Raw genomic sequence first — 288,358 nt, 5'->3', positions numbered from 1 at the left:
TTGCGTCAACACTGAGACTGCGGTAGGATCTCCATTACAGTCAACACTTGGACTGCGGTGATAAAGGGATCTCCATTACGGTCAACACTGGGACTGCGGTGGGATCTCCATTACGGTCAACACTGGAACTGCGGTGGGATCTCCATTACGGTCAACACTGGCACTGCGGTGATAAAGGGTTCTCCATTGCGGTCAACACTGGGACTGCGGTTGGATCTCCGTTATGGTCAACAGTGGGACAGCGGTGGGATCTCCATTAAAGTCAACACTGGGACTGCGGTGATAAAGGGATCTCCATTACGGTCAACACTGGGACTGCGGTGCGATCATCATTACGGTCAACGCTGGGTCTGCATGATAAAGGCATCTCCATTACGGTCAACACTGGGACTGCGGTGGGATCTCCATTATGGTCAACACTGGGACTGCGTGATAAAGGGATCTCCATTACGGTCAACACTGGGACTGCGGTGATAAAGGGATCTCCATTACGGTCAACACTGGGACTGCGGTGATAAAGGGATCTCCATTACAGTCAACACTGGGACTGCAGTAGGATCTCCATTATGGTCAACAATGGGACTGTGTGATATAGGGATCTCCATTACGGTCAACACTGGGACTGCGGTGATAAAGGGATCTCCACTACGGTCAACACTGGGACTGCGTTGGGATCTCCATTATGGTCAACACTGGGACTGCGTGATAAAGGGATCTCCATTACAGTCAACACTGCGACTGCTGTGGGATCTCCATTACAGTCAACACTGGGACTGCGGTGATAAAGGGATCTCCATTACGGTCAATACTGGGACTGCGGTGATAAAGGGATCTCCATTATGGTCAACACTTGGACTGCAGTGGGATCTCCATTATGGTCAACACTGGGACTGCGGTGATAAAGGGAACTCCATTACGGTCAACACTGGGACTGCGGTGGGATCTCCATGACGGTCAACACTGGGACTGCGGTGGGATCTCCATTGCGTCAACACTGGGACTGCGGTGGGATTTCCATTACAGTCATCACTGGGACTGCGGTGATAAAGAGATCTCCATTGCGGTCAACACTGTGACTGCGGTGGGATCTCCAGAACGGTCAACACTGGGACTGCGTGATAAAGGAATCTCCATTACGGTGAACACTGGGACTGCGGTGATAAAGGCAACTCCATTACAGTCAACACTGGGACTGCGGTGGGATCTCCATTAGGGTCAACACTGGGATAGCGGTGATAATGGGATCTCGATTATGGTCAACATTGGGACTGTGGTGGGATCTCCATTACGGTCAACACTGGGACTGCAGTGTGATCTCCATTACAGTCAACACTGGGACTACGGTTATAAAGGGTTCTCCATTACGGTCAACACTGGGACTTCGGTCATAAAGCAATCTCCATTACGGTCAACACTGGGACTGCGGTGATAAAGGGATCTCCATTATGGTCAACATTGGGACTGTGGTGGGATCTCCATTACTGTCAACACTGGGACTGCAGTGTGATCTCCATTACAGTCAACACTGGGACTACGGTTATAAAGGGATCTCCATTACGGTCAACACTGGGACTGCGGTGGGATCACCATTACGGTCAACACTGGGACTGCATGATAAAGGGATCTCCATTACGGTCAACACTGGGACTGCGGTCGGATCTCCATTACAGTCAACACTGGGACTGCGGTGATAACGGGATCTCCATTAAGGTCAACACTTGGACTGCGGTGGGATCTCCATTACAGTCAAGACTGGGACTGTGGTGATAAAGCATCTCCATTACGGTTAACACTGGACTGCGGTGGGATCTCCATTACGGTCAACACCGGGACTGCGGTGACTAAGGGATCTCCATTACGGTCAACACTGGGACTGCGTTGGGATCTCCATTGCGTCAACACTGAGACTGCGGTAGGATCTCCATTACAGTCAAGACTGGGACTGCGGTGATAAAGCATCTCCATTACGGTTAACAGTGGACTGCGGTGGGATCTCCATTACGGTCAACACCGGGACTGCGGTGATAAAGGGATCTCCATTACGGTCAACACTGGGACTGCGGTGGGATCTCCATTATGGTTAACACTGGGACTGCGGTGGGATCTCCATTACGGTCAACATTGGGACTGCGTTGGGATCTCCATTACAGTCAACACTTGGACTGCGGTGATAAAGGGATCTCCATTACGGTCAACACTGGGACTGCGGTGGGATCTCCATTACGGTCAACACTGGAACTGCGGTGGGATCTCCATTACGGTCAACACTGGCACTGCGGTGATAAAGGGTTCTCCATTGCGGTCAACACTGGGACTGCGGTTGGATCTCCGTTATGGTCAACAGTGGGACAGCGGTGGGATCTCCATTAAAGTCAACACTGGGACTGCGGTGATAAAGGGATCTCCATTACGGTCAACACTGGGACTGCGGTGCGATCATCATTACGGTCAACGCTGGGTCTGCATGATAAAGGCATCTCCATTACGGTCAACACTGGGACTGCGGTGGGATCTCCATTATGGTCAACACTGGGACTGCGTGATAAAGGGATCTCCATTACGGTCAACACTGGGACTGCGGTGATAAAGGGATCTCCATTACGGTCAACACTGGGACTGCGGTGATAAAGGGATCTCCATTACAGTCAACACTGGGACTGCAGTAGGATCTCCATTATGGTCAACAATGGGACTGTGTGATATAGGGATCTCCATTACGGTCAACACTGGGACTGCGGTGATAAAGGGATCTCCACTACGGTCAACACTGGGACTGCGTTGGGATCTCCATTATGGTCAACACTGGGACTGCGTGATAAAGGGATCTCCATTACAGTCAACACTGCGACTGCTGTGGGATCTCCATTACAGTCAACACTGGGACTGCGGTGATAAAGGGATCTCCATTACGGTCAATACTGGGACTGCGGTGATAAAGGGATCTCCATTATGGTCAACACTTGGACTGCAGTGGGATCTCCATTATGGTCAACACTGGGACTGCGGTGATAAAGGGAACTCCATTACGGTCAACACTGGGACTGCGGTGGGATCTCCATGACGGTCAACACTGGGACTGCGGTGGGATCTCCATTGCGTCAACACTGGGACTGCGGTGGGATTTCCATTACAGTCATCACTGGGACTGCGGTGATAAAGAGATCTCCATTGCGGTCAACACTGTGACTGCGGTGGGATCTCCAGAACGGTCAACACTGGGACTGCGTGATAAAGGAATCTCCATTACGGTGAACACTGGGACTGCGGTGATAAAGGCAACTCCATTACAGTCAACACTGGGACTGCGGTGGGATCTCCATTAGGGTCAACACTGGGATAGCGGTGATAATGGGATCTCGATTATGGTCAACATTGGGACTGTGGTGGGATCTCCATTACGGTCAACACTGGGACTGCAGTGTGATCTCCATTACAGTCAACACTGGGACTACGGTTATAAAGGGTTCTCCATTACGGTCAACACTGGGACTTCGGTCATAAAGCAATCTCCATTACGGTCAACACTGGGACTGCGGTGATAAAGGGATCTCCATTATGGTCAACATTGGGACTGTGGTGGGATCTCCATTACTGTCAACACTGGGACTGCAGTGTGATCTCCATTACAGTCAACACTGGGACTACGGTTATAAAGGGATCTCCATTACGGTCAACACTGGGACTGCGGTGGGATCACCATTACGGTCAACACTGGGACTGCATGATAAAGGGATCTCCATTACGGTCAACACTGGGACTGCGGTCGGATCTCCATTACAGTCAACACTGGGACTGCGGTGATAACGGGATCTCCATTAAGGTCAACACTTGGACTGCGGTGGGATCTCCATTACAGTCAAGACTGGGACTGTGGTGATAAAGCATCTCCATTACGGTTAACACTGGACTGCGGTGGGATCTCCATTACGGTCAACACCGGGACTGCGGTGACTAAGGGATCTCCATTACGGTCAACACTGGGACTGCGTTGGGATCTCCATTGCGTCAACACTGAGACTGCGGTAGGATCTCCATTACAGTCAAGACTGGGACTGCGGTGATAAAGCATCTCCATTACGGTTAACAGTGGACTGCGGTGGGATCTCCATTACGGTCAACACCGGGACTGCGGTGATAAAGGGATCTCCATTACGGTCAACACTGGGACTGCGGTGGGATCTCCATTATGGTTAACACTGGGACTGCGGTGGGATCTCCATTACGGTCAACATTGGGACTGCGTTGGGATCTCCATTGCGTCAACACTGAGACTGCGGTAGGATCTCCATTACAGTCAACACTTGGACTGCGGTGATAAAGGGATCTCCATTACGGTCAACACTGGGACTGCGGTGGGATCTCCATTACGGTCAACACTGGAACTGCGGTGGGATCTCCATTACGGTCAACACTGGCACTGCGGTGATAAAGGGTTCTCCATTGCGGTCAACACTGGGACTGCGGTTGGATCTCCATTATGGTCAACAGTGGGACAGCGGTGGGATCTCCATTAAAGTCAACACTGGGACTGCGGTGATAAAGGGATCTCCATTACGGTCAGCACTGGGACTGCGGTGCGATCATCATTACGGTCAACGCTGGGTCTGCATGATAAAGGCATCTCCATTACGGTCAACACTGGGACTGCGGTGGGATCTCCATTACGGTCAACACTGGGACTGCGGTGGGATCTCCATTATGGTCAACACTGGGACTGCGTGATAAAGGGATCTCCATTACGGTCAACACTGGGACTGCGGTGATAAAGGGATCTCCATTACGGTCAACACTGGGACTGCGGTGATAAAGGGATCTCCATTACAGTCAACACTGGGACTGCAGTAGGATTTCCATTATGGTCAACAATGGGACTGTGTGATATAGGGATCTCCATTACGGTCAACACTGGGACTGCGGTGATAAAGGGATCTCCATTACGGTCAACACTGGGACTGCGTTGGGATCTCCATTATGGTCAACACTGGGACTGCGTGATAAAGGGATCTCCATTACAGTCAACACTGCGACTGCTGTGGGATCTCCATTACAGTCAACACTGGGACTGCGGTGATAAAGGGATCTCCATTACGGTCAATACTGGGACTGCGGTGATAAAGGGATCTCCATTATGGTCAACACTTGGACTGCAGTGGGATCTCCATTATGGTCAACACTGGGACTGCGGTGATAAAGGGAACTCCATTACGGTCAACACTGGGACTGCGGTGGGATCTCCATGACGGTCAACACTGGGACTGCGGTGGGATCTCCATTGCGTCAACACTGGGACTGCGGTGGGATTTCCATTACAGTCATCACTGGGACTGCGGTGATAAAGAGATCTCCATTGCGGTCAACACTGTGACTGCGGTGGGATCTCCAGAACGGTCAACACTGGGACTGCGTGATAAAGGAATCGCCATTACGGTGAACACTGGGACTGCGGTGATAAAGGCAACTCCATTACAGTCAACACTGGGACTGCGGTGGGATCTCCATTAGGGTCAACACTGGGATAGCGGTGATAATGGGATCTCGATTATGGTCAACATTGGGACTGTGGTGGGATCTCCATTACGGTCAACACTGGGACTGCAGTGTGATCTCCATTACAGTCAACACTGGGACTACGGTTATAAAGGGTTCTCCATTACGGTCAACACTGGGACTGCGTTCATAAAGCAATCTCCATTACGGTCAACACTGGGACTGCGGTGATAAAGGGATATCCATTATGGTCAACATTGGGACTGTGGTGGGATCTCCATTACTGTCAACACTGGGACTGCAGTGTGATCTCCATTACAGTCAACACTGGGACTACGGTTATAAAGGGATCTCCATTACGGTCAACACTGGGACTGCGGTGGGATCACCATTACGGTCAACACTGGGACTGCATGATAAAGGGATCTCCATTACGGTCAACACTGGGACTGCGGTCGGATCTCCATTACAGTCAACACTGGGACTGCGGTGATAACGGGATCTCCATTAAGGTCAACACTTGGACTGCGGTGGGATCTCCATTACAGTCAAGACTGGGACTGTGGTGATAAAGCATCTCCATTACGGTTAACACTGGACTGCGGTGGGATCTCCATTACGGTCAACACCGGGACTGCGGTGACTAAGGGATCTCCATTACCGTCAACACTGGGACTGCATTGGGATCTCCATTGCGTCAACACTGAGACTGCGGTAGGATCTCCATTACAGTCAAGACTGGGACTGCGGTGATAAAGCATCTCCATTACGGTTAACAGTGGACTGCGGTGGGATCTCCATTACGGTCAACACCGGGACTGCGGTGATAAAGGGATCTCCATTACGGTCAACACTGGGACTGCGGTGGGATCTCCATTATGGTTAACACTGGGACTGCGGTGGGATCTCCATTACGGTCAACATTGGGACTGCGTTGGGATCTCCATTGCGTCAACACTGAGACTGCGGTAGGATCTCCATTACAGTCAACACTTGGACTGCGGTGATAAAGGGATCTCCATTACGGTCAACACTGGGACTGCGGTGGGATCTCCATTACGGTCAACACTGGAACTGCGGTGGGATCTCCATTACGGTCAACACTGGCACTGCGGTGATAAAGGGTTCTCCATTGCGGTCAACACTGGGACTGCGGTTGGATCTCCATTATGGTCAACAGTGGGACAGCGGTGGGATCTCCATTAAAGTCAACACTGGGACTGCGGTGATAAAGGGATCTCCATTACGGTCAACACTGGGACTGCGGTGTGATCATCATTACGGTCAACGCTGGGTCTGCATGATAAAGGCATCTCCATTACGGTCAACACTGGGACTGCGGTGGGATCTCCATTACGGTCAACACTGGGACTGCGGTGGGATCTCCATTATGGTCAACACTGGGACTGCGTGATAAAGGGATCTCCATTACGGTCAACACTGGGACTGCGGTGATAAAGGAATCTCCATTACGGTCAACACTGGGACTGCGGTGATAAAGGGATCTCCATTACAGTCAACACTGGGACTGCAGTAGGATCTCCATTATGGTCAACAATGGGACTGTGTGATATAGGGATCTCCATTACGGTCAACACTGGGACTGCGGTGATAAAGGGATCTCCATTACGGTCAACACTGGGACTGCGTTGGGATCTCCATTATGGTCAACACTGGGACTGCGTGATAAAGGGATCTCCATTACAGTCAACACTGCGACTGCTGTGGGATCTCCATTACAGTCAACACTGGGACTGCGGTGATAAAGGGATCTCCATTACGGTCAATACTGGGACTGCGGTGATAAAGGGATCTCCATTATGGTCAACACTTGGACTGCAGTGGGATCTCCATTATGGTCAACACTGGGACTGCGGTGATAAAGGGAACTCCATTACGGTCAACACTGGGACTGCGGTGGGATCTCCATGACGGTCAACACTGGGACTGCGGTGGGATCTCCATTGCGTCAACACTGGGACTGCGGTGGGATTTCCATTACAGTCATCACTGGGACTGCGGTGATAAAGAGATCTCCATTGCGGTCAACACTGTGACTGCGGTGGGATCTCCAGAACGGTCAACACTGGGACTGCGTGATAAAGGAATCTCCATTACGGTGAACACTGGGACTGCGGTGATAAAGGCAACTCCATTACAGTCAACACTGGGACTGCGGTGGGATCTCCATTAGGGTCAACACTGGGATAGCGGTGATAATGGGATCTCGATTATGGTCAACATTGGGACTGTGGTGGGATCTCCATTACGGTCAACACTGGGACTGCAGTGTGATCTCCATTACAGTCAACACTGGGACTACGGTCATAAAGGGTTCTCCATTACGGTCAACACTGGGACTGCGGTCATAAAGCAATCTCCATTACGGTCAACACTGGGACTGCGGTGATAAAGGGATCTCCATTATGGTCAACATTGGGACTGTGGTGGGATCTCCATTACTGTCAACACTGGGACTGCAGTGTGATCTCCATTACAGTCAACACTGGGACTACGGTTATAAAGGGATCTCCATTACGGTCAACACTGGGACTGCGGTGGGATCACCATTACGGTCAACACTGGGACTGCATGATAAAGGGATCTCCATTACGGTCAACACTGGGACTGCGGTCGGATCTCCATTACAGTCAACACTGGGACTGCGGTGATAACGGGATCTCCATTAAGGTCAACACTTGGACTGCGGTGGGATCTCCATTACAGTCAAGACTGGGACTGTGGTGATAAAGCATCTCCATTACGGTTAACACTGGACTGCGGTGGGATCTCCATTACGGTCAACACCGGGACTGCGGTGACTAAGGGATCTCCATTACGGTCAACACTGGGACTGCGTTGGGATCTCCATTGCGTCAACACTGAGACTGCGGTAGGATCTCCATTACAGTCAAGACTGGGACTGCGGTGATAAAGCATCTCCATTACGGTTAACAGTGGACTGCGGTGGGATCTCCATTACGGTCAACACCGGGACTGCGGTGATAAAGGGATCTCCATTACGGTCAACACTGGGACTGCGGTGGGATCTCCATTATGGTTAACACTGGGACTGCGGTGGGATCTCCATTACGGTCAACATTGGGACTGCGTTGGGATCTCCATTGCGTCAACACTGAGACTGCGGTAGGATCTCCATTACAGTCAACACTTGGACTGCGGTGATAAAGGGATCTCCATTACGGTCAACACTGGGACTGCGGTGGGATCTCCATTACGGTCAACACTGGAACTGCGGTGGGATCTCCATTACGGTCAACACTGGCACTGCGGTGATAAAGGGTTCTCCATTGCGGTCAACACTGGGACTGCGGTTGGATCTCCATTATGGTCAACAGTGGGACAGCGGTGGGATCTCCATTAAAGTCAACACTGGGACTGCGGTGATAAAGGGATCTCCATTACGGTCAACACTGGGACTGCGGTGCGATCATCATTACGGTCAACGCTGGGTCTGCATGATAAAGGCATCTCCATTACGGTCAACACTGGGACTGCGGTGGGATCTCCATTACGGTCAACACTGGGACTGCGGTGGGATCTCCATTATGGTCAACACTGGGACTGCGTGATAAAGGGATCTCCATTACGGTCAACACTGGGACTGCGGTGATAAAGGGATCTCCATTACGGTCAACACTGGGACTGCGGTGATAAAGGGATCTCCATTACAGTCAACACTGGGACTGCAGTAGGATTTCCATTATGGTCAACAATGGGACTGTGTGATATAGGGATCTCCATTACGGTCAACACTGGGACTGCGGTGATAAAGGGATCTCCATTACGGTCAACACTGGGACTGCGTTGGGATCTCCATTATGGTCAACACTGGGACTGCGTGATAAAGGGATCTCCATTACAGTCAACACTGCGACTGCTGTGGGATCTCCATTACAGTCAACACTGGGACTGCGGTGATAAAGGGATCTCCATTACGGTCAATACTGGGACTGCGGTGATAAAGGGATCTCCATTATGGTCAACACTTGGACTGCAGTGGGATCTCCATTATGGTCAACACTGGGACTGCGGTGATAAAGGGAACTCCATTACGGTCAACACTGGGACTGCGGTGGGATCTCCATGACGGTCAACACTGGGACTGCGGTGGGATCTCCATTGCGTCAACACTGGGACTGCGGTGGGATTTCCATTACAGTCATCACTGGGACTGCGGTGATAAAGAGATCTCCATTGCGGTCAACACTGTGACTGCGGTGGGATCTCCAGAACGGTCAACACTGGGACTGCGTGATAAAGGAATCGCCATTACGGTGAACACTGGGACTGCGGTGATAAAGGCAACTCCATTACAGTCAACACTGGGACTGCGGTGGGATCTCCATTAGGGTCAACACTGGGATAGCGGTGATAATGGGATCTCGATTATGGTCAACATTGGGACTGTGGTGGGATCTCCATTACGGTCAACACTGGGACTGCAGTGTGATCTCCATTACAGTCAACACTGGGACTACGGTTATAAAGGGTTCTCCATTACGGTCAACACTGGGACTGCGGTCATAAAGCAATCTCCATTACGGTCAACACTGGGACTGCGGTGATAAAGGGATATCCATTATGGTCAACATTGGGACTGTGGTGGGATCTCCATTACTGTCAACACTGGGACTGCAGTGTGATCTCCATTACAGTCAACACTGGGACTACGGTTATAAAGGGATCTCCATTACGGTCAACACTGGGACTGCGGTGGGATCACCATTACGGTCAACACTGGGACTGCATGATAAAGGGATCTCCATTACGGTCAACACTGGGACTGCGGTCGGATCTCCATTACAGTCAACACTGGGACTGCGGTGATAACGGGATCTCCATTAAGGTCAACACTTGGACTGCGGTGGGATCTCCATTACAGTCAAGACTGGGACTGTGGTGATAAAGCATCTCCATTACGGTTAACACTGGACTGCGGTGGGATCTCCATTACGGTCAACACCGGGACTGCGGTGACTAAGGGATCTCCATTACCGTCAACACTGGGACTGCATTGGGATCTCCATTGCGTCAACACTGAGACTGCGGTAGGATCTCCATTACAGTCAAGACTGGGACTGCGGTGATAAAGCATCTCCATTACGGTTAACAGTGGACTGCGGTGGGATCTCCATTACGGTCAACACCGGGACTGCGGTGATAAAGGGATCTCCATTACGGTCAACACTGGGACTGCGGTGGGATCTCCATTATGGTTAACACTGGGACTGCGGTGGGATCTCCATTACGGTCAACATTGGGACTGCGTTGGGATCTCCATTGCGTCAACACTGAGACTGCGGTAGGATCTCCATTACAGTCAACACTTGGACTGCGGTGATAAAGGGATCTCCATTACGGTCAACACTGGGACTGCGGTGGGATCTCCATTACGGTCAACACTGGAACTGCGGTGGGATCTCCATTACGGTCAACACTGGCACTGCGGTGATAAAGGGTTCTCCATTGCGGTCAACACTGGGACTGCGGTTGGATCTCCATTATGGTCAACAGTGGGACAGCGGTGGGATCTCCATTAAAGTCAACACTGGGACTGCGGTGATAAAGGGATCTCCATTACGGTCAACACTGGGACTGCGGTGTGATCATCATTACGGTCAACACTGGGACTGCATGATAAAGGGATCTCCATTACGGTCAACACTGGGACTGCGGTCGGATCTCCATTACAGTCAACACTGGGACTGCGGTGATAACGGGATCTCCATTAAGGTCAACACTTGGACTGCGGTGGGATCTCCATTACAGTCAAGACTGGGACTGTGGTGATAAAGCATCTCCATTACGGTTAACACTGGACTGCGGTGGGATCTCCATTACGGTCAACACCGGGACTGCGGTGACTAAGGGATCTCCATTACCGTCAACACTGGGACTGCATTGGGATCTCCATTGCGTCAACACTGAGACTGCGGTAGGATCTCCATTACAGTCAAGACTGGGACTGCGGTGATAAAGCATCTCCATTACGGTTAACAGTGGACTGCGGTGGGATCTCCATTACGGTCAACACCGGGACTGCGGTGATAAAGGGATCTCCATTACGGTCAACACTGGGACTGCGGTGGGATCTCCATTATGGTTAACACTGGGACTGCGGTGGGATCTCCATTACGGTCAACATTGGGACTGCGTTGGGATCTCCATTGCGTCAACACTGAGACTGCGGTAGGATCTCCATTACAGTCAACACTTGGACTGCGGTGATAAAGGGATCTCCATTACGGTCAACACTGGGACTGCGGTGGGATCTCCATTACGGTCAACACTGGAACTGCGGTGGGATCTCCATTACGGTCAACACTGGCACTGCGGTGATAAAGGGTTCTCCATTGCGGTCAACACTGGGACTGCGGTTGGATCTCCATTATGGTCAACAGTGGGACAGCGGTGGGATCTCCATTAAAGTCAACACTGGGACTGCGGTGATAAAGGGATCTCCATTACGGTCAACACTGGGACTGCGGTGTGATCATCATTACGGTCAACGCTGGGTCTGCATGATAAAGGCATCTCCATTACGGTCAACACTGGGACTGCGGTGGGATCTCCATTACGGTCAACACTGGGACTGCGGTGGGATCTCCATTATGGTCAACACTGGGACTGCGTGATAAAGGGATCTCCATTACGGTCAACACTGGGACTGCGGTGATAAAGGAATCTCCATTACGGTCAACACTGGGACTGCGGTGATAAAGGGATCTCCATTACAGTCAACACTGGGACTGCAGTAGGATCTCCATTATGGTCAACAATGGGACTGTGTGATATAGGGATCTCCATTACGGTCAACACTGGGACTGCGGTGATAAAGGGATCTCCATTACGGTCAACACTGGGACTGCGTTGGGATCTCCATTATGGTCAACACTGGGACTGCGTGATAAAGGGATCTCCATTACAGTCAACACTGCGACTGCTGTGGGATCTCCATTACAGTCAACACTGGGACTGCGGTGATAAAGGGATCTCCATTACGGTCAATACTGGGACTGCGGTGATAAAGGGATCTCCATTATGGTCAACACTTGGACTGCAGTGGGATCTCCATTATGGTCAACACTGGGACTGCGGTGATAAAGGGAACTCCATTACGGTCAACACTGGGACTGTGGTGGGATCTCCATGACGGTCAACACTGGGACTGCGGTGGGATCTCCATTGCGTCAACACTGGGACTGCGGTGGGATTTCCATTACAGTCATCACTGGGACTGCGGTGATAAAGAGATCTCCATTGCGGTCAACACTGTGACTGCGGTGGGATCTCCAGAACGGTCAACACTGGGACTGCGTGATAAAGGAATCTCCATTACGGTGAACACTGGGACTGCGGTGATAAAGGCAACTCCATTACAGTCAACACTGGGACTGCGGTGGGATCTCCATTAGGGTCAACACTGGGATAGCGGTGATAATGGGATCTCGATTATGGTCAACATTGGGACTGTGGTGGGATCTCCATTACGGTCAACACTGGGACTGCAGTGTGATCTCCATTACAGTCAACACTGGGACTACGGTCATAAAGGGTTCTCCATTACGGTCAACACTGGGACTGCGGTCATAAAGCAATCTCCATTACGGTCAACACTGGGACTGCGGTGATAAAGGGATCTCCATTATGGTCAACATTGGGACTGTGGTGGGATCTCCATTACTGTCAACACTGGGACTGCAGTGTGATCTCCATTACAGTCAACACTGGGACTACGGTTATAAAGGGATCTCCATTACGGTCAACACTGGGACTGCGGTGGGATCACCATTACGGTCAACACTGGGACTGCATGATAAAGGGATCTCCATTACGGTCAACACTGGGACTGCGGTCGGATCTCCATTACAGTCAACACTGGGACTGCGGTGATAACGGGATCTCCATTAAGGTCAACACTTGGACTGCGGTGGGATCTCCATTACAGTCAAGACTCGGACTGTGGTGATAAAGCATCTCCATTACGGTTAACACTGGACTGCGGTGGGATCTCCATTACGGTCAACACCGGGACTGCGGTGACTAAGGGATCTCCATTACGGTCAACACTGGGACTGCGTTGGGATCTCCATTGCGTCAACACTGAGACTGCGGTAGGATCTCCATTACAGTCAAGACTGGGACTGCGGTGATAAAGCATCTCCATTACGGTTAACAGTGGACTGCGGTGGGATCTCCATTACGGTCAACACCGGGACTGCGGTGATAAAGGGATCTCCATTACGGTCAACACTGGGACTGCGGTGGGATCTCCATTATGGTTAACACTGGGACTGCGGTGGGATCTCCATTACGGTCAACATTGGGACTGCGTTGGGATCTCCATTGCGTCAACACTGAGACTGCGGTAGGATCTCCATTACAGTCAACACTTGGACTGCGGTGATAAAGGGATCTCCATTACGGTCAACACTGGGACTGCGGTGGGATCTCCATTACGGTCAACACTGGAACTGCGGTGGGATCTCCATTACGGTCAACACTGGCACTGCGGTGATAAAGGGTTCTCCATTGCGGTCAACACTGGGACTGCGGTTGGATCTCCGTTATGGTCAACAGTGGGACAGCGGTGGGATCTCCATTAAAGTCAACACTGGGACTGCGGTGATAAAGGGATCTCCATTACGGTCAACACTGGGACTGCGGTGCGATCATCATTACGGTCAACGCTGGGTCTGCATGATAAAGGGATCTCCATTACGGTCAACACTGGGACTGCGGTGATAAAGGGATCTCCATTACGGTCAACACTGGGACTGCGGTGATAAAGGGATCTCCATTACGGTCAACACTGGGACTGCGGGGGGATCTCCATTACGGTCAACACTGGGACTGCGGTGGGATCTCCATTATGGTCAACACTGGGACTGCGTGATAAAGGGATCTCCATTACGGTCAACACTGGGACTGCGGTGATAAAGGGATCTCCATTACGGTCAACACTGGGACTGCGATGATAAAGGGATCTCCATTACAGTCAACACTGGGACTGCAGTAGGATCTCCATTATGGTCAACAATGGGACTGTGTGATATAGGGATCTCCATTACGGTCAACACTGGGACTGCGGTGATAAAGGGATCTCCATTACGGTCAACACTGGGACTGCGTTGGGATCTCCATTATGGTCAACACTGGGACTGCGTGATAAAGGGATCTCCATTACAGTCAACACTGCGACTGCGGTGGGATCTCCATTACAGTCAACACTGGGACTGCGGTGATAAAGGGATCTCCATTACGGTCAACACTGGGACTGCGGTGATGAAGGGATCTCCATTACAGTCAACACTGGGACTGCGGTGATAAAGGGATCTCCATTACGGTCAACACTGGGACTGCGGTGATAAACGAATCTCCATTACGGTCAACACTGGGATTGCAGTGGGATCCCCATTACGGTCAACACTGGGACTGCTGTGGGATCATCATTACGGTCAACGCTGGGTCTGCATGATAAAGGCATCTCCATTACGGTCAACACTGGGACTGCGGTGGGATCTCCATTACGGTCAACACTGGGACTGCGGTGGGATCTCCATTATGGTCAACACTGGGACTGCGTGATAAAGGGATCTCCATTACAGTCAACACTGCGACTGCTGTGGGATCTCCATTACAGTCAACACTGGGACTGCGGTGATAAAGGGATCTCCATTACGGTCAATACTGGGACTGCGGTGATAAAGGGATCTCCATTATGGTCAACACTTGGACTGCAGTGGGATCTCCATTATGGTCAACACTGGGACTGCGGTGATAAAGGGAACTCCATTACGGTCAACACTGGGACTGCGGTGGGATCTCCATGACGGTCAACACTGGGACTGCGGTGGGATCTCCATTGCGTCAACACTGGGACTGCGGTGGGATTTCCATTACAGTCATCACTGGGACTGCGGTGATAAAGAGATCTCCATTGCGGTCAACACTGTGACTGCGGTGGGATCTCCAGAACGGTCAACACTGGGACTGCGTGATAAAGGAATCTCCATTACGGTGAACACTGGGACTGCGGTGATAAAGGCAACTCCATTACAGTCAACACTGGGACTGCGGTGGGATCTCCATTAGGGTCAACACTGGGATAGCGGTGATAATGGGATCTCGATTATGGTCAACATTGGGACTGTGGTGGGATCTCCATTACGGTCAACACTGGGACTGCAGTGTGATCTCCATTACAGTCAACACTGGGACTACGGTTATAAAGGGTTCTCCATTACGGTCAACACTGGGACTGCGGTCATAAAGCAATCTCCATTACGGTCAACACTGGGACTGCGGTGATAAAGGGATCTCCATTATGGTCAACATTGGGACTGTGGTGGGATCTCCATTACTGTCAACACTGGGACTGCAGTGTGATCTCCATTACAGTCAACACTGGGACTACGGTTATAAAGGGATCTCCATTACGGTCAACACTGGGACTGCGGTGGGATCACCATTACGGTCAACACTGGGACTGCATGATAAAGGGATCTCCATTACGGTCAACACTGGGACTGCGGTCGGATCTCCATTACAGTCAACACTGGGACTGCGGTGATAACGGGATCTCCATTAAGGTCAACACTTGGACTGCGGTGGGATCTCCATTACAGTCAAGACTCGGACTGTGGTGATAAAGCATCTCCATTACGGTTAACACTGGACTGCGGTGGGATCTCCATTACGGTCAACACCGGGACTGCGGTGACTAAGGGATCTCCATTACGGTCAACACTGGGACTGCGTTGGGATCTCCATTGCGTCAACACTGAGACTGCGGTAGGATCTCCATTACAGTCAAGACTGGGACTGCGGTGATAAAGCATCTCCATTACGGTTAACAGTGGACTGCGGTGGGATCTCCATTACGGTCAACACCGGGACTGCGGTGATAAAGGGATCTCCATTACGGTCAACACTGGGACTGCGGTGGGATCTCCATTATGGTTAACACTGGGACTGCGGTGGGATCTCCATTACGGTCAACATTGGGACTGCGTTGGGATCTCCATTGCGTCAACACTGAGACTGCGGTAGGATCTCCATTACAGTCAACACTTGGACTGCGGTGATAAAGGGATCTCCATTACGGTCAACACTGGGACTGCGGTGGGATCTCCATTACGGTCAACACTGGAACTGCGGTGGGATCTCCATTACGGTCAACACTGGCACTGCGGTGATAAAGGGTTCTCCATTGCGGTCAACACTGGGACTGCGGTTGGATCTCCGTTATGGTCAACAGTGGGACAGCGGTGGGATCTCCATTAAAGTCAACACTGGGACTGCGGTGATAAAGGGATCTCCATTACGGTCAACACTGGGACTGCGGTGCGATCATCATTACGGTCAACGCTGGGTCTGCATGATAAAGGGATCTCCATTACGGTCAACACTGGGACTGCGGTGATAAAGGGATCTCCATTACGGTCAACACTGGGACTGCGGTGATAAAGGGATCTCCATTACGGTCAACACTGGGACTGCGGGGGGATCTCCATTACGGTCAACACTGGGACTGCGGTGGGATCTCCATTATGGTCAACACTGGGACTGCGTGATAAAGGGATCTCCATTACGGTCAACACTGGGACTGCGGTGATAAAGGGATCTCCATTACGGTCAACACTGGGACTGCGGTGATAAAGGGATCTCCATTACAGTCAACACTGGGACTGCAGTAGGATCTCCATTATGGTCAACAATGGGACTGTGTGATATAGGGATCTCCATTACGGTCAACACTGGGACTGCGGTGATAAAGGGATCTCCATTACGGTCAACACTGGGACTGCGTTGGGATCTCCATTATGGTCAACACTGGGACTGCGTGATAAAGGGATCTCCATTACAGTCAACACTGCGACTGCGGTGGGATCTCCATTACAGTCAACACTGGGACTGCGGTGATAAAGGGATCTCCATTACGGTCAACACTGGGACTGCGGTGATGAAGGGATCTCCATTACAGTCAACACTGGGACTGCGGTGATAAAGGGATCTCCATTACGGTCAACACTGGGACTGCGGTGATAAACGAATCTCCATTACGGTCAACACTGGGATTGCAGTGGGATCCCCATTACGGTCAACACTGGGACTGCTGTGGGATCTCCATTACGGTCAACACTGGGACTACGGTGATAAAGAGATCTCCATTGCGGTCAACACTGTGACTGCGGTGGGATCTCCAGAACGGTCAACACTGGGACTGCGTGATGAAGGAATCTCCATTACGGTGAACACTGGGACTGCGGTGATAAAGGGATCTCCATTACGGTCAACACTGGGACTGCGGTGATAAAGGGATCTCCATTACAGTCAACACTGGGACTGCAGTAGGATCTCCATTATGGTCAACATTGGGACTGTGTGATATAGGGATCTCCATTACGGTCAACACTGGGACTGCGGTGATAAAGGGATCTCCATTACGGTCAACACTGGGACTGCGTTGGGATCTCCATTATGGTCAACACTGGGACTGCGTGATAAAGGGATCTCCATTACAGTCAACACTGCGACTGCTGTGGGATCTCCATTACAGTCAACACTGGGACTGCGGTGATAAAGGGATCTCCATTACGGTCAATACTGGGACTGCGGTGATAAAGGGATCTCCATTATGGTCAACACTTGGACTGCAGTGGGATCTCCATTATGGTCAACACTGGGACTGTGGTGATAAAGGGAACTCCATTACGGTCAACACTGGGACTGCGGTGGGATCTCCATGACGGTCAACACTGGGACTGCGGTGGGATCTCCATTGCGTCAACACTGGGACTGCGGTGGGATTTCCATTACAGTCATCACTGGGACTGCGGTGATAAAGAGATCTCCATTGCGGTCAACACTGTGACTGCGGTGGGATCTCCAGAACGGTCAACACTGGGACTGCGTGATAAAGGAATCTCCATTACGGTGAACACTGGGACTGCGGTGATAAAGGCAACTCCATTACAGTCAACACTGGGACTGCGGTGGGATCTCCATTAGGGTCAACACTGGGATAGCGGTGATAATGGGATCTCGATTATGGTCAACATTGGGACTGTGGTGGGATCTCCATTACGGTCAACACTGGGACTGCAGTGTGATCTCCATTACAGTCAACACTGGGACTACGGTTATAAAGGGTTCTCCATTACGGTCAACACTGGGACTGCGGTCATAAAGCAATCTCCATTACGGTCAACACTGGGACTGCGGTGATAAAGGGATCTCCATTATGGTCAACATTGGGACTGTGGTGGGATCTCCATTACTGTCAACACTGGGACTGCAGTGTGATCTCCATTACAGTCAACACTGGGACTACGGTTATAAAGGGATCTCCATTACGGTCAACACTGGGACTGCGGTGGGATCACCATTACGGTCAACACTGGGACTGCATGATAAAGGGATCTCCATTACGGTCAACACTGGGACTGCGGTCGGATCTCCATTACAGTCAACACTGGGACTGCGGTGATAACGGGATCTCCATTAAGGTCAACACTTGGACTGCGGTGGGATCTCCATTACAGTCAAGACTCGGACTGTGGTGATAAAGCATCTCCATTACGGTTAACACTGGACTGCGGTGGGATCTCCATTACGGTCAACACCGGGACTGCGGTGACTAAGGGATCTCCATTACGGTCAACACTGGGACTGCGTTGGGATCTCCATTGCGTCAACACTGAGACTGCGGTAGGATCTCCATTACAGTCAAGACTGGGACTGCGGTGATAAAGCATCTCCATTACGGTTAACAGTGGACTGCGGTGGGATCTCCATTACGGTCAACACCGGGACTGCGGTGATAAAGGGATCTCCATTACGGTCAACACTGGGACTGCGGTGGGATCTCCATTATGGTTAACACTGGGACTGCGGTGGGATCTCCATTACGGTCAACATTGGGACTGCGTTGGGATCTCCATTGCGTCAACACTGAGACTGCGGTAGGATCTCCATTACAGTCAACACTTGGACTGCGGTGATAAAGGGATCTCCATTACGGTCAACACTGGGACTGCGGTGGGATCTCCATTACGGTCAACACTGGAACTGCGGTGGGATCTCCATTACGGTCAACACTGGCACTGCGGTGATAAAGGGTTCTCCATTGCGGTCAACACTGGGACTGCGGTTGGATCTCCGTTATGGTCAACAGTGGGACAGCGGTGGGATCTCCATTAAAGTCAACACTGGGACTGCGGTGATAAAGGGATCTCCATTACGGTCAACACTGGGACTGCGGTGCGATCATCATTACGGTCAACGCTGGGTCTGCATGATAAAGGGATCTCCATTACGGTCAACACTGGGACTGCGGTGATAAAGGGATCTCCATTACGGTCAACACTGGGACTGCGGTGATAAAGGGATCTCCATTACGGTCAACACTGGGACTGCGGGGGGATCTCCATTACGGTCAACACTGGGACTGCGGTGGGATCTCCATTATGGTCAACACTGGGACTGCGTGATAAAGGGATCTCCATTACGGTCAACACTGGGACTGCGGTGATAAAGGGATCTCCATTACGGTCAACACTGGGACTGCGGTGATAAAGGGATCTCCATTACAGTCAACACTGGGACTGCAGTAGGATCTCCATTATGGTCAACAATGGGACTGTGTGATATAGGGATCTCCATTACGGTCAACACTGGGACTGCGGTGATAAAGGGATCTCCATTACGGTCAACACTGGGACTGCGTTGGGATCTCCATTATGGTCAACACTGGGACTGCGTGATAAAGGGATCTCCATTACAGTCAACACTGCGACTGCGGTGGGATCTCCATTACAGTCAACACTGGGACTGCGGTGATAAAGGGATCTCCATTACGGTCAACACTGGGACTGCGGTGATGAAGGGATCTCCATTACAGTCAACACTGGGACTGCGGTGATAAAGGGATCTCCATTACGGTCAACACTGGGACTGCGGTGATAAACGAATCTCCATTACGGTCAACACTGGGATTGCAGTGGGATCCCCATTACGGTCAACACTGGGACTGCTGTGGGATCTCCATTACGGTCAACACTGGGACTACGGTGATAAAGAGATCTCCATTGCGGTCAACACTGTGACTGCGGTGGGATCTCCAGAACGGTCAACACTGGGACTGCGTGATGAAGGAATCTCCATTACGGTGAACACTGGGACTGCGGTGATAAAGGCATCTCCATTACAGTCAACACTGGGACTGCGGTGGGATCTCCATTAGGGTCAACACTGGGATAGCGGTGATAATGGGATCTCCATTACGGTCAACACTGGGACTGCGGTGGGATCTCCATTACGGACAATACTAGGACTGCGGTGGGATCTCCATTACGGTCAACACTGGGACTGCATGATAAAGGGTTTTCCATTACCATCAACACTGGGTCTGCCGTGGGATCTCCATTACGGTCAACACTGGGACTGCGGTGATAAACGGATCTCCATTATGGTCAATACAGGGACTGCGGAGGGATCTCCATTAAGGTCAGCACTGGGACTGTGGTGATAACGGGATCTCCATTATGGTCAATACTACGACTGCGGTGGGATCTCCATTACAGTCAACACTGGGACTGCGGTGATAAAGGGATCTCCATTACGGTCAACACTGGGACTGCGGTGCGATCATCATTACGGTCAACGCTGGGACTGGATGATAAAGGCATCTCCATTACGGTCAACACTGGGACTGCGGTGGGATCTCCATTACGGTCAACACTGGGACTGCGGTGGGATCTCCATTATGGTCAACACTGGGACTGCGTGGTAAAGGGATCTCCATTACGGTCAACACTGGGACTGCGGTGATAAAGGGATCTCCATTACGGTCAACACTGGGACTGCGGTGATAAAGGGATCTCCATTACAGTCAACACTGGGAATGCAGTAGGATCTCCATTATGGTCAACACTGGGACTGTGTGATATAGGGATCTCCATTACGGTCAACACTGGGACTGCGGTGATAAAAGGATCTCCATTACGGTCAACACTGGGACTGCGGTGGGATCTCCATTACGGTCAACACTGGGACTGCAGTGAGATCTCCATTACGGTCAACACTGGGACTGGGAGATAAAGGGATCTCCATTACGCTCAACACTGGGACTGCTTTGGGATCTCCATTACGGTCGACACTGGGACTGCGGTGGGATCTCTATTACAGTTAGCACTGGGACTGCGGTGATAAAGGGATCTCCATTACGGTCAACACTGGGACTGCGGTGATAAAGGGATCTCCATTACAGTTAACCCTGGGACTGCAGTAGGATCTCCATTACGGTCAACATTGGGACTGTGGTGGGATCTCCATTACGGTCATCACTGGGACTGCGGTGTGATCTCCATTACGGTCAACACTGGGACTGCGGTGGGATCTCCATTGCGTCAACACTGGGACTGCGGTGGGACTTCCATTACAGTCAACACTGGGACTGCAGTGATAAAGGGAACTCCATTACGGTCAACACTGGGACTGCGTGACAATGGGATCTCCATTACGGTCAATACTGGGACTGCGGTGATAAAGGGATCTCCATTATGGTCAACACTTGGACTGCAGTGGGATCTCCATTATGGTCAACACTGGGACTGCGGTGATAAAGGGAACTCCATTACGGTCAACACTGGGACTGCGGTGGGATCTCCATGACGGTCAACACTGGGACTGCGGTGGGATCTCCATTGCGTCAACACTGGGACTGCGGTGGGATTTCCATTACAGTCATCACTGGGACTGCGGTGATAAAGAGATCTCCATTGCGGTCAACACTGTGACTGCGGTGGGATCTCCAGAACGGTCAACACTGGGACTGCGTGATAAAGGAATCTCCATTACGGTGAACACTGGGACTGCGGTGATAAAGGCAACTCCATTACAGTCAACACCGGGACTGCGGTGGGATCTCCATTAGGGTCAACACTGGGATAGCGGTGATAATGGGATCTCGATCATGGTCAACATTGGGACTGTGGTGGGATCTCCATTACGGTCAACACTGGGACTGCAGTGTGATCTCCATTACAGTCAACACTGGGACTACGGTTATAAAGGGTTCTCCATTACGGTCAACACTGGGACTGCGGTCATAAAGCAATCTCCATTACGGTCAACACTGGGACTGCGGTGATAAAGGGATCTCCATTATGGTCAACATTGGGACTGTGGTGGGATCTCCATTACTGTCAACACTGGGACTGCAGTGTGATCTCCATTACAGTCAACACTGGGACTACGGTTATAAAGGGATCTCCATTACGGTCAACACTGGGACTGCGGTGGGATCACCATTACGGTCAACACTGGGACTGCATGATAAAGGGATCTCCATTACGGTCAACACTGGGACTGCGGTCGGATCTCCATTACAGTCAACACTGGGACTGCGGTGATAACGGGATCTCCATTAAGGTCAACACTTGGACTGCGGTGGGATCTCCATTACAGTCAAGACTGGGACTGTGGTGATAAAGCATCTCCATTACGGTTAACACTGGACTGCGGTGGGATCTCCATTACGGTCAACACCGGGACTGCGGTGACTAAGGGATCTCCATTACGGTCAACACTGGGACTGCGTTGGGATCTCCATTGCGTCAACACTGAGACTGCGGTAGGATCTCCATTACAGTCAAGACTGGGACTGCGGTGATAAAGCATCTCCATTACGGTTAACAGCGGACTGCGGTGGGATCTCCATTACGGTCAACACCGGGACTGCGGTGATAAAGGGATCTCCATTACGGTCAACACTGGGACTGCGGTGGGATCGCCATTATGGTTAACACTGGGACTGCGGTGGGATCTCCATTACGGTCAACATTGGGACTGCGTTGGGATCTCCATTGCGTCAACACTGAGACTGCGGTAGGATCTCCATTACAGTCAACACTTGGACTGCGGTGATAAAGGGATCTCCATTACGGTCAACACTGGGACTGCGGTGGGATCTCCATTATGGTCAACACTGGGATAGCGGTGATAATGGGATCTCCATTACGGTCAACACTGGGACTGCGGTGGGATCTCCATTACGGACAATACTAGGACTGCGGTGGGATCTCCATTACGGTCAACACTGGGACTGCATGATAAAGGGTTTTCCATTACCATCAACACTGGGTCTGCCGTGGGATCTCCATTACGGTCAACACTGGGACTGCGGTGATAAACGGATCTCCATTATGGTCAATACTGGGACTGCGGAGGGATCTCCATTTCGGTCAGCACTGGGACTGTGGTGACAACGGGATCTCCATTATGGTCAATACTACGACTGCGGTGGGATCTCCATTACAGTCAACACTGGGACTGCGGTGATAAAGGGATCTCCATTACGGTCAACACTGGGACTGCAGTGGGATCTCCATTATGGTCAACACTGGGACTGCATGATAAAGGGATCTCCATTACAGTCAACACTGGGACTGCGGTGATAAAGGGATCTCCATTACGGTCAACACGGGGACTGCGGTGGGATCTCCGTTACGGTGAACACTGGGACTGCAGTGGGATCTCCATTACGGTCAACACTGGGACTGGCAGATAAAGGGATCTCCATTACAGTCAACACTGTGACTGCGGTGGAATCTCCATTACGGTCAACACTGGGACTGCGATGATAAAGGGATCTCCATTACGGTGAACACTTGGACTGCGGTGGGATCTCCATTGCGTCAACACTGGGACTGCGGTGATCAAGGGATCTCCATTACAGTCAACACTGGTTTGCGGTGATAAAGGGATCTCCATTACGGTCAACACTGGGACTGTGGTGATAAAGGGATCTCCATTACGGTCAACGCTGGGACTGCGGTGGGATCTCCATTGCGTCAACACTGGGACTGCGGTGGGACTTCCATTACAGTCAACACTGGGACTGCAGTGATAAAGGGATCTCCATTACGGTCAACACTGGGACTGCGGTGGGATCTCTATTACAGTTAGCACTGGGACTGCGGTGATAAAGGGATCTCCATTACGGTCAACACTGGGACTGCGGTGATAAAGGGATCTCCATTACAGTCAATACTTGGACTGCAGTAGGATCTCCATTACGGTCAACATTGGGACTGTGGTGGGATCTGCATTACGGTCAACACTGGGACTGCGGTCGGATCTCCATTACGGTCAACACTGGGACTGCGGTGTGATCTCCATTACGGTCAACACTGGGACTGGGAGATAAAGGGATCTCCATTACGGTCAACACTGGGACTGCGGTGATAAAGGGATCCCCATTACGGTCAACACTGGGACTGCGGTGGAATCTCCATTACGGTCAACACTGAGACTGCGGTAGGATCTCCATTACAGTCAACACTTGGACTGCGGTGATAAAGGGATCTCCATTACGGTCAACACTGGGACTGCGGTTGGATGTCCGTTATGGTCAACAGTGGGACAGCGGTGGGATCTCCATTACAGTCAACACTGGGACTGCGGTGATAAAGGGATCTCCATTACGGTCAACACTGAGACTGCGGTGGGATCTCCATTACGGTCAACACTGGGACTGCAGTGAGATCTCCATTACGGTCAACACTGGGACTGGGAGATAAAGGGATCTCCATTACGGTCAACACTGGGACTGCTTTGGGATCTCCATTACAGTCAACACTGGGACTGCGGTGGGATCTCTATTACAGTTAGCACTGGGACTGCGGTGATAAAGGGATCTCCATTACGGTCAACACTGGGACTGCGGTGATAAAGGGATCTCTATTACAGTCAACACTGGGACTGCAGTAGGATCTCCATTACGGTCAACATTGGGACTGTGGTGGGATCTGCATTACGGTCAACACTGGGACTGCGGTGGGATCTCCATTACGGTCAACACTGGGACTGCGGTGTGATCTCCATTACGGTCAACACTGGGACTGCGGTGGGACTTCCATTACAGTCAACACTGGGACTGCAGTGATAAAGGGAACTCCATTACGGTCAACACTGGGACTGCGTGATAATGGGATCTCCATTACGGTCAATACTGGGACTGCGGTGATAAAGGGATCTCCATTATGGTCAACACTTGGACTGCAGTGGGATCTCCATTATGGTCAACACTGGGACTGCGGTGATAAAGGGATCTCCATTATGGTCAACACTGGGACTGCGGTGGGATCTCCATTATGGTTAACACTGGGACTGCGGTGGGATCTCCATTACGGTCAACACTGGAACTGCGGTGGGATCTCCATTACGGTCAACACTGGCACTGCGGTGATAAAGGGATCTCCATTACGGTCAACACTGGGACTGCGGTTGGATGTCCGTTATGGTCAACAGTGGGACAGCGGTGGGATCTCCATTACAGTCAACACTGGGACTGCGGTGATAAAGGGATCTCCATTACGGTCAACACTGGGACTGCGGTGGGATCTCCATTAAAGTCAACACTGGGACTGCGGTGATAAAGGGATCTCCATTACGGTCAACACTGGGACTGCGGTGCGATCATCATTACGGTCAACGCTGGGACTGGATGATAAAGGCATCTCCATTACGGTCAACACTGGGACTGCGGTGGGATCTCCATTACGGTCAACACTGGGACTGCGGTGGGATCTCCATTATGGTCAACACTGGGACTGCGTGGTAAAGGGATCTCCATTACGGTCAACACTGGGACTGCGGTGATAAAGGGATCTCCATTACGGTCAACACTGGGACTGCGGTGATAAAGGGATCTCCATTACAGTCAACACTGGGAATGCAGTAGGATCTCCATTATGGTCAACACTGGGACTGTGTGATATAGGGATCTCCATTACGGTCAACACTGGGACTGCGGTGATAAAAGGATCTCCATTACGGTCAACACTGGGACTGCGGTGGGATCTCCATTACGGTCAACACTGGGACTGCAGTGAGATCTCCATTACGGTCAACACTGGGACTGGGAGATAAAGGGATCTCCATTACGGTCAACACTGGGACTGCTTTGGGATCTCCATTACGGTCGACACTGGGACTGCGGTGGGATCTCTATTACAGTTAGCACTGGGACTGCGGTGATAAAGGGATCTCCATTACGGTCAACACTGGGACTGCGGTGATAAAGGGATCTCCATTACAGTTAACCCTGGGACTGCAGTAGGATCTCCATTACGGTCAACATTGGGACTGTGGTGGGATCTCCATTACGGTCATCACTGGGACTGCGGTGTGATCTCCATTACGGTCAACGCTGGGACTGCGGTGGGATCTCCATTGCGTCAACACTGGGACTGCGGTGGGACTTCCATTACAGTCAACACTGGGACTGCAGTGATAAAGGGAACTCCATTACGGTCAACACTGGGACTGCGTGACAATGGGATCTCCATTACTGTCAATACTGGGACTGCGGTGATAAAGGGATCTCCATTATGGTCAACACTTGGACTGCAGTGGGATCTCCATTATGGTCAACACTGGGACTGCGGTGATAAAGGGAACTCCATTACGGTCAACACTGGGACTGCTTTGGGATCTCCATTACGGTCGACACTGGGACTGCGGTGGGATCTCTATTACAGTTAGCACTGGGACTGCAGTGATAAAGGGATCTCCATTACGGTCAACACAGGGACTGCGGTGATAAAGGGATCTCCATTACAGTTAACCCTGGGACTGCAGTAGGATCTCCATTACGGTCAACATTGGGACTGTGGTGGGATCTCCATTACGGTCATCACTGGGACTGCGGTGTGATCTCCATTACGGTCAACACTGGGACTGCGGTGGGATCTCCATTGCGTCAACACTGGGACTGCGGTGGGACTTCCATTACAGTCAACACTGGGACTGCAGTGATAAAGGGAACTCCATTACGGTCAACACTGGGACTGCGTGACAATGGGATCTCCATTACGGTCAATACTGGGACTGCGGTGATAAAGGGATCTCCATTATGGTCAACACTTGGACTGCAGTGGGATCTCCATTATGGTCAACACTGGGACTGCGGTGATAAAGGGAACTCCATTACGGTCAACACTGGGACTGCGGTGGGATCTCCATGACGGTCAACACTGGGACTGCGGTGGGATCTCCATTGCGTCAACACTGGGACTGCGGTGGGATTTCCATTACAGTCATCACTGGGACTGCGGTGATAAAGAGATCTCCATTGCGGTCAACACTGTGACTGCGGTGGGATCTCCAGAACGGTCAACACTGGGACTGCGTGATAAAGGAATCTCCATTACGGTGAACACTGGGACTGCGGTGATAAAGGCAACTCCATTACAGTCAACACTGGGACTGCGGTGGGATCTCCATTAGGGTCAACACTGGGATAGCGGTGATAATGGGATCTCGATTATGGTCAACATTGGGACTGTGGTGGGATCTCCATTACGGTCAACACTGGGACTGCAGTGTGATCTCCATTACAGTCAACACTGGGACTACGGTTATAAAGGGTTCTCCATTACGGTCAACACTGGGACTGCGGTCATAAAGCAATCTCCATTACGGTCAACACTGGGACTGCGGTGATAAAGGGATCTCCATTATGGTCAACATTGGGACTGTGGTGGGATCTCCATTACTGTCAACACTGGGACTGCAGTGTGATCTCCATTACAGTCAACACTGGGACTACGGTTATAAAGGGATCTCCATTACGGTCAACACTGGGACTGCGGTGGGATCACCATTACGGTCAACACTGGGACTGCATGATAAAGGGATCTCCATTACGGTCAACACTGGGACTGCGGTCGGATCTCCATTACAGTCAACACTGGGACTGCGGTGATAACGGGATCTCCATTAAGGTCAACACTTGGACTGCGGTGGGATCTCCATTACAGTCAAGACTGGGACTGTGGTGATAAAGCATCTCCATTACGGTTAACACTGGACTGCGGTGGGATCTCCATTACGGTCAACACCGGGACTGCGGTGACTAAGGGATCTCCATTACGGTCAACACTGGGACTGCGTTGGGATCTCCATTGCGTCAACACTGAGACTGCGGTAGGATCTCCATTACAGTCAAGACTGGGACTGCGGTGATAAAGCATCTCCATTACGGTTAACAGTGGACTGCGGTGGGATCTCCATTACGGTCAACACCGGGACTGCGGTGATAAAGGGATCTCCATTACGGTCAACACTGGGACTGCGGTGGGATCGCCATTATGGTTAACACTGGGACTGCGGTGGGATCTCCATTACGGTCAACATTGGGACTGCGTTGGGATCTCCATTGTGTCAACACTGAGACTGCGGTAGGATCTCCATTACAGTCAACACTTGGACTGCGGTGATAAAGGGATCTCCATTACGGTCAACACTGGGACTGCGGTGGGATCTCCATTACGGTCAACACTGGAACTGCGGTGGGATCTCCATTACGGTCAACACTGGCACTGCGGTGATAAAGGGTTCTCCATTGCGGTCAACACTGGGACTGCGGTTGGATCTCCGTTATGGTCAACAGTGGGACAGCGGTGGGATCTCCATTAAAGTCAACACTGGGACTGCGGTGATAAAGGGATCTCCATTACGGTCAACACTGGGACTGCGGTGCGATCATCATTACGGTCAACGCTGGGTCTGCATGATAAAGGCATCTCCATTACGGTCAACACTGGGACTGCGGTGGGATCTCCATTATGGTCAACACTGGGACTGCGTGATAAAGGGATCTCCATTACGGTCAACACTGGGACTGCGGTGATAAAGGGATCTCCATTACGGTCAACACTGGGACTGCGGTGATAAAGGGATCTCCATTACAGTCAACACTGGGACTGCAGTAGGATCTCCATTATGGTCAACAATGGGACTGTGTGATATAGGGATCTCCATTACGGTCAACACTGGGACTGCGGTGATAAAGGGATCTCCACTACGGTCAACACTGGGACTGCGTTGGGATCTCCATTATGGTCAACACTGGGACTGCGTGATAAAGGGATCTCCATTACAGTCAACACTGCGACTGCTGTGGGATCTCCATTACAGTCAACACTGGGACTGCGGTGATAAAGGGATCTCCATTACGGTCAATACTGGGACTGCGGTGATAAAGGGATCTCCATTATGGTCAACACTTGGACTGCAGTGGGATCTCCATTATGGTCAACACTGGGACTGCGGTGATAAAGGGAACTCCATTACGGTCAACACTGGGACTGCGGTGGGATCTCCATGACGGTCAACACTGGGACTGCGGTGGGATCTCCATTGCGTCAACACTGGGACTGCGGTGGGATTTCCATTACAGTCATCACTGGGACTGCGGTGATAAAGAGATCTCCATTGCGGTCAACACTGTGACTGCGGTGGGATCTCCAGAACGGTCAACACTGGGACTGCGTGATAAAGGAATCTCCATTACGGTGAACACTGGGACTGCGGTGATAAAGGCAACTCCATTACAGTCAACACTGGGACTGCGGTGGGATCTCCATTAGGGTCAACACTGGGATAGCGGTGATAATGGGATCTCGATTATGGTCAACATTGGGACTGTGGTGGGATCTCCATTACGGTCAACACTGGGACTGCAGTGTGATCTCCATTACAGTCAACACTGGGACTACGGTTATAAAGGGTTCTCCATTACGGTCAACACTGGGACTTCGGTCATAAAGCAATCTCCATTACGGTCAACACTGGGACTGCGGTGATAAAGGGATCTCCATTATGGTCAACATTGGGACTGTGGTGGGATCTCCATTACTGTCAACACTGGGACTGCAGTGTGATCTCCATTACAGTCAACACTGGGACTACGGTTATAAAGGGATCTCCATTACGGTCAACACTGGGACTGCGGTGGGATCACCATTACGGTCAACACTGGGACTGCATGATAAAGGGATCTCCATTACGGTCAACACTGGGACTGCGGTCGGATCTCCATTACAGTCAACACTGGGACTGCGGTGATAACGGGATCTCCATTAAGGTCAACACTTGGACTGCGGTGGGATCTCCATTACAGTCAAGACTGGGACTGTGGTGATAAAGCATCTCCATTACGGTTAACACTGGACTGCGGTGGGATCTCCATTACGGTCAACACCGGGACTGCGGTGACTAAGGGATCTCCATTACGGTCAACACTGGGACTGCGTTGGGATCTCCATTGCGTCAACACTGAGACTGCGGTAGGATCTCCATTACAGTCAAGACTGGGACTGCGGTGATAAAGCATCTCCATTACGGTTAACAGTGGACTGCGGTGGGATCTCCATTACGGTCAACACCGGGACTGCGGTGATAAAGGGATCTCCATTACGGTCAACACTGGGACTGCGGTGGGATCTCCATTATGGTTAACACTGGGACTGCGGTGGGATCTCCATTACGGTCAACATTGGGACTGCGTTGGGATCTCCATTGCGTCAACACTGAGACTGCGGTAGGATCTCCATTACAGTCAACACTTGGACTGCGGTGATAAAGGGATCTCCATTACGGTCAACACTGGGACTGCGGTGGGATCTCCATTACGGTCAACACTGGAACTGCGGTGGGATCTCCATTACGGTCAACACTGGCACTGCGGTGATAAAGGGTTCTCCATTGCGGTCAACACTGGGACTGCGGTTGGATCTCCATTATGGTCAACAGTGGGACAGCGGTGGGATCTCCATTAAAGTCAACACTGGGACTGCGGTGATAAAGGGATCTCCATTACGGTCAACACTGGGACTGCGGTGCGATCATCATTACGGTCAACGCTGGGTCTGCATGATAAAGGCATCTCCATTACGGTCAACACTGGGACTGCGGTGGGATCTCCATTACGGTCAACACTGGGACTGCGGTGGGATCTCCATTATGGTCAACACTGGGACTGCGTGATAAAGGGATCTCCATTACGGTCAACACTGGGACTGCGGTGATAAAGGGATCTCCATTACGGTCAACACTGGGACTGCGGTGATAAAGGGATCTCCATTACAGTCAACACTGGGACTGCAGTAGGATCTCCATTATGGTCAACATTGGGACTGTGTGATATAGGGATCTCCATTACGGTCAACACTGGGACTGCGGTGATAAAGGGATCTCCATTACGGTCAACACTGGGACTGCGTTGGGATCTCCATTATGGTCAACACTGGGACTGCGTGATAAAGGGATCTCCATTACAGTCAACACTGCGACTGCTGTGGGATCTCCATTACAGTCAACACTGGGACTGCGGTGATAAAGGGATCTCCATTACGGTCAATACTGGGACTGCGGTGATAAAGGGATCTCCATTATGGTCAACACTTGGACTGCAGTGGGATCTCCATTATGGTCAACACTGGGACTGCGGTGATAAAGGGAACTCCATTACGGTCAACACTGGGACTGCGGTGGGATCTCCATGACGGTCAACACTGGGACTGCGGTGGGATCTCCATTGCGTCAACACTGGGACTGCGGTGGGATTTCCATTACAGTCATCACTGGGACTGCGGTGATAAAGAGATCTCCATTGCGGTCAACACTGTGACTGCGGTGGGATCTCCAGAACGGTCAACACTGGGACTGCGTGATAAAGGAATCTCCATTACGGTGAACACTGGGACTGCGGTGATAAAGGCAACTCCATTACAGTCAACACTGGGACTGCGGTGGGATCTCCATTAGGGTCAACACTGGGATAGCGGTGATAATGGGATCTCGATTATGGTCAACATTGGGACTGTGGTGGGATCTCCATTACGGTCAACACTGGGACTGCAGTGTGATCTCCATTACAGTCAACACTGGGACTACGGTTATAAAGGGTTCTCCATTACGGTCAACACTGGGACTGCGGTCATAAAGCAATCTCCATTACGGTCAACACTGGGATTGCGGTGATAAAGGGATATCCATTATGGTCAACATTGGGACTGTGGTGGGATCTCCATTACTGTCAACACTGGGACTGCAGTGTGATCTCCATTACAGTCAACACTGGGACTACGGTTATAAAGGGATCTCCATTACGGTCAACACTGGGACTGCGGTGGGATCACCATTACGGTCAACACTGGGACTGCATGATAAAGGGATCTCCATTACGGTCAACACTGGGACTGCGGTCGGATCTCCATTACAGTCAACACTGGGACTGCGGTGATAACGGGATCTCCATTAAGGTCAACACTTGGACTGCGGTGGGATCTCCATTACAGTCAACACTGGGACTGTGGTGATAAAGCATCTCCATTACGGTTAACACTGGACTGCGGTGGGATCTCCATTACGGTCAACACCGGGACTGCGGTGACTAAGGGATCTCCATTACCGTCAACACTGGGACTGCATTGGGATCTCCATTGCGTCAACACTGAGACTGCGGTAGGATCTCCATTACAGTCAAGACTGGGACTGCGGTGATAAAGCATCTCCATTACGGTTAACAGTGGACTGCGGTGGGATCTCCATTACGGTCAACACCGGGACTGCGGTGATAAAGGGATCTCCATTACGGTCAACACTGGGACTGCGGTGGGATCTCCATTATGGTTAACACTGGGACTGCGGTGGGATCTCCATTACGGTCAACATTGGGACTGCGTTGGGATCTCCATTGCGTCAACACTGAGACTGCGGTAGGATCTCCATTACAGTCAACACTTGGACTGCGGTGATAAAGGGATCTCCATTACGGTCAACACTGGGACTGCGGTGGGATCTCCATTACGGTCAACACTGGAACTGCGGTGGGATCTCCATTACGGTCAACACTGGCACTGCGGTGATAAAGGGTTCTCCATTGCGGTCAACACTGGGACTGCGGTTGGATCTCCATTATGGTCAACAGTGGGACAGCGGTGGGATCTCCATTAAAGTCAACACTGGGACTGCGGTGATAAAGGGATCTCCATTACGGTCAACACTGGGACTGCGGTGTGATCATCATTACGGTCAACGCTGGGTCTGCATGATAAAGGCATCTCCATTACGGTCAACACTGGGACTGCGGTGGGATCTCCATTACGGTCAACACTGGGACTGCGGTGGGATCTCCATTATGGTCAACACTGGGACTGCGTGATAAAGGGATCTCCATTACGGTCAACACTGGGACTGCGGTGATAAAGGAATCTCCATTACGGTCAACACTGGGACTGCGGTGATAAAGGGATCTCCATTACAGTCAACACTGGGACTGCAGTAGGATCTCCATTATGGTCAACATTGGGACTGTGTGATATAGGGATCTCCATTACGGTCAACACTGGGACTGCGGTGATAAAGGGATCTCCATTACGGTCAACACTGGGACTGCGTTGGGATCTCCATTATGGTCAACACTGGGACTGCGTGATAAAGGGATCTCCATTACAGTCAACACTGCGACTGCTGTGGGATCTCCATTACAGTCAACACTGGGACTGCGGTGATAAAGGGATCTCCATTACGGTCAATACTGGGACTGCGGTGATAAAGGGATCTCCATTATGGTCAACACTTGGACTGCAGTGGGATCTCCATTATGGTCAACACTGGGACTGCGGTGATAAAGGGAACTCCATTACGGTCAACACTGGGACTGCGGTGGGATCTCCATGACGGTCAACACTGGGACTGCGGTGGGATCTCCATTGCGTCAACACTGGGACTGCGGTGGGATTTCCATTACAGTCATCACTGGGACTGCGGTGATAAAGAGATCTCCATTGCGGTCAACACTGTGACTGCGGTGGGATCTCCAGAACGGTCAACACTGGGACTGCGTGATAAAGGAATCTCCATTACGGTGAACACTGGGACTGCGGTGATAAAGGCAACTCCATTACAGTCAACACTGGGACTGCGGTGGGATCTCCATTAGGGTCAACACTGGGATAGCGGTGATAATGGGATCTCGATTATGGTCAACATTGGGACTGTGGTGGGATCTCCATTACGGTCAACACTGGGACTGCAGTGTGATCTCCATTACAGTCAACACTGGGACTACGGTTATAAAGGGTTCTCCATTACGGTCAACACTGGGACTGCGGTCATAAAGCAATCTCCATTACGGTCAACACTGGGACTGCGGTGATAAAGGGATATCCATTATGGTCAACATTGGGACTGTGGTGGGATCTCCATTACTGTCAACACTGGGACTGCAGTGTGATCTCCATTACAGTCAACACTGGGACTACGGTTATAAAGGGATCTCCATTACGGTCAACACTGGGACTGCGGTGGGATCACCATTACGGTCAACACTGGGACTGCATGATAAAGGGATCTCCATTACGGTCAACACTGGGACTGCGGTCGGATCTCCATTACAGTCAACACTGGGACTGCGGTGATAACGGGATCTCCATTAAGGTCAACACTTGGACTGCGGTGGGATCTCCATTACAGTCAAGACTGGGACTGTGGTGATAAAGCATCTCCATTACGGTTAACACTGGACTGCGGTGGGATCTCCATTACGGTCAACACCGGGACTGCGGTGACTAAGGGATCTCCATTACCGTCAACACTGGGACTGCATTGGGATCTCCATTGCGTCAACACTGAGACTGCGGTAGGATCTCCATTACAGTCAAGACTGGGACTGCGGTGATAAAGCATCTCCATTACGGTTAACAGTGGACTGCGGTGGGATCTCCATTACGGTCAACACCGGGACTGCGGTGATAAAGGGATCTCCATTACGGTCAACACTGGGACTGCGGTGGGATCTCCATTATGGTTAACACTGGGACTGCGGTGGGATCTCCATTACGGTCAACATTGGGACTGCGTTGGGATCTCCATTGCGTCAACACTGAGACTGCGGTAGGATCTCCATTACAGTCAACACTTGGACTGCGGTGATAAAGGGATCTCCATTACGGTCAACACTGGGACTGCGGTGGGATCTCCATTACGGTCAACACTGGAACTGCGGTGGGATCTCCATTACGGTCAACACTGGCACTGCGGTGATAAAGGGTTCTCCATTGCGGTCAACACTGGGACTGCGGTTGGATCTCCATTATGGTCAACAGTGGGACAGCGGTGGGATCTCCATTAAAGTCAACACTGGGACTGCGGTGATAAAGGGATCTCCATTACGGTCAACACTGGGACTGCGGTGTGATCATCATTACGGTCAACGCTGGGTCTGCATGATAAAGGCATCTCCATTACGGTCAACACTGGGACTGCGGTGATAAAGGGATCTCCATTACGGTCAACACTGGGACTGCGGTGATAAAGGGATCTCCATTACGGTCAACACTGGGACTGCGGGGGGATCTCCATTACGGTCAACACTGGGACTGCGGTGGGATCTCCATTATGGTCAACACTGGGACTGCGTGATAAAGGGATCTCCATTACGGTCAACACTGGGACTGCGGTGATAAAGGGATCTCCATTACGGTCAACACTGGGACTGCGGTGATAAAGGGATCTCCATTACAGTCAACACTGGGACTGCAGTAGGATCTCCATTATGGTCAACAATGGGACTGTGTGATATAGGGATCTCCATTACGGTCAACACTGGGACTGCGGTGATAAAGGGATCTCCATTACGGTCAACACTGGGACTGCGTTGGGATCTCCATTATGGTCAACACTGGGACTGCGTGATAAAGGGATCTCCATTACAGTCAACACTGCGACTGCAGTGGGATCTCCATTACAGTCAACACTGGGACTGCGGTGATAAAGGGATCTCCATTACGGTCAACACTGGGACTGCGGTGATGAAGGGATCTCCATTACAGTCAACACTGGGACTGCGGTGATAAAGGGATCTCCATTACGGTCAACACTGGGACTGCGGTGATAAACGAATCTCCATTACGGTCAACACTGGGATTGCAGTGGGATCCCCATTACGGTCAACACTGGGACTGCTGTGGGATCATCATTACGGTCAACGCTGGGTCTGCATGATAAAGGCATCTCCATTACGGTCAACACTGGGACTGCGGTGGGATCTCCATTACGGTCAACACTGGGACTGCGGTGGGATCTCCATTATGGTCAACACTGGGACTGCGTGATAAAGGGATCTCCATTACAGTCAACACTGCGACTGCTGTGGGATCTCCATTACAGTCAACACTGGGACTGCGGTGATAAAGGGATCTCCATTACGGTCAATACTGGGACTGCGGTGATAAAGGGATCTCCATTATGGTCAACACTTGGACTGCAGTGGGATCTCCATTATGGTCAACACTGGGACTGCGGTGATAAAGGGAACTCCATTACGGTCAACACTGGGACTGCGGTGGGATCTCCATGACGGTTAACACTGGGACTGCGGTGGGATCTCCATTGCGTCAACACTGGGACTGCGGTGGGATTTCCATTACAGTCATCACTGGGACTGCGGTGATAAAGAGATCTCCATTGCGGTCAACACTGTGACTGCGGTGGGATCTCCAGAACGGTCAACACTGGGACTGCGTGATAAAGGAATCTCCATTACGGTGAACACTGGGACTGCGGTGATAAAGGCAACTCCATTACAGTCAACACTGGGACTGCGGTGGGATCTCCATTAGGGTCAACACTGGGATAGCGGTGATAATGGGATCTCGATTATGGTCAACATTGGGACTGTGGCGGGATCTCCATTACGGTCAACACTGGGACTGCAGTGTGATCTCCATTACAGTCAACACTGGGACTACGGTTATAAAGGGTTCTCCATTACGGTCAACACTGGGACTTCGGTCATAAAGCAATCTCCATTACGGTCAACACTGGGACTGCGGTGATAAAGGGATCTCCATTATGGTCAACATTGGGACTGTGGTGGGATCTCCATTACTGTCAACACTGGGACTGCAGTGTGATCTCCATTACAGTCAACACTGGGACTACGGTTATAAAGGGATCTCCATTACGGTCAACACTGGGACTGCGGTGGGATCACCATTACGGTCAACACTGGGACTGCATGATAAAGGGATCTCCATTACGGTCAACACTGGGACTGCGGTCGGATCTCCATTACAGTCAACACTGGGACTGCGGTGATAACGGGATCTCCATTAAGGTCAACACTTGGACTGCGGTGGGATCTCCATTACAGTCAAGACTGGGACTGTGGTGATAAAGCATCTCCATTACGGTTAACACTGGACTGCGGTGGGATCTCCATTACGGTCAACACCGGGACTGCGGTGACTAAGGGATCTCCATTACGGTCAACACTGGGACTGCGTTGGGATCTCCATTGCGTCAACACTGAGACTGCGGTAGGATCTCCATTACAGTCAAGACTGGGACTGCGGTGATAAAGCATCTCCATTACGGTTAACAGTGGACTGCGGTGGGATCTCCATTACGGTCAACACCGGGACTGCGGTGATAAAGGGATCTCCATTACGGTCAACACTGGGACTGCGGTGGGATCTCCATTATGGTTAACACTGGGACTGCGGTGGGATCTCCATTACGGTCAACATTGGCACTGCGTTGGGATCTCCATTGCGTCAACACTGAGACTGCGGTAGGATCTCCATTACAGTCAACACTTGGACTGCGGTGATAAAGGGATCTCCATTACGGTCAACACTGGGACTGCGGTGGGATCTCCATTACGGTCAACACTGGAACTGCGGTGGGATCTCCATTACGGTCAACACTGGCACTGCGGTGATAAAGGGTTCTCCATTGCGGTCAACACTGGGACTGCGGTTGGATCTCCATTATGGTCAACAGTGGGACAGCGGTGGGATCTCCATTAAAGTCAACACTGGGACTGCGGTGATAAAGGGATCTCCATTACGGTCAACACTGGGACTGCGGTGCGATCATCATTACGGTCAACGCTGGGTCTGCATGATAAAGGGATCTCCATTACGGTCAACACTGGGACTGCGGTGATAAAGGGATCTCCATTATGGTCAACACTGGGACTGCGGTGATAAAGGGATCTCCATTACAGTCAACACTGGGACTGCAGTAGGATCTCCATTATGGTCAACAATGGGACTGTGTGATAAAGGGATCTCCATTACGGTCAACACTGGGACTGCGGTGATAAAGGGATCTCCATTACGGTCAACACTGGGAATGCGTTGGGATCTCCATTATGGTCAACACTGGGACTGCGTGATAAAGGGATCTCCATTACAGTCAACACTGCGACTGCTGTGGGATCTCCATTACAGTCAACACTGGGACTGCGGTGATAAAGGGATCTCCATTACGGTCAATACTGGGACTGCGGTGATAAAGGGATCTCCATTATGGTCAACACTTGGACTGCAGTGGGATCTCCATTATGGTCAACACTGGGACTGCGGTGATAAAGGGAACTCCATTACGGTCAACACTGGGACTGCGGTGATAAAGGGATCTCCATTACAGTCAACACTGGGACTGCAGTAGGATCTCCATTATGGTCAACAATGGGACTGTGTGATATAGGGATCTCCATTACGGTCAACACTGGGACTGCGGTGGGATCTCCATGACGGTCAACACTGGGACTGCGGTGGGATCTCCATTGCGTCAACACTGGGACTGCGGTGGGATTTCCATTACAGTCATCACTGGGACTGCGGTGATAAAGAGATCTCCATTGCGGTCAACTCTGTGACTGCGGTGGGATCTCCAGAACGGTCAACACTGGGACTGCGTGATAAAGGAATCTCCATTACGGTGAACACTGGGACTGCGGTGATAAAGGCAACTCCATTACAGTCAACACTGGGACTGCGGTGGGATCTCCATTAGGGTCAACACTGGGATAGCGGTGATAATGGGATCTCGATTATGGTCAACATTGGGACTGTGGCGGGATCTCCATTACGGTCAACACTGGGACTGCAGTGTGATCTCCATTACAGTCAACACTGGGACTACGGTTATAAAGGGTTCTCCATTACGGTCAACACTGGGACTGCGGTCATAAAGCAATCTCCATTACGGTCAACACTGGGACTGCGGTGATAAAGGGATCTCCATTATGGTCAACATTGGGACTGTGGTGGGATCTCCATTACTGTCAACACTGGGACTGCAGTGTGATCTCCATTACAGTCAACACTGGGACTACGGTTATAAAGGGATCTCCATTACGGTCAACACTGGGACTGCGGTGGGATCACCATTACGGTCAACACTGGGACTGCATGATAAAGGGATCTCCATTACGGTCAACACTGGGACTGCGGTCGGATCTCCATTACAGTCAACACTGGGACTGCGGTGATAACGGGATCTCCATTAAGGTCAACACTTGGACTGCGGTGGGATCTCCATTACAGTCAAGACTGGGACTGTGGTGATAAAGCATCTCCATTACGGTTAACACTGGACTGCGGTGGGATCTCCATTACGGTCAACACCGGGACTGCGGTGACTAAGGGATCTCCATTACGGTCAACACTGGGACTGCGTTGGGATCTCCATTGCGTCAACACTGAGACTGCGGTAGGATCTCCATTACAGTCAAGACTGGGACTGCGGTGATAAAGCATCTCCATTACGGTTAACAGTGGACTGCGGTGGGATCTCCATTACGGTCAACACCGGGACTGCGGTGATAAAGGGATCTCCATTACGGTCAACACTGGGACTGCGGTGGGATCTCCATTATGGTTAACACTGGGACTGCGGTGGGATCTCCATTACGGTCAACATTGGGACTGCGTTGGGATCTCCATTGCGTCAACACTGAGACTGCGGTAGGATCTCCATTACAGTCAACACTTGGACTGCGGTGATAAAGGGATCTCCATTACGGTCAACACTGGGACTGCGGTGGGATCTCCATTACGGTCAACACTGGAACTGCGGTGGGATCTCCATTACGGTCAACACTGGCACTGCGGTGATAAAGGGTTCTCCATTGCGGTCAACACTGGGACTGCGGTTGGATCTCCATTATGGTCAACAGTGGGACAGCGGTGGGATCTCCATTAAAGTCAACACTGGGACTGCGGTGATAAAGGGATCTCCATTACGGTCAACACTGGGACTGCGGTGCGATCATCATTACGGTCAACGCTGGGTCTGCATGATAAAGGCATCTCCATTACGGTCAACACTGGGACTGCGGTGGGATCTCCATTACGGTCAACACTGGGACTGCGGTGGGATCTCCATTATGGTCAACACTGGGACTGCGTGATAAAGGGATCTCCATTACGGTCAACACTGGGACTGCGGTGATAAAGGGATCTCCATTACGGTCAACACTGGGACTGCGGTGATAAAGGGATCTCCATTACAGTCAACACTGGGACTGCAGTAGGATCTCCATTATGGTCAACAATGGGACTGTGTGATATAGGGATCTCCATTACGGTCAACACTGGGACTGCGGTGATAAAGGGATCTCCATTACGGTCAACACTGGGACTGCGTTGGGATCTCCATTATGGTCAACACTGGGACTGCGTGATAAAGGGATCTCCATTACAGTCAACACTGCGACTGCTGTGGGATCTCCATTACAGTCAACACTGGGACTGCGGTGATAAAGGGATCTCCATTACGGTCAATACTGGGACTGCGGTGATAAAGGGATCTCCATTATGGTCAACACTTGGACTGCAGTGGGATCTCCATTATGGTCAACACTGGGACTGCGGTGATAAAGGGAACTCCATTACGGTCAACACTGGGACTGCGGTGGGATCTCCATGACGGTCAACACTGGGACTGCGGTGGGATCTCCATTGCGTCAACACTGGGACTGCGGTGGGATTTCCATTACAGTCATCACTGGGACTGCGGTGATAAAGAGATCTCCATTGCGGTCAACACTGTGACTGCGGTGGGATCTCCAGAACGGTCAACACTGGGACTGCGTGATAAAGGAATCTCCATTACGGTGAACACTGGGACTGCGGTGATAAAGGCAACTCCATTACAGTCAACACTGGGACTGCGGTGGGATCTCCATTAGGGTCAACACTGGGATAGCGGTGATAATGGGATCTCGATTATGGTCAACATTGGGACTGTGGTGGGATCTCCATTACGGTCAACACTGGGACTGCAGTGTGATCTCCATTACAGTCAACACTGGGACTACGGTTATAAAGGGTTCTCCATTACGGTCAACACTGGGACTGCGGTCATAAAGCAATCTCCATTACGGTCAACACTGGGACTGCGGTGATAAAGGGATCTCCATTATGGTCAACATTGGGACTGTGGTGGGATCTCCATTACTGTCAACACTGGGACTGCAGTGTGATCTCCATTACAGTCAACACTGGGACTACGGTTATAAAGGGATCTCCATTACGGTCAACACTGGGACTGCGGTGGGATCACCATTACGGTCAACACTGGGACTGCAAGATAAAGGGATCTCCATTACGGTCAACACTGGGACTGCGGTCGGATCTCCATTACAGTCAACACTGGGACTGCGGTGATAACGGGATCTCCATTAAGGTCAACACTTGGACTGCGGTGGGATCTCCATTACAGTCAAGACTGGGACTGTGGTGATAAAGCATCTCCATTACGGTTAACACTGGACTGCGGTGGGATCTCCATTACGGTCAACACCGGGACTGCGGTGACTAAGGGATCTCCATTACGGTCAACACTGGGACTGCGTTGGGATCTCCATTGCGTCAACACTGAGACTGCGGTAGGATCTCCATTACAGTCAACACTTGGACTGCGGTGATAAAGGGATCTCCATTACGGTCAACACTGGGACTGCGGTGGGATCTCCATTACGGTCAACACTGGAACTGCGGTGGGATCTCCATTACGGTCAACACTGGCACTGCGGTGATAAAGGGTTCTCCATTGCGGTCAACACTGGGACTGCGGTTGGATCTCCATTATGGTCAACAGTGGGACAGCGGTGGGATCTCCATTAAAGTCAACACTGGGACTGCGGTGATAAAGGGATCTCCATTACGGTCAACACTGGGACTGCGGTGCGTTCATCATTACGGTCAACGCTGGGTCTGCATGATAAAGGCATCTCCATTACGGTCAACACTGGGACTGCGGTGGGATCTCCATTACGGTCAACACTGGGACTGCGGTGGGATCTCCATTATGGTCAACACTGGGACTGCGTGATAAAGGGATCTCCATTACGGTCAACACTGGGACTGCGGTGATAAAGGGATCTCCATTACGGTCAACACTGGGACTGCGGTGATAAAGGGATCTCCATTACAGTCAACACTGGGACTGCAGTAGGATCTCCATTATGGTCAACAATGGGACTGTGTGATATAGGGATCTCCATTACGGTCAACACTGGGACTGCGGTGATAAAGGGATCTCCATTACGGTCAACACTGGGACTGCGTTGGGATCTCCATTATGGTCAACACTGGGACTGCGTGATAAAGGGATCTCCATTACAGTCAACACTGCGACTGCTGTGGGATCTCCATTACAGTCAACACTGGGACTGCAGTGATAAAGGGATCTCCATTACGGTCAATACTGGGACTGCGGTGATAAAGGGATCTCCATTATGGTCAACACTTGGACTGCAGTGGGATCTCCATTATGGTCATCACTGGGACTGCGGTGATAAAGAGATCTCCATTGCGGTCAACACTGTGACTGCGGTGGGATCTCCAGAACGGTCAACACTGGGACTGCGTGATAAAGGAATCTCCATTACGGTGAACACTGGGACTGCGGTGATAAAGGCAACTCCATTACAGTCAACACTGGGACTGCGGTGGGATCTCCATTAGGGTCAACACTGGGATAGCGGTGATAATGGGATCTCGATTATGGTCAACATTGGGACTGTGGTGGGATCTCCATTACGGTCAACACTGGGACTGCAGTGTGATCTCCATTACAGTCAACACTGGGACTACGGTTATAAAGGGTTCTCCATTACGGTCAACACTGGGACTGCGGTCATAAAGCAATCTCCATTACGGTCAACACTGGGACTGCGGTGATAAAGGGATCTCCATTATGGTCAACATTGGGACTGTGGTGGGATCTCCATTACTGTCAACACTGGGACTGCGGTGATAAAGGGATCTCCATTACAGACAACACTGGGACTGCGGTGATAACGGGATCTCCATTAAGGTCAACACTTGGACTGCGGTGGGATCTCCATTACAGTCAAGACTGGGACTGTGGTGATAAAGCATCTCCATTACGGTTAACACTGGACTGCGGTGGGATCTCCATTACGGTCAACACCGGGACTGCGGTGACTAAGGGATCTCCATTACGGTCAACACTGGGACTGCGTTGGGATCTCCATTGCGTCAACACTGAGACTGCGGTAGGATCTCCATTACAGTCAAGACTGGGACTGCGGTGATAAAGCATCTCCATTACGGTTAACAGTGGACTGCGGTGGGATCTCCATTACGGTCAACACCGGGACTGCGGTGATAAAGGGATCTCCATTACGGTCAACACTGGGACTGCGGTGGGATCTCCATTATGGTTAACACTGGGACTGCGGTGGGATCTCCATTACGGTCAACATTGGGACTGCGTTGGGATCTCCATTGCGTCAACACTGAGACTGCGGTAGGATCTCCATTACAGTCAACACTTGGACTGCGGTGATAAAGGGATCTCCATTACGGTCAACACTGGGACTGCGGTGGGATCTCCATTACGGTCAACACTGGAACTGCGGTGGGATCTCCATTACGGTCAACACTGGCACTGCGGTGATAAAGGGTTCTCCATTGCGGTCAACACTGGGACTGCGGTTGGATCTCCGTTATGGTCAACAGTGGGACAGCGGTGGGATCTCCATTAAAGTCAACACTGGGACTGCGGTGATAAAGGGATCTCCATTACGGTCAACACTGGGACTGCGGTGCGATCATCATTACGGTCAACGCTGGGTCTGCATGATAAAGGCATCTCCATTACGGTCAACACTGGGACTGCGGTGGGATCTCCATTACGGTCAACACTGGGACTGCGGTGGGATCTCCATTATGGTCAACACTGGGACTGCGTGATAAAGGGATCTCCATTACGGTCAACACTGGGACTGCGGTGATAAAGGGATCTCCATTACGGTCAACACTGGGACTGCGGTGATAAAGGGATCTCCATTACAGTCAACACTGGGACTGCAGTAGGATCTCCATTATGGTCAACAATGGGACTGTGTGATATAGGGATCTCCATTACGGTCAACACTGGGACTGCGGTGATAAAGGGATCTCCATTACGGTCAACACTGGGACTGCGTTGGGATCTCCATTATGGTCAACACTGGGACTGCGTGATAAAGGGATCTCCATTACAGTCAACACTGCGACTGCGGTGGGATCTCCATTACAGTCAACACTGGGACTGCGGTGATAAAGGGATCTCCATTACGGTCAACACTGGGACTGCGGTGATGAAGGGATCTCCATTACAGTCAACACTGGGACTGCGGTGATAAAGGGATCTCCATTACGGTCAACACTGGGACTGCGGTGATAAACGAATCTCCATTACGGTCAACACTGGGATTGCAGTGGGATCCCCATTACGGTCAACACTGGGACTGCTGTGGGATCTCCATTACGGTCAACACTGGGACTGCGGTGATAAAGAGATCTCCATTGCGGTCAACACTGTGACTGCGGTGGGATCTCCAGAACGGTCAACACTGGGACTGCGTGATGAAGGAATCTCCATTACGGTGAACACTGGGACTGCGGTGATAAAGGCATCTCCATTACAGTCAACACTGGGACTGCGGTGGGATCTCCATTAGGGTCAACACTGGGATAGCGGTGATAATGGGATCTCCATTACGGTCAACACTGGGACTGCGGTGGGATCTCCATTACGGACAATACTAGGACTGCGGTGGGATCTCCATTACGGTCAACACTGGGACTGCATGATAAAGGGTTTTCCATTACCATCAACACCGGGTCTGCCGTGGGATCTCCATTACGGTCAACACTGGGACTGCGGTGATAAACGGATCTCCATTATGGTCAATACAGGGACTGCGGAGGGATCTCCATTAAGGTCAGCACTGGGACTGTGGTGATAACGGGATCTCCATTATGGTCAATACTACGACTGCGGTGGGATCTCCATTACAGTCAACACTGGGACTGCGGTGATAAAGGGATCTCCATTACGGTCAACACTAGGACTGCAGTGGGATCTCCATTATGGTCAACACTGGGACTGCATGATAAAGGGATCTCCATTACAGTCAACACTGGGACTGCGGTGATAAAGGGATCTCCATTACGGTCAACACGGGGACTGCGGTGGGATCTCCGTTACGGTGAACACTGGGACTGCAGTGGGATCTCCATTACGGTCAACATTGGGACTGGCAGATAAAGGGATCTCCATTACGGTCAACACTGGGACTGCGGTGCGATCTCCATTACAGTCAACACTGGGACTGCCTGATAAAGGGATCTCCATTACAGTCAACACTGTGACTGCGGTGGAATCTCCATTACGGTCAACACTGGGACTGCGATGATAAAGGGATCTCCATTACGGTGAACACTTGGACTGCGGTGGGATCTCCATTGCGTCAACACTGGGACTGCGGTGATCAAGGGATCTCCATTACAGTCAACACTGGTTTGCGGTGATAAAGGGATCTCCATTACGGTCAACACTGGGACTGTGGTGATAAAGGGATCTCCATTACGGTCAACGCTGGGACTGCGGTGGGATCTCCATTACGGTCAACACTGGAACTGCGGTGGGATCTCCAATACGGTCAACACAGGCATTGCGGTGACAAAGGTATCTCCATTACGGTCAACACTGGGACTGCGGTGGGATCTCCATTACGGTCAACACTGGGACTGCGTGATATAGGGATCTCCATTACGGTCAACACTGGGACTGCGGTGGGATCTCCATTACGGTCAACACTGGGACTGGGGTGGGATCTCCATTACAGTCAACACTGGGACTGCGGTGATAAAGGGATCTCCATTATGGTCAACACTGGGTCTGCGGTGATAAAGGGATCTCCATTACGGTCAACACTGGGACTGCGGTGGGTTCTCCATTACGGTCAACACTGGCACTGCAGTGATAAAGGGATCTCCATTACAGTCAACACTGGGACTGCGGTGGGATCTCCATTACGGCCAACACCGGATCCGCGGTGATAAAGGGATCTCCAGTACAGTCAACACTGGGACTGCGTGGGATCTGCATTAATGTCAACACTGGGACTGCGGTGATAAAGCGATCTCCCTTACGGTCAACACTGGGACTGCGGTGATAAAGGGATCTCCATTACGGTCAACACTGGGACTGCGGTGATAAAGGGATTTCCATTACAGTCAACACTGGGACTGCGGTGGGATCTCCATTACGATCCACACCGGGACTGCGGTGATAAAGGGAGCTCCATTACAGGCAACACTGGGACTGCGGTGGGACCTCCATTACGGTCAACACTGGGACTGCGGTGGGATCTCCATTACAGTCAACACTGGGACTGCGGTGATCAAGGGATCTCCATTACGGTCAACACTGGGACTGCGGTGGGTTCTCCATTACGGTCAACACTGGGACTGTGTGATAAAGGGATCTCCATTATGGTCAACACTGGGACTGCGGTGATAAAGGGATCTCCATTACAGTCAACACTGGGACTGCGGTGGGATCTCCATTACGGTCAACACCGGGTCTGCGGTGATAAAGGGATCTCCATTATGGTCAACACTTGGACTGCAGTGGGATCTCCATTATGGTCAACACTGGGACTGCGGTGATAAAGGGAACTCCATTACGGTCAACACTGGGACTGCGGTGGGATCTCCATGACGGTCAACACTGGGACTGCGGTGGGATCTCCATTGCGTCAACACTGGGACTGCGGTGGGATTTCCATTACAGTCATCACTGGGACTGCGGTGATAAAGAGATCTCCATTGCGGTCAACACTGTGACTGCGGTGGGATCTCCAGAACGGTCAACACTGGGACTGCGTGATAAAGGAATCTCCATTACGGTGAACACTGGGACTGCGGTGATAAAGGCAACTCCATTACAGTCAACACTGGGACTGCGGTGGGATCTCCATTAGGGTCAACACTGGGATAGCGGTGATAATGGGATCTCGATTATGGTCAACATTGGGACTGTGGTGGGATCTCCATTACGGTCAACACTGGGACTGCAGTGTGATCTCCATTACAGTCAACACTGGGACTACGGTTATAAAGGGTTCTCCATTACGGTCAACACTGGGACTGCGGTCATAAAGCAATCTCCATTACGGTCAACACTGGGACTGCGGTGATAAAGGGATCTCCATTATGGTCAACATTGGGACTGTGGTGGGATCTCCATTACTGTCAACACTGGGACTGCAGTGTGATCTCCATTACAGTCAACACTGGGACTACGGTTATAAAGGGATCTCCATTACGGTCAACACTGGGACTGCGGTGGGATCACCATTACGGTCAACACTGGGACTGCATGATAAAGGGATCTCCATTACGGTCAACACTGGGACTGCGGTCGGATCTCCATTACAGTCAACACTGGGACTGCGGTGATAACGGGATCTCCATTAAGGTCAACACTTGGACTGCGGTGGGATCTCCATTACAGTCAAGACTGGGACTGTGGTGATAAAGCATCTCCATTACGGTTAACACTGGACTGCGGTGGGATCTCCATTACGGTCAACACCGGGACTGCGGTGACTAAGGGATCTCCATTACGGTCAACACTGGGACTGCGTTGGGATCTCCATTGCGTCAACACTGAGACTGCGGTAGGATGTCCATTACAGTCAAGACTGGGACTGCGGTGATAAAGCATCTCCATTACGGTTAACAGTGGACTGCGGTGGGATCTCCATTACGGTCAACACCGGGACTGCGGTGATAAAGGGATCTCCATTACGGTCAACACTGGGACTGCGGTGGGATCGCCATTATGGTTAACACTGGGACTGCGGTGGGATCTCCATTACGGTCAACATTGGCACTGCGTTGGGATCTCCATTGCGTCAACACTGAGACTGCGGTAGGATCTCCATTACAGTCAACACTTGGACTGCGGTGATAAAGGGATCTCCATTACGGTCAACACTGGGACTGCGGTGGGATCTCCATTACGGTCAACACTGGAACTGCGGTGGGATCTCCATTACGGTCAACACTGGCACTGCGGTGATAAAGGGTTCTCCATTGCGGTCAACACTGGGACTGCGGTTGGATCTCCGTTATGGTCAACAGTGGGACAGCGGTGGGATCTCCATTAAAGTCAACACTGGGACTGCGGTGATAAAGGGATCTCCATTACGGTCAACACTGGGACTGCGGTGCGATCATCATTACGGTCAACGCTGGGTCTGCATGATAAAGGCATCTCCATTACGGTCAACACTGGGACTGCGGTGGGATCTCCATTACGGTCAACACTGGGACTGCGGTGGGATCTCCATTATGGTCAACACTGGGACTGCGTGATAAAGGGATCTCCATTACGGTCAACACTGGGACTGCGGTGATAAAGGGATCTCCATTACGGTCAACACTGGGACTGCGGTGATAAAGGGATCTCCATTACAGTCAACACTGGGACTGCAGTAGGAGCTCCATTATGGTCAACAATGGGACTGTGTGATATAGGGATCTCCATTACGGTCAACACTGGGACTGCGGTGATAAAGGGATCTCCACTACGGTCAACACTGGGACTGCGTTGGGATCTCCATTATGGTCAACACTGGGACTGCGTGATAAAGGGATCTCCATTACAGTCAACACTGCGACTGCTGTGGGATCTCCATTACAGTCAACACTGGGACTGCGGTGATAAAGGGATCTCCATTACGGTCAATACTGGGACTGCGGTGATAAAGGGATCTCCATTATGGTCAACACTTGGACTGCAGTGGGATCTCCATTATGGTCAACACTGGGACTGCGGTGATAAAGGGAACTCCATTACGGTCAACACTGGGACAGCGGTGGGATCTCCATGACGGTCAACACTGGGACTGCGGTGGGATCTCCATTGCGTCAACACTGGGACTGCGGTGGGATTTCCATTACAGTCATCACTGGGACTGCGGTGATAAAGAGATCTCCATTGCGGTCAACACTGTGACTGCGGTGGGATCTCCAGAACGGTCAACACTGGGACTGCGTGATAAAGGAATCTCCATTACGGTGAACACTGGGACTGCGGTGATAAAGGCAACTCCATTACAGTCAACACTGGGACTGCGGTGGGATCTCCATTAGGGTCAACACTGGGATAGCGGTGATAATGGGATCTCGATTATGGTCAACATTGGGACTGTGGCGGGATCTCCATTACGGTCAACACTGGGACTGCAGTGTGATCTCCATTACAGTCAACACTGGGACTACGGTTATAAAGGGTTCTCCATTACGGTCAACACTGGGACTGCGGTCATAAAGCAATCTCCATTACGGTCAACACTGGGACTGCGGTGATAAAGGGATCTCCATTATGGTCAACATTGGGACTGTGGTGGGATCTCCATTACTGTCAACACTGGGACTGCAGTGTGATCTCCATTACAGTCAACACTGGGACTACGGTTATAAAGGGATCTCCATTACGGTCAACACTGGGACTGCGGTGGGATCACCATTACGGTCAACACTGGGACTGCATGATAAAGGGATCTCCATTACGGTCAACACTGGGACTGCGGTCGGATCTCCATTACAGTCAACACTGGGACTGCGGTGATAACGGGATCTCCATTAAGGTCAACACTTGGACTGCGGTGGGATCTCCATTACAGTCAAGACTGGGACTGTGGTGATAAAGCATCTCCATTACGGTTAACACTGGACTGCGGTGGGATCTCCATTACGGTCAACACCGGGACTGCGGTGACTAAGGGATCTCCATTACGGTCAACACTGGGACTGCGTTGGGATCTCCATTGCGTCAACACTGAGACTGCGGTAGGATCTCCATTACAGTCAAGACTGGGACTGCGGTGATAAAGCATCTCCATTACGGTTAACAGTGGACTGCGGTGGGATCTCCATTACGGTCAACACCGGGACTGCGGTGATAAAGGGATCTCCATTACGGTCAACACTGGGACTGCGGTGGGATCTCCATTATGGTTAACACTGGGACTGCGGTGGGATCTCCATTACGGTCAACATTGGGACTGCGTTGGGATCTCCATTGCGTCAACACTGAGACTGCGGTAGGATCTCCATTACAGTCAACACTTGGACTGCGGTGATAAAGGGATCTCCATTACGGTCAACACTGGGACTGCGGTGGGATCTCCATTACGGTCAACACTGGAACTGCGGTGGGATCTCCATTACGGTCAACACTGGCACTGCGGTGATAAAGGGTTCTCCATTGCGGTCAACACTGGGACTGCGGTTGGATCTCCATTATGGTCAACAGTGGGACAGCGGTGGGATCTCCATTAAAGTCAACACTGGGACTGCGGTGATAAAGGGATCTCCATTACGGTCAACACTGGGACTGCGGTGCGATCATCATTACGGTCAACGCTGGGTCTGCATGATAAAGGCATCTCCATTACGGTCAACACTGGGACTGCGGTGGGATCTCCATTACGGTCAACACTGGGACTGCGGTGGGATCTCCATTATGGTCAACACTGGGACTGCGTGATAAAGGGATCTCCATTACGGTCAACACTGGGACTGCGGTGATAAAGGGATCTCCATTACGGTCAACACTGGGACTGCGGTGATAAAGGGATCTCCATTACAGTCAACACTGGGACTGCAGTAGGATCTCCATTATGGTCAACAATGGGACTGTGTGATATAGGGATCTCCATTACGGTCAACACTGGGACTGCGGTGATAAAGGGATCTCCATTACGGTCAACACTGGGACTGCGTTGGGATCTCCATTATGGTCAACACTGGGACTGCGTGATAAAGGGATCTCCATTACAGTCAACACTGCGACTGCTGTGGGATCTCCATTACAGTCAACACTGGGACTGCGGTGATAAAGGGATCTCCATTACGGTCAATACTGGGACTGCGGTGATAAAGGGATCTCCATTATGGTCAACACTGGGACTGCGGTGGGATCTCCATGACGGTCAACACTGGGACTGCGGTGGGATCTCCATTGCGTCAACACTGGGACTGCGGTGGGATTTCCATTACAGTCATCACTGGGACTGCGGTGATAAAGAGATCTCCATTGCGGTCAACACTGTGACTGCGGTGGGATCTCCATAACGGTCAACACTGGGACTGCGTGATAAAGGAATCTCCATTACGGTGAACACTGGGACTGCGGTGATAAAGGCAACTCCATTACAGTCAACACTGGGACTGCGGTGGGATCTCCATTAGGGTCAACACTGGGATAGCGGTGATAATGGGATCTCGATTATGGTCAACATTGGGACTGTGGTGGGATCTCCATTACGGTCAACACTGGGACTGCAGTGTGATCTCCATTACAGTCAACACTGGGACTACGGTTATAAAGGGTTCTCCATTACGGTCAACACTGGGATTGCAGTGGGATCCCCATTACGGTCAACACTGGGACTGCGGTCGGATCTCCATTACAGTCAACACTGGGACTGCGGTGATAACGGGATCTCCATTAAGGTCAACACTTGGACTGCGGTGGGATCTCCATTACAGTCAAGACTGGGACTGTGGTGATAAAGCATCTCCATTACGGTTAACACTGGACTGCGGTGGGATCTCCATTACGGTCAACACCGGGACTGCGGTGACTAAGGGATCTCCATTACGGTCAACACTGGGACTGCGTTGGGATCTCCATTGCGTCAACACTGAGACTGCGGTAGGATCTCCATTACAGTCAAGACTGGGACTGCGGTGATAAAGCATCTCCATTACGGTTAACAGTGGACTGCGGTGGGATCTCCATTACGGTCAACACCGGGACTGCGGTGATAAAGGGATCTCCATTACGGTTAACACTGGGACTGCGGTGGGATCTCCATTACGGTCAACATTGGGACTGCGTTGGGATCTCCATTGCGTCAACACTGAGACTGCGGTAGGATCTCCATTACAGTCAACACTTGGACTGCGGTGATAAAGGGATCTCCATTACGGTCAACACTGGGACTGCGGTGGGATCTCCATTACGGTCAACACTGGAACTGCGGTGGGATCTCCATTACGGTCAACACTGGCACTGCGGTGATAAAGGGTTCTCCATTGCGGTCAACACTGGGACTGCGGTTGGATCTCCGTTATGGTCAACAGTGGGACAGCGGTGGGATCTCCATTAAAGTCAACACTGGGACTGCGGTGATAAAGGGATCTCCATTACGGTCAACACTGGGACTGCGGTGCGATCATCATTACGGTCAACGCTGGGTCTGCATGATAAAGTCATCTCCATTACGGTCAACACTGGGACTGCGGTGGGATCTCCATTACGGTCAACACTGGGACTGCGGTGGGATCTCCATTATGGTCAACACTGGGACTGCGTGATAAAGGGATCTCCATTACGGTCAACACTGGGACTGCGGTGATAAAGGGATCTCCATTACGGTCAACACTGGGACTGCGGTGATAAAGGGATCTCCATTACAGTCAACACTGGGACTGCAGTAGGATCTCCATTATGGTCAACAATGGGACTGTGTGATATAGGGATCTCCATTACGGTCAACACTGGGACTGCGGTGATAAAGGGATCTCCATTACGGTCAACACTGGGACTGCGTTGGGATCTCCATTATGGTCAACACTGGGACTGCGTGATAAAGGGATCTCCATTACAGTCAACACTGCGACTGCGGTGGGATCTCCATTACAGTCAACACTGGGACTGCGGTGATAAAGGGATCTCCATTACGGTCAACACTGAGACTGCGGTGATGAAGGGATCTCCATTACAGTCAACACTGGGACTGCGGTGATAAAGGGATCTCCATTACGGTCAACACTGGGACTGCGGTGATAAACGAATCTCCATTACGGTCAACACTGGGATTGCAGTGGGATCCCCATTACGGTCAACACTGGGACTGCTGTGGGATCTCCATTACGGTCAACACTGGGACTGCGGTGATAAAGAGATCTCCATTGCGGTCAACACTGTGACTGCGGTGGGATCTCCAGAACGGTCAACACTGGGACTGCGGTGATAAAGGGATCTCCATTACGGTCAACACGGGGACTGCGGTGGGATCTCCGTTACGGTGAACACTGGGACTGCAGTGGGATCTCCATTACGTTCAACATTGGGACTGGCAGATAAAGGGATCTCCATTACGGTCAACACTGGGACTGCGGTGCGATCTCCATTACAGTCAACACTGGGACTGCCTGATAAAGGGATCTCCATTACAGTCAACACTGTGACTGCGGTGGAATCTCCATTACGGTCAACACTGGGACTGCGATGATAAAGGGATCTCCATTACGGTGAACACTTGGACTGCGGTGGGATCTCCATTGCGTCAACACTGGGACTGCGGTGATCAAGGGATCTCCATTACAGTCAACACTGGTTTGCGGTGATAAAGGGATCTCCATTACGGTCAACACTGGGACTGTGGTGATAAAGGGATCTCCATTACGGTCAACGCTGGGACTGCGGTGGGATCTCCATTACGGTCAACACTGGAACTGCGGTGGGATCTCCAATACGGTCAACACAGGCATTGCGGTGACAAACGTATCTCCATTACGGTCAACACTGGGACTGCGGTGGGATCTCCATTACGGTCAACACTGGGACTGCGTGATATAGGGATCTCCATTACGGTCAACACTGGGACTGCGGTGGGATCTCCATTACGGTCAACACTGGGACTGGGGTGGGATCTCCATTACAGTCAACACTGGGACTGCGGTGATAAAGGGATCTCCATTATGGTCAACACTGGGTCTGCGGTGATAAAGGGATCTCCATTACGGTCAACACTGGGACTGCGGTGGGTTCTCCATTACGGTCAACACTGGCACTGCAGTGATAAAGGGATCTCCATTACAGTCAACACTGGGACTGCGGTGGGATCTCCATTACGGCCAACACCGGATCCGCGGTGATAAAGGGATCTCCAGTACAGTCAACACTGGGACTGCGTGGGATCTGCATTAATGTCAACACTGGGACTGCGGTGATAAAGGGATCTCCATTACGGTCAACACTGGGACTGCGGTGATAAAGGGATTTCCATTACAGTCAACACTGGGACTGCGGTGGGATCTCCATTACGATCCACACCGGGACTGCGGTGATAAAGGGAGCTCCATTACAGGCAACACTGGGACTGCGGTGGGACCTCCATTACGGTCAACACTGGGACTGCGGTGGGATCTCCATTACAGTCAACACTGGGACTGCGGTGATCAAGGGATCTCCATTACGGTCAACACTGGGACTGCGGTGGGTTCTCCATTACGGTCAACACTGGGACTGTGTGATAAAGGGATCTCCATTATGGTCAACACTGGGACTGCGGTGATAAAGGGATCTCCATTACAGTCAACACTGGGACTGCGGTGGGATCTCCATTACGGTCAACACCGGGTCTGCGGTGATAAAGGGATCTCCATTATGGTCAACACTTGGACTGCAGTGGGATCTCCATTATGGTCAACACTGGGACTGCGGTGATAAAGGGAACTCCATTACGGTCAACACTGGGACTGCGGTGGGATCTCCATGACGGTCAACACTGGGACTGCGGTGGGATCTCCATTGCGTCAACACTGGGACTGCGGTGGGATTTCCATTACAGTCATCACTGGGACTGCGGTGATAAAGAGATCTCCATTGCGGTCAACACTGTGACTGCGGTGGGATCTCCAGAACGGTCAACACTGGGACTGCGTGATAAAGGAATCTCCATTACGGTGAACACTGGGACTGCGGTGATAAAGGCAACTCCATTACAGTCAACACTGGGACTGCGGTGGGATCTCCATTAGGGTCAACACTGGGATAGCGGTGATAATGGGATCTCGATTATGGTCAACATTGGGACTGTGGTGGGATCTCCATTACGGTCAACACTGGGACTGCAGTGTGATCTCCATTACAGTCAACACTGGGACTACGGTTATAAAGGGTTCTCCATTACGGTCAACACTGGGACTGCGGTCATAAAGCAATCTCCATTACGGTCAACACTGGGACTGCGGTGATAAAGGGATCTCCATTATGGTCAACATTGGGACTGTGGTGGGATCTCCATTACTGTCAACACTGGGACTGCAGTGTGATCTCCATTACAGTCAACACTGGGACTACGGTTATAAAGGGATCTCCATTACGGTCAACACTGGGACTGCGGTGGGATCACCATTACGGTCAACACTGGGACTGCATGATAAAGGGATCTCCATTACGGTCAACACTGGGACTGCGGTCGGATCTCCATTACAGTCAACACTGGGACTGCGGTGATAACGGGATCTCCATTAAGGTCAACACTTGGACTGCGGTGGGATCTCCATTACAGTCAAGACTGGGACTGTGGTGATAAAGCATCTCCATTACGGTTAACACTGGACTGCGGTGGGATCTCCATTACGGTCAACACCGGGACTGCGGTGACTAAGGGATCTCCATTACGGTCAACACTGGGACTGCGTTGGGATCTCCATTGCGTCAACACTGAGACTGCGGTAGGATGTCCATTACAGTCAAGACTGGGACTGCGGTGATAAAGCATCTCCATTACGGTTAACAGTGGACTGCGGTGGGATCTCCATTACGGTCAACACCGGGACTGCGGTGATAAAGGGATCTCCATTACGGTCAACACTGGGACTGCGGTGGGATCGCCATTATGGTTAACACTGGGACTGCGGTGGGATCTCCATTACGGTCAACATTGGGACTGCGTTGGGATCTCCATTGCGTCAACACTGAGACTGCGGTAGGATCTCCATTACAGTCAACACTTGGACTGCGGTGATAAAGGGATCTCCATTACGGTCAACACTGGGACTGCGGTGGGATCTCCATTACGGTCAACACTGGAACTGCGGTGGGATCTCCATTACGGTCAACACTGGCACTGCGGTGATAAAGGGTTCTCCATTGCGGTCAACACTGGGACTGCGGTTGGATCTCCGTTATGGTCAACAGTGGGACAGCGGTGGGATCTCCATTAAAGTCAACACTGGGACTGCGGTGATAAAGGGATCTCCATTACGGTCAACACTGGGACTGCGGTGCGATCATCATTACGGTCAACGCTGGGTCTGCATGATAAAGGCATCTCCATTACGGTCAACACTGGGACTGCGGTGGGATCTCCATTACGGTCAACACTGGGACTGCGGTGGGATCTCCATTATGGTCAACACTGGGACTGCGTGATAAAGGGATCTCCATTACGGTCAACACTGGGACTGCGGTGATAAAGGGATCTCCACTACGGTCAACACTGGGACTGCGTTGGGATCTCCATTATGGTCAACACTGGGACTGCGTGATAAAGGGATCTCCATTACAGTCAACACTGCGACTGCTGTGGGATCTCCATTACAGTCAACACTGGGACTGCGGTGATAAAGGGATCTCCATTACGGTCAATACTGGGACTGCGGTGATAAAGGGATCTCCATTATGGTCAACACTTGGACTGCAGTGTGATCTCCATTATGGTCAACACTGGGACTGCGGTGATAAAGGGAACTCCATTACGGTCAACACTGGGACAGCGGTGGGATCTCCATGACGGTCAACACTGGGACTGCGGTGGGATCTCCATTGCGTCAACACTGGGACTGCGGTGGGATTTCCATTACAGTCATCACTGGGACTGCGGTGATAAAGAGATCTCCATTGCGGTCAACACTGTGACTGCGGTGGGATCTCCAGAACGGTCAACACTGGGACTGCGTGATAAAGGAATCTCCATTACGGTGAACACTGGGACTGCGGTGATAAAGGCAACTCCATTACAGTCAACACTGGGACTGCGGTGGGATCTCCATTAGGGTCAACACTGGGATAGCGGTGATAATGGGATCTCGATTATGGTCAACATTGGGACTGTGGCGGGATCTCCATTACGGTCAACACTGGGACTGCAGTGTGATCTCCATTACAGTCAACACTGGGACTACGGTTATAAAGGGTTCTCCATTACGGTCAACACTGGGACTGCGGTCATAAAGCAATCTCCATTACGGTCAACACTGGGACTGCGGTGATAAAGGGATCTCCATTATGGTCAACATTGGGACTGTGGTGGGATCTCCATTACTGTCAACACTGGGACTGCAGTGTGATCTCCATTACAGTCAACACTGGGACTACGGTTATAAAGGGATCTCCATTACGGTCAACACTGGGACTGCGGTGGGATCACCATTACGGTCAACACTGGGACTGCATGATAAAGGGATCTCCATTACGGTCAACACTGGGACTGCGGTCGGATCTCCATTACAGTCAACACTGGGACTGCGGTGATAACGGGATCTCCATTAAGGTCAACACTTGGACTGCGGTGGGATCTCCATTACAGTCAAGACTGGGACTGTGGTGATAAAGCATCTCCATTACGGTTAACACTGGACTGCGGTGGGATCTCCATTACGGTCAACACCGGGACTGCGGTGACTAAGGGATCTCCATTACGGTCAACACTGGGACTGCGTTGGGATCTCCATTGCGTCAACACTGAGACTGCGGTAGGATCTCCATTACAGTCAAGACTGGGACTGCGGTGATAAAGCATCTCCATTACGGTTAACAGTGGACTGCGGTGGGATCTCCATTACGGTCAACACCGGGACTGCGGTGATAAAGGGATCTCCATTACGGTCAACACTGGGACTGCGGTGGGATCTCCATTATGGTTAACACTGGGACTGCGGTGGGATCTCCATTACGGTCAACATTGGGACTGCGTTGGGATCTCCATTGCGTCAACACTGAGACTGCGGTAGGATCTCCATTACAGTCAACACTTGGACTGCGGTGATAAAGGGATCTCCATTACGGTCAACACTGGGACTGCGGTGGGATCTCCATTACGGTCAACACTGGAACTGCGGTGGGATCTCCATTACGGTCAACACTGGCACTGCGGTGATAAAGGGTTCTCCATTGCGGTCAACACTGGGACTGCGGTTGGATCTCCATTATGGTCAACAGTGGGACAGCGGTGGGATCTCCATTAAAGTCAACACTGGGACTGCGGTGATAAAGGGATCTCCATTACGGTCAACACTGGGACTGCGGTGCGATCATCATTACGGTCAACGCTGGGTCTGCATGATAAAGGCATCTCCATTACGGTCAACACTGGGACTGCGGTGGGATCTCCATTACGGTCAACACTGGGACTGCGGTGGGATCTCCATTATGGTCAACACTGGGACTGCGTGATAAAGGGATCTCCATTACGGTCAACACTGGGACTGCGGTGATAAAGGGATCTCCATTACGGTCAACACTGGGACTGCGGTGATAAAGGGATCTCCATTACAGTCAACACTGGGACTGCAGTAGGATCTCCATTATGGTCAACAATGGGACTGTGTGATATAGGGATCTCCATTACGGTCAACACTGGGACTGCGGTGATAAAGGGATCTCCATTACGGTCAACACTGGGACTGCGTTGGGATCTCCATTATGGTCAACACTGGGACTGCGTGATAAAGGGATCTCCATTACAGTCAACACTGCGACTGCTGTGGGATCTCCATTACAGTCAACACTGGGACTGCGGTGATAAAGGGATCTCCATTACGGTCAATACTGGGACTGCGGTGATAAAGGGATCTCCATTATGGTCAACACTTGGACTGCAGTGGGATCTCCATTATGGTCAACACTGGGACTGCGGTGATAAAGGGAACTCCATTACGGTCAACACTGGGACTGCGGTGGGATCTCCATGACGGTCAACACTGGGACTGCGGTGGGATCTCCATTGCGTCAACACTGGGACTGCGGTGGGATTTCCATTACAGTCATCACTGGGACTGCGGTGATAAAGAGATCTCCATTGCGGTCAACACTGTGACTGCGGTGGGATCTCCAGAACGGTCAACACTGGGACTGCGTGATAAAGGAATCTCCATTACGGTGAACACTGGGACTGCGGTGATAAAGGCAACTCCATTACAGTCAACACTGGGACTGCGGTGGGATCTCCATTAGGGTCAACACTGGGATAGCGGTGATAATGGGATCTCGATTATGGTCAACATTGGGACTGTGGTGGGATCTCCATTACGGTCAACACTGGGACTGCAGTGTGATCTCCATTACAGTCAACACTGGGACTACGGTTATAAAGGGTTCTCCATTACGGTCAACACTGGGACTGCGGTCATAAAGCAATCTCCATTACGGTCAACACTGGGACTGCGGTGATAAAGGGATCTCCATTATGGTCAACATTGGGACTGTGGTGGGATCTCCATTACTGTCAACACTGGGACTGCAGTGTGATCTCCATTACAGTCAACACTGGGACTACGGTTATAAAGGGATCTCCATTACGGTCAACACTGGGACTGCGGTGGGATCACCATTACGGTCAACACTGGGACTGCAAGATAAAGGGATCTCCATTACGGTCAACACTGGGACTGCGGTCGGATCTCCATTACAGTCAACACTGGGACTGCGGTGATAACGGGATCTCCATTAAGGTCAACACTTGGACTGCGGTGGGATCTCCATTACAGTCAAGACTGGGACTGTGGTGATAAAGCATCTCCATTACGGTTAACACTGGACTGCGGTGGGATCTCCATTACGGTCAACACCGGGACTGCGGTGACTAAGGGATCTCCATTACGGTCAACACTGGGACTGCGTTGGGATCTCCATTGCGTCAACACTGAGACTGCGGTAGGATCTCCATTACAGTCAAGACTGGGACTGCGGTGATAAAGCATCTCCATTACGGTTAACAGTGGACTGCGGTGGGATCTCCATTACGGTCAACACCGGGACTGCGGTGATAAAGGGATCTCCATTACGGTTAACACTGGGACTGCGGTGGGATCTCCATTACGGTCAACATTGGGACTGCGTTGGGATCTCCATTGCGTCAACACTGAGACTGCGGTAGGATCTCCATTACAGTCAACACTTGGACTGCGGTGATAAAGGGATCTCCATTACGGTCAACACTGGGACTGCGGTGGGATCTCCATTACGGTCAACACTGGAACTGCGGTGGGATCTCCATTACGGTCAACACTGGCACTGCGGTGATAAAGGGTTCTCCATTGCGGTCAACACTGGGACTGCGGTTGGATCTCCGTTATGGTCAACAGTGGGACAGCGGTGGGATCTCCATTAAAGTCAACACTGGGACTGCGGTGATAAAGGGATCTCCATTACGGTCAACACTGGGACTGCGGTGCGATCATCATTACGGTCAACGCTGGGTCTGCATGATAAAGTCATCTCCATTACGGTCAACACTGGGACTGCGGTGGGATCTCCATTACGGTCAACACTGGGACTGCGGTGGGATCTCCATTATGGTCAACACTGGGACTGCGTGATAAAGGGATCTCCATTACGGTCAACACTGGGACTGCGGTGATAAAGGGATCTCCATTACGGTCAACACTGGGACTGCGGTGATAAAGGGATCTCCATTACAGTCAACACTGGGACTGCAGTAGGATCTCCATTATGGTCAACAATGGGACTGTGTGATATAGGGATCTCCATTACGGTCAACACTGGGACTGCGGTGATAAAGGGATCTCCATTACGGTCAACACTGGGACTGCGTTGGGATCTCCATTATGGTCAACACTGGGACTGCGTGATAAAGGGATCTCCATTACAGTCAACACTGCGACTGCGGTGGGATCTCCATTACAGTCAACACTGGGACTGCGGTGATAAAGGGATCTCCATTACGGTCAACACTGAGACTGCGGTGATGAAGGGATCTCCATTACAGTCAACACTGGGACTGCGGTGATAAAGGGATCTCCATTACGGTCAACACTGGGACTGCGGTGATAAACGAATCTCCATTACGGTCAACACTGGGATTGCAGTGGGATCCCCATTACGGTCAACACTGGGACTGCTGTGGGATCTCCATTACGGTCAACACTGGGACTGCGGTGATAAAGAGATCTCCATTGCGGTCAACACTGTGACTGCGGTGGGATCTCCAGAACGGTCAACACTGGGACTGCGTGATGAAGGAATCTCCATTACGGTGAACACTGGGACTGCGGTGATAAAGGCATCTCCATTACAGTCAACACTGGGACTGCGGTGGGATCTCCATTAGGGTCAACACTGGGATAGCGGTGATAATGGGATCTCCATTACGGTCAACACTGGGACTGCGGTGGGATCTCCATTACGGACAATACTAGGACTGCGGTGGGATCTCCATTACGGTCAACACTGGGACTGCATGATAAAGGGTTTTCCATTACCATCAACACTGGGTCTGCCGTGGGATCTCCATTACGGTCAACACTGGGACTGCGGTGATAAACGGATCTCCATTATGGTCAATACAGGGACTGCGGAGGGATCTCCATTAAGGTCAGCACTGGGACTGTGGTGATAACGGGATCTCCATTATGGTCAATACTACGACTGCGGTGGGATCTCCATTACAGTCAACACTGGGACTGCGGTGATAAAGGGATCTCCATTACGGTCAACACTAGGACTGCAGTGGGATCTCCATTATGGTCAACACTGGGACTGCATGATAAAGGGATCTCCATTACAGTCAACACTGGGACTGCGGTGATAAAGGGATCTCCATTACGGTCAACACGGGGACTGCGGTGGGATCTCCGTTACGGTGAACACTGGGACTGCAGTGGGATCTCCATTACGGTCAACATTGGGACTGGCAGATAAAGGGATCTCCATTACGGTCAACATTGGGACTGCGGTGCGATCTCCATTACAGTCAACACTGGGACTGCCTGATAAAGGGATCTCCATTACAGTCAACACTGTGACTGCGGTGGAATCTCCATTACGGTCAACACTGGGACTGCGATGATAAAGGGATCTCCATTACGGTGAACACTTGGACTGCGGTGGGATCTCCATTGCGTCAACACTGGGACTGCGGTGATCAAGGGATCTCCATTACAGTCAACACTGGTTTGCGGTGATAAAGGGATCTCCATTACGGTCAACACTGGGACTGTGGTGATAAAGGGATCTCCATTACGGTCAACGCTGGGACTGCGGTGGGATGTCCATTACGGTCAACACTGGAACTGCGGTGGGATCTCCAATACGGTCAACACAGGCATTGCGGTGACAAAGGTATCTCCATTACGGTCAACACTGGGACTGCGGTGGGATCTCCATTACGGTCAACACTGGGACTGGGGTGGGATCTCCATTACAGTCAACACTGGGACTGCGGTGATAAAGGGATCTCCATTATGGTCAACACTGGGTCTGCGGTGATAAAGGGATCTCCATTACGGTCAACACTGGGACTGCGGTGGGTTCTCCATTACGGTCAACACTGGGACTGCGTGATAAAGGGATCTCCATTAAGGTCAACACTGGCACTGCAGTGATAAAGGGATCTCCATTACAGTCAACACTGGGACTGCGGTGGGATCTCCATTACGGCCAACACCGGGTCCGCGGTGATAAAGGGATCTCCAGTACAGTCAACACTGGGACTGCGTGGGATCTGCATTAATGTCAACACTGGGACTGCGGTGATAAAGCGATCTCCCTTACGGTCAACACTGGGACTGCGGTGATAAAGGGATTTCCATTACAGTCAACACTGGGACTGCGGTGGGATCTCCATTACGATCCACACCGGGACTGCGGTGATAAAGGGAGCTCCATTACAGGCAACACTGGGACTGCGGTGGGACCTCCATTACGGTCAACACTGGGACTGCGGTGGGATCTCCATTACAGTCAACACTGGGACTGCGGTGATCAAGGGATCTCCATTACGGTCAACACTGGGACTGCGGTGGGTTCTCCATTACGGTCAACACTGGGACTGTGTGATAAAGGGATCTCCATTATGGTCAACACTGGGACTGCGGTGATAAAGGGATCTCCATTACAGTCAACACTGGGACTGCGGTGGGATCTCCATTACGGTCAACACCGGGTCTGCGGTGATAAAGGGATCTCCATTACAGTCAACACTGGGACTGCGGTGGGATCTCCAGTACGGTCAACACTGGGACTGTGGTGATAAAGGGATCTCCATTACGGTCAACACTGGGACTGCGGTGATAAAGGGATCTGTATTACAGTCAACACTGGGACTGCGGTGGGATCTCCATTACAGTCAACACTGGGACTGTGGTGATCAAGGGATCTCCATTACGGTCAACACTGGGACTGTGGTGATAAAGGGATCTCCATTATGGTCAACACTGGGACTGCGGTGGGATCTCCATTACAGTCAACACTGGGACTGCGGTGAACAAGGGATCTCCATTACGGTCAACACTGGGACTGCGGTGGGTTCTTCATTATGGTCAACACTGGGACTGTGTGATAAAGGGATCTCCATTACGGTCAACACTGGGACTGCGGTGATAAAGGGATCTCCATTACAGTCAACACTGGGACTGCGGTGGGATCTGCATTACGGTCAACACCGGGTCTGCGGTGATAAAGGGATCTCCATTACAGTCAACACTGGGACTGCGGTAGGATCTCCAGTACGGTCAACACTGGGACTGTGGTGATAAAGGGATCTCCATTACGGTCAACACTGGGACTGCGGTGGGATCTCCATTACGGACAATACTAGGACTGCGGTGGGATCTCCATTACGGTCAACACTGGGACTGCATGATAAAGGGTTTTCCATTACCATCAACACTGGGTCTGCCGTGAGATCTCCATTACGGTCAACACTGGGACTGCGGTGATAAACGGATCTCCATTATGGTCAATACAGGGACTGCGGAGGGATCTCCATTAAGGTCAGCACTGGGACTGTGGTGATAACGGGATCTCCATTATGGTCAATACTACGACTGCGGTGGGATCTCCATTACAGTCAACACTGGGACTGCGGTGATAAAGGGATCTCCATTACGGTCAACACTAGGACTGCAGTGGGATCTCCATTATGGTCAACACTGGGACTGCATGATAAAGGGATCTCCATTACAGTCAACACTGGGACTGCGGTGATAAAGGGATCTCCATTACGGTCAACACGGGGACTGCGGTGGGATCTCCGTTACGGTGAACACTGGGACTGCAGTGGGATCTCCATTACGGTCAACATTGGGACTGGCAGATAAAGGGATCTCCATTACGGTCAACACTGGGACTGCGGTGCGATCTCCATTACAGTCAACACTGGGACTGCCTGATAAAGGGATCTCCATTACAGTCAACACTGTGACTGCGGTGGAATCTCCATTACGGTCAACACTGGGACTGCGATGATAAAGGGATCTCCATTACGGTGAACACTTGGACTGCGGTGGGATCTCCATTGCGTCAACACTGGGACTGCGGTGATCAAGGGATCTCCATTACAGTCAACACTGGTTTGCGGTGATAAAGGGATCTCCATTACGGTCAACACTGGGACTGTGGTGATAAAGGGATCTCCATTACGGTCAACGCTGGGACTGCGGTGGGATCTCCATTACGGTCAACACTGGAACTGCGGTGGGATCTCCAATACGGTCAACACAGGCATTGCGGTGACAAAGGTATCTCCATTACGGTCAACACTGGGACTGCGGTGGGATCTCCATTACGGTCAACACTGGGACTGCGTGATATAGGGATCTCCATTACGGTCAACACTGGGACTGCGGTGGGATCTCCATTACGGTCAACACTGGGACTGGGGTGGGATCTCCATTACAGTCAACACTGGGACTGCGGTGATAAAGGGATCTCCATTATGGTCAACACTGGGTCTGCGGTGATAAAGGGATCTCCATTACGGTCAACACTGGGACTGCGGTGGGTTCTCCATTACGGTCAACACTGGGACTGCGTGATAAAGGGATCTCCATTACGGTCAACACTGGCACTGCAGTGATAAAGGGATCTCCATTACAGTCAACACTGGGACTGCGGTGGGATCTCCATTACGGCCAACACCGGGTCCGCGGTGATAAAGGGATCTCCAGTACAGTCAACACTGGGACTGCGTGGGATCTGCATTAATGTCAACACTGGGACTGCGGTGATAAAGCGATCTCCCTTACGGTCAACACTGGGACTGCGGTGATAAAGGGATTTCCATTACAGTCAACACTGGGACTGCGGTGGGATCTCCATTACGATCCACACCGGGACTGCGGTGATAAAGGGAGCTCCATTACAGGCAACACTGGGACTGCGGTGGGACCTCCATTACGGTCAACACTGGGACTGCGGTGGGATCTCCATTACAGTCAACACTGGGACTGCGGTGATCAAGGGATCTCCATTACGGTCAACACTGGGACTGCGGTGGGTTCTCCATTACGGTCAACACTGGGACTGTGTGATAAAGGGATCTCCATTATGGTCAACACTGGGACTGCGGTGATAAAGGGATCTCCATTACAGTCAACACTGGGACTGCGGTGGGATCTCCATTACGGTCAGCACCGGGTCTGCGGTGATAAAGGGATCTCCATTACAGTCAACACTGGGACTGCGGTGGGATCTCCAGTACGGTCAACACTGGGACTGTGGTGATAAAGGGATCTCCATTACGGTCAACACTGGGACTGCGGTGATAAAGGGATCTCTATTACAGTCAACACTGGGACTGCGGTGGGATCTCCATTACAGTCAACACTGGGACTGTGGTGATCAAGGGATCTCCATTACGGTCAACACTGGGACTGTGGTGATAAAGGGATCTCCATTATGGTCAACACTGGGACTGCGGTGGGATCTCCATTACAGTCAACACTGGGACTGCGGTGAACAAGGGATCTCCATTACGGTCAACACTGGGACTGCGGTGGGTTCTTCATTACGGTCAACACTGGGACTGCGGTGATAAAGGGATCTCCATTACGGTCAACACTGGGACTGCGGTGGGATCTCCATTACGGTCAACACCGGGTCTGCGGTGATAAAGGGATCTCCATTACAGTCAACACTGGGACTGCGGTAGGATCTCCAGTACGGTCAACACTGGGACTGTGGTGATAAAGGGATCTCCATTACGGTCAACACTGGGACTGCGGTGATAAAGGGATCTCCATTACAGTCAACACTGGGACTGCGGTGGGATCTCCATTACAGTCAACACTGGGACTGCGGTGATCAAGGGATCTCCATTACGGTCAACACTGGGACTGTGGTGATAAAGGGATCTCCATTACGGTCAACACTGGGACTGTGGTGGGTTCTCCATTACGGTCAACACTGGGACTGTGGTGATATAGGGATCTCCATTACGGTCAACACTGGGACTGCGGTGATAAAGGGATCTCCATTACGGTCAACACTGGGACTGCGGTGATAAAGGGATCTCCATTACAGTCAACACTGGGACTGTGGTGGGATCTCCATTACGATCCACACCGGGACTGCGGTGATAAAGGGAGCTCCATTACAGTCAACACTGGGACTGCGGTGGGATATCCATTACGGTCAACACTGGGACTGCAGTGGGATTTCCATTACAGTCAACATTGGGACTTCGGTGATAAAGGGATCTCCATTACGGTCAACACTGGGACTGCGGTGCGTTCTCCATTACGGTCAACACTGGGACTGCGGTGGGTTCTTCATTACGGTCAACACTGGGACTGTGTGATAAAGGGATCTCCATTACGGTCAACACTGGGACTGCGGTGATAAAGGGATCTCCATTGCAGTCAACACTGGGACTGTGGTGGGATCTCCATTACGGTCAACACCGGGTCTGCGGTGATAAAGGGATCTCCATTACAGTCAACACTGGGACTGCGGTGGGATCTCCAGTACGGTCAACACTGGGACTGTGGTGATAAAGGGATCTCCATTACGGTCAACACTGGGACTGCGGTGATAAAGGGATCTCCATTACAGTCAACACTGGGACTGCGGTGGGATCTCCATTACAGTCAACACTGGGACTGCGGTGATCAAGGGATCTCCATTACGGTCAACACTGGGACTGTGGTGATAAAGGGATCTCTATTACGGTCAACACTGGGACTGTGGTGGGTTCTCCATTACGGTCAACACTGGGACTGTGGTGATATAGGGATCTCCATTACGGTCAACACTGGGACTGCGGTGATAAAGGGATCTCCATTACGGTCAACACTGGGACTGCGGTGATAAAGGGATCTCCATTACAGTCAACACTGGGACTGTGGTGGGATCTCCATTACGATCCACACCGGGACTGCGGTGATAAAGGGAGCTCCATTACAGTCAACACTGGGACTGCGGTGGGATATCCATTACGGTCAACACTGGGACTGCGGTGGGATCTCCATTACAGTCAACACTGGGACTTCGGTGATAAAGGGATCTCCATTACGGTCAACACTGGGACTGCGGTGCGTTCTCCATTACGGTCAACACTGGGACTGCGGTGGGATCTCCATTACGGTCAAGACTGGGACTGCGGTGATAAAGGGATCTCCATTACGGTCAACACTGGGACTGTGGTGATAAAGGGATCTCCATTATGGTCAACACTGGGACTGCGGTGGGATCTCCATTACGGTCAACACTGGGACTGCGGTGGGATCTCCATTATGCTCAACACTGGGACGGCGGAGGGATCTCCATTACAGTCAACGCTAGGACTGTGGTGGAATCTCCATTACGGTCAACACTGGGACTGTGGTGGGATCTCCATTATGGTCAACACTGGGACTGCGGTGGGATCTCCAATACGGTCAAACTGAGACTGCGGTGGGATCTCCATTATAGTCAACACTGGGACGCGGTGGGATCGGGATCTGAGGAAAGTGATGGTTCAGCTGGGGAGTGCAGCCAGCGCCAAGTCCTTGGTACCACCGCTGGCTCAGCTGCACAGGGGGGCTCAAAGAAGACTGGAAGAGCAATAGTGATAGATTCGATAGGGGAATAGCTAGGTGTTTCTACAGCACAGGATGGTTTGTTGCCCCCCTGGTGCCAGGGTCAATGATGTCACCCTGAGGGGGGGAGGGTGAACAGCCAGCGGTCATGGTCCACATTGGCACCAAAAACATAGGTATAAAGAAGGTTGTGGTCCTGTGGTCAGAATTTAGGGAGTTATGTAAGAAATTAGCAAGCAGGACCTCAAAGGTAATAGTCTCTGGATAACTAAAGATATCATGTGGAAGTGAGTATAGAAATAGGAGGATAGAGCAGATGAATGCGTGACTGGAAAGATGGTGCAAGAGGGAGAGCTTTAGATTCCTGGGACATTGGGACCAGTTCTGGGGAAGATGGGATCTGTACAGGCCAGACAGGTTGCACCTGAACAGAGCTGGGACAAATTTCCTTGCGGGGCTATTTGCTAGTGCTGTTGGAGAGGTTTTACATTAATTTGGCAAGGGTGTGGGAACCAAGAGATAATGCAAGAGAGGAACAGCAAGGTGCACAGAGAATTGGCAGCGATTGCACTAGATTAGGAAATAGTAAAGTATTAGGTTGTGTCAGAGTAAGAGGGAAATTAGAGTCTAAATTAGGGTCAGCATGCATGTACGTGAATGTGCGGAGAGTGGTAAATAAGGTTAGTGAATTGTAGGCACTTGGAAGTATGATGTTGTGGCGATAATAGAGACCTGACACAAAAAAGGGCAAGACTGGGTACTAAATATTCCTGGATATAAGGTGTATAGGAAAGATAGGGAAGGAAGGAAAGGGGGAGGGGTGTGTTATGAAAACCTTACTTGCCAAATGGGAAAATGTATTTAATCGATTGGAGCTTTGGCTGAGACTTTTACTGGAAATTGTTACGAATAACTTTTTTTTAAAAAGCTAGCAGCCAAGATGGCCACGGCAATTTGCACATGAATCATCAACAGAGCAGACTGGAGACAGACATGATCGACTCAACCTAGCCAGAACAATGGGGTGCTCTCTGATTCAATTACCTTAGATGGCCTTATCAACATTGTGGTCATCAAGAGCAATCCACACCTATTGACTTTGAAAGAGCCAACATCCCATCAAGTGTGACTTGTCATGTGACTGCTGGTGCAGCTCTGGGGAGATTGTGAGTTTTTGTGAGTCAGAAGGTAACTGTAAGCCATCAAGGGAGCAGCACTCTCTCTCTCTCTTTCTCTCCAGTACAGATCCAGAGATGGCCCAGCTGCAGCTGGTGAAACCAAGTCTACAAACCACCCCAACCAACAACTAGGATACAAGGGTCAAAACCCCCTCTTCTGCCTTTCAGAGCCTGAGAAGCAAGCCCGAACCATGCAAGTGGCCTAACAAGGACTTCAGGACTCTGGGACTGCTGAACTGTATTTAAATTCCATTTATTTCAGACTGTACTCCAACCACCCAACTCTGTTTACCCTCTGTAATCTATTTGAGTGTCTGTGTGTGTGTGTGTGAGACTCTCGTGTGATTGTGAGCGTGGATGCGTAACGTATTTTAGTAATATTAAGCGGTTTAGAGTGTTAAAGATAATAAACTTACATCTCTCTTGTTTAAACTCAAGAAAACCTGTCTGATTGGTTCATTGGCAATTATATTAGAGGAACAGGAACAAACGCTCACAGAGGTGGTAAATTCAATCATTGTTAAAAAAAGGATAAATCCTGTTGCAGTCAAACCAGAGAAGGGGCGAAAGGGTGACCTGAGACCCCCTCCTCACCTGGTCGTAACTGGTGGAAGTTTTGATTAAGGAGAACATTGCAGTGCTGAAGAGAGAGGATGTCCCAGAGAGGTCAAATTCAGAATCTATTTGGCTGGAGCTGAGGAATAAATAAGGTGCTTGGTGTAGTCTATAGACCACCAACTAGAAGGAAAGATATCAAGGACCAAAGTTGCAAGGAAATCACAGAAAGGTACAAGAATTATACAGTGGTCATAATGGGGGACATTAATTATCCAAATATAGCCTGGAGTAGTAGGAATGTAAAGGGTACAGTGGGGCAAGAGTTCCTAGATTGTGTACAGGAAAATTTTTGATATCAGTATGTTGCCAGTCCAATGAGAAATGAGGCACTGCTAGACCTGGTTCCTGAGAATGAGGTGGGTCAAGGGAATCAAGTGTCAGTAGGGGAACATTTAGGAGATGGTGATCATTGTATCATAAGGTTTAGGTTGGCTATGGAAAAGGACAAGGAACAATCCAGAGTAAGAATAATTAACTGGGGGAAAGCCCACTTCAATGGGGTAAGAATGGATCTGCGCCAGATAAATTGTAATCAAAGGTTGGCAGCCAAAACGGTAACTGAACAATGGGTTGCCTTTAAAGAAGAGACAGTTCAGGCACAGTCAAGGTACATTCCATGAAGGGGAAAGGTAGGGCAAACAAATCCAGAGCTCCCTGGATGACAAAAGAGATAGAGATTAAGAGGAAGAAGAAGTGTACTTATGACAGATGTCAGGTGGATAATAAAACTGAGAACCAGGCTGAATATAGATTTAGAGGGGAAGTGAAAAAGAGTATGAAAAGAGACTGGCAGCTAATAGAAAGGGGAATCCAAACGTCTTCTATGTAAGTAGTAAAAGAGCGGCAAAAGGAGGACTGGGGCCGATTAGGGACCAAAAAGGGAATTATGCATGGAGGCAGGGGGCATGGCTGAGATATTAAATGAATACTTTGCATCTGTCTTTATTAAGGAAGAAGATGCTGCACAGGTCATGGCCAAAGAGGATCTGACATTTGAAGGGTTTAAAATTGATAAGGAGGTATTGGATAGGCTGGGAGTGCAGTGAGAAAGGAATCTCAATTACAATCAACACGGGAAGTGCAGTTTTCCATTTCCTATTATTCTGAGGACCTTGAGTTTTAGGCTTTGAAACTTTCCACTCCTCATGTTCAGGAAATGTCATTAATACATGTTTCCAAAGTGACGAATGACTGAATGTTTCTGGCTAATTTAATATAAAAACAACAGAGAATGGCAGAATATTTAGTCACAATATAAGCAACCCTGACATTTAACCAGCACTATACCTTTCAGTAAGAACAGCCTGAGAGATAGCAGTTAAAGTTCCCCAAAGACCCAAATGATCAATGGAACAAGTATTAAAACAACCTTCATAAAATTTACTAAAAACTGTTTATTTCAAAAATGTTAAAGAATACTTTCGCATATTTCATATTTTGAAATTTGTCTCTATTGTCCGACACAAAGCCATGAAATCGATTGCATTTCTTTTCAGAATTTTTAACTTTCCGCAGACAATGATGACTGTAATGGCATGGCATGTCTGGGCAGGCAGGGGACAAGCAGCCAGTTTGTGGGAGAGGTAGATACCTGGGATTAATCTGAGTGAGTGGTCTGACTGGTACCATGGGAGATGTGTCCGAATAGCCTTGACTGTCATGTGGGTCTCCACCAATTCCAGGGGTTTCTTCTTTTTATTTTAAGGAGCGCACACCATGTCCACCCATATGGACATCGAGACCCTACACCAGGAGGTCCTGTTTCTGAGGGTCAGTCAGGCTCATGTGTATCCCTGGATGACGGAATGCCCAGTGAGGTGATGTGGGTCCCACAGTGGCGACCAGGCCAGGCAATCAGCCTGGACTCCTGGTGGACAGGATTTCATTTTAATTTTTTTGTACATCAGCCTGCCTTTACCAAGTGGGCCAAGCAGAATGTTGCCTGGCAACTCTCCGCACCTGTCCCCAGTCCAATGATCCCTCTACATTGTGCGGCCATGCAGCAACCCGAAAGTTCCCATGCAGGTGCCGCACAAGTTGGGCCCTTTAAGTTACCGTGCGTAGGTGGCTGTGCAAAAAAATTTAAAGGGGTTCCTTTAAATGAGGTTCCTCTCATTGATAGCTTCCTGATTGACCTTCTGAAACACTTTGTGCAATTGTAAAAGGGAGTGGCTCTAACTGATGAGGTGAGAAGGAAGGGTTGGGGTGGGGGGGGGGTCTGTCAGCTTTGGGTGGGTGGGGGTGTGTTGGAGAGATCTGGGCCTCTCTCAGATATTGGTCCCACACCTTCCTTATTCTGCTGTAGTGCTTCTTTGGGGGTCTGGGGTTGGGGGGAATTAAAGGTCTGCAAAGGAAACCCGACCCAAGCCTGAATGCCGGACCCGGAAGTCCGACCCAATCCGAACCCAACACATGTTATTGGGACTAGTCAGGGTCGGGTCGGCTAGCAGGCCTTTACGTCAGTACATGGGTAAGGGCCTGCTACCCGACCCGATGGGACCCGAATTCGTGTCGGGTTCGGGTCAGACTTCCGGGTCCGGCATTCGGCTCAGGTTGAGTTTCCTTTGTAGACCTTTAGGGAGAATGGTCAGGGGGGCAGGTGTCTCGATGTGCCCCAGGACGCCCTGTGGATATACTGCTCAGTCTGACGGTTCACTAATGGAAGATCCATCGCCTGGCTCGTCATGTTGCAAGCTGCATGCGCTGGTGGCTTTCACCACCCAAACAGAAGCCAACCTGGCTCAAGAACATCCTTCCCTACAATACCCACAGCTTAGCCTCCTGCTGGCAGCAAAGTTGAAAATCACATGTTGGCACCAGACTGTGCACTCCTCCACTCCCCGCATCCAGATGTACTACGTCTTGCTGGCATGCAGCTGCTGACCAGTTCCCTCCCCCAGTGCCAATTCTTCACGTCTGAATGCCGGTGAGCTATTTTAACACTGGAGGCACCAAAGTTCAGCACAATTGTGTTCTCGCCCAATCTCTGTACACCATGAACTTTCCAGGGGGATTCACAAGATAGTGAACAAGAGCAGGAACACTGGCTGATGCTCTCCTCCCTGCCTCGCCCAGGAATAGATATCAGTTAACTCAGCACAAATGGGTATGTGAGCCTGAAACTTTCTGGCCTTACACCAGGTCCACTGGGTGAGTGATCCAAGAATAGAGAGAGAATATCAGCTGTGCTACCGCATGTCACACCATCTAATGGTCTCAATCTATTACTCTAGTATTGAATACTGCACTGTTGTGTCCGACACTATAGAATAAAATTCAGCAGACAATTTATAACAGGAGCTTCCTCCATCCAACAATCAGATAATCGAGTGGTTCTATGACCTTCCGCAGGGATTACACTTGCCGCAGCTGCCAGTTAACCATTGCTCTATTTATTCTCTACCTTCACGCTCTGCCTCATATTCCTGCACTTCACTTTCTGAAGCTCTAAGTACAACCGGATTTTATTAATGACAAGCTGGGGGTTTGTGAGTTCCAGGTTGCCACTAGCTCTGACCAGTTCTCTCAGGCCAGACTGAGGGTCGTTATAGTGGACCAGCTGAAGGATATTCAGGCTGATCTCCTGAAAAGCAAGTTTATCCGCAACCAGACGGGATATCACTTCCTGATCAAAGAGAGGCTGCAGGGTTACTCGGCATTCGAGCTGGGAGAGGGAAAACTGACTCCTCCATGTCTGCGCCCGAATAGGGTTTAGAACAGAGTATAACTCCTGCAAGGCCTTCACATTGTTCAGAGTCCCATCCGTAGCAAATAATTCCCCAACACAGGCCGCTACTAAATTCTTCAGCTTATAGTTCTTGACTTTTGACCTAGGAACAATATCCCTGGCCAGCCATATTGTATCCAGGAATCCAGTTACACATCTGGCAAACTGATCTTTCATGAAGAGGTCTCCCCACACCTTGTAAATAATTTGACAGTCACGGACCCAGATGTTGTGGCCTGCTAACAGAGGCCTGTCCAGAGACTGCAGAAACTGAAGGAAAGCTGTCATGGCTTCCTGGAGACTGCAGGTGAGTTGAGGTTCTCCTCTCAGGTACAAGATTCCACCCATGATCTGTATTCCAGTAATGGTCACAGCACCTGGCGACATGGGATTGCTGGGCAGGATGTACTTATTGAAGATCTTCTCACCACTCACTGCCGACAGCTGCACAATGTCAGTGCTTCCTTCTAAAAATAAAAAATAATATACTTAGCGTTAGCGACACTGTTAACACAACGACAAGAATTTGGCTGTACAGAAGGCTTTACTGTATATCTTGTGCTGTACCGGCCCTGGGAGTGTTGATGGGACATTGTAGATGGAGCTTTACTCTGTACCTAACCCAGGCTGTACCTGTCCTGGGAGTGTTTGATGGGATCCTGTAGAAAAGGGATGTCCAACCTTTTTGGGAGGAGGGTCTCATTACAATATTTGCTCAGCCTGGGGGGGGCCGGTGAGAAAATTTCGAAAGACAAAGGCATGAAAAATTTAATTTACTTACAAAAACAACTGCAAATGTACATTTTTGTGAAGAGGCTTTCAGTGAGAAGACTAATTTATTGACTTACTTTCTCGTCACTATATTGAAAACTAATTTAGTGACACACTGGCATTATTTTTGCTTTAATAAGTAGTCAATCTCTGTCCGCTCACTTGATGTAGCGATGCAGAGTATTCTGGATAGATGTCCATCCGTCAGGAGTGATCTTGATCTCTCTCTCTGCCTCTCTCCCTGTGTTCCCCCCTCTCTGTGTTGCTCCCCGCCGCTCTGTGTCATCCTCGCTCTGTGTTCCCCCACTATCTGTTCCCACCTCTCTCTATATCTCTCTCTCTCTCTCCCTGACAACTGCACTGAGCAGGAGTGCTCAGCACAGCAGCTTTGTGATTGGTCAGTTTGTTTAAAAACATCGTGCTGAGTTTCACAGCTGACAGCTGCTGAAGCAGACAGATTTGGGATTTCCTTGGGCTTTTAAAAAATGTCGGAAAGCCCCGAATCTGTCAAAGTTGGGAAGCGGGTTCCTGCTTCAGCAGCTGTCAGCTGTGAAACTGACAGCGCGATGTTTTTTAAAAAGGCCGCTCTGCAAGAAGAAGACAATGGGAAATTTCCCATTTCGAGTCTTAGAGCCCTGCGAGGATGAGGAACGGCCCCGGGTACAGTTTACACCCATGAGCCAGATGGAAACCTCTGTCGGGCCGGATCCTGGCCTGCATGCCGTATGTTGGGTAACCCTACCGTAGAAGTTGTTTTACTCTGTATCTAATCTCTGCTGTACCTGCCCTGGGAGTGTTTTCAAGGAATAGTGTAGACAGCTGAAGGCATGGTCACTGAGGGTGGAGGAGAAAGGAGTGCAGGATGCATAAGAGACCAGAATTAGAGTAGCACAGATATGTCAGATATGTTAAAGCTTTAGCCTTCCCAATGAGGAATTTTTTTTAGCTCATCCAGGTTTGGATGATGAATGAGCTGCCTGAAAATACAGACAGTGAAGGGGTCAAGAGCAGTGGTGGTGAGGTAGTTGTCAGTGTACATGTGGAAACTAACCTTGTGGCTTTCAATGATGGCGCCAAGAAGCAGCATGTAGACGACAAATATGAGTGGGCCATGGATAGATCCTTGGGGGACACCAGAGGTAACGGTGCAAGAGTGGGAAGAGAAGCCATTGCAGGAGATGGTCTCTATGATTGGAAAGGTTGGAATGGAACCGGGCAAGGGCAGTCCCACCCAGCTGGACAACAGAAGAGAGGCACTGGAGGAAGATGGTATGGTGAAGAACAGGGAGGGATGGCTTATCAGTGTCACAGTAATAGAGGATGTCATTTGTGGTTTTGATTCCAGCTGTTCTATATGAGTTATTTCTACAGGAATCAATAACACATTCTTAAATATACACATTTATCATTTGAATTGGGATTTACAATCTACCTTCAATCCGATCCCTTCTAAATCACAACTGCACTGGACAAACCACCAAAGGATCATGTGTGTCCCCCAACCAAGACTCCCACAAACCGAAAACACTGATCCAGCCAAATGCTCCCAGGCACGATTCACTGGGGCATAGAGACAATGGGCAGAATTTGAACCTCCCCAAAACAGGTGGGTTTGGGTCGGGTGGGAAGTTGAACTGTTAATAACTCTAAGGCCGCATTTGCTGACAATGCAAACACTAGGTGGCACCACATTGGCACAGGCACAAATGCAGCCTCATAGAACCATAGAAAAGTAACGCACAGAAAGAGGCCATTCAGCCCATCGTATCTGCGCTGGCTGAAAAAACTAGCCACCCAATCTAATCCCATCTTCCAGCACCTGGTCTGTAGCCTTGCAGGTTACGGCACCGCAGGTACCTTTTAAATGAGTTGACGGTTTCTGCCTCCACCAGTGATCTGGGCAGTGAATTCCAGACACCCACCACCCTCTAGGTAAAAAAGCTTTTCCTCATGTCCCCTGGAGAAGCAGCAGGTTGGCGGGATGTGGGGGGGAGGGGTGGGAGGGGAACAAGTGGAGTGCCAGTGGCAAGGTGGGAAGCGAGCAGCGGGATGCAGTGGCAAAACGTCGGGAGTGGTGGGACGGAGTAGCGAGCAGGCAGGCACAGGAGAGAATGGCGGGAGGGAGTGGGGAAGAGAAGCGGCGATTGAGGCCGCTTTCCAAAAGCCGCACTGGAGGCTGACGTTCCTTGGCATGATGACATATTCGCGCGTATTAGTACTGGCAAGCTGGCAAAGCTCGGGTGCATTTCGCACATGAGCAAAGATGAATGCATTCTGTACATGGGTGCAGTTTGGACCGCAGTGATGACATCGGCACTTGGTTGCGTTGTCAGGAGACACTCTGTAACTTTAAATCTGAACCTAACCTGCCTCGAGCCCACCCACTTCTGCTTTTAACAGAGGCGGTACAAAGGGCAGGTAACCAATCTGCTCTCAGAAGGCGGGTCAATCATTGAAAGTTAGGGCCCAGACTAATTAATCATTCCACTAACTACAATCCTGACTAATTACCTTGCACTAATCAGTGCCCAGATTAACTGCACCTCCCAGTAACTAGAGCACAGACTAATTCCTAATTCATTATCCACATCCCAGCCTAACTGTACCTCCCACTAATCAGTAGCCAGACTAACCTAATCACCTATTAACCAGAGCACAGATTAATTAATTATTCCACTAAACAGAGCCAAGACTAATAATTCCACTAATGAGAATCCCGACTAACAGTCTTCCCACCAATCACACCCTAAAGTAGCCACACCTCCCAGTTATCAAGAGCACCAACTAATCGATAATTCCCTTAACCAGAGCCCAGAGTAATTAGTATTTTGACTGATTAGAGCCCAGAATAGCCAAACCACCCAGAATATCTGCACCTTCCACAAACCAGATCACAGACTAACTACACCTTTCGCTAACCAGAACCCAGATTGACTAGAGCACAGACTAAATGCACCACTCAGTAACCAGAGCATCCCAGTAACCAAAACCCAAGCTAACTGCACCTCCTGTTAACCTAAGGTCAGATTAACTGCACCATAGGATAGTGGAGGGACTGCAGAGTAGATTTACCAGAATGATTCTTGGACTCCAAGTGTTAAATTTTGAGGAGCGATTATACAAACTAGGGTTATGTTCCCTGAATTCAGATTAAAGTTTTCAAGATATTTAGGGGAACAGATAGCGTAGATAGAAAATAATTATTTCTGCTGTTTGGAGAGTCTAGGACTAGGGGGCATAGTCTAAAAATTAGAACTAGGCCTTTCAAGAGTGAAATTAGGAAACACCTCTACACACAAAGATACCGCAAACAGCAATTAATGCTCAATTAATTTTAAAACTGATATTGATAGAATTTTGTTAACCAAAGATATTAAGGGATATGGGGTTAGGTTGCAGATCAGCGATGACCATAATGAATGGCAGAATAGGATCAAGGCTTAAATGGCCCCCTCCTCTTCCTAGGCTCAACAACGAACTAGAGCCCAAACTATTTAATAATTCCACTAAGTAGAGTCCAGACTAATGGCATCTCCCAGTCACTGGAAACCAGAATACCAACCAGTGAAAGTGCACATGGTGAGGTATGGAAGGCAAAAACTGGAATTATAAACTTATCTCACCATTTCCTATGGTCTGGAGTTGGAAGAACACCAGTGGATTTCCACCCATCTCCGGACTGAGGTGAATTCCTGCTGCTGGAGCTCGACCCCGATCTCCACTGTTCCAATTAGACATATTAGGTCCCAAGCGACCAAGCGGTGGCAAAATGCTCTCATTACTCATCGTCGCAGAGGATGCCACGTTCTGCAGTCTACTCTTGGATGATAATACGGACTGAAGAAGATGCACAGTTTATTCATCAAACCCATGAAGCATGGAATATCAAACAAACCCCGTAATTCCAGGACATCATCAAACAGCGTAATACCAGGATATCACCAAAGCCCATAACCCCAGGATATCATCAAACCCCATAATCCCAGGAGATCATCAAACCCCATAATCCCAGGAGATCATCAAACCCCATAATCCCAGGATATCATCAAACCCCATAATCCCAGGAGATCATCAATCCCCATAACCCCAGAATATCATCAATCCCTGTAATCCCAGAATATCATCAATCCCTGTAATCCCAGGATATCATCAAACCCCATAATCCCAGAATATCATCAATCCCGTAATCCCAGGATATCATCAAACCCCGTAATCCCAGAATATCATAAATCCCTGTTCATTTTTTCTTTTGGGCCTCCTTATCTCGAGAGACAATGGATACGCGCCTGGAGGTGGTCAGTGGTTTGTGAAGCAGCGCCTGGAGTGGCTATAAAGGCCAATTCTGGAGTGACAGGCTCTTCCACAGGTGCTGCAGAGAAATTTGTTTGTTGGGGCTGTTGCACAGTTGGCTCTCCCCTTGCGCCTCTGTCTGTTTTCCTGCCAACTACTAAGTCTCTTCGACTCGCCACAATTTAGCCCTGTCTTTATGGCTGCCCGCCAGCTCTGGCGAATGCTGGCAACTGACTCCCACGACTTGTGATCAATGTCACACGATTTCATGTCGCGTTTGCAGACGTCTTTATAACGGAGACATGGACGGCCGGTGGGTCTGATACCAGTGGCGAGCTCGCTGTACAATGTGTCTTTGGGGATCCTGCCATCTTCCATGCGGCTCACATGGCCAAGCCATCTCAAGCGCCGCTGACTCAGTAGTGTGTATAAGCTGGGGATGTTGGCCGCTTCAAGGACTTCTGTGTTGGAGATATAGTCCTGCCACCTGATGCCAAGTATTCTCCGAAGGCAGCGAAGATGGAATGAATTGAGACGTCGCTCCTGGCTGGCATACGTTGTCCAGGCCTCGCTGCCGTAGAGCAAGGTACTGAGGACACAGGCCTGATACACTCGGACTTTTGTGTTCCGTGTCAGTGCGCCATTTTCCCACACTCTCTTGGCCAGTCTGAACATAGCAGTGGAAGCCTTACCCATGCGCTTGTTGATTTCTGCATCTAGAGACAGGTTACTGGTGATAGTTGAGCCTAGGTAGGTGAACTCTTGAACCACTTCCAGAGCGTGGTCGCCAATATTGATGGATGGAGCATTTCTGACATCCTGCCCCATGATGTTCGTTTTCTTGAGGCTGATGGTTAGGCCAAATTCATTGCAGGCAGACGCAAACCTGTCGATGAGACTCTGCAGGCATTCTTCAGTGTGAGATGTTAAAGCAGCATCGTCAGCAAAGAGGAGTTCTCTGATGAGGACTTTCCGTACTTTGGACTTCGCTCTTAGACGGGCAAGGTTGAACAACCTGCCCCCTGATCTTGTGTGGAGGAAAATTCCTTCTTCAGAGGATTTGAACGCATGTGAAAGCAGCAGGGAGAAGAAAATCCCAAAAAGTGTGGGTGCGAGAACACAGCCCTGTTTCACACCACTCAGGATAGGAAAGGGCTCTGATGAGGAGCCACCATGTTGAATTGTGCCTTTCATATTGTCATGGAATGAGGTGATGATACTTAGTAGCTTTGGTGGACATCCGATCTTTTCTAGTAGTCTGAAGAGACCACGTCTGCTGACGAGGTCAAAGGCTTTGGTGAGATCAATGAAAGCAATGTAGAGGGGCATCTGTTGTTCACGGCATTTCTCCTGTATCTGACGAAGGGAGAACAGCATGTCAATAGTCGATCTCTCTGCACGAAAGCCACACTGTGCCTCAGGGTAGACGCGCTCGGCCACCTTCTGGAGCCTGTTCAGAGCGACTCGAGCAAAGACTTTCCCCACTATGCTGAGCAGGGAGATTCCACGGTAGTTGTTGCAGTCACCGCGGTCACCTTTGTTTTTATAGAGGGTGATGATGTTGGCATCGCGCATGTCCTGGGGTACTGCTCCCTCGTCCCAGCACAGGCATAGCAGTTCATGTAGTGCTGAGAGTATAGCAGGCTTGGCACTCTTGATTATTTCAGGGGTAATGCTGTCCTTCCCAGGGGCTTTTCCGCTGGCTAGGGAATCAATGGCATCACTGAGTTCCGATTTGGTTGGCTGTATGTCCAGCTCATCCATGACTGGTAGAGGCTGGGCTGCATTGAGGGCAGTCTCAGTGACAGCATTCTCCCTGGAGTACAGTTCTAGGTAGTGCTCAACCCAGCGGTCCATCTGTTTGCGTTGGTCAGTGATTATGTCCCCCGATTTAGATTTGAGGGGGGTGATCTTCTTGATGGTTGGCCCAAGAGCTCTCTTCATGCCATCATACATTCCTCTGATGTTTCCGGTGTCTGAGGCCAGCTGAATATGACTGCATAGGTGTTGCCAGTAGTCGTTTGCGCAACGCCTAGCTGTTCTTTGTGCAGTACTTCTGGCTGCTTTAAGTGCTGCGGATGTTAAATCGCTGGGGGCTTTCTTGTAGTTCAAAAGTGCAATGCGCTTAGCGGCTATGACAGGTTCCAGCTCTTCATTATGAGATTGAAACCAGTCTGCATTTCTCTTCGCACTTTTGCCGTAGGTGGTCAAAGCTGACTCATAGATGGCGTCTCTGATGTGGGCCCACTTGGTCTCAGCATCCCCGTAATCCCAGAATATCATCAATCCCCGTAATCCCAGGATATCATCAATCCCCATAACCCCAGGATATCATCAATCCCCGTAATACCAGGATATCATCAATCCCCATAATCCCAGAATATCATCAAACTCCATAATCCCAGGATATCATCAATCCCCATAATCCCAAAATATCATCGAACTCCATAATCCCAGGATATCATCAATCCCCATAATCCTAAAATATCATCAAACTCCATAACCCCAGAATATCATCAAACTCCATAATCCCAGAATATCATCAATCCCCATAATCCCAAAATATCATCAAACTCCATAACCCCAGAATATCATCAAACTCCATAATCCCAGGATATCATCAATCCCCATAACCCCAGAATATCATCAATCCCCATAATCCCAAAATATCATCAAACTCCATAACCCCAGAATATCATCAAACTCCATAATCCCAGGATATCATCAATCCCCATAACCCCAGAATATCATCAATCCCCGCAATCCCAGGATATCATCAATCCCCGTAATCCCAGAATATCACCAATCCCCATAACCCCAGAATATCATCAATCCCCGTAATCCCAGAATATCATCAAACTCCATAATCCCAGGATATCATCAATCCCCATAACCCCAGAATATCATCAATCCCCGTAATCCCAGAATATCATCAATCCCCGGAATCCCAGAATATCATCATTCCCCATAACCCCAGAATATCATCAATCCCCGGAATCCCAGAATATCATCATTCCCCATAACCCCAGAATATCATCAATCCCCGTAACCCCAGAATATCATCAATCCCCGGAATCCCAGAATATCATCATTCCCCATAACCCCAGAATATCATCAATCCCCGGAATCCCAGAATATCATCATTCCCCATAACCCCAGAATATCATCAATCCCCGTAATCCCAGAATATCATCAATCCCCGTAATCCCAGGATATCATCAATCCCCGTAATCCCAGAATATCATCAATCCCCGTAACCCCAGAATATCATCAATCCCCGTAATCCCAGAATATCATCATTCCCCATAACCCCAGAATATCATCAATCCCCGGAATCCCAGGATATCATCAATCCCCGTAATCCCAGGATATCATCAATCCCCGGAATCCCAGAATATCATCATTCCCCATAACCCCAGAATATCATCAATCCCCGTAATCCCAGAATATCATCAATCCCCGTAATCCCAGGATATCATCAATCCCCGTAATCCCAGAATATCATCAATCCCCGTAACCCCAGAATATCATCAATCCCCGGAATCCCAGAATATCATCATTCCCCATAATCCCAGAATATCATCAATCCCCATAACCCCAGAATATCATCAATCCCCATAATCCCAGAATATCATCAATCCCCGTAATCCCAGAATATCATCAATCCCCGTAATCCCAGAATATCATCATTCCCCATAACCCCAGAATATCATCAATCCCCGTAATCCCAGAATATCATCATTCCCCATAACCCCAGAATATCATCAATCCCCGTAATCCCAGAATATCATCAATCCCCGTAATCCCAGAATATCATCAAGCTCCATAATCCCAGAATATCATCAAACCCCATAATCCCAGAATATCATCAAACCCCATAATCCCAGAATATCATCAAACTCCATAACCCCAGAATATCATCAATCCGCGTAATCCCAGAATATCATCAATCCCCGTAATCCCAGAATATCATCAAACTCCATAATCCCAGAATATCATCAAACCCCATAATCCCAGAATATCATCAAACCCCATAATCCCAGAATATCATCAAACTCCATAACCCCAGAATATCATCAATCCGCGTAATCCCAGAATATCATCAATCCCCGTAATCCCAGAATATCATCAAACTCCATAATCCCAGAATATCATCAAACCCCATAATCCCAGAATATCATCAAACCCCATAATCCCAGAATATCATCAAACTCCATAACCCCAGAATATCATCAAACTCCATAACCCCAGAATATCATCAAACCCCATAATCCCAGAATATCATCAAACTCCATAACCCCAGAATATCATCAATCCGCGTAATCCCAGAATATCATCAATCCCCGTAATCCCAGAATATCATCAAACTCCATAATCCCAGAATATCATCAAACCCCATAATCCCAGAATATCATCAAACCCCATAATCCCAGAATATCATCAAACTCCATAACCCCAGAATATCATCAAACCCCATAATCCCAGAATATCATCAAACTCCATAACCCCAGAATATCATCAAACTCCATAACCCCAGAATATCATCAAACTCCATAATCCCAGAATATCATCAAACTCCATAACCCCAGAATATCATCAAACCCCATAATCCCAGAATATCATCAAACTCCATAACCCCAGAATATCATCAATCCCCGTATTCCCAGAATATCATCAAACCCCATAACCCCAGAATATCATCAAACTCCATAACCCCAGAATATCATCAAACCCCATAATCCCAGAATATCATCAAACTCCATAATCCCAGAATATCATCAAACCCCATAATCCCAGAATATCATCAAACTCCATAATCCCAGAATATCATCAAACCCCATAATCCCAGAATATCATCAAACTCCATAATCCCAGAATATCATCAAACCCCATAATCCCAGAATATCATCAAACTCCATAATCCCAGAATATCATCAAACCCCATAACCCCAGAATATCATCAATCCCCGTAATCCCAGAATATCATCAATCCCCGTAATCCCAGGATATCATCAATCCCCGTAATCCCAGAATATCATCAATCCCCGTAACCCCAGAATATCATCAATCCCCGTAATCCCAGAATATCATCATTCCCCATAACCCCAGAATATCATCAATCCCCGGAATCCCAGGATATCATCAATCCCCGTAATCCCAGGATATCATCAATCCCCGGAATCCCAGAATATCATCATTCCCCATAACCCCAGAATATCATCAATCCCCGTAATCCCAGAATATCATCAATCCCCGTAATCCCAGAATATCATCAATCCCCGTAATCCCAGGATATCATCAATCCCCGTAATCCCAGAATATCATCAATCCCCGTAACCCCAGAATATCATCAATCCCCGGAATCCCAGAATATCATCATTCCCCATAATCCCAGAATATCATCAATCCCCATAACCCCAGAATATCATCAATCCCCATAATCCCAGAATATCATCAATCCCCGTAATCCCAGAATATCATCAATCCCCGTAATCCCAGAATATCATCATTCCCCATAACCCCAGAATATCATCAATCCCCGTAATCCCAGAATATCATCATTCCCCATAACCCCAGAATATCATCAATCCCCGTAATCCCAGAATATCATCAATCCCCGTAATCCCAGAATATCATCAAGCTCCATAATCCCAGAATATCATCAAACCCCATAATCCCAGAATATCATCAAACCCCATAATCCCAGAATATCATCAAACTCCATAACCCCAGAATATCATCAATCCGCGTAATCCCAGAATATCATCAATCCCCGTAATCCCAGAATATCATCAAACTCCATAATCCCAGAATATCATCAAACCCCATAATCCCAGAATATCATCAAACCCCATAATCCCAGAATATCATCAAACTCCATAACCCCAGAATATCATCAATCCGCGTAATCCCAGAATATCATCAATCCCCGTAATCCCAGAATATCATCAAACTCCATAATCCCAGAATATCATCAAACCCCATAATCCCAGAATATCATCAAACCCCATAATCCCAGAATATCATCAAACTCCATAACCCCAGAATATCATCAAACTCCATAACCCCAGAATATCATCAAACCCCATAATCCCAGAATATCATCAAACTCCATAACCCCAGAATATCATCAATCCGCGTAATCCCAGAATATCATCAATCCCCGTAATCCCAGAATATCATCAAACTCCATAATCCCAGAATATCATCAAACCCCATAATCCCAGAATATCATCAAACCCCATAATCCCAGAATATCATCAAACTCCATAACCCCAGAATATCATCAAACCCCATAATCCCAGAATATCATCAAACTCCATAACCCCAGAATATCATCAAACTCCATAACCCCAGAATATCATCAAACTCCATAATCCCAGAATATCATCAAACTCCATAACCCCAGAATATCATCAAACCCCATAATCCCAGAATATCATCAAACTCCATAACCCCAGAATATCATCAATCCCCGTATTCCCAGAATATCATCAAACCCCATAACCCCAGAATATCATCAAACTCCATAACCCCAGAATATCATCAAACCCCATAATCCCAGAATATCATCAAACTCCATAATCCCAGAATATCATCAAACCCCATAATCCCAGAATATCATCAAACTCCATAATCCCAGAATATCATCAAACCCCATAATCCCAGAATATCATCAAACTCCATAATCCCAGAATATCATCAAACCCCATAATCCCAGAATATCATCAAACTCCATAATCCCAGAATATCATCAAACCCCATAATCCCAGAATATCATCAATCCCTGTAATCCCAGAATATCATCAATCCCCGTAATCCCAGAATATCATCAATCCCCATAATCCCAGGATATCATCAAACCCCGTAACCCCAGGGTATCATCAATCCCCATAATCCCAGAATATCATCAATCCCCGTAATCCCAGAATATCATCAAACTCCATAACCCCAGAATATCATCAATCCCCGTAATCCCAGAATATCATCAAACTCCATAATCCCAGGATATCATCAAACTCCATAATCCCAGAATATCATCAAACCCCATAATCCCAGAATATCATCAAACTCCATAACCCCAGGGTATCATCAATCCCCATAATCCCAGGATATCATCAATCCCCATAATCCCAGAATATCATCAAACCCCGTAACCCCAGGGTATCATCAATCCCCATAATCCCAGAATATCATCAATCCCCGTAATCCCAGAATATCATCAAACTCCATAACCCCAGAATATCATCAATCCCCGTAATCCCAGAATATCATCAAACTCCATAATCCCAGAATATCATCAAACCCCATAATCCCAGAATATCATCAAACTCCATAACCCCAGGGTATCATCAATCCCCATAATCCCAGGATATCATCAATCCCCATAATCCCAGGATATCATCAAACCCCGTAACCCCAGGGTATCATCAATCCCCATAATCCCAGGATATCATCAAACCCCGTAACCCCAGGGTATCATCAATCCCCATAATCCCAGGATATCATCAAACCCCGTAACCCCAGGGTATCATCAATCCCCATAATCCCAGGATATCATCAAACTCCGTAATCCCAGGATATCATCAAACCCCGTAACCCCAGGGTATCATCAATCCCCATAATCCCAGGATATCATCAAACCCCGTAACCCCAGGGTATCATCAATCCCCATAATCCCAGGATATCATCAAACCCCGTAACCCCAGGGTATCATCAATCCCCATAATCCCAGGATATCATCAAACCCCGTAACCCCAGGGTATCATCAATCCCCATAATCCCAGGATATCATCAAACTCCGTAATCCCAGGATATCATCAAACCCCGTAATCCCAGGATATCATCAATCCCCATAACCCCAGGGTATCATCAATCCCCATAATCCCAGGATATCATCAAACCCCATAATCCCGGGATATCATCCAACCCCATAATCCCATGATATCATCAATCCCCATAACCCCAGAATATCATCATTCCCCATAACCCCAGTATATCAATCCCCATAATACCAAATATCATCAATCCCCATAACCCCATAATCCCAAATATCATCAATCCCCATATTCCCAGGTTATCAAACCCCATAATTCCAAATATCAAACATCTAACCCCAGGATATCTTCCAGGCTTAGTCTGATATCCCGTGGTTCTAGGGTTTGGGTATACTGCCCCTGTGTACTTATTATACAGCACGTGTCTTCAGTACAGTGTAAATAGCTTCACCTTTTGGTGAGGGGATCCCTTACCATGTAGGGGATCGCCTTGTCCTTACTGTCTTCAGATGATGTTTTTATTGTCACCTCTGTGTAAAGATGATAAAGCGTCAGCTTCTAGGAAAGGATCAGTTTCCAACACTAGTTTTGCTTGTTCCATGTTTTACTCTGTGAGTATAACTCTGATCTATAACTTGTGGTTTACGAGCAGGGTTATCAAAGGTTGCCTGAATGCAGGGCTCCCAATATGACTCAGAAAAACACTTGCTTTTAAACACTCCCTTTATTTCTTTTTAAAAATAAAGTAACTGCATGCCGAATCTTCAGGACTAGTGTTTTACGGCAGCATATACTGGGATTAATGCAAGGTTACATGTTAAATCTTTGAGAGGTCTTTAATCAATCGCAGCAGATTATTATTATTTACTTCCTCCATTCTTACCATCCAAGGCCCCAAACACTCCTTTCCAGGTGAAACAGTGATTTACTTTGTCACGTGCATACAGGAAGAAATTATGAACTATAAAATGAACTGATGAATTGAACTCAAAACGCACACCTTTAGCTGCAAAACAAGATGGAGTAAGAGGTGACCTCTCCTGTACTGCAAATACACATGGTAGCTACTGGAACCCTAAACAAATCGTCATGTCTGGTTAATTGTTGAAGAAAGTCACTTGGAGAGCAGCGGGAAACAGCGCAAGCGGAGCGGGGCTTAATAACAGCACGGAGAGAGCAAGAGGTCCCTCAGAGAGCGGCAGGAAGGCGTGGAGCAGAGCTAGCTGCCGCTGCCTGTCTGTAGGTTCAGAGCCCATGTTCAGAAAGAAAACTCGAGGTGTGACATCACAGGAAAGAAGATAGGTGATTGTCCGGTGAGTATTTCCTATTTATCTTATCTAAACTCGGGAATAAACAGGTGAGTCCTTTTTTTTTTTAAAGTAAGGTTTATTACTACTAGTAAGGTGTATTAAGTATTAGTAGGGTTTATTAGCATTAGTAGGGTTTATTAGTATTGGTAAAGGTTTATTAGCAATAGCAAGGTTATAACTAATAGATAGAGGAATGGCAGGGCTGCTACAACTTCTGGAGTGCACATCTTGTGTTATGTGGGAACTCCAAGACTCTTCTCGTGTCCTGGATAATGATATGTACAGAAGCGTCGTTAGTTGCAGCAGCTTGAGCTCCGGGTTTTGGAACTTGAGCAACAGCTGGTGTCACTGCGGCGCATCTGTGAGGTTCACAGTTCCAAGGATATCATGTTTTTAGATGTGGTCACCCCGCAGCTTAAGAGTATGCAGGGAGAATGGGAATGGGTGGACAATAGACAGCCAAGTAGAAACAGGCAAGTAGTGCAGGAGACCCCTTAGTGAATCGCTATTTCCAACTGGTATTTAGTTCTGAATACTGAGGAAAGTGATGGTTCATCTGGGGAGTGTGGCCAGAGCCAAGGCCATGTCACCACGGCTGGCTCAGCACAGGGGGGCAATAGGAGATTCGATAGTCAGGGGAACAGACAGATATTTCTTTGGCTGCAGATGTGAATTCAGAATGGTATATTTCCTCCCTGGTGCCAGGGTCAAGGATGTCACTGAACAGCTGCAGAGCACCCTGAGGGGGGAGGGTGAATAGCCGGCAGTCATGGTCCACATTGGCACCAATGAAAAAGGGAGGATGAGGGATGTGGTCCTGCAGAAAGAATTTAGTGAGCTAAGTAAAAAAAATTAGCAAGCAGGAGCTCAAAAGTAGTAATCTCTGGATTACTCCCGGTACCATACGCAAATGAGTATAGAAATAGGAGGATAAAGCAGATGAATGTATGTCTGAAAAGATGGTGCAGAAGGGAGGGCTTTAGATTCCTGGGGCACTGGGACTAGTTCTGGAGAAGGTGGGACCTGTACAGACCAGACGGGTTGCACCTGAACACAGCTGGGACAAATTTCCTTGTGGGACGATTTGTTAGTGCTATTGAGGAGGGTTTAAACTAACTTAGCTGAACAATGAGCTCCCTTCAAAGAAGTGATAGTTCAGGTACAGTCAAGGTGTTGTTCCTTGAAGGGGAAAGGTAGGGCAAACAAATCCAGAGCTCCATGGATGACAAAAGAGATAGAGATGAAGAAGAAGAAAAAGTGTGCTTATGACAGATGTCAGGTAGCTAATACAATGGAGAACCAGGCGGAATATGGAAGGTTTAGAGGGGAAGTGAAAAAGCGAATAAGAAAAGCAAAGACAGAGTACGAAAGGAGACTGGCAGCTAACTTAAAAGGGAATCCTAAAGTCTTCTACAGGCACGTAAGTCGTTAAAAGGTAGTAAAAGGTGGAGTAGGGACGATTAGGGACCAAAAGGGGGATTTATGCATGGAGGCAGGGCGAACAGCTGAGGTATGAATGAATACTTTGCATCTGACTTTACCAAGAAAGAACATGATTCCCAGGCCACAGTGAAAGAGGAGGTAAATAATACACTACAAGGATTTAAAATTGATAAGGAGGAGATATTAGATAGGTTGTCTATACGTAAAGTTGACAAAGCATCAGGACCGGATGAGATGCATCCAAGGATACTGAGGGAAGTGAGACTGGAAATTGCAGAGGCACTGCCCATAATTTTCCAGTCTTTCTTAGACTCAGGGGTGGTGTCTGGGGACTGGAGAATTGCAAATGTTACACCCTTGTTCAAAAGAGGATGTAAAGATAAGCTCAGCAACTATAGGCCAGTCAGTTTAACTTCAGTGGTGGGCAAACTTCTAGAAATAATAATTCTGGACCAAATTAATAGTCACAAGGACAAATGTGGTTAATTGAGGAAAGCCAGCATGGGTTATGGGAAAATCGTGTTTAACTAAATTACTGGAGTTTTTTGAAGAGGTAACAGAAAGGGCAATGCTGCTGATGTGGTGTACATGGACTTCCAAAAGGCATTTGACACAGTGCCGCACAATAGGCTTGTGAGCAAAGTTATTGCTCATGGAATAAAAGGGACATGGATAAAAAATTGGCTGAGTGACAGGTGTAGACCCAGTAAAAACACATATAGTAAAAACACATAAGAACTTAGTTGAAACAAAGGGGATAGTCACACAACAATAAACGGTGTGTTAAAGCATAGCGGGGGGTGGGGGGGGCTGGGCAGAAAGGGGCCACAGCACACGGATGGCCGAGGAATTGTAGACAGTATAGAAAAGACATATTGATGATCCCAGACACTGTCCTTGCACGTAGCAGATAAAGGAGTCGTCATGGACACCAGATATGATTAGACTCATATTAGACAATGGGAAACTGAAATGTTGAACAGGTTCTCACTGAGCCAAATAAGGAATTATCATTATGTCATTATACCAGATCCCTATGAGTAAGTAAGAGAGGGTCTTGGAAACAAGATTTAAACCCTGACTGAAACTGGGACTGGCACGAGAACCCCGGGGAAGAACACTCGAGAACATACCCCTGAGCCAAGGGCTCAGAGAACAGAAGAGCAGCCGCAAGTCCGAGACTGATCACCTCGTGCCTTGGCGGGTAGTATACTGTACAAGTAGTGAGAGCTTGTACTTGATGATTTAGCGTGTGAATAAAATATTGATATACCTTTCACCAATTGGATTCCGTGGATTCTTTAAGAGTAAGTGCGTATTAGGCACAACAGAGAGTAGTGGTTAATGGATGTTTTTTGGATTGGAGAAATGTTTGTAGTGGAGTTCCCCAGGGATCAATGTTGGGACCCTTGCTTTTTCTGATATATATTAATGTCCTAGACCTTGGTGTACGGGGCACAATTTCAAAATTTGCAGATGATACGAAACTTGGAAGCATTATGAACTGTGAGGAGGATAGTGTAGAACTTCAAAAGGACATAGACAAGTTGGTGGAATGGGCAGACAAGTGGCAGATGAAGTTCAATGCGGAGAAATATGAAGTGATTCATTTTGGTAGGACGAACCTGGAGAGACAATATAGAATAAAGGGCACAACTTTAAAGGGGGTGCAGGAGCAGAGGTATCTGGGTGTATATGTGCATAAATCATTGAAGGTGTCAGGACAGGTTGAGAGAGCGGTTAATAAAGCATACAGTATCCTAGGCTTTATTAATGGGACATAGAGTACAGGAGCAAGGAAGTTATGTTGAACTTGTATAAGACACTAGTTCGGCCTCAGCTGGAGTATTGCGTCCAGTTCAAGGCGCCAAACTTTAGGAAGGATGTGAGGGCATTGGAGAGAGTACAGAAAAGATTCATGAGAATGGTTCCATGGATGAGGGATTTCAGTTATGAAGATAGACTGGAGAAATTAGGACTGTTTTCCTTGGAGAAGAGAAATCTGAGAGGTGATTTGATAAAGTGTTCAAAATCATGAGGTCTGGACAGAGCAGATAGGGAGAAACTGTTCTCACTCGTGAAATGATTGAGAACAAGAGGGCACAGATTTAAAGTATTTGCTAAGAGAAGCAAAAGCAACATGAGGAAAAACATTTTCACGCAGCAAGTGGTTAAGGTCTGGAATGCACTGCCTGACAGCGTGGTGGAGGCAGGTTCAATTGAAGCATTCAAAAGGGAATTAGACTGTTATCTGGAAAGGAAGAATGTAAAAGGTTATGGGGAGAAGGCAGAGGAATGGCATCAGGTGAATTGCTTACTCAGAGAGCCAGTGCGGACATGATGGGTCGAATAGCCTCCTTCTGCACTGTAACAATTCTGTGATTCTGTGAAAGCATTAGAAATGTAAATGGCCCACTGAATGTTAATGGCTACCCCTCTTCAACAATTTGGACTAACAATGACTTTGCAGACATAGAGACTCCAGACTCAAATTCAGAATAATGGGTGTGAAAAAAACACCACGTTAACAAGATGGTATAAAGATGGGCAACATCCAAACTCATTGTCTATTAATGGCCACACCATCAAACAGCATTTATGAAAACACAATGGGAGAGAAACGTGACAGAAGCCAAGTCTCTGATAAGGAGTTTTTAATAAGAGGTACTTTCTGTGGAGAGCAGAAAGCCAGAAGCCAGAATGACGAGAGACCCATCCCAGCAAGAAGACCCTGCCAGAATATCATCTTTAAATTACCTAGAGGCAGAGACGAAGGGCTGGATTCTATGGGCTGCCCTGGAGACAGGCTCAGAGGTGGGGGGGGGGGGGGGTAGAGGGGAGACTACAGAATCGAGACAGGAGGCCGGAGTCGGAATGCCTATCATCACCCCACCGTCAAGCAATTTTGCCAGGAGTGGGATTGCCCAACAATGGCCTTCCCACCCAGAGGTCAATTGAGGCCTTTAAGTGGCCTATTGACGGCCACATAAGGGTCTCTTCCCACCACCACACCACTGGGATTTAGCTGGCGGTGGGTGGTGCCTGGTGGGGAGTAATACGAGGCACCCTCCCTACAGTCTTGGTTGGTTGGGGGGTGGGGGGGGGGGGTGGTCCCTGCTCCTCCGTGTGCAATCTGTGGCCCATGGAGGACCTCCACCTCCATGGACCCCATCACCCTGGACTTCACGCCCACTTCCCTTTGTCGGGGCCAGGCAACCCCACCTCACTTACCTTCAGTCCAGAGTTCCAGTGCTCAGCCTGGGTCCAAAGCCTCTGCAATACCGGCAGTAGCCACCGCTCCTGGTGGCACTGTCGATACTGCTGAGCTCCCGGTCCTGTGATTGGCTGGCAGCTCTTGGAGGCGGGATCTCCATCTTTAAAGGGATGGCGATCCCGGCGCCAGAAATTTTGTTTCCAGAATAACAGAGGATTGCGCCAGCAGTGGGTGGGGGGGGAGGGAAGAGCTCGAAAAAGCCGAGGCAGTGCTCCCCCTGCCTTTTCGGCCCGGTGCCGGAAGTCCCACTGGCTGCACAAAATCCATCCCAAAAGGTGACCTTGAAGCTCCCTGCCTGAGAGACCGTAACAGTCTTTTTTGCTAATGAACTGTTTTTGAGATTTCACCAAAGAAATCTGCTACAAAGCACCTGTCCACCTGAAACTTTCCAAAGTTTGACGTCAGTGAACCAGGAAAAAGGAAAACAGGCCTGCACCGTTTTTAAATCTTCTTCCCAGGGAAACAAGCAAGGTTTCACAACAAACTCTTTTTTAAACCATTTGACCTAAATGTATCTTTTAATTTCTATCATTTCTGGTGCGTGTGCATCTGTGTGTGTGTGTGTGTGCGTGTGTGTATGTGTGAGAGTGGGTGATATTGCAAATATTTTGGGGTATTTATCTTTCTTTAAATCTACGAGAAAACCTGTTGTTTGTTTATTGACCATTAAACCACTCAAGGGTTAAAACACAATTCTAATAAAAATGCTGTCTTCTGTCAATTGAGAAGTGTAAAAGGGAAACCACCCCTATCATTTCCCACCTGTCCGTAACAACTTGTACTTCTTTCAATTTAGTATATTGTATTCACTGCTCATAATGCCATCTCCTCTACACTGCTGAGACCAAACACAGACTGGGTGATCATTTTGCGGAACACCACAGTTCAGTCCACCAGTGTGACCCCAAGCTTCCAGTCACCTGTCATTTTAATTCTACGCTCCTCTCCCACTCAACTTTTCTGTCCTTGGCCTCCTACACTGTTCCAATTAAGCTCGATGTAAGCTCAAGGAACAGCACCTCATCTTTTGACTAGGCACTTTACAGCCTTCCAGACTCAATGTGAGTTCAACAATTTCAGATCATAAGCTCTGCTTTATTTTGACAGCCACTATTGGTGATGATTCTGTTTTTCCCATTTACAGCTCCTCTAGACCCACCTTTTGTTCCTTTACTTGTCCCAGTATCAATTCCTTTTGCTTCCACTATCATCCCTTTTGTCATTTAATCTCCTGCCTTCCACCCTGTCAGAGGCCTTCCTATTTGTTCTTCCTTCCACTCCCCATCCTTTCTTCCTGTCTCTGTACCTGCTTAAAAACTGTTAAATCTCTAAGTTTCCCCAGTTCTGAAGGGTCCTTAACCTGAAACATTAACTCTTCCTCTCTCCACAGATGCTGCCTGACCTGCTGAGTATTTCTAGCCTTTTTTGTTCCTATGGCAGCAGAATGGGTGATGGCTCTCACAGAAAGGTTGAAAGAATTATTTGGCTAGATTTTCCAATCAGTATAATTTCAAAATAAATGGCTGCTGCTGGTGCTAAAATAACATAAGGGGGAAATCTGAAGGAAGAACTTGCATTTATATAGCACCTTTCACATCCACCAATGGCCCAGACTGCTTCACATACAAGCAAGTACATTTTTGTAGTCATAGTTATTCAGTAGCCAAACATGCCAGTTAGTTTCCTGGCCATTAACTCACACACTGGAACACTTTGAGATATTGTGGCAACTACTGGATCACACATCATAAAAATATAGGCCACAATGTAGACTGAATGAAACTGAATTAGCACGGCAAGACTTAGAAGGGGCCCTGCGAGTGGACTGGTCACATTTAATGTGTGTTGAAGCAGGTAAAAAAATCTAATTGGATGGGGACCAGGACAGTGTGTATCTATGGAGATTATGCTGAGGCTTTACAACACACTGGTCAGGCCTACTTAGTGCACTGTGCTCAGTTCTGATTATTACTGAACCAAAAGATTGGTCAAAGAGTTAAGTTTTAAGGAGCATTGTAAAGCAGAAGAGAAAGGTAGACAGGCAGAGAGGTTTGGGAAGCCATTTCAGAGTCTAGGGTCCAGGAAACTGTAAGCATGGCTGCCATGGTAGAACGATTAAAATTGGGAATGCGGAAAAAGCCTGAGTTGGCAGGGCACAGAGATCTCGGAGGGTTGTGGGACTGCAGGAGATTACGGCGATAGGCAGGGGTGAGGCCATTGGGGGATTTGAAACATAGGATGAGGATTTTAAAATTGAAACTTTGCTGGAGGGGGAACCAATGTAGGTCAAAGAGCACAGGGGTGATGGGTAATGGTGTGAGTTAGGACATGGACAGCAGAGTTTTGGATGAGTTCAAGTTTTCAGGGGCAGAAGATGAAAGGCTGGGCAGGAGAGCACTGGAATAGGCAAGTCTAGAGGTAACAAAGGCATGAATGAGGGTTTCAGCACCAGATGATCTGAGGCAGGGGTGGAGTTGGCTGACCTTAGAGAGGTGGAAATAGGCGGTCTTGGTGATGGAACGGATATGTGGTTGGAAGCTCATCTCAGGGTGAAAGAGGACACCAAGGTTGTGATGGTGTAGTTTCACCTCAGACAGTGACCAGGGAGAAGGATGGAGTTACTGGTGAGGGGACAGACTTTCTGGCAGGGACTGAAGACAATGGCATCGGTCTTCCTAATATTTTGGGGTGACGGTGGCATAGTGGTAATATCACTGAATTAGTAATTCAGAGGTTCAGGCTAATGTCCTGGGGACATGGGTTCAAATCCCACCATGGCAGCTGGTGGAATTTAAATTCAATTCATTAATAAGTTCAATTAATTTATGAAAAAAAAGTCTGGAATTGAAAGCTAGTCTCAGTAATGGTGCCATGAAACTATCATTGATTGTCGTAAAGACCCAACTGGTTTACGAATGTCCTTTAGGGGAGGAAATCCACTGTCGTTAACCTGGCTTGGCCTACATGTGACTCCAGACCCACAGAAATGTGGCTGACTCTTAACTGCCCTCTGAAATGGCCTAGCAAGTCAGGGGCAATTAGGGATGGGCAATAAATGTTGGCCTTGCCAGCGATACCCACATCCCATGAAAGAATAAAAACAAATCATTGGTGGAGATTACTGCTCATCCAATACTGGATGTCGGAAAATCAGTCAGACAATTTAGAGACAGTGGAGAGGTGGTGGTGAGGTAGAGCTGGGTGTCATCAGTGTATATATGGAACCCAACTTTGTGTTTTCAAATGATGCTACTGAGGGGCAGCATGTAGATGAGAAACAGGAAGGAGCCCAGGTTGAGGGACTCCAGAGGTAATGATACGTGAGCGGGAAAAGAAGCCACTGCAGGAGATTCTCTGGATAAAAATGGAACCAGGCGAGAGCTGTCCAACCCAGCTGGACAATGACATTGGAGGAGGATGTGGTCAACCAAATCAAAGGCCGAAGACAGGTCGAGATGGATGAGGAGGGATAGTTTGCCAGTCATGTACCCGTGACTTTGACAAGGGCCATTTAAGTGCTGTGGCAGGGTCGGAAACTTGATTGGAGGGATGCAAACCTGTAGTTACAAACACAGAAAATAGGAGCAGGAGTAGGCTATTTGGCCCTTTGGGCCTGCTCCGCCATTCAAAAAAAGATCATGGCTGATCGACTAATTCAGTACCCTGTTCCAGCTTTCTCCCCACATCCCTTTGGCATTAAGAAATATATCTATCTCCTTCTTGAATATATTTAATGACTTGGCCTCCACTGCCTTCTGCAGTAGAGAATTTCACAGGTTCATCATCCTCTGAGTGAAGAAATTTCTCCTCATCTCTGTTCTAAATGGCATACCCCGTATCCTGAGACTGTGACTCCTGGTTCTGGACTCCCCAGCCATCGGGAACATCCTCTCTGCATCTAGCCTGTCTCGTCCTGTTAGAATTTTATAGGTTTCTAAGAGATCCCCTTTCATTCTTCTAAATTCTAGTGAATATAGGCCTAGTCAACCCAATCTCTCCTCATGCGTCAATCCTGCCATCCCAGGAATCAGCCTAGTAAATCTTTTTTGCACTCCCTCCAAGGCAAGAACATCCTTTCTCAGATAAGGAGACCAAAACGGCACACAATACTCCAGATGTGGTCTCACCAAGGCCTTGTATAACTGCAGTAAGACATCCTTGCTCCTGTACTCAAAAAGTTAGGCTTTGATGAGAGAACTAGAGTATTAGGATTATGGGCTTCAATGGTAGAGTTGGGGTAGTGAGAGATGGGCTTTGATGGGAAATGTAGGGCACTGGAGAGATGGGCTTTGATGGAAGATAAAGCTGAGGAACAGACAGACCAAGAAATAGTGTGTTAATGGCTTGGTGTAAGGAACTGACAACAGTATGTTGCTGTGAAACAAAACTGATCCTAATTACTTCAACCCACAGATATTAATACAACAAGAAACAAGCTATCAGATAAAAATGTTTAATCCTACTACTTCCACAAATAGCGGTCAATTTTGACTTTATTCTGTACCTGTTTTTTTTTTGCAGAGGGAGTTTTACTCTGTATCTAACCTCTGCTGTACCTGCCCTGAGAGTGTTTGATGCGACAGTGTAGAGAGAGTAGAGAGAGAGGGCGGCACAGTGGCACAGTGGTTAGCACCGCAGCCTCACAGCTCCAGCGACCCGGGTTCAATTCTGGGTACTGCCTGCGTGGAGTTTGCAAGTTCTCCCTGTGTCTGCGTGGGTTTTCTCCGGGTGCTCCGGTTTCCTCCCACAAGCCAAAAGACTTGCAGTTTGGTAGGTAAATTGGCCATTATAAATTGACCCTAGTATAGGTAGGTGGTAGGGAAATATAGGGACAGGTGGGGATGTGGTAGGAATATGGGATTAGTATAGGATTAGTATAAATGGGTGGTTGATGGTCGGCACAGACTCAGTGGGCCGAAGGGCCTGTTTCAGTGCTGTATCTCTAAAACTAAAAAAAACTAAAACTCTATATCTAACCTTTTTTTGTAGAGGGAGCTTTACCCTGTATCTAACCTGTGCTGTACCTGTCCTGGGAGTGTTTGATGGGAAAGTGTAGAGGCAGCTTTACTCTATATCCAACCCGTGCTGTACCTGCCCTGGATACTCGTGTATAACATTTAATGCATGTGACTTCCTTTTTAACCCTTTACTATACTCTACACTACGAGATATGCCTATGATTCACTGGTAGCTGAATGTTCTTTACTCTCCTTGCCTCACAATGAAACACGGACATCTTGCAGCCCAATCTGCTGGATGTTGTCAAGGGGCCTCATCACTGATTTCAGTAGATATGTTCAGCATGGTCTCACCTGAGTTGCTCTGTGACAGCAGTTCGGCTTTGCTGTCAGAAGTTAGTGTGGGTGAACCCTTTGCACTATAATTGTGCTCAGAGTGCAGGTACTGCTTTTTGGTGCTCGCATTTTCGTCCTCCACTGACCAAGATCTTTTGCCTTGCAGTTTCTCTTGAAATTTCTGCGTAAAACGAAAAGTAGCTCAGTATTTGGCAGAACCTCCACTCTCAGCAGAGCTATGTTATCCAGAGTGTTTCTAGATCACTGCTGACATCTTTGTGGGTTTCCTTTCTCCCTCAGCCATGTGGTAAACCCCAGCTGAGAGGTCAGGACTCTACTCTGCTGCATATATCAGTCCTGTTTCAGTAACAAATACTAGGTATCAGCCTTGGTTCAGTGAGCATTCTCGTAACATTGTGGGTTCAAGCCCCACTCCAGACACTTGAGCACATAATCCAAGCTGAACATTCAGTGCAGTACTGCAGCAATGCTGCACTGTCAGAGGTGCTGTCTTTCAGATGAGACGTTAAACCAAGGCTCCATCTACCCTCTCAAGTGGGCATAAAATGGCACTATTTCAAAGAAGAGCTGGGGAGTTATCCATGATGTCCTGACCAATATATATCCCTTAACCAACCTCACAAAAAACAGATTATCATCACATTGCTGTTTGTGGGAGCTTGCTGTGCACAAACTGGCTGCTGCATTTCCTACATTACAACAGTGACTACACTTCAAAAAGTACTTCATTGGCTTTTCAAAGCGCTTTGTGTTGTCCTGAGGTCATGAAAGGCACTAGATAAATGCAAATCTTTTCTACAGATTTCCACTCTGCATCTGTGGGAAGGAGCTGGTGTCCAATTGGCACCAGCTACAGCACAGGCAGAGGATGAGGTGGACAGCACAACAGGAGGTAGAGTCACGGAGGGGCCACCGCAGCCTTGGTCATCCACTTCCAGCTGTCACCCTCAGAGCCTGCTGTTGTTTGAAGGCAGCAGCCTGTGTTTTCTGGCTGGGGAAGGAACATGGCTCCAGAAAACTGCAGGAGGGAAGCAAAAGAAATTCAAAATAAAATGATTGAAAGTGAAATGTTCTTTAGTGATGCCTGGACCCAATTCATCTCTTAGAAGCCCAAAATAAGACAGTGGAACAGAAACACTGACCTGGATTGGCCAATCATGTTCAAGCCCGATCAGAAATGGCCACATCATCATTCTTACCTGCCCAGCACCATGCTCACTGACCCTGCTGGAGATTCTGGGGTCTATCTCATTAGAATTCTTCAGGCAAACATCAGCCAAAACCCCTCTGACTTGGGGTTTGTCCATTGCGGGTGGGAATTTGCAACTGTTGCAGGACTTAAAGGCCCGCAGCAGCTTAAAGGGGCAGTCACCATCACAGTTTTTTTTTGCTGTAACCAAAAGTTGTTGAAAGAATAAAGAGCGTCCAACAGGTCTGAGGAGGATAGAGTTTGTGATGAACTTTGACCTCCATGTTGCTCCTTCTGCTGTGAACTCTGATGTGACAGTGGAAGAATACATAAGCCCTTCATGACACATGCCACCACTCACTTCATCCCTCCCAAGCACCAGCTCAGAGACCTCCACCCTAGGCCAGTTAGAGAGTGAGCCAGGTGACAAACTGAGCAGCAGCAGCAGCGGGAGCGGTCACTGGCTTCAAGGCCTGCATCTCATGGGTCCTGCTTCTAAAGAACATTGCTGGCAGAGTGTTGGGGTCAGACATCAGAGGTTGTCATTGTGTGCTGCAGGTGGTAGTTTAATTAGGAGGAGTCCACCAGAGGCAACAACAACAACATGTATTTATGTATCATCTTTAACTTAGTAAAATGTCCCAACGTGCTTCACAGAAGCACATTCAGACAGAATGGTGGCCAAAAGCTTTGTCAGAGAGGCAGGTTTTAAGAAACATCTTAAAGGAGGAAAGAGAGGTGGAGGGATTTAGGGAGGGAATTCCAGAGCTTCGGGCCCAGGCAGCTGACTGATGGAGTGATCGAAGTCACTGGAGGTCCATTTAACAGTGCCACAGCCTACCATGGAGCATAGGGCAGCTTTAGATACTTCCATTGCACTGGGTCTAGGATAGTGACCTTAGGACAGTCTACGCTTCATCTATGGACATTCAGACTGTTGTTGGAGGTCTCAGATACCAGATCGGAGAAGGCTACCTCTTCTAGCCTGAGGTCAGGTTGCACACAAACTCCACACTGGGTTTCCATGATCTCAATGGGACTATTAGGTTTACTTTAATCCAGAGATTTGGCTATGTCGAGCTAATGCCCAGTACTGGTGACAAGTCAATAATGGGTGTGGATGTTAGTGCTGTCTCCCAGGATGAGAGCACAAGTGTGCCCTCCTACCAATGCCCATTATCCCCCATGTTTGCACATGTGGCATAAAGGACACAGGACCAGGCTGTCCATATAGGACAAGAAGTGCAGCCAACAGCAGGTCCATTCTGGGAGCCAAACTGCCATGAGATGAGGGGCACTTCAGTCCCAAGAAGATCAGATTGTAACACAGTAGCCAGCCACCTCACGCACATCTGTCACTGAGGTAGCACCTAGGAGAAGCATAAGATTAGGGTTAACAGCACACACTTCATACACTGGCACCAAAGGGTGAGCAGTACCAGACAATAAGGTTGCTCATCAAAATTATGGTTGCACTAAAGTTTCTGAGCATGCAGACATTGGTCTCTTGTTGTAATCTTGGTGGGAAACCAGCAGAACAGCCAACATGGCGAGAGAGACCCAGTTACATCGTTCTTTGTCAATCCTACCAGTTTCCACATTAAATTGTAAAGAGCAACGCACTGATATGACTCTTAGAAGGAAAAAAATTATTTCGGGGCAGGGGGAGTGAGGGGCAGGGATTCTATAAACTGTGTTTCCATTCCTAAGGCTTACTGGAGACAGAGTACAGGTGGGCACCACTAGTTAAGTCCAAGCAGCCCTGGCCCCCAAGGAAGAAAGAATATTATCCTGCATTAGTCCTCTTGCTTGGGGCTAATCAGAGGTAGGGTCAGGGAGAAGCCTGGGCAACACCCCTACCCCCTTGGGCAGTTAAGACGAATTTTTGTTGGGCAGACAGTTGCCAAAGAAGTACCCCAATTAGTGCTTCCACCCACCTTCCCTAGGCAAGTTCAGCCGGGGGTCAGAGTTGACAGGTGTGTTCTTGTGCATGGATTGTTGACCGTGGATTTTTGGTAGCATTCATTGTTCTGTAAGGTTTCCAGCATATTGGATGAGGTGCTATGAATGGGAAGTCAGAACTGATGTGCCCAGAGAAGGGTTCGAATAAGCGGCTTGTTCTTAAAGCAGCTGCACGCCTTCCCAGTTCAGCCAGGCAGCATCTGAGAGTGAGCAGACAGTGGTAGCCACAGTATTGTCACGAGTGGCTACAACTGTTCGAGGGATACACGGACCTCCTGCACCCAGGAGGAGATGATAGTAGGAAGGCGGAAGATGCACACTGGGCACTAATGTCAGCTGTGGCTCAGTTGGTAGCACTCTCGTTCCCTAAGTCAGAAGGCTTTGGGTTCACGTCCCACTCCAGAGGTTTGAGCACAACAATCCAGGCTGACACTCCAATGTAGCATGGAGGAGGTGCTGCACTGTCAGAAGTGATCTCCTTCAGATGAGACGTTAAACCAAGGCCCCATCTACTCTCTCAGGTGAATGTAAAAGATCCCATGGCACTATTTTGAAGAAAGGCAGGGGAGTTATCCTCAGTATCCTGGCCAAGTTTATCCCAATATCAACATGGCAAAAATAGTTCATCTGATGATTATTTTATCGGCCAGCACGAATATGACAGGCTGAATGGCCTCCTTCTGTGATGTAATTTTTCTATAGTTCTGTCACTTTTGCTGTTTGTGGGAGCTTGCTGTGTGCAAATTGGCTGCCGCGTTTCCTACAACAGTGACTACACTTCAGAAGCATTTCATTGGCTGTAAAGTACTTTGGGACATCCGGTGGTCATGAAAGGTTCTATGGAAATGCAAGTCTTGCTTTTTTTTTCACTTCCTGCAGTGGTTGTCAAAAAAAGGTCTCCCTATCAGATTGGTCCCCATCATTTGTGGCCAGCAACCTTGTCTTCGGGTTCCTGCTGTCACAGAGAACTACTCCAAAAAGCAACGTCTACTCCCACATACCATCTCTCATCTCATCAAAATATCAGCTCCATACAGTGGAGGCTCCACTAATAGCATTGCCTCCTGTTTTCACGCTGATGTGGCAGATTGTGCACCATTCACCAAACTCAGAAATCCCTCCCTCCTGAAGAAAACAGCATTGTAACAACAAAGGGAAAAACAGAGTTTCAGCATTTATTCAGGTGCTCACACAAACCTGGCCTTATCTACATTCTACCTCTTGTTGACTGTATCCTTTGCTGACTAATCTACTTTTGAACCTCAAGCTTAGCTGAAATGGTCCCTGAGGAACAACTGTTGCAATGGGTGGATGTGCAGCATTGCAAGCTTCCTGGGAGGGTCATGGCCGTGATTCACTGGGTGCAGTAGGTCCACGTATTCCTCTGGCAGTTTGAGCCACTTGTGACAATACGGCAGCTGGCACTGCCCACTCTCTCTCGGCTGCTGGCTGGCTGGATTGGGCAGGTGTGTGGCCACTTTGAGAAGAAGCCACCTTGTGGGAGCTTCTTGCGGTCACGCCACTGATGTTGGACCCTGCACCTGGAGGTCCAGTGAGCTGCGTGAGAACAGTCCGCAGGGTGTCGCTTAGGCCACTGAAGCCCATCGTCACTGCCCGTTCCAGACGATCACCCATTCTTTCCAAGCTGGCAGCGAGGGACTCCTGGAGGGCCAAGGTCTCCACAGCATCGACTGCAATACTCCTGAGAGAATGCTGTTGTGTGCTCGGTCCCTTCCTCCCTTGGAGCTCCCCTGCAGATACTGGTGAAGGTGACACTGGCTCCATGGTGCTCTGCGGTGGTGTAAGTCCCTCCCACTGCCTTGCAGTGCTATCAGCCGTGCTCTGCTGCTTATTCTCAGACACCTGCTGCATCACGTTTGAGGTGGACTCTAAGGTTGAAGTTAATACCTGGAGCTTCTGCGTTAACTTGTGTATGAAAGAAGGTCCACTTGGACACATATCTCTTGACCGTGCACTGGAGTCAGGACCCGGACTCAAAGGCTGCTCCAATCCCTCCTCCTCCTCTCCTGCCCACTCCAGCTGCCCTTCCACACGTGTGAATGGCGCTATGCGAGAGTCCGCTATGCCACTTGGTCCTGGGTCTACACCTTGGGAACAGCCTACAGGAAGAGACAAGAACAGTCCATTACATCACAACCTCAGGCAATGCCGTCCTGAAGATAGAGGTCTTGTGTACCACCTGCAGCTACTCTGCCAACCATCACATGTCAAAACTGCGCAATACAAACACATTAAATTGGTCATCAGGATGTGAGTGGTGTGCTGCACTCCAGGAGGCAGTGGATCAGAGGACTGAACTCGACCAGGCTGACAGTGAGTCGGGAGGAGCGTGAGCGGGGTGGGTGATCGGTGTCTGATAGCTGCCCACTGTTTCAACATGGAGACAGGAGAAGTATTCCTACTCCTTCTGGCCCCATATTCAATTAGGTAAATTAATATTGTTATTCATCTTTTCCTGGCTGCCTCCTTTAAAGTTACTGGTTTGGCTGCTTTAGTCCCAAGGAAACTGCAACGTGGTCAGTCCCGGTCGAATATGGGAAAGGGGCCTGGAACCAGTGTTAGGCCCTGGATTTATATAGGAAATGGGTCTAGTGCTGGTTTCAGGCATATGATCTGACCAGTTTGGCAAGTGGCACTCGCCCAGCAAGGAATAGGTGCACATACGGCGACACATATTGGACCCTTCAGCAACCAGGCACTACACGATTGAATCTCTGGGCCAGAGTTCTTTGAGGACATGACAGACACAGGACATGACAGACACAGTGCATGGCAGGAAAAATGCAGTGGATGTGGTGTACAAGGACATTCAGAAAATCTTTGACAAGACAACACATAGGAGACCACTGGAGAAGATTAAGAAGTATGGAATTTGGGGAAGGGAAGCAAACTGGATAAAATAAAAACTATACAGAAGGGTGAAACTGGGAGAAAAAGGTGAAGGCACTTCCTCAGAATGCACGGAAGTGATGTCCCACAGGCTTCTGACTTGGACCACTTCTGTTCACTGTCCACATCAATGGTTTGGTTTAGAAGGAGTGATGTCCAGATTTGCAGATGAAATGAAAATATGAGGCACAGTAAATAATTCTGAGGATCAATGGACATTGGTGGAATGGCAAAAAGTGGAATTCAGCGTCAGTAAATGTGAGCTGATATATTTTGGTAAGAAAAAGAAAATTATATTTTGAAAAGGAGAGAGCTAATTCCTGTAGAAAAACAGAAAGTAGAGAGGAGATATAAAAAAGGGAATAAGAAAGGCAAAAAAAGAGTATCAGAATAGATTAGCGACCAACATAAAAGGGAATCCAAATTTATTTTATATAGTCAAAAGAAGGGTAGGGCTGATTAGGGACGAAAATAAGATCTTTTTGTGGAAGCAGAGGGCATGGCTGAAGTACTAAATAAGTACTTTGCATCTGTCTTCATTTGACGATTGTGCCAATCTAGCAATAAGAGAGGAGGCAGTAGAGATATTAGATAGGATAAAAATAAATAGGAGGAACAGTTATCAGTTCTCAAAGTAAAAAGGTCACCCAGTCTTCCATTGCTCCATAGATCAGGGGTGATGCCAAAGGACTGGAGGATTGCAAATGTGACACCTCTGGGAGGTAATATAATAAGAAGGGAGAGGGATAAAACTGGCAATTACAGACCAGTCAACTTAGCATCGGCAGTGGATAAACTTTGAGAAACAATAATCCGGGGCAAGTTAATTATCACTTGGAAGAGTATGGGCTAATAAATGAAAATCAGGATGGATTTTTTAAAGAAAAACCATGTTTCACTAAATTAATCGAGTTCTTTGATGAAGTAATGAGAGGGTCGATGAACGTAGTGTGGGTGATATTATGTACACAAACTTTCAAAAAGGCATTGAGAAAGTACCACATAACTAACTCGTTAGCAAAATTAAAGCCCATGGGATTAAAGAGGCAGTAGCATCATGGATTCTTTACTCAGAGGGTTGTGAATCTTTGGCATTCTCTACCTGAGAGGGCTGTGGAAGCTCAGTCATTGAGTATGTTTAAAGTAGAGATTGCCAGATTTCGAAATATCAATGACAAAGGGATATGGGGATAGTGTGGGGAAAAAGGCACTGAAGTGGATGATCAGCCATGATCGTATTGAATGGCGGAGCAGGCTCAATGGGCTGAATGGCCTACTCCTGCTCCGATGTTCTTATGGATACAGAATTGGCTAAGGGACAAAAAGCAGAGAGCAGTGAACGGTTGTTCTTCAAACTGGAGGGAAGTATACAGTGGAGGTCCCAAGGACTGTTCTTCAGGCCATAAGGAGAAACTGTTTCCGGTAGCAGATGGGTCAGTAACCAGAGGATACAGATTTATGGTCATTGATAAAAAAAAGCAGAGGTGACATGAAGAAACATTGTTTTTACACAGTGAGTTATTTTGATCTGAAATGTACTGCCTGAAAGGGCAGAGGAAGCAGATTGAAACTTTCAAAAAGGGAATTGGATAAATACTTGAAGGGAAAGAAAATTACAGGGCTATAGGGAAAGAGCAGGGGAGTGGGACTTATTGGATAGATCTAACAAAGCACAGACACAATGGGCTGAATGGCCTCCTTTTGTGTTGCACCATTCTATGACTCTATGAAGGATCTGGGGGGGGGTGGCTGGTTTCGGTTCACAGGACATGAAAAGCAACACCTAAAGAAAATAAGGCCATAAAAATGCTGGGAGAATCTGGGCTTTATGGCAAGGGGTATAGAATATAAAAGTGGAGATATGATGATGAATCTATATGAAATCTCAGTAAGATTACAGTTGGCATACTGTGTTCAGGTTTGGGCTCTGCAGGATGTTGAGGTAACAGAGAGGGTACAGCTCAGATTCACAAGGATGCTGCCTGGGTTGAGAAAATAGAAACACAAAGAAAGACACAAAAGCTGGGGCTGCTTACATTAGAAGAAAGATTACAGTGTGATTTGATGGAGGTGTTTCAAATTATGAAGGGATGGGACAGGGTGGATAGAAACAGCTTGATATTTCTACTGATCATACAATTGAGAACAAGGGCTTATATATTTAAGATTAAAAGTAAGAGATTTAGGACAGAGAGATGGAGAAAATATTTCACACAGAAGGTTGAGAGACGATGGAATGCATCACTAGAGTTAGTGACTGAAGTAGAGACCATGTCAACATTTAAGAACAGGTTAGAAAGGTGGATGAAGGAGAGTAAAGGGGCAGGCACATGGGATTAGAAACACTGTTGTTATGGAGGATAAACACCAAAATGGTTGGGCCTGGTCTTCTGTGCTGTAATTTCCAAATGATTCTCTATTAAGAACAGAAGACATTTTGCAATGGATTTCACAGAAGGTTGGAGGTGTTAGTCCTGGGGCCCATTCCACCCACATTGAATGCTTCCTGGACTTGGGTGGGGTATTTTTTTTTTATTTGTTTGTTTGTGGGATGTGGGCATTGCTGGCTAGGCCAGCATTTATTGCCCATCCCTAATTGCCCTTGAGTAGGTGGTGGTAAGCCGCTTTCTTGAACCGCTGCAGTCCACATGGAGTGGTACACCCACAGTGCTGTTAGAAAGGCAGTTCCAGGATTTTGACCCAGCGACAGTGAAGGGACAGCAATATAGTTCCAAGTCAGGATGGTGTGTGGCTTGGAGGGGAACTTGCAGGTGGTGATGTTCCCATGCATCTGCTGCCCTTGTCCTTCTAGGTGGTAGAGGTCGCAGGCTTGGAAGGTGCTGTCGAAGGAGCCTTGGTGAGTTGCTGCACTGCATCTTGTAGATGGTACACACTGCTGCCACTGTGTGTCGGTGGTGAAGGGAGTGAATGTTGAAGGTGGTGGATGGGGTGCCAATCAAGCGGGCTGCTTTGTCCTGGATAGTGTTGAGCTTCTTGAGTGTTGTTGGAGCTGCACCCATCCAGGCAAGTGGAGAGTATTCCATCACACTCCTGACTTGTGCCTTGTAGATGATGGACAGGCACTGGGGAGACAGGAGGTGAGTTACCCATTGCAGAATTCCCAGCCTCTGACCCACTCTTGTAACCACAGTATTTATGTGGCTGGTCCAGTTCAGTTTCTGGTCAATGGTAACCCCCCAGGATGTTGATAGTGGGGGATTCAGTGATCATAATGCCATTGAACATCAAGGGGTGATGGTTAGATTCTCTCTTGTTTGAAATGGTCATTGCCTGGCATTTATGTGGCACAAATGTTGCTTGCCACTTATTAGACCAAGCCTGAATGTTATATAGTCATAGAGAGATACAGCACTGAAACAGGCCCTTCGGCCCAATGAGTCTGTGCCGACCATCAACCACCCATTTATACTAATCCTACATTAATCCGCGTCCAATGTACGGAAAGTCCTCTTCAGGGAACTCCTCTTTGCTGACAATGCTGCTTTAACATCTCACACTGAAGAGTGCCTGCAGAGTCTCATCGACAGGTTTGCGGCTGCCTGCAATGAATTTGGCCTAACCATCAGCCTCAAGAAAACGAACATCATGGGGCAGGACGTCAGAAATGCTCCATCCATCAATATTGGCGACCACGCTCTGGAAGTGGTTCAAGAGTTCACCTACCTAGGCTCAACTATCACCAGTAACCTGTCTCTAGATACAGAAATCAACAAGCGCATGGGAAAGGCTTCCACTGCTATGTCCAGACTGGCCAAGAGAGTGTGGGAAAATGGCGCACTGACACGGAACACAAAGGTCCGAGTGTATCAAGCCTGTGTCCTCTGTACCTTGCTCTATGGCAGCAAGGCTTGGACAACGTATGTCAGCCAAGAGCGACGTCTCAATTCATTCCATCTTCGCTGCCTCCGGAGAATACTTGGCATCAGGTGGCAGGACCGTATCTCCAACACAGAAGTCCTCAAGGCGGCCAACATCCCCAGCTTATACACACTACTGAGCCAGCGGCGCTTGAGATGGCTTGGCCATGTGAGCCACATGGAAGATAGCAGGATCCCCAAAGATACATTGTACAGCGAGCTCGCCACTGGTATCAGACCCACCGGCCGTCCATGTCTCCGCTTCAAAGACTTCTGAAAACGCGACATGAAGTCCTGTGACATTGATCACAAGTCGTGGGAGTCAGTTGCCAGCGTTCGCCAGAGCTGGCGGGCAGTCATTAAGGCAGGGCTAAAGTGTGGCGAGTCAAAGAGACTTAGCAGTTGGCAGGAAAAAAGACAAAAGCGCAAGGGGAGAGCCAACTGTGTAACAGCCCCGACAATCAAATTTTTCTGCAGCACCTGTGGAAGAGCCTGTCACTCTAGAATTGGCCTTTATAGCCACTCCAGGCGCTGCTCCACAAACCACTGACCACCTCCAGGTGCTTACCCATTGTCTCCCGAGATAAGGAGGCTAAAGAAGAACATTAATCCCATTTCCCTCTCACATCCCCACCTTCCCTCAATTCTCCTACCGCCTACCTACACTAGGGGCAATTTATAATGGCCAATTTACCTATCAACCTGCATGTCTTTGGCATGTGGAAGGAAACAGGAGCACCCGGCGGAAACCCACGCGGTCACAGGGAGAACTTGCAAACTCTGCACAGGCAGTACCCAGAACCAAACCCGGGTCGCTGGAGCTGTGTGGCTGTGGTGCTATAAAACTGCGCCCTGTGCTGCCATGTTGTCCATAGAAAAGCATAGAAACATAGAAAATAGGAGCAGGAGTAGGCCATTCGGCCCTTCGAGCCTGCTCCGCCACTCATGGCTGATCATCCAACTCAGTAGCCTATTCCGGCTTTCGCCCCATACCCTTTGATCCCTTTAGACCCAAGAGCTATATCTAACTCCTTTTTGAAAACATACAATGTTTTGGCCTCAACTGCTTTCTGTGGTAGCGAATTCCACAGGCTCACCACTCTCTGGGTGAAGAAATTTCTCCTCATCTCAGTCCTGAAGGTTTACCCCGTATCCTTAGACTATGATCCCTGGTTCTGGATTACCCCACCATCGGGAACATCCTTCCTGCATCTACCCTGTCAAGTCCTGTTAGAATTTATAGGTTTCTATGAGAAACCCCCCCTCACTCTTCTGAACTCCAGCGAATATAATCCTAACCAACTCAATCTCTCCTCATACGTCAGTCCTGCCATCCCAGGAAACAGTCTGGTAAACCTTCGCTGCACTCCCTCTATAGCAACAACATCCTTCCTCAGATAAGGAGACCAAAACTGCACACAATATTCCAGGTGTGGCCTCACCAAGGCCCTGTATAATTGCAGCAAGACATCCCTGCTTCTGTACTCGAATCCTCTCGCTATGAAGGCCAACATACCATTTGCCTTTTTCACCGCCTGTTGCACTTGCATGCTTACCTTCAGCAACTGGTGTACTAGAACACCCAGGTCTTGTTGCATATTCCCCTCTCTCAGTTTATAGCCGTTCAGATAATAATCTGCCTTCCTGTTTTTGCTACCAAAGTGGATAACCTCACATTTATCCACATTATACTGCATCTGCCATGCATTAGCCCACTCACTCAACTTGTCCAAATCACCCTCAAGCCTCTCTGCATCGTCCTCACAACTCACTCTCCCACCCAGTTTTGTGTCATCTGCAAATTTGGAGATATTACATTTAGTTCCCTCATCTAAATGTGGGCAGCACAGTGGTGCAGTGGTTAACACTGCAGCCTCACAGCTCCAGCGCCCTGGGTTCAATTCTGGGTACCTGTGCAGAGTTTGCAAGTTCTCCCTGTGACTGTGTGGGTTTTTGCTGGGTGCTCCAGTTTCCTCCCACAACCAAAGACTTGCAGGTTGATAGGTAAATTGGCCATGATAAATTGCCCCTAGTATAGGTAGGGGAATTGTGGGAATGTGGTAGGAATATGGGATTAATGTAGGATTAGTATAAATGGGTGGTTGATGGTTGGCACAGACGCGGTGGGCCGAAGGGCCTGTTTCAGTACTGTATCTCTAAATAAATAAAATAAATCATCAATGTATATTGTGAATAGCTGGGGTCCTAGCACCGATCCCTCCAGTACCCCACAAGTCACTGCCTGCCATTCAGAAAAAGACCCATTTATCCCTTCTCTTCGTTTCCTGCCTGCCAACCAATGTTCTCTCCATCGCAATACACTACCCACAATCCCATGCGCTTTAATTTTACACGCTGATCTCTTTTGCAGGACTTTGTCGAAAGCCTTCTGAAAGCCTAAATAGACCACATCCACTGGCTCCCCCTCATCAACTCTACTAGTTACATCCTCGAAGAATTCTAGTAATTTGTCAAGCATGATTTCCCTTTTGTAAATCCATGCTGACTCTGCCCGATTCTATCACTGTTCTCCAAGTGCCCTGCCATAAAATCTTTGATAATGGACTCTAGAACTTTCCCCACTACCGACGTCAGGCTGACTGGTCTATAATTCCCTGCTATCTCTCTACCTCCCTTTTTAAATAGTGGGGTTACATTAGCTATCCTCCAATCTGTAGGAACTGTTCCAGAGTCCATAGAATCTTGGAAGATGACCTCCAATGCATCGACTATTTCTAGGGCCACTTCCTTAAGTACTCTGGGATGTATACCATCAGGCCCTGGGGATTTATCGGCCTTCAATCCCATCAATTTCCCCAACACCATTTCTCTACTAATACTGATTTCTGTCAGTTCCTCTCTCTCACTAAGCCCTTTGTTCCCCAACATTTCTGGTATGATATTTGTGTCCTCCTTTGTGAAGACAGAACCAATGTATGCATTTAGTTGGTCAGCCATTTCTTTATTCCCCATAATAAATTCCCCTGTTTCTGACTGTAAGGGACTTACATTTGTCTTCACCAATCTTTTTCTCTTCACATACCTATAGAAACTTTTAGTCAGTTTTTATGTTCCCCGCAAGCTTGCTCTCGTACTCTATTTTCCCCTTCTTAATCAATCCCTTGGTCCTCCTTGGCTGAATTCTAAACTGCTCCCAATCCTCAGGTCTGCTGTTTTTCCTGGTAAATTTATACGCCTCTTCCTTGGATCTAATGCTATCTCTAATTTCCCTTGTAAGCCATGGTTTGGCCAACTTTCCCGTTTTACTTTTGTGCCAGACAGGGATAAACAATTGTTGCAGTTCATCCATGCGCTCTTTAAATGTTTGCCGTTGCCTATCCACTGTCATCCCTTTAAGTAACGTCTGCCAGTTCTCATGACCAACTTGCGCCTCATACCTTCATAGTTTCCTTTACTAAGATTCAGGACTCTTGTCTCAGAATCAACTACGTCACTCTCCATCTTGATGAAGAATTCTGTCATATTATGGTCGCTCATCCCCAAGGGGTCTCGCACCACTAGATTGTCAATTATTCCTCTCTCATTACACAATACCCAGTCTAGGATGGCCTGTTCTCCAGTTGGTTCCTCAACATATTGGTCCAGAAAACCATCCTGTATACACTCCAAGAATTCCTCCTCTGTGGTATTGTGACTAATTTGATTTGCCCAATCTATATGCAGATTAAAGTCACCCATAATTACAGATGTTCCTTTATCGCATGCATCTCTAATTTCCTGTTTAATGCCATTCCCAACATCACCACTACAGTTTGGGGGTCTATATACTACCCCCACGAACGTTTTTTGCCCCTTAGTGTTTCTCAGCTCTACCCATACAGATTCCACATCGCCCAGGTCTTGCTGCATATGGACATAGTCTGCTTCAGTATCTGAGGAGTTGCGAATGGTGCCAAACTTTATGCAATCAGCGACTGTCTCTACTTCAGACCTTATGATAGAGGGAAGGTCATTGATGAAGCAGCTGAAGATGTCCCAGTGTCAATCTGGCAGGACTCCCTTTTTAATATGATACAGCTGATTAGCAAGTGCGGCCCCAGGGGAGGAGCAGATCAGGGCATATGAAAAAAATCAGAAAATTAAATAGCACAGAATGTCATTTGGCCCATGGTGCCTGTGTCAGCTCTTTGAAAGACCATTCCAATTAGTCCCACACCCCTCCTCTTCCCCATAGTCCTGCAAATGCTTCCCCTTTAAATAAATATCCACTTCCCTTTTGAAAGAAAGTACTGAATCTGCTGCCACCACCCTTTCTTGCAGTGCATTCCCGATCATAATTTGCTGCATAAGATAAATTCTCTTCATCTCCTCCCTGGCTTTTTTGCCAATTTTCTAAAATCTGTGTCCTCTGGTTACCAATCCTCCTGCTCTGCAAACAGTTTATCCCTATCTGCCCTATCAAAACCCTTCATAATTCTCTTACTAAATCATCCCTTAACCTTCTCTGCTCCAAGGAGAACAATTCCAGCTTCTTGACTCTCTCAATATAACTGAAGTCCCTCATCTCTGGTGCCATTCTAGTAAATCTCCTCTGCACCCTCTCTAAGATCATGACGCCCTTCCTAAAGTGTGGCGCCCAGAATGGGCCACAACACTTCAGCTGAGGCCAAACCAGTGATTTACAAAGCTGCCAAAAAGAAAAGAGATACTTGCTGGTTGGTGACACCATATCTTCAAACTCGGCCTCATCAGTGCTAGCCACGGTTGCTCTGAGCAACGGAGGGAGGACCATGTCTTTGCCCACTGGGAGAGTCCTGAGGTTGGCTGGACCCTCTCCTGTTGATGTCCTCTCCTGGTAATGATGTGAAAACATGTCCTGCAAACAGAATAACAGTAAGAGTACTAGCGGAACTGATAGAGCACTATAATTAGAGTCCCTCCCACCTGGGGCCAACACTTTACAAGTGCACTAGCCTGTTCTTTGCAGTGGTGGAACTAAGTTGGAGCAAAACTACTAACTGAAAGGGTGGCACAGTGGCGCAGTGGCTAGCACTGCAGCCTCACAGCTCCAGTGACCTGGGTTCGATTCTGGGTACTGCCTGTGCGGAGTTTGTAAGTTCTCCCTGTGACCGTGTGGGTTTCCACCGGTTTCCTCCCACAGCCAAAGACTTACAGGTTGATAGGTAAATTGGCCATTGTAAATTGTCCCTAGTGTAGGTAGGTGGTAGGGGAATTGAGGGGATGTGGTAGGAATATGGGATTAATGTAGGATTAGTATAAATGGGTGGTTGATGGTCAGCACAGATTCGGTGGGCCGAAGGGCCTGTTTCAGTGCTGTATCTCTAAATAAATAGAAGGCATTATGGTGCCCTCGTGGCATGTGTCCTATCTTGTACTGTGATGTTATGGAAAGTGAATTATGTCATCATCCTGCATCCTTGAGGGGGCAAGGGAGCATCAAATCCTGGGGGCCACACCTTCCAAATGTCAGTTTGGCTCAGTTGCTGGCACTTGACCTCTGAGTTCAAAGGTAGTGGGTTCAAGTCTCACTTGAGTATAAAAATCAAAACTGACACTCTGATGCAATACTGAGGGGGTGCTGTCTTTCAGATGAGACATTGAACTGAGGCCCCATCTGCCCTCTCAGGTTTACATAGCACAATCTTGAAGTATAGCAGTGGAGTTCTCACCAGTGTCCTGGCCATCTTTGTATCCCTCAACTAACATCACTAAAATATTTATCCAATTTGTTCACAAATGTTGCCTGCACAACAACAGTGCGAATGCTTTCAAAGAAAAGTAATCCATTGATCAGAAAGTACTTTGGGACATCCTGAAGATGTGAAAATGCCTTTCACTTGCTCTATCTTCCACAGAGAAAGAGGCAAGTGTACAAAGCGTTTTCAGTTACCTAGCAGCTTCTTTCAAACTGGTTCCAGCTCCAAAGCTCCACATTAACCTGCTCCAGCCCGTCTGAAATGTCTGATGTTTCTATTAACACCACAGAATTGGGCATTGCATGTGTGGTATGAATGGTCAACCAATCAGATCACAGTTCCTCACCAGCCTCTCTTTCCCCACAGCACCCATTACTTACCACCAGAGTCTCCTCAGCTTCAGAATCTCCAGCTTCATCGCCCTGTTCTGAAAGCAACAAAGTACAATCAGACAGAGGTGGCTTGTTACTAAGGTCAGGTTTCAGTACTGCCAGAGGAACAGGACAAATCAAGCACTGCTGCTCATTGCTCAGTAGAGCAAGCTTCTCATTTCAAAAGTGCAATTGGATGATTATCAGTGAGGCTCCTGTCTCCACAAAGCCTGTCCACCATCTACAAGGCACAAGTCAGGAGTGTGATGGAATACTCTCCACTTGCCTGGATGGGTGCAGCTCCAACAACATGGGCGGCACAGTGGCGCAGTGGTTAGCACCACAGCGTCACAGCTCCAGCGACCCGGGTTCGATTCTGGGTACTGCCTGTGCGGAGTTTGCAAGTTCTCCCCGTGTCTGCGTGGGTTTCCGCCGGGTGCTCCGGTTTCCTCCCACCTCCAAAAGACTTGCAGGTTGATAGGTAAATTGGCCATTGTAAATTGCCCCTAGTGTAGGTAGGTGGTAGGAGAATGGTGGGGATGTGGTAGAAAATATGGGGGTAGTGTAGGGTTAGTGTAAATGGGTGGTTGTTGGTCGGCACAGACTCGGTGGGCCGAAGGGCCTGTTTCAGTGCTGTATCTCTAAAAAAAAACACACAAGAAGCTCAACACCATCCAGGACAAAGCAGCCCACTTGATTGGCACCCAATCCACCACCTTCAACATTCACTTCCTCCACCACTGACGCACAGTAGCAGCAGTGTGTACCATTTACAAGATGCACTGCAGTAACGCACCAAGGCTCCTTAACAGCACCATCCAGACCCACGACCTCTACCACCTAGAAGGACAAGGGCAGCAGATGCATGGGAACACCACCACCCCAGGTTCCCCTCCAAGCCACACACCATCCTGATTTGAAACTATATCGCTGTTCCTTCACTGTCGCTGGGTCAAAATCCTGGAACTCCCTTCCCCACAGTTCTGTTGGTGTATCGACTCCACATGGACTGCAGCGGTTCAAGACGGCGGCTCACCACCACCCTCTCGAGGGCAATTAAGGATGGGCAATAAATGCTAGCCTGGCCAGCGATGCTCACATCCCATGAATAAATGAACAAAAAGTCAAAATTATGTTTTACACGCAATACACATTGTAACAGAGAGCATTACTGTAAAGGTTGGTATTTCAGGGCAGTTTTATGCAACAATAGCATCAAACACTCCCAGGGCAGGTACAGCACAGGTTAGATACAGAGCAAAGCTGCCTCTACACTGTCCCATCAAACACTCCCAGGACAGGTACATCACAGGTTAGATACAGAGCAAAGCTCCCTCTACACTTAAGAGTCAGTTACCTTTCTTGTGGATGAGAGTTCCAAGTAGATTCTGTGTTTCCAGTGTACATTCTATAAACTCTATCAAAGTGGCTTCCTTACTCTCATCAATAGGCATCTTTGCCACTAAGGTCGTCAGTGCTGATTTAATTGTTTTGTACATTTCCATCATCTCCTCATTAGTTCCAAACTTCAGCATTTTTCCTGCCAGCTCTTTCCCAGCTCCCATTCTTTTAATTATCTGTTCTGTTTGTTTCAGGCTCTCGGCCAGTCTGCTCTCCTCTAAGTTGCACTCGGTCTCCAGCTCCCTCAGCAATGCATCCCCTTGCTTACTGATCTCTTGTATCATGGTGGAAGCCTTCTGTTTTATTAATGCTTCAGTTTCATTTTGTGCATTGTCCAGGCTTTGCTGCAGGGATTTCAGTTGTGTGTAGATTTCAGTAAATGTATTGTGATTTTCTTGGGTTGTGTCCATCATTTGTTTCAACTCTCCTTTCCTCAGGACAACCTCCTGCTTAATGTCGTGGTAACAGTGATCTGGGGAAATGTGATAAAGCAGCAGACAGTTGCAGCAAATGCTTACGGAACATGTCTTGCAGAAAAACCTGAAAATAAATCAAATGCAGAAAGGTCAATGTGGTGAAATAGAGATGCAACAATAACTTGCATTTATATAGCAGCTTTAACATAGTAAAACATCCCAAGACGCTTCACAGGAGCATTATAAAGGAAAATTCGACACTGTGCCACATAAGGAGATATTCATAGAATCATAGAAATGTATGGCATTGGAGGTCATTCGGCCTATCGTATCTGTGCCGGCTGAAAAGAGCCGTCCAGCTTAATCCACATTCTAGTTCTTAGTTTGTAGCCTTTAGGTTACAGTACTTCAAGTGCCTATCCAATTTTTTTTTTAAAATGCGATGATGTTTTCTGCCTCTACCAGGCTTTCAGGCAGCGAGTTCTAGACCCCCACCATCCTCTAGGTGAAAAACGTTTTCCTCAACTCCCGTTTAATCCTTCCACCAATTACTTTAAATCTATTCCCCCGATTATTAACCTCGCTGCTAAGGGAAATAGGTCCTTCCTATTCACTTTATTTAGGCCTCTCATAATTTTATACACTTCAATTAAATCTCCCCTCAACTTCCTCCATTCCAAAGGAAACAAACCCAGCCTATCCAAACTTTCCTTATAGCTAATATTCTCCATTCTTGGCAAGATCCTTGCCTATCTCCTCTGTACCCTCTCTAGTGCGATCACATCCTTCCCGTAATGCGATGACCACTACTGTATGCAGTACTTAGCTGTGGCCTCACTAGTGTTTTATACTAGCATAACATCCCAGCTCTTATATTCTCTACCTCAACTAATAAAGGAAAGTATCCCATATGCCTCCTTAACCACCTTATTAACCTGCCCAGCTACCTTCAGGGATCTGTCGTTATGCACCCAAGGTCCCTCTGTTCCTCTACACTTTTCAAAATCCTACCATTTATTGTGTATTCCCTTGCCTTGTTAGCCCTCCACAAATGCATTACTTCACACTTCTCTGCATGGAATTCCATTTGTCACTTTCTTGTGCATCTGATGAGTCCATTGATATCTTCCTTTAGTCTACAGCTTTCTTCCTCACGATCAACCACACAGCCAGTTTCTGCAAGGATCTTAATTATGCCACCTATGCTTAAGTCTAAGCCATTGGTATCGACCAAGCCCTGTGCTACCCCACTGTAAACAGCCTTCCAGTCACAGAAACAGCTGTTATCTGTTACCCTTTGCTTCCTGCCACTGAGCCAATTCTGGACCCAACTTGCCACTTTGCTTTAGATCCAACAGCATTTTATTTTCCTGATCAGTCTGTCATGTGGGACCTTGTCAAAAGCCTTGCTAAAATCCATACAGACTACATCAAATGCGCTCCCCTCATTAACCTTCCTTGTTACTTCCCCAAGAAACTGAATCAAGTTAGTCAGACACGACCTTCCGTTAACAAATCCAGATTGACTGTCCTTGATTAATCTTTGACTTTCGAAATAAATGATCAGTATTGTGCTTCAGAAATTTTTCCAATAATTTGCCCACCACGGAGGTTAGGTTGACTGGCCTGTAATTACTCGGTCTATTCCTTTCTCCCTTTTTAAACAATGGTACAATATTTGCTGTCCACCAGTCCTCTGGCACCACACCTGTAGCCAGAGAGAATTGAAAAATGATGGTCAGAGCCTCCACTCTTTCACCCCTGCTCTCTTAATGGCCTGGCATACATATATTCTGGCCCTGGTGTTTTATCCACTTTCAAAATGCTAAACCTCTTAATATTTCCTTTCTCGCTATATTTATCCCATCTAACGTTTCACGCTTCTCCTCCTTAACGACAATGTCTACACTGTCTTCCTCTTTTGTGAAGACGAACGCAAAGCATTCATTAAGAACCACGCCCACACCTTCCGCCTCAACAAAGGTTTCCTTAGTTATCCTCTTGTTCTTTATATATTTATTAAACATCTTAGAGTTTTCTTTGATTATTAGGACAGGTGACCAAAAGCTTGTTCAAAGAGGTAAGTTTTAAGGACATCCTAAAGGAGGAGACAGAGATGCAGAGGTGGAGAGGTTTAGGGAGGGAATTCCAGAGCATTCGGCCTGCACATTGAAGGCACAACCTCCAATGGGGGATGATGAAAATTGGCAATACTCAAGAGGCCAGAATTGGAGGAGTGCAGAGATCTTGGAGGCTCGTATAGCTGGAGGATGTGACAGAGGTAGAGAGGAGCAATACCATGGAGGAACTTTAACATAAGGATGAGAATTTTAAAACAGAGGCATTGCCAGACCAGGAGTCAATGTAGGTCAGTGAGCACAAGGGTGATGGGTGAATGGGACTTGGTGCAAGGTAGGATATGGGCAGTAGAAGTTTTGTGCGAGCTCAAGTTTACAGAAGGTGCAAGGTGGGATGCCAGCCACGAGAGCAATGAATGAGTCTGGAGGTAAAAAAGACATGGATGAGGGTTTCAACAGTTGATGAGTCGAGGCAGGGGTGGAAACGAGCAATATTGCAGAAGTGGAAATAGGCGGCCTTGATGACGGAGAGAATATGGGATCGGAAAGCCAACTCATGGTCAAATATGAAAATAGATTAATATTAGGAAAAAGCTGAAAAGTGACGAGGGAAAACAAAAGAAGAATTCCATTGGAGATTTCTGGGAACATCTCAAATAATATGAGCAAATGTAAACACAGTAAAAAAAGGAAGGAAATATTAGCCCCAATTAAATTGTTAACAGCAAGCTGGAATATCAGCACAATGAAATAGCTGAGCTATTAAGTAGTTATTTCATGAGAACTTACATTTATATATTACCTTTGACATAGGAAAACATCCTGAAGTACTTCACAGACGGATCAGATCAGTCAGTATAAATGGGGCTGAGGCAGCCTGGGCATTGTTCATCACACTCTTGACATTTTTAAAGTGTGCAGATTTTCCATTTATACAGCTAAGATGGAGTGCACAGAGAAAGCTCAGGTGGTACGGCTGGCCTTATGATGGAGCCTGCAGGATTGCCCATCATTTAAATTAATGGCTGCAAAATTGGACAGGTTCCATCGCAGACATGATAATCACCACCTGATCTTCTTGTGTGCTGTTTCCCATTAGAGTAAAGCCAGCTTTACCAAGACCAGCCTTTTACATCAATAATCAATTTATACAACTTCAAGGTACACTGATCCTGAGAGGTTTGTGAAATAACTTTACACTCTGCCAAAAACAATGACACCAATGCAGTTTAAAACTTAATTTTTTTCAGGGCCTGCTTTTTATGCATTAGTATGAATATAACGCAGCTCCTGCTGGCATGCCACGATATGGCTTCTTGTGAGTTGCCAATCTCGGCTCTGCAGAATGGAGCCAGGTGCTTTCTCTACGAGGGAAGGGCAAGTCATAGGTGAGGTACCACAACTGAGAGTGGGTTCCTGAAAACTGGGCGACCCACTGTTGGTTTTTTTTAGGATATTTCCATACATCCCTATTGCCCTTCTTTGGGGGCATTTATTATAGGACATTGTCATATATCCTTTTCCTCTAATACAAGGATTAGCAAACACAGACATATCTGGTTAATACTCTTTATTAAATCAAACCAATGATATAATAAAAAAGCCCTTATGTAAAGTGGCACAGTGGCGCAGTGGTTAGCACCGCAGCCTCACAGCTCCAGCGACCTGGGTTCAGTTCTGGGTACTGCCTGTGTGGAGTTTGCAAGTGCTCCCTGTGACCATGTGGGTTTCTGCTGGGTGCTCCAGTTTCCTCCCACAGCCAAAGACTTGCAGGTTGATAGATAAATTGGCCATTGTAAATTGCCCCTAGTGTAGGTAGGTGATGGGGATGTAGCAGGGAATATGTAGGATTAGTATAAATGGGTGGTTGTTGGTCAGCACAGACTTGGTGGGCCGAAGGGCCTGTTTCAGTGCTGTATCTCTAAATAAATAAAGTGCCCATGAGATCGGTTTCGATCATAACTCACAGGCAAAGGACTCATCATCAGGAGGTTGCAAGTGTGTTGTCCTGACTGCTCAGCAAGACCAGCTTGAAATCTCCAAAGTGTCGTATCCCTTTATAGGGTTAAATGTGGGTACAATATGTCATCATGTTCTGTATGTATGCTGCTGATCCCTTACATCGTTTATAGTAAGGTTAGCTGCTGTCATATGTCACGCATGATCATTTATGTCTTGAGTTGTTTATTGCACTCCAGACATTCCCACATTCCTACATTCTGAAGAAGGGTCGCTGACCTGAAACGTTAACTCTGTTTCTCTCTCCACAGATGCTGCCACACCTGCTGAGTATTTCCAGCATTTCTTATTTTTATTCTTACATTCGTGTTCATTACAGAAACAGGAGGAAACAGGAGTCCGCACAGGAATTTTCAATGAGGATTCCGGTGAGCCTGAGCAGGCTGGTACATGATAGTGCACAGCGGGCAGACAACAAACATTTTTGGTGGGAGATGAAACGTATCGGACCCATGGGAATCTAGCGCTGGGCTCAGCATTGGGCATTTTTTTTATTTTGGAAGCATTGCCACACCTTTTTACTCCACAGGCCCTCTTTGGAGCTGCCTGCTCTCATTAGCAATGCAGCAGTATGCCCCAACATGGCTGCCGCCTGCCTTTGCCACTTGCGCTCTGCAGGCAGCTCCCACCACTAAATGGGCGCTGAGCTTGACTTCTGCCCAATTAGGGCATTTACATTTGTCGGACGCATCGCCTTAGTGACACAGCTGAGATGCAGTGTCGGGACCCAGAAATCATCCAGGCATCGGGTTCCCGACCCCATTTTGAAAATTCAGCCCCACTGGTCACATCTGTCAATTATCCCTACTCTCTGCTCCTGCCACTCAGCCAATTTCCAACCAATTCCATGATCTTCAACTTGATCTTACAGTTTTTTGAGGCACTTTATCAAATGCTTTCTGGAAGTCTACATAAATAACATCCATAGACATTCCTCTGTCCATTACTTTTAGTCACCTCCAAAACATTCAAGCAGGTTTGTCAGGAATGACCTACCCTTTACAAATCCATGCTGGCTCTCTCTGATCAGCTGAAAATTTTCAAGGTGTTCAGTCACCCTGTCCTTAATTATAGATTCTAACAATTTCCCAGCAACTCATGTTAGGCTAACTGGTCTATAATTCCCTGGTTTCCCTCTCTCACCTTTCTTAAATAGCGGAGTGAGATGCATAAATTTTCCAACCTAAAATAACAGTTCTCAAATCAAGAGAACTTTGGAAGCATCTGCAATGTTTTCACCTACTCCCTTTAAATCCTTTGGATAGAAACCATCTGGTCCTGGGAGTTTGTCACTCTTTAGTGCCATTATTTTCTTCATTAATGTTATTTTGCTTACATTAAGTTTGGTGAGTCCCTGTCCCCGATTCAATGTTAGTTCCTTGGGATGTCTGGCATGCTGACTTCTTCCTCTACTGTAAATACTGATGCAAATTAATTATTCAACATGTCTGTTATTTCCCTATTCTCATTGACAATATCACCACTATCAATTTTCAAAGGGCCCACACTACTCCATCTTTTACCTAATATAATTGTAGACATTTTTTGTGTTGATTTTGACATCCCTTGCAAGTTTCTTTTAATTCTTTCTTACTATATATTTTGTCATCCTTTGCTGTTCTTTGTATCTTTACCATTTGCCAGGATCTGTGCTTTTTTTGCATTTTTGTATGCTTTTTCTTTTAGTTTAATGCTGTCTCTTACCTCTTTAGTTGCCTTTGGCTATTTTCTTTGGCAGGTAGAGCTCTTGCCCTTTAGGGGTATAAACTAGTTCTGTATCACATTCAAATCTTTTCTGAACACCTCCCACTGATCTTCTATCCTTTAACCCATTAACAGGTTTTTCCTGTTTACTCTGGACAGTTTCTAACTCATTCCATTGAAGTCAGCCTTATCTAAATATAGAATTTTTGCAGCTGTATCATGTTTCTCCCTTTTCAAACATTACATTCAACTCCATCATACTAATGAGCACAGTTAATGAGCTCACTGCTATGATACTTTAGGCCCCACCTGTACAGCCATTTCACAATGAGTCTTTAATATGTGGATGTATATTTATATTTATATTTATATTTATATTAAGGAAAGCTTATTATGGCAGGTCGACCTAGTCCACCTATACTTACACCCACCCTCTCATTAGGGGATTGTGCATGACATGAGGATACCTGAAGGCTGAGGTGGTAGGGGGATATAATCTGTGGGATCAGCCACTTGTATAGTATTACCTAATGTGCTGCTCCTTGTGGGCTGGACAAACAGTCTGTTCCTCGTTCTTTGCCAAAGTAACAAAGTCTTCACAGTTAAACATCCTCAGATTATCCAGGGTCTTCACCAAATGCCCGTACCTCTCTGTCAACACCTGGTGCGAATGGCAACATCTCAGGCACAAGAACCGATCACACTCAAAGCACATGGAAGTGGCGGGCCGGTCATCCCCAAAGGCCTGGCACAGACTGCACCAAATGTCCAATCCCATTCCAATCCTCTTCCTTAGCTGCAGCTTGCTCACCAGGTTTGCAATGAATGTGTTGTCCTGTATGTTAATGACCTCTCCATCTGTGGGGGCACTGCAGACAGGACAGGTGGCAGGGCTTTGACTTGTCCACTCATTCCACAGGCACTCCTGGCAAAAGCTGTGCAGACATGGGAGCAGCTTGGGTCTGTCGAGCTGTTTACAGCAAACTCCACATTCAAATTTTTCAGCTGCTAGACTCACCTCGGATGCAGTTTCCATCACTTAAATTAAAAAAAAAAGAAAAATATTGAATGAAAAACGTGATTTGTTGATAATTAGCACAAAGAGTTATTTGGGCATCTGTCTGTATCACATCAAAGGTCAAAGAGATGATTATGAAGAATTAAACCACTGTTCAGACTTAAACCTTTGTTCAGACTGGGAATCCTAGTCATAGCAGAATCCCTGTATTACTACACAGAGGCAGCACTACTTACCATGTGAATTAGTACCTGCAGTTTGTAACAAATGCTGTCTAGGCTCGCCATCAGCAGTATCTCTTCCCCTAGTAGCAACAACTTGCCTGTATATAGTAACTTGAATATATGTCCACCTTCATAACTTAGCAAAAAGGCCCAGGTGCTTCACAGTGTAATCAGACAAAGTCTGACACTGAGCTAAAAAAGGAGATATTAGCACAGGTGACCAAAAGCTTGGGAAAAGAGGTTTGCAGGAGCACCTTAAAGGAGGAGCGGGGGTGAGGCAAAAATATTTATGGAGTGAATTCCAGAGCTTTAGGCCTGGCAGCTGAAGGAAAGACCACCATTGATGGGGTGAAGGAAATCGGGGATATTCAAGAGGCTAGAGTTGGAGGAATGCAAGATCTGACAGAGTTGTGGGCCTGGAAGAGATTACACAGATAGGAAGGGAGGAGTCCGCTGATAAGAAGGATAAGAATTCTAAATCAAGGCACTGCTGGACTGGGAGCACAGGGGTGATGGGTGAACGGGACTTGGTGAGAGTTAGGAAATGAGCAGCAGAGTTTTGAATGAATTTAAGTTTAAAGAAGATGTACAGAAGATGGGAGGCCAGCTGGAAGAGCACGGGAATAGTCACATGAGCAGGTAGCAAAAGCATAGATAAGGGCTTCAGTGGCAGATGAGCTAAGTAAGGTGGAGACAGGAAATATTATATTACCAACATTGCTTCCACCTCCATAATGATGGTCGGGGAACAGAACTGATGGATGAAGGGAATGACTGGGGTTACAGCAATTGCTGTGAATATCCATACATTGTCCAGCCAAACAAAACATTCAATCAATGAATGAATGAATTAACCAATTAAACTATACAAGAACACAACTGACCTGTACCTGATTCAGACTGTACTGTGAGCTAATGATGGAGACTTTTGGGAGCAGCAGTGAGCACTCGTTGACTGCAAGTATTCTGTATAAATCACGCACAGGTCTTTAACCCAACCTGGAAAAAAAAGGGGTCACCTGCTCCAGAGGCAGCACCTTTCCCCTCCTGCACTCCCTGTGCCCTAGGTGACCCACTCCAGTTTGGTTTGACTCCATAGGAACCAATATCACTCAACAGTGAAGCTTTAGTGTATTAAAGGGTTAGTTTGGTGCAGTTGGTAAACCCCTGCTGCTTAACACCTGTAAAAGTAACAGTCAGTTAATCAGATATTGTACTATTGAAGGCACAGGAAAGTAACAATTTCTGCAACTTCTTACAGAAGCATGTGCAATAAGCAGTAGCGAAATTAACCACCCATCATAGATAGCTTCTTTTTATTTTAATTGTTGATATCTAAATTTCAACTGTCTTTGTAGGAATGATTTCAATGCCACTGGATACAACTGCAGCTGAAGCTCATTATTTAACTTATTTTTTGAGTATTCAGCTTCTCCCTAAGACTGGGCTTTGGGATTGTACTGAAAATGGTTATAATTTTAAGATGTTATATTTGAGTTTATTCTTTCAGCTAACTAATGAAAGAACAGTCTTCAGTTACAAGAAACAATGAGGAGCCAACAGAGTGTGGGAATTCCTGAAAATTCAGTTTGATACTTCAGTGTAGTACTGAGGGAGTGCTGCACTGTAGAAGGTGCCATCTTTTGGGTGAAACGTTAAACTGAGGCCCCATCTGCCCTCTCAGGTGGACCTAAAAGATTCCATGGCCACTATTTTGAAGAAGAATGGAGATCTCCCGGCTGTCCCAGCCGATATTTATGCCTCATCCGCCATCGCTGCAACAGAGTATCTGGTCACTATCTCACTGCTGCTTGTGGAACCTTGCTGTGTGTAAATTAGCTGCTGTGTTTCCATATTAAAACAGTGACTACAATTCAAAAAAGTAATTCATTGGCTGTAAAGCGCTGCGGCACATCCTGAGGTTGTGAAAGGTGTTGTATAATTACAGGTGTTTCCTTCTTCTCTGTGTGTTTAGGATGAATACTTGTGGAAGGCGTCTCCAACTGTTGTACTCCAGCTCATGTTTTGAGCTTGATGAGCTGCTGGACTAACTCTGTCAGATATAGGAGAACACATTAATGATATTCTAAAAGAGCCTATGTGATTCAAGGTTTTACATAGAGACAAAGAGCACAATGACACAGAGGTAATGCTAGACCCCCACAAGAACACAAGAAATAGGAGCAGCAGTAGACCATATGGCCCATTGAGCCTGCTCCGCCATTCAATACGGATCCATGATGGTCACATATCACATTCCACACACATCACACAAGTTCCCTGCACTGTCATCCCTGTGTCCACCTTAAAAATGTGACCAGTGTAATTCAGGACCACCAAATTCTTCTAAGAATCAGACTTTGCGTACTTTCTCTGTAGCTGCCTCATCTTTTATAATACGTAAGTATTATTTATAAATGAAAAGCCCACCCAACAGCAAGTAAATCTCAGCCTGTATTAAGACCACTCAGCTGACATTCAACAGCAGAGCAGTGGAGTCCAGCCTTAAACCACAAGCAGGATTGGAATAACGGTAAGGGACAGATAATGTAAACAAGTATGGGGAGCTGGGACCAGTGTCCTGGAGATTCAAATAACCAGGGACGTAGATAGGGCTTTAAAGTAAATAGTGGAGCGAGGGTTCAAGTGAAGGGACATTTAGAAAGTTAAAGAGAAAGGACAAGGCAATATTTCAGGGTGGCAAGTTGAGTAACGATAACCAGAGTGTGACAGGAAGGGACAGAGCTTACAAATGTATGAGTGCACCAGCAAATAGGGTCAGAGGAGGGAAAAATGGTAAAAAGACACAATTAAAGGCTCTTCATTTGAATGCACATAACATTCCTAACAAGATAGATGTTGACAGCACAAATAGAAATAAATGGGTATGATCTGTTAGCCATTACAGAGACATGATTACAATATGACCAAGGCTGGGAACTGAATATTAAGGGGTACTTGACATTTCAGAGGATAGGCAGAAAGGAAAAGGAGGTAGGGTTGAGACATAGAGTCATTACAGCACAGAAAGAAAGCCATTCCGCCCATAAAATCCATTCCAGCTCTCTGTAGAGCAATCCAATCTGTCCCATTCCTCTGCTCTGTTGGAAGCAGCAGTCCAGAGAAGGTTTACTAGACTGAAATCTGGAATGGGTGGGTTGTCTTATGAGGAAAGGTTAGACAGGCTAGGCTGTCCACTGGAAATTCCACTGGAATTTCAAAGAGTAAGAGGCGACTTGATTAAAACAAAAAGATACTAAGGGGTCTTGACAGGGTAGATGTGGAAAGGATGTCTCCCCTTGTGGGAGAATCTACACTGTTTAAAAATAAGGGGTCACCCATTTCAGTCAGAGATGAGGGGAAAGTTTTTCTCTCAGAGGGTTGAGAGTCTTTGGAACTCTTTTCCACAAAGGGCAGTGGAGACAGAGCCTTTGAATATGTTTAAGGTAGAAGTAGATAGATTCTTGATAAGCAAGGGGGTGAAAGGTTATCAGGGGTAGGTGGGAATGTGGAGTAATCAGTTCAGCCATGAACTTACTGAATGGCAGAGTAGGCTCAAGGGGCCGAGTGGCCTACTCCTGCTCCTAATTCGTATGTTCGTATATATCCCTATAGCCCTGTAAGTTTATTTCCCTCAAGTGCCCATCCAATTTTCTTTTGAAATCATTCATCGCTTCCACTTCCACCATCTTCAAAGGCAACGAGTCCCAGCTTTTGCACTCAAAACCTGTATGAGACCAAGAACCCATATGCTTTGCTAACTACTCTCTCAGTATGTCCTTCCACCTTCAAGATCTCTGCAAATGAACGCCTCGGTCACTCTGTCCCTGTACACATTTTAGAACTGCACCATTGAGTCTATATTGCCTCTCCCAATCCCATCTGCCAAAATGCAACACCTCACACTTCTCTATCTTAAATTCCATTTGCCACTCGTCTGCCCATTCTGCTAGGCTATCTATGCCCTCTTGAAGTCAATTTGTATCATCCTCACTGTTTGCCGCTCCTCCAAGTTTGGTATCATTGGCAAATTTTGGAATTTTACTCTGTATTCCAATATCCAATTCATCTATATATATATATATCAAAAAAGCACTGGTCCTAGCACTGACCCAAGGGGAACATTGCTGTCTACCGTCCTCCAGTCTGCAAAATAACCATTTACCACAACTCACTGTTTTCTGTCCTTAATCCAATTTTCTATCCAAGCTGACACTGACCCTCCTATTCCATGAGCCTCAATTATTAATCAGCCTTTTATGTGGTACTTTGTCAAACACTTCCTTAAAATCCATATAGACAATATCCATTGTATTCCCTTCATCAACTTTCTCTGTTACTCCATCAAAAAATTCAATTGGATTAGTCAAGAACGATCTGCCTTTTACAAATCCGTGCTGGCTCTCCTTAATTAACTCAAGCCTCTTCAAGTGTCTGTCGATTTTTTTTTCCTGATTATTGTTTCGAAAACCTTACCCATCACTGATGTTAAACTGACCGGCCTGTAGTTACTACTTCCTTGAGTAAGGGTGTCATATTTGCCATTCTTCAGTCCTCCGGCACCTCCCCTGTATCGAGGGAAGATTGGAAGAGTATGGCAAGCCCTTCTGCTATCTCCATCCCCACTTGCTTTAGCAACCTGGGATGCAAGGCATCCAGACCAGGTAACTTATCCACTCTAAGCATAGCCAGCCTTTCCAGTACATCCTGCCTATCAATTTTCACCTATCCATTACCTCTAACCTCTCCGCTTCTACCGATATTTTGTCAATATCCTCTTCCTTATTAAACACTGATACAAAGTATTCATTAAGTTTTCAGCCTTGCCTTGCGCCTCTAAGCATATATCACTCTTTTTGCCCCTAATAGGCCCCATCCCACCTCTTACTACCCTCTTCCTACTTACATGCCAGTAGAAGATTTTTGGGGTCCCTTTATGTTTTATGCCATTCTATTCTCATATTCTCCTTTCTCAGTTTTATTTTCTTCTTCACTTCCCACTTCCAATTTAGAAGTTCTAATTTAGATTGTTCCTTGGTCTTCTCCATTGCTAATCTAAACAAAGATGATAAAATGATCACTCTTACCCATGTGCTCCCCGAAAGGCACTTGATCCACTTGGCCCATCTCATTCCCAGCACCAGATCCAGCAATGCCTCCTTCCCAGTTGGACCGAGAACATACTGGTCAAGGAAGTTCTCCTGAACACATTTCAGAAATTCCTCCCCCCTCCTTTTCCTTTACTCTAACATTTGGGTAATCAATATTTGGGTAATTAAACTCCCCCAATATTAGCACTGGATAGTTCTTGCGCATCTCCCTGATGTCCCTGCAGATTTGCTCCTCTATCTCTCTCCCACTATTTGGAGGCCTATAGAATATCCCCAGTGTTGTAATCATCCCTTTTTGCTTCTCAACGTTAACTAAATGGATTCTATATTTACCCCTCAAGGACATCCCCTCTTTCCAACACTAAAATGTCTTCCCTAATCAGTACTGCCACCCACTTCCCGTTTTTCCTTCCCTATCGTTTCTGAATACTTTATATCCTTGAATATTAAGCGCAGAGTCCTCACCATTTAAAGCCAGGTTTCTGTTATTGCCACTACATCATATTCTCACACCATTCCCCAGCTATTTGTGCTTGTAGCTCACCAACCTTATTCATGTCACTTTGTGCATTTACATGCATGGATTCTAAACCAGTCTTTGTATTCCTCATAGTTCTTCTTAGTCTGTTCCTATCTAATACTTCCTTCTCTAGACTATCCACCACTCTCACTCTTTTATGCACCTTATTCCTCTTTTCTACTTGTACATCATCATCCTGGGGGTTACCACTGACCAGAAACTTAATTGGACCAGTCATATACTGCAGTTACAAGAGCAGGTCAGAGGCTGGGAATTCTGTGGCAAGTAACTCATCTCCTGACTCCCCCAAAGCCTGTCCACCATCAACAGGACACAATTCAGAAGTGTAATGAAGTACTCCCCACTTGCCTGGATGAGTGCAGCTCCAACAACACTCAAGATGTTCAACACCATCCAGGACAAAGCAGCCCGCTTTTTCAGCACTCCATGCACCACCTTCAACATTTGCTCCCTCCACCACTGGCACACAGTGGCAGCATTGTATTTCATCTACAAGATGTACTGCAGCAATGCACCAAGCCTCCTTCGACAGCACCTTTCAAATCCACAACCTCTACCACCTAGAAAGACAAGGGCAGCAGATGCATGGGAACACCACCACCTGCAAGTTCCCCTCCACGCCACACACCATCCTGTCTTGGAACTACATCACCATTCCTTCACTGTCGCTGTACCTACCTCACATGGACTGCAGCAGTTCAAGAAGACAGATTACTACCACCTTCTCAAGGGCAATCAGGGATGGGCAACAAATGCTGGCCTTGCCAACAATGCTTACATCTCACGAAAGAATTTTTAAAAATGCTGGTGCCCATCCCCGTGCCAATTTAGTTTAAACCTTTTCCAACCACACTAGTGAACCTCCCCGTGAGCGCATTGGTTCCAGTCCTGTTGAGGTGCAACCCATCGCTTTTGAATAGGTGCCTTCTGCCCCAGAACTGGTCCCAAAGCCTCAAGAATCTGAAGCCCTCCCTCCCGCACCATGCTTCAAGCCATGCATTGATCTTTCATATTTCTAGTCTTGCTAGCACTGGCATTGTGAGTAATCCAAAGATTATTACCTTCCCGTTCCCACTTTTTAACTTCCTCCCTAGCTCCTGAAATCTGACCATAGGACCTGCTGTCTCTTTGTCATTGGTACCAACGTGTACCACAAGTTCTGGCTCAATCCCTTCCCCCTGCAGAATATTCTGCACCCTCTCCGTGACGGCTTTAACCCTGGCATCAGGGAGGCAACACACCATGTGGAACTCATGATGATGGTTAGAGAAATGCTTGTAGGTCCCCCCCAACTATGGAATCTCCTTTAACGACTGCATTCTACTCTTTGTTGTCCCTTGCCCATTGGTGCCATGGTCTGGACTGCACTCCTTCGCGGTGTCATCACTCTCAGCAGACTCCAAAAGCTGAGTAGTTTTGAGAGTGACACAAACACTGAAGACTCCTGCACCTCCTGACATTTGCTACTCTTCTGGATGGCCACCCATCTATCCTGAACTCTCTCTCTGCCTGTGGAGTGATCACCTTCTGAAGCACACAATCCAGGAAACTCTTATCCTCCCTAATGCTCCACAGTGACTCCAGCTGCCCCTCAGACTCTGAAATCCTGAGCTTGAGCTCAAGCAGGGAGACACTTCCTACTGACGTGGGCCCCCAAGACACATGAAATGTCCTGAAGTTCCCACATGGCGCAGGAATTGCAAGCAACTGGTCTCAGCTGCAAATCCATGATCGAAGAAAAATTCTCTATCCCCTCTTTTAGAATCTAGTGAGTACCTTTGTTATGAATGCTGGACTTGGTAGTACGGTTATGTTTTTAAAAACTGTGATCTTTTATGCAGTGTAAGCACTGCCCAGAGACAAGTCAGGGATCTCAGTTACCATGAACGCAAGGAACCCAGATCAAAGACCCTTTTCAAAGCAGCGTGCAAGGTTGTAAAACCTGAAGAAAAATGGGTTTTGCTCTTCCAGACTCTCAGATTGTAAACAGGAAGCCAGGGGCTCTAAAAATGCAAATTCGAGTTGCAATTGCTAACACCCGGAAACAAAGGAAGGCCTTTGAATACTGTCAAAGGCAAGCGACTATTGACTTTTGTTCTGGTTAAAGTCAATGGGCTTTCCTAGGCTTTGGGAGTCTTAGGGAAGTAGTCCTAATGGAAGAATTTAAAACTAGTGTCCCTCCTAGAATAAGGTCCCACATGGAAGAACATAAAGTTGGTAAAATAAGGGATACCGCAGTAATGGCAGATGATTACCAATGACCCACAAAAGCAGTAGTTACAGCCCCCAGTTTGGAAACTTTCAGAGAAGTTGGAGAAATAAGAGGTTTGATAAGGAAAAGAGATCTGGTTTTAGTGAGAGAAAGGGTAAAGGAGAGGATACAGGCAATCCTCAGAGTAGTAAGAAACATAATCAGGAGACTAGCATTGAGTCAAAAGGACCAACAATGTTATTTTTGTAATAAAAGACAGAATATAAAATCAGAATGCTGGAAGTTAAAAGGCTGTGCTAGGTTTACTGAAAGCCTGTCCTGAGAAGGGTGCCTCGGTGGTGGAGGGAGTGAATGTCTGTGCCAATCAAGCGGGCTGCTTTCTTCTGGATGGTGACGAGTTTCTTGAGTGTTGTCGGAACTGCACCCATCCAGGCAAGTGGAGAGTATTCCATCACACTCCTTACTTGTGCCTTGTAGATGGTGGACAGGCTTTGGGGAGTCAGAAGGTGAGTTACTTGCCTCAGGATTCCTTGCCTCTGACCTGCTCTTGTAGCCACGCTATTTATATGGCGACTCCAGTTCAGTTTCTGGTCAATGGTAACCCCCAGGATGTTGATAGTGGGGGATTTAGTGATCGTAATGCCATTGAATGTCAAGGGGAGATGGTTCGATTCTCTCTTGTTGGAGATGGTCATTGCCTGGCACTTAAGGGCCTTCGCCTGCCTCCATGAGGATTTTACGCATGGCAAGTGGGCGTCCTGGAGCCGGGAGAAGCCACCTAACGAAAGCAGGTGGCTTCCGAGCGTCCCGGGGTGGCCCTCATGATTGGGCACCCTGTGCCCGATGGAGGGCTGCCCCCGCTACCCCAACCACCCCCAGGACCCAACACGCTCCCTCTTCCTCCAATTGACCACTCTTGCCTCGCCGGGGCCCAACCGATTACATCCGGTGAGGCAACCAAAACCTATCTTACCTCCCAGCTCCCCAGCATCTGGACTTCATGCTGGGCTGCAGTCCCAGCAGTGGCCACCGCTCTCAGTAGCGCTGCTGGGACTAAGAGCTGCCGGTGCGCTAATTGGTCGTCAGCTCTATTAGGCAGGATATCCTACCTCAAGTGGCTGGACGTCACGCCTCACACCAATTGAAGCCCGGGGACTCACAAAATATGGGTCGGATCCCCAGGCGAGGTGGAAGTGGGTTCACCACCTACATTTCGGTCGGTGGCTGGCTCGTCCGCCTACCGTAAAATTCCAGCCACTATGACTGTGAACACCCCTCAAAAGGTGAGGTGAGAGTGACTGCCCTTGACATCAAGGCAGCATTTGACCGAGTATGGCATCAAGGAGCTCTAGCAAAACTGAAGTCAATGGGAATCAGGGGGAAAACTCTCCGCTGGTTGGAATCATATCTAGCGCAAAGGAAGATGGTTGTGGTTGTTGGAGGTCAATCATCTCAGCTCCAGGACATCACTGCAGGAGTTCCTCAGGGTAGTGTCCTAGGCCCAACCATCTTCAGCTGCTTCATCAATGACCTTCCTTCAATCATAAGGTCAGAAGTGGGGATGTTCGCAGATGATTGCACAATGTTCAGCACCATTCGTGACTCCTCAGATACTGAAGCAGTCCTTGTAGAAATGCAGCAAGACCTGGACAATATCCAGGCTTGGGCTGATAAGTGGCAAGTAACAGTTGCGTCACACAAGTGCCAGGCAGTGACCATCTCCAACAAGAGAGAATCTAACCATCTCCCCTTGACATTCAATGGCATTCCGATTGCTGAATCCCCCACTATCAACATCCTGGAAGTTACCATTGACCAGAAACTGAACTGGAGTAGCCATATAAATACCGTGGCTACAAGAGCAGGTCAGAGGCTAGAAATCCTGCGGTGAGCAACTCACCTCCTGACTCCCCAAAGCCTGTCCACCATCTACAAGGCACAAGTCAGGAATATGATGGAATATTCTCCACTTGCCTGGATGGGTGCAGCTCCAACAACACTCAAGAAGCTCGACATCCAGGACAAAGCAGCCCGCTTGATTGGCACCCCATCCACAAACATTCACTCCCTCCACCACCGACACACAGTGGCAGCAGTGTGTACCATCTACAAGATGCACTGCAGGAATGCACCAAGGCTCCTTAGACAGCACCTTCCAAACCCGCGAGCTCTATCAACTAGATGGACAAGGACAGCAAATGTATGGGAACATCACCACCTGCAAGTTCCCCTCCAAGTCACACACCATCCTGACTTGGAACTGTATTGCCATTCCTTCACTGTCGCTGGGTCAAAATCCTGGAACTCCCTTCCTAACAGCACTGTGGGTGTACCTACCTCCCATGGACAGCAGCGGTTCAAGAAGGCAGCTCACCACCCCCTCCTCAAGGACAATTAGGGATGGGAAATAAATGCTGGCCTAGCCAGCGATGCCCACATCCCATGAATGAATAAAAGTGAACCGTGTCAGCCAGTAATTATATGCCAAATAATAGGACACGAGGATAAAGAAAGTGTTACTTTTAACGAGCTGGATGAAGAGACAGAGACCAAGAACTCTCAAATTGAAACCCTGTGGTGAAACTGGCAAACACAGAAGTGTTAGAAAGTTTAGGTACAGTGCCACACTACCTTTCTGAACAAATTCAAAAAGACATAGCTGAACTGTTAAGAGTTTAAAGCAGTATGTGCAAATAAGCCAGGGCGAACTCCTTTGGCTATTCATGGGGTTGGTGTAGGGACAACTACACCCATTAAACAGAATCCTTATTGACTCAATCCTGATAAATTGGCTCAGCTCAGAGAAGAGGTTCAATAAATGCTAAAAAATGTATCATTGAACCCAGTTAATATAGCTGGCATTTCCCAGTTGTGCTGCTACCAAAGCCGGACAGAAAAGATTCTGTATTAATTTTCAGACAGTCAATGCAGTAACCAAAGCAGACTCTGCCAATGCAATCCTCAAGTCGTGAGATTGGATAAGTGGAGAATTCACCCTTTATTTGCAAGATTGATTTGCTGGAAGGATATTGGCAAGTACCCTTAACCAACCAAGCTAAAGAAATTTCTGCCTTTGTCACCCCAGATGGCCCATTTCTGTGTAACATTATGCTGTTTGGTATGAAAAATACACCGGCCACATTTCAAAGATTGACTAACTGGGTGACTGCTGGACTGAGCAATTGTGTTGTGCACATTGACGATCTATTAGTATACAGTGTCACTTGGGAAAAGCACGTTGAACACTTAAAGGCTCTGTTCAACAAGTTAAAGAAAGCCAATTTGGTAATAAACTTAGCAAAGAGTGAGTTTGCCGAGGCTAAGGTCACCTGTTTGATGCACATCATGGGTCAAGGTCAAGTGTTGTCTAGTGAAGCTAAGGTTCAAACGATGAGACTTTCCAGTCCCCAAGACAAAAAAGGAGATACTACGATTCCTCGGGACGTGTGGGTTTTACCAAAAATTTGATCCTAATTTCAGTACAGTGGTTACCCCACTGACAAATTTGTTAATGAGAAACGTGAGGGTCAAGTGGACAGAATCATGTCAAATGGCATTTGACAAATTAAAGGCCATTTTAATAAATGAACCCATCCTAGCAGCACCAAATTTTAGCAAGCCTTATAAAGTAACTATTGAAGCCAGTGATGTGGGATGGGAGCAGTGTTAATCCAAGATGATGATGCTGGCATCGAACGACTGGTCAGTTACTTCTCAGAAAAACTAAATAAGTACCAAAAAAAGTACTCCGTTATTGAAAAAGAGGCTTTAGGACTTACATTGGCTTTTCATTTTGAAGTATACGTCAATAATGGTCAAGGGAAAATAGACATCTATATCAACCATAACCTCTTAAGGTTTTTGGAGAACTTCAAAACCACATTATTCTGGTGGAGTTTAATGTTGCAACCACTTACCCTAAAAATTGTACATGTTACAGGAAAGAGCAATGTAATTGCCGATGCTCTGTCCAGAATTTAAAGGAACAGTACAACAGAGGAAAACAACTCGGAGATATGAAAATACTGCTGTTACCTGTTAGTATAAGATGTTAGTGATGTTTACAATGTTTTATGTTGATAATGTTGTATTTATGGGGGGCAGGTGTTATGAACGCCACTGTTACGACCAGGTGAGAAAGGGGTCTAGGGTTACCTCTCAGCCTTCACCGGTCTTACCGTAACAGGGCTTTATTTTTAAACACACTGTGATTTTAGCTCCCCCTTGGTGAATCCTTGTTCACCGTTTTCCAATTATAAGGCAAAGAAACCAGCACAAACAGGTTTTCTTAGGTTTAAAGAAGAAATTTATTAAACTTAAACTCTAATTCGGTTAACACCTACAGAAACAAGACATGCCCATGCTAGCATGCATACATGATACACACATGCTGATAGAGACAGAAAACAGCAGAAGAAAAATGAAGTGGAAAGGTTTGAGGCAATATTAGAATTAGAATTAGAACATTACAGCGCAGTACAGGCCCTTCGGCCCTCGATGTTGCGCTGACCTGTGAAACCATCTGACCTACACTATTCCATTTTCATCCATATGTCTATCCAATGACCACTTAAATGCCATTAAAGTTGGCGAGTCTACTACTGCTGCAGGCAGGGCGTTCCACGCCCCTACTACTCTCTGAGTAAAGAAACTACCTCTGACATCTGTCCTATATCTATCACCCCTCAACTTAAAGCTATGTCCCCTCGTGTTTGCCATCACCATCTGAGGAAAAAGACTCTCACTATCCACCCTATCTAACCCTCTGATTATCTTATATGTCTCTATTAAGTCACCTCTCCTCCTCCTTCTCTCCAACGAAAACAACCTCAAGTCCTAAATATCTGAAGAGAGTTATTGTTATGGTTCTTCACGCTCACTGTAGAGTCCTTGATTGCAGGTAGATCTTGCCTTTTGTTGGGGCCCAGTATTCTTCTTAAACCTTGTTCGCTGTAGGAGGCTTTTCTCTCTTGGTGTTCATGTGTCTTCAGTGCATTTGGAGTTCCGTGAGAAAGAGAGGGGGAGCCAGAAAGGAGAGGTTATGGCAAGCCAGCCAGGAGAGATATTTTTCAGTCCAGGAGCCTACTGCAGTCTCTGAGTTCAAACTGTTTGTGCAATTCAAAAAGAACCAGGTTGCCAAGCAGGTTAATCATGTGACCAGCTGGTCAGACCACGTCTGTTTCTGGATTTGGTCATCCCAGCAATCATCCTGAAATATGAGCTCCCTCACCTTCAATGTATGGTGATCAAAGTCCATTGTGGGTTAAATTGGATAAGGGAAGTAACCCCTTTGTCTCCCCAAGCACTGTCTGTTAATATGCAAATGTCTTTCCAGCCAAGGGCCTGGTGATTTCTTTCAGTCCTTTCTTCCCTTCAGCAACAGTTTTCAAATCAATGTTCATATGACAAAATTAATATGCCTCATTCTTGGCAGGTGGTGGGGTTGGGGCAGGGGGGAGGGGGTCTGCATGACAGCCGGACTTGGTAGTATTTGTTTTTATAATAATACGTTTTTTAAAAAATATGATCTTTTATACAGTGTAAATTCTACCTAGAGACAAGCCAGTGTTCTTGGTTACCATGAGAACTATGAACACAGAGCACCTGAAGGACAATGGGTTTCACTCTCCCAGACTCTTAGATTGTAAACAGGGAGCCAGGGCTTGAAAAAGCAAATTCGAGTTGCAATTGCTAACACCTGGAAACAAAGGAAGGCCCAGGTGGTTTTTCTGTGGTCAGACTTATGGACTCTGAATATTGTAAGAGGCAAAGGACTATTGACTTTTGTTCTGGATAAATTCAATAGGCTTTCCTAGGTCTGGCAGGCTGTAAGGAAGAAAGGGAGTTGTGCAGCCTGCAGAGAGAGAGCAAGAGCGAGAGCGAGAGAGAGAAAAACAGCTGCTCTCAAAGCTCCAATACAGTAAAAGGCTGCTACGCCTTGAACCTGATTCGAAAGTTGAGATTTGCGAAAGAGAAAAGACCAATGTGGTCACCAGAGATTGCATTATTAATGGGCTCCGGAGAATTGAGTTAAGAAGACATTGGTTTTGAGAAGGACTGAGAAAGAGATACAACCCGGTGTAACTGGGAGGAGTTTGGGACTTTTAATCAAAGATACCTTTTTTTGCTGAGAACACTGCGTAACGTATAAACGTGGTATGGGGTTTTCAAGTGTATTAATAAGTTAATGGAAAATACCATGCTGTGTAATTTTAGTGTATGAGCTATCTACTAAATACTGTTCAGTTAATGTTGATTTTTAGTTTAGTTGTTATAGTGAAAGTTTTGAAATGAGAAATCTTGTCGTGTGATCCTTTAATTGGTTTGAGGAGTTCATATCTCTTGTTTTAAAGTTAATGTCCTGAACCGAGGTTGTAGCACCATGTATAAACTATTAATGCCTCTGGACCTGCTCTATGCTAATACTCTTATTACCAATTCCCTTACTGATATATTTACCCCGATTGAAATTTTATTCATTATTTTAACTAGCTAAACTGTAAATTTAATACAGTACTTTATAGTTTCCCGGTCCTAGTGTAAACCACTGCCCTAGTTTAGGGAGAAAAGAAGATCTTAAAACTCACCAACGAATCACCTACCTCCTGACCTCTGATGTAACTCCTTGCTTTTCTTAAGTAAACACCGTGGAAGGTCCGCTCTTTCCCCCGCTCTGATTTATCAGCTGTCACTGTCACCGTCTCCAATCAGGCTCACTCTGATTTATCAGCTGTCACTGTTACCGTCTCCAGTCAGACTTGCTCTGATTTATCAGCTGCCATTGCTGCTGCCTCTATGATCTGGAATTGAAAGCTAGTCTCAGTAATGGTGCCATGAAACTGATCATCGATTGTCGTAAAAACCCATCTGGTTCACTAATATACTCTAGAGAAGGGAATCTGCCTACTTCAGCTGGTCTGGCCTACATGTGACTCCAGACCCACAGCAATGTGTTTGACTCTTAACTGCCCTGTCAAGGGCAATTAGGGATGGGCAACAAATGCTGGCCTTGCCAGCGATGCCCACATCCCATGACAGAATTTTTTAAAAAAGGAAAGACAGGATAATACCACTGGTAACAAGAGGGAGATGGCAGAAATATTAAATAATTATCTTGCTTTCCTATTTACCAGGGAGCTGGAACAAGTTGACAAGACATTGAATGATGAGATGAGTAACATGATAGGTGCATTTAAAACAAAAATAGGGAATGTATTGAATAAACTAATCAAACTCAAACAGGCTAAAAGCCTCTGGTCTGGATGGATTGCATCCACGCATTTTTAAATAATCCAGTGAAGAGATAGCAGGGCGGCACAGTGGCACAGTGGTTAGCACTGCAGCCTCACAGCTCCAGCGACCCGGGTTCAATTCTGGGTACTGCCTGTGTGGAGTTTGCAAGTTCTCCCTGTGTCTGCGTGGGTTTTCTCCGGGTGCTCCGGTTTCCTCCCACAAGCCAAAAGACTTGCAGGTTGGTAGGTAAATTGGCCATTATAAATTGCCCCTAGTATAGGTAGGTGGTAGGGAAATATAGGGTAGGGAAAAATTAGTGTAGGATTAGTATAAATGGGTGGTTGTTGGTCGGCACAGACTCGGTGGGCCGAAGGGCCTGTTTCAGTGCTGTATCTCTAAACATAATCTAAACTAAACATAAACATACTTAATAATTCATTCGAAAAAGGTGTGGTGCCAGAGGACCGGCAGATAGCTAACATAAAACCATATTTAAGACAGGGGACAGAACATGTCCAGGGAATTATAGACCAGTCAGCTTAACATCGGTGGTAGGAAAAATAACGGAATCCCTATGAAAGGAGAGAACAGAAAACATCTAGAAATGAAATATATAATAATGAATAATCAGCATGGATTTCAAAAGGGAAAATCTTGCTTGACCAACCTTGTTGAATTTTTTGAGGAAGTAACAGAGAGAATAAACAATGACAATGAAGTAGCTGCAATTTATCTGGATTTTCATAAGGTCTTTAATAAGGTGCACCATAATAGACTAATGAATAAGGTCAGAGAATGCGGAGTCAGGGGACAAGTGGCAAAATGGATTGCAAGCTGGATTCAAGAAAGAAAGCAGAGAGTGGGAGTAAAGGGGAATTATTCAGAGCAGCAGAAGATGGAAAGTAGAGGCCTGCTACCCGACCCAAACCCGACGGGACCCGTCGACATGTGTCGGGTTCGGATCAGGTCGGGCCCATCTTCCAGGGCTGGCTTTCAGGCTCGGGTCGGGTAGGGCCGGGCCGAGTCCAGGTCGAGTCGGGTCAGGTCGGGCCGGATACACACGGTAAGTGCTCTGCTGGTAAATATTGAAATTAAAAAACTTACCCAAGCTGGACAAAACTGAGTCTGCGTAGTGAGCAAGTGACGTCAGCAAGGGCGGCACAGTGGCGCAGTGGTTAGCACCGTAGCCTCACAGCTCCAGCGACCCGGGTTCAATTCTGGGTATTGCCTGTGTGGAGTTTGCAAGTTCTCCCTGTGTCTGTGTGGGTTTCCTCCGGGTGCTCCGGTTTCCTCCCACATACCAAAAGACTTGCCGGTTGATAGGTAAATTGGCCATTAGCAATTGCCCCTAGTATAGGTAGATGGTAGGGAAATATCAGGACAGGTGGGGATGTGGTAGGAATATGGAATTAGTGTAGGATTAGTATAAATGGGTGGTTGATGGTCGGCACAGACTCGGTGGGCTGAAGGGCCTGTTTCAGTGCTGTATCTCTAAACTATGACGTCATCATGCATGCGCTGCAGCTTACTGGAGCTTCCGAGTCCGAGGGTAAGTAAAGGGATGGTCAGGTCAGGTCGAGTAGTGACGGGTTCGGGTCGGGTTGGGCTTGGGGCAAAATCGGAGGGACTCGGGCTGGGTCGGGCTCGGATCTGCTGTGTTGCGGTCGGGTTCTTTTTCCTGCCCTAAAGCAGGCCTCTAATGGAAAGTGGTATTCCATAAGGATCAATGCTGGGACCACTGCTGTCCACAACTTACATTAACGATTTAGACTTTGGAATCAAAAACACAATTTCTAATTGGATGACACCAAATTGGGGAGGTGCGGGGTGATGTGGGGGTGTAGTCAATACTAAGGAGGAATACAACAGATTACAGGAGGACATTATCGAACCTGCAGAATGGGTAAATAATTGGCAAATGAAATTCAATGTGAATAAATCTGAGGTAGTACATTTTGGTAGGAAGAATTGGGAGGTCATTTATTACTTGGAAGATGCATGTTTAGATGAGGGAGAGGAACAAAGGGATCTTGGAGTTCAAATACACCAATCACTAAAAGTTGCACCACAGGTTAGCAAGGCCATAAAATAAAAGCAAGCCAAGCACTAGGTTTTATTTCTAGAGGGATAGAATTGAAAAGTAGGGAAGTTATGCTAAAACTGTATCGAAACTTGGTTAGACAACACTTAAGAGTACTGCGTGCAGTTCTGGTTGCCTTATTATAAAAAGGATGTAGAGACCCTGGAGAGGATGCAGAGAAGATTTACAAGGATGATACCGGAATTGTGTGAGTATACATATCAGGAAAGGATGAACAGGATGGGTGTCTTTTCTCTTGAAAAAGGAAGGCTGAAGGGTGACTTAATGGAGGTCTTTAAAATTATGAAAGGTTTTGATGGAGTTCATACAGAGAGAATATTTCCACTTGCGTGGAAGAGCATAACAGAGGCCATCAATGTAAGACAGTCACCAAGAAATCCAATAGGGAATTCAGAAGACACTTCTGTACCCAAAGAATGGTAAGAATGTGGAACTTGCAACCACAGGGAATGATTGAAGCGAATAGCATAGATGCATTTTAAGGGAAAGCTAAACAAGCATATGAGGGAGAAGGGAATAAAGGATTATGATGTTAGATTTAGATGAGTAAAGATGGAAGGAGGCACAAATGTAGCATAAAGGCCAGCATGGACTGGTTGGGCCTGTTTCTGTGCCATATATCCTACGTAATCTGATGTAATAAAAGATGAGATTCATACAGTACTGAGAAATGACATTGTCTTGGAAGATCAAGATGTAAAATCAGTTTGGATGAAGATAAGAAATAGCAAGGGAAAGAAGCCACTGGTGGCAGTAGTCTATAGGCTTCCTAACAGCAGCTACACTGTCGGACAGAGTATAAGTCAAGAAAAAATGGGGGCTTGTAAGAAAGGTACTTCAATAATAGTGAGCGACTTCAGTCTTCGTATGGATTGGACAAATCAAATTTGCAACGGTAGCCTTGAGGGTAAGTTCGTACATGAGTTTGGGACAGTTTCTTAGAACAATATGTTGTGGGATCAACCAGGGAACTATTTTAGACCGGGTAATGTGTAATGAAACAGCACTAATTAAAGACCTGTTGAGAAAGGATCCTCGAGGTAAGAGTGATCATAACATGATAGAATTTCACATTCAGTTTGAGGGTGAGAAAGTTGGGTTTAAAACCAGTGTCTTAAACAAAGGCAATTATAAAAGTACGAAGGCATAGTTGGCTAAAATGGACTGGGGAAATAGATTAAAAGATAAGATGGTAGATAAGCACTGGAAGACAAATAAGGAGATATTTCATAATTCTCAACAAATATATAATCCATTGAGAAAGAAAGAGTCTACGAGAAGGATGAACCATCCATGGCTAACTAAGGAAGATAAGAACTGTATCAAATTGAAAGAAAAGGCATACAATGTTGTGAAGATTAATGGTAGGCCAGAAGATTGGGAATATTTTAGAAACCAGCAAAGGATGACTTTAAAAAAAGGGAGTAAAATAGATTGAGAGTAAACTAGCAAGAAATATAAAAAGGACAGAAAGAGCTTCTCCAAGTATATAAAAAAGGAAGAGAGAACCTAAAGTAAGTGTTAGTCCCTTAGAGAATGAGACAGGGGAATTAATAATGGGAAACAAAGAAATGGCAAAGACTCTGAAATATTTTGTATCTGTCTTCAGATACTAAAAGCATCCCAAAAATAGTAGAAAATCAGAGGGCAAAAGGGAGGGTGGAACCTGAAACAATCACCGAGAGAACTGCATACAGTTTTGGTCTCCTTATTTAAGGATGAATAAACTTGTATTGGAGGCAATTCAGAGAAGGCAACACTGGGTTGATTCCTGGCATGAAGAGGTTGTCTTATGGGGAAAGATTGAGCAGCTTATAAAAGTTTATACAAGGTATTAACTAGATTCTAAAAGTAGGAATAGAGATCTTTTTCTTTGATCATGGATGGGGCAGCTGGGACCTGTTGCTTGCAATTTCTGCGCCATGTGGGTACCTCAGGACACATCATGTGTCTTGGGGGACCATGTGTGTAAGAAGTGTCTCCATCTGCTTGAGCTCGAGCTCAGGATTTCTGAGTGTGAGGAGCAGCTGGAGTCAATGCAGAGCATCAGGGAGGATGAGAGTATCCTGGATCGTACATTCCAGGAGGTGATCCTCCCACAGATAGTAAGAGTTCAGGATAGTAGATGGGTGGCCATCAAGAAGAGTAGGAAGAGGCAGGAAATACTCAAACCTATACTCAGCTTTGGAGACTGCTGGGAGTGACGACCTTGAAGAAGTGCAGTCCAGACCATGGCACTAATGGGCATGGGACTATACAGGAGGGAACAGCAAAGGGTAGAAATGCAGCCATTATAGGAGATTCCATAGTTAGGGAGACTGACAGGTATTTCTGTAACTGTCATAGTGAGTCCCGCATGACGTGTTGCCTCCCTAGACATCACAGAGAGGGTGCAGGATATTTTGCAGGAGGGAGCAAGCCTGAAGTTGTGATACATGTCGATAACAACGACCCAAAGAAAGCAGGTATTGAGGTTCCACAATCAGATTTTCAGGAGCTAGGGAGGAAGTTAAAAAGTAGGACCTTGAAGGTTGTAAACTCTGGATTACTCCCAGTGTCACGCACTAGCGCGACTAGAAATAGGAAGATAGGGAGGATCAATGCGTGGTTTGAGGCATGGTGCAAGAGGGAGGGCTTCAGATTCTTGAGGCATTGGGACCAGTTCTGAAGCAGGAGGCACCTATTCAAAAGAGACAAGTTGCACCTCAATAGGACTGGGACCAATGTCCTTGCCAGGAGGTTCACCAGCATGGTTTAAACTAAATTGGCAGGGTGATGGACCCCAACATATAGAAGTAGAAAAGATGAATAAGGTGTACAAAGGAGTGAGAGTGTTGGATAGCACTAGAGAAGCAAGTAGTACCATAATAGATAGGAGCAGACTAAGAAGAACTATGAGGTAGAAAGGTAGATTTATAATGTATAGATGTAAACGCACAAAGTGTGGTGAATAAGGATGGTGAGCTCCAAGCACAAATAGTAGTATGGTATTATAATGTAGTGGCAATAATGAAAATGTGGCTTAAAATGGTGAGGACAGGGCGCTTAATATTCAAGGATACAAAGTGTTCAGAAAAGATAGGGAAGGAGAAAAGGGAGGTGGGGTGGCAGTACAGATTAGGGAAGACATTGTAGTGTTGGAAAGTGGGGATGTCCTTGAGGAGACAAAGATATGCTACTGGGGGTATTCTATACAACTCCAAATAGCGGGGAAGAAATGGAGTAAATCTGCAGGGAAATCACAGAGATGTGCAAAAATTATAGAGTGGTGATATTGGGGGACTTTAATCACCCAAATATCGATTGGGATAATGTTAGAGTAAAGGGAAAGGAGAGGAAGGAATTTCTGAACTGTGCTCAGGAGGAGACAAAGGGTGGTAGAGGTTTGGAACTCTCTCCCACAAACAGCAGTTGAAGCTAGAACAGTTGTTAATTTTAAATCTGAAATAGATAGATTTTTGTTAAGGGATATGGGCCAAAGGCAGGTATATGGAGTTAGGCCGCGGATCAGCCATGATCTCATTGAATGGCGGGACAGGCTCGAGGGGCTGAATGGCCTACTCCTGTTCCTATCTTCCTATGTTCCTATAAGACCAAGGAACAATCTGAAGTAGAACTTCTAAATTGGAAGTGGGCTAACTTCAATGGGATACGAGGGGATCTAGCATAAAATGGAACCAAAGTTTGACAGGAAAAACTATAACAGAACAATGGTTGATCTTTAAGGAGGAGATGTTTCAGGTTCAGGCTAGATACATTCCAACAAGGGTGAAAGGTAAGGGAACCAAAGCCAGGGCTCTTTGGGTGACAAGGGAGATACTGAATATGATGAAACAAAAAAAAGGTGCATGTTGCATGTCAGGTGAATACTTTAGGCGACAACCCAGCCAAACTCAACAAGTTGAGAGGGGAAGTAAAGAGGAAAATAAAACTGGCAAAGAAAGAATATGAGAATAGAATGGCAGTTAATGTAAAAGGAAGCCCAAAAACCTTCTGGTGGCAAGTTAATAGTAAGAGGTGGGTAGGGCCTATTAGGGACAAACAGGGTGCTATATGCTTAGAGGTGCAGGGCATGGCTAGAATACTTACTGAGTACTTTATATAGTATTTACTAAGGAAGAAAATGCTGACAAAATATTGGTAGAAGCAGAGATGGTAGAGGTAATGGAGGGGGTGAAAGTTGATTAAAAGGATGTACTGGAAAGGCTGGCTCTGCTTAGAGTGGATAAGTCGCCTGATCCGGATGGTTTGCATCCCAGGTTGCTAACGGGAGTGGGGGTGAAGATAGGGAAAGGGCTTACCATAATCTTCCAATCTTCCTGAGATACAGTGGAAGGTGCCAGAGGATTGAAAATGGCAAATCTGACACCCTTATTCAAGAAAGGGTGTAAGGACATTCCTAGTAACTACAGGTTGGTCAGTTTAAAATCAGCAGTGGGGAAGGTTTTAGAAACAATAATCAGGGGGAAAAAATCGACAGACACTTGGAGAGTTAATTAAGGAGAGCCAGTTCAGATTTGTAAAAGAGCTTGTGTTTGACTAACCTAATTGAATTTTTTGATGAAATAACAGAGAAAGTTGATGAAGGGAATGCAATGCATGTCGATCTGGATTTTAAGAAATTATTTGATAAAGTACCACATAAAAGGTTGGTTAACAAAATTGAGGCTCATGGAATAGGAGGGCCAGTGTCAGATTGGATAAAAATTGACTTAAGGACAGAGTGAATTGTGGTAAATGGCTGCTTTGTAGACTGGAGGATGGCAGACAGTCAAAACAAGTGGCAAATAGAATTTAATACAGAGAAGTATGAGATGAAGAATTTTGGCAGAAGGGATAGGGAAAAGCAATATAGACGAAATGGCACAGTTCTAAAGAGTGTGCAGGGACAGAGAGACCTCGGGGTTCATGTGAGAAATCTTTGAAGGTGGGAGGACATACTGAGAGAGTAGTTAATAATGCATATAGGATTTTGGGCTTCATAAATAGAGGTATTGAGTACAAAAGCAGTGAGATTGTGCTGAACATTTATAAAGCTCTGGATAAGCCACATCTGGAGTATTACTTCCAGTTCTGGTCACCACACTTTAGGAAGAATGTGAAGGTCCTTGAGAGGGTGCAGAGGAGATTTACTAGTATGGTTCCAGGGATGAGGTTTTAGCTACAAAGTTAGATTAGAGAAGCCAGGGCTGTTCAGGCAAGAGATGCAGGGGGAATGTGAGGAAGAGCTTTTTTATACAGTGAGTGGTAATGACCTGGAACCCGGTGCCTACGAGGGTGGTAGAAACAAAGACAAGGATGATTGCAGAAGAAAATTGGATGAGTACTTGAGGGAAATAAACTTGCAAGGTATAGGGAAAGAGCAGGGGAATAGGACTGATTGGATTGCTCCACAGAGAGCTGGCAGAGACTCAATGGTTTGAATGGCCTCCTTCTATGACGTAATGACTCCAAGATGGGCCTATACCCATTGCGGTTTAGAAGAATGAAAGGTGATCTTATTTTAACATACAAGATTCTGATGGGGCTTGACAGGGTAGATGATGAGAGAATGTTTCCCTTTGTGAGGGATTCTAGAACTAGGGGGCATAGTTTCAGAATAAGATGTCATCCATTTAAGACTTAGATGAGGAGGAATCTCTTCTCTGAGGGTCATGAATCTTTGGAATTCTCGACCCGAGAGAGCTGTGAAGGCAGAGTCATTGAATATGTTCAAGGCTGAGTTACAGATTCTTAAACTATTGGGGTGTCAAAGGTTTTGGAGGAGCAGGCAAGAAACTGAAGTTGAGGCCAAGATCAGATCAGTCTTGATCTTATTGAATGGTGGAGCAGGCTCGAAGGGCCGTATGGCCTACTGATCCTACTTCTAACATTCTTATGACCTTCTAAATGCAGTGGCCTGTGTCGCCAAAAGGTTTCAACACTGCACCTGTGGGATGATTGGGAAATGCAGCATTTACAACAAAGTGGTGACTTCAATTGTCTGAACAATATAAATGATTTACAGTGATGCCAGCTCTTTGATCATTGCCTGTTCACTATAGGCCCCTCTATTCTTAGCTATTCCACCGAGTCACTGACAAGTGAAATTCAATAGGCATCATCAACGTGCACCATGGTCAGTCAATTTAAGTTTACAGGTGATGACTGAATTCTAGAATTTCGAATAAACTGCTGAACTCAGAAGACTCCCAGTTTATAACCTGCTGCTTCCTTTGACGTCAGGCTTTCAGATAACTCACTTTAATGGATTAACATAATAGGTTGATTTTGCACGTTTGTAGAGGGGTTCTGGGCAAAGAGACAATGGTGTAGGTTCCGCTATGGAAGCAATCAGAAAATTCCATTCAAAATGTGTTTGAAATTTCATTGATTAGGTTAGGCTTTAAGTTCCTTCTAAAAGTCATTTGCATAATCACAAATGTAAAATCTTCCATGAGCCAGCCCAATTGAGCAGCATAATAGAATGTGAAATAAAAAGACTTGCATTTATATAGCATTTATTCACAACATCAGAATTTTTAAAAATTCATTCATGGGATGTGGGCATCGCTGGCTAGGCCAGCATTTATTGCCCATCCCTAATTGCCCTTGAGAAGGGGGTGGTGAGCTGCCTTCTTGAACTGCTGCAGTTCATGTGAGGTAGGTACACCCACAGTGCTGTTAGGAAGGGAGTTCCAGGATTTTGACCCAGCGACAGTAAAGGAACGGGGATATAGTTCCAAGTCAGGATGGTGTGTGACTTGGAGGGTAACTTGCAGGTGGTGGTGTTCCCATACATTTGCTGCCCTTGTCCTTCGAGGTGGTAGAGTTTGCGGGTTTGGAAGGTGCTGTCTAAGGAGCCTTGGTGCATTCCTGCAGTGCATCTTGTAGATGGAACACACTGCTGCCACTGTGCGTCAGTGGTGGAAGGAGTGAATGTTTGTAGATGGGGTGCCAATCAAGCGGGCTGCTTTGTCCTGGATGGTGTTGAGCTTCATGAGTGTTGTTGGAGCTGCACCCATCCAGGCAAGTGGAGAGTATTCCATCACACTCCTGACTTGTGCCTTGTAGATGGTGATCAGGCTTTGGGAAGTCAGGAGGTGAGTTACTCGCCACAGGATTCCTAGTCTCTGACCTGCTCTTGTAGCCACGGTATTTATATGGCTACTCCAGCTAAGTTTCTGGTCAATGGTAGCCCCTAGGATGTTGAATGTGGGGGATTCAGCGATGGTAAAGCCATTGAATGTCAAGGGGAGATGGTTAGATTCTCTCTTGTTGGAGATGGTCATTGCCTGGCACTGTGTGGCGTGAATGTTACTTGCCACTCAGCAGCCCAAGCCTGGATATTGTCCAGGCCTTGCTGCATTTCTACAAGGACTGCTTCAGTATCTGAGGAGTCGCGAATGGTGCTGAACATTGTGCAATCAACAGTGAACATCCCCACTTCTGACGTTATGATTGAAGGAAGGTCATTGATGAAGCAGCTGAAGATGGTTGAACCGAGGACACTACCCTGAGGAATTCCTGCAGTGATGTCCTGGAGCTCAGATGATTGACCTCCAACAATTACAATAATCTTTCTTTGCACTAGGGATGACTCCAACCAGCGGAGAGTTTTCCCCCTGATTCCCAATAACCCCAGTTTTCCTAGGGCTCCTTGATGCCATACTCGGTCAAATGCTGCCTAGATGTCAAGGGCAGTCATTCTCACCTCACCTCTGGAGTTCAGCTCTTTTGTCCATGTTTGAATCAAGGCTGTAATAAGGTCAGGAGCTAAGTGGCCCTGGCAGAACCCAAACAGCGTCACTGAGCAGGTTATTGCTTAGCAAGTGCCGCTTGATGGCACTGTCGACGACACCTTCCATCGCTTTACTGATGATTGAGAGTAGGCTGATGGGGCGGTAATTGGCCGGGTTAGACCTGTCCTGCCTTTTGTGCACAGGACATAACTGGGCAATTTTCCACATTGCAGGGTAGATGCCACTGTTGTAGCTGTACTGGAACAGCTTGGCTAGGGGCACAGCAAGTTCTGGAGCACTGGTCTTCAGTACTATTGCCGGAATTTTGTCACAGTCCATAGCCTTTGCAGTATCCAGTGCCTTCAGTCGTTTCTTGATATCATGTGGAGTGAATCGAATTGACTGAAGTCTGGCATCTGTGATGCTGGGGACTTCAGGAGGGGGCCGAGATGGATCATCAACTCGGCACCTCTGGCTGAAGATTGTTGCAAATGCTGCAGCCTTATCTTTTGCACTGATGTGCTGGGCTCCCCCATCATTGAGGATGGGGATATTTGTGGAGCCACCTCCTCCAGTTAGGATGTCCCAAAGCACTTTACAGCTAATGAAGTACTTCTTGAAGCGTAGTTACTATTGTTATGTAGGAAACGCGGCAGCCAATTTATGCACAGCATGATCCCACAAACAGCACTGTGATAATCTGTTTTAATGATGTTGATTGAGGGATACATATTGATAGGGAGAACTTGCCTGTTCTTTGAAATTTTGCCATGGGATATTTTTTGTCCACCTGAGTGAGCAGACAAAGCCACGGTTTAACATTCCATCCAAAAGACAGCACCTGACAGAGCAGTATTCCCTCATTATTGCACTGAAATGGTTAACCTAGATTATGGACTCAAACCTTTGGAATGGGACTTGAACCCACAACCACTTGACTCAGAGGTGAGAATGTTATCACTGAACCATGGCTGACAAGTAATTGCTCTCTTTTCTCTTTCCATCAAAAAGTATTTCTTTGATGTATTTAAGAGTGGTAACCTGATGTTATATTATTACAGCTAAAAATGGGTTTATCACCAAAACTAAGCAATTTAAATAAGCATTCAGTTCTCCACCTGTAAGTAACATGATTTAAAATCACTGTAAATGACTTTAAAAAGATTCTGAACCACTTAATAGTTTCATTAGTGTACAGTAGTTTGTTTTTTTAATAGATTTAATAACTGTTGATATGAAAACGTTTTTAATACATGCCTCTCAGCTCCTGTGTGCTAAAGAAAATGAGCGCAGTTTGAAGCGCCTTCCCAAACCAGTGCAATCGGCATAAATTTGTAATGCCAACACTGGGAGTGGAGCCTGGTTCAAGTGAACTGAATCTCAAACCAGCATAAAAGATTACAGAACACACAAACATAAATGGTCTTGGGCGTAACACACTTACATTTTAAGTCCCTTGATCTTTCACACTGGTTCAGGTAATTCCACCCAGATTGCACTAACATAACAGAAACAAGCAAAACCTTCTGCCCAATTTCCTAATAGGGTTCAACTAAAGAGAATGGACAGATTACACATATAAATGTCAATACAGTTCTGTCTGATAATATTACAATATACTTGTGATTTTAAAAACTGATTTGTTAGCTAGACATCAAGAATTGCCCAATAGAAAAACAACTATGACAGATCCATAAGCTCCTGCACTTTACATCAAAGCAACCAACTATACCTATACTCGGTGTGTGACAGGAAGGGACAGAGGGTACAAACATAAAAGTGGAACAGCAAATAAGGCCGGAGTATGCAAAAATGGTAGAAGACAGAATTAAAGGCTCTTTATCTGAATACTTGTAGCATTCGAAACAAGATTGATAGTACAAATAGAAATAAATGAGTATGATATCATAGCCATTACAGAGACATGGTTGCAAGGTGATTAAGGCTGGGACATGAATATTCAAGGTATTTGATATTTTGGAAGGATAGGAGGAAAGAAAAAGGTGGGGTAGCTCTGAAAAGGATGAGATCAGTACAATAGTGAGAAATGATCTTGGTTCAGAAGATCAAGATGTAGAATCAGTTTGGGTGGAGATAAGAAAAAGCAAAGCAAAGAAGTCACTGACGGGAGTAGTTTACAGGCTCCCTAACAGTAGCTACAAAGTAGGATAGAGTATACATCAAGAAATATTGGGGACTTGCAAGAAAGATACAGCAATAATCATGAGTAATTTTAATCTTCACATCGATTGGACAAATCAAATTCGCAAAGGTAGCCTGGAAGATGAGTTCATAGAATGTATTCGAGGCAGTTTCATCGAACAATACATTCTAGAACCGACCAGGGATGAAGCTATTTTGGACCTAGTAATGTGTAATGAGACAGGATTAGTTAAGGACCTCATAGTAAAGGATCATCTAGGCAAGAGTGATCACAACATGATGAATTACATATTCAGTTTGAGGGTGAGAAATGTGGGTCCATAACTAGTGGCTTAAACTTAAATAAAGGCAATTACAAGTGTATGAAGACAGAATTGGCTGAAGTGGACTGGGAAAATAGGTTAAAAGGTATGACAGTACAGAAGCAGTGGCAGACTTTTAAGGAGATATTTCATAACTCTCAACAAAGATATATTACATTGAAGAAGAAGAAAAACTCTACCTGAAGGATGTAACATCCTTGACTAACTAAGGAAGTTAAGGGTGGTATCAAATTGAAAGAAAAGGCGTACAATGATGCAAGGATTAATGGTGGGCCAGAAAGTGGAAAATTTTAGAAACCAGCAAAGGATGACTAAGAAAATAATAAAGAGGGAGAAATTAGAGTATGAGAGAAAACTGGAAAGAAATATAAAAAGACATTAAAAGTTTCTAAAAATATATAAAAAAGAATAGATAAAGTGAGCATTGGTTCCTTAGAGGGTGAGACTGGGGAATTAATAATGGGAAATGAGGAAATGGCAGAGGCTTTGAACAAGTATCCATCTTCACAGAAAACGACAGAAAAGCATCCCTAGAATAGTAGAAAATCAGGAGGCAAAAGGAATGGAGAAACTTAAAACAATCACTATCATGAGAGAAAAAGTGATGGGAATGCTAATGGGACGAAGGGTTGACAAGTCCCTGAACCTGATGGCCTGCATCCAAGGATCTTAAAGGAAGTAGCTGCAGAGATAGTGGATGCATTGGTTGTATTCTTCCAAAATCTCCTGGATTCTGGAAAGGTCAAAGCAGATTGGAAAACTGCAAACATAACACCTCTGTTCAAGAAAGGAGGGAGACAGAAAGCAGGAAGCTATAGGCCAGTTAGACTAACGTTTGTTGTTGGGAAAATGCTAGAATCCATTGTTAAAGAGGTAGTACCAGGACATCTAGAAAATTATATTACAATGAGACAGAGTCAACATGGGTTTGTGAAAGGGAAATCGTGTTTGACGGATTTATTGGAGTTCTTTAAGGATGTAACAAACAGGGTGGATAAAGAAAGGAAACAGTAGATGTAGTGTATTTGGATTTCCAAAAGGCATTTGATACCACATAAAAGGTTACCACACAAGATAAGAGCTCAAGGTGTTGGGAGTGATATATTAGCATGGATAGAGGATTCACTAACAGGAAACAAAGAGTCAGGATAAACAAGTCATTTTCAGGATGGCAATGTTTAACTAGCAGAGTGCCACAGGAATCAGTGCTGGGGCCTCAACTATTTACGATCTATCTTAATTACTTGGATGAAGGGACCGACTGTACCGCAGCCAAATTTGCTGACGATATGAAGGTAGGAAGGAAAGCAAGTTGTGAGGTGGATACAAAGAGTCTGCAAAGAGATATAGATAGGTTAAGTGAGTGGGAAAACATTTAGCTGATGGAGTATAATGTGGGGAAATGTGAGGTTGTTCACTTTGGCAGGAAGAATAGAAAAGCAGAATACTATTGAAATGGAGAGAGACTGCAGAATGCTGCAGTACAGAGCGCAATGGGTGGCCTCGTACATGAGTCACAAAAAATCAGCATGCAGATACAGCAAGTAATTAGGAAGGTAAATGGAATGTTGGCCTTTATTGCAAGGGGGACGGAGGATAAAAGTAGGGAAGTCTTGCAACAACAGAGCATTAGTGAGACCTAGAGTACTGCATACATTTTTGTCACCTTACTTAAGAAGGAATATACTTGCATTGGAAGCAGTTCAGAGAAAGTTCACGAGGCTGATTCCTGGGATGAGGGGTTTGTCTTATGAGGAAAGGTTGACCAGGTTTGGCCTATACTCATTGGAGTTTAGAAGATTGAAATGTATAGGATTCTGAGGGGGCCTGACAGGGTAGATGCTAGGAGGATGTTTCCCCTCGTGTGGGAATCTAGAACTAGGGTGCACAGTATTAAATTAAGGGGTCTCCCATTTAAGACGGAGATCAGAAGGAATTTCTTCTCTCAGAGGGTCGTTAGTGCTTGGAATTCTCTTGCCCAGTGAGCAGTGGAGGCCGAATCATTGAATATATTCAAGGCTGAGTTAGATTTTTGATTGACAAGGGAGTCAAGGGTTACGGGGGGGGGGGGCAGGCAGGAAAGTAGAGTTAAGGCCACAATCAGATCAGTCATGATCTTATTGAATGTCGGAGCAGGTTTGAGGGGCCAAATGACCTACTCCTGCTCCTATTTCTTAAGTCCAAAGTGCACCTTATTTTTAAACTTTTGATCAGAGAGTACATGAGAAAAGATTAGCAAGTAACAGTAAAGGAAAGACAAAAGTCTATTATAAGTATATAAAGTGTAAAATGTAGGAAATGAGGATTCCATCATTTTATTGGCTTAATATCCTTTTGCATTATGAATTTCATGTGCGTTTTAAAAAGTTATGCACAAACTTTTGGCAAATGAAGAGTTAACTTTAGATATAGTAAGCTGGGAGAATACTGCTTGTGTAGCTCAAATTAGTCAAAACCACATTGTTAGGCCGACTGATAACATGAATAGATAAGGGAGAAGAGAAAGAGCATGTGTTGAAACTATGCAGCAGGAGATAGACAGAATGTAACAAAAGAATGAACTATGCTTGGTAGGAGAGGCATTGCACTGTTGAACTACAAGAAAGCCCCCAGCGAGTAAACATCCGTAGTACTTAAAGTAGCCAGAAGCGCTACACAAATAACAGCCAGGCGCTGTGCAAATGATCACTGGCAACACCTATGAGGTTGTATTCAGCTGGACTCCGACACCGGAAACATCAGTGGAATGTATGATGGCATTAAGAGAGCTTTTGGGCCAACCATCAAGAAGATCGCCCCTCACTCAAGTCTAAATCAGGGGACACGATCACCGTCCAACGCAAGAAAATGGGGGGAGCACTACCTAGAACTGTACTCCAGGGAAAATGTTGTCACTGAGACCTCGATGCAGCCCAGTCTCTGCCAGTCATGGACGAGCTGGACGAACAGCCATCAAAATTGGAACTCAGTGATGCTACTGATTCTCTAGCCAGTGGAAAAGCCCCTGGGAAGGACAGCATTACCCCTGAAATAATCAAGAGTGCCAAGCCTGCTATACTCTCAGCACTCCATGAACTGCTTTGCCTGTGCTGGGATGAGGGAGCAGTACCACAGGACATGTGCGATGCCAATATCATCACCCTCTATAAGAACAAGGGTGACCACGGTGACTGCAACAACTACCGTGTAATCTTCCTGCTCAGCATAGTGGGGAAAGTCTTCGCTCGAGTTGTTTTAAACAGGCTCCAGAAGCTGGCTGAGCGTGTCTATCCTGAGGCACAGTGTGGCTTTCAAGCAGAGAGATCCACCATTGGCATGCTGTTCTCCCTTCGCCAGCTACAGGAGAAATGCCGCGAACAACAAATGCTCCACTACATTGCTTTCATTGATCTCACCAAAGCCTTTGACCTCGTCAGCAGACATGGTCTCGGAAGACTACTAGCAAAGATCGGATGTCCACCAAAGCTACTAAGTATCACCACCACATTCCATGACAACATGAAAGGCACAATTCAGCATAGCGGTGCCTCATCAGACCCTTTTCTTATCCTGAGTGGCGTGAAACAGGGCTGTGTTCTCGCACCTACACTGTTTGGGATCTTCTCCCTGCTGCTCTCACATGCGTTCAAGTCCTCAGAAGAAGGAATTTTCCTCCACACAAAATCAGGTGGCAGGTTGTACAACCTTGCCCGTCTAAGAGCGAAGACCAAAGTACGGAAAGTCCTCATCAGGGAACTCCTCTTTGCTGACGATGCTGCATTAACATCACACACAGAAGAGTGTCTGCAGAGACTCATCGACAGGTTTGCGGCTGCCTGCAATGATTTTGGCCTAACCATCAGCCTCAAGAAAACAAACATCATGGGACAGGATGTCAGAAATGCTCCATCCATCAATATCGGCGACCACGCTCTGGAAGTGGTTCAAGAGTTACATGGTCCATCTCTGACACTTCCCTTCCCTTCCTCGACTTCTCTGTCTCCATCTCTGGGGATAGGTTGTCTACCAATATCCATTATAAGCCCACTGACTCCCACAGCTACCTCGACTACACTTCTTCACACCCTACCTCCTGTAAGGACTCCATTCCATTCTCCCAGTTTCTCCGTCTCCGACGCATCTGCTCTGATGATGCTACCTTCCATGACGGTGCTTCTGATATGACCTCCTTTTTCCTCAACCGAGGATTTCCCCCCACTGTGGTTGACAGGGCCCTCAACCGTGTCCGACCCATTCCCCGCACCTCTACCCTCACCCCTTCCCCTCCCTCCCAGAACCGTGACAGGGTTCCCCTTGTCCTCACTTTTCATCCCACCAGCCTCCATATCCAAAGGATCATCCTCCGCCATTTTCGCCACCTCCAGCGTGATGCCACTACCAGTCGCATCTTCCCCTCCCTTCCCCTGTCAGCATTCCGAAGGGATCGTTCCCTCCGCGACACCCTGGTCCACTCCTCCATTACCCCCACCACCTCGTCCCCGTCCCAGGGCACCTTCCCTTGCAATCGCAGGAGGTGTAATACCTGCCCATTTACCTCCTCTCTCCTCACTATCCCAGGCCCCAAACACTCCTTTCAGGTGAAGCAGCGATTTACTTGTACTTCTTTCAATGTAGTGTACTGTATTCGCTGCTCACAGTGTGGTCTCCTCTACATTGGGGAGACCAAGCGCAGACTGGGTGACCGCTTTGCGGAACATCTCCGCTCAGTCCGCAAGCAGGACCCTGAGCTTCCGGTTGCTTGCCATTTCAACACTCCCCCCTGCTCTCATGCTCACATCTCTGTCCTGGGATTGCTGCAGTGTTCCAGTGAACATCAACACAAGCTCGAGGAACAGCATCTCATCTACCGATTAGGCACACTACAGCCTGCCGGACTGAACATTGAGTTCAATAATTTCAGAGCATGACAGCCCCCCACTTTACTTTCATTTTTAGTCATTTTTAGTTATTTTTTCTTCCTTTTTTTTGCATTCCTTTTTACATTTTTTGCATTTATTTCATTTCATCTTAGTTTGTTCAGTTTGCTTACCCACTGTTTTTTTCAGGTTGTTTTTCTTCAGGTTTGCACTTGCTGATGTTCTATATTCAGTATATTCACACCTAATCTGTACTAATGCTTTGTCTTTCAAAACACCATTAACATATTGTTTGCCTTTGCTCTGTGACCTTTTGGTCAGCTATGTGGCCTGGTCCAATCTGCACCTTCTCCTTTGTTATCTCTTGCCCAACCCCCACCTCACTTGTTTATAATCTGTGACTTTTCTAATATTTGTCAGTTCCGAAGAAGGGTCACTGACCCGAAACGTTAACTCTGCTTCTCTTTCCACAGATGCTGCCAGACCTGCTGAGTGAATCCAGCATTTCTTGTTTTTGTTCAAGAGTTCACCTACCTAGGCTCAACTATCACCAGTAACCTGTCTCTCAATGCAGAAATCAACAAGCGTGTGGGAAAGGCTTCCACTGCTATGTCCAGACTGGCCAAGAGAGTGTGGGAAAATGGCGCACTGACACAGCTTCTTGAGGCTGATGGTTAGGCCAAAATCATTGCAGGCAGCCGCAAACCTGTCAATGAGACTCTGCAGACACTCTTCAGTGTGAAACAAAAACAAGAAATGCTGGATTCACTCAGCAGGTCTGGCAGCATCTGTGGAAAGAGAAGCAGAGTTAACGTTTCGGGTCAGTGACCCTTCTTCGGAACTTTTTACTCTTCAGTGTGAGATGTTAATGCAGCATCGTCAGCAAAGAGGAGTTCCCTGATGAGGGCTTTCCGTACTTTGGTCTTCACTCTTAGACTGACACGGAACACAAAAGTCCGAGTGTATCAAGCCTGCGTCCTCAGTACCTTGCTCTACGGCAGTGAGGCCTGGACAACGTATGTCAGCCAAGAGTGACGTCTCAATTCATTCCATCTTTGCTGCCTCCGGAGAATCCTTGGCATCAGGTGGCAGGACCGTATCTCCAACACAGAAGTCCTCGAGGCTGCCAACATCCCCACAATATACACACTACTGAGCCAGCGGTGCTTGAGATGGCTTGGCCATGTGAGCCGCATGGAAGATGGCAGGATCCCCAAGGACACATTGTACAGCGAGCTCGTCACTGGTATCTGACCCACCAGCCGTCCATGTCTCCGCTTTAAAGACGTCTGCAAATGCGACATTAACTCCTGTGACATTGACCACAAGTCGTGGGAGTCAGTTGCCAGTGATCACCAGAGCTGGCGGGCAGCCACAAAGGCAGGGGTAAAGAGTGGCGAGTCGAAGAGACTTAGCTGTTGGCAGGAAAAAAGACAGAAGCGCAAGGAGAGAGCCAACTGCGTAACAGCCCGGTCAACCAATTTTATCAACAGCACCTGTGGAAGAGTCTGTCACTCCAGAATTGGCCTTTATAGCCACTCCAGGCGCTGCTGCACAAACCACTGACCACCTCCAGGCACTTACCCATTGTCTCTTGAGACAAGGAGGCCAAAGAAGAAGAAGATAAAAACAAGAAATGCTGGATTCACTCAGCAGGTCTGGCAGCATCTGTGGAAAGAGAAGCAGAGTTAACTCTGCTTCTCTTTCCACAGATGCTGCCAGACCTGCTGAGTGAATCCAGCATTTCTTGTTTTTGTTTCAGATTTCCAGCATCCGCAGTATTTTGCTTTTATTATAAGAAGAAGAAGATGATGCTTGGTAGGAGAGGTACAAATTAAGGGACTTGAAGTGATAATTCATGGATGCAGAAGCCAGCAAGTCTGCAAATGTTTGTCTTAAAAGAGGCCAACAATGGGCTGCTTGTATACCAAGGACACCTTGTTTTGCACAATCATGTACTCATGTGACAATGTTAAATGTATTAATGAAAGGACCGGTAGACAAATGGCAGAATCAGTCAAAATTACGAAATGAAGAATTAATTGCTCAGAGCATGACAGGTACATCAGAGCACAGAAAGAGCCACTGGCTAGGAAGGATAAAGGTACCAACCTGGAGAGTTTCAGCACACAGATTCACAGAAGACAAAGGGAGAGACAAGAGAAGAGGAGTCAAGAGTCGTCTGTGCGATTAGAGCCGGTGGAGAGTAAAGGCCACCTGGATTAGAATATCAACTGCCTCAGATTTGTTCAGTACTGTTTCTTGCCTTAATAAATCATCCCGATGTCACCAAATCGAGTGTTTCCTTGTCACAATTCTTATTGTCTGGTCCAAGAACAAATTATTAGTAAGGTTTTAAATCTTACAAAAAGGATAGTCAAAGTAAGAGGCTAATTAGAGGAGATCTTCTTGTGGAGGCAGAGGTATGTTTGAGGTATGAAATGAGTACTTTGTATCGGGCTTCACTGGAGAATAGGATGCTGCTAATGCCACAGTAAAAGAGGCCGTAGCGATATCTGATAGGATAAAAAAAAGAGGTACTTAAAAGGTTGGCCATGCTCTAAGTCACAGTCATAGAGTTATACAGCACAGAAACAGGCCCTTCGGCCCATCATGTATGTGCTGGCCATACAGCAACCAACTATTCTAATTCCATATGCCTGCACTTGGCCCGTAGCCCTGTATGCTATGGCATTTCAAGTGCTCATCTAAATACATCTTAAATGTTGTGAGGGTTCCTGCCTCCACCACCTCTTCAGGCAGTGCGTTCCAGATTACAACCACCCTCTGGGTGAAAAAATGTTCCCTCAAATCTCCTCTAAACCTCCTGCCCCTTACCTTAAATCTATGCCCCCTGGTTCTTGACCCCTCCGCTAAGGGAAAAAGTTTCCTCCTATCTAACCTATCAATGCCCCTCATAATCTTGTACACCTCAATCATGTCCCCCCTCAGCCTTCTCTGCTCCAAGGAAAACAACCCTAGCCTTTTCAGTCTCTCTTCACAGCTGAAATGCTCCAGCCCAGGCAACATCCTGGTGAATCTCCTCTGCACCTTCACCAATGCAATCACATCCTTCCTATAGTGTGGTGACCAGAACTGTACACAGTACTCCAGCTGTGGCACTAACTAGCGTTTTACATAACTCCATCATAATCTCCCTGCTCAAATATTCTATGCCTCGGCTAATAAAGGCAAGTATCCCATATGCCTTCCTAAACACCTTATCTACCAGTTCTGCCGCCTTCAGTGATCTATGGACAAGTACACAAAGGTCCCTCTGACTTTCTGTACTTCCTAGGGTCCGACCATCCATTGTGTATTCCCTTGCCTTGTTAGTCCTCCCAAAATGCATCTCCTCACACTTCTCAGGATTAAATTCTATTGCCACAGATCCGCCCATCTTACCAGCCCATCTATATCGTCCTGTAATCTAAGGGTTTCCTAGTCATGACACCACCAATTTTCGTGTCATCTCCGAACTTTCTGATCATACCTCCTATATTCACATATAAATCATTAATGTACACTACAAACAGCAAGGGCCCCAGCACCGATCCCTGTGGTACACCGCTGGTCACAGGCTTCCAATCGCAAAAACAGCCCTCGACCATTACGCTCTGCCTCCTGCCACTAAGTCAATTTTGGATCCAATTTGCCAAATTTCCCTGGATCCCACGGGCTCTTACCTTCTTAACCAATCTCCCATGCGGGACCTTATCAAAAGCATTACTGAAGTCCATGTAGACTACATCAACTGCTTTACCCTCATCCACACATCTTACCTCCTCAAAAAATTCAATCAAGTTAGTTAGACATGATCTCCCCCTGACAAAGCCATGCTGACTATCCCTGATTAATCCCTGCCTCTCCAAGTGGAATTAATCCTGTCCCTCAGAATTTTTTCCAATATTTTCCCAACCACTGATGTTAGACTCACTGGCCTGTAATTACCTGGCTTATCCCGACTACCCTTCTTGAATAATGGTACCACATTCGCTATCTTCCAGTCCTCTGGTACCTCTCCTGTGGCCAGAGAGGATTTGAAAATTTGTGTCAATGCCCCTGCTATCTCCTCCCTTGCCTTACATAACAGCCTGGGATATATCTCATCTGGGCCTGGGGATTTATCCACTTTTAAGCCTGCTAAAACAGCTAATATTTCCTCCCTTTCAATGCTAATTTGTTCAAGTATATCACAATACCCCTCCCTGATCTCCACACTTACATTGTCCTTCTCCATAGTGAACACAGATGAAAAGTTATCATTTAAAACCTCACCTATGTCTTCCAGCTCCACACACAGATTGCCATGTTGGTGCCTAATGGGCCCTACTCTTTCCCTGGTTATCCTCTTGCCCTTAATATACTCATAAAACATCTTGGGATTTTCCTGCATCTTGCCCGCCAGTGTTTTTTCATGCTCCCTCTTCGCTCTCCTAATTACTTTTTTAAGTACCCTCCTACACTTTCTATACTGCTCTAGTGCGTCCGCTGTTTTCAGCGCTTGGGATCTGCCTGATTTTCCTGATCCAATCCTCTATATCCCTTGACATCCAGGGTTCCCTAGGCCTGTTAGTCCTACCCTTCACCTTAATGGGTACATGTTGGCTCTGGACTCTCACTATTTCCTCTTTGAATGACTCCCACTGATGTGATGTAGACTTTCCTACAAGTAGCTGCTCCCAGTCCACTTTGGCCGGATCCTGTTTTCAGTGGAAAAGTTACCTAGTCCAGTTGGGGTGCACACTAGTTTACTAAGGGAACTCAGGGTGAGGCTCTAGCCATGATCTTTTTTGGTGCCAGAGGATTGGAAGTTTGCTATTACACCCCTGGTCAAAAGAGGAGGTGGATAAATCTAGTCACTGCAGGCCAGTTAGCCTAATGTCAGTGCTGGCAAAACTTTTCGAGACAATCATCCAAGACAAAATTAATCTACCACTTGGGAAAATGAATTACAGCCAGGTTGGATGTTAAAGGCAAACTGAGTCTGACAAAATTGATTTCTTCATTGAAATAACAAGGAAGGTTGATGAGGGTAGTGTGGTTGATGTTGTCTACATGGACTTAAATATATGGCTATATAATAGACTTGTTAGCAAAGTTGAAGCCTATGAAATTAAAGGGATAGAGGTAGCATGCATACAACGTTAGCTGAGGGACAGAAAGCAGACAGTAGTGGTGAATGGTTGCTTATCAGACTGGAGGGTATTCCCCAGGGATCGGTATTCGGACTACTGCTCTATCTGACCTGAACTTGGGTATGTAGGACTGATTTTCAAAGTATGCAGCTGATACAAAACTTGTAAGTACATGACAAACAAAATTTAATCATAGAAATTTACTGAACAGGAGGAGACTGGAGAGGCAGTGAGAAAACACACCGGAGAGGGAGATATAAATCCAACCCGAGGTTTGGGGTCTACCTACCTGGGAGACCGGAGAGGCTGGCTGTGGCTGAAAGTCAGCACGCGCTGGGCTTGAAGAAAGAATGGAAAAAGAAAATCTAACAGTAACATCACAGGATAGCCTTCAGTTGATTCGTTGGTGAGTAACTGCTGTTAGGGTTTGTGTGTAAATAGCTGGAAAATTAGAAAAACGTAAAGTTTTCTTTTATTTAAATTAACCCTCGCGTAACTACCTTTTAATCGGTAAGGTTTATTAGTATTAATAAGGTTTAAATTAGAAACGGAAGTGGTTGGTGAGTAAAGGCATTAATTAAAAAATAAAATATCCTTAAAAAATAGCTTAGCTAATTAAATAGTTAATTAAAATGCAATAAGGATGGCAGAGTAGGTGATGTGTTGCAGCTGCAGTATGTGGATACCAATGTGATTCACATCAATCACGTCTGCAGTAAGCATCTACAGCCCGAGGAGATTCGGCTCAGAGTTAATGAGCTGGAGGCCGAGCTACAGGCACATCAGTAAGAGGGAAAGTTACCTGGACACTTTGTTCCAGAAGACAGTCACACCCCTCAGGCTACAGTCGTCTGATTTGTTCAATGGTCAAGGGCAGGAGGGTGTGACTGCGAGTGAGGCAGGTATGGGGATCGAGAAGGAAGAAGTGGTGGAACATCAGCACTTGCAATTAGAGTCATAGAGTTATACAGCACAGAGACAAGCCCTTCAGCAAGAACCCATCCAATCTAATCCCATTTTCCAGCACTTGGCCCATAGCCTTGCATGCTATGGCATTTCATGTGCTCATCTAAATACTTCTTAAATGTTGTGAGGGTTCCTGCCTCTACCACCCCTTCAGGCAGTGTGTTCCCGATTCCAACCACCCTGAGTGAAATTTTTTTTCCTCAAATCCCCTCTAAACCTCCTGCTCCTTAACTTAAATCTATGCCCCCTGGTTATTGACACCTCCATTAAGGGAAAAAGTTGCTTCCTATCTATTCTATCAATGCCCCTCATAATTTTGTATATCTCAATCAGATCCCCCCTCAGCCTTCTCTGCTCCAAGGAAAACAACCCTCGCCTATCTAGTATCTCTTCATAGCTGAAATGCTCAAGCCCAGGCAATATCCTGGTGAATCTCCTCTGCACCCTCTCCAGTGCAATCACATCCTTGCTATAGTTTGGTAACCAGAACTGTACACAGTACTCTAGCTGTGGCCTAACTAGCGTTTTATACACATCCATCATAACCTCCCTGCTCTTATACTTTATGCCTCGGCTAATAAAGGCAAGTATCCCATATGCCTTCCTAACCACCTTATCTACCTGTGCTGCTGCCTTCAGTGATCTATGGACAAGTACACAAAGGTCCCTCTGACTTTCTGTACTTCCTAGGGTCCTACCATCCATTGTATATTCCCTTGCCTCATTAGTCCTCCCAAAATGCATCACCTCACACTTCTCAGGATTAAATTCTATTTGCCACTGCTCTGCCCATCTTACCAGCCCATCTATATCGTCCTGTAATCTAAGGCTTTCCTCCTCACTACTTATGACACCAACAATCTTCGTGTCATCTGCGAACTTACTGATCATACCTCCTATATTCACATATAAATCATTAATGTACACTACAAACAGTAAGGGTCCCAGCACCGATCCCTGTGGTACACCACTAGTCACAGTCTTCCATTCATAAAAACAACCCTCGACCATCACCCTCTGCCTCTTGCCACTAAGCCAATTTTGGATCCAATTTGCCAAATTTCCCTGGATCCCACGGGCTCTTACCTTCTTAACCAATCTCCCATGCGGGACCTTATCAAAAGCCTTACTGAAGTCCATGTAGACTACATCAACTGCTTCACCCTCATCTACACATCTAGTCACCTCCTCGAAAAATTCAACCAAGTTTGTTAGAGATGATATCCCCCTGACAAAGTAATGCTGACTATCCTTGATTAATCCCTGCCTCTCTAAGTGGAGATTAATCCTGTCCCTCAAAATTTTTTCCAATAGTTCCCTACCACTGACGTTAGAGTCACCGGCCTATAATTACCTGGTTTATCCCTGCTACCCTTCTTGAATAATGGTACCACATTCGCCGTCCACCAGTCCTCTGGTACCTCTCCTGTGGCCAGAGAGGATTTGAAAATTTGTGCCAGAGCCCCTGCTATCTCCTCCCTTACCTCACATAACAGCCTGGGATATATCTCATCTGGGCCTGGGGATTTATCCACTTTTAAGCCTGCTAAAACAGCTAATACTTCCTCCCTTTCAATGCTAATTTATTCAAGTATATCACAATCCCCCTCTCTGATCTCTACACCTACATCGTCCTTCTCCATAGTGAACACAGATGAAAACCAATCATTTAAAACCTCAGCTAAGTCCTCCGGTCCACACACAGATTGCCACTTTGGTCCTTAATGGGCCCTACTCTTTCCCTGGTTATCCTCTTGCCCTTAATATACTTATAAAATGCCTTGGGATTTTCCTTTATCTTGTCTGCCAGTGTTTTTTCATGCACCCTCTTCGCTCTCCTTTTTTAAGTACCCCTCTACACTTTCTATACTCCTCTAGGGCCTCCGCTGTTTTCCGCCCTCTGAATCTGCCATAAAGCTCCTTTTTTTTCCTTATCCAATCCTCTATATCCCTTGACATCCAGGGTTCCCTGGACTTGTTGGTCCTACCCTTCACCTTTACGGGAACATGTTGGACCTGAACTCTCATTATTTCCTTTCTGAATGACTCCCACTGGTCTGATGTAGACTTCCTATAAGTAGCTGCTCCCAGTCCACTTCGGCCAGATCCTGTTTTATCGTATTGAAATCGGCCTTCCCCCAATTCAGTACTTTTTTATTTCCAGTCCCTCTTTGTCCTTTACCATAACTACCTTAAATCTTACAGAGTTATGGTTACTATCCCCGAAACGCTCCTCCACTGACACTTCTACCACTTGTCCGCCTTCATTCCCTAGGATTAGATCCAGTACTGCCCCTTCTTTTGTAGGACTTTCTACGTGCTAGCTCAAAAAGCTCTCCTGAATGCACTTTAGGAATTCCGCCCCCTTTAAACCTTTTTCACTAATACTATCCCCTCTAATATTGGGGAAGTTGAAATCCCCTCCTATTATTACCCTATTATTTTTACACCTCTCAGAGATTTGCCTACATATCTGCTCCTCTCTCTCTACCTGACTATTTGGAGGCCTGTAGTACACTCCCAGCCAAATGATTGTCCCCTTTTTGTTTTTAAGTTCTACCCATATGGCCTCATTTGAGGAACCTTCTAAGATATCATCCCTCCTTACTACAGTAATTGACTCCTTGCTCAACAGTGCAATGCCACCTCCTCTTTTACACCCCACCCGCCCCAATTACGCCTGAATATTCCATACCCTGGGATATTGAGCTGTCAGTCCTGCCCTTCCCTCAACCATGTATCTGTGATAGCAATAATATCATATTTCCATGTTAATCAACACCCTCAATTCATCTGCCTTACTAGTAAGACTCCTTGCGTTAAAATAGATGCAATCCAGCATTGCATTATTCGCTTGTGCCTTAACAGGTCTATATTTGCTCTGCCTTCCAGACTGACTTCATTTCTCTTCTATATTTGATTATGTATCACCCCCTACTGTAACTCCACTCTGTACCCCATCCCCCTGCCAAATTAGTTTAAAAGCTCCCCAACAACCCTAGCAAACCTCCCAGCAATGATGTTGATCCCATTCCGGTTCAGGTGCAACCCATCCAACTTGTACAGATCCCATCTTTGCCGGAAACAGACCCAGTGATTCAGGAAACTAAAGCCCTCCCTCCTGCAGCATCTCTTCAGTCACGCATTCATCGACTCTATCCTCCTATTCCTATACTCACTAGCAAATGGCACTGGGAGTAATCCAGATATTACAACCTTTGAGGTCCTGCTTTTTAATCTGCTACCTAGCTCCCTAAATTCTCCAACAGGTTCCAGGTTCTTGCAGCTTGTATGGATGAGAGTGAGAGCTGCAGGGTGGATGAGCGAGCTGACCTTGGCACCGTGGCACAGGACGCCATTCAAGTGGGGGGAGTAAATAGGAATGTAGTGATAGTAGGAGATAGTATAGTCAGGGTATAGACAAAGTTCTCTGCAGCGAGAGCGAGTCCAGGGGGCTGTGTTGCCTGCCTGGTGCCAAGGTTCAGGGCTGGAGAGGAACTAGCAGTGGGAGGCGGAGGATCCAGTTGTCGTGGTCTAAGTGGGTACCAATGACATAGGTAGGGACTAGGAAAGAGGTTCTGCACTGGGAGTATGAGCAGCTAGGGACTAAATTAAAAAGCTGAACCTCAAAGGTAATAATCTCTGGATTGTTACCTGAGCCACAGGCAAATTGCCATAGGTTAAATAAGATTAGAGACATGATTGCTTGGCTCAAAGATTGTTTGGGAGAAATGGGTTTTGATTCATGGGCACTGGCATCAGACTGGGGAAAGTGGGAGTTGTACCGTTGGGATGGTCTTCACCGAAACTGTGCTGGGACCAGTGTTCTGGCAAGTCATATAACTAGTGCGGTAGAGAGGTCTTTAAAGTATATGGTGGGGGAAAGGATCATGTGTGAGGAGGTGTCGTAAATCAAAAGGAAACGACAAGGTACTAGACCAGGTAGCAATTTGGGTAATGATAACCAGGGTGTGACAGGAAGGGACAGAGCATACAAACTTAAGAGTGCACCAGCAAATAAGGCCATAGATTGTATAAATGGTAAAAAGACAGAATTAAAAGTTCTGTATCTGAATGCACACAGCATTCATAACAAAATGGATGAATTGTTAGCACAAATAGAAATAAATATGTATGACCTGATAGCCATCACAGAGACATGGTTGCAAGGTGACCAAGGCTGTGATCTGAATATTGAAGGGTATTTACATTTTAAAAAGACAGGAAGCTAGGAAAAGGTGGTGGGATAGCTCTGTTAATTAAGGATATCATTAGTACAGTTGTGACAGATGACCTTAGCTCAGAAGAGCAAGATGTAGAATCAGTTTGGGTAGAGATAAGAAATAGGAAAGATAAGAGGTCACTTGTCAGAGTAGTTTATAAGCCCCCTAACAATTGTTACACTGTAGGACAGAGTATATAGGAAGAAATAAAGGGAGCGTGTAAGAAAGGTACCACAATAATCATGGGTGACTTTAATATAAATGTAGATTGGGCGAATCAGATTAGCAAAGGTAGCCTGGAAAATGAGTTAACAGAATGTATTCGAGACAGTTTCTTAGAGCAGTATGTTCTAGAGCCAACCAGGGAGCAGGATATTTTAGACCTGGTAATGTGCAATGAAACAGGATTAACCAATAACCTCATGGTAAAGGAGCCTCTAGGCAACAACGATCATAACATGATAGAATTTCATGTTCAGTTTGAAGGGGAAAAGTGTGGGTCTAACACTTGTGTTTTAAACCTAAATAAAGGTAATTATAAAGATATGAAGGCAGAGCTAGCTAAAGTGAACAGGAAACTAGGTTAAAAGGTAGGACAGTAGAGATGTAGTGGTAGACTTTTAAGAGATAGTTAAAAACTCTCAGCAAAGATTTATCCAGTGAGAAAGAAAGACTCTTTGAGAAGGATGCATCATCTGCTGCTAAATAAGGAAGTTAAGGATATTCTCAAACTGAAAAAAAACACTGTACAAATCTGCAAAGATTAATGGCAGGTCAGAAAATTGAACAGATTTTAAGAACCAGCAAAGAATGACTAAAAAAAAGAGGGAGAAAGTAGAGTATGAGAGAAAGCTAGCTAGTAATATAAAAACAGATAGTAAGAGATTCTACAAGTATTTAAATAGGAAAAGAGTAACTGAAGTTAGTGTTAGTCCTCTAGATAGTGAGACTGAAAATTGATAATGGAAAACAAGGAAATGGCAGAGGCATTCGGCAGGTATTTTGTGTCCGTCTTCACTGTAGAAGACTTAGAAAACTTCTCAAAGATATTTGAAAATCAAGAGGTGAAAGGGAGGGAGGAATTTAAAATAATCATCGTCACCAGGAAAAAGGTGTTGGGAAAACTATTAGACCTAATGGCTGAAATGTCCCCAGGACCAGATGGCCTGCATTCTGAAGTCTTAAAAGAAGTGGCTGCAGAGATAGTAGAGGCATTGGTTATAATCTTCCACACTTCCTTAGATTCTGGATGGGCCCCAGCGGATTGGAAAATAGCAAATGCAACATCTTTAATCAAGAAAGGAGGGAGACAGAAAGCAGGTAATTATAGGCCAGTTAACCATAGGGGAAATGCTGACACCTATTATTAAGGAGGTTATAGCAGGATACTTAGAAAAATCATAATTTCAACATGATTTTGTGAAAGGGAAATAGTATTTAACTAATTTATTACAGTTCTTTGAGGATAAAGGGGAACCTGTAGATATGGTTCCAAAAGGCATTTGATAAGGTGCCATATCAAAGGTTACTACTCAAGATAAGAGAACATGGTGTAGGGGTAACATATTAGCATGGCTAAAGGGCTGGCTAGCTAACAGGAAGCAGAGAGTACGGATTGTCACACTTACAAGAAGTGCAGCGATGAACAATTATGGACTAAAACTGAAGATTATAAAAATTGACTTTGTCTTTTGAAAAAAGAACCTTTCTTTTAAAAAGTGAACAATGAGCTCCAAAATGGCCACTGAAGGTTAAAAGACTTGGCCTTTGTATATTCAAACTGTCTGACAGGGACAAAGGAAAATCTTCAAAGATGTCAATTGCACTCATCCTACACCCATCCTGAAATATTCCCAAATTGATAGATTCTTCTGAAACAAAGAAGGTGTGAAGTGGAAACATCAGAACTAGCTTATTCTCATCCTCAACCTATCAAGAGACACTTTTGAATTGAATGGGCTCTTCTGAAATAAAGAAGTTGTGAAGTAGCCACATCCTAAGCCATTGTCGGTCACTACAGGAAAGAAAATACCTATCTTCCAGCAGAGGTGAGATGTAACACATTTTTACCTTAAAACGCAGCTTGAGAGACACATCCAGAAAGAAGCATCCAAGAAGCTTGTTCCCAGCTAAAGGGGCAAGAAAATCCAGCCAGCCAGAAGAGATGCACCCTGCTGTAGAACTCTACATTTATACTAACACAGAAGTGAATTAGAAATGATTCATTGTCTTCAACTGAACTTTCAACCGGGAGGGAAACCTCCAAACACCTCAAGCCTGCAACCAACGAGAAGTTGACTTCTGAGAGAATTCAACAGGTTTACTGTAGATGTGGTGTACTTGGATTTCCAAAAGGTATTTGATAAGGTGCCACATCAAAGGTTACACCACCGCCACCCCCCCCCCCCCCCACCCTTGCCGAATCCCTACCTCACCTGAAAACTACTTATCCCTTTTCCTCTCTATCTGTCTCTTGTGTGTGTATGTGCGGGCGAGCGAATGCGTGAGTGGATGCAGTTGGTTGGAAACCACCCGAACCCCTCACCACATGGCCGTTAACAGGTTAAATAGGTCTTTTTCAGGTTGGCAAGTTGTAACCAGTCAAGTGCCACAGGGATCACTGGGTCTCTTCTCTTGAAGAAAGGCTAAAGGGGTGACCCAATAGAGGTCTGTAAAATTATGAAAGGTTTTGATAGAGTGGATACAGGCAGAATGTTTCCACTTCTGGGGAAGAGCATAACTAGAGGCCATCAATACAAGATAGTCATGCAGGAATTCAATAGGGTGTTCAGCAGAAACCTCATTACCCAACAGTAGTGAGAATATGGAAGTCGCTACCACAGGTAGTGGTTGAAGTGAATAGTATAGATGCATTTAAGGGGAAGCTAGACCAGTATATGAGGGAGAAGGGAATAGAGGGTTATAATGTTCAATTTAGATAAGGAAAGATGGGAGGTGGTTGGGCCAAATGGCCTGTTTCTTTACCATATATCCTATGTTATCCTATGTTATGTTATCAGTGCTGGGGGCCTCAAATATTTACATCAATGTATATACTATATATCAATAACCTGCATGAAGGGACTGAATGTATGACAGCTAAATTTGCCGATGACATCAAGATAGGAAGGAAAGTAAGTTGTCATGGGGAGGTAAAGAGTCTGCAAAGGGACAGGTTAAGTGGGCAAAAATTTGGCATGTGGAGTATAATGTGGGAAAATGTGAACTTGTCCACTTTGGCAGGAAGAATAGAAAAGTGGTAAGCTATTTAAATGGAGAGAGATTGCAGAACTCGGTGGTACAGAGGGATCTGGGTGTCCTGGTACATGAATCACAAAAAGTTAGTATGCAGGTACAGCAAGTGATTAGGAAGGCAAATGGAATATTAGTGTTTATTGCAAGGAAAATCAATTATAAAAGTCGGGAAGTTTTATTGCGGCTGTACAGGACCTTGGTGCGACCACAACTGGAGTACTGTGTACAATTTTGGTCTCCTTATTTGAAAAAGAATATAATTGCATTAGAAGCAGTTCAGAGAAGGTTCACTCGAGTGATTCCGGAGATGAGGGCTTGTCTTATGAAGAAAGGTTCGACAAGTTGGGCCTATACCCGTTGGAGTTTAGAAGAATGAGAGATGCTCTTACTGAAACATATAAGATCCTGAAGGGACTTGATAGAGTGGATACTGGAAGGATATTTCTCTTGTGGGGGAGACTAAATTGGGGACACAGTTTAAGAATAAGAGGTCTCCCTTTTAAAACGAAGATGAGGAGAATTTTTTTCTCAGTGGGTCGTTAGTCTGCGGAATTCTCTTCCCCAGAAAGCAGCAGAGGCTGGGTCATTGAATTTATTCAAGCCTGAGTTAGATAGATTTGATCGACAGGGGAAATCAAGGGTTATGGGGGGCAGACAGGAAAGTGGAGTTGAGGCCACAACCAGATCAGCCATGATATTATTGAATGACGGAGCAGGCTCGAAGAGCCAAAGGGCCTACTCCTGCTCCTAAGTTCTTATGTTCTTATGTCTTATGTAATTTGACCTATTGTAACTGTGCCAGATCTTTGATCGTGCTGTCTAATTAGTCCCACTCCCCTGCTATTTCTACATAGCCCTGAAATTCTTTCCTTTTTAAGTACTTCTCCAATCCCCTTCTGAAAGATACCACTAAATTTGTTTCCACCACCTTTTCAGACAGAGCATTCCAGACCATAACAACTCACCACAAAAAAAAATTCTCATCTACCTGCTGTTTTTTTTTGCCAATTACCATAAATCTGTGTCCTCTGGTTACTGAGCCTCCTGCCAGTGGAAATAGTTTCTCCCTATTTGCTCTATCAAAACCATTCATAATTTTGAACACCTCTACTAAATATCCCTGTAATGCAGAGAAGTGTGAAAGTGATGTATTTTGCAAGGAAGAATGAGGAGACAATATATTCTGGCTGACAGGGCCCTCACCGTGAACTTCCCATTTCCTGCACTTCTTTCCTCACCCTTTCCTATCGCTCCCGGAACTATAATAGATTTCCCTTTGTCCTCAACTTCCAGCCTACCTCAGCTGGAGTATTGTGCCCAGGTGTGGACACCACACTTTAGGAAGGTTGTCAAGTCTTGGAAGGGCTGACGAGATTTACAGAATCATAGAATGGCCAGAGCACAGAAGGAGACCAGTCAGCCCATGGTGTCTGCACCCGTTCTCAGCTAGTCCCAATCCCCCAGCTTTTCCTTGTAGCCCTGAAAATGTTTTCTCTTCAGATAACTATCCAATTCCCTTTGAAAGTCACAATTGAATCTGCCTCCACCACACAGGCAGTGCATTCCAGATCCTAACCACTCGCTGTGTAAAAGAGGTTTTCCTGGTGCTGCCTTTGGTTCTTTTGCCAATCACCTTACATTGGTGTCCTCTGGTCCTTGACCCTTCTGACAATGAGAACAGTTTCTCCCTAACTATTTCTGTCCAGATCCCTCATTATTTTCAACACTGGAATGGTACCAGGGATAAGGGGCTTCAGTTTTGTGGAGAGATTTGAGCAACTGGGGTTGTTCTCCTTAGAACAGAAAAGCTTAAGGGGAAATTTAATTGAGGCATTCAAATTATGAACTGTTCTGATAGATAGGGATAACTGTTTCCAGAATCAGGAGGATCAGTAAATCAGACGGCACATTTAAGGTCGTTAGCAAAAGAACTAAGGTGAGATGAGAATTTTTTTACACAGCGAGTTAAAGGCCGGCTACCCGACCTGAACCCGACGACATGTGTCTGGTTCGGGTCGGGTCGCGCTTCCAGGCTTTCAGGCTCGGGTCGGGTCAGGCCGAGTCCGGATCAGACACACACAGTATTAATTGGACTTGAAAGGTTGTTTAAAAGAAACGGAAGAAAAATCGGAATCGAAAGGTAGGTTAAAGTGAACATTCCAGTGGTCGGCTTGGGCTCGGGTCGGGCTCGGGTCCGATGTGGTTCTTTCGGGTTCAGGTCGGGTTTTTTGTTCCTGACTTGAGCAGGCCTTCACAGCGAATTATCTGGAATGCACTGCCTGAAAGGGTGTTGGAAATAGTCAACATTAACTCTCAAAAGGGAATTGATTAAGTACTTGGAAAGGAAACCTATGCAGAGTTATTGCGAAAGAGCAGGGAAGTGGCAGTAATTGGATATAGCTCTACCAAAGGCTTTGTCACCAGTTGTCTACTCTTACCCCTGGTATCTTACCCTGTGGGCCTTTGTCCTCTCACCGTTGCCTCTCAGTAAGAAACACCTTTTTCTGTATTTAAACCAAATACTCACTGGAAACGCGTATTTCAAACTTGTCACAGAAAGAGCTTGTTAAATTCGGAGTGTTAACGGTGTGATTATGACAGCGGCCCGTCAGAATGGATCGAGAGGTGGAGACTCTGAGGCGGCGGCTCCTGCTCCCTTTTAGCTGAAGCCTGAGGAGAGTGGCGATTTAAGCAGGGGTCTGACCGCCGGCCTTGGTCCTGCGGGGTTCACTCAGTATGAAGTACCCTGGTCAGGCAGTTTCCCTCCGACTGTTGCTACTTCCGAGAAACTGAAAGCGAAAGTCAATACTCCGAGGTTCCGGCCAGCCCACACTCCCCAGCAGCTCACTCAGCACACCAACTTTTCTGTGGCAGGTTGCACCAACTTTATACCACCCAGAGATATCTCAGACTGGCAGACCCTCAACTCCTGGGCAACCTCCAAGTGTTCACCATATCCAACTAGTCAGACACCCAGACAGAGACAATAGCTGGCGCAGGAACATAGAAACAAGGGGAGGTCATTCAATCAAATCAGGGCTGATCACCTTTACTCCATCCACCCTTCTTAGTTCTGTAACCCTTGGTACCCACAGCTAACAAAAATCTTAGCAATCTCAGTTTTGACATTTTCAATTGACTGAGTCTCAGCATCTTTGTGGGGGAGAATGTTCCAGATTTCCACAACTCTTTATGTGGACTGGAGGACCGGAGCGGCGGCAGGCTGACCTGGGAGGAGGCGGATCCGGAGTGGCACAGGCAGACCTGGGAGGAAGTGAATCTGGATGGGCGGCAGGCAGACCTGGGAGGAGGTGGATCCGGAGTGGTGGCAGGCGGACCTGGTAGGAGGTGGATCCGGAGTGGTGGTAGATGGACCTGGTAGGTGGCGGATCCGGAGGGGCGGATCCGGAGTGGTGGCAGGCAGACCTGGTAGGTGGCGGATCCGGAGTGGTGGCAGGCAGACCTGGGAGGAGGCGGATCCAGACGGGCGGCAGGCGGACCTGGGAGGAGACGGATCCGGAGGGGCGGAAGGCAGACCTGGGAGGAGGCGGATCCGGAGGGGCGGAAGGCAGACCTGGGAGGAGGCGGATCCGGAGGGGCGGAAGGCGGACCTGGGAGGAGGCGGATCCGGAGCGGCGGCAGGCGGACCTGGGAGGAGGCAGATCCGGAGGGGCGGCAGGCGGACCTGGGAGGAGGTGGATCCGGAGTGGCACAGGCAGACCTGGGAGGAAGTGAATCTGAATGGGCGGCAGGCAGACCTGGGAGGAGGTGGATCCGGAGGGGCGGCAGGCAGACCTGGGAGGAGGTGGATCCGGAGGGGCGGAAGGCGGACCTGGGAGGAAGTGAATCTGGATGGGCAGCAGGCAGACCTGGGAGGAGGTGGATCCGGAGGGGCGGCAGGCGGACCTGGGAGGAGGCGGATCCGGAGTGGCACAGGCAGACCTGGGAGGAAGTGAATCTGGAGGGGCGGCAGGCAGACCTGGGAGGAGGTGGATCCGGAGTGGTGGCAGGTGGACCTGGTAGGTGGCGGATCCGGAGCAGCGGCAGGCGGACCTGGGAGAAGGTGGATCAGGAGTGGTGGCAGGCAGACCTGGGAGGAGGTGGATCCGGAGTGGTAGCAGGTGGACCTGGGAGGAAGTGGATCTGGATTGGCGGCAGGCAGACCTGGGAGGTGGCGGATCCGGAGTGGTGGCAGGCTGACCTGGGAGGAGGTGGATCCGGAGTGGTGGCAGGTGGACCTGGGAGGAAGTGGATCTGGATTGGCGGCAGGCAGACCTGGGAGGTGGCGGATCCGGAGTGGTGGCAGGCAGACCTGGGAGGAGGTGGATCCGGAGTGGTGGCAGGTGGACCTGGGAGGAAGTGGATCTGGATTGGCGGCAGGCAGACCTGGGAGGAGGTGGATCCGCAGTGGCGGCAGGCGGACCTGGGAGGAGGTGGATCCGGAGTGTTGGCAGGTGGACCTGGGAGGAGGTGGATCCGGAGTGGTGGCAGGTGGACCTGGGAGGAGGTGGATCCGGAGTGGTGGCAGGTGGACCTGGGAGGAAGTGGATCTGGATTGGCGGCAGGCGGACCTGGGAGGAGGTGGATCCGGAGTGGTGGCAGGTGGACCTGGGAGGTGGCGGATCTAGAGCAGCGGCAGGCGGACCTGGGAGGAGGTGGATCAGGAGCGGCAGCAGGCGGATCTGGGAGGAAGTGGATCCGGATCGGTGGCAGGTGGACCTCGGAGGAGGCGGATCCGGAGAGGCGGCAGGTGGACCTGGGAGGAGACGGATATGGAGCAGCGGCAGGTGGACCTGGGAGGAGGCAGATCCGGAATGGTGGCAGGCAGACCTGGGAGGAGGCAGATCCGGAATGGTGGCAGGCAGACCTGGGAGGAGGCAGATCCGGAATGGTGGCAGGCTCTCTCTCTCTCTCTGTGCCGGCCGCGCTGAGGTTCAAAAGAGGAAACTAACTTACAGTGACATCATGGGAAATCTGTAAGCTGATTGGTTTGGTAAGTAACAGCTATTAGTGCCTGTAAATAGCTCAAAAAATCAGGGCAAAGTTCTTTTATTTAAAAAAAACCTCAAAACCTACCTTATAAATGATAAGGTTAGTACTACTATAATGTGTTTTTTAATTAGTGTAATTTATTAATAATGACTAGTAATTATTACTTTTTTTATATGGTAAGCAGCATTTTTTAGGGAATCAAGGTCCCTAGTGTAAATAATCTCAAATTTTTCGAGTAATTTATGGGAGTGAATTAAGGTTAAATCATGGCAGGGCAGCTTGGCAATATGGAGTGTTCCTCCTGTACAATGTGGAGAGTCAGGGACACTTCCAGGGTCCAGGGCGAACACGTGCAGGAAGTGTGTCCAGCTGCAGCTACTCAAAAGCTGCATTTCAGATCTGGAGCAGTGGCTGGGGAAGCTGTGGAGCATCCGCGAGGCTGAAATCGTCATGGATAGCACGTATAGGGAGGTGGTCTCACTGCAGATAAAGACTGCTCAGGCAGAAAGGGAATGGGTGACCGCCAGGCAGAGTAGAAGAACTAGGCAGGTAGTGCAGGAATCCCCTGGCTCCATCCCTCTCTCTAACAGATATTCCACTTTGAATACTGTTGAGGGAGATAGCTTCTCAGTGGAATGCAGCAAGAGCCAAGTCTGTGGCACCACGGGTGGCTCAGCTGCACAGGAGGGGAGGAAAAGGAGTGGGAGAGCTATAGTGATAGGGATTCTATCATAAGGGGTACAGATAGGCGTTTCTGTGGCCGCAAACGTGACTGCAGGATGGTATGTTACCTTCCTGGTGCTAGGGTCAAGGATGTCACGGAGTGGCTGCAGGACATTATGAAGGGGGAGGGTGAACAGTCAGAGGTCGTGGTTAATATTGGTACCAATGACACAGGTAGAAAGAGGGATGAGGTCCTGCAACAAGAATTTAGGGAGCTAGGTGGCAAATTAAAAAGCAGGGCCTCAAAGGTTGTAATCTCTGGATTACTCCCAGTGCCATGTGCTAGTGAGTATAGGAATAGGAGGATAGAGCAGATGAATGCATGACTGAAGACATGGTGCAGGAGGGAGGGCTTTAGTTTCCTGGATCACTGGGTCTGTTTCTGGCGAAGGTGGGACCTGTACAAGTTGGACGGGTTGCACCGAAACCGGAATGGGAGGCTTGCTAGTGCTGTTGGGGGGAGAGGGGTTTAAATTAATTTGGCAGGGGGGTGGGATGCAGAGTAGAGGTACAGTAAGGGTGATGCACAGTCAAATATAGAAATGAAGTCAGTCTGGAAAGCAGAGCAAATATAGACCTGTTAAGGCACAAGTGAATAATGCAAGGCTGGATTGCATCTATTTTAATGCAAGGAGTCTTATAAGTAAGGCAGATGAATTGAGGGCGTTGATTAACAGATGGGAATGTGATGTTATTGTTATCACAGAGACATGGTTGAGGGAAGGACAGGACTGGCAGCTCAATATTCCAGGATATAGAATCTTCAGGCGTGACAGTGGGGTGTAAAAGAGGAGGTGGCATTGAACTGTTGATCAAGGAGTCAATTACTGTAGTAAGGAGGGATGATATCTTAGAAGGTTCCTCAAATGAGGCCATATGGGTAGAACTTAAAAACAAAAAGGGGGCAATCACTTGGCTGGGAGTGTACTACAGGCCTCCAAATAGTCAGGGAGAGATAGAGGAGCAGACATGTAGGCAAATCTCAGACAGATGTAAAAATAGTCAGGTAATAATAGTAGGGGATTTCAACTTCCCCAATATTAACTGGGATAGTCTTAGTGCAAAAGGCTTAAAGGGATCGGAATTCTGAAAGTGCATACAGGAGAACTTTTTGAGCCAGCAGGTATAAAGTGAACTGGGAGCAGCTACTTGTAGGAAAGTCTACATCAGACCAGTGGGAGTCATCAAAAAGGAAATAGTGAGAGTTGAGGGCCAACATATTCCCATAAAGGTGAAGGGTAGGACCAACAAGTCCAGGGAACCCTGGATATCAAGGGATATAGAGGATTGGATAAGGAAAAAAAAGGCTTATGGCAGATTCAGAGGCCGGAAAACAGCGGAGGCCCTAGAGGAGTATAGAAAGTGTAGGGAGTGTAAAAAAAGTAACTAGGAGAGCGAAGAGGGTGCATGAAAAAACACTAGCCGGCAAGATAAAGGAAATCCCAAGGCGTTTTATAAGTATATTAAGGGCAAGAGGATAACCAAGGAAAGAGTAGGGCCCATTAAGGACCAAAATGGCAATGTGTGTGTGGAGCTGGAGGACGTAGGTGAGGTTTTAAATGATAACTTTTCATCTGTGTTCACTATGGAGAAGGACGATGTAGGTGTAGAGATCAGAGAGGGGGATTGTGATATACTTGAACAAATTAGCAATGAAAGGGAAGAGGTATTAGCAGTCTTAGCAGGCTTAAAGGTGGATAAATCCCCAGGCCCAGATGAGATGTATCCCAGGTTGTTATGTGAGGCAAGCGAGGAGATAGCAGGAGCTCTGACACAAATTTTTAAATCCTCTCTGGCCACATTAGAGATCCCAGAGAATTGGAGGATAGCAAATGTAGTACCATTATTCAAGAAGGGTAGCAGGGATAAACCAGGTAATTACAGGCCAGTGAGTCTAACATCAGTGGTAGGGAAACTATTGGCAAAAATCCTGAGGGACAGGATTAATTCTACTTAGAGAGGCAGGGATTAATCAAGGATAATCAGCATGGCTTTCTCAGGGGGAGATCATATCTAACAAACTTGATTGAATTTTTCGAGGACATGACTAGATGCATAGATGAGGGTAAAGCAGTTGATGCAGTCTACGTGGACTTCAGTAAGGCTTTTGATAAGGAGATTGGTTAAGAAAGTAAGAGCCCATGGGATCCAGAGCAATTTGGCAAATTGGATCCAAAATTGGTTTGGTGGCAGGAGGCAGAGGGTGATAGTCAAGGGTTGTTTTTGCGATTGGAAGCCTGTGACCAGTGGTGTACCGCAGGGATCGGTACTGGGAACCTTGCTGTTTGAAGAGTACATTAATGATTTAGACGTGAATATAGGAGGTATGATCAAGAAGTTCACAGATGAATGGCACATTGGTTAGCATCGCAGCCTCATAGCTCCAGCGACCTGGGTTTGGTTCTGGGTACTGCCTGTGTGAGAGTTTGCAAGTTCTCCCTGTCACCGTGTGGGTTTCCTCCGGGTGCTCTGGTTTCCTCCCACATGCCAAAGACTTGCAGGTTGATAGGTAAATTGGCCATTGTAAATTGCCCCTCGTGTAAGTAGGTGGTAGGAGAATTGTGGGGATGTGAGAGGGTAATAGGATTAATGTAGGATTAGTATAAATGGGTGGCTGATAGTCAGCACAGACTCAGTGGGCTGAAAGGCCTGGTTCAGTGCTGTATCTCTCTGACATGAAAATTGGTGATGTCGTAAATATTGAGGAGGAAAGCCTTTGACTACAGGACAATATAGATGGGCAGAGCTGTGGCAAATGGAATTTAATCCTGAGAAGTGTGAGGTGATGCATTTTGGGAGGACTAACAAGGCAAGGGATTATACAATGGGTGGCAAGACCCTCAGAAGTACAGAGGGTCAGAGGGGCCTTGGTGTACTTGTCCATAGATCACTGAAGGCAGCAGCACAGGTAGATAAGGTGGTTAGGAAGGCATATGGGATACTTGCCTTTATTTGCTGAGGCATAGACTATAAGAGCAGGGAGGTTATGTTGGAGCTGGATAAAACACTAGTTAGGCCACAGCTGGAGTACGGTGTACAGTTTTGGTCGCCACACTATAGGATGCGATTGCACTGGAGAGGGTGCAGAGGAGATTCACCAGGATGTTGCCTGGGCTGAAGCATTTCAGCTATGAAGAGAGACTGGATAGGCGAGGGTTGTTTTCCTTAGATCAGAGAATGCTGAGGGGGGACCTGATTGAAGTATACAAAATTATGAGGGGCGTAGATAGGAAGAAATGTTTTCCCTTAGCGGAGGTGTCAATGACCAGGGGGCATAGATTTAAGGTAAGGGGCAGGAGGTTTAGAGGGAATTTGAGGAAATTATTTTTCACCCAGCGGGTGGTTGGAATCCAGAACACACTGCCTGAAGAGCTGGTAGAGGCAGGAACCCTCACAACATTTAAGAATTATCTAGATGAACAATTGAAATGCCATAGCATTCAATGCTACAGGCCAAGTGCTGGAAAATGGGATTAAAATATATAGGTGTTTGATGCCCAGCACAAACACAATGGTGAAGGCCCTGTTTCTGTGCTGTATAACTCTATGACTCTATGAAGCAGTCCACCTGACATCACTCAACGGGCAAGCTCCAATTTTAAGGTTCAATCCCCTTGTTCTGGACTTCCCTCACCAGAGGAAATAGTTAATCTCTATCTAATCTCTCAAATTCCTTAACCATCTTAAACACCTCAATTAGGATGTCTTAAGTTTACCAGTGGCAGAGCTGGATTTGGCCATTTGGGACAGTGGAAAGTCAAACTTGAGATTTATCAGACTTGGCGGAAGAGGACCGAGCTGGGAACAGGGTAATGCCAACTTACCAGGTCCTCCAAATCTTGTTGGCTGACCTCAAAATAATTGAGGAGAGAGATTATCCTGTTTGGCTACTCCACTGTAGGTTATTTATAATAGTCACAGGTCATTTATGTTACTGAACACCTTATTGCATTATTCAACTGCAGAAAACCTCACCAGTGAACATTTTCCATTTATATAGCACCTGTAAAACAGAAAGAAGGTCACAAGGTATTTTAGCAAGGAGAAATAGGATCGGCAGGCGCCCAGTGGATAGAAGCAACCACAATCTTAGTGAAAATGCACTTTGGGAAAGGTGGTGAAGGTAGACAGGTTTGTCGTATGTCTCTGATAAAAGGTCACAGACCTAAAAGGTTATCTCTGTTTCTCTCTCCACAGATGCTGTCTGACCTGCTGAGTATTTCCAGCACTTTGTTTTTATTTCAGATTTCCAGCATCTGCAGTATTTTGCTTTTATTTTGTCGTATTCTTTTCTATTTAGCTTATGCATCATATTCAAACTGCTGCTTAATATACACTATATTTAAATTGTTACTTCTTAATAAACTACTTTAAAAACTACCTATGACTCTGACCCCCTTCTTTGGGTTATCTGTGAGCCCTGAGCCTAAATCTTACAAGGGTGAGGCCATGGAGGAAGGTGTAGATTAAGTTTGTAACGCTCAGTCATTGGGTACTCGAGCTGCTCGGGTAGATCAGAGGAAGGGTTATTGCAGGGCAAGATGAGGTCACATGGTTTGGATAATTTGATGTTTTGTGGAGATTGGAAGGCTAGTAAGGAAGATGCCGAAGTCAATTCTCGAGATGGCAAAGGAACAGATAAAGAATTCTGGCAGTGGGGGAATAAAGGATGCGGGGGGGTTGTGGAGTTAGGTAGGGGCAGAGAACAGCAAAGGTGCAGAGGTGCGTGAGCAGTCTTTTGGTGATTGATAGAATATGATATTTGACGTTTTGCTCTGGGTTGAACATTGAGGTTGCATGCAAATGGCCTCAGCCTGCGCAAGAAGCCAGAGATGGGGATGGGGTTGATGGCAAGGTACAGTTTAGGGCATTTTACTATGTTAAGCACATTTCTTAAATGCAAGTTGTGTTCTTTGGGGGAAAAGCAATGACTCGTCTTCAGTGCGTAACCAAAGGAAATTCTGATTGATCTACAACTTAATGCTAGATGGGTTGGACTGAAGTAACACACCCAATACTAAAATAATATCCTCCTAATATGTCAGTAATACACATCTACCCTCTTATTGCCTTCAAAGTCATAGTTAGAAAAGATTTTAGTTTTGAAAAGATAAATCTGGCCTGATTGTACATGAGTCCATGTGCATTCCATAGGTTAGAAATCTGGTTGATGTTCCTGCTCCTGATCGCTACACCTCTGAATGTTATTTTAAAGTGCATGTTAACCAAGGATAGGGAAGGGTTTGGATAATGATGTCTCCCACAGTGGAACAGTCTACTAATAGTCACTGTTTATACACATAACTAGATGGGGTACTGTAGGGCACCTGGTTCCTGTGCTATGAAGATAAGCAGCTCCTTCAATGTAAGTATTATCCTTGCTCTCCTTTTGATTGATCAAACTGCTGCCAGTCAGTCACTTTTAACTTAATGTGGCTTTATTATAGTAGGATCGTCCCAATTTTTCCTTCTTCCTTCCAGTCCCTTCTACGGTTTCTCCCCTTTCATTCCTATTTCTCCAGGATTTCTTCTGTCTGTTTTGCAGACATATTCCAGTAGAATACAGTCCAGTGGGCTCCAAATGGAACAGGGTGCAACAGTTCATGGTATATCTAAACCCGGCTACAAAACGGTGCTGCACAACCCGACTCCAATCCAAGAGAACAAATCTGCACATGGAATTTCACTTTCAGCTTCGTTGATGCCTCTGAGTCCAATAAGGAGCTGAGCTGTAGAGAAGGGTGGCCTGAAAACCAGCAAGAGTTCAAGGCAAGAGGAAACGGTAACAAATTCGACAGAGGGGGCCAAGGGAAGGAATTTCAGTAATGCCGTCAAAAGATGTGGCTCTCAGATGTTAAGTTGCGAGTTCAATGAACAACCGACTTTGTGTCAGGGTTCGGGACAGTTTTACACGTGAGCTCCAAAATCTGTTAAGAGGCCAAATCTGTGCATCTGATATCTTATTGTAATACATGTGTGAATGCTAAAACCATTACGCAGACAATCTGTCACACACTGCCCATTGCCCCCAAAATACAGATTGTCCATCACAATTGTGGTCTGTAAAAGACATCATTTTATATATAAAAATATATATTTTTGTGAAAGGCAGTATCTGTCTTCTAATCCAGGCTCCCTCATAAGTCAATAAAGTCAGGTTGGCATCAGATTTTCTTTGTCCTTATACATTCCAACTTTCCTGTTTCTTTAAGTTCAGAGATGTTTCCTCTTCTTTTCATCCTGTGTAAAAAAGTCAATATTTAAGTTGATGATAATGTCACCATTACAGACTGAATCACAAGTTGCTGGACTAACATTATGCCAAACTCTACATACACCATCCACATCTGGTCAGTTCGTACATTTCCCACCACTTACGCTGCCCACATTTGGCCAGTCAGCATCCAGAGAGAGGAGACAAGTAAATAGTTAACTTGGCTTCTCCCTATTCAGATGCGACACACGTGTTATAGATTTCCAGTTTGTTGTTTTTCTTTTCATCACTATCTCTCTGCATCTATTCAAACCCCTTTCGTTTTGAGGGAGAGGCTCCCCTCCTGGAAGTATTATTCTGTCCTGCATTCTTTTTTCTATAGGGTGATCAGTTCCAATATTTCCACCAAGACCATTCTGATGTGGATGAATCAAAATCTCCTCCAACTAACAGAAGAAAAATGCAGCCGTTGTTTTCAACCAATGCCATCAACTCTGGGCTCTCACGACACGAGAAATCCCAGTATCTTGTTTAACTTGGCGTTCAGCTTCAGACTCATCATAGACATTACCAGTACCGTTTATTTCCACCTGCCCAACATTATCCACCTCTGTCTCTACCTCACTCCCACTCAGCTTAATTCTTCACCCATGTTTCTGTAACCCCAACTCAATCTCTTGTCCTCCTTTCCGGCCTCCCATCTTGTATAAATGCTAACTTGGTAACATATAGGAGAAGGCCATTCAGCCTCTTGAACCTGTTCTGCCAATTAAATGAGATCATGGCTGATTTATATCACAACTCCATTTACCTGCCTTCGCGCTATACCCTTCAAAATTCTTACCTAACAGTTATCCAAAATGCAGCCACCCACATCCCATCGGCATACTAACCCCATCCTCCGTGGCCTACATTGGCTCCAGGCCCAAGATGTTCAATAGAACATTTACATTCCCTCCATACCTTCAATCCACTGACTCTGGCCTTTTATGCTCCACACCACACAGTTCCTCCACCGTATCCCCACCCCACCCCCACTCACAATCACTGGTGGCAGTGCCTTGGTCTGCTCTTTGGAACTCACTCTCTACACCCCTTCATCACTTCTCTCCCCAGCTTTAAAAACTTTCAAAACTCATCTTTTCAGCCAAGCTTTGTCACCAACTCTCCCACTGTGGCTTGGGAACTACTCCTTTATTCTGTTTAAACTCATTTATCATCTCCTCCTCCTCCCCCAACCCTTCTTGGATCCACTCAATTTCCGGGGACAGTCCCCACCACTTCCATCATCTCTGCGTATCCTGAGCAGCTGCCTATATCAGGCAGATAGCACTGACCAAAGCATCAATTACAAAGGCACCACTTAAACATAACTGCGCCAGCTATTTCAAGAGTTCAAGTAGCTGTTCACCTTGTTAAAGTGCAGTCACCAGTCACTATATCGTCACTTACCATCTGACTCTCTAATTCCCTCTTGCTTGCTTTGATTTATGCAGTTCTATTAGGAATACTGTATATTTGGCTGCAGATTGTTTCTACTGTTAGATTAGCCTTTGCAGATATAGATGGCAGTGATAAATATATAATTATGTTCCGCAGCAAGGAACACTTCCAGGAGCTCTGTCATACTAAAACTTTAATTGCACAAACTGGGAGATGCTCAACTTCAAGAAAATGCAGTAAATAACTTTGGTTTCTTCAATAAAATCTCTGGAAATACATAGAAAGGCATGCAACTCAATTCAATAATTGCACGATTGGTATTTAATTTGTATGGAGATTAAGCAATCTTGAATATCATAAAGGAACGGCAACACCACTTTCATACATCAAAGTATCTTATTTTTAACTTTGTGGGGTAAACGTACATGCTGGAGACTGAGAAGTGATTTAAATTTATATGTATTTTACGGACATTCATTGTTTGATTTAAGTGTGCCAGGCCTTTTCATTATGTTAGTTCCAACTGAGTCTGATGGATTTAGTGACTACGTGCAGCAGGCAAGTTGCATTAGCACAAACGTGCCTCCTATGTGGTGGTAATGTATACAAGTGATGAGTGTACCTCCTTATTCTGTATACAAGTGGCGTGAGCATCGTTCCCTCTAATTTTTTTTTTAGTTGTCTGCAGCCCATTAATTTAGGTGCATGGGCCCTTGAAAATTTTTTGCGCAGTTATGCAGTAACTTAAAGGGGCTGACTAATGTCTGGCCTGTGTGGGAATTTCTGGGTTGCTGTGCAGCTTAGAGGGAACATTGGATGTGAGCGTATCTCCTTATTCTGTACACGTGATCAAATCTGAAGCACTGCATTCAGTCTTGGGCACCACACTTCAGGAAGGATATATTGGCCATTGGAGGGAGTGTAGCACAGATTGAGGTTTAAGATGATGGAAGGGGTTGATAGGGGACAAAGGGAAAATCTATTTTCTCTGGTGGGGGAGTCCAGAACAATGGGGCAAAATTTAAAATTAGAGCTAGATAGTTCAGGGGTAATATCAGGAAGCACTTCTTCACACGAGGGGTAACGGAAATCTGCAAATCTCTCCTCCAAAGAGCTATTGAGGCCGAAGGTCAATTGAAAATTTCAAAACTGAGATTGATAGATTTTTGTTCGACAAGAGTTATGGAATCAAGAGGAGTAATGGAGTTCAGATCAGCCATGATCCAATTGAATGGGGGAGCAGGCTTGAGCGGATGAATGACCTATGATGGACAGTATCTCCTCCAGGTGGCCTCAACTCATTCCTTTCCTGCTGTTGGGACTCAAGCTCAGAGTCCACTTACTTGTACTGCCACCTTAGTGTCGGAGGTCAACCGAAATCAATTTGCATTGACCCTGAAAGCGGCAGTGAAACTGTAGTCGGTAAGGTGGAAAGACAGAGATATTTGCCTACCATAGAGTCTGAATTACATTTTAACCATTAAATGAGCTTAAAAGACCTGTGGGCCTGAGTTACCTTAAGAACCTGCTGAAGCTCTTGCAAAGCCCCCTTGTAGCGCTTGATCAATGGAGTCAAATATTCCTGTTTCACCAACTGCTTCTTGAGCTCTTTGCTGCCAGCATCTCTCAGCATCTGAAGAAACCGTTGTTCCTGCAATTACAACATCTGAATGTTCAACTCCTGTAAGCCAGCAAAACAAAGAAAACTTCCACAGGCAGGAATGGCAAGGCCACATTGGCACAGGACCGCCCCACCCACTTAAAACAGTAAACAAAAACAGGCTTTTTTTATGGATTCATTGGCTGTGAGCATTACTCGCAAGGCCAGCCTTTATCGCCCATTCCTAATTACCCTTGAGGTGGTGGTGGTGAACTGCCTTCTTGGGGTGGTGGTGGCTTGGTGGACATCGTCATTGAACTAGTAACCCAGAGCCCCAGGGTATTGCTCTGGGGGCATGGGTTTGAATCCCACCACAGCAGAAGGTGGAATTTGAATTTAATTAATAAAAATCAGGAATTAAAAAGCTAGTCTAATGATGGCCATGAAACCATTGTTGATTGTTGTAAAAACCCATCTGTTCACTAATGTCCTTTAGGGAAGGAAATCTGCCGTCCATATCTGGTCTGGCCTACACGTGACTTCAGACCCACAGCAATGTGATTGACTCTTAAATGCCCTCTGAAATGGCCTAGCAAGCCACTCCAATGTCAATAAGGAATGAAATCGGACGGACCACCTGGCATCGACCGAGGCACCAGAAACAACGGCAAACCCAGCTCTGTTGACCCTGCAAAGTCCTCCTTAGTAACATCTGGGGGCTTGTGCCAAAGTTGGGAGAGCTGTCTCGGACTAGTCAAGCAACAGCCTGACATAGTCATACTCACTGAATCATACCTTACAGACAACGTCCCAGACACTGCCATCACCATCCCCGGGTATGTCCTGCCCCACCGGCAGGACAGACCCAGCAGAGGTGGCGGCACAGTGGTATACAGTCAGGATGGAGTTGCCCTGGGAGTCCTCTGGAATCATGTCAAACATGGGCAAGGAAACCTCCTGCTGGGCACAAATCAAATAAGCGCCTCCAGTCTGACAGAACACAGGCAATGAAAGTTCAGAGAAGAAGAGGGCAGAGAAGAACACAAGTTGCTAAACTGGAAAGGTGAGGAGCCAGAGGAAAGAGAGGGAGCCTCAGAGAGTCAACTCAAAATGTTGGAGGGTGTAACAGTGAAAATGGGGCCCCTTGGGTGAGGGACAGAACAATATTAGGAGCTGCATGGTTAAAGTGAATTCAGACAAGTGTCCTTTCCCTCAGGGTTGTTCTAGCATTTGTTCTCACTGACCCTGGAGGATGAGAGTCAGAACTGGCAGAGGTAGATACTGCCTCAGGTATTACGGGATGTGAAGGGAGAATAGGGAACTGGAATGAAAGCAATCCTAAGCAGCCATGGCCAACAAGAAGCCAATTTAAGTAAAGGCTCAACAAAACAGCAATTAAAGACCAGAAGGCCTATTAGAGATCAAAAGGTAACCTGCGTATGGAGGCGGAAGATATAGGCATGGTTCTTAATGAATGCTTTGCGTCAGTCTTCACAAAAGAGGGGGATATGCAGACATTGTAGTTGAGGAGTGTGAAATATTGTATAGGATAAACATAGAAAGAGAGGAAATATCAAGGGGTTTACCATCTTTGAACATGGATAAATCACCAGGCCTAGATGAAATGTATCTCAAGCTGCTAAGAGGAGCAAGGGAGGAAATAGCAGAGGATCTGATCGTCATTTTCCAATCCTCTCTGGCTACAAGCGTGATGTTAGAGGACTGCTAACATTGTATCACAGTTTAAAAAGGAAGGAAGGGATAGACTGAGTAATTACAGGACTGTCAGCCTAATCTCAGTGGGTGGGCAAATTATTAGAAAAAATTCTGAGGGACAGCAAAAATTGTCATTTAGAAAGGCAAAGATTAATCGAAGACAGTCAGCAGAGATTTGTTAAGGGAAGGTTGTGTCTGACCAACATGAATTTTTTGATGTGGTGATAAGGAGGGTTGATGAAGGTAGTGCATTTGAAGTAGTCTACATTGATTTTAGCAAGACTTTTGACAAGGTTCGATGTGGCAGACTGCTCAGAAAAATAAAAGCCCATGGGATCCAAGGGCAAGTGGCAAATTGGATCCAAAATTGGCTCAGTGGCAGGAAGTAAAGGATAACAGTCGACAGGTGTTTTTACGACTGGTAGACTGATTCCATTGAGGTTCCACAGGGCTCAGTACTGGTCTCTTATTTTGCGTGGTACATATGAATTAATTTAGACTTAAATGAAGGTGGCATGATTAAGAAGTTTACAGATGATACAAAAAAACTGGCCAAATGATTGACAGTGAGGAAGAAAGCTGCAGACCGCAGAAGATAATAATGGAATCGTCAGGTGGGCAAAAAATGGCAAATAGAATTCAATCCGGAGAAGTGTGAAGTAATGTATTTGGAACATAGGAGCAGGAATAGGCCATTCAGCCCATCGAGCCTATCCAGCTATTCAATACAATCATGGCTGATCTTCAATGGCTTTTTCCCACACTATCCTCATATCCCTTTATATCATTGGTATTTAGAAATCTGTCAATCTCTGCTTTAAACATACTCAGTAACAGCCCTCTGGGGTAGAGAATTCCAAAGATTCACTGAGTATTCCTCTGAGTAAAGAAATTTCTCCTCAACTCTGTCCTAAATGGCTTCCCCCTTATTTTGAAATTGTGTCCCCTGGTTCTAAACTCCCCAACCAGGGGAAACATCTTACCCTGTCTATCCCATTTAAGTGTTTTGTAGGTTTCAATGAGATCACCTCTCATTCTTCAAAACAGGCCCAGTTTCCCCAATCTCTCCTCATAGGACAGTCCCGCCATCCCGGGAACAAGTCTGATGAACCGTCATTGCACTCCCTCTATGGCAATAATATCCTTAAGGTAAGGGGACCAAAACTGCACACAATACTCCAGGTGCAGTCTAACCAAGGTTCTACACAATTGAGGAAGACTTCACTACTCCTGTACTCACATCCTCTTGCAATGAAGGCCAACGTACTATGAGCCTTCTTAATTGCTTGCTGCACCTGCATGTTAGCTTTCAGTGACTTATTGACAAGGACTCCCAGGTCCCTTTGTACATCTACACTTTCTAATCTCTCACCATTTAAGAAATACTCCGCACATCTGTTCCTCCTACCAAAGTGGATAACCTCACATTTTTCCACATTATATTCCATCTGCCACATTCTTGCCCACTCACTAAGTCTGTTCAAATCCCCTTAAAGCTACTTTGCATCTTCCTCACAACACACATTCCCACTTAGCTTTGAGTCATCCACGAACTTGGAAATATTACATCTGGTCCCCACATTCAAATCATTGATATATATTGTGACCCCAAGCACTGATCCCTGTGGTACCCCACTAAGTCACAGCCTGCCAACGCGAGAATGACCCGTTTATTCCTACTCTCTGTTTTCTGCCTGTTAACCAATTCTTAATCCATGCCAGTATATTACCTTTTATCCCATGTGCTTTAATTTTGCTAACCAACATCCTGTGGGGGACTTTATCAAAAGCCTTCTGAAAATCTAGGTATACCACGTCCATCGACTCCCCTTTATCAATTCTGTTAGTAACATCCTCAAAAAACTCCAACAGGTTCATCAAACATGATTTCCCATTCATAAATCCATGTTGACTATGCCCGAAAAGATCATTATTATCCAAGTGTCCATTTATCACATCCTTCAGAATAGATTCTAGCATTTTCCCAATGACTGATGTAAGATTAACAGGTCTGTAATTCCCAGTTTTCTCTCTCCCTCCCTTCTTAAATAGTGGGGTGACATTTGCTACCTTCCAATCTGCAGGAACCGTTCCACAATCAATAGAATTTTGGAAGATTTGGGGAGGGCAAACAAGGCAAGGGAATACACAATAAATGGCGGGATACTGAGAAATGCAGAGGAACAGAGTCCACAGATTCCCGAAGGTAGTATGGCAAGTAGATAAGGTGGCTAAGAAGGCATATAGGATACTTTCCTTCATTAGCCAAGGCACAGAATATAAGAACAGTGAGGTTATGTTAGAACTATTTAACATACTAGTTAGGCCACAGCTGGTGTATTGCGTACAGTTCTAGTCATCACATTACCGGAAGGACGTGACTGTACTAGAAAAGATACCTGAAAGAAATAGACTTGCAGGGCGATGGGGATTGAGCCGGGAAGTGGGCTGACTGCATAGCTCCGTGGAGAGCCGGCATGGACTCGATTGGCCAAATAGCCCCCTTTTATGCTGTAGATGACTCTGACCAAGGAGATTTATGAGGATGTTGCCAGGAATGAAGAGTTTTAGCTATGAGGAAAGATTAGATAGGTTGGGGTTGTTTTCTTTGGAACGGAGAAGGTTGAGGGGAGATTTAATTGAAGTGTATAAAATTAGGAGGGTCAAAGATAGAGGGAATAGGAAGGAACTATTTCCCTTAAGAGGTCAATAACCAGGCGGCATAGATTTAAAGTAATTGACAGAAGGATTCGAGGGGATAAGGAGAAAATGTTTCATCCAGAGGGCGGTGGGTATCTTGAACTCACTGTTGACATATTGAGAGAGGCGGAAACCCTCATTATATTTTTTTAAAACACCCAGATATGTACTGGAAGTGCCATAACCTGCAAGGCTATGGACCAAAAGCTGGAAAGTGGGATTAGGCTATATAGCTCTTTCTCAGCCAGCACAGACAGAATGGTCTGAATGGCCTCCTTCTGAGCCGTAAATTTCAATGATTCGACGATAGTGGAGCCAATTTTTATGAAGTAAAACAATAGCATCTGCAAACTGGGAAAACGCGTGATCAAAATGCGGTGATCCGACGTCAAGTGACATGGCATTTGATCACATAAAATCTCCAGTCACATGAACAGGGTTGGCAAACCTACCAGGTGGCAGATCTGCTCCCAGTTCTTTGGTAACACTGCGTTTGACCTGACTGAGTTTTCTGTCTGGCCTCCACGCAGCATTCTTTCCCCAGCGTGAGTACAAATATTGCAAGCTCATTGTGTGGGGCAAGGTGCCCCACACACAGACTTATGTCCTACAACATTCCACCTTGGTACTACCCCTCCATCCCTCTCTCATCACCTTATACCCCTGCCCCTCCTCATCTCATCCTAAATGCAAATACTTTAAAGATTCAAATAAAAGCAAAATACTGCAGATGCTGGAAATCTGAAATCTGGGTGTTCCGAAGAAGGGTCACTGACCCGAAACGTTAACTCTGCTTCTCTTTCCACAGATGCTGCCACACCTGCTGAGTGGTTCCAGCATTTCTTGTTTTTATTTTAAAGACTCGCCTGAATAACTAAGCTTAGAAACTGTCTGTGTACAATTACACTCCCCTGTCAATCACTGAATTCCCCAGTTGCTACTCATTAAGAACAGATAACCTAGTGGTTATAACATCAATAACTGTAAGAGGCTGGTGAAAGTGTTAAGGTTTCATCAGTGAAAAGTTTAATAAAGTAGCAAGCAGAGGCAGCAAATATGGCTCCCAGTAACTCACCTGCACTTTGAGGAGGAGTGTGAATGCTAGCCCAGCTTTCCCTGCTCGAGCAGTTCTACCCACTCTGAAAAACACAAGTCAATGCAGGAACTTACAAGGAGCACAGGACAAATTATGAACATAGACGATAGAGTCGTGGCAGCATCTGAACAGGAAAAAACAGGATGAGACTGTCTTAGTCCTAAACTCAAATTGGGTCGAAATGCCCAGTGCTCGGACTAATCTTTTTACCCCACAATTAATTCAACCAAAGGCAAGGGGCTTCAAATTAAAAGGCTGTCTGCAGGAAACCATCAAAACAACTTGCGCCTCAATTATCCAGCAGCCCAGAGGAGCTTTATCAACGACACACTGAACTTTTGTCACCAGGTTGCTTCCAACACTGCCTTCAGACTGCTTGTGATCAAAAGAACTCTAATAGAAAGAACTCGATAATAGAAGGAACTGATGAGATAACAAATTGCTCAAATTTAGAGCTGGTTTAACTCCGCAAACACACACAATGCCCTCCTCGTTTCCTTCTGAAGGTGCTGACTCTTGCTGGGGGTGAGGTCCATGTTTAATTTAATGTGATCAGTTAATCACAACATTAAAAGTAGGCTGCCTTCAGTGCAACCCTCCAATGCCTCATCCATGAAGCCATTCTTTCTCCTTAACACTTGACACCAACAACTATCAGGCTATTTGACTGTGGGAGTTTCATATCTGAGCCTGATTCTGGTGGCACCCAAAGTACATACCTATGCAAGTACCAGCAGGGGTCACTGAACAGTAATCAGGAGAGTGACCTTTGCTGATTTGTATTCCTCCTCTGTAGCAACAGCAGTTTCCCCAAAAGTTTCAAGTTTAACTTTAGATTACTGCTCATTTCTGTGAAATTAGCATCACTATCAACAGTGATTCAGTAAAACAATGTAATACATCACATTGCACTAACAGCAAACAGGCAATAAAACTGGGGCATCCAGTTGCAGAGATTGGCAATTACAGGAAATGCATTACTTCCACCAGAAGTCAGTCTGGGCTGATTGTTAACAGAGAGTGGGAAGCAGTACTGAGTGGGTCAGTGTGAGAGTGAGGGCCTTGCTATACATAGGATGCCTTATATCACTTCTATATGAGAGTGGAAGCCAGAAATACGGTCAGGGAAATACACGACAACTTTTTGACACCATCGCTTTGATTTTTATGACCTGCAAACCCAGGAATTGGGAGTTACAAATATTTCCAACTGTGGAACTGTTGTACATCAGCCTCACAATATTCGTCCCCATCTCTGTACTGTCTTACAGCCTTACAACCCTCCTCCTCTAAACTCTCTGTTCCTCCAATTCTAGCCTTTTGTGTACTGTTCCTCCCTTTGCCCCAACATGGGCAGCCGCACCTTCAGTTTCCTTGGTCTCAACCTCGAGAACTCCCTCACTAAAGCCCTCCACTTCCCTTTTCCTCCTTTAAGATCCTCCATAAAAAAACTACCTCTTCCCCAACATGTTATCACCCCTTCAAACCTCTCCTCCTTTGGCTTAGAATAACTTTTCCTTATACCTCTGAAACACCTTAGGATGTTTTTCAACATAATTACGTTATTGTTATGTAAGTGACATTCCACATTAAGGGGAAAGTCTGCTCCATCATAAAAGTGTTAAATACTTTATTTGTGAACTGAAGGACCAACAGCTTCAGGTAAAGTAAGATTTGTACATGCATGATGCGATCAGCTGGAGGTCCTGGACAGCAGCCTCTTATTCCACCTGCTATGTACTTAATGCACGGTTCTGAGCCAGTGCTTTTCCGGGTCCAGATGTTGCCACCTTTCACTTTGATATTGGTGCCACACTTTGGTCTTGTCCCCCGCTTTAGTGCATCAATAACTGATCAGGGAAATGCACTTCAGATAGTCGGCTTCTGTGTTGTGTGGTGCTCTTAATTCATTCCCTTGGCTTGACCCTGTCACAAGGGATAAATCTGTACCTAACCGTTTGTACAGCTCATGGTCCTCTCCCCAGGTATAGACTGGAAGGTCAAAATGTAATTTCAGTTCTGAGTGTGAAACTTTCACATATCCACCATTACCCTTACTGACAATCTGAAACATTGCAGTTGATGACAACAGTGGGCAGCAACAAGTTAAAAGTTTTCAGAACACATATGATGGTATTGTGATCTTGGTCAATAATCACCAGCCAGTGACACAGGGTAAAATGAAAACTAATGGAGATTACAGAAATGTACATTGCATTAACCCTTGGGATGTGACTGAGAGTCATTAGGCCGGTCCATCAACAGAAGATAAATAACATTTATTTGTTTTAGGTATTTCATTTACACCATGACTTGAAATTAATTAGGTACAAAGCAGATTTATTTTATTGTTTATTTTTATTTTTTTTAAATTTATTTAGATATACAGCACTGCAACAGGCCCTTCAGCCCACCGAGTCTGTGCTGACCAACAACCACCCATTTATACTAATCCTACATTAACCCCATATTCTCTACCACATCCCCACAATTCTCCTACTACCTACCTATACTAGGGTCAATTTACAATGGCCAATTTACTTATCAACCTGCAAGTCTTTGGCTGTGGGAGGAAACTGGAGCACCCGGCGGAACTTGCAAACTCCACACAGGCAGTCCCCAGAATTGAACCCGGGTCGCTGGAACTGTGAGTCTGCGGTGCTAACCACTGCGCCACTGTGCCGCCCCTAGATTTAATGCTGCCCTAGATTCCTTTCTGGATGCTAAATGACAAATTACAAATTTAGATTGCTGCTGCATGACACATATCTACAAGGTTTAATTATCAACATCCTTTCAAAATAACTTCCCAGATTAACAAATAGTGATTAGTGTAACCTGCATCCTGCACAGAACAATGAATCAGACACACCTCTAGAAGCAGGCCCATTAGAGCGCAGTAGGCTGCAGGATTCAGTAGAAAGCATAAAATTCACAACTGAACAAAATTCAATGACTGGATTTTCACGGAGCAAGGCAGGGAGGGACAAAGGATTTCAGGCTGGAACCGCTGCTTACCTATGGATGTATGTCCTGATGAACTGTGGGGCATCATAATTAACCACGCACGTGACTCCTTTAATATCAATTCCTCTAGCACTTGCATCAGTGCTGATCAGTCTGTCGGAGAAAGTATCAAAAATTGTGTGACTACAACATCAAGTGTGACTCCAATCTATAACCACAACAGCATGTGACACAGTCTCAAAAAGAATGATTAGTCATTTTAGTGGCCAGGCGCAGAGTCCAAATAAACAAAAATCACACAGTGATTATTTAAACATCAGTGTGTGAGATAAACAGATTAACCCACCCTGAACCTTTCTTTGTTCAGCCAAACTACCACTCCATCGCCAAACCTCCCATTCCTCTCCAAGGTCCATGAGCTTCCCAGATCCGTAGCCATCTCTGTGGCCTCTTCACATCTGAACTCTCCAACAGGTTTTCACCCCTGCCACATCCCTGAAACAGCGCTAATTATAGTTACAAATAAGATTCTCTGTGATTGTGGTGCACTATCCCTCCTCATCCTCTTTGAAGCCTTTGATACGGTCACCCACACCATCTTCTAATGTCTCTTTCATTATCCAGTTCACTGAGACTGTCCTCACATAATTCCACTTTTACCCCTTAAAACATAGGCCGTGCATCTCCAACAATCACTTCTTTTTCCATCCTACATTGTCACCTTAGGTGTTTCCCAAGGATCTAAACTTGGTCCCCTCCTCATCACCACGATGCAGGCACATCATCCACAGAAATGGGTGTTTCTACAAGTATGTTAATGACAGCTCTATCTTTCCACCATCTCTCTTGAACCCTTCAGCACCTCTGAGTTGTCAGACTGTTTGTCCAACATCCAGTTTTGATTGAGCTGCAATTTCTCTAAACATTAGGATTAGCAAAGGCATTGTTTTTAATCCCCATCACAAACTTTGACCTCTTGCCCACCAATTTCATTGCTTTGACACTGTCTCAGGCCTAATTGTTCGCAATCTCGGTGTCCTATTCCACCCAAGCTGAGTTGCCAACTCTACTCGCCCAACCCCTTCACAATGACCTCCTACTACCACCTCTGTAACCTAGCCCATCTCCACCCTGCCTCAGTTCCAGATTCGACTATTCCAATGCCATCCTGGCCAGCCTCCCATCTTCCAATTTCTAAAAGCATAAGCTCAACCAAAACTCTGCTGCCCTTAACCTGATTTGCACCAAGTCCTAGTCATCCATCGCTCTTGTGCTCGGTGACTTACACTGGCTCCTGGTTTCAATGACTCAAATATAAAATTCTCATCCTTGTAAGCCACCAACCGCACAGAGGCAGGCGCCCGAAAACCGCACAGAGGCTGGCGCCCGCAAACCGCACAGAGGCTGGCACACACACTTACATTTGCAGTTTTCCTTGCTGAAACTCTTTCAGCGTTTTTCGTCTTTCGTTAGGGGAAAGTCGGGAAGAAAATTCTGCCACTTGTATGCCACCAAAGGCACGGAGTAATAGATACATCCTGCAACACACAAGAATTAGCTCACTGTCACACTGATCATCCTGTGTAAACAGACAGACTGTTCACTGTCACACTGATCATCCTGTGTAAACAGACAGACTGTTCACTGTCACACTGATCATCCTGTGTAAACAGACAGACAGCTCACTGTCACACTGATCATCCTGTGTAAACAGACAGCTCACTGTCACCCTGATCATCCTGTGTAAACAGACAGACTGTTCACTGTCACACTGATCATCCTGTGCAAAAACAGTCAGCTCACTGCCACCCTGATCATCTGTTAAATTTGAACCAAAACAAATAATCCACAAAATGATATCAGGAGCTAGAACAGTAACACAGACAGGTTACCTGTGTGATGCATCCCTGGAGTTGGTGAAACACAGGATGCGACTGAACTTCATTCTCAGGACAAAGTAGAGGATTATCAGAGGCTTCTTGTTGAGGTGGCATGGGACATAGAACTCCTGCATAGGACAAATACCTCATTTTCTATTGGTGAGATTCAAAATGTTACATCTTGCAAAATTTAAATACAATTGAAATACCTGTTCTAGGCTCATTACTGAGTCTTATCACAATTACAGTAGGGAGGGAAAGAAGGTGGCTTTGTAGCAAAGATCACCTGCTTTGGCTAAGAAACAGCAAGGGGCAGCAAGCATTGGTGGGTGTTGTTATAAGGTACCAAACTATAGTGGTAATGTTGGGCATAGTATAAATCAGGAAATTAGAGCTGCATGTAGCTTGGGCAATGCAGTATTAATGGGTGACTTCAATTTACATATAGACTGGCTAAACCTAATTAGCACTTATGCTGTGCAGGATGAATTCCTGGAGTGTGTACAGGATGGGTTTCTGAAGCAGTATGTTGAGGAACCAGCTAGGGCTATTTTAGATTTAGTATTGTGGAATGAGAAAGGGCTAGTTAATAACCTTGCTGTAAAGGAGCCATTCGGAAATAGTGACCATAATATGATAAAATTTTACATTAAGTTTGAAAGAAATATAGTTCATTCTGAAACTAGGGTCTTAAATCTGAACAAAGGTAACTATGAAGAAATGAGTGGCAAGTTGGCTATGGTGGATTGGGAAAATACATTAAAAGATTTGACAGTAGACATGCAATGGCTAGTATTTAATGAAGTATTACACGGTCTACAACAAATATATATTCCTCTAAGACAAAAAAACCCAACAGGAAAGATGAATCAACCAAGGCGAACAAAAGAAGTTAAAAACTGCATGACATCAAAAGAAGTGGTTTATAAGGATGCCAGAAAAAGTGGTAAGCCCGAGGATTGAAAACAATTTACAATCCAGCAAAGGATGACCAAGAAATTGATCAAGAAAGGGAAAAGAGAATATAAATGCAAGCTAGCAAGAACATAAAGTGGACTGTAAAAGTTTCTTTAGGTATGTGAAAAGGAAAATATTAGCAAGGACAAATGTGTGCCCAAATCAGGCAGAGACAGGAGAATATATCGTGGCGAATGGGAAAATGACGGAGAAACTAAACAATTACTTTGTGCTTGTCTTTTAATGTATTTTCCCAATCCACCATACAGATACAGAAAACCTCCCAGAAATACTAAGGAACCAAGGGACATGTAAAAATGAGGAACTGAAAGAAATTAGTATCAATAAAGAGGTAGTGCTCGAAGAATTAATTGGATTGAAAGTTGATAAATCCCCTGGACCAGATGAGCTACATCCCAATGAAGGAAGTGCCTACAGAGATAGAGGATGCATTGGTGATTATCTTTCAAAATTCTATAGTTTCTGGAAGGGTTTCTGCAGACTGGAAATTAGTAAACGTAATCCCACTATTGAAGAAGGGAGCGAGAGAGAAAACGGAGAACTACAGACCTGTTAGTTTGACGTCAGTAGGAGGGAAAATGTTAGAATCTATAATAAAGGATGTGATAACTTGACACTTGGAAAATAATGATATGGATTGGGCAGAGTGAACATGAATTTATGAAGGGGAAATCATGTTTGACAAACCAGTTGAGAGTTTTTCGAGGATGTTACTTGTGTCATAGATAAAGGAGAACCAGTGGTGTATTTGGATTTTCAGAAGGCTTTTGATAAGGTCCCACACAGATTAGTAAACAAAATGGAGTGTTTCATGACAACGTAGAGCAATCGCCGACGTCATCAGTGTGTCCAAAACATTCGCCAGCTTGCCAGTATGAATCTGTGCATATGCGCAACTATGTCACCGCACAATGATGCCAGATGCAACAACATCTGAGCGTCACCTCACCCCTCAATGGCTGCAATCGACGCCTCCATTCCCCCACAACAGTACCCAGCGTCGGCATCTCGTTTCCGCCTTGCCACTTCCCCTCTGGCTGCGCCGCTTCGGCCGCTTGCTCCAGTCCTCGTTGCTCCCCGCCCTCCTCTCAGCCACACCGCTTCCCTCCTCAGCCTCTTCCTCCCAGCCGCGCCTCTTCCCCCTTGGCTGCTCCCGCCTGGCCTTGCCGTTTTCCTCCTCGACCGCTCCAGCCTGGCCTCGCCGCTTCCCCCCTTGGCCACTCCCCTCCTCACTGCTTCAGCCGCTCACTCACTGCTTCTCCACCCCACCCCAGGCCAATTGCTCCCACTGCGTCGCCCAGAGAAGTGGTGGGGAACAAGCCACCAAAGAGTTACAGGGTGAGGCGAGGAGCAAGCCCGAGTGAAGGCAGCGGCAAGGTGAAGAGCGAGTGGCTGAGGGGAGGCGGAGGTGAGGTCGGGAGTGAGCGGCCGAGGGGATGAAGCGGCAAGGCGGGGAGCAAGAGAAGTGCGATGTCAGGATGGTGTGGGATACTGTTGGGGGTCGGATGGAGGCGGCAATCGCAGTCCTTGAAGGGTTTGGGTTTAATTCATTTTTGTGTGTCGAATTGAGCAGTGCCATTTTTATTACTGGCAGCTGCCTGAGACGTCGCAGACAGTGTTGTTTCAGTGGATGAGTTTGCATTTGCGCATGTACCAGTACTGTGTCACCGAGTGGTTGTGTTGTCAGCAATGCAGCCTGAACAAAATTAGGGCATATGGGATTGGGGGTAATATACTGCAATGGATTGAGAATTGGTTAACAGACAGAAAAGAGAGTGGGAATAAATGGGTTATTCTCAGGCTGGCAGGCTGTTACTAGTGGTGTACCGCAAGTATCAGTGCTTGGGACACAGCTGTTCACAATCTATATAAATGATTTGGATGTGGAGACCAAATGTAATATCCCAAATTTGCTGATGACACAAAACTAGGTGGGAATGTAAGTTGTGAGAAGGATACAAGGAGGCTTCAAGGGGATTCGGACAGACTAAGTGAAAGGGCAAGAATATGGCAGATAGAATATAATGTGAATAAGTGCGAAATGATCCACTTTGATAGAAAAAACAAAAAGGCAAAGTATTTCTTAAATGGTGAGAGGTTGGGAGGTGTTGATGTCCAAAGGGACCTGGGTGTCCTTGTTCATGAGTCACTAAAAGCTAGTATGCAGGTGTAGCAAACAATTAGGAAGGCAAATAGTATGTTGGCTATCATAGGAAACCTTCATTGCAAGGGGACTTAAGTACAGGAGTAAAAATATCTTGCTGCAATTGTATACAGCCTTGGCGAGATCACACTTGGAGTACTGTGTTCAGTGTTGGTCTCCTTGTCTAAGGAAGACTATACTTGTCATGGAGGGAGTGCAATGGAAGGTCACCAGCGGGGTGGGCAGTGCTGCAGAGCGTCACTCACCACAATGTCACAATCTGATCCCAAGCACCTCGGCTTAACTCACAGTCAGCCCGTTTCATGCTTCATTTAACTCTTGCCGCAGCAGTGACTCTAAATTAGGGTAAAATCTCCCACGGCAGTGGAAGAGTTAGCCGTTGACTGGGTGTGACTCACCTCTTAAATTTTCTCTTAAATCCAGTCAAGCTCGTAGAATAAAAGACTCCTTTGTCAGAACTCCAAATGAAAATAACCCGAGGCAGTCTTACTTCTATTGCACAGCAGGTAAGTTCCTTTTATAACAACAATGGGCAGGTACTACTTGTGTCTCATGTTCACCAACATCACCTATGGAGCTCATATTCCTAAAACACAGATTCCAAATGGAAAATTGCATATGGATTATGTGTCAGGCATGTCAGTGTCAGTGGTAGCCCTCTCACCTCTGAGTCAGAAGATTGTGGTTTCAAGTCCCACTCCAAAGCTGACACTCCCAGTGCAGTCTGAGGGAGTGCTGCACTGTCAGGATGTGCCTTCTTTCAGATTAGATGTTTAACCGAAGTCCCCCTCCGCCCTCTCTGAAGGATGTAAAAGTTTCCATGACCCTGTTTTATAGAAGAGCAGGAGAGTTCCCACCTGTGACCCGACCAATATTTATCCCTTTACCAACATCATTATAAGAAAGTATGTGGTTATTATCTCATTGCTGTTTGTGGGAGTTGATTTGCACAAAATTGGCAGCTGCATTTTCTACATTACGATAGTAACTACACTTCAAACGTTGTTAATTGGCAGTGAAGTGATTTGGGACGTTCTGAGGTCATGAAAGATGCTATAAAATACATGTTCTTTCTTTGTACACCGAAAGAGAGGAAATTCATCTGAATCAGTACGTACTGTCAGCCCCTCAGGCAAGGTGTACTTGTAGTCGGCGGTACCCACTGGCTCTTGGGGCTCGTTCTGGGTCACGTGTGGCTCCCACTGCAACGGTGTGTAATTGGAGCTGAAGAGCTGAGGTTGGTGCAGCGCCAACTGCTGCAGCTTCTCAGAATCCTGGGTGAGCGTGGCAGAGAAGAGCAGCTTCTGCAGGGGTATCTGCAGGCAGGAGTGGCTGTGGTAAAGCGTTCATGGTTACTGACTGCGAGTATAGATACAGGGCTAATAACAGATAGTATTATAGATACGGAGTTAATAAATAACAATTAGACAATATAAAAATGAGGTAAACTGGTAACACCACAGAGCCCCAATGTAGCTACACTGTTCCCGATTTGTCTCACAGAACCAATTTTTCATCCTCAAACAGAAAAAGTGCAGAGAAAAGAAAAACAAATTTAGAGTAGCTTTCACCTGTACGTTTAAAACAGACTGCCCTTTCACATAACTGAACCTGTTGATTCTGAGCTGGTACATCAGACAGCCATCTACAAGGTCCACTTTTAACAGTGTTTCTACTTGTAGAACAGGTAATTTTGAAAAGCTCCCCTGCTCACTACCCCTGCTGATTCTGAAACAGTCTTCAAAATTTGACTACTGTCATCCTACTTTGGCTGTTGTCAAAATCAAAGCTAATTGTTCTGTACTGTAATGGCAACAGCAAAAAAAGAAAATACGAAGAATTAAAATTTTTACAGCATCAGCCATGCCTCCGTGGTAACACCCTGGCCTCTGAGTCAGAAGGTTATAAGTTCAAGCCCCAGAGGCTTGAGCACAAATTTAGGCCGACACTGCCACTGGAATACCGAGGGAGTCTTTTGGATGAGACGTTAAACCAAGGCCCTGTCTGGCCTCAAGCCTTCAAGCAAGGAGTGAAAGATTTATTTTTTTTTTTAAATCCTCCACTCCCTCAGAGCTGTGACTATTAGAAATGCTTTCAGCAATAGCAGTTCATGTTCTACCAATTCACCGATTCAAAAGCAGCTATTTAAATATTTGATAAGCATTGAAAATGCAAAGAGATGATTAAATAACGCGGGGAACACATTGAAACACAAAAGTGATCAATCAATTCAGACAGGAGACTAGTTGGATATTTCCTGGTTGCAGGAAGGAGAAGCCGGAACATTTCTAAAAAGTACATTTTCAAGATAAAAAGTAATTTGCTCCCAATGCCCCTATCGAATACTGGACGATGGTATGGGGGTTCTCTTGGTCATGCTTCTGCCTGCACGAGTATTATAACTGCAAGAAATAAGAGTGGACCATTCAGCTCCACGAGCCTGTCCCGCCGTTCAACTAGATCATTGCCGATCTGTATCTTAACACCATTTACCCTCCTTTGTCTCACATTGCTTGATTGCCTTAGGAGCATGCCAGAAGCATCAAGAGTGCACGCTGGGAGAGCCAGGAGCTTCAAAATCACCAAAAAAAAAACTAGCAGTGGCATCACAGGACAAGAGGTAGGTGACTGGTTTGTGAGTATTACAGCCTATTTGTCTCCAAGCTGGGAAACTATTAACTTATTATTCTACTAAATTAGTAACTCAAACTAGATAAACCAATTAATTAATAAAACCAAAATAATTGACTCAATTAAAAAATAAATAAATAGGTTCGATAGACATGGCAGGGCAGGTGGTGTGCCATATCTGCAGCATGTGGGAGTTTGTTGAGACAGCTGCGATCCCGGACCACCAAATCTGTAGCTCGAGGAACCTCGGCTCAGAGTTTTTGAACTGGAGTCCAAGCTGCAGACATTACAGGGCATCAGGGAGGAGAGCTACCTGGACACTTTGTTCCAGGAAGCAGACACACCCCTTAAGTTAAATAGAACTTTTAGAGTTAGGCAATAGTAAAGGACAGGAGGTGGTGACCGAGTGAGACAGGTATGGGGATCTAGCATGCTGCGATAAAGGTTGTTTATCTGTTGACTTTGACCAACAGATATGAGATACTTGCTACCATGTGATTGAGAACAAGGACCTAGGGTGGATGGGAAAACTGGCCATAGCTCCATGGTGCAGGAGTCCATTCAAGTGGGAGGAGTGAAACAGAATTTGGTAGTGATTGGGGACAGTATAGTCATAGATACTGTTCGCTGCAGCCGCAATCAGGAGTTCTGAAGGTTGTGTTGCCTGCCCAATGCCAGGGTTAAAGACATCTCTTCACGTCTTTGAGAAAAACTTGGGTGGGAGGGGGTAGATCCAGTTGTCATGGTCCACATGGAACCAACAACATAGGCAGAACTAGGAATGATGTTCTGCTGAGAGAGTTTGAAAAGTTAGGGTGCAAATTATAAAGCAGAACCTTAAAGGTAATAAACTCTGGATCGTTACCTGATCCACATGCCAATTGGGATAGGGATAAACAGATTAGAAGCTTAAAGGTATGGCTGAAAGTAATCTGGGAGGCAGGGGTTTCGCTTCATGGGCCAGTGGCACCAGTACCGGAGAAAGAGGAAGCTGTCCCGTTGGGACAGGCTTCAACAAAACAGGTTCCACTTAAAATGGGCTGGGACCGGAGTTCCGGTGAATCGAATAACTAGGGCAACAGGCAGGGCTTTAACTAATAAAGGGTGGAATTGGGAGGATTCAGGAAAGGATAAATTCAAAAGCAGCAAGGGAAATGTCAAGGGTCTAGAGCAAAGCAGCGTTTCAGATAAAAATAACCGGATTGGGTCAGGAAGAGACAGCGAGCTTAACAAAGGTAATCGGCATTCGTGATTAAGGCGACACCAGGGAAAATTAGAAAAAAGTCAAAACTGAAGGCACTATATCTGAATTTGTGAAGCATTCATAACAAATTAAATGAACTAACAGCACAGATAGAAATTAATACATTTGATCTGATAGCCATTAGGGAGACATGGCTGCAAAGTGACCAAGGTTGGGAAGTAAATATTCCAGAATAATTAACTTTTAGAAGAGATTGGCAAAATGTAAAAAGAGGATGGGTAGCCCTGATAATAAAGAATGGGATAAAGACAGTAGAGAGAGAAGATCTTAGCTCAGAAAATCAAGTAGAATCAGCTTGGGTGGAGCTAAGAAACAGCAAGGGGCAGAAAACATCAGTGGGAGTTGTTTATAGGCCCCCTAACAGTAGTTGTAGGGTAGGGCAGAGTATAAATCAGGAAATTAGAGGTGCATGTAACAAGGTTAATACAGTAATCATGGGGACTTGAATCTTCATATAAACTGGGAAAATCAAATTTGCACTAACAATGTTGAGGATGAGTTCAAGGAATGTATACAAGATAGTTTTCCAGATCAGTATATCGAGGAACCAACTAGAAAAAGACTATTTTGGATGACTGACTAAGGTAGATTGGAAAACTACATTAAAATATGACAGAAGACAAGCAATGTCTAGCATTTAAAGAATTAATTCATAATTTGCAACAAATATACATTTCTTTAGTGTGCAAAAAACCCATGGAAGTGTTCAACCATGGCTAACAAGAGTTAAAGACAGTATTAGATCAAAGAAAGAGGCTTATAATGTTGCCAAAAACAGTAGTAAGCCTGAGGATTGAGAGGATTTTAGAATTCAGCAAAGGAGGTCCAAGAAATTGATAAGGAAAGAAAAAAAGAGAATGAGAGTAGAGTAGCAAGAGACATTCAAAACAGATTGTACACGTTTCTATAGGTATGTAAATAGGACGAGATTAGTGAAAGTAAACATGGGCCCATTAGAGGCAGAGATAGGTGAAATTATAACAATTAGGGAATAAGGAAATGGTAAAATATATTAGTTAATGAATAGAAAACAGAGAATAGGAATAAACAGGACATTTTTGGGTTGGCAGGTTGCAACTAGATTTTACACACTATATTAATGGCTTATATGAGGGGACTGAGGGTAATGTATCAGATTTGCTAATGATACAAAGTTACGTGGAAAAGTAAGCAATGAGGAGGATGCAAAGAGCCCACAGCGGGATAAAAACAGGTTGGGTGAGTGGGCAAGAACATAGCAGAGGGAATACAGTATGGCAAAGTGTGAAGTTATCCACTTTGGTAGGAAAATGAAAGCAGAATATTTTTTGAATGGCGAGAGCCGGGCAGATGCTTACATTCAGAGGGGCCTGGGTGTCCCTGTACATGAATCACAGAAAATTAACATGCTGGTACTGCAAGCAATTAGGGAGGCAAATGGTATGTTAGCTTTTGTTACAAAGAGGTTGGAGTATAAGAGTAAAGAAGTCTAAGTACAATTATACAGGACATTGGTGAGGTCACACATGGAATACTGTATGCAGTTTTTGGCTCCTTACCTAAAGAAGGACATGCTTGCCCTAGAGGGAGCGCAACACTGGACTGGTTCCTGGGAGGAGGGGATTGCCCTATGAGGACAGATTAAGTAGGCTCTAATTTTAAGATTGGGTCCCTCTCTACCACTCTTCTGACCTCATTAAAGTGACTTCATCCTGCATCTCCTCCAGAAGTCAGGGAGATCGACTTGTGTGCAAGTGCTCCCTGCTACAGCAAATTACCATCATCGGATATTAACCAGGCTCTACAGCAGCCATTGACGTGGTGTTCAGAAAAAAACTTTCTACTCTTTGTATTTGCAACCCTAGACCCCGCTTTATCCCCTGCCCCAGGTACACCAAGGTACCCTTACCTTGCGGCCGTGCAGGCTCCTGGCTCAGTCCTCTGGAACAAGATGCCTGGAGCTGAACATTCATCCACTTGGTATACAGCCTTCACCACCTGGTTCAGCCAGTCTTGGTGCATATTGTCAATCATTCGATCCGCCTCATCGATTATCTGCAACACAACCACACACCAAGTTACCAACCTCAAGCCCCTGCACTTCCTTTTGTCATAGAGTCGTACAGCATAGAAACAGGCCCTTCGGCCCACCACGTCCATGCTGACTATAATGCCTATCTATACTAATCCCAACTGCCTGCATTAATTCCATATCCCTCTATGCCTTGCTCATACTTGTCCAGATGTCTCTTAAATGTCGCTAATGCTCATGCCTCTACCACCTCCTCAGGCAGCTCACTCCAGATACCCACTATTCTTTGTGTGAAAAATTTACCCCTTTGATCCCCTTTAAATCTCCTCCCTCTCACCTTAAATCTATGCCCTCTAGTTTTAGTCACCCCTACCATGGGAAACAGACTCTGGCTATCTACCCTATCTATGCTTCTCATAATTTTATATACCTCTATCATGTCCCCTCTCAGCCTCCTTCGCTCCAGGGAAAACAGACCCAACCTATCCAATCTCTCTTTATAACTCAAGCCCTCCAAACCAGGCAACACCCTTGTGAATCTTTTCTGCACCCTCTCTAGCTTAATCACATTTTTCCTGTAGTGCGGCGACCAGAACTGCACACAAATGCGGCCTAACCAACGTCATGCACAACTGTAACATGACATCCCAACACTTGTACTCAATGCCTCGGCCGATGAAGGTAAGCATGCCATACGCCTTCTTCACCACCCTGTCAACCTGTGTTGCCACTTTCAGGGAATGATGTACTTGCACCCCAAGGTCTCTCTGCTCAACAACACTCCCCAGGGCCCTGCCATTCACTGTATATGTCCTGCCCTGGTTTAACTTCCCAAAATGCATCACTTCACACTTGTCTGTGTTAAATTTCATTTGCCACCCCCTTGCCCACTTTCCCAGTTGATCTATATCCTGCTGTAACCTTAGACAACCTTCTTCACTGTCCACTATACCAATTTTGGTGTCATCTGCAAACTTAATGTCTGTAATTTTGACACACCTGTCCTTTTCAACAAGGAGAGGGGAAAAGATTTGCATCATTCCCCAGAGCAGGAACATGTCGGGTCATCAGGCAAGGACCTCGAATGGGATGTCTACCACTGTTCACTACCCCACCAACACTCGCCGCCTTGGCTCACATGAAGAATGGCTGCTTGGGCAAGGTGCTGGAGGGTGGCCAGCAGTTATGAACTAATTGGCATCATTAGTCAGCACCTTTGGGAGGAGGAGGAAGAAAGCTGCAATTACAGAGAGAGAATTACCCGTTGTCTTTTGATGAGCTGATTGAAGCCTTACCAGGTATCGCAGATGCTGCAGGTTGAATCCGTCTGTTTTGGCAATGTGGTCAACCAAACGTCCCGGAGTTGCAACCACAATGTCTGCCAGGCTGCGGTAACCTATAACCCTGCAGCAATGAAAGCGAAAAAACGGCTTATAATCACAGCAAGTGGGAAATCTTGGCTCTTCACTCACAGCACTGCAACTACAATCAGGCATTGGTGCACATAGGACAGAAAACACGGGACACAAGGGTAATTAAAACCTAGCTGATTACTAATGAAGCAATGGCGCAGGTTGGGGTCCTAGTGTTTTTATATCCCCATTCAGGTGGGATTAATGTTACCAGCATAGCTGCTCCAGCTCTTCACTGGAGAATCTCCTGCAAATGGCTTGTCTTCTTGCATTGCACCATTATTACCAGAATCCCACAAGGATCTGTCCTTACACCACCACCCCCCAATCTTTCCCATCTACATGCTGCCTCTTGGCGACATTTTCCATGGATATGGTGCCTATTTCCACATGTACCCTAATGCCACTTAGCTCTACCTCTTCACTATATCTCGACGTCTCCACTGCCTCTGTGCAGTCAGACTGTTTATCCAACATTCAGTCTTGGATGAGCTGCAAATTAAACACTCTGAAGACCAAAGCCATTGTTTTAGGCCCACATCACAAATCCTGTACCCTTGCTAACTACTCCATTCACTTATCCGGTCACTGTCACATGCTGATAGCTTATTCAACCCTGAGCTGAGCTTCCAAGCCAATATGCTCTCCATCACATAGAATGCCTACTTTACCTTCATAACATCATCCGCCTCCACCCCATATGCTTGAGTAAACCTTCATCCCCCCCCTGCCTATGTCACCTCCAGACTCGACTATTGCAATGTTCTCTTGTCTGGCCTCCCACTCTCTTCTCTCTTTGAAGTCTTAAACTTCAGTTCATCCAAAACTCTGCTACCGTTTCCTATTCATTAATCCTGTCCTTGCTGACCTACATTGGCTCCCAATCAACTCCAACCATTCAAATTTAAAATTGTCATCCTTCATCACCTCATCATTCCCTATTTCTGTAACATTCTTCCCCCTGCCCCCACCCACCCCAATCGAGAACTCTACGTTCCTCGAGCTCAGGCCTTGTGCATCCCCCCACCTCTCCATGCCATCAGCCACCTAAGCTCCACGCTCTGGATTTCCCTCCCTAAACTCCTCCTCTCTCTACTATGAGACCTCCCTTAAAACCGATCTCTCTGACCATATGTTTGGTCATTCCTCCTAATATCTCCTTCTGTGGCTTAGCACCCTTTGTTTCTGCCTTGCACATCTGTGAAGCACTTGGGGTGTTTTTCTGTGTTAGAAGTGCTATATAAATGCAAGTTGTTGTTCCACGTTATTTCTCATGGCCTCATATTCTTCAGTGGGAGCTGATCATTGTCAAATTGCAGCAACTATGGAAGTGTGTCTGTCAAACTCTTATTTTCTGTTTATCGGGATGACTGAACATAAGAACTGCTATTAAAAGCGGTCATGAACAGGTAAACTTACAGATAATTCTACTATCTGATGTCAGAAACTTTTTTATATATATATATATTCTCCCCAAAAGGTGAATGGAGTCTGGTGTATTGACACATGCAGTAAACTATGACTGCACTTCCAGTTTGATTTAAAAGTTCAAACTATTCCAAATCTACAATCTGCTTTTCTTTTACCCTGAATTTATCTTTCACGTCTATTTAATTTTTCCTACACTTATTTTAATCTTTTCAGCTTGGCTCAGTGGTAGCTCTCTCACCAGAAGGCTTTGGGTTCAAGTTACATCCAGGGCCTGAGCTCTCATTCTAGTCGTGCTGCACTGTCCAAGGAGAAATCCTGTTCCAGTGAATTTTCAAGGTCAGAAGGCACTATTTGAAGGCTTCCATCAGCCAACATCACTAAAAACTGATCACCTTCCCACTGCTGTTTGTGGAACATTGCTCTGGCAAAATGCCTGGTGTGCTGATCTACATAACTGCACTTCCAAGTGACTCATTGTATGTGAAATTTAGAATCTCCTGGAGATCAGGTAAAGTACAATATAAAAACACATCCTGGTCTTCTCTTTCTTTGTTAAAATATTTCATTTAACGATTATGATTTTGCTGCTCTCTGTTATGGGTTAGCTCCCAGCACCGATACTTTCTTTGGTTTCAAAGATGCTGAGTGAGCTACATTAGAATGGCGGGTGCCTCTCACCCCATACTGATGCTCTGATCATGCTAACGCTAACCCCAGCTCCGACAACTCCTCATGCCTGGCAAAGGATCGTCCTTGGCCGTGAATGGAGGGCGAGTTCAAGTGACCAATGAAGATGAAACGGAGGAGGGGGGAAACTCACTGTCCAAAGACAAGGGTCTCATGCTATGTCTAAATTTCTCTACACTGTTGGAAAATGGCCTTCCTCACTTGCATTAGCCTTTTACACACAGGACTATACAGCTGTCCGACTTGACCAGAGAACTCCTAGGAGGCACAAACCCGAGCTTAAGCACAGAAGAGGGATGGCTAAAATTTAACTACTTCACCGACTGCCAAGGGAAATATCTGAGGCTTTTAGTGGTGAAAAATTTAAGAGGGAGCTTTAGCTTTATGCTAAAGAATGACTGAGGGGGGTTTGATGGAGAGCATGGAATTTCTTTTAATTTTGGGATTAACCAGACGTAGGGAAATTGTCTTTTCTGACTCTGTACATTCCAATGATTTGGATCAGTTGCTCTGTTCCAGTTATATTACAATTGTAAAATCCACTCAAGAATTCAAGTCAGTTAAGTTAAAAAAAAAAACACGAAAATGTTAGAATTACTTACGTATGCTCAACAAGAGAGCTTTGCTCCACAGCAAATGGTTTCTGTCCAGCAATGATCACTACTTTCAGACCCATGCCTTCAACATAACTACTGAAAATCTTACACACCTGAGGAAAATAATAATTCTTTAAACAAAGGGTACTGGGTTATCCAAGTCAATCAAATTAACTGATCAATATAGAGGGATGGTTTATTAGCCACAGTTTTAGATACTGAACGGTTTCTCTAAGGGGTTTTCAGCACATACAGGACATGAGCTGCATGTTAGGACAGGTACAGATAGGGAATGAGACAGACCTATGTCGAGGGGTCTGAGCCCACCGCTGGCGGCATTTTCTCTCTACATTAGCTTGTGGCAAACACAAAATGGCCCACTTGGTGCTGCTGGAAATAATGGGCACAACTGACAGGTAGAGCTGCTCACACCATCAACACAAACACGTTTCCCACCTTGAGCGTGCTGTTGGACAGGTAACAACTTGGCAAAAGCACAAGTAGGATTCCTAATATGGAAAAGGCAGCAACTCCCTAAAAGGAGCACATTTGTGCCAGAGTCTCATGTAGGAAGCTCCCGATGTTTGGGTTCGCAGAGCAATCAACATAGGCTGCTCATAAACGCCTCCTGGTGGTTTGTTTGCAGAGTGGAACTGAAAGTCAACAGTAGTACTGCAGACTGTAACACTTGTACAGTTTTTGCACCCTCCCCTGTCATGGAGGGATGCAAAATTCAATGGGAACAGGAGGTATTAATATTCACAAAGTGAGCATCTACTTTTTTTGAAAGTATTCTGTGCTCCTTCACATCCAGCGCAGGTCTGAGCTCCATGGGTTGGTGGTGTTCAAGAGCGACCTAGCTAACTCTCCTTCAATGTGGATCTCTGCTCAGAGCTTTCCAGAGTGAAGAGGCTGAGCTGAGGAACTCAAACTTAACCACTGCATGTCATGGATTGGGACCTCAATCTCTTCCACTTAACAAAAGCAGAACAAGATGGAAGCAGCTCCTTCCCCTTACCTGCTGTGCCAGTTCCTTGGTGGGCAACACAGCCAGGGCTCGCACTCGGCATACCACACGGTCCATCAGTGCCTATAAATGAAGCCAGGGTTTACTCAGCATGCACAGGACTAATGCACAACAAAAAAAACTGCATTTATATAGTGCTTCTCAAGGCCTCAGGTTGACCCAAAGCCAATTAAGTGCTTTTGAAACAATCACTGTTGGAATGTAGAAAGGTGGCAGCACATTTGCATCCAGCAAGCTCCCACAGACTGTAATGTGATAATAACAAGTTTACCTATTTTTTGTCCACCATCCTTTCCACAGACCACAGACAAGATGGACCATCATGGAGCCTGCATAATTTAACTAATCTCTCGAAAGCGGCAAAATATAGGATTAACTGACAAGAGAAACACTGTAAAGTTGCTCCCCGTTTTGAAGGCAATGAAACAAAATAAAGCCAGAATAATTCTTCTGCACTGAGAAATCCCTTGGAATTCTGGTTACTTGTGTAGCTGTCTTGCAGATAGTGTTGAGGAAAATCCTTTGCAGACTGGCCCAAGGAATGGGCATCACACAAATAGGATGAGCTCTACTTCCCACATTTATACGTGCAGTAAACAGAAAGTATTGATCCCTTTTACGGTGGGTCTGAAAAGCTGAAATGTGTGGGCAAAGAAATCATTAAATGTTTAGTCCACGCCTACCTTTACTCCAAAGAGAGGGTGAGCTGAGCCAGATATCAGATGTGGCCAACATAACCTCATTATTTAAATGCATTAAGAGGGATATCTGGAAATTACAAACCAGTTTAATAAATTGTGGCACAACTTTGAAAATATATAGGATCTAACTGATTGACAAAGCACAGCTTGTTGAAAGAGCAATCAGCATGGATACAGGAGAGGGAGCTCTTGGTTAACTTCTCAGATACATGGTGAACAGAGTAAATGCAGTTGATATATGCTGATTTTCAGGCAACTTTTGGCAATGTTCACATCAGCAATCAATGGCTATGGCAGTGCCAAAATCGGCTGAAAAATGAAAAACAGGAGGTTGCCAGCAATGGGATTTTTTTCAAGCTACATAGAGGTTACAAGCTGCAAGGGTTGGAGAAGGGTGAAGATGTGATAAACACCTAAACTTTTGAAGTGTTCAACATACGAGAGAAAGAGAATAGTGAAAAACAGGGCGGCACAGTGGCGCAGTGGTTAGCACTGCAGCCTCACAGCTCCAGCGACCCGGGTTCAATTCTGGGTACTGCCTGTGTGGAGTTTGCAAGTTCTCCCTGTGTCTGCGTGGGTTTTCTCCGGATGCTCCGGTTTCCTCCCACAAGCCAAAAGACTTGCAGGTTGGTAGGTAAATTGGCCATTATAAATTGCCCCTAGTATAGGTAGGTGGTAGGGAAATATAGGGACAGGTGGGATGTGGTAGGAATATGGGATTAGTGTAGGATTAGTATAAATGGGTGGTTGATGGTCGGCACAGACTCGGTGGGCCGAAGGGCCTGTTTCAGTGCTGTATCTCTAAACTTAAACTAAACTAAACTTAAACTAAATGCAATCAGATTCAGAAGGACTTAGATCTTTTAAATATATGGATCAATATATGGCAAATGCAGTTCAATGTCAGTAAGTGTCAAGTAATTACTATTTCAGCAATAATCAAAAGACAGAGTATGTGTCAAATGGAACAAAGATAGTGTGCAGAGTGGGATGAATAAACCATTGGTACAGTGTTTGACTAGAGTTTTTAAAAAAGAACAAGTATGGGTTGTATTAACAGAGTGGTAGAGTACAAATCTAAAGAGGCTGTTTCAGGTACAGTTCAGAACCAACCAAAGTTTCTTTACTTGTTCCGTTACCATCAACCCTTTTGTCATTTAATCTCTTCTGCCTTTCACCCTATCTGACCTTTACTTTTGTTCTTTTTCCACCCTGTCCTCTTTCACTTGCTTAAATCCTATTACATCAACTTTTCCCAGTTCTAATCAAAGGTCATTGACCTGAAACATTAACTCCTTCTATCTCTCTCCATGGATGCTGCCTGACCTGCTGAGTATTTCTAGCATTTTCTGCTTTAATTTCAGAACCAACCTGTTTAGCAAGATTAGATGAAATAGGGTGGAGGAGGCTCATGTGAAACATGGAGCTGTTGGGCCGAATGGCCTGTTTCCATGCTATAAATACTATGTACTAAAATTCTGGTCACCTAATGACATGATGGATATTATTGAAAGCGATAAAGGTGGCTCTGGATACCAAGAAATTAAACTGAGGAAAGGTTAAGGGAGTTGTTTTCTTCAGAGAAAAGTAGACTTTGAGGTGACCTAATTGAGGCTTTCAAGATTGAGGATTTCAAGGGCGGCACAGTGGTTAGCACCGCAGCCTCACAGCTCCAGGGACCCGGGTTCAATTCTGGGTACTGCCTGTGCGGAGTTTGCAAGTTCTCCCTGTGACCGCGTGGGTTTTCGCCGGGTGCTCCGGTTTCCTCCCACAGCCAAAGACTTGCAAGTGATAGGTAAATTGGCCATTGTAAATTGCCCCTAGTGTAGGTAGGTGGTAGGGAATATGGGATTACTGTAGGGTTAGTATAAATGGGTGGCTGTTGGTCGGCACAGACTCGGTGGGCCGAAGGGCCTGTTTCAGTGCTGTATCTCTAAATGATAAAAAAATAATTACGAAAGGAACTGACAAAACTAACACTGGCAAATTATTTACTATAGAAGTGTTTGTATACCAAGGGATTAGAGTGTTAAAAATATGAGAAGTCAACCAGAACTTTTTCATTTAAAGGGGATCAGATGTGGAATAAGTTAAGGCCATTGCAATAGACAGCGTAAATGGATCAAGAGATAATTAGATATGTTTCTAAAGAGGGAATATTTTGAGGGATACAGTGAGAACAAGAATAGATCTCTGAAAAAGGGAGTCTTGTTAGGCTCAATACTTCACCCGTTTGTAAAATTTCTTATTGTGCTGCTGTAACACAGCGACGTTGCATCATCTGCTCACGAGGTAGGGCACATCTGGGTCGAACCTATTGACTTTGTACAGCAGATGTGTGGAGCTAGAGACTAACCTTCTATTCTGGTGTTGCCATGACTGCCTCAATGAGCCAAGAACAAACCCAGTCACTATGCTAGTATAGGGTATAAATACACACGCACAACCTGCTTTATGTCACAGATGTAGCCACTTCATCTACCGTAAGTTACTGCAAAGTGGAATCTTACAGGAAATCCAGAGTAATGGAGGACAATAGGAGACATGGGTTAAATAACTCAAGCAAAAGCATTTTGATAATGCCTCCTGACCATACTGGTGTAAGTACACCCATTAATCATTTAAATAAGAGGGGAATAGCTGTGATTTTTTAAAAAATGTATATTTTTAAACATCAGCAGAAGAAACAGAAACAAAAAAGGTCTGGTTTCAGACTCACTTGAACAACAGGGATAACGAATGCCAGGGTCTTGCCGCTGCCAGTCGGTGCTGACACACAGATGTCTCTTGGCCTGTAGCCCCCTCTGCCCAGTATCAGCCCGTGCTTTGTGCTCTCCAGCAGGGTGGGGATCACCTCAGCCTGAACTTCAGGGGACAAAACAGAATAAAACAAAACAGAGGTTAACAGCAGGACACTCGGGGTGACGTACTGGTAAAGGCAGCACAGGTAGCCCAATCAAAGTAATGATGCTGATCATGTGTAATACTGCAGTACTCATCTGTTCAACAAGGATTTCCCAGACCCCAACCAGCAAATGGCAGTCTTAAGAACAGCAGTAGTCCGTTCAGCCCCTTGAGCCTGTTCCATTAATCCAGCTTTGCTCCATATTCCTCGATACCATTACCCAACAAAAAGCTACCCATCTAAGTTTTGAAATTTTCAATTGTCTCCACTACTTTTTTTGGGAGGTGGGGGGGTGGGGGGGGAGAGGGAGAGAGAGTGTTTCCAGATTTCTGCTAACTTTTGTGTAAAGAAGTCGTTCCTGACATCACTTCCAAGCAGCCTAGCTCTAATTTTAAGATTATGCCCCCTTGTTCTGGACTCCCCCACCAGAGGAAATAGTTTCTCTATCCAGTCACAGTTAACACAAAAAGCAGGAAGTCCTCATCTTATTTTATCAATTTATGTAACACACCTCCATGGACACTCCCCTAGTTCAGTCACATGCCCCACTACATCCTGACAGTAGGCTCTGAGCATTCCTGCCTGTAACATCAGCAAAAATATTGCCTTCGTAAATATGATGCTTCACCAAACTATGGGTTGTTCATACACTGGCCTGGACAGTGAGAGCAGACAGAGTGCTTGACTATGGAGTGCATCACAAACAAGCCCAAATGCCTCTATAAATATGTACATTCCGATAGGGATTCACCAGATTTATGAACCATGGTTCATTTTCTGCCTCACTTTCTTAGCCCAAGGGCACCAAAACCAATTGTAGCATCCTCGGTATTAGCCCAGCCAAAGTTAGCTAACTTAGCACAAGCCAGGAATCACACCTGAAAGCTTCTGTTCCATATAGTTCAATGCAACACCATGCAGTACATTTATTCACTTAACCATTTTACTTCTATAACTATGTTAACAAGATTTCTGTTAATCGCCAACTTTCACACCAGTTTCACATTGATACAATGCTGGTGTTATAACCAGAACACAAGGGAATAGATTTCCACCTTACCATTATTCACTTCTCCTGTCAAACTCCCCACTTTCAGCACGAAACCCAGGCGATACTAAATACCTAGACAGTAAAGATGAGAATTTACCCCCAGGTAATAGCCAGGCCCCTGTGCGCCCAAAAGCAGTAATTCCCCACCTAGACACCATACCTCATTGGTGCTTCCACCACCATTGCAGGCAGTGCATTCCAGATCATAACAACTCACTGCATAAAATATTTTTTCTCTCCGCTGGTTCTTTTGGCAATTGTCTTAAATCCATGCCCTCCTCGTTCCTCCTGCTAGTGGAAACAGTTTATCCTTATGTACGCTATAAAAACCTTTCATAATTTTAAACACCTCTATTGAATCTCCCCTTAACCTTCAATGGTCTAAGGAGAACAATTCTCCAGTCTCTCCGCATAACTGAAGTCCCTCAGCCCTGGTATCATTCTGTTAAATCTCCTCCTGCACCCTCATTATGCCTTGACATCCTTCCTAAAGTGTAGTGCCCACATACCCGGGAAGAATGAATGGATATCATTGGCTCGAAGTTTCTGAAGTAGTTTGTGATGGATTCCTGGAACATCCTCAATCGCTCTCAGATTCTGTTTAATGTCTTTGTTGACCAGAATGGGCTGGGAAAGCCATTGAGGCAAGACCCGCTGTACCTGTGCAAAGATAAAATGAGGGTTAGGCACAAGGAGACAGGCCACACAACTATTACCCTAGTCATCATTTACCATAACCCTCTCAAACTCAAGAGAGTTCAACCACTAGTGGCACCAAATACACAGGCACTTGATGGGTCGAGGAAGTGGAACTGTTGTGCCATTCATGATAGTACTGAGTTTGGACCACCATACTTCGCACCAAATAGTCAGCAGGACAGGTACAGCCTGGTTAGATACAGAGTAAAGCTCCCTCTACACTGTCCCATCTAACACACCAAGGGCAGGTACATCCCAGGTTAAATACAGAGTAAAGCTCCCTTTATATAAACCAAACAAGCTTCAATCCAAGCCTCACAACAGCATCTTTCCCTGCCCAGTTGGTGATTATGTGATTTGTTTTGTACTCTAGGCTGACACGACCGAAATCCCCATCAGTAGGTTCCTCAAGTGATCATTGATTTGTTTTTAAAGACAACTACTAACCTTCTGAATCTTTTTCTTCTCAAAACCTCCTAGAATGGTCAAGCTGGATTTGGGAGCAGTTGGCGTTGGGTTCTCACACTGATCAATTTGTTCCTTCACTCCTTTCTGCTCTACCCCAAATTCTTCATTCCCTTTCCCTTCTTGAGTCTCGCCTTGTTCCCCAGATGTGTCCAATTGGCTTGCCTCATCGTCAATAGTTTCATATGCTGTTTCTGTGAGGCATTTTTAGCAAGGAAGTACCATTAGATCAATAGTGACACCAGCACTGATATAGCAACTCATCATACTAAAACAACTCCAAGTGTTTCATACAACAAATGTCATTTTTGGATTGCATTGACTTTCATGCTGGCAAACACAGTTGCCATATCGCACAATCAACATCCCAATAACAACCACAAGATGAATTATTAGCAAATCTGTTTTGGTTGCAATTTGAATGTTGGCCACGACACTGGGAGAACTCCTCACTCTTCCCCTAAACAGGGTCTTTCGCATCCACCTTACCAATGGGACTTTGATTCAACATCACATCAGAAGGACAACATTTCCATCAGCACATCGCTTCCTCAGTACTGCAGGGAAGTGTCACTCTAGATTATGTGTTCAAGACCTGGGGTCCAACTCAACCCACAGCCTAGTGGCAAGAGTGACACTACAGCCAATCTTACAGGGTAGAATCCATTGGATGACTGCTAACCCACAGCTCCTCAGAGGTAAAGGAGGTTATTGGTTTGATTTTATTCAGGTGGCAGCCTTGGCTCAGTGCTAGCCTCTGAACCAGAGGGTTATGGTTTCATTCTCCACTCCAGAGACTTGAGTTCTAGGCTGACAACTCAGGGTAGTAGAGCACTCCTCAGGGCACTGTCTGAAGTATCGATATTTCAGATGAGACATTAAACTGAAGTCCTCTCTGCCCTCTCAGGTGGATGTAAAAAGCTATCCCTGTCTCCTGGTCAACATTTACCCCTCAACTAACAGCACTAAATAGGTGATCTGATCATTTATTTCCTTGCTGTGCACAAAATGTTGCTGCATGTCTCTACAAGAATGACTATACTTAAAAAGTACTTAATTGGATGTAAGGGCTTTGGGATATCCTGATGTCATGAAAGGTGCAATATAAAAGCAAATTCTTTATGAAAAATGCTGGTTATTCATGACAAAAAAAGGCCATTCAGCCCCTCCAGCCTATCCCACCATACAATTAGATTGTGGTGATCTGTACTGCAACTCCATTTATCACCTTTTCACCATATCCCTTGATCACCTTACCAAACTAAAATATTTCTACCTCACTCTTGAAAGCTCCAATTGTGCCCCAGCATCCATATCATTTTAGGGAAGAGTGTTCCAGATTTTCACCACTATTTTTGTGAAAAAGTGCTTCCCAATGTCACTCCTGAATAGGGTACTAATTTTAAGATTATATCCCCTTGTTCACGACTCTCCACCACTGAAAATAGTTTCTCCGTATCTATCCTATCTAATCCTTTTAATATTTTAAACACCTTGATCAGATCATGCCTCAATTTTCTACAATCAAGGGAATACAAAAAAAAGTTTATGAAATCTGCCCTCATAATTGAAGCCACTAAGCCCCAGAATCAGTCTGATGAAACCTGTTAGAATCAGTGGTGGTGTGATGTCTTTATTTTAACTAGAGACACACAATAGTTTCAAACTGAAGTCGGCAAAGACATCGAGCAGGTACTGATGCCTGGCTATCACTGCTGGCTGCGTTTATTTGCACCATAAGTGGGTTGGACTATATTTCTGGCTATTGAGGTGTGAAAGCGCAGTTCCAGTGGAGGGGCTGACCCCAAACGGGTGGGAATGTGCCGATGGACGGATGATGCACCTAACAAGTAATCATTTCACTACTAACCAAACTCCCTGCCGTTCCTCAATTGGGAAGTCTCAGTCTTGACCAGGTCACTGCACTTCCTGCGATTTCACTTCTTCCCGAGGTGTCTTGCACAGGGGGTTAGCAGCTGATTCAAGATCCAACAACTGCCCCTAAAGCAACTGCATGAGATCAAACTCCACACAAGCTGACAGACACATACGGTCAGCTGAAGACAATTTATACTCTTCTCACAAATAGAATCACAACGACCGGCCATTAGATACAATGCTTATCAGACAAGCTGATCCAGCCTCACAACTGTTCCACTCACTTTATTCAGGTGCCTCAACCCATTTGATAAACATTGTTCAACAGATCCCCACCTCCACCAGCAGGCTACCAGGAGTGATGGATGAATGGGACTTGATGCAATTAAGAACACAAGCAGCAAAAACGACATCAAGTTTACAGAGGGTGGAATGTGGGAGTAGTCAAGTGTGAAGGTAACAAAGGCACGGATGAGGGTTTCAGCAGCAGATGAACTGAGACGGGTGAAGTTACGGAGGTGGAATAGGTAGTCTTACTGATGACGCTGATGCGTGGTTGAAAGCTCCTCTCAGGATCAAATATAACACCGAGGTTGCAAACAGTCTGGTTCAGCCTCAAGGCAGTTGCCAGGGAGAGTAGCTAGGGTCAGTAGGTAGGGAACGGAGTTTGCAGAGGGAACCAAAGACAATGGCTTCGGTCTTCCTGATATTTACTTGGAGGAAATTTCTGCTCATCCAGTACTGGATGTCAAACAAGCAATCGGTAATTTAGCAACAGTGGAGGAGACAAGAAAAGTGGTGGGGCGGTAGAGCTGGGTGTCATCAGCAAACATGTGAAAACTAATGCTGTGTTTTTGCATGTTGTCACCGAGGGGCAGCATGTTGTTGAGAAATAGGAGAGGACCAAGGATAGATACTCAGGGGACACCGAAGGTAATGGTCCGGGAATGGGAAGTAAAGCCATTGCAGGTTATTTTCTGGCTACAATTAGATAGATTAGAATGGAACCAGCAGAGAGCAGTCCCACCCAGCTGGACAACAGTGGAGAGGTGTTGGAGGAGGATGATGCAGTCAACCATGTCAAAGGCTACAGACAGGTCAAGAAGGATTAGGAGGGAAAATTTACTTTTGACACACAGGATGTCATTTGTGACTTTGTTAAGAGCCATTTCAGTACTGTGGCAAGGGCAGAAACCTGATTGCAGGGATTCAAACATGGAGCTCTGGGGAAAATAGGCATGGATTTGGGAAGTGACAGCACGCTCAAGGACTTTGGAGCACAAAGTGAGGTTGGAAATAGGACAATCAGGAATCTACCCACTTCCTTCTTGAATCCTCTTTATCTGGACATGTACTCAATTCACTGGGTGACACAATTTCTCAGAATGCGCACTCATTGCATCGGACAGCAGGTCTGAGAGGCAAACTGCACCTGTATCATTGATGTCTTGATGTTTCTGTTTGCCTTTTCTCTCCACTTCGACACTGTTTCTCTTGGTGCTGAATCCTGCATCACCCTTCTCTGGTTTCAGCACTCGGCTGTCAGCTTTTCTCCCACTTTTCTTGCTGTCTCCAGATTCACTCGACTGTCGCTTTGCTTTCTTTACACTTTTCTCGGAACCTGTTGCCTCTTCCTTTGCTTCTCTTTTCCCCTTTCTGCCCTGCACTCCTTCATTCTCATCTCTTCCCTGGTTGCTCTTCTCCTCTCCATCTGTGGGACCTGTCTTGACTCCCAGATATTGCTGCCTGGCCTTGGCCTCTTGATGAAGCCTCTGTAGTAAAGTTTGGGATCGGGACTTGTCATTCAGTCTGTTGGCAGGTTCGTCGTCGCCAAGATACCTGGGATTCATGAGAAAGACGATTAGAAATGTTGTTATCCAAGGAACATCGGAGTCAAAAACTGCTAGAGGTGAGAATAATTAACCTCTGCTTCCACATTCAGCAGTGAATGGCAGTCTGCTCCATTAGATTCCCACATCACCCAGGAAATTGCTCACATACATTTGTATACATAAAGAACATTCTTCTACAAGTCACAGCCTCTTGGAGTGCCAGGCATCGAATACAAATTCTGCAAAACGAAAAACACACTGAGGGACAACCTCCCTTAAGACATTTCGTGATGCCATGATGTCAGAGGTATCCCTATGTGACCAGCCTTGCCTCTGTCCAGTATATTAGAGTCTACCCTGCCCTAAACATCAGTTCATTTTTCCCAGCCATGGTGATACACCCTCACGCTCTCATGTTTTCAAATTCAAATAGCAAGTATGGTATTACTGGCACTGATCCACACTTTAGTACACAGGACACTAAATCAAATTTATTACTGTTAAAATTGCATCAAGCTATTCCATTGCCTGTTTTAATAGCTTGTGCTTTTGTTCATTTTGATTTAATATGTTCTCAGATATGTGCAGCACTGACAAGGCCCCATTTATTGCCCATCACTAATTCCCTTGAGAAGGTAGGGCTGCTGGTCCTTCCCCCGAACAGCAACAGTCTTTGTAGTGACCATGCTCCCACAGTGGTGTTAGATAGGTGATACCAAGATTTTGACTGGCAACAATGAATGAACAACCACATATGCCCAATTTAGGAAGGTGTGTAACTTAGAGGGTGACTTGAAGTGATGGTGTTCCCACTGCCGCTCTTGTCCAACTCGGTGGTACAGGTTACAGGGGAGGGAGGTGTCATCATAGTAAAGTGGAGCAAAAACAATGCTTTGTCATTTTTCACATATTTGGAGAAGGGGCTTCTCACCAAACACAGCTTCAACTGGAGTAGTGTTTAAGAACTGTGAGAAATGCTCTTGCATATTGATAATGGCCAACGGCCTTTGTTAGCAGGGAGCTAAACATGACACTAACTCCAGTGAAATCCGCCTAAGCTTTTCTTCCACACCAGACAATCTGACTGAGAAACAAATTCTTAGCATGGAAAGCCAGAGGAATAGGAATTCCTTGGAGCTACTGTTTGTATGGACAACTGCTTCAGCCCTATCTGGAGTAGTGTAGAATTATTGCTGTAGTACAGTGGGGTATCTGGCTTTACAGAGGGCACAAAGGACCTGATACTAGAGATAAGGCACCTAAGCATCAAGAGACTGGGTAACCCGAGAATGGATTACGCTGGAGAAACAGCAGCTCATTGGAAACAAAGTTTTCAAAACTCTGAATGGGTATAGATAAACCAAATCCTAATAAACTGATATTACTATAAATTCTGTAACCAGAGGCATAAACATTAACTCATAAAAGATGAAACAATATTCTAGATTTAAATACTTCACACGTTGGTATATAAGTGGAACAGTGCCCAGGAAACAGCTGAAGTGGATAATGGCAGGAAATTCAAGAGACAGGATAGTTTTATCATTAAACAACCTGTGGAGGAACAAGAGAGGCAGAGAGAATAAAAAGCAGTTGGTATATTTTGGGACCTGCCGCACAGTCACAATAATTTTTTCTTTTCTGGTCTCATAACACAAGAACATAAGACTATAAGAAATCGGAGCAGGAGTAGGCCATGGTCAATATGTTATTGCCAGCTGTCTTGACGTTCTCTCCTCTGGCACCCACCGACTCTGTTGAATGGACACAGGACATGACTGTGACCACTTGAATCAAGGCACGCAAAGTTACTCCATTGCATGCTTTAACAGCTTAATTTATTAAAATGGAATAACATTTCTACATAACTTTGAAAATCCTGCTCAATCTAACATGACTTCCACTCAAGTACAGTTTAAACACCATAAGAAATGCACATTTACAGAGGCTGAAAACCCGAAGTTTCCATCCACTAGCAGGCGTCGAGTTGCAAACAAGGTTCCTGTAGATGTGCTGGGGGCTGTGCTCCTCCTCTCCCCTACTCCCTCTGCAACTCCTCCCCTTCCTCCTCCCTCTCCACCTTTCTGTCCTCTCCCTCTCCTTCCACCCTTCTGCCCTCTTCCCCTCCTCCATTTTTACTCCTTCCTCCTCAATCTTGACTCCTCCCCCACCCTGTTCCTTCCTCCCCCTCCCACTCCTCCTCAGAAGCCTCTCCCCTCCTTCCAATCGCCTCACAACCTCCTCCCACTCATCTCCTTCCTTCCCCCACGCTGCACCCCCTCCCCTTCCACCCACTCCTCTATTCCCCTCCATCTTCCACCCATTCCTCCCTCACCCATCCTCTAACTGCTCCTCTCCCTCTCTCCCCACCACCATTCTGTCCCTGCCGGATCTCGGTAGCCATCAAACATCCTCAAACCAAGTCCACTAACACCGACCCAAACCCTCAAATATTAAACTGCGAGCTCCTCACTCCCACCTGTTAATATAAAACAGCGCCATGTCCAGGGAGCTTCAGACCTCAGCTCCACGCTCCCGTCACCCAGCAACAACCTGCGGGACTGGGCGGCGCAACTTGATGGCGTCAGAGCGACCGCATCGGCAGCAACAGCGCCCCTTGTCGGAGGTAGGAGTGAGTGACAGCGCCACCTGTCAGTGGGAGGAGTGACTGACAGCGCCAACTGTCAGAGGAAGGAGTGTGTCAGTGCCACCTGTTGGAGGGAGGAGTGTCAGCACCACCTGTCGGAGGTAAGGAGTGAGTAACAGCGCCACCTGTCAGAAGGAGGAGTGACTAGCAGCGGAATCTGTCGGAGGTGAGGAGTGAATGACAGCGCCACCTGTTGGAGGAGAGGAGTGAGTGTCATCGCCACCTGTCGGAGGGAGGGGTGAGTGACAGCGCCTCCTGTCAGAGGAGAGGAGTGAGTGTCAGCGCCACCTGTCGGAGGTGAGGAGTGAGTGACAGCGCCACCTGTCAGAGGAGAGGAGTGAATGACAGCGCCACCTGTCGAAGGGAGGAGTGTCAGCACCACCTGTCGGAGGGAGGAGTGAGTGACGGCGCCACCTGCCGGAGGTGAGGCGTTAGTGATAGCGCCACTTGTCGGAGGAAGGAATGAGTGACAGCACCACCTGTCAGAGGGAGGAGTGAGTTTCAGCGCCACCTGTCAGAGGAAGGAGTGAGTGACGGCGCCACCTGCCGGAGGTGAGGAGTTAGTGACAGCGCCACTTGTGGAGGAAGGAATGAGTGATAGCACCACCTGTCAGAGGGAGGAGTGAGTGTCAGCGCCACCTGTCAGAGGGAGGAGTGAGTGTCAGCGCCACCTGTCGGAGGAGAGGAGGGAGTAACAGCGCCACCTGTCAGAAGGAGGAGTGACTAACAACAGCACCTGTCGGAGATGAGGAGTGAATGACAGCGCCACCTATCGGAGGAGAGGTGGGAGTAACAGCGCCACCTGTCAGAAGGAGGAGTGACTGACAGCAGCACCTGTCGGAGGTGAGGAGTGAATGACAGCGCCAACTGTCGGAGGTGAGGAGTGAATGATGGCGCCACCTGTCAGAGGGAGGAGTGAGTAACAATGCCCCTATCGGAGGAGAGGATTGAGTGACAGCGACACCTGTCAGAGGGGAGGAGTGACTGACTAGCACCTGTTGGAGGGGAGGAGTGAGTGACAGCGTCACCTGTCGGAGGAGAAGAATGAGTGTCTTCCCCACCTGTCAGAGGGAGGTGTGAGTGACAGTGTCACTTGCGGAGCAGAATCATAAGTGACAGAGCCACCTGTGGGTGAGAGAAGTGAGTGACAACACCACCAGTTGGAGGGAGGAGTGAATGACAGTGCCACCTGTCGGAGGAGAGGAGTGAGTGACAGTGCCACCTGTCGGAGGAGAGACGAGTGACAGCACCACCTGTCTGAGGGGAGGAGTGTCAGTGCCACCTGTTGGAGGGAGGAGTGTCAGCGCCACCTGTCGGAGGGAGGAGTGAGTGTCAGTGCCACCTGTTGGAGGGAGGAGTGTCAGCGCCACCTGTTGGAGGGAAACATAGAAACATAGAAAATAGGAGTAGGCCATTCGGCCCCTAGAGCCTGCTCCGCCATTCATTATGATCATGGCTGATCATCCAACTCAGGAACCTGTTCCAGCTTTCGCCCCATGCCCTTTGATCCCTTTGGACCCAACAGCTATATCTAACTCCTTTTTGAAAACATACAAAGTTTTGACCTCAACTGCTTCTTGTGGTGGCAAATTCCACAGATTCAACACTCTCTGGGTGAAGAAATTTCTCCTCATCTCAGTCCTGAAAGGTTTACCCTGTATCCTTAGACTATGACCCCTGATTCTGGACTCCCCCATCATCGGGAACATCCTTCCTGCATCTACCCTGTCAAGTCCTGTTAGAATTTTATAGCTTTCTATGAGATCCCCCCTCCCTCTTCTGAATTCCAGTGAATATAAGCCTAACCGACTCAATCTCTCCTCATACGTCAGTCCTGCCATCTCAGGAATCAGTCTGCACTCCTCCCTCTGAAAGGTGGTGATGTCACTCACTCCTCTCCTCCGACAGGTGCCGCTGTCAGTCACTCCTCCCCTCCGACAGGTGCCGCTGTCAGACACTGCACTCCCTCTATAGCAAAAACATCCTTCCTCAGATAAGGAGACCAAAACTGCACACAATATTCCGGGTATGGCCTCACCAAGGCCCTGTATAATTGCGGCAAGACATCCCTGCTTCTGTACTCGAATCCTCTCGCTATGAAGGCCAACATACTATTTGCCTTTTTTACCGCCTGTTGCACCTGCATGCTTACCTTCAGCGACTGGTGTACGAGAACACCCAGGTCTCGCTGAATATTCCCCTCTCTCAGTTTATAGCTGTTCAGATAATAATCTGCCTTCCTGTTTTTGCTACCAAAGTGGATAACCTCACATTTATCCACATTATACTGCATCTGCCATGCATTAGCCCACTCACTCAACTTGTCCAAATCACCCTGAAGTCTTTCTGCATCCTCCTCACAACTCACCCTCCCGCCCAGTTTTGTGTCATCTGCAAATTTAGAGATATTACATTTAGTTCCCTCATCTAAATCATTAATATATATTGTGAATAGCTGGGGTCCTGGCATTGATCCCTGCGGTACCCCACTAGTCACTGATTGCCATTCAGAATAAGACCCATTTATCCCTACTCTTTGTTTGCTGTTCCCCAACCAATTTTCTATCCATCGCAATACACTACCCCCAATGCCATGCGCTTTAATTTTACATGCTAATCTCTTATGTGGGACTTTGTCGAAAGCCTTCTGAAAGTCCAAATAAACCATATCCACTGGCTCCCCCTCGTCAACTCAACTAGTTCCATTCTTGAAGAATTCGAGTAGATTTGTCAAGCATGATTTCCCTTTCGTAAATCCATGCTGACTCTGCCCAATTCTACCACTGTTCTCCAAGTGCTCTGCTATAAAATCTTTGATATTGGACACTAGAATTTTCCCCACTACCGACGCCAGGCTGACTGGTCTATAATTCCCTGCTTTCTCTCTACCTCCCTTTTTAAATAGTGGGGTTATATTAGAATAGTGGGGTTACATTAGGCTACATTAGGGAGGCGTCAGTGACAGCGCCAGCTGTCGGAGGGAGGAGTGAGTGACATCGCCACCTTTCAGAGGGAGGAGTGTCTGACAGCAGCACCTGTCGGACGGGAGGCGTGAGTGACATCGCCACCTTTCAGAGGGAGGAGTGTCTGACAGCGGCACCTGTCGGAGGAGAGGAGTGAGTGCCACCCGGCAAAGGGGAGGAGTGACTGACAGCGCCTCCTGTCGGAGGGGTTTGTACTATACTTGTCAGTGTGTTGTTGATGTTAAATGAGGATAGTAGACTCTGGATCAAAGTAACAGGAGTTTAATTACAGCTGTCTTATCACTAAGGGATCTACATTAACACTCAGCAACACGAGGTTCAGCCTCATGACTCACATCCTGTGATAATGCTTAAGGTCTATTTACATAATCTGCCCAGCAACAACCTATGCAAATTATACTACTACTATCCCCAAGTCTCCTCCTTCATTCATCAGGGCTTAAATGCTGTGGTGTTCTCATGACTCTGCCATAGCGCGTTCTTCTTTCACTTGTTTGGGGTATTGGGTCTTTCAGTTCTTCTGCCTCACTTTCCTGTGGGTGAGTGGAACTACTGGATGACTCAGGTTTTCTTCTTTCACTGTCGTCTGGGTGATCTGTTGTTGGTTTTATCACCGGTTCATCAGCTTTCTCTGGTAGCTGATTCTCTTGCTTTATCCCCATTTGTTTTTTTCAGAGATGTCGGTACCAAAGATCTTCAATTTTTCCTTATCCATCCCCAGTCTGTCTGGACTATATAGGACCCAGGATATGGAGATTTCTCCATCACTTCTCCATATCGACCCTGATCTTTAATCCAAACCAAATCTCCAGGTCGTGGATCTGTTTGATTTTTTGCTCTGTAACGCCTCCCGTGATTCTCTGTTTGAATTGACCTCTCTTTCTCTTCTCACCCCCTCACCCTTTCCCAGTCTTCTGCACCAATTCGTGGCTGAAGGATGCTTGGGAGTGTGGGTAGTTATGTCCTTAACCTCCTACCCATTAGCAACACACATGGAGCCAACCCGTTCTGGAATGGCGTTGATCCATAGTTTAATAGTGCCAGCTGAAAATCCTCATTCTTTTTCAGTAGTATTTTCGAGGTTCAAATGCCTCTCTCCATCTTTCCATTGCCCTGGGGGTACCTCAGTAAACTTGTAACATAGGCAAACCCATACGTTTCTGCGAAATCTTTGAAGGCTTCATTTGCAAGTAGTGGACCATTATCAGAGATCACTAGGTCCAGAATGCCATATCAATTTTTTTTTTTCATTATTCATTCATGGGATGTGGGCATCGCTGGCCAGCCCAGCATTTATTGCCCATCCCTAATTGCCCTTGAGAAGGTGGTGGTGAGCTGCCTTCTTGAACCGCTGCAGTCCATGTGGGGTAGGTACACCCACAGTGCTGTTAGGAAGGGAGTTCCAGGATTTTGACCCAGCGACAATGAAGGAACGGCGATATAGTTCCAAGTCAGGATGGTGTGTGACTTGGAGGAGAACTTGCAGGCAGTGGTGTTCCCATGTATGTGCTGCCCTTGTTCTTCTAGTTGGTAGAGGTCGCGGGTTTGGAAGGTGTTGTCTAAGGAGCCTTGGTGCATTGCTGCAGTGCATGTTGTAGATGGTACACACTGCTGCCACTGTGCGTCGGTGGTGGAGGGAGTGAATGTTTGTAGATAGGGTGCCAATCAAGCAGGCTGCTTTGTCCTGGATGGTATCGAGCTTCTTGAGTGTTGTTGGAGCTGCATCCATCCAGGCAAGTGGAGAGTATTCCAACACACTCCTGACTTGTGCCTTGTAGATGGTGGACAGGCTTTGGGGAGTCAGGAGGTGAGTTACTCGCCTCAGGATTCCTAGCCTCTGACCTGCTCTTGTAGCCACGGTATTTATATGACTATTCCAGTTCAGTTTCTGGTCAATGGTAGCCCCTAGGATGTTGATAGTGGGGGATTCAGCGATGGTAATGCCGTTGAATGTCAAGGGGAGATGGTTAGATTCTCTCTTGTTGGAGATGGTCATTGCCTGGCACTTGTGTGGCGCGAATGTTACTTGCCACTTATCAGCCCAAGCCTGGATATTGTCCAGGTCTTGCTGCATTTCTACACGGACTGCTTCAGTATCTGAGGAGTCGCGAATGGTGCTGAACATGTGCAATCATTTGCGAACATCCCCAGTTCTGACCTTATGATTGAAGGAAGGTCATTGATGAAACAGCTGAAGATGGTTGGGCCTAGGACACTACCCTAAGGAACTCCTGCAGTGATGGCCTGGAGCTTAGATAATTGACCTCCAACAACCACAACCATCTTCCTTTGCACGAGCTATAGCTCCAGCCAGCGGAGGGTTTTCCCCCTGATACCCATTGACAGTTTTGCATGGGCTCCTTGATGCCATACTTGGTCAAATGCTGCCTTGATGTCAAGGGCAGTCACTCTCACCTCACCTCTTGTGTTCAGCTCTTTTGTCCATGTTTGAACCAAGGCTGTAATGAGGTCAGGAGCTGAGTGGCCCTAGCGGAACCCACACTGAGCGTCACTGAGCAGGTTATTGCTATGCAAGTGCCACTTGATGGCACTGTTGATGACACCTTCCATCACTGATGATTGAGAGTAGGCTGATGGGGTGGTAATTGGCTGGGTTGGACTTGTCCTGTTTTTTGTGTACAGGACATACCTGGGCAATTTTCCACATTGCAGGGTAGATGCCAGTGTTGTAGCTGTACTGGAACAGCTTGGCTAGGGGCGCGGCAAGTTCTGGAGCACAGGTCTTCAGTACTATTGACGGAATATTGTCAGGGCCCATAGCTTTTGCAGTATCCAGTGCCTTCAGTTGTTTCTTGATATCACGTGGAGTGAATCGAATTGGCTGAAGTCTGGCATCTGTGATGCTGGGGACTTCAGGAGGAGGCTGAGATGGATCATCAATTTGGTACTTCTGGCTGAAGATTGTTGCAAATGCTTCAGCCTTATCTTTCGCACTGATGTGCTGGGCTCCCCCATCATTGAGGATGGGGATATTTGTAGAGCCACCTCCTCTAGTTTGTTGTTTAATTGTCCACCACCATTCACGGCAGGATGTGGCAGGACTGCAGAGCTTAGATCTGATCCGTTGGTTAGGGATCGCTTAGCTCTGTCTATCACATGCTGCTTACGCAGTTTGGCATGCAAGTAGTCCTGGGTTGTAGCTTCACCAGGTTGACACCTCATTTTGAGGTATGCCTGGTGCTGCTCCTGGCATGCCCTCCTGCACTCTTCACTGAACCAGGGTTGGTCTCCTGGCTTGATGGTAATGGTAGAGTGGGGGATATGCTGGGCCATGAGGTTACGGATTGTGGTTGAGTACAATTCTGCTGCTGCTGATGGCACACAGCGCCTCATTGATGCCCAGTTTTGCATTGCTAGATCTGTTCGAAATCTATCCCATTTAGCACGGTGATAGTGCCACACAACACGATGGACAGTATCCTCAATGTGAAGGCAGGACTTCGTCTCCACAAGGACTGTGGGGTGGTCACTCATATCAATACAGTCATGGACAGATGCATCTGCGGCAGGCAGATTGGTGAGGACGAGGTCAAGTATGTTCTTCCCTCGTGTTGGTTCCCCCACCACCTGCCGCAGACCCAGTCTAGCAGCTATGTCCTTTGGGACTCGGCCAGCTCGGTCAGTAGTGGTGCTACCGAGCCTCTCTTGGTGATGGACATTGAAGTTCCCCACCCAGAGTACATTTTGTGCCCTTGCCACCCTCAGTGCTTCCTCCAAGTGGTGTTCAACATGGAGGAGTACTGAGTCATCAGCTGAGGGAGGGTGGTAGGTGGTAATCAGTAGGAGGTTACCTTGCCCATGTTTGAGCTGATGCCATGAGATGTCATGGGGTCCGGAGTCGATGTTGAGGACTCCCAGGGCAACTCCCTCCCTACTGTATACCACTGTGCCACCACCTCTGGTGGGACAGGACATACCCGGGGATGGTGGTGGCAGTGTCTGAGACATTGTCTGTAAGGTATGATTCTTTGAGTATGACTATGTCAGGCTGTTGCTTGACTAGTCTGTGGGACAGCTCTCCCAACTTTGGCACAAACCCCCAGATGTTAGTAAGGAGGACTTTGCAGGGTTGACAGGGCTGGGTTTGCCGTTGTCATTTCCGGTGCCTAGGTCGCTGCTGGGTGGTCCGTCCGGTTTCATTCCTTTTTATAGACTTTGTAGCGGTTAGATACAACTGAGTGACTTACTAGGCCATTTCAGAGGGCATGTAAGAGTTAACCACAATGCTGTGGGTCTGGAGTCACATGTAGGCCAAACCAGGTAAGGACATTAGTGAACCAGATGGGTTTTTACAACAAGTGACAATGGTTTCATGGCCATCATTAGACTAGCTTTTAATTCCAGATTTATTAATGAAATTCAAATTCCATCTTCTGCTGTGGTGGGATTTGAACCCATGTCCCCAGAGGAATACCCTGGGTCTCTGGGTTACTAGTCCAGTGATAATACCACTACGCCACCGCCTAGCTGGATGAAGGGACAGAATATATGGTTGTTAAATTTGCTGATGACACAAAGATAGATAGGAGAGTAAGTTGTGAAGAGGACATAAGGAATCAGCAAAAGGATATAGATAGGTTAAGAGAGTAGGCAAAGATTTGGCAGATGGAGTATAATGTGGGGAAAGTGTGAACTTGTCCACTTTGGCTGGAAGAATAGAAAAGCAATATATTATTTAAATAGAGAGAGATTGCAGAACTTTGAGACGCAGAGGGATCTGTGTGTCCTGGTACACGAAACACAAGGTTAGTAAGCAGGTGCAGCAAGTGATTAAGAAGGCAAATGCAATGTTATCATTTATTGCAAGAGGAATGGAATATAATAAAAGTAGAGATGTTTTGCTACATTTGTACAGGACATTGGTGAGACCACATCTAGAGTATTGCGTATAGTTTTGGTCTCCTTACTTAAGAGAGGATATAATTGTACTGGAAGTGGTTCAAAGAAATGTCATTCAACTGATTCCTGAGATAAGGGGGTTATCTTATGAGGAAGGTTGGACAGTTTGGGTCTGTATTTATTGAAGTTTAGAAAGATGAATGGTGATCTGATTGAAACATATAAGATCCTGAGGGGACTTGACAGGGTGGATGTGGAAAGGATGTTTCCCCTTGTGGGAGAGACTAAAATTAGGGGGCACAGTTTAAAAATAAGGGGTCTCCCATTTAGGACAGAGATGAGGCGAAAGTATTTCTCTCAAAGAACTCTCTTTCCTGGGCAGCAGTGGAGGCAGGGTCATTGAATGTTTCTAAGGCAGAGGTAGACAGATTCTTGACAAACAAGGGAGTCAAAGGTATTGGGGGTAGGCAGGAAAGTGAAGTCGAGTCCACAAATAGATCAGCCATGATCTGATGGAATGACAGAGCAGGCTCGAGGGGCCGAATGGCCTACACCTGCTCCTAGTTTGTATGTTCATACGTGTGGTGAAAATTTCTTTTAGTGATTTGATTACAGCTTCTGAACTCTGGCCATGTATTGGTTTGACTTCAACCCATCTGGAGTAATACAACGACAATAAGGAAAATCTTCCCTTTATGTTCAAACAGGTCCATTCCCAGGCACTCCCATGGCCTGGACAGAAATGAAGACGACATCAGTGGCTCTCTAGAGTCCTGTCTGTTAGCAGTGCATGTGATACACCTGGAAATCATGTCTTCGATCTCCTTGGAAACACCCGACCACCATACCGAGTTTCTCGCTCTTGCTCTACACTTGGTGATTCCTAAGTGCCCTCGATGTTGTTTCTCTGGGAGTCCAACCTTAAAGCCCTTGGAATAACTAGTCTTTCATCATAGACTAATAAGTTGTCCACAATAGTAAGAGGTTTCTTTGCTCATGATTTCTGCTTAAAACTGGGTTATCAGACATATATTCTGGCCACATTTCTTGGCAAAACTGTCTTACTTTTTTGCGGACTTCGTCCTTTTTCAGTAGGTTTCTAATTTAGCGTAATCTTTAAGCAGTTGCTGGCAAATCTTCGGCTATAGCTAAAGCAAAGACTTCCACTTCCTCCAGGAACGAGACATCTCCCACTTCAGGTATAGCACTTGATGCTCTTGATAACGTGTCAGCTGTCACGTGATGTTTCCCTGGGACATATTCAGTTGTTGTGTCATATCTCATTAGTCTTAGTCAAAATCTCTGTACCCTTGGGGGTAATTTTGTGAACTCCTTTGAATGAAGCAGCGTCACTAGAGGCTTGTGGTCAGTTTCAATCTTGACCTTGAGGCCCAGAATGTAATCCAAAAATTTCTTGCATGCCCATGTTGCTGCCAATGCCTCCTTCTCAACTACTGCATACCTTTGTTCTGTCTCTGTCAATGAATAAGAGGCAAAGTACACTGCCCTGCATCATCCATCTTTCTGAATCTGAAACAAGACTGCAAATGATCCTGTTGCCGATGTGTCTGCTGCAATAATGGTCATTAGCTCTGGATCATAGTGTGCTAATTCTTCTGGTGAAGTTAACATTTCCTTGATCTTCTCGAAAGAATTTTTCTGACAGTCTCCCCAGCACCAGGCATTGCTGCTCTTTAGCAGTTGTTGTAAAGGCTCATTAATAGTGGCTGGATTTGGGAAGATTTTCCCTACCTGGTTAACTATACCCATGAATTGCTGTAAATCTGTTCTGTTCTTTGGCTCTGGGAAATCCTTTATTGCCTTCATCTTCTGTGGATCTATTTTGATCCATCAATTATGTGGCCAAGGAACCTTGCTGTTGATTGTGAGAATGCACACTTATCGTTTAATTGAGACCAGCCTCTTGTAATCTAAGTAATACTGCTCTTACCCTTGTGTCGTGCTCTTCTTGGTTTGCTCCATGAATCAGAACATTGTGCATGTGGCAGATGATTCCCTCTAAGCCTTCCTGGATTTTTGACATCATCCGCTGGAATATCTCTGGTGCTGATGCAATACTGAATGGCAATCTGTTGAAACAGAATCTTCCGAAGGGTATAATAAAGGTAGTTAACAATTTAGACTCTTCACCTAAGGGCGAAACTGCTAAAATCCGCTATTTGCATCTAATTTAGTGAATATGGAGCTTTCCCCAATTTGGCAAGGCTGTCATCGACTGACGCCATAGGGTGAATCTCTCTCTCTACAGCTTGATTGAGTTGAGTAAGGTCCACACAAATCCAAATGGAACTGTTTGGTTTCTTTACTTGAACCATTCCAGAGCACCACCTAGTGGGTTTAGTTACTACAGAAATATCTTCTTGGTTTAGCATAACATCGATTTCCTTCTTCACCTTTTCCAGGAGTGGATGTGGGACCATTCTTAGTGTGAACAAACATACTAGTTCTGCCTTTTTGTTGAGAGTAATGTGATACTCTGTTTTTAATTTTCCCAACCCTTCAAATAATTTGGGGAATTCAGCTCTAAAATCACTGAGCTCTTTCTCTTCTCCCTTGATCTCTACCATTCTGCATAACAGCTGTAAGGCTAAATAAGCTTGCTTACTTAGTAATGAACAGGATTGGTTCTTTAATAACATATAGAGTTTCCAGAATGGTGTTATTCCTGTCCGTTAAGGTTGTTTGTATTTCTCCTACAACCCTTAATTGAATTCCTCCCGGCCTGTATAATTTCTTCTTGGTTTTCCTAAGCTTTTCCTTCCTCAGTCATGGTGTTTTGTGGATAGGACAGAAACTGCTGCTCCTGTATCTAACTTGAAGTTGGTTTTATTTTTCCCCACTAAGATTTCTGCTTCCCAGCAATCTTCATTTTTCTCTCGCACTTCCCCAAGGAAGGAAGTATTGATTGTTTTTTTTTTAATTTCATCTTTTTTTTGCTAGTCTGTAATGTTTGTTTCTTGCTGTGACAGACCTGTTGAAAGTGCCCTCTTTTCTTGCATTAGAAACATTCAGCTTCCTTGGCTGGGTAATTTCCCCACCATTGCCTCTCCAGCCACACCTACTGCAATTCAGTGTTGCTGCCTGTAGATGTCTTTCCTGCCTCTTGGGCTTTCTGGCAACATTATTTTCTGTCTTCTCCACAGACTCAGCTGCTTCTAGAATTTTCAAAGTTGGAGTCCCCTGATATCCCCGAACGAGTAGTCGATTAAATTTTCAGACCTCTGCCTACCTGCTCAACAGAATGACATTTTGCAAAGTCAAATCCTCTTTCGACTGAACCTGGTCTGACAGCGGGTCGTCTATGACCCCAACTACTATTCTGTCCCGAATCAGTTCCTCTCGCAAGCTCCCACTGTCGCAATCCTATGCTATTTTATATAAATCATTAATGAATGAATCAATACTTTCACCATCTTTTTGGGTGCATTTGTTAAATTTCGCCCTTTCTACAATAACATTCTTTCTGATCTTAAAGTATCCTTCCAAGGCTTTTATTACTTTGTCATACGGGGTTTCCTTTCGATTGATCCCCAAGGTAGTTAATATGTCATCCACACTCTCTCCCATGGCATAAAGTACTGACCTGCTCCTTGTCTGGTTGTACTGCTAGACCCAATGCAGAATGGTGTAGTATATGGATGTAAAGGGTTATTACGAAGACAGTGAGAGAGACCCATCCAACTGTATGAGCGATGATGTAACAATCATATGAGATTGGCTTAAGAAGAAGGTAACAGCAGCATAAATGATGCTAGCTGAGGTGGCTAGCTGAGAGTGTATATAGTAACCGTAAGTAACAAAGAGTTGTTAGTTAACCATTACCAGAGTCTAAGACATTCTCTAGAATGCCCTACAACACTACTAATACAAACCCTACAACACAACATGGTAGCAATGGTAAAACAACAGTAAACAGCAGTGAAAGAAGAAACACCAGGGGAACAACAGAGAAATTTAAAGAGAAATACTGGCCCAGAAAAAAAAGGGGCTGTGTGGAGCTCGGCAGCTATGGTGAGTCAGAGCACTGAAATACTGGCTGCACCACAGAACCAAAGCGTGCAAATAGAATCCAGCAATTGGGTGAGTTAAAAGCCCATGAAAAGCTTAAAGTAATTTTCTTAAGGCATCGTGCTCAAAGAAAAAAAACAGGGAAAATCCCAATCCTTCACTTGGGCTGAACATGAGGGCAAAGAGAGGGAAACCCCAAAAAAGCACACGAACTGCAAAAAAGCTCAGAAAGCCCCTGAACACAGCAGAAACACTTCATTAAGGCAAGCCAGCCTGAAAAAAACAACAAAACTGAAGATCTCAAAGAAAGGGGAAAACCCTAAAAAAGCCCATTAAAACAGCAGGGAACTTCAAGAGCATCTATGACACCTCCATTAAAGCAAGTTAGCCTGAAAAAAACAGTTTCTTAAAGGGGAACACTCTAAAATAAAGTCTTTTAAATAAAGCAATATGGATCCAAAATTGGGAATGCTGGAGAGTTTCCAAGATCAAGAGGGACCCAATCAGATTCAAAACTGGGTATCTTGGAGAAAAAGATTCCTAAGGTTTAGAATTGTTTTGCAATTCCATACAAAATCTGAAGTGGAACAAGTGAACACCCTCCTATATTCAGTAGGAGTGATTGCAGACGACATAATTGTCCAACAAGGGATCAATGAGGCTAGTAATAAATTCAAAGATGTACTCCAAGCCTTTGATAAATATTTTAATCTCGAAACAATAAAATCTTGGAAAGAGCCAAATTTAATAATCAGGCACAGATGATTGGTGAATCTGTAGACTCCTATATTAATGACCTGTGTAGATTGGCAGAAGGTTGCGAATACAGGGAATTAAAGGCAGAACTAATCAGAGACAGGATAGTAGTCAGCGTAGCGGATGATTCCTTGTCAGACCTGCTGCAATCCAAGGAAGACCTTACACTGGAAAAGGTCATTCAAATGGTAAGACAGGCGGAAGTTCACAAACAGAATTGGGACATTCTATGAGCTGAAGACAAGCCGTGGATGAGAGGGAGTCCAATGCCAAAGTTAAGCAAAAGCCAGGGAAATACTTTGAGGAACAGAAAAAACATACAGGTGAGAAGGCAGATGAAATAGGAAAACTTTGCCAACGTTGTAGACCCACAGATGAGAGCAGTGTCCAGCTGAATGTTTTAAGTGTGGAAAAACTGGACACTATGGGAAGATGTGCATTGCAAAATTTCCGCACTTAAAGGTATAAAGCAGAAGACTTTCATGCAAACAGCAGGGAATCAAGTACAGAAATACCCACAAGAGAAAGAACCAGGAGAGTTCTTGGGAGAAATCAGTAATCCAGACCAAGATTTCTGGACATAAGACATCTAAGTGAATGGACATCTCACAAATTTTAAGCTTGACACAGGAGCTAGCATCACGGTATTGTCTGACCAAGAGCCATGGGTGAAAAGACATTATCTGCAACCAACAGATATACAGTTGCATGGTCCAGGTGGGACACAACTACGAGTAAAAGGCAAACTCCAAGAAACTCTTCAGCATAAAGACAGACAACTGGTAGAGACCTTATATGTCTTACACAATCAAGAATTTTCTTTACTGAGCAGGAATACATGCTTACAACTGCAGTTGATTGAGAACGTAGCCAAAGTCAAGCAAACAAAGGTAAACAATTCCTGATTATCACCAGCAGAATTACTAATGGGAAGGAAGTTAAGAGCACAGCTTCCAGTATTGCCTCAATAATTAATGCCTGGATTGAAGACTCAAGACGACGAGAAAGATTGAGAAAGAGAAAACTCCTGCAGAGGGAAACAAACCTGGAATTACAATAGGAGATTTTGAGCAAGAAGCTTACCCAAATTAAACAATGGTCAAAAAGTTTGGATACGTGACCTGGAACGAGAAGGTACAGTAATCCATAAACATGAGAACTATCAGCGATCGTATGTTATACGAACGAATGAGGGGAACATACGAAGGAATTGGAGGAATATCATTCCCATTCTGCAAAAGCAACAGCCAGAAATCCATCTGCAAGATTTAGATGAAGAGGAACAAATCACACCGAACAAAATACTACAACCCATGGAAATGAAAAACCAAGTCAGCAACCCAGACTTCCTGTGAAGACGACTGATTGTCCCAGACAGATTACAACTAGATCGGGGAGAGTTGTCAAACCTCCGATGAGACTGAATCTGTAAAGTCAGAGACTTTGGGGGGAGAGAAATCATAAAAGTATATCTGTTTGGAAAAATGTTGGATAAAGACTTGGGGGGAGATGTAGTATAAGGATGTAAAGGGTTAATACCAAAGACAGAGCGAGAGAGACCCCTCCCACTGTACAAGTAATGATGTAACAGTCACCTGAGATGGGCTTGAGAAGAAGAAGTTATAGCAGCGCAAAGGATGCTAGCTTGCGGAGAGTGTATATAGTAACGGTAAATAATAGAGTTGTTAATTAACCTTTACCAGAGTCTAAGACTTTCTCTAGAACACCCTACAGCACAACAAATGGTAGCTGTTGAATCTTCAGATCCATCTCGGTCACGCCTCGGCTTGGTTGGGCCCCACCGCTCGCTTGAAGCCTGGTAAAGGTATCGACCTTTCCATGCGTCTCGCCTGATTTTTTTCGATATCTTCTGTCTTTCCCCTACAAAAGTTGTTTTTCTGCTGCCATCATATACTATACTGGTCAGTGTGCCGTTAATATTAAATGAGGACAGTAGACTTTAGGTCAAAGTAACAGGAGCTTATTTACAGGGATCTTATCTCTAAGGCATCTACATTAACACTGAACAGGGGGGAGTGACTGACAGCGCCAACAGTCGGAGGAGGGGAATGACTGGCAGTGACACCTGTTGGAAAGGAGGAGCGACTAACAGCACCACCTGTCAGAGGAGAGGAGTGAATGACAATGCCTCCTGTTGGTAGGAAGGAGTGACTGAGAGCACCGATGTGCAGCTTGTGAGGACAGGATTAATAAAAAGTCTCTTTGCTGTCTGACCAGGTCTGGTGTAGGGAATCCATAGCCAGGGGTTGGCAACGTGTCTGTACACAGACACCAGTATCCATGGTTCTGTGACTAGTAATTTCAGGGACGAGAAATTTCCCATTGGTTTGTTCAGAGTGGCTTTAAAAAAAAAAATCACTAGTGTCAGTTTCACAGCTGACAGGTGCTGGGAGTGAGATCAGGACTTCCTGAACTTAGGACAAATTTGGGGTTTTCTGGCGGGTTCAGTTTTTTTTTTAAAGCCTGCCAGAAAACCCCAAATCTGTCCAAAGTTCAGAAACTGCTGGTCTCACTCTCAGCAATGGTGTGTGAGAGAGAGAAAGAGGGAGTGGGGGAGGCAGGGTGGGGTGGAGGGGAAGAGAGAGAGGGACAGAGAGGGCAGAGAGGTAGGGGGGAAAGAGAGGGGGAGACAGAGAGAGAGGGGGAGAAAGAGTGAGGGAGAGAAGGGAGGGGGGAAGACAGAAAGAGAGGAGAGAGAGGGGGAGACAGAGAGGGGGAGAAAGAGTGAGGGAGAGAAGGGAGGGGGGAAGACAGAAAGAGAGGAGAGAGAGGGGGAGACAGAGAGGGGGAGAAAGAGTGAGGGAGAGAAGGGAGGGGGGAAGACAGAAAGAGAGGAGGAGAGAGAGGGGGAGACAGAGAGAGGGGGAGAGAGGGAGAAAGGGGGGAGAGAGAGTAGGGGAGGGGGGAGAGAAGGGGAGAGAAAGAGAGGGGGAGAGGGATAGACACAGAGGAAGGAGAGAGAGGGGGGAGAGAGAGAGGAGTGAGAGAGATGGACACAGAGGGGAGAGAGAGGGGTGAGAGATGGACACAGAGAGGGGATAGGGATTGACAGAGAGAGAGAGAGAGAGAGTGAGAGGGGAGAGAAAGCAATCAAGATCACTCCTGACAGATGGACATCTATCTGGATTCTCTGCATCACTACATCTAGTGTGTGGGCAGACATTGACTACTTGTGCAAGCAATAACAATGGCAAGTATCTCACTAAATAGGAGGAAATGCATTTTAAATCGGACTGTGTTTTGATGGCATTAGGTTGACTATAAACTTTATATACAGATTAATTGCCCCCATGTCCATGGCATCCTGAGTCAATAATTTTGTCAAATGCCCGTGGTGCAACATGTTGGTGCCTATCCCTGCCCATTACCACACTGGCTGTGGTGGAGAAAGACCCAGAACAACAACTTGCATTTACCTAGCACCTTTAACTAGAAAAATGTCCCAAAATACTTCATGGAGGAATAAAGAAAATGGAGCCATCTTAAGAAGGAAAGTTTAGGAGCTGTGATCAAAAACTTGGTCAAAAAAGTGGCTTTTAAGGAGATCTAAAAGGAAGAGAAGAAAATGGAGAGGTGGAAGATTTTAGGGAATGAATTCCAGACAATGGGATTTGGGTATAATGGGGCCAAAGACAGGGGATGCACAAGTGGCCAGAATTAGAGGAACAAAGAATTGGGGAGGGGAAGAAGGAGGTTACAGTGATAGAAAAGGACAAAGCCATGAAGGATTTAAAGACAAATTTTAAATTTGAGGCATTGGGTGACCAGGAGCAAATGTGGGTGGATGAGCACTGGGGTGATGGACAAACAAGCATTTAGTTGAAGACATAAGTCGCTTGCATAGAACAACACAGTTCAGTATGAACACATTTACCAGCAGTTGCCTTTAAACAAAGCACACAAAAATTAGCAAAATTCACCCTCAATACTGTATTTACTCTATAACCATTCCAGCATATATCACACAAAAGCCAAAATACCGTGGATGCTGGAAATCTGAAATAAAAACCGAAAATGCTTGAAACATTCAATTGATCTGGCAGCTTCTGTGGAGAGAGAAACTGAGTTAATCTTTCAGGTCAGTGACTTTCCATCAGAACTTGAAAAGTTAGAGATGTAACAGGTTTTAATCAAGTACAGAGGCAGGGAAGAAGTTGGGGGGTAGGGAAAGAACAAAAGGAAAGGTCCGTGATAGAGTGGAAAGCAGGAGAGATTAAAGGAATGATGCTGATGTAAGGTAAATGGAGATGGTATTGGGACAAGTAAAGAAACAAAGATAAATGGTTCCAGAGGAACTGTAAATGGGGAAAAAAGCAGAATCATAACCAACAGTTCCTGTCTGAAAAAATGGGGCCAGAGGATATGATCTGAACTCAATGTTGAGTCCAGAAGGCTGTAAAGAACCTAATCAAAAGATGAGGTGCTGTTCCCCAGCTTGCATGAGCTTCATCGGAAGAGTTTTTAAAAAATTCATTCATGGGATGTAGGCATCACTGGCCAGGCCAGCATTTATTGCCCATCCCTAATTGCCCTTGAGAAGCTGGTGGTGAGCTGCCTTCTTGAACCGCTGCACTCCATTTGGGGTAGGTACACGCACAGTGCTGTTAGGAAGTGAGTTCCAGGATTTTGACCCAGCGACAGTGAAGGAACGGCGATATAGTTCCAAGTCAGGATGTTGTGTGACTTGGAGGGGAACTTGCAGGTGGTGGCATTCACATGTATTTGCTGTCCTTGTCCTTCTAGTTGGTAGAGGTCGTGGGTTTGGAAGGTGCTGTCTAAGGAGCCTTGGTGCATTGCTGCAGTGCATCTTGTAGATGGTACACACTGCTGCCACTGTGCGTCGGTGGTGGAGGGAGTGAATGTTTGTAGATGGGATGCCAATCAAGCAGGCTGTATTGTCCTGGATGGTGTCGAGCTTCTTGAGTGTTATTGGAGCTGCAGCCATCCAAGCAAGTGGAGAGTATTCCATCACACTCCTGACTTGTGCCTTGAAGATGGTGGACAGGTTTTGGGGAGTCAGGAGGTGAGTTACTCGCCTCAGGATTCCTAGTCTCTGACCTGCTCTTGTAGCCACGGTATTTATATGGCTACTCCAGTTCAGTTTCTGGTCAATGGTAGCCCCTAGGATGTTGATAGTGGGGGATTCAGCGATGGTAATGCCGTTGAATGTCAAGGGGAGATGGTTAGGTTCTCTCTTGTTGGAGATGGTCATTGCCTGGCACTTGTGTGGTGCGAATGTTACTTTCCACTTATCAGCCCAAGCCTGGATATTGTCCAGGTCTTGCTGCATTTCTACACAGACTGCTTCAGTATCTGAGGAGTCACGAATGGTGCTGAACATTGTGCAATCATCAGCGAACATCCCCACTTCTGACCTTATGATTGAAGGAAGGTCATTGATGAAGCAGCTGAAGATGGTTGGGCCGAGGACACTACCCTGAGGAACTCCAGCAGTGATGTCCTGGAGCTCAGATGATTGACCTCCAACAACCACAACCATCTTCCTTTGCGCTAGGTATGACTCCAGCCAGCGGAGGGTTTTCCCCCGATTCTCATTGACAGTTTTGCTAGGGCTCCTTGATGCCATACTCGGTCAAATGCTGCCTTGATGTCTCACCTAACCTCTTGAGTTCATGTCCATGTTTGAACCAAGGCTGTAATGAGGACAGGAGCTGAGTGGCCCTGGCGGAACCCAAACTGAGCAGGTTATTGCTAAGCAAGTGCCACTTGATGGCACTGTTGATGACACCTTCCATCACTTTACTGATGATTGAGAGTAGGCTGATGGGGCGGTCATTGGCCGGGTTGGACTTGTCCTGCTTTTTGTGTACAGGACATACCTGGGCAATTTTCCACATTGTAGGGTAGATGCCAGTGTTGTAGCTGTACTGGAACAGCTTGGCTAGGGGCACGGCAAGTTCTGGAGCACAGGTTTTCAGTACTATTGCCAGAATATTGTCAGGGCCCATAGCTTTTGCACTTTCTAGTGCCTTCAGTCGTTTCTTGATATCACGTGGAGTGAATCGAATTGGCTGAAGTCTGGCATCTGTGATGCTGGGGACTTCAGGAGGAGGCTGAGATGGATCATCAACTTGGCACTTTTGGCTGAAGATTGTTGCAAATGCTTATGCATTATCTTTCGCACTGATGTGCTGGGTTTCCCCATCATTGAGGATGGAGATATTTGTGGAGCCACCTCCTCCAGTTAGTTGTTTAATTGTCCACCACCATTCACGGCAGGATGTGGCAGGACTGCAGAGCTTAGATCTGATCCGTTGGTTATGGGATCGCTTAGCTCTGTCTATCGCATACTGCTTACGCAGTTTGGCACGCAGATAGTCCTGGGTTGTAGCTTCACCAGGTTGGCACCTCATTTTGAGGTATGCCTGGTGCTGCTCCTGGCATGCCCTCCTGCACTCTTCATTGAACCAGGGTGGGTCTCCTGGCTTGATAGTAATGGTAGAGTGGGGGAATGGCCAGGCCATGAGGTTACAGGTTGTGTTTGAGTACACTTCTGCTGCTGCTGATGGCCCACAGCGTCTCATGGATGCCCAGTTTTGCATTGCTAGATCTGTTCGAAATCTATCCCATTTAGCACGGTGATAGTGCCACACAACACGATGGACGGTATCCTCAATGTGAAGGCGGGACTTCGTCTCCACAAGGACTGTGCGGTGGTCACTCCTACCAATACAGTCATGGAAGAAGCATCTGCGGCAGGCAAATTGGTGAGGACGAGGTCAAGTATGTCTTTCCCTCGTGTTGGTTCCCCCACCACCTGCCGCAGACCCAGTCTAGCAGCTATGTCCTTTAGGACTCGGCCAGCTCGGTCAGTAGTGGTGCTACCAAACCACTCTTGGTGATGGACATTGAAGTTCCCCACCCTGAGTACATTTTGTGCCCTTGCCACCCTCAGTGCTTCCTCCAAGTGGTGTTCAACATGGAGGAGTACTGAGTCGTCAGCTGAGGGAGGGCGGTAGGTGGTAATCAGTAGGAGGTTACTTTGCCCATGTTTGACCTGATGCCATGAGACGTCATGGGGTCTGGAGTCAATGTTGAGGACTCCCAGGGCAACTCCCTCCCTACTGTATACCACTGTGCCACCACCTCTGCTGGGTCTGTCCTGCCGGTGGGACAGGACATACCCCTGCAGAGTGTAGAAGGCTGAAAGATAGAAAGGTCAAAGAGGGAGTGGGACAGAGAAGCTTGGGGTCACGCTTGAGGGATGAATGGAGGTGTTCCACAAAGTAATAACCCAATCTGCATTTGTTCTCCCCATTGTGAGTACTGAATACAGTATACTAAATTGAAAGAAGCGAGGAAGCGGATTCGGAGTGGCGGCTATAAATAAAGAGCGGAGCTTGAGGCCCTCTTTCACTTACCTGGGAGCAGAGCGGAGCGGCGGCTGGCAGACCTGCGAGGAAGCTGATCTGGAGTGGCGGCTGAACTCCCTGTGTGTCTCAGCGCGTGCTGAGACTCATAAAGAGGAAAAAAAACTTACAGTGTCATCATGGAAATTCTGCAAAGTGATTGGTTGGGTAAGTAACAGCTGTTAGTGTATTTAAATTGCTTAAAAAAGGGGAAATTTTGTTTTAAAAGGCTCAAGTGATAAGGTGAGTAGTACTACTTAAATTAGTGTAATTTATTAAGAACTTTAGATTGTACTGGGTAGTGTTTGGAGTAGAACAAGACCCCTCGTGTAATTAGTATTTTTTAAAGGGAGTAACTAAATTAATTTAAAGGTAAGTCATGGCAGGAGAGCTCAGCCCCATGGTATGCTCCTCCTGCACGATGTGTGAAATCCAGTATCCCAAACAACCATGTGTGCAGGAAGTGTATCCATCTGCAGCTACTGACTGCCGGCATTACGGAGCTAGAGCTGCGGGTGGATTCACTGTGGAGCATCCGTGATGCTGAGGACGTCGTGGAAAGCACGTTTAGTGAGGTGGCCACACCGCAGGTAATGGCAGCAGAGGCAGAAAAGGAATGGGTGACCACCAGGCAGAGTAGTAGGCGCAGGCAGGTAGTGCAGGAGTCCCCTGTGGCCACCCCCTCTCAAACAGATATACCGCTTTGGATACTGTTGGGGGGGGATGACCTCCCAGGAAAAAGCAGCAACAGCCAGGTCCATGACACCAAGGATGACTCTGCTGCACAGCAGGGGGGAAAAAGGAGTGGAAGAGCTATAGTGATAGGGGATTTTATCATAAGGGGTACAGATAGGCGTTTCTGTGGCCACAAACATGACTCCAGGATGGTATGTTGCCTCCCTGGTGCTAGGGTCAAGGATGTCATGGAGCGGCTGCAAGACATTCTGAAGGGGGAGGGTGAGCAGCCAGAGGTCGTGGTACACATTGGTACCAACGACATAGGTAGAAAGAGGGATGAGGTCGTGCAACAAGAATTTAGGGAGCTTGGTAGCAGATTAAAAATCAGGACCTCTAAGGTTGTAATCTCTGGATTACTCCCGGTGCCACGTGCTAGTGAGTTTAGAAATAGGAGGATAGAGCAGATGAATGCGTGGCTGAGGAGATGGTGCAGGAGGGAGGGCTTTCGTTTCCTGGGTCTGTTTTTGCCAAAGGTGGGACCTGTACAAGTTGGATGGGTTGCACCTGAACTGGAATGGGACAAGCATCCTTGCTGGGAGATTTGCTGGTTCTGTTGGTGGTAGGGGGGGTGGGGGGGGGGGGGGTTTAAACTAATTTGGCAGGGGGATGGTATACAGAGTGGAGGTACAGTAGGGGGTAATATCGAACAGAAAGTGAGTCTGCCTGGGAGGCAGAGCAAATATAGACCTGGTAAGGCACAAGGGAAAAATGTAAGGTTGGATTGTATCTATTTCAATGCAAGGAGTCTTACTAGTAAGGCAGATGAATTGAGGGCGTTGATTAGCACATGGGATTATGATATTATTGCTATCACAGAGACATGGTTGAGGGAGGGACAGGACTGGCAGCTCAATATTCCAGGGCATAGAATCTTCAGGCGCGACAGGGGAGGATGTAAAAGAGGAGGTGGCATTGCACTGTTGATTAAGGAGACAATTACTGCAGTAAGGAGGGATGACATCTTAGAAGGTTCCTCAAATGTGGCCATTTGGGTAGAACTTAAAAACAAAAAGGGGGCAATCACTTGGCTGGGAGTGTACTACAAGCCTCCAAACAGTCAGAAGAGATGGAGGAGCAGATATGTAGGCAAATCTCTGAGAGGTGTAAAAATAATAGGGTAATAATAGTCGGGGATTTCAACTTCCCCAATATCAACTGGGATAGTCTTAGTTCAAAAGGCTTAAAGGGGGCAGAATTCTTAAAATGCATACAGGAGAGCTTTTTGAGCCAGTATGTAGAAAGTCCTACAAGGGAAGGGTCAGTACTGGACCTAATCCTAGGGAATGAAGCCAGTCAAGTGGTAGAAGTGTCAGTGGGGGAGCATTTCGGGGATAGTGACCATAACTCTGTAAGATTTAAGATAGTTATGGAAAAGGACAATGATGGACCAGAAATAAAGGTACTGAATTGGGGAACGCCGATTTCAACATGATAAAACAGGGTCTGGCCAAAGTGAACTGGGAGCAGCGACTTGTAGGAAAGTCTACAGCACATCAGTGGGAGTCATTCAAAGAGGAAATAGTGAGAGTTCAGAGACAACATGTACCCGTTAAGGTAAAGGGTAGGGCTAACAAGCCCAGGGAACCCTGGATGTCAAGGGATATAGAGGATTGGATCAGGAAAAAAAAGGAGGCTTACGGCAGATCCCAGGCGCTGAAAACAGCGGAGGCACTAGAGGAGTATAGGAAGTGTAGGGTGGTACTTAAAAATGTAATTAGGAGAGCGAAGAGGGGGCATGAAAAAACACTGGTGGGCAAGATAAAGGAAAATCCAAAGGCGTTTTACAAGTATATTAAGGGTAAGAGGATAACCAGGGACCAAAGTGGCAATCTTCATGTGAAGCCGGAGGACATAGGTGAGGTTTTAAATGATTACTTTTCATCTGTGTTCACTATGGAGAAGGACAATGTAGGTGTAGAGATCAGGGAGGGGGATTGTGATATACTTGAACAAATTAGCATTGAAAGGGAGGAAATATTAGCGGTTTTAGCAGGCTTTAAAGTGGATTAATCCTCAGGCCCAGATGAGATGTATCATTATGTGAGGCAAGGGAGGAGATAGCAGGGGCTTTGACACAAATTTTCAAATCCTCTCTGGCCACAGTAGAGGTGCCAGAGGACTGGAAGACAGCGAATGTGGTACCATTATTCAAGAAGGGTAGTAGGGATAAACCAGGTAATTACAGGCCGGTGAGTCTAACATCAGTGGTTGGGAAAATATTGGAAAAAATTCTGAGGGACAAGATTAATCTCCACTTGGAGAGGCAGGGATTAATCAGGAATAGTCAGCATGGCTTTGTCAGGGGGAGATCGTGTCTAACTAGCTTGATTGAATTTTTCGAGGAGGTGATTAGATGTGTAGATGAGGGTAAAGCAGTTGATGTAGTCTACATGGACTTCAGTAAGGCTTTTGAAAAGGTCCCGCATGGGAGATTGGTTAAGAAGGTAAGAGCCCTTGGAATCTAGGGCAATTTGGCAAATTGGATCCAAAATTGGCTTAGTGGCAGGAGGCAGAGGGTGATGGTCAAGGGTTGTTTTTGCTATTGGAAGCCTGTGACCAGTGGTGTACCACAGGGATCGGCGCTGGAACCCTTGCTGTTTGTAGTGTACATTAATGATTTAGACGTGAAAATAGGAGGTATGATCAGTAAGTTCGCAGATGACACGAAAATTGGTGGTGTTGTAAATAGTGAGGAGGAAATCCTTAGATTACAGGGAGATATAGTTGGGCTGGTAAGATGGGCGGAGCAGTGGCAAATGGAATTTAATCCTGAAAAGTGTGAGGTAATGCATTTTGGGTGGACTAACAAGGCAAGGGAATACACAATGATGGTAGGACCCTAGGAAGTACAGAAAGTCAGAAGGACCTTGGTCTACTTGTCCATAGATCACTGAAGGCAGCAGCACAGGTAGATAAAGTGGTTAGGAAAGCATATGGGATACTTGACTTTATTAGCCGAGGCATAGAGTACAAGAGCAGGGAGGTTATGATGGAGCTCTATAAAACGCTAGTTGGGCCACAGCTGGAGTACTGTGTACAGTTCTGGTCACCACACAATAGGAAGGATGTGATTGCACTGGAGAGGGTGCAGAGGAGATTCACCAGGATGTTGCTGGATTGGAGCATTTCAGCTATGAAGAGAGACTGAAAAGGCTAGGGTTGTTTTCCTTGGAGCAGAGAAGGCTGAGGGGGGACATGATTGAGGTGTACAAGATTATGAGGGGCATTGATAGGTTAGATAGGAGGAAACTTTTTCCCTTAGCGGAGGAGTCAAGAACCAGGAGGCATAGATTTAGGGTAAGGGCAGGAGGTTTAGGGGGGATTTGAGGAAACATTTTTTCACCCAGCAGGTGGTTGGAATCTGGAATGCACTGCCTGAAGAGGTGGTGGAGGCAGGAACCCTCACAACATTTAAGGAGTATTTAGATGAGCACTTGAAACGCCATAGCATACAGGGCTATGGGCCAAGTGCAGGAATATGGATTTAGAATAGTCGGCTGCTGTATGGCCAGCACAGACACGATGGGCCGAAGGGCCTGTTTCTGTGCTGTATAACTCTATGACTCTATGACTCTAAGTACAAGTAAATTGCTGTTTCAGCTGGAAGGAGTGTTTGGAGCCCTGGAGAGTGGGAAGGAAGGAGGTAAAAGGGCAGGTGTTGCATCTCCTGTACTTGCATGGGAAGGCGCCGTGGGAAGGGCAGGGGCTTTTGGGAGTAATTGAGGAGTGCACAAGGGTTTTGTGAAGGGAACGGTCCCTTCGGAATGCTGAAAGGGGAGGGGAAGGTATGTTTGGTGGTGGCATCATGCTGGAAGAGGCAGAAATGGCGTAGGATGATTCATTGAGTGTGGAGGCTGGTGGGGTGGAAGGTGAGGACAAGGGGAAATCTATTGTGGTTCTGGGAAGGAGAGGAAGGAGTGAGAGCAAAAATGTGGAAAATGGAACGGACATGTTCAAAGGCCCTGTCAATTATGGCAGAGAGAAATCCTCAGTTGAGAAAAAAGTAAGACATATCAGAAGCGCTGGTGTGGAAGGTAGCATCAATAGAACAGATGTGGTGGAGACAAACCAGGGGAATGAAATAGAGTCCTTACAGGAAGTGGGGCGTGAGGAAGTGTAGTCCAGGTAGCTGTGATTATTGGTTGATAGCCTATCTTCTGAAATGGAAACAGAGCATTCAAGGTAGGGAAGGGAAGAGTTGGAGATGGACCATGTGGTGAGAAAAGGTTGGAAATTGTAAGCAAAGTTGATGAAATTTTCCAGTTCAGGGCAAGAGCAGGAAACAGCACTGATACAGTCATCAATGTACCAGAAAAAGAAGTGAGGGAGGGGGTCCTGAGTAGGACTGAAACAAGGAATGTTCCACATATCCCACAAAAAGGCAGGAATAACTAGGACCCACAGCAACTCTCTTTATTTGGAGGAAGTGAGTGCAGTTAAAAGAGAAGTTGTTCAATGTGAGAACATGTCCAGGCGGAGGAGGGTGGTGATGGATCGGGACTGGTTGGACCTCTGTTCAAGGAAGAAGTGGAGAGCTGTAATATTAGGGACATGAATTGGTTCCGTATCACATTAAATTCTTTTCTAAACACCTACCCCTGATCTTCTGTCATTTTACCCAGTAACAGATTTGCCCCGTTTACTTTGGACAGTCTCTGTCTCATCCCATTGAGGTCAGCCTCACCTAAATCTAGAACGTTCATATCTGTTTCAGGTTTCTCTCTTTCAAACACTATGGTAAACTTGATCATAATGTGATCACTATGAGATAAATTAGATTTAGGATGTTAACTAAATCTGCTTCATTACTCATTACTACATCTGATACAGGATGCCCTCTTGTTGGTTCTAGGATATATTGTTGCAGAAAACTGTCCCAGATACACTCAGGAAATTTATTACCTTTCTGACATGTACCAGCTGCTTATCTCAAACTATATGTAAGTTAAAATCCCCCATTAAAAACATTCTGCCTTTACTATATGCTATTGTCTAATCTCTGCATTTATACAATCTACCACTTCACAGCTCCTACCAGGGGTTTATACATAATTCCCACTAGTCTTAAATACTTTTCCATTTCTTAATTCTACCCATATAGTCTCCACTGCCTGCTTCCCTCTCGTTATTACTTTCTTACCATTGAGGTGATTTCATCCTTAATCACTAAGGTTACTCCTTCCTCTCTAACATTTTCCTTATCTTTCCTGTGGACCTTATAACCTGGTATATTTAATTCCCAGTCCTGACCATCTGCAGCCATGTCTCAATAATGACTGTCCTGTCATACCCTCCAAGTTGATTCTGTATCTACAACTTATTCCTTGTACTCCATCCGTTTATATCAAGAATGCTTATTTGGGCCACATACCCTTACCTGTCCTTCTGCTCTCGTTTCTTATTTCTCTTTCCTAGTTTAATTGCTTTACATCTTTTAGTTTTCCCTTTACCTGCAGTGCCTGAAGCCCAATTTCTGACTGTTACTCTACTCTTTTTCCTGTCATTTGCTTTCTATTATCTATACTACCTTTTCCACCTGAGCCCTCTCCCAATTACTAGTCTAAAGTCTTTGTGACCGCCCTATTCATCCTTACCCTCAGGAGGATGTTTCCCGATATGTTGTGAAATGCGCGTTGTTGTATGAAATATGTGTGTGTGAATGTTTGTTGTATGCAGGAACAATGAATTTCATGACTGGCACTGCCTGATAAGTTAAGTAAGATTCCCCCGGCTGGGAATCTAGAACATGGGGGCACAGTGTAGGGATAAGGGGCCAATCAACTTCTTCACTCAAAGGGTTGTAAATCTTTGGAATTCTCTACCCCAGACGGTTGTGGATGCTCCATCATTGAGTCTAGTCAAGGCTGAGATAGACAGATGTCTCTCAGGGAATCGAGGGATATGGGGAGTGGGCTGGAAAGTGGAGTTGAAGCAGATCAACCATGATCATACTGAATGGTGGAGCAGGCTTGTGGCACCACATGGTCTACTCCTGCTCCTATTTCTTATGTTCTTAATAAATGGTAGTTTGTGCTTTGTTTGCACAGGAGGAATGAGGGTGATACAGTTCAGTTAGTGTATAGATTTTGGAGCAGACTTTTAAAAACACCAGTGCCCAGCTGGCAGGATGGCTGAGTGGTCTAAGGCCCAAACTCAAGGAGTGCTGATCCTTGCCTTATGAAAGGCGAGTGAATTCTCGTCCCTGTTTAGGGGCGTGGGTTCAAATCCCACTCCTGACGTGACATTTTTATCCACACAAAATCCGCCAGCATAACAATGTCTGCTCTGCTTGGCTGCAAATTGCATATGGTTCCTTCAATTACTTCAGTGGTATTACCATTTTCCAACAAACAGAAGGCCCATCTCAAAACCATTTCTTTTCCTCATAGAATTTGCTGCATCCTAAGCCTGTCCTTGCTGATAATGCTTCAAATCACACTTCTCCTATCAACCATTTCCCTCACCACAAAGGCAGCATATCTAGAAAATTACATTTTTCTCTACCTTGTTGCTGCATTCTGCATTGCTTTCTAGGATTGTAGCTTCAAACCCACTGTAGTAGAGGCCATGGTTAGGAAAGTGTTGTTGGCAAGTTGCTGTAGTGCATCTTGTAAGTGATATGCATTGCTGCCACAGTGGTGGGAGTGATGGACCGCTAATCAAGTGGACTGATTTGTCCTGAATCACGTTGAGTTGTTGGAACTTCATCCATCCAGGCAAGTAGAGAGTATTCCCGCCACACTCCTGACTTAACATTGTCAGTGGTGCAAAGCTTTTGGGATGTCTAGGTGAGGCACTCACCGCAGAATTGTACTGTGAGTCATCATTTGAAATAACTTATTTTGAAATGGTCATAAAGCAAATACTAAGGTTGATTATAAATTTTCGTCTTTATGTTAAAAAAAATCAGCTTTATACTTTTATTCACACTGAAATACAGTGTTCTGCCTGAAATTGCTGTCTTCACAACAAAAATGGTTGTGAGAATCTGCCAAAGTAATTGAGAAACATTTTCCCTGTCAGACCCTGCCTTTAGAGTAATTAGCCTTTGGATTTAGTAGGATTCTGTGGAGCACTGGCATCCATATGCAGTGCTAGTGAATGTGTGTTGTACCATAATGACCTTTATGTTGGCTGTGAATGAATTGACTGTGCTCTGTGCAATCTACATTGTAGGCAGAGCTGCAAAACTCCCCGCAAATTCCCTAAAATAATTATTATATAAGGGAAAAATAATTCCAAATATGGAATACCGTGGATCCTTGTGGCCTTTCTCTCTGTAAATGCAAAACAATTTTGTTGCTGAGGTTACTATTAATTAAACTTCTCTTCATAAACAAATAAAAACCAGTTGTGAAACGTTAACTCTGCTTCTCTCTCCATAGATGCTGCCAGACCTGCTGAGTATTTCCAGCATTTTCTGTTTTTATTTCAGATTTCCGGCCTCTGCAGTATTTTTGCTTTTATTCTCTTCATGAACTCTTGTCTTTGAGCTGGTTTGGTTGCAAGCATTGTTTGGAAGTGTGATACATATACTCCAAAAATAATAGTTAATCCTTCATTGCAAACAGAATCAAACACTACAGTAACTGCAATCCTCACCACCCCACTCCCTCACCTGACACCCCACAAAACAAGTTGTACAAAGCTGTTGTCTCAACAAATGATAGATGATTGTATTGGGGTGCAGCTGATCCTGAAAATACAGTTTTATCATTCAATCAGCATTTCCTACACTGCAACAGTGACTGCACTTCACAAGTACTTCATTGGCTGTAAGCCTTTGGGATGTTTTGAAGTTGCTATATAGATGCAAATCAATCTTTCTTTCTAAGCTGGCACAGCAATTGTATTTCAGTGCACAGTCATCAATGCTCCGGTTGAGAATCTTCATTTCATGGAAGTTGAGGACCCAAGTTTCTGCTCAGCAATGGTCAAAGCTACTGGCTAACTTTTTTTTTGTTTGCAATTCAACTTTCCTTGCTGCTGTTCTTCCCATTGCCGCAGAGCTTCGTTTGGGACTGCACTAGAGATTATAGTCCAACCAAAACCAAATCACTCAGTGCTATCAATTACCAATACAGTTTCTTTGCAGTGCTTGCTGGGAAGTAGTTACCTGATAAAAGCACAGGAAGTTCAAATGTCATTTTTAAATGGGCATTTCAGGGAAAGAGATGAAAGCCAAGTGAGGTTTTGACACTATTAGCACAGTAGAGGCTGCACAAGTCATATCAAATAAATTGGTTTTCAAATGACAAACCTGTAAGGATTACAATACCCATGGATGAGGAAAGCCATTCGGCTGATCTTAATCCATCCACCCAGAAACACTGTACAGTTCCACATTGCAGGATTCAAATGTTTCTGCATTGGTTCCAGGGTTTTCACTCCAACTAATTTATCCAGGAATCTATTCCATGTGTTGACGACTGTGTGTTTGGAGAAGTTCCCAACATCACTGCTGAATTTACTGCCGGCTACTTTGAGCTTGTGTCTCTTTAAGTTAAAGTAACGTTCCAAATCTATCTTTTCCATTGTCTTAAATATCTTTAATGCCTCTACAAGATCACCTTTCAGAATCCCTTTTACAGGCTGAAAGGCCCAGGTTTCTCCAGTCTTTCCCCAGACCTCAAACCCCAGGGATCAGCCTCATGGCTCTTCTCTGCACTGACTCAAGCACTTGGGCGTCTCGCTTGTGTCTTGGTGACCAGAGCTGGACATGGTGTTCAAATCACAGTCTGAACAGACCACTATACAGTTCGATCACAACTTCCTCTGATTGGTATTCTCCTGTTTGTTATGGTTCAACATTTTGTTGACTTTGTTGACGGCTGTTCAGGATTGGTTGGACATGTTTAGCGCCAAGTCTAATAAGACTCCCAAATCTCTTCCAATTTCCTTCTTAGCTATTTCAGCACCATTCATGGAGAGTTTTCCATTCTGTTGAAGTTGTTTGCACTCTCACCACTGAGCCTTAAGATTGTAGGTTCAAGTTCCACTCCAGACATCACATAATCCAGGCTGCTACCATTGTGTCGTACTCAGGGAAAGTTGCACTGTCAGGTGGATGCAATCCTATATATTTTTAAACAGATTCGTACAACTGGAGACAGTAATAATGTTTGATAATTCACTTCATTTATTATTGACAGAACATTAATCTTAAAAGATCTTGACCAACCATGCAGAGTAACACATGCCTTATGTCAAATCGCTCATGTGCGTGGATTTAATGAGTGCTCATGAAGATAGCTTTCCCGAGCCTGTTCATGCCACGGGCTCACAAAGGCAGCAAAGGTTTTTCTCTTTCCTTCTTACTAACTAAAAACATGACATCTATTCTATACCATTTATTGCATGGTTCTCTTTCTGTTGGATGCAGCCCTAGTTGGATGTTTTATGACCAACCAGTTGCTCGAACTGATCACCAGAGAGGCCTCGTGGCTTTTCACACCATTCTGTTACTCGCTATCATTGCTTTCCCAATTTTGCTTTTCACAACCTTTAATATTTTTCTCATTGCAGCACATTACTGCCTGCCCTTACATTCTCCCCTGCTATAATGAAAAGCCTGTGATTCTTCTAAAGTTTATCTTATCTGCAACTTTGAGGGGAAAATACAGACTTTGCAAGAACACGATTTGAACTGATTCTTTCCACATTGCTGTTTAGTCTTTATTAGAAACACAAGTGGTATAGAAACACTTCACCATTTTTACACACTACTTGAAGAGCAGGGGAGTTCTTCCAGTATCCTGGCCAATTTTTATCCCTCAAATAACATTATTAACACAGATGATCTGGTCATTATTTTATTGGTGTTTATGGCAGCTTGCTGTGCACAAATTGTCTGTCATGTTTACCCACAAAACCACAATGACGACACTTTAAAAGTACTTCATTGGCTGTTAAATGCTGTGGGATGGCCTGAGGTCATGAAAGACACTGTATAAATGCAAGTTCTTTGGAATCATATAATATTACGGGACAAAAGCAGGCCATTCGGCCCATCATGTTTGCATCGGCTCTTTCAAAGAGGAATCCAGTTAGGCCCCCTCCTTCACCTTTTCCCCATAACCCTTCAATTTTTTTCTCCTTCAAGTATTTATCCAACTGCCTCTTAAAGGCTACTATTGAATCCACCACCGTTTCAGATAGTGCCTTCCAAATCTTAGGCCCTCATGTGAAAAAAATCCTCATGTCACCTCTGGCTCTTTTGACAAGCACCTCAAATCTGTGCCTTCCCATTTTCGGCCCTTCTGGCATTGGAACCAGTTTCTCCTTATTTACTCTATCTGAATTTTTCATGATTTTAAACACCTCTATCAAATCTCCTCTTAGCCTTCTCTGCTAAGAACAACCCCCAGCTTCTTCAGTCCATCCAGGTAACTGTAACCCCTCATCCCTGCAACCATTATAGTACATCTTTCCTGTACATTTTCCAAAGTCTTCACATCCTTCAAAAAGTGCGGTGCCCAGAATTGGGCACAATACTCTAGCTGGGGCAGAACGTGTGTTCTCTAGGTCCATCATACCCTCCTTGCTTTTGTACTCTATGCCTCTATTTATAAAGCCCAGCATCCTATATGCTTTATTAACTGCCTTGTCAATCTGTCCTACCATCTTCAAAGATTTATGCTCAAACACTCCAGATCTCTCTGTTCTTGCACCCCCTTTAAAATTGTACAATTTAGCATGCATTGTCTCTCCTCATTCTTCCTACCAAAATATAGCACCTCCATTTTCTACATGGAACTTCATCTGCCATGTGTCTACCCATTACACCAGCCTGTTGTCATGAACACATGCTATGATTATCTTTTTTTAATCCATTGGTTGGAAACCTGAATTAAACTTTAAAAAACAGGGGGAAAAAGAACTGATAAAAGGTGACTGTTAGCAACTAAAATGGCCACCACAATTGACATCAAAATACCCTAGATTCCGATGTATCGAGGTGGAGACATAAGATCTGGTCAATCCCCAACCAGAACAATCTTGGGAATTTTGAATGGGTTACCTGTCCTGCCTTCATTAACAAGACATTAAAGGCAATGTTGGAACATTAACACTGGTGGAGACAGACCACTCAAAGGGTAATCACTGGAACAATGGGACTCAGAGATTGTAATTCTTAGACATGATCTAATTAAGTTGCAAGAGAAAGAATATGCTGGGCCATCATGTGACAGATCCACCATCTGTGTGAAAATAGCTGCTCTTTCTCTCTGCAGGCAGACAAGCAACTGAGACTGACTAGTAAGGGCCCAAGTGGGGTCTGTCTCTCTCTCTCCAGGCCACCTTACAAGTTCAAACCCTGCCTGCTGGCTATAACCAGCCAAGCCTATCATTGCTGCAGACAGAGACCCCATGAAGAAAACTGTCTGCAAGGAAACCCTGAACCACTTGGCCACATCTACAAGCCAGAAACCTCAGAAACACCAAGTTCAGCCAGAAGACAACTGAATTGCCAAACCCCTGACTTTATACTGTTTTTTTATTTGCTACGTACTCTAATCCAACCAATCTATTCTTCTCCACTCTGTAACCTTTTTGTGATTCTCGCGTGTGTGTGTTGGAGCATAGTTTATTATTTTACCGAGATCAGTTTTAAGTACAATAAAACTAACCTCTTTCTTGTTTAAACGCAAGAAAACCTGTCTGATTGGCTCTTTTATGACCATAGCATGTAAATGGCTAAACACTCACTAAATTGGTAAGCATATTCACTTTTCAAAAGAAATAAACCCTGTTGCAGTCAAACAAGGAGGGACAAGAAGGGAGGTCTTTCGACCCCTCCTTACCTGATCGTAACCCTGTCTATATCCTCAAGTCTATTACTAGCTTCCTCACATTTTACTACGCTTCAAAGTTTTGTATTGTATGCATACTTCAAATTTGTACCCTGTATCCCCAAGTCCAAATCATTTATATTGTAAACAGCAGTGATCCTTGGGGAACTCCATTGTATACCTCCCTCCTATCCAAAAAAACAGCCATTTCTCACAACTTGGTTTTCTATCCCTTGGTCAATTTTGTGCAAACTGCACTGCCCTCATCCACTCTATTACCTCATCAAATACCTCAATCAAGTTAGTCAAACACAATTTGCCCTTAGCAAACCCATGCTTGTCCAAGTGAGTCAGTTCTTTTCTATGTATAGTAACTTGCACTTGTCAGCATTTTCATTTGTCATTGAAAGGCGAGCTTATTTATTTTGTCTAACTTTCTCTGTAATTTCTGAGCTATTTCCTCCTATTCTACTGGCCTTCCCTGTACAAACTCGAAACCTTTACATTGAGTTTCTGAGTCTAGATCACTTTTGGAAATTGAAAGCATTAACGGTTCAACACTGAGCTCTGGTGCACCTCGCTCAGCACTTGGCCCCACTTTGACATAACTTGTAATGAATACTCAACAGTTCGATCAGTTTCTTATCCATTCCAAATGTTTACCCTGAAGCGCAACAGCTTTGAGTTTGACTAATAGCATTTCAGATGCGTCTTTGTGGTCAGGTTCTCTACAGCTCACTTGTATTGTCATTTCCTTAAAAAAGCCAAGTTGGTTGGTCAGGCAGGTTCTTCTATATTCATGTTGACTGCTGTCTACTAGGTTAGTGTTGTACAAAGAATCTAGTTTACTCCTGGTAATCAATTCCAAAACTGATATGGAATGGATCTGTAAATCCTATTAACACTGATAAGAATCAAAACAATTCTTAATTAGAACAGGAACCTCCAGGGTTGCCAGCCCTCCAGGATTATCCTGGAGTCCCCAGGAATTAAAGACTAATCTTCCTCAATCTGATAGAAAAATAATAGGGGCATTTAAATATATTTTTTGAACACTTATTTAATCATTAGAAAAATTTTGGGAATGGGGAAAAAAGGTTGTTTGACCCAACGGGATGGTTGGAGGAAAGAGATCATGTGATGAAACCTGCAGAAATATATCCAACCAATGTTGGTGACCCCAGGAATCTCTGATATAAACATTGGAAACTTTCTTTTGATGGATTGAAGAGCTGTAATGTAGGTAATGCTTACACAGTCACTGTGCAATCTCAGAAAACATGTCCAGTACTCACTGGCCCAGGAGACTGATGAACTCACCCTCTAATGCATGGCACCTCATCTTGTCTGCACTGAAATATCATATGTGATATTGTTGCAATGACCCCTGGTGTTGAGGTTGTCTGATTTTGGAGCCCCTATCTGCACCCCCACTCTGTGGGTAGTCCCCACCTGCCTCGTCCTGGCTGCCTCCAGGTGCGCACAAATTGACATTGTCATGTGCATTTAGCTCAGATTTCTAATCTCAAAGATGCACCAGGTAACTGGGTGGGCTTTCCCTCGGAACTGGTGTCGCTCTTGGGTGGGGTGGGGAGAGTTGGCTGGGTGTGTTTTGGATGAAAAAAAGTTGTTGGTTTTAGGGGTCAGCAGTGTAGTAACTGTGTTGGCCTTTGTTTTGTGTCTGTTCAATCATTTATTATACACAGCATAAGATACAGACACACACTACAATAACCATGCATGCATAGTAATACTCTCACACGTGTACTGTAAACACATGTAACAGTTATAGTCTAACAGATAAATAGTAAATAAACTTTAATAGCCACACTAACAAACACATACTCTGTAATAAATACAGACATACCTTCAACAGCCTATGACAAACACTTGTGGGCAATTGTTCAATCTACTTTATTGTTAAAACAGAAACAAGACATAATTTCAGGAATCCTCTCTGCCTCATTTGCTGTGATTAATACAGATGACGACACAAAACATTTTTTATTACAGTGATCATTTAGGAATGCTCTGGATCAGAAGGTGGTGCTATTCCAGCCAACATTAGCAGCATCCAAGTCTTGGAACACGATGTACATCCTGTGAAATAACCAAGGTAAAACAGTCAGCAAACAGCAAATTCAGAGGCCCAGGAAAACGGTCACCTCTCACTAAAGCAGGCTCGCCGGCTCTGTCACTCTCACTAAAATAGGCCCAGCTCCGTCACTAATACAAAAGACAAAAAAAATGGATGGTGGAAACCTGACATAAAAACAGAATTGCTGGAAATGCTCATCAGCTCTGGCATAATCTGTGGAGAGAAAAACAGACTTAACATTACAGGTCAATGACCTTTCATCAGAGCTGGAAAAATTCTAGCTGTAACAGGGTAAGTGAGTGACCCCCTTATTCTGAAACTGTGCCCCCTCGTTCTAGATTCCCCCACGAGAGGAAACATCCTCTCAGCATTAGGTCTGTGATAGGGTGGAAGACAGGAGCTTAAATAAGCATCAGAATCATTAGCAGCACCAGTTGTCTTGAGGAAATGGGAGCAGCGATTGTGATTTGAAATTGATGAACTCAGTTGAGTTCAACCATCCAGATTCGGAGCAGCAGCCCCTCCAGCCTGTTCCATTATTCAATTGCATCGTGGCTGATCTCTGCCACAATCCTATTTACTCTCCTTCATTCCATATCCCAGAACACGCTTATCTAACAAAAATCTGTCTATCTCAGTATTGAACATTACAACTGTCCCCCAGCATACACAGCCTTTTGGGGGACAGAGATCCAGTTTCCACTAACCTTTGTGTGAAAAAGTGCTTCCTGATTTCACTCCTGAACTCCCTAGCTCGAATTCAAGATTGTGCCTCCTTGCTCTGGATTTTCCACCAGAGGAAATAGTTTTTCTACCTATCGAATCCTTTAATCATCTCACTGACTGGCTCCATGGCTCTGTAATTACCCAGGGTGACTGGATGTGTGTTTGAGAGTGTTCTGTGTCACTCACCCACAAACCTCAGGCCTTCTCCACCAAGTCACAACTAATCTTTACAAGGTTTAATTGATAGCTTTTCAGTAAATCTTCAGAACAGATTAACTGCAGCACAAGCAACACGTTTAGAGCAGTGAAGCTCAGGCAGCAGCCAGTCAGTCAGTGCGGGTCTGCATAGCTGGGGAGCGTTACTGACAGTCAAACCAACCATGTGATCTCTCCGTGCTGGGGAACTGAACCCCATTCACTAAACCCCCAGACCACCCTATCAGCCAGCCGTACCTGTCTGGAGAAATGTGCAGGTGTTTGTTGACCAGCTCGAACAGAACTTTGGAGTAAGTTTTGTTCTGCTTGCTGCCGATTTTGCCAATGCTGGAGAGGGATCCGAGAGCACAGGGCTCAGTGGATCCCCCGAACTGAATCATCTGGTCCGGCACGATGTGCACTGCGATGTACTGGAAAAGAGAGAGAGAGAGCTGAGTACAAGAAAGTAGCACATTCCCAGGGACAGCACCCACAGCGAAGGGTGTGTCCAGAGCACAACAATATACCACAGACGAGCTCACCAAAACTGCAGGGAGGGCATCTGAAAAGAACAAAGAGCTGGTCATCGCACCCCCGCTCTTCCCTGCCCCTAGCCATCCACACACCTCCTCCCTGCCCAGGACTTCAGCAATCCCACCACCCACAACCACCGGCCATCACCACCCCCTCCCCCCACTTCCTGCCCCCAGCTATCGCCCCACACACCCCTTCCTTCCCCCAGCCATCACCCCCACCCTCCCTTCCTACCACCGGCCATCACCTCCACATCCTTTCCTGCCCCACTGGAGGTCCCTGACTCACCCAGGTCATCTCATCCCCTTCCTGCCCCAGTCATCTCCACACCCTCCTTCATGCCCCAGCTCACACAAGCTGAGTTGAAGCCAGACTCCTGCAGGTGGCCCCGTGTGTATTTGCACTGAGGCTGTCAACTGGGTCAGTTTACTGAGGAAAGAGAGGCTGTAATAGGGGATGTTTGTAATTTGTTTTGTGTGTTCTGATGTGATGAATGTTATTTTGAGTGGCATCTGTTGAGAGTTGGGAGGAAATATCACGGTGGCTGTCTGACAACATGACTAGGAAATAAACAAAATCTGACAGAAAAGATATTCCAAAATACGATCGGCGCCAGTGCTCAGTGAAACCGGAGAACAGCAGCGAGTCTCATCTCATCTCCCTAGGACCCAGGCAGATAACGCACTCTACACAGAAACACTGAACGTCTGTGACCACTGTCTGCCCACACCACCAACCTACTATTCTGAAGAAAATATTCCATGAATCTCTTCATTGTTCGGTGATGTGAATTGTGAAACGCTCCAATTCTGCTCCTGCAGTTGAAAGCGAGAGTTAAGTGTTGGGAGTTTCCCAGCCCCCCCTCAGACAAAACCAGCCTTTGTTCTTACTCATTAACAGAGACTTACTGAACACATTCAATGTGAGTGGGACCTAGAGTTCCTGCTCACTATTCCAGTCACACCAAAAGAAACTGGTGCCACACGTGTCAGATTAACTCAGGCAAAAGTGCTGCCAGAGTCAGATGGTTGTGGATTCAAGGTCCTTTCAGAGATTCGGGCACAAAGTTCAGGCTGTCACTTGGGGAGGTTTCATCCTCTGGTGAAATATAAAACCAAATAGACTCTGGTCCCAGTGATCCAAGGCATTTTTGTATTTTCAGAATCCTCCGTGGGAGAAGAGAGTGAAATTGTGGAAGGATTCACAAGCTGATTATACAGCTGTGATATGAACACTCCATGGCCACAATTATCTTTACAGCAGCCAATCAGGGATGGGGGGTATAGGGGGGGAATGGGTGTGGGAGGGGGAATGGCAGGTTGTGGGGAGGATGGGGGTGGGGTGTGGGGAGGATGTGGGTGGCCGGGGGGGGGGACGAGGGGCGGGGGTGGGACGAGGGGCGGGAGTGGGACGAGGGGGAGGCGGGGCGGGAGGGGGACGCGGGGCGGGGGTGGGACGAGGGGGAGGCGGGGCGGGAGGGGGACGCGGGGCGGGGGTGGGACGAGGGGGAGCCGGGGCGGGGGTGGGACGAGGGGGACGCGGGTGGGACGCGGGGCGGGGGTGGGACGAGGGGGACGCGGGGAGGGGGTGGGACGAGGGGGACGCGGGGCGGGGGTGGGACGAGGGGGACGCGGGGCGGGGGTGGGATGAGGGGGACGCGGGGCGGGATGAGGGGGGCGCAGGTGGGATGAGGGGGGCGCAGGTGGGATGAGGGGTGGGGATGGGATGAGGCGGATGAGGGGCAGGGGTGGGATGAGGGGGACGAGGGGCGGGGGTGGGATGAGGGGGCGAGGGTGGGATGAGGGGGATGAGGGGCGGGGGTGGGATGAGGGGCACGAGGAGCAAGGGTGGGATGAGGGGTGGGGATGGGATGAGGCGGACGAGGAGCGGGGGTGGGATGAGGGGGACGAGGGGCGGGGGTGGGATGAGGGGGCGAGGAGCAGGGGTGGGATGAGGGGCACGAGGGGCCGGGGTGGGATGAGGGGGAGGTGTGGGATGAGGGGCTCGAGGGGCGGGGGTGGGATGAGGGGGATGAGGGGCAGGGGTGGGATGAGGGGCACGAGGGGCGGGGGTGGGATGAGGGGCGGGAATGGGATGAGGGGGACGATGGGCAGGGGTGGGATGAGGGGGACGAGGGGCGGGGGTAGGATGAGATGAACGAGGATGGGATGAGGGGGACGCGAGGTGGGGGGATGCGGGGTGGGGGAGTGCAGGGCGAGGGGGTGGCTGATGTGGGGTGGGGGTGGCATCTTCTGGTGAATGAGGCCACCTTCCACCTGTCTTAAATTGATCCTCCTCTCTCATCAGTAAAAAAATCAGTAAATATTAGATATCAGGAGTGGAGTGATAAGGAGCACTGACTTTCTCTCAGTTATTCAGCATTCATCCAGTTAATCAATGGAACATTCCAGTATGAATAAACTGCTGTGTTCAGACATTACATATCAATTCCCCTGGGGCCATTTGGAAAACGTAACCTGAGCAGTTGGGAATGGTGGCTGCAAGTCTGTGTCATGAACACTCAATGGCATTTATGGGCTCAGTAATTCAGCCTGAAATAAATTTATAACCGAGGACATTGTGGATGTTCTATTACAGAAGGTAATATTGTCTGCATGCAGCCCACGCAGTCACATCTGCTGTACTGTCCTTGCAGTGTTGAGAGTCAAAGAGGACTCGGGGTCACTGTAGTTTTTCACGTGCCAGTGAAGAGGATTTCAGCAAGATTATTAAACTGATTTATGTTGCTGACCAAGCAATTTTCATCAGGATAGCCTTTGTGTAATTGCATCTCCTGAGCACGACAGTTCTCATAAGGGTTCCAGAAATGTGTGGATATTTTCAGGGAAATCTGGGAGGGGGACCAATATCTTCGAAGGCCCGGGGTAGGGGCTGAAATTCTCAGGAGTTACAGGAAAAAGGTGATAGTCCCAGGCTCTCTCGACTCCTCCACCGCCTCTGATTTATCAGACTGTTTCTCCGACATCCAGTACTGGATGAGCAGAAATTTCCTCAGGCTAAATATTGGAAAGACTGAACCCATTGTCTTCCAACCTGCCGCAAACTGCATTCTCCAGCCACCCGCTCCATCCCTCACACAGTAATTCCACCATTAGTGACCACACCTTCTTCTGCTGCCAAAAGCCCCGAGCTGAGGAACTCCACCCTAAATCTCTCAACTCCTCCAAGATGCTCCTTAAAACTAACCTCTTTGACCAAGCTTTTAGTCCTCTGTCCTAACATCGCCAAATGTGGCTCCGTGTCATATTTTGTTAATGCTCCTTTGAACCGCCCTGGGAGATTTTATTATATTAAAGATGCTATATAAATGTAAGTTATTGTTGGGGAGAGTTTTCCCGGTCCCTCTCTCCAGCTCAGGCCGCTTCTCCGAGGGGCAACTGCGGGGAAGGAGGCAGTCCCGGTCTCCGGCCTACCTGCTTGGGTTTGCCCAGCTCCTTGGACAGCACCGCCGTCAACTCCTCCGCCAGCACGTCCGGGATGTTGGAGCGGCTCAGATTTGTGTTGAGTCTGAAAGTCGGCATCTTTCCGCCCGCTCCCAGAAACGATGACTGCAGCACGATCACTAACACGTTGCTAGACTCAGAAACACAGCTACCTGTCTGTCAGTCCTCCGGCCACTGGGGGACGCTGCGACCTGTCCGCCACCCTTCCGGCCACTGGGGGCCGCTGCGACCTGTCCGCCTCTCCTCCGGCCACTGGGGGCCGCTGCGACCTGTCCGCCTCTCCTCCGGCCACTGGGGGCCGCGGTTAAGGGAGGTCTTCCGTAGTTAAGGGCTACCGATTAGTTTCTATGACAATCAGAGCGCAGGTTTTTTACCTGGATAGCTTGAAAATCTACTTGATTTTCCTGCTTCAAACACCATGTCCGGTAGCGCATTCAACAAGCTCACACAATCTCTGGATCTCCACCTCTGGAAACTATCTGTTTCTCTCAGATATCTCCAAAAGACACTGATCAAATCAACAAATCTTTATTTCTTCTTTTTATTTCAGATTTCCAGCATCCACAGTATTTTGCTTTTATTTTAGTGTTTAATTCACTGCTACTTCTCTTCCACAAATGCCTACCCGGGTTCAATTCTGGATACTGCCTGTGTGGAGTTTGCAAGTTCTCCCTGTGTTTGCGTGGGTTTCCTCCGGGTGCTCCGGTTTCTTCCCACATGCCAAAGACTTGCAGGTTAATAGGTAAATTGGCCATTATAAATTGTCCCTAATATAGTTAGGTGGTAGGGGAATTGAGGGAAGGTGGGGATGTGAGAGGGTAATGGGATTAATGTAGGATTAGTATAAATGGGTGGTTGCTGGTCGGCACAGACAAGGTGGGCCAAAGGGCCTGTTTCAGTGCTGTATCTCTAAATAAAAATAAGAAGTTCTGCTCTTCTCTCCAACGGGATTTTCGTTTGTTTCTTTTACCTTATTCACCCTCATTGCTTTCTATTTCCCTCCTGGTGTTCGATAAATTGTCTACCAAAACTCGTTTTCACAGCCACATCTCCTTCCTCAGTGACTGTCTCCAGCTCGGACTTACTCCATGTGGATTCCAACTGCAGTTTCACCCATCATGTTTTGAATCCACCCAGGATTACAGGTATCTCCAAGAAATACAACATTCCTCAGACTGCTATTCTCGCCGCATCCTGAGATCCACACTCAGTGCTATGCGCCGCCACATGTACACACTGGACCTCTCTCTCCAGCAGCACCGCCTCATCTTATCTCAAAGCTGTTCTACTCCACAGTTTCATTTCATCCTTCGTCTTATCCGACAAATTAACAAAAAACTTTTTTTCTTCCTTTCAGGTGTCAAGGAACGCAAGCTCCAGCAGCTGATGGGGACGAATGCCCCTCCAGATCCTTCTTCCCCTTCACTTCCCTCTGACCACACCCCTTCTGATCTGACCTCTTGCCGTGTATTCACTAAACCCTCTGACCTCCCCCTCTCTGATGCTGAACGTTCTGTACACAGCAAAGGACTCAGTTTTATCCCCTTACGCCCCCACCTCAATAAATTTCACGCTCGGCATGACGTTGAGCTCTTCTTCCGTCGCCTCAGCCTCCGGGCTCACTTCTTTGAACAGGAGTCCTCCCCCTGACCAGCAGACCTATTCACCCGCCTCCAGCATTCTCCCTCTACCTGGATCCCTCCCCCTGGCCTCTTACCCACTCTTGATCTTTTCATTGAAAACTGTTGGCAAGACATTGGTCATCTCAATTTCTCTGCCCCTCCCCCCTTACTCACTCTAACCTGTCCCCCCTCTGAACTTGAGGCACTCCGTTCTCTCAGGTCTGACCCCAACATGGTCATCAAACCTGCAGACAAGGGTGGTGCTGTTGTTGTATGGCGTACCAACCTCTACCTTGTAGAGGCTCAGCGCCAACTCACAAACACTTCTTCCTACCTCCCCCTGGACCATGACCCCACCACCGAACATCAAGCGACTGTCCACAGGACTGTCACTGACCTCATCTCCTTTGAAGATCTTCCCTCTACAGCTTCCAACCTCATAGTCCCGCAACCCCGGACAGCCCGATTATACCTCCTTCTCAAAATCCACAAACAGGACTCCCCCAGCAAACCCATTGTGTCAGCCTGCTCCTGCCCCACTGAACTTATTTCTTCCTATCTTGACTATCTTTTCTCAGCTGGTCCAGTCTCTTCCCACCTACATCCGTGACTCTTTGACGCCCTACGTCATTTTGACAATTTCCAGTTTCCTCCCCCAACGGCCTCCTCTTCACTACGGATGTCCAATCTCTCTACACCTCCATCCCCCACCAGGGACGGTTTGAGGACTCTTCGCTTCTTCCTTGAACAGAGGCCCAACCAGGCCCCATCCACCACCACCCTCCTCCGCCTGGCTGAACTTGTTCTCACATTGAACAACTTCTCCTTCAACTCCAATCACTTCCTTCAAGTAAAAGGTACCTGCATGGGTCCTAATTATGCCTGTCTTTTTGTGGGATATGTCGAACATTCCTTGTTCCAGTTCTACTTAAGCCACCTCCCCCAACTCTTTTTCCGGTACATTGATGACTGTATCGGTGCCATTTCCTGCTCCCACCCAGAACTGGAAAACTTTATCAACTTTGCTTCCAATTTCCACCCTTCTCTCACCTTCACATGGTCCATCTCTGACACTTCCCTTCCCTTCCTTGACTTCCCTGTCTCCATCTCTGGGGATAGGCTGTCTACTAATATCCATTATAAGCCCACCAACTCCCACAGCTACCTCGACTACACTTCTTCACACCCTGCCTCATATAATGACTCCATTCCATTCTCCCAGTTTCTCTGTCTCTGACGCATCTGCTCTGATGATGCTACCTTCCATGCCAGCGCTTCTGACATGTCTTCCTTTTTCTTCAACCGAGGATTCCCCCCACTGTGGTTGACAGGGCCCTCAACCGTGTCCGGCCCATTTCCCGCACCTCTACCCTCACCCCTTCCCCTCCCTCCCAGAACCGCAACAGGGTTCCCCTTGTCCTCACTTTTCACCCCATCATCCTCCGCCACCTCCAGCATGATGCCACTACCACAAGCATCTTCCCCTCCCTTCCCCTGTCAGCATTCCGAAGGGATCGTTGCCTCCGCGACACTCTGGTCCACTCCTCCATTACCCCCACCACCTCATCCCCTTCCCACGGCACCTTCCTCTGCAATTGCAGGAGGTGTAATGCCTGCCCATTTACCTCCTCTCTCCTCACTATCCCAGGCCCAAAACACTCCTTTCAGGTGAAGCAACGATTTACTTGTACTTCTTTCAATGTAGTATACTGTATTCGCTACTCACAATGTGGTCTCCTCCACATTGGGGAGACCAAACGCAGACAGGGTGACTGCTTTGCGGAACACCTCTGCTCAGTCCGAAAGCATGACCCTGAGCTTCCGGTTGCTTGCCATTTCAACACTTCCCCCTGCTCTCATGCTGACATCTCTGTCCTGGGATTGCTGCAGTGTTCCAGTGAACATCAACGCAAGCTGAAGGAACAGCATCTCATTTACTGATTAGGCACACTACAGCCTGCCGGACTGAACACTGAGTTCAATAATTTCAGAGCATGACCATTTTACTTTTATTTTTAGTTATTTTTTCTTTTTTATATTTTTTTCGTTTTTATTTTATTTTATTTTAGTTTGTTCAGTTTGCCTTCCCACTGTTTTTCTCATGTTTGTACTTGTGGCTGTTCAGTTTTCAGTCCGTTAACACCCTATCTGTACTAATGCTTTCTCTTTCAACACACCGTTAACATACCGTTTGCCTTTGCTCCATGACCTTCTGGTTGGTTATTCTCTGTGACCTTGCCCTATCTACAACTTCTCCTTTGTTATCTCTTGCCCCACCCTGCTTTACTTGCTTAAAACCTTTCACATTTCTAATATCTGCTAGTTCTGAAGAAGGGTCACTGACCTGAAACGTTAACTCTGCTTCTGTCTCCACAGATGCTGCCAGACCTGCTGAGTATTTCCAGCATTTCTTGTTTTTATTTTAAATCTTTACTCCCCTTTAGTTACCAACTAAACACAGCAGAAGCCGTTAGGGCTGGTGCCGTTAGGAAGAAGTAAATTGTGAGATTTTTTTGTAAGTCTTTTGTTTATTTCTGTTAGGTTTAGTTAGTGTAATAAATAAAGGTATGGCAGAGCAGCTCAGTCTGTGGAGTGTGCATCCTGTTCCATGGTGAAACTCCAGTACGTTTCTTGTGCCCTGCAGGCAGTGCCATCAGCTGGAGCAGCTCAACTCCAGGTTTCTGAGTAAGAACAGCAGCTGGCATCACTTCGGTGCATCTGCCAGGCTTTGGATATTGAAGGAGGTAGCTGTAGAGATAGTGGATGTGTTGGTGGTTATCTTTCGAAATTCTATAGATTCTGGAAAAATTCCTGCAGACTGGAAAGTAGCAAATGTAACCCGACTATTTAAGAAGGGAGCAAGAGACAAAACGGACTAAAGACCTGTTAGTTTGACGTCAGTAGTAGGGAAAATGTTAGAAACTATTGTAAAGGATGAGATAACTGGACACGTGGAAAATAATGATATGATTGGGCAAAATCAACATGAATTTATAAAGGGGAAATCATGTTTGACAAACCTGTTGGAGTTTTTTTGAGGATGTTACCCGTAGTATAGATAAAGGAGAACCAGTGGACGTGGTGTATTTGGATTTTCAGAAGACTTTTGATAAGGTCCCACACAGGAGGTGAGTAAACAACATATGGGGTAATATACTGCAATGGGTTGAGAACTGGTTAACAGTCAGAAACCAGAGAGTAGAAATAAATGGGTCATTCTTAGTATGGCAGGCTGTTACTGGGGTACCGCAAGGATCAGTGCATGGGCCAAAGCTGTTCACAATCTATCTAAGTTTAAGAAAAGGAATGAAACCAGACGGACCACCTGACATTGACCTAGGCACCAGAAACGACAACAGCAAACCCAGCCCTGTCGACCCTGCAAAGTCCTCCTTATTAACATCTGAGAGCTTGTGCCAAAGCTGGGAGAGCTGTCCCACAGACTAGACAAGCAACAGCCTGACATAGTCATACTCAATTGAATAATACCTTACAATGTCCCAGACACCGCCATCACCATCCACAGCTATGACAGACCCACCAGAGGTGGCAGCACAGTGGTATAAAGTAGGGAGGGAGTTGCCCTGGGAGTCCTCAACATCGACTCCGGACCCCATGACGTCTCATGGCATCAGGTCAAACATGGGCAAGGTAACCTCCTACTGATTACCACCTACCGCCCTCCCTCAGCTGATAACTCAGTACTCCTCCATGTTGAACACCACTTGGAGGAAGCACTGAGGGTGGCAAGGGCACAAAATGTACTCTGGGTGGGGGACTTCAATGTTCATCACCAAGAGTGGCTTGGTAGCACCACTACTGACCAAGCTGGCTGAGTCCTTAAGGACATAGCTGGTAGACTGGGTCTGCGGCAGGTGGTGAGGGAATCAACAAGAGGGAAAAATATACTTGACCTCATCCTCACCAATCTGCCTGCCTCAGATGTATCTGCCCATGACAGTATTGGTAGGAGTGACCACTGCACAGTCCTTGTGGAGACAAAGTCCCATCATCACATTGAGGATACCCTCCATTGTGTTGTGTGGCACTACCACTGTGCTAAATGGGATAGATTTCGAACAGATCTAGCAATGCAAAACTGGGCATCCATGAGGTGCTGTGGACCATCAGCAGTAGCAGAATTGTACTCAACCACATTCTGTAACCTCATGGCCCAGCATACCCTCCACCCTAGTATTACCATCAAGTCGGGGGACCAACCCTGGTTCAATGAAGAGTACAAGAGGGCATGCCAGGAGCAGCACCAGGCATACCTCAAAATGAGGTGTCAACCTAGTGAAGCTACAACCCAGGACTACTTGCATGCCAAACAGCGTAAGCAGCATGCGATAGACAGAGCTAAGCAATCCCATAACCAACGGATCAGATCTAAGCCTGCAGTCCTGCCACATCCAGTCGTGAATGGTGGTGGACAGTAAAACAACTGACTGGAGGTGGTGGCTCCATAAATATCCCCATCCTCAATGATGGGGAGCCCAGCACATCAGTGCATAAGATAAGGCTGAAGCATTTGCTACAATATTCAGCCAATTTGATTCACTCTGCGTGATATCAAGAAACAACTGAAGGCACTGGATACTACAAAGGCTATGGGCCCTGACAACATTCCGCCAACAGTACTGAAGACCTGTGCTCCAGAACTTGCTGCGCCCCTAGCCAAGCTGTTCCAATATAGCTACATCACTAGCATCTACCCGGCAATGTGGAAAATTGCCCAGGTATGTCCTGTACACAAAAAGCAGAACTAGTCCATCCGGCTAATTACCGCCTCATCAGTCTATACTCAATCATCAGTAAAATGATGGAAGATGTCATCAACAGTGCTATCAAGTGGCACTTGCTTAGCAATAACCTGCTTAGTGACGCTCAGTTGTGTTCCGCCAGGGCCACTCAGCTCCTGACCTCATTACAGCCTTGGTTCAAACATGGACAAAAGAGCTGAACCCCAGAGGTGAGGTGAGAGTGACTGCCCTTGACTTCAAGGCAGCATTTGACTGAGTATGGTATCAAGGAGCCCGAGCAAAAACTGGAGTCAATGGCAATCAAGAGGAAAACTCTCTGCTAGTTGGACTCATACCTAGCACAAAGGAAGATGGTTGTGTTTGTTGGAGGACAATCATCTGATCTCCAGGACATCACTGCAGGAGTTCCTCAGGGTAGTGTCCTCAGCCCAACCATCTTCAGCTGCTTCATCAGTGACCTTCCTTCAATCATAAGGTCAGAAGTGGGGATGTTCACTGATGATTACACAATGTTCAACACCATTCGTGACTCCTCAGATACTGAAGCAGTCCATGCAGAAATGCAGCAAGACCTGGACAATATACAGGCTTGGGCTGATGAGTGACAAGTAACATTCGCACCACACAAATGCCAGGCAATGACCATCTCAAACAAGGGAGACTCTAACCATCTCCCCTTGACATTCAATGGTATTATGATCGCTGAACCCCCCACTATCAACATCCTAGGGGTTACCATTGATCAGAAACTGAACTGGAGTCGCCATATAAATACAGTGGCTACAAGAGCAGGTCAGAGGCTAGGAATCTTGTGGCGAGTAACTCACCTCCTGACTCCCCAAAGCCTGTCCACAATCTACAACGTGCAAGTCAGGAGTGTGATGGAATACGCTCCACTTGCCTGGATGGGTGCAGCTCCAACAACACTCAAGAAGCTCAACACCATCCAGGAAAAAGCAGCCTGCTTGATTGCCACCCCATCCACTAACATTCACTCCTTCCACCACCGACACACATGGCAGCAGTGTGTACCATCTACAGGATGCACTGCAGCAACACACCAAGGCTCCTTAGACAGCACCTTCCAAACCCGCAACCTCTATGGGAACACCACCACCTGCAAGTTCCCCTCCAAGCCACACACCGTCCTGACTTGGAACTATATCGCCGTTCCACTGTCACTGGGTCAAATTCCTGGAACTCCTTTCCTCACAGCACTTTGGGTGTACCTACCCCCCACATAGACTGCAGCGGTTCAAGAAAGCAGCTCACCACCACCTTCTCAAGGGCAATTAGGGATGGGCAATAAATGCTGTCCTCGCCAGTGACTCGCACATCCCTTGAATGAATACATTTTTTAAAAAATGATACGGATGTGGGACCAATTGCAATATTTCCAAATTTGCTGATGACACAAAACTAGGAGGGAATGTAAGTTGTGAGGAGGATGCAAGGAGGCTTCAAGGGGATTTGGACAAGCTAAGTGAATGGGCAAGAACATGGCAGATGGAATATGATGTGAATAAGTGTGGAGTGATCCACTTCGGCAGAAAAAAACCAGAAAGGTAGACTATTTCTTAAATGGTAAGAGGTTGGGAATTGTTGATGTCCAAAGAGACCTGGGTGTCCTTGTTCATGAGTCACTAAAAGCGATTATGCAGGCGCAGCAAGAAATTAAGAAGGCAAATGGTATGTTGACCTTCATTGTTAGGGGATTTGAGTGCAGGAGTACAGGAGTAAAGAGGTATTGCTGCAGTTGTATAAAGCCTTGGTGAGACGACACCTGGAGTATTGTGTGCAGTTTTGGTCTTCTTATCTAAGGAATAATATATTTGCCCTAGAGGGAGTACAACGGAGGTTCACCAGACTGATCCCCGGGTGGCACAGTGGTGCAGTGGTTAGCACTGCAGCCTCACAGCTCCAGGGACCCGGGTTCGATTCTGGGTACTGCCTGTGTGGAGTTTGCAAGTTCTCCCTGTGTCTGCGTGGGTTTTCTCCGGGTGCTCCGGTTTCCTCCCACAAGCCAAAAGACTTGCAGGTTGGTAGGTAAGTTGGCCATTATAAATTGTCACTAGTATAGGTAGGTGGAAGGGAAATATAGGGACAGGTGGGGATGTTTGGTAGGAATGTAGGATTAGTATAATGGATGGTTGATGGTCGGCACAGACTCGGTGGGCCGAAGGGCCTGTTTCAGTGCTGTATCTCTAATCTAATCTAATCTAATTATGGCGGGATTGTTTTAGGAGGAAAGATTGCAGAAACTGGGCTGTATTCTCTAGAGTTTCCTCCTGTGGGTGAGTCCAGAACTAGGGGGCACCATTTGAAAATTAGAAGTCGCCCTTTCAGGACAGAGATGAGGAGAAATTTTTTCGCTCAGAGGTTTGTGCAACTTTGGAACTCTCTGCCTGAGAAGGTGGTGGAGGCGGGGTCATTGAATATTTTAAGGTGAAGCTAGATAGATTCTTGTTAGGCAAGGGAATCAAAGGTTATCAGGGGGTAGATGGGAGTGTGGAATTCAAGACACAAACAGATCAGCCATAATCTTATTGGATGGCGGAGCAGGCTAGAGGGGCCGAATGGCCTACTTCTGCTCCAAATTCGTATTTTCGTATGTTTTTATGTAGTTTTGAAGAATGAAAGGTGATCTCATTGAAACTTACAAAATTCTTACAGGGTGGGACAGAGTAGATGTGGATAGGATGTTTCCTCTGGCTGGTGAGTCTCAGAATAAGAGGTAGGTCATTTAAGACTGAGATGAGGAAGAATTTCGTTACTCAGAGGGTGGTGAATCTGTGGAATTCTCTACCCCAAAGGGCTGTGGAAGCTCAATCATTGAGCATGTTCAAGACAGAAATCAATAGATTTCTGGATACTAATGTCATCAAGGGATATGGGGGATCGTGGGGGAAAATGGGGTATAGGTAGATGATCAGCCATCATCTATTTGAATGGTGGAGCAGGCCCAATGAGCCAAGTGGCCTACCCCTGCTCCTATTTCCTATGATCCTCTCTGATAACACATTGATAGATGTGGTCATCTTGCAGCTTAAGGGTATGTAGGCAGCGAGGGAATAGGTGACAGCCAGGCAGTCAAAGAGGACCAAGTAGGTAGTGCAGGCATCCCCTGAGTGCAACTTGCTCTCCAATCAATGTTCTGTTCTGAATACTGCTGGGAGTGATGATTCTTCTGGGGAGTGCTGCCTGAGCCAAGTTCACAGCATCGTAGCTGGCTCAGTTGTTCAGTGGGACAGGAGTAAGATTGGGAAAGCAATAGTGATAGGGGATTCAATAGTGGAACAGACAGGCTTTTCTGCAGCTGCAGACGTGAATTCAGGATGGTATGTTGCCTCCCTGGTGCCAGAGTGAAGGATGTCAATGAGCGGCTACACAGCATTTCAAGCAGGGAGGGCAGAAATTATGGTCCATATTGGTACCAATGACATAGGTAGAAAGGGGTATGAGGTCCTGCAGGCAGATTTTAGGGAGCTAGGAAGGAAAATAGCAAGCAGGACCTCAAAGGTAATAATCTCCAGATTACTTCCAGTACCACACGCCAGTGAGTATAGAAATAGGAGGAGGAGAAGATTAAGGCACGGCTGGAGAGATGGTGGGAGAGAAGGCTTTAGATTCCTGGGACATTGGGACCCGTTCTGGGGGGAGATGGGACCCTTACAGGCTGGACAGGTTGCACCTGAACAGAGCCGGGACCAATGTCCTTGCAGACAGTTTGCTATTGTTTTTGGGGAGGGTTTAAACTAATTTGGCAGGGAGATGGGAACTAGGAGGTTCACATTAGTGAGGAAAAACTTGCCCTGCACACACGTCACATATCCAGTATAGAAGGCACTGCAATGGATCAGATGCTTGGTGACAGCCAGTCTATGCTCAAAAGCCCATGAAGACTCTGTGGGCGGTTGTCAGCACAATGACATTCCTTCACCACTGAGCACAAAATCTGGGACAATAACTGGTTATTTGCTTTTTTGTGGGATCTTGATGTGCACCAATTAACTGCCATGTTTGCCTACATTGTATCAGTGACTGCACTTTAAAGTCATGCATTAGCTGTGAAGCACTTTGGGACATCACAAATTTTTTGAAAGTTTTGGTAACTGAAGCAGGCTGCAAAGTGCAAAAAAGTTTTCAAAAAGTCACAGCAGGACTCTGAGCAATGATTGACAGGCAGCCATTAAACATTAAATTCTAATAAACAACCAGAACTCATATACCTTACGCATTGCTTAAAAAGTCTTTATTTTCGATATATCTTCACAATAGACAAAAGTCATAATTTGCTGTTTTAAGCAATAACGCTAAAGCTAAATAACAAACACTAAACAGTGAACGCAGAACATGAATCAGAGCCCATTGAGAGCAGAGCCGAAGCACTAGAATTTGCCATGGTGTGCTAGGAATGCTGGAAATCCGTGTACACCAAGTGCCTGATCCTGGCTGCGTTGCTGGAAAGAGGATCCCAGCAGAGTCCTCTGGCTCCCCAACAGGCATCTGCAGCAGTCTGGTATTCAGAGTCAAATAAATAGCCTTTAAAATTTCAGGCAAGATACAGAGAGGGCTCCACGATAAATAAGAGGTTTAGGTTCCTGTCAAGGTTACCCTGTTGAGTTCAGAGTTCAGCAAGCATCTTCCAGGTGCTCACGTATTAAATTAATGAAAATTGAGGTGAGCTCTTTGGAAGGAAGTCACGTGGGCTTCCTTGTACACTGCGATGTCAACTCATCACGTTAGGCTCCCGTGAAGGTATCGCAGGGATTCCCATCAACACTTTCAATGTAAACGAGTTACGTTAATTTTTGAAGGATGTCACATGTATCTGCATGTGCTCTATGAACTAAAACCAATAAAGAGAGGGCTCAAGCTGGTTAAGATAATGAAGAGCAGCAAGGGTGTTGAGATGAGGTTTTCTCGGCACCATGATTTATAGTCTCCTCAGCATAACATCCGAGGTAAAGCAACAGGGACAAAGGGTTCTTGCTAGTGTGATGATATTTGTTCTGAAGTAAAGATAGGAGAAGTAGTGGCCGATATAACTGGCGGCCTGCTAACTAGACTAGATTCTCAGACTTGGCGCCTTCTGCGATTTTATTTGGGGTTTATAACAAGACTGGCATTAAAAGAAGTCTCATTCTTGTTACTGGGGCCTAATCCCTGCTCGCACCTGCCATTTCCCGACCAGCGCCCCTGCACACACCACTCAGTGCCAAACGCATGTTTGGGAATCAGCTCTTTGACCTCAATAGTTTACCTAAGATTCAAATCCAAGATGATTCCTTTGCTCAAATGCACTGTTCCATGCAGACAACCAACACATTGCAAAGCACAGTTCCATAAATCCAGTGCACTGCACCTCTCCCCCACCCTACCCCCAGAAACAACGCTAAAATCAATTGGGGTTGGTGCAGCCCTCGGAACCAAAATGAACATGTTCAATCTCAGTGAAAGAGCACTACTCCCTGATCAAAATAAATGATCACCAAAGAAATTGGAAGTAAACTGGAAAACAGTTCCAGCTTGGATTCTGCGATGTCCCTGTTCAGATATTTCCACAATTTTGAAATTTATCTTGCTCCCTAATTTTCACACATGGGGGTAGAGTTTGACTTTCTGTGATTGAAAACAATGGAAATACAGATCAATACTTGCTATCTCCCATTTTATGCTATGGCCCTTTATGCTATGAAGTTATGTGTGTTGTAGTGAAGGTAAGGGAAGCAGTGGCAGGTGTAACTGGCCATCCACTAAAAAGTCAAAGTCAGAATCCCCACCCCCCCCCCCCCCCCCCACCCAATTTTCAACCAATGTCTGTGCAGTGACCAGTGCGAAGAGCACGGAGGAGCACACTGATACAACTGAGTGGCTTGCTAGGGCAGTTAATAGTCAACCACATTTGTGTGGGGGGACTGCAGCCACATACAGGCCAGGTGGCAGGTTTCCTTCTCTTAAGAACTGTAACACCATCTTTAATCAATACTGCCAGACTTCTTCATCTTTTTCCTCAATACTTGGTAACCAGGAATATTAAGAACCCATTCCTGGCTTTGTTTGAACCTGGTCTCCATTAATGCAATCACATCATAATCCCATATAGCAATTTGTACCTGCAACTCACCAACCTCATTGGTTATACTACAGACATTGACATTTATACAATTTAATACCTCCCTTGTCACTTTGAGATGTCCTGATGTTGGAAAAGACATTTTCTTTGTATTGTTTTAACAATAGGTCCCTTCAGTTTCAGGTTAGCAAGACACACCGTTAACTGCATTGAGAATAAGGTACAGAGAGAATCGAACAAACAATTATCCAGCAAGGGACAAGAGCAGTAAATCCACGTAAAGCCACTAGTTGTTTTTGGCTAACTCTTCAGAACTTTCAAAAATATAACAAATCCATCACTCAGAGCCTCTGTGCCTGGCTCTTATTCGCTTCCAGTTGTAGAGAGGGTTCCCACAGTGACAGCTGTTTGCTGACTGATTGGAAATGCAGTCTGCAAAAGGTGCTGAGGTCAGAGAGAGTGCACAAGGCGGTGACGCTTCATCTCCCCCTCCCAGCTCCTCTCCGACGACCGGATCTGTCACAACCTTTAACTCTTTAACCCATTATAGTCTGGTAGCAATGACAAAGATCTCTGGAATGTTCTGTGGGGCTTTACTGCGAACTGCCACAGAGCTACCTCCCATCCTCTTCCGGTTTATTTTCCGAAACTCTTCGGTGATTTCTAGAATGGTTTTTCCTTTTGTTTCTGGCAGAATGATGAAAACAAACACTGCAATGATCAGGCAGTCGCCCAGGAATATCAGGAAGCAGAATGGACCCAATCCTTCCTGGAATAGAAAGAAAGGTAGAACAGGGTCAGACAGGGTAACTAAAGAGTCACATATTAAATACACAAACTAACCCCCATCTTTAGTCATCACAGTTACTTCCATTGTTGTTATTTAAACAAAGACTTGTATCTGTACAGCACTATATCACATCTTTCAGAAATACCTCAAAGCAATTCAGATACAAATGAATCAATTGGAAATGCAACTGATAATGAAAACAATTTTGCACACAGCAAAGACCAAATGAATGGATGACCTGCTGATCTGTTCTTTACACTAGTTAAAGGATGAATGCTGGCCAGGAGATCTTCTGAATCCTTCAATAGTGCCACGGGTTCTTTATGTAGACCTCAAGGAGTTGGAGTCTCAGTTTAACGTCTCATCAGAAAAATGACACCTCCAACAATGCAGCACTTCCTTAGTACTGCACTCAAGTGAATTTTGTACCCAAGTCTATGGAATGAGGTCTGAATTCATAATCTTCTGACCCAGAGGTGAGTGAGCTAACACTGAGCCAAGTTGGGTTAACAAAAGCAGAGAGGACCTTTTTAAAAGAAAATCAGGTTCTTTGATATTTTTATCCTTTTCGTCATTTTCTGAGTTACTTTTCTCTTCAGTTTTTAAAAAATATCATCCAAAACTTCGCACCATGAACTGTTGCTCAGTAATGTAATTTCCCACAAGGTTCTGGGGCTAAAAGGATTAAATTGAGTACCTGTTGCATAGGCTAGGCTTGTATTCCCTTGAGTATGATCTGATGTGTTTATGGTGATGAAATGATTTAAAGAATAGATAGAGAAAAAGTATTTCCTCTGGTGAGGGCAGAATGTTAGAATTAGAGCTAGACTGTTCAGGGTGATGTCAGTAGGCATGGCATTAGAAGATCAAAAAAGACATTTAAAATAGAAAGGGGGATGTAATTGATAAACTAATAAAACTTAGGATAAAAACCCTGGTTCAGATGGATTACATCCACACACATTTAAAAGAAGAGAAGGGAAGCGATAGCAGAGGCATTACTGAATTTTTTTATTCGTTTCATGGGATGTGGGCATCGCTGGCAAGGCCAGCATTTGTTGCCCATCCCTAATTGCATTTGAGAAGGTGATGGTGAGCTGCCTTCTTGCACCATTGCAGTCTATCTGGTGTAGGTACACCCACAGGGCTGTTAGGAAGAGAATTCCAGGATTTTGATTCAGCGACAATGAAGGAACAGCGATATAGTTCCAAGTCAGAATAGTGTGTGGCTTGGAGGGGAACTTGCTGTTCCAATGTGCCTGCTCCCCTTTTTATAAAAATTAATTTGAAAAGGGAACAGTGCCAGAGGATTGGAGGACAACTAATGTGATTCCTATAGTTAAAAAGTGAGATAAAACAAATCCAAGGAATTATAGACCAATTGGCTTAATGTCAGTGGTAGGAAAGATAATGGAATCTTTACTCAAAGATGTAATAAAAAACATCTAGAAACTGAAAATATAATAAAGATTAATCAGCATAGATTTTAAAAGGGAAGGTCTTGATTGACCAACCTCATTGAATTCTTTAAAAAAGTAACAGAGGATAGATAAGGGTCATGTGGTAGATAAGGGTAATGTAGTAGATGTAATATATTTGGATTTTCAAAAGGTCTCCATAAGGTAGCATGTGGAATCAGGGGACAAGTAGCAGAATGGATAGCAAGCTGGCTCCAAAAGAGAAAACAGACAGTAAGGGTTAAAGGTAGTTACAAAGACTAGCAGGAGGTGGAAAGTGGTGTTCCACAAGGATCAGTGCTGGAACCACTGTTGTTTACTTTTTACATAAATGATTTGGACTCAGGAATCAAAAGTACAATTTCAACACTTGCCAATGACACCAAATTGGGGTGTGCAGTTAATAGAGGAGGACTGTGACAAAATACAGGAAGACATTAATAAACTTGCAGAATGACAAATGAAATTCACTACTGGGGCGGTACAGTGGCGCAGTGGTTAGCACCGCAGCCTCACCACTCCAGCGACCTGGGTTCAGTTCTGGGTACTGCCTGCGCGGAGTTTGCAAGTTCTCCCTGTGACTACGTGGGTTTTTGCCGGGTGCTCCGGTTTCCTCCCTCAGCCAAAGACTTGCAGGTTGATAGGTAAATTGGCCATTATAAATTGCCCCTAGTATAGGTAGGTGGTAGGAATATGGGATTAATGGAGGATTAGTATAAATGGGTGGTTGATGGTCGGCACAGACTCGGTGGGCCGAAAGGCCTGTTCCAGTGCTGTATCTCTAAATAAAAAATAAGGTGGTGCATTTTGGTAGGAAGAATAAGGAGGCCACATTCTTTTTGGAAAATACGTCTCTCAATGGGGTAGAAGAACAGAGTAATCTGGGATTACAGATTCACAGATCACTAAAAGTAGAGATGCAGGTTAATAAGACCATTCAAAAAAGCCAACAACACTTGGATTTCATTTCTAGAGGGATAGAACTGAAGAGCAGAGAAGTTACATTAAACTTGTTTAGAACCTTGGTTATCCCACACTTGGAGTACTGTGCACAGTTCTGATCTCCATAGTATTAAAAGAACATAGAGGCACTGGTGAAGGTGCAAAAAAATTTACTAGAATGATACCAGAACTGAGAGGTTATTCCCATCAGGAAAGACTGAACAGGCTGGGCTGTTTACTGTAGAAAAGAGACAACTGGGCAGTGACCTGATCGAGGAGTAGTTGAAGTGAATAGCATAGGTGCATACAAGGGAAGTTAGATAAGCACATGAGGGGGAAAGGAATAGAATGATATGCTGATAGGTTTAGTTGAAGCAGGGTGAGGGGAGGCTCATGGACCAGTTTGACTGAATGGCCTGTTATTGTGCGGTAATTACAATGTGATAGATTTTTGTTGGGTATGGGCATTAAGAGAAATAGAAAGCTTGTAGAAGGAGTTAAGATACAGATCATCCATGATCTGACTAAATGAAGGTACAGGCATGAAGGCCTGAAGCCTGTCCCTATATTCCTAGATAACAGGCACTGAAACCTATTCAGTTTTGCAAATGAATGTGCAATTGAGAGTCTCTCATTTAAGATTTATTTGTGATCTTACTTACCACAATAAATGGGAAGATCATTCCCAGAAGGACGAGGCCCAGCCACTGGAAGGCGCCATTTATCACAAAGGCAACAGGTCGATACGGCTGAGTGAAGATTTCGAAGGGGATGATCGCAGTCACACCCGCTGGAAAATCAAACACAATCTCATATTGACATACAGACTGTCCTGGAACACAGACCGGCTGACTCAGTGAATAATCCCCTCCCCTTATCTCACCCCACTGATGTGATGGGACACTGCCCCACCCCTATCCCTCACTCTGGTGGAACACTGTAACCCCCCCAATCCCCTCACTCTGGTGGAACACTGTACCCCCCCCCCCAATCCCTCTGGTGGAACACTGTACCCCCCCCCCCCCATCCCCTCACTCTGGTGGAACACTGTAACCCCCCCCCCCCCAATCCCCTCACTCTGGTGTAATACTGTACCCCCCCAATCCCCTCACTCTGGTGTAATACTGTACCCCCCCAATCCCTCTGGTGGAACACTGTACCCCCCACCCCCCAATCCCCTCACTCTGGTGGAACACTGCCACTCCAGTTTGTCAGCGAATGTATCTGAACTCACCAGGACCAATTCCATAGCTGAAGATATAGGCAAAGATGAGGAATATGCTGCAGTATGGCAACCAGGTGAACTGATGCTGGAAAATAAGAGGTTGATAGAGAATCGAACATTATACACTGGGGATATCAGAGCAGGGAATGATCTAGTAATCCACTGCAGACATGTTTGTGATCATTTCTTCATAACAGTATCATGAGTATTCATGGCACCTGTCAGTGTGTCACACTGCCAGACTACAAACCCCACCAAACCCCTCAATTAGATTGCAGCCTGTAACTCACTCCCGAGTATCTGTTACTCTATATATATAAACCACCTGAGCCCTTTGGTTAGATTTCAGACACTCACCTGCAGAGGCAGAGTAACACACAGGAGCGCTGCCCACAGGGTCATCAGACTGTATCCTTTCCACAGTAAAGCCTTTCTCCCATCTCGCTCAATGAAAAATCCCTGTCCAAAAACAATAAAAGGACTTCAGCAACATTAGGAAAACGAGTTGCTGGAACAATCTGAATGTGCGAAGCCATCCCCTGTCCCCATCTGACTGGCACTTACAGAAATCATTGAGGTCAGCAGGAGTGTTGCACCTGCCCCCAAAACCACATATGGTATCGTCCAATCAGGAATTCCAGCTTCCTGGAACACTTCGGAAGAGTAGAAATAAATCTAGGGAACAGGAAATCAAGTAACTCTTAGAGTTGAGATCTTTATTTCATAATGATAGTATACATTCAGTGTGCCTTAATCATCTATCTTGAATCTCATTCCCTGTCACTTTTTCTCTGTGTCTTTCCCTTTGTCTCTCAGACTGTCACTGTCTCTGCCTGTCCATTAGCTCCTGTGTCTCAGTGTGTGGCTGTGTTGGTGTCTGTCTGTGTGTGTGTATATCTGATTGTGTGTGTTTGTCCGTGTGTCTGTGTTTATGTCCATGTTTATGTCTGTGTTTTTGTGTGTGTGTGTGTCTGTGTGTCTGTGTTTATGTCCATGTTTATGTCTGTGTTTTTGTGTGTGTGTGTGTCTGTGTTTATGTCCATGTTTATGTCTGTGTTTTTGTGTGTGTGTGTGTCTGTGTGTCTGTGTTTATGTCCATGTTTATGTCTGTGTTTTGGTGAGTGATTATGTGTGTGTGTGTGCCTCCTTCTCTGTGTTTCTATCTCCTTGTGTCTCTCTTTTCCTGTCCGTTCTCTCTGTCTTTATTTATATCTCGCTTCTCACTCTCCTGTGTTTCATCTCTTTCTGATGCGTGTCAGTCTTTGGCTCTCATTCGGTCTCCTGCACTGAGTTAGTTGTTAGTTGATGATGACATGCCACCTCTACTCACCGCATTGATGCCACACAACTGCATGGCGACAGTCAGCATGATGTTGGTAATGAGCTGCCATCGTACTGAGCGGTCTTGGAACAGCTCCCGGGCGGTCTTCGCTCGTTCCCCCTTTGCTGCAGCCTGTTCAGCCTCCATATCTTGGACCTCCTCATAAAAGTCTCCTTGACCCCAGAGTCTTCGGAGCGCTTTGGGGTGAGAAACCAATGCAGGCAGTTAATTGGGGGAGAGGAGCTTCACCGGAAGACAGGCATCTCCTTTGTTTATAAATCCTGCCCAGGAAAAGGAAATTGAGGTGCTGACTCATTCTGTCTGCCCGATTTCAGTTAATCGTTAACCTAGTCCAGCAAAGGCTTGCTTTTAAAATTCTCATCCTCGTTTTAAAATCCCTCCATGGCCTCGCCCCTCCCTATCTGTAATCTCCTCCAGCCTCACAACCCTCCGAGATATCTGCGCTCCTCCAATTCTGGTCAGTTGTGCATTTCTGATTTTCAACACTGCACCATTGTCTTCAGCTGTCAAAGTCCTAAGCTCTGGAATTCCCTTGCTCAGCCTCTCAAGTTCCCTCTCCTCCTTTAAGACCCTCCTGAAAACCTACATCTTGGACCAGCTTTCGGTCAGTTATCCAATATCTCGTTTTGTGGCCCACTGGTAAGGCTCCTTTAAAGCACCTTGGCTCCTCAAAAATGGCATGGGATTCTCATAGAAATAGGAAGGGTACTGATAATATAGTGCTACACAACTATTCATGGTTTTTCTTAAAATAGAGGAAAGGACCTGGTTCAAATCAGGCCAACTGTGCCTTAAGTTGCACTGTTTGACCTTGTGTATGTTTCGGGGTCACTGAATGTGTTTAGTTATTTAATTGTAGCACCAATACCTAACCTGTCACTGGGCCAATTGGTGATTTTGCCAACATCATTTTCACTAAATCCAGCCCAGGTAAAGCACCTTCCCCGCCACCCAATCCCCTTCCACTCACCATCCACGCATAGGACCTTATTGCCCTTGTCGATCAGGAGGTATCTGGGGCTCTCTGGGAACCAAGGCAGCAAGACGAGCTGAATGAGGGCGGGCAGGCCGCTGAAGGCCAGCAGCAATGGCCAGGCAGCCTCGGTGCCTAATATCTCCCTGAGGAAGGACAAACAGGGATAGAGAGTGGTGTTAGAAAGCAGCAGACACTGGCTGTCACCCTGAGTATTCACACCAACACACTTGCCCGTGTAGTCTATAGCAGTGTCGCCCAATAGGAATCGCTAATAGTTGCAGCTACCACAAAACTATTTAACCACATACACTAATTTTAACGGAAAGCATATTACACATAGTAACTGTACTTCACATGGATAGTTATACACATATAATTATTTAGCAAACGTCTACCCCAGTCAGTAACTAAGGAATTAAAGCACTCACACACTCTGCTTTTAACTATTATTTTACAAACAAAATGTACAGAAAGGTTGAAGTTTATATGCATACATCATGTGAATATGAGTATTGAGATCACATGCCCATTGTAGACCATCAATTTTTATTTTCTAATCAGTAATTAGCTGTATCTAGATTCCCAATTAGCAATCAGCAGAGTTGGGAATAATCAGCATATTTAAAGCTAAACAAAGTGTCCTCAGTGTCAGAGGCAGGGGGAACAGCTTTAAAAGAGGGGCAGGGAGGAGGAGCACTCATGATGTTGGAGGCAGTGATCAGTATAATTCTGGCCTCTTGTGCATCCTCGACTACCTTTGCCCTACTGTTGGTGGCCATGCCTTCAGCTGTCAGGCTTTAAGCTCCAGAAGTCCCTCCACCTCTCAATCTCATTCTCCTCCTTTAAGATGCTCCTGAAAAACTACCTCTTTGACCAAGCTTTTGGCCATCTGTCCTAATGTCTCCTTTGGTTCAATATCATTTTTTTGTCTGAATATGCCTTGGGACGTTCAACTATATGAAAGGAGCTATATAAATGCAAGTTATTATTTGTATTAGGGATTTGTCAGTAATAACTCATCCACCCTCAGAGGGAGTTGTGGTTGTTTTGGGGGGAACAGAGAGATGGAAAGGGTCACAGGGAGACGGAAAGGGGCACAGAGGGAAAAAAAGGGCACAGGGAGATGGGGAGATGGTTACAGGGCCTACATATGACACCATATGTTAAATGGTCGATTCTTAATTACATCAGGGCCGTGATGCCAGTCTCATTCACTTCCCAAGAACAATATTTTTATAGATTATTTAAGTTGAGCCAAGGAAAAACTAAACCATTGGCTGTCCTTTGGCAAGAAGCTTGAACTAAGTACTCGTTGAAATTTGTACATACTAAAAATGAGAGTTTTACCTGATTCCAACAACTTGTCCAATGAATTTACCAAAGGCAACAAACATCGCACGGGTCAGAGAAACAAGACCTCGCAGTTCCTTCGGCGCACTCTCCCCAAGGTACATACTGTGAACGTTGAGGCCGATACCTACAAATAACAGAATAAAGATTCTGAGCTGATGAAAGCAAAGCTCACTCACTGCAGGGCTGACTTTTACAAACCACACCCCAAGTATAAGATATAGTTTGGTCTCTTTCACATGGGCCTGGTCTTTCTTCATAACCTGCATCGCCTCTTTACTAATCCATCCCCCAGCGTGCAACACAATGATCACAAATAGAGAAATCAACAACACACCCAACAGTATAGCCATCAATAACATTCCCAACAGTACAGCCATCAATAACACACCCAAATGTACGGCCATCAATAACATTCCCAATAGTACAGCCATCAATAACATTCCCAACAGTACAGCCATCAATTACATTCCCAACAGTACAGCCATCGATAACACACCCAACAGTACAGCCATCAATAACACACCCAACAGTACAGCCATCAATAACATTCCCAACAGTACAGCCATCAATAACACACCCAACAGTACAGCCATCAATAACATTCCCAACAGTACAGCCATCAATAACATTCCCAACAGTACAGCCATCGATAACACACCCAACAGTACAGCCATCAATTACATACCCACCAGTACAGCCATCGATAACACACCCAACAGTACAGCCATCAATAACATTCCCAACAGTACAGCCTTCAATAACATTCCCAACAGTACAGCCTTCAATAACATTCCCAACAGTACAGCCATCAATAACATTCCCAACAGTACAGCCTTCAATAACATTCCCAACAGTACAGCCTTCAATAACATTCCCAACAGTACGGCCATCAATAACATTCCCAACAGTACAGCAATCAATAACATTCCCAACAGTACGGCCATCAATAACATTCCCAACAGTACAGCCTTCAATAACATTCCCAACAGTACGGCCATCAATAACACACCCAACAGTACAGCAATCAATAACATTCCCAACAGTACAGCCTTCAATAACATTCCCAACAGTACGGCCATCAATAACACACCCAACAGTACAGCAATCAATAACATTCCCAACAGTACAGCCTTCAATAACATTCCCAACAGTACAGCCTTCAATAACATTCCCAACAGTACGTCCATCAATAACATTCCCAACAGTACAGCCATCAATTACATACCCACCAGTACAGCCATCGATAAAACACCCAACAGTACAGCCATCAATAACACACCCAATAGTACAGCAATCAATAACATTCCCAACAGTACAGCCATCAATAACATTCCCAACAGTACAGCCTTCAATAACATTCCCAACAGTACGGCCATCAATAACATTCCCAACAGTACAGCAATCAATAACATTCCCAACAGTACAGCCTTCAATAACATTCCCAACAGTACAGCCTTCAATAACATTCCCAACAGTACAGCAATCAATAACATTCCCAACAGTACAGCAATCAATAACATTCCCAACAGTACAGCCTTCAATAACATTCCCAACAGTACAGCCATCAATAACACACCCAACAGTACAGCAATCAATAACATTCCCAACAGTACGGCCATCAATAACATTCCCAACAGTACAGCCTTCAATAACATTCCCAACAGTACAGCCATCAGTAACACACCAAATAGTACAGCCATCAAAACATTCCCAACAGTACAGCCATCAACAACACACCCAACAGTACAGCCATCAATAACATTCCCAAGAGTCGTCTTCTTCTTATTCTTCTTCTTTGGCCTCCTTATCTCGAGAGACAATGGGTAAGCACCTGGAGGTGGTCAGTGGTTTGTGGAGCAGTGACTGGAGTGGCTATAAAGGCCAATATTAGAGTGACAGACTCTTCCACAGGTGCTGCAGAAAAAATTGGTTGTCGGGGCTGTTACACAGTTGGCTCTCCCCTTGCGCTTCTGTCTTTTTTGCTGCCAACTACTAAGTCTCTTTGACTCGCCACACTTTAGCCCCGCCTTTATGGCTGCCCGCCAGCTCTGGCAATCGCTGGCAACTGACTCCCACGACTTGTGATCAATGTTACAGGACTTCATGTCGCGTTTGCAGACGTCTTTAAAGCGGAGACATGGTCGGCCGATAGGTCTGATAACAGTGGCGAGCTCGCTGTACAATGTGTCCTTGGGGATCCTGCCATCTTCCATGCGGCTCACATGGCCAAGACATCTCAAGCGCCGCTGACTCAGTCGTGTGTATAAGCTGGGGATGTTGGCCGCCTCGAGGGCTACTGTGTTGGAGATGCGGTCCTGCCACCTGATGCCAAGGATTCTCCGGAGGCAGCGAAGATGGAATGAATTGAGACGTCGCTCTTGGCTGACATACGTTGTCCAGGCCTCGCTGCCGTAGAGCAAGGTACTGAGGACACAGGCTTGATACACTCGGACTTTAGTGTTCCGTGTCAGTGCGCCATTTTCCCACACTCTCTTGGCCAGTCTGGACATAGCAGTGGAAGCCTTTCCCATGCACTTGTTGATTTCTGCATCGAGAGACAGGTTACTGCTGATAGTTGAGCCTAGGTAGGTGAACTCTTGAACCACTTCCAGAGCATGGTCGTCGATATTGATGGATGGAGCATTTCTGAGGTCCTGCCCCATGATGTTTGTTTTCTTGAGGCTGATGGTTAGGCCAAATTCGTTGCAGGCAGCCGCAAACCTGTCGATGAGATTCTGCAGACACTCTTCAGTGTGAGATAGTAATGCAGCATCGTCAGCAAAGAGGAGTTCACTGATGAGGACTTTCCGTACTTTGGTCTTCGCTCTTCGGCGGGCAAGGTTGAACAACCTGCCACCTGATCATATGTGGAGGAAAATTCCTTCTTCTGAAGACTTGAACGTGTGTGAGAGCAGCAGGGAGAAGAAAATCCCAAACAGTACAGCCATCAGTAACACGCCCAACAGTACAGCCATCAGTAACACACTAAACAGTACAGCCATCAATAACACACCCAACAGTACAGCCAACAAAAATGCACCCAACAGTACAGTCATCAGAAACATTCCAAACAGTACAGCCATCAACAACACACCCAACAATACAGCCATCAATAACATTCCCAACAGTACAGCTATCAATAACACACCCAACAGTACAGCCATCAATAACACTCCCAACAGTACAGTCATCAATAACATTCCCAACTGTACAGCCATCAATAACATTCCCAACGGTACAGCCATCAAAAACATTAACAACAGTACAACCATCAATAACACACCCAACAGTACAGCCATCGAAAGCATTCCCAACAGTACAGCCATTAAAACATTCCCAACAGTACAGCCATCAACAACACACCCAACAGTACAGCCATCAATAACATTCCCAACAGTACAGCCATCAACAGCACACCCAACAGTACAGTCATCAAAAACATTCCCAACAGTACAGCCATCAAAACATTCCCAACAGTACAGCCATCAATAATACTCCCAACGGTACAGCCATCAATAATACACCCAACAGTACAGCCATCAACAATACACCCAACAGTACAGCTATCAATAACACACCCAACAGAACAGCCATCAATAACACACAACTGTCCAGCCATCAATAACACACCCAAAGATACAGCCATCAATAAGATTCCCAACCGTACAGCTATTAATAACACGTACAATGACAGAGAGAAATTTGCCTGTAATCTATTCAGCACCTTGGACAGTGCATGTGTGACGCTGCAAGCCAGCATGATTTAAACAGAAAGCCAACATTGCATTGAAGCAATTGATAAACAAATAGTACAGTCAAAGGTTCAATGCTTTGTCAAACCCATCCCATCACATAGCTAAAACAAGGCTCGGTCTCACACTTCATTATTCAATGACTCTACGACTCTAATGTAATACATTAAAACCATTTACAGGGTTAGGAATTTCTCTGGTCAAATGGACTAGCTCATCATTCAAATGTCCCCATGACCCCTGTCTATAGTGCCAGAGGGTGTACATTATTTTGCTCAAGGGCTGGACTCTTTTTTTAAGGTAATTTGATGGCTTGTCTGAATCGCCCCTGGCCCTCCCGCCCTGACCACATATGGGCCGGAGTCACCACCCACGTCAGTCAAAACAGTCGAATTATAGTTGCCAATAATGTTACAGCAAATCTTGATAAACAACCAAAGGAGGAGGAAACAGTTCTCCTGGTACCTGCATTGACTCCATACAGGAATCTCCCCACTAGGATCATCTCGAACGACCATGCCATCTTGCTAAACATCATTATTATTGCAGCTATGATGGCCACAATGTTGTTGAAAAGCAGAGCTTTCTTCCTGGAACACAAATCAAATGGTTTCATTAGCAGGAGGAATTCAGTGAAGTCAGATATTCCTCTGAAGCTTACTGGTATAGACAAGTTAATGGGTGATGGCCAGTTTATGGATTATTCTTTTCCTCATTGAGAAGGAGGGCAAATTAGCTGACAGGTTACCCCAGGGCTTTTGGAGTGTGACCCTGGGCAGTGGCACAGTGCCTACAGGCAAATCACCCCAGACTGTGGCCGTGTCACCTGGCCAGTGGACAAATTATCTCAGGTCTCAGATGAGCCACCTATCAGAGTGAAAAGGTCCCTGTGTGCCTCACCTTTGGGCTGGCTCAAGGATGGTAAATATCTGCAGATCTGACACAAAAAGACAGGAATCCATGGAAAAGACATTTGTAACTTGTGCATTATTTTCACTGAACAGTTTCCTGGTAGTCCTTACCTCCCATACTTTACTGAGAGATGCCCAGCGTTCAAGGCTCCAAGCAGTCCTCCAATTGGATAGATTGAGACGATCACGCACCAGAGGAGTGTGACAGCAGTTTCGTCCAATGTTGTGCCAAAGCGCGCAATCCATGTCTCAGCAATAAATTCCTTAATAAACTGCATTGTTTAAAAAAACACTCTGGATTAGTAACCTGAAATTCTGTGTATAAAATAATAAAAAGACTTGCATTTGTATAGCACCTTTCAAGACCTCAGGATGCCCCAAAGCACTTTACGTCCAATGAAGTACTTTTTGAATTGTAGTCACTGTGGAGTCAGGAATGTCTACAAGATGAGCATGGGTTGGCACAGTCTCGAATCTGCCCAAATTTTCCACATTCTTGCCAAAGGTGAAAAACCTTGTCAAATGGCAGTTGTTATTAGAAAATCAAGGGCAGATGCAAAGGGTGTGATTCCTCAGGGCAAGTGAGTGAATGGGACAAGACCACCTTATCACACATTTTAGAGGAGATGATAAACAAGAAAGCTCAAGCTTTAACAAGGAAAAAACTGACAAGATGCTACATTCGGTCCACTTTCCTGTATGCCAAAGGGTCTGTTTCAGTGCTGTATCTCTCTCTCTCTCTCTCTATCATGCCATGACAGCAGATCTCCTGTATGTATGAATAATAAGTAAATTTCTGTGGAAGAAATTAGAGGCCTTTGAAATGTGGATGCTAAAACGTATGCTTAAAATACCTTATACACACGATAAGACAAAGGAAGAGGTGCTTGAAATTGCAAGAGCAAAAAGAACTCTAAAAAGTGCCATTCAGAAAAGAAAATGTCAGTATTTCGGCCAGATCACTTTTAGAGGGCAAAGTGGAGGGCAGCAGAAAGAGGGGTTGACCTAGGCATAGTTGGATGATGGATGTCACAGAAGGGGTGCAGACGAGCTACAGTGGATACATGAGGACGATGCAAGATAGATGAGCAGCACAGTGGCGCAGTGGTTAGCACCGCAGCCTCACAGCTCCAGTGACCAGGGTTTGGTTCTGGGTACTGCCTGTGTGGAGTTTGGAAGTTCTCCCTGTGACCGTGTGGGTTTCTGCCGGGTGCTCCGGTTTCCTCCCACTGCCAAAGACTTGCAGGTTAATAGGTAAATTGGCCATTGTAAATTGCCCCTACTGTAGGTAGGTCATAGGAGAATGGTAGGGAATATGGGATTAATGTAGGATTAGTATAAATGGGTGGTTGATGGTCAGCACAGACTTGGTCGGCCAAAGGGCCTGTTTCAGTGCTGTATCTCTCTCTCTCTCTCTCTATCATGCCATGACAGCAGATCTCCTGGTAGGAGTCCCATGGTGCCATGAAACTATCCTCAATTGTCATAAAAAACCCATCTGGTTCACTAATGTCCTTTGGGGAAGGAAATCTGCTATCCTTACCTGGTCTGGCCTACATGTGACTCCATATGGGAAATGATAAACAGACCGTGACAGGAAGGAATAGAGAGTTCAAATCTAAGAGTAAATCAGCAGATAAGGCTAGAGGTTACAGAAATAATAAAAGGACAAAACTAAAGGCGCTGTATCTGAATGCATGTAGACTTCGAAACAAAACAGATGAACTGATAGCACAAATAGAAATAAATAAGTACAATCTGATAGCCACTACAGAGACATGGCTGCAGGATGACATAGATTGGGACCTAAATATTGAAGGGTATATGGTATTTAGGAAGGACAGGAAGCTAGGAAAAGGTGGAGGGGTGGCTCTGTTAATTAATGATGGTATTAGCACAGTAGAGAGGGATGACCTAAGTTCAGAAAACCAGGATGTAGAAGCAGTTTTGGTAGAGATGAGAAATGATAAAGGCAAGAAGTCACTTGTGGGAGTTGTGTACAGGCTTCCTAACAGTAAACGCATGTAAGACAGGGTATAAAGGAAGAAATAATGGGAGTTTGTCAGAAAGGTACAGTGGGGGATTTTAATCTACGTATAGACTGGAAAAATCAAATGGACAAAGGTAGCCTAGATGAGGAGCTCATAGAATGTTTTTGGGATAGTTTTTTAGAGCAACACATTCTGAGCCAATCAGAGAGCTGGCTATACTAGATCTGGTATTGTGCAATGAGATAGGATTAATTAATGACTTCATAGTGAAGGCACCCCTAGGAAGCAGCAATCACAATATGATTGAATTTTATATTCGGTTTGAGGGAGAGAAGAGTGGGTCCTAGACTAGTATTTTAAACTTAAATAAGGGCAATTATGAGGGCATGAAAGCAGAGCTAGCTAAAGTGAACTGGCAAATTAGGTTAAGGGATAGATCAATGGAGATGCAGTGGCAGATATTTAAGGAGATATTTCAGAATACACAGAATAGATGCATTCCAACAAGAAAGCAAAATTCCAATCATCTATGGTTAACTAAAAAAAATTAAGATAGTATCAAACTTTAAAAAAGCATATAATTGTGCAAAGATGGGTGGTAGGTCAGAAGATTGGACAGAATATAAAAAATAGCAAAGAATGACTAAAAAATTAATAAGGAGGGAAAATTAGAGTAGGAGAAAAAACTAGCTAGAAATATTAAAACAGATAGTAAGAGTTTCTATAGGTACTTTAAAAAGTAAAGAGTTAACAAAGTTAGCGTTGTTCCTATCGAAAATGAATCTGGGGAATTAATAATGGCAAATAAGGAGACGACAGATGAATTGAACAGGTATTTTGCATCAATCTTCACTATGGGGCCTCAACTATATACAATTTATATAATTGGATGAAGGGACTGAAGGCATGGTTGCTAAATTTGCTGATAACACAAAGGTAGGTAGGAAAGTAAGTTGTGAGGAGGACATAAGGAGGCTACAAAGGGATACAGATAGGTTAGGTGAGTGGGCCATCTCCATCTGGCCAATGGAGTATCATGTGGGAAAATGTGAAATTGTCCATTTTGGCAGGAAGAATAAAAAAGCATATTATCTAAATGGTGAGAGATTGTAGAGCTCTGAGATGCAGAGGGATCTGGGTGTCCTAGTGGCTGAATTGCAAAAGGTTA

At 46.4% G+C, this 288,358-nt stretch overlaps 4 protein-coding genes across 10 annotated transcripts in view; all 4 read right to left on the bottom strand.

The window, feature by feature from the left end:
* Nucleotides 1-71,488: 71,488 nt before the first annotated feature.
* Nucleotides 71,489-171,519, bottom strand: LOC137382868 (protein PML-like). 5 transcript variants are annotated; one of them, XM_068055408.1, is made up of 11 exons: nucleotides 171,241-171,519; nucleotides 137,322-137,534; nucleotides 122,156-122,666; nucleotides 115,368-115,951; nucleotides 114,020-114,066; nucleotides 112,636-112,798; nucleotides 103,082-103,293; nucleotides 98,020-98,182; nucleotides 87,155-87,210; nucleotides 78,236-78,449; nucleotides 71,489-74,308 (listed from the first exon to the last, which is right to left on the bottom strand). In XM_068055408.1, exons 3-11 carry the CDS (start codon nucleotides 122,662-122,664, stop codon nucleotides 73,503-73,505), a joined length of 2,754 nt encoding a protein of 917 aa, XP_067911509.1. In that variant the 5' UTR covers nucleotides 122,665-122,666; nucleotides 137,322-137,534; nucleotides 171,241-171,519; the 3' UTR covers nucleotides 71,489-73,502. The 5 variants fall into 5 exon arrangements, with proteins under 5 accessions (XP_067911509.1, XP_067911507.1, XP_067911510.1 ...); XM_068055406.1 differs by having other exon boundaries at nucleotides 137,337-137,534; XM_068055409.1 differs by lacking the exon at nucleotides 171,241-171,519 and adding an exon at nucleotides 139,072-139,149 and having other exon boundaries at nucleotides 137,337-137,534.
* An 8,312-nt stretch (nucleotides 171,520-179,831) lies between these two features.
* On the bottom strand, nucleotides 179,832-220,335 carry ddx51 (DEAD (Asp-Glu-Ala-Asp) box polypeptide 51). Of its 3 annotated transcripts, XM_068055402.1 has the most exons (16): nucleotides 220,256-220,335; nucleotides 217,377-217,783; nucleotides 214,049-214,260; nucleotides 213,412-213,562; nucleotides 211,666-211,811; nucleotides 208,237-208,308; nucleotides 207,225-207,331; nucleotides 204,388-204,496; nucleotides 202,970-203,115; nucleotides 198,305-198,518; nucleotides 194,057-194,172; nucleotides 193,586-193,702; nucleotides 192,216-192,317; nucleotides 189,177-189,240; nucleotides 183,602-183,736; nucleotides 179,834-180,668 (listed from the first exon to the last, which is right to left on the bottom strand). In XM_068055402.1, exons 1-16 carry the CDS (start codon nucleotides 220,276-220,278, stop codon nucleotides 180,642-180,644), a joined length of 2,148 nt encoding a protein of 715 aa, XP_067911503.1. In that variant the 5' UTR covers nucleotides 220,279-220,335; the 3' UTR covers nucleotides 179,834-180,641. The 3 variants fall into 3 exon arrangements, with proteins under 3 accessions (XP_067911505.1, XP_067911503.1, XP_067911504.1); XM_068055404.1 differs by lacking the exons at nucleotides 213,412-213,562; nucleotides 214,049-214,260 and having other exon boundaries at nucleotides 179,832-180,668; XM_068055403.1 differs by lacking the exons at nucleotides 179,834-180,668; nucleotides 183,602-183,736; nucleotides 189,177-189,240 and having other exon boundaries at nucleotides 192,229-192,317; nucleotides 194,057-194,197.
* A 34,439-nt stretch (nucleotides 220,336-254,774) lies between these two features.
* On the bottom strand, nucleotides 254,775-260,173 carry LOC137383027 (macrophage migration inhibitory factor-like). Its single transcript, XM_068055618.1, has 3 exons — nucleotides 259,961-260,173; nucleotides 256,251-256,423; nucleotides 254,775-255,073 (listed from the first exon to the last, which is right to left on the bottom strand). Exons 1-3 carry the CDS (start codon nucleotides 260,066-260,068, stop codon nucleotides 255,010-255,012), a joined length of 345 nt encoding a protein of 114 aa, XP_067911719.1. The 5' UTR covers nucleotides 260,069-260,173; the 3' UTR covers nucleotides 254,775-255,009.
* Nucleotides 260,174-270,605: 10,432 nt separating this feature from the next.
* LOC137382866 (solute carrier family 2, facilitated glucose transporter member 11-like) overlaps nucleotides 270,606-288,358 on the bottom strand; it is a 24,788-nt gene continuing 7,035 nt past the window's right edge. Inside the window, exons 3-12 of the mRNA XM_068055401.1 lie at nucleotides 285,311-285,471; nucleotides 284,754-284,878; nucleotides 280,531-280,660; nucleotides 279,178-279,326; nucleotides 278,196-278,383; nucleotides 277,430-277,540; nucleotides 277,223-277,324; nucleotides 276,875-276,950; nucleotides 276,303-276,430; nucleotides 270,606-273,220 (exon numbers count right to left, since the gene is read on the bottom strand). Coding sequence (XP_067911502.1) covers nucleotides 272,996-273,220; nucleotides 276,303-276,430; nucleotides 276,875-276,950; nucleotides 277,223-277,324; nucleotides 277,430-277,540; nucleotides 278,196-278,383; nucleotides 279,178-279,326; nucleotides 280,531-280,660; nucleotides 284,754-284,878; nucleotides 285,311-285,471 — 1,395 coding nt within the window. The 3' untranslated portion in view covers nucleotides 270,606-272,995. The remainder of the gene's footprint in view (nucleotides 273,221-276,302; nucleotides 276,431-276,874; nucleotides 276,951-277,222; nucleotides 277,325-277,429; nucleotides 277,541-278,195; nucleotides 278,384-279,177; nucleotides 279,327-280,530; nucleotides 280,661-284,753; nucleotides 284,879-285,310; nucleotides 285,472-288,358) is intronic.

This window comes from Heterodontus francisci, chromosome 23 (assembly GCF_036365525.1).
Source record: "Heterodontus francisci isolate sHetFra1 chromosome 23, sHetFra1.hap1, whole genome shotgun sequence".
Taxonomy (NCBI): Eukaryota; Metazoa; Chordata; class Chondrichthyes; order Heterodontiformes; family Heterodontidae; genus Heterodontus; species Heterodontus francisci.
The sequence above is the reverse complement of the archived record's forward strand: the minus strand, read 5'-3'. Positions and strand labels throughout refer to the sequence as shown.

Bases quoted from the DNA above. Each gene is read 5' to 3' on its own strand.
- LOC137382868 (XM_068055405.1), bottom strand. The intron at 112,799-114,019 runs GTAAGTAATGGG...TTCTGTTTGCAG, and splicing joins AAGCTGAGGAGACTCTGGTG to GACATGTTTTCACATCATTA. The intron at 78,450-87,154 runs GTAAGGGATCCC...CATCTTCTTCAG, and splicing joins ACAAGGCGATCCCCTACATG to TCCGTATTATCATCCAAGAG.
- ddx51 (XM_068055402.1), bottom strand. From the start codon at position 220,278: ATGGCGCTGTTTTATATTAACAG. The intron at 213,563-214,048 runs GTTAGTAGTTGT...ATCTTTGCACAG, and splicing joins AGAAGAAAAAGATTCAGAAG to GTACAGCGGGTCTTGCCTCA. The intron at 193,703-194,056 runs GTAACCTGTCTG...TGTGTGTTGCAG, and splicing joins TCCAGGGATGCATCACACAG to GATGTATCTATTACTCCGTG.
- LOC137383027 (XM_068055618.1), bottom strand. From the start codon at position 260,068: ATGCCGACTTTCAGACTCAACACAAATCTGAGCCGCTCCAACATCCCG. The intron at 256,424-259,960 runs GTAGGCCGGAGA...TCTCTTTTCCAG, and splicing joins AGCTGGGCAAACCCAAGCAG to TACATCGCAGTGCACATCGT. The intron at 255,074-256,250 runs GTACGGCTGGCT...GTTATTTCACAG, and splicing joins CTGCACATTTCTCCAGACAG to GATGTACATCGTGTTCCAAG.